Source organism: Stenella coeruleoalba, assembly GCF_951394435.1.
Source record: "Stenella coeruleoalba genome assembly, chromosome: X".
NCBI classification, from domain to species: Eukaryota; Metazoa; Chordata; class Mammalia; order Artiodactyla; family Delphinidae; genus Stenella; species Stenella coeruleoalba.
The window spans coordinates 62,630,537-62,918,894 of record NC_137152.1 but is presented as its reverse complement, the minus strand read 5'-3'; the positions used below and the strand labels follow the sequence as shown (position 1 = coordinate 62,918,894).

At 36.5% G+C, this 288,358-nt stretch overlaps 2 protein-coding genes across 5 annotated transcripts; one reads left to right on the top strand and one right to left on the bottom strand.

The window, feature by feature from the left end:
* Positions 1 to 85,203: 85,203 nt before the first annotated feature.
* BRWD3 (bromodomain and WD repeat domain containing 3) lies at positions 85,204 to 210,498 on the top strand. Of its 4 annotated transcripts, XM_079911617.1 has the most exons (41): positions 85,204 to 85,420; positions 85,548 to 85,606; positions 85,809 to 85,838; positions 86,240 to 86,299; positions 97,889 to 98,039; positions 99,393 to 99,491; positions 130,097 to 130,257; positions 131,546 to 131,767; positions 133,986 to 134,086; positions 134,589 to 134,659; positions 135,625 to 135,725; positions 137,983 to 138,023; positions 141,388 to 141,492; positions 142,525 to 142,678; positions 146,467 to 146,601; positions 147,635 to 147,763; positions 149,019 to 149,244; positions 150,848 to 151,015; positions 156,715 to 156,898; positions 160,312 to 160,405; positions 162,416 to 162,565; positions 165,266 to 165,342; positions 165,933 to 166,101; positions 166,970 to 167,083; positions 171,610 to 171,717; positions 174,342 to 174,466; positions 183,838 to 183,920; positions 185,012 to 185,123; positions 186,069 to 186,130; positions 186,234 to 186,389; positions 187,287 to 187,407; positions 188,420 to 188,545; positions 188,632 to 188,710; positions 193,529 to 193,585; positions 194,676 to 194,816; positions 195,693 to 195,767; positions 197,112 to 197,261; positions 198,581 to 198,744; positions 199,108 to 199,205; positions 199,750 to 199,908; positions 204,542 to 210,498. In XM_079911617.1, the coding sequence occupies exons 1-41, from the start codon at positions 85,390 to 85,392 to the stop codon at positions 205,294 to 205,296; spliced, it is 5,403 nt and encodes a 1,800-aa protein (XP_079767743.1). In that variant the 5' UTR covers positions 85,204 to 85,389; the 3' UTR covers positions 205,297 to 210,498. The 4 variants fall into 4 exon arrangements, with proteins under 4 accessions (XP_079767743.1, XP_079767744.1, XP_079767746.1 ...); XM_079911618.1 differs by lacking the exon at positions 141,388 to 141,492; XM_079911620.1 differs by lacking the exon at positions 162,416 to 162,565.
* LOC307180953 (protein lin-28 homolog A-like) lies at positions 153,904 to 154,504 on the bottom strand (the record flags this gene model as incomplete). Its single annotated transcript, XM_079911621.1, is given in 3 exon segments — positions 153,904 to 153,981; positions 153,984 to 154,468; positions 154,471 to 154,504. Coding segments are annotated over 3 exon segments (597 nt in total).
* Positions 210,499 to 288,358: the final 77,860 nt, after the last annotated feature.

Here is a 288,358-nt window from a genome sequence, read left to right as displayed (position 1 = left end):
ATGTTCCATGAGCACTTGAGAAAAATGTGTATTCTGTTGTTTTTGGATGGAGTGTCCTATAAATATCAATTAAGTCCATCTTGTTTGATGTATCATTTAAAGCTTGTGTTTTCTTTTTTATTTTCATTTTGGTTGATCTGTCCATTGGTGAAAGTGGGGTGTTAAAGTCCCCTAGTATAAATGTGTTACTGTCGATTTCCCCTTTTATGGCTGTTAGTATTTGCCTTATGTATTGTGGTGCTCCTATATTGGGTGCATCAATATTTACAATTGTTATATCTTCCTCTTGGATGGATCCCTTGATCATTATGTAGTGTCCTTCTTTGTCTCTTCTAATAGTCTTTATTTTAAAGTCTATTTTGTTTGATATGAGAATTGCTACTCCACCTTTCTTTTGGTTTCCATTTGCATGGAATATCTTTTTCCATCCCCTTACTTTCAGTCTGTGTGTGTCTCTAGGTCTGAAGAGGGTCTCTTGTAGACAGCATATATATGGGTCTTGTTTTTGTATCCATTCAGCCAATCTGTGTCTTTTGGTGGGAGGATTTATTCCATTTACATTTAAGGTAATTAAGGATATGTATGTTCCTATTCCCATTTTCTAAATTGTTTTGGTTTTTTTATTGTAGGTCTTTTCCTTCTCTTGTGTTTCTTGCCTAGACAATTTCTTTTAGCATTTGTTGTAAAGCTGGTTTGGTGGTGATGAGCTCTCTCAACTTTTGCTTGTCTGTGAAGTTTTTAATTTCTGCATCAAATCTGAATGAGATCCTTGCTGGGTAGAGTAATCTTGGTTGCAGATTTTTCTCCTTCATCACTTTAAATATGTCCTGCCACTCCCTTCTGGCTTGTAGGGTTTCTGCTGAGAGATCAGCTGTTAACCTTATGGGGATTCCCTTGTGTGTTATTTGTTGTTTTCCCCTTGCTGCTTTTAATGTGCTTTCTTTTTATTTAATTTTTGACAGTTTGGTTAGTATGTGTCTTGGCATATTTCTCCTTGGCTTTATCCTGTATGGGACTCTCTGTGCTTCCTGAACTTAACTATTTCCTTTCCCATATTAGGGATATTTTCAACTATAATCTCTTCAAATATTTTCTCAGTCCCTTTCTTTTTCTCTTCTTCTTCTGGAACCCCTATAATTCGAATGTTGGTGCGTTTAATGTTGTCCCAGAGGTCTCTGAGACTGTCCTCAGTTCTTTTCATTCTTTTTTTTTTTTATTCTGCTCTGCAGTAGTTATTTCCACTATTTTATCTTCCAGGTCACTTATCCGTTCTTCTATCTCAGTTATTCTGTTATATAATGTCCATTTTTGTCTCTTGTTACCTTTTTTGGCTCAATGCCTACTTTGTCTGTTATGGGTACTGCTATACCCACTTTTTCTGGGCTGTCATTTTCTTGGAGTATCATCTTCCTTCCTGTCACTTTGAGCCTATGTTTGTCTTAAGATCTGAGGTGAATCTCCTCTAGGTAGCATATAGTTGGGTCTTGTGTCTTTTGATAGGTTAATTCAATTCATTTACATTTAGGGTGATTATTTATAAATAAGAACTTAGTATTACCCTTTTTAAAATTTATTTATTTATTTATTTATTTAGGGATGTGTTGGGTCTTCATTGCTGCATGCGGGCTTTCTCTAGTTTCAGTTATCAGGGGTTACTCTTCGTTGAGGTTCACGGTTTTCTCATTGTGGGAGTTTTTCCTATTGTGGAGCACAGGCTCTAGGCACATCAGCTTCAGTAGTTGTGGCATGCAGGCTCAGTAGTTGTGGCACACAGGCTTTGTTGCTCTGTGACATGTGGGATCTTCCTGGACCAGGGCTCAAACCCATGTCCCCTACATTGGCAGGCAGATTCTTAACCACTGTACCACCAGGGATGTCCAGTATTGCCATTTTATCTTTTGTTTTCTGATTGGTCTATATGGCCATTGTTTCTTTTTCCTTGTGTTTCTGACATTTTAATTTTGTCATTTCTATGCTTTGATCAGTTTCCTCTTTTTTATGTTTTGTGTCTGTCTTCTAGATTTATGTTTTGTTTTTGGCATGAGGTTTGAATAAAATGTCTTATAGATAAAATTGTCCACCTTCTGTTGATAGGAACTTATCTAATCTTCATTTGCCTATGCAGTTTCCATCCTTTCCCTCTTCCCTTTTTATGCTTTTGTTTTCTCAGATAATTCCTTTTTATGTTGTGACTTTGTTACCAAATGAAGTAGCTTTGGTTATTTTCCACTGATTTTTCCCTTTAAACTTTCTGCTATAATAAAGTGTTTAAAAATCTATTCTCATTTAGAGTTGCAATTGTCTGATTTTGTCTGTTTGTCACCTTACTCAGAGTTTAGTGTACTTTTACATTTTTGTCTCTGGTAGAAGAGCTCCTTTCAACATTTCTTGTAAAGTACATCTAATGTTGATGAACTCACTCATCTTCTGTTTGCCTGGGAAAGCCTTTATTTCTCCTCCATATATGAAGATTAACTTTGCTGGATAGAATAATTTTAGCTAACAGGTTTTATCTTTTATTATTTTGAGTGTGTCATTCCATCTCTTCTGGCCTGTAGAATTTCTTCTGAGAAATGTGCTGATAACCTAAGGGAGGGTTCACTTGTACGTTGCCAACCTTTCTTTTCCTAGCTGCCTTTAAAATTCTTTATTTGTCATTGATTTTTGTCAGTTTTAATATAATGTCATGGAGAAGCTCTTTTTCCATTGAGGTAATTAGATGTTCTCTTAGCTTCCTGGACTTGTATACCCATTTCATTCCCCAAGTTTGGGAAGTTCTCAGCTATTATTTCTTTAAATAAACTCTGCTCCCTTCCTGGCTTCTCCTTCTAGGATACCCATTTTCTTAATTTTGTCTTTTCTAATAGAGTTTGATAGTTCTCATTGAATTTCTTCATTTTCTTCTTAGATCTCAATTCTCTCTCCTCTTCTACATGTATCATTTCTAGATTTCTTTCTTTGAGCTTGCTAATTCTCTCTTCCATATGATCTGTTTTATTTCCAATTGTTTCTAATCCATTCTTTATCTCATTTATTGAGTTCTTCAGCTCCAGAATTTCTGTTTGGTTCTTTTTTTAGACTTTTAATATATTTGGTAAAGTATTCCTTCGGTTCATTAATTTTATTCCTGAGTTCATTGAACTTTCCTTCTGAGTTTTCCTGTAGCTCATTGAGTTTCTTCATGACAGGTATTTTGAATTCTCTATCAGTTAAATAAAAATATTCCATGACTTTACATTTGGTTGCTGGAGCACTTCCATTTCCTTTTTGTCATACAGTGTTACTGTAGTTCTTCATGGTACTTGGAAGTTGTTCCTCTGTCAGTGCATCTGAGCAGCAAACACCTTTCTTTTTTAGGTAACGTTTTTTGGTTTTTTTGTTTTTTGTTTTTTACTTGATTCTAATGATTCGATAGGTAAAAGTTAGAAGCTTTCTTTTGTTTTCTAGTAGGTGGTGCTCTAACACAATTTTTTCGTTTCTCATGCCTAAGTTTAGTCTGGTTATATTTGAGAATTCCGCTTTCCACCTTCCACCACCTCTGTCTGATGTGTCATCCAGTGCCCTAGTTGTCACAGTTTGGGTCTCAGGACTTCGTTGCCTTGCTGCTGGTGGTGTCACTGACATCACCACCTGGGGTTATGGGATGGTTGGTTCTTTCACCACTTCTGGGGTCTGCTGAGCCACAGGCTTCCCGGCCAAGAGGGGAAGTGGATTGTGGTTGGGACCCAGGGTCACAGTACCTCTGCCATGTTCAGGGTGGTCAGGCTTGCAGGCACCACCACTGCAATTGGGGGTGGAGAGCCAGAGTCAAGAGTGCCTCCTCAACTGGAGGGATGGGGTCACAGCAGACCCTGCTGCCACTGATATCCAGTTTCCTGGGGCCATGGATGTCACTACAGCTGGGAGACAGGAGTCGTGTGTGCTGTTTCCCCTGATGTTACCAGATTCTCTGGACCTGTGTGCTCAGCCACCATAGCTGGGTGTAGGGATCACAGGCACCATCTTTGATGCTCCCCCAGTTCTGCCTCCTCTACGTATTCTAGTCCACCCACCTTCAGATGTATAGATGTGTGGAATTATCTGGCATGCTGGTGTATTGGGCAGATGCACTTTTGTTGAGTTATGGATAGCTGTAGATTGAAGGTATGAGACAAAGGGAGTGTCTCACTCTGCCAGGATGCTGACATTACTCCCAGCAATAAAGTGTCTTTTAGTTAAGGTATGTACATTGTTATCTTAGACATAATGCTATTGCACACTTAATAGACTATAGTGTAAATGTAAGTTTTATATGCACTGGGAAATGAAAAATAATTGTATGACTTACTTTATTTCCATATTTGCTGTATTGTGGTTGTCTGGAACTGAACCCACAATTTCTCCAAGGTATGCCTGTATTCATGATAGTTCTTTTACTAACTTTTCACATCTCTACATAGGCTGTTCCCTTGAATGTTTTTTTCTGTGTGTGTTTGTGTGTGTGTGTGTGTGTGTGTGTGTGTGTGTGTGTGTATTAGCGTCTATTTTCCATTATAGAATTTCCTCAAATGTCTTATAATCTTTGGCAGTCTATTCATTTTAGGAGTGAAGGACTAAAAAGCTCACTGGAAGTTATAAGTTATAGGTTGTTATCTTTGAACTTACTCTAAAATGATCTGGGTGTGATTTGGGGTGGGGAGCCCTCCCTATATCAGTATCATTAAGGTATTGCCTTCGAGGTTTGTAGACTTCCCCTGGAAGAGTGTTCCAATTGACTGCCTTCAGGTAAATATCTGGTTGACAGCATTGTAGGAGTCCACAGGGAGAATAAAACTGATGTCTCTACATTTAGCATTTACTTTCACTTTTGGTCCCTTCATCCTTGTTTTCAGTACAGTATCCTTGCCTTTGAATGAGGCTTGTGTCCCTGAGTCCCAACACTCTGTTTCATCCTTTCTAGAAAATACAACTCAAACTTTTGCTGCAGTAGAAAAGGGTCAGTGTAGAGTAGGGTAGAGGATCCTGAGGCCTAAATTTCCAGATATCTTTTACCATATTCCCTCTTATTTTAGTTAGTTTCACCCCTAGTTATAGAAGTAACAGGTGCTATTAGTTTCTGTGCCTTTTTATTATTATATTGCATAAATAGGATTTGTTCTTAGCTCTCTCCACTGATGCTTGGGACTTAACTTCCTCAGTTCTGCTATTCTTCAGGACTATGTACTTTCTAGTTTTGGATTGTTATTTCTTTTTATGTTCTCTCCATCTATTATTTTAGTGGAATTAGGGAGTGATAAAAATTAAATACATATGTCAGCTCATTATTGTAATCTAGAAACCTGTAACTGAAATCTAATGATACAGTAAAAGCTAAATTATGGTCTTTTCCCAATCAAAAGTGGAGGTAGGCAGGTTGAACAAAAATAAGGTTATGTTATTTTAATAAAATATCTATGAGATTGCAAACTTCCTTGTTTCTGCTAAATCTATTTTTGTAGGAAATAGAAAGATGAACTCTTTTTATAATAATATGTATTGTGCTGGGATTCCCCTGGTGACACAGTGGTTAAGATTCTGTGCTCCAGGGACATCAGCTCAGTGTTTTGTGTCCACCTAGAGGGGTGGGATAGGGAGGGTGGGAGGGAGGGAGATGTAAGAGGGAAGAGATATGGGAACATATGTATATGTATAACTGATTCACTTTGTTATAAAGCAGAAACTAACACACCATTGTAAAGCAATTATACTCCAATAAAGATTAAAAAAAAAAAGACTGTGCTCCCAATGCAGGGGGCCCGGGTTTGATCCCTGGTCAGGGAACTAGATCCCACATGCATGCCACAACTAATAGTTCACATGCCACAACTAAGAAGCCTGCAAGCCACAACTAAGAAGCCCACCTGCTGCAACTAAGACCTAGTGCAACCAAATAAATAAATATTAAAAAAATAATAATAATGTGTATTGTGCTGTAGCACATACCAGAAAGGTTAACTGATTTTGGCTGAATGGCATCTCTGTCTTCAAAACCTTACATTCAGTAATACAATTTTGTAAAAATTCTATTATTTATCTCACTGAGTACATCCTGTATAGTACTGAAATATGCACACTCTGTATCATTCATCTACAAAATCAGCAGTGTTAGGAAGAGCAAAAGTTCATATACCTGATTGTTTTCCTCTACCAGCTACTTTCCACATGCAGAAATCTTTTAAAAATATACATTCTCAAGAATTCCTGATGGTCCAGTGGTTAAGACTCCATGCTTTCACTGTTGAGGGCATGGGTTCAATCCCTGGTCGGGGAACTAAGATCCTGCAAGTTGTATGGTGCAGAAAAAAAAATCCATTCTCATCACAAGAAAAAAATTGTGTAACTATGTATGTTGATGGATGACTAAATTGTTTTGGTTACTGTTTTGCTATATATATATATATATATATATATATATAATTACATTGTATATTTGAAACTAATATAAAATAATATGTCAATTATGCCTCATTTAAAAATATTCACCCTTTTAAAACTTCCATCCTTAAAAACCTACTTTGTACCCTGCTTCCCTCAATCCATCAGCCTATCAACAAATCCAGTGGCCAATATATTTTTCTTAGACAATTTCATCCATTTTCATGATGTTCTCCTATCACTTAGCTAAAGTATTAACATTATTTTCCACTTCTGCTTAAAATGCTATTTTTCCCTCCATCTCTGTGAAACCTTGCCTTCCTGTACTTTTTCTTCAACATCTCTGTCATCTCCTTTTCATTATCCCTAGTGCTCATTTATTTCACTGCTAACGTTGAAAATGTTTAGAGCTGTAGGGGACCCTGTTATTGCCCCTCTTCTTTTCTCATTCAGTTTCTTCCAGCTGTGTAAACTTATTCAACACTGTGGCAGAATAATACAGTTGTCGAGATCATATATAGGCTTTGAGATTTATACCTCTGCTAATAATAAGATATATGAACTAGATTTAACTGCCATTGCTTAAAGCAACAAAAAAATCAAATTATATAAAACAATGGTTCTTAAGACATTAGACATGAGGCCGAGAAGGACAGTAATACTGAGAGACAGGAAACAAAGAAGATAAGATTGACTGTTTTTCCAGCTTAATATCTTATGAGATTCCAGGCCAAACCAGTGGGAGGGGTAAATTGAGGTGGAGCCAGACAGATTCCCTGAACTGAGGATATAGAACTGAGAATCTGTAGAAGCCAAGGTGGCTACAGTTTGAAGAACAGATTAATGGAAAAGAGACAGTTACACAGAGAGAGAATCACTAAGATCTGCAGAGATCCTTCTTTGAGTATTCAGTAGAGTCCTGATCAGCTCATGTATTTGAGAAAACCACTTGAGACTGAGGAAAGAACCATTCAAAAGTAGTAGAAAGAATAGCACCCAACACCAACAGGGAGACAGAAACAGTACCAATATATCTCCTAACAAAAAAATCTTAATTAAAAGATATTGAGTAGGGTGCTCAGAAAGGATTCCTCAGTAGTAGGAAATAATTAACTCTGGTAATGGCTTTACTTGCCTAAAAACAAAATAAGATCTGAAAGAATAACACTATCTCTGTGTAACTTAACTGCATGCTAGAATAAAGGTAAAAAATATTGATAGAAATACAAAAATACACAGCACCCAAAATAAAAATTGCCAGTACCTGACATTCAATGAAATATACCAGGAATAAAAATCAGGAAAATAAGGCTCAAAAAGAGGATATAAATCATTCAATTGAAATTAACCAAGAACTGACTCAGATATCAGAATTAGCAAAAAACAAACAAACAAACAAAAAAGACATTAAAAGGAATAGCTCTATTCCTTGTGCTCAAAAAGTCCACAAGAGACAGGAAAGATATTAAAAAGACCTAAATCAAGCTTTTACAAATAAAAACTAAAATGTTTCAGGAAAAAAAAGAAACATACACTGTTGGGAATATCCTGGTCATCCAGTGGTTAGGAATCCATGATCTCACAGCCAAGGCCCTGTGTCAATTCTTAGTCAGGGAACTAAGATCCCACAAGCCACACAGTGTGGTCAAAAAATAATACACTGCAAAAATCACACTACCCAAGGCACTCTACAGATTCGATGAAATCTCTCTCAAAATACCTATAGCATTTTTTAAAAAACTAGAACAAATAATTTTAAAATTTGTAAGTCACCATGAATGACCTCAAATAGTCACAGCAATCTTGAGAAAGAGGAAAAGGTGGAGGTGTCATTCTCCCTAACTTCAGACTAAACTACAGAACTTGAGAAATCAAAACAGTATGATACTGGCACAAAAGCAAACACATAGATCAATGGAACAGAATAGACAGCCCAGAAATAAATCTAGGCACTTATGGTCACTTAATCTAAAACAAAGTAGGCAAGAGTATACAACAGGGAAAAGACAGTCTCTCCAATGAGTAGCACTGGGAAAACTGGACAGCTACATATACAAGAAAGAAATTAGAACATTTTTTTCATATGATATACAAAAATAAACTCAAAATTGATTAAAGACCTAAATGCAAGACTGGAAATACTAAAATTCCTAGAAGAAAACATAGGCAGAACACACTGTGACATAAATATTAGCAATGTTTTTTGTGATCTGTCTCCTAAGGCAAAGAAAACAAAGTAAAAGTAAACAAATGGGATTTAGTTAAACTTAAAAGCTTTTGCACAGCAAAGGAAACCATCAACAAAATTAAAAGACAACCTACTGTATGGGAGAAAATATTTGCAATTATATGACAGATAAAGAACTAATATCCAAAATAAATAAACAGCTCATACAAATCAATATCAAAAAAACAAACAACCCAATTAAAAAATGAATATGAGACCTGAATAGAGATTTTTCCAAAGACATACTGATGGCCAAATGGCACATAAAAAGATGCTCAATATCTTTAATCATCAGAGAAATGCAACTCAAAACCACAATGAAATATCACTTCACACCTCTCAGAATGGCTATTGTCAAAAGACCACAAATAACAAATGTTGGCCAGTATGTGGAGAAAATGGAACCCTTGTACACTGTTGGTGGGAATGTACATTTGTGTAGCAATTATGAAAAACCATATGGCGGTTCCTCAAAAAACTAAAAATAGAACCGTATGATCCAGAAATTCCACTCCTGGACGTATATCTGAAGAAAATGAAAACACTAATTTGAAAAGTTACATATACCCTAATATGCATAGCAGCCTTATTTATAATAGCCAAGATATGGAAGCAGTCTAAGTGTTCATCAACAGACAAATGGAAAAAAAAATGAAATTTGCAATAACATGGATGGACCTGCAGGGTATTATATTTAGTGGAATAAGTTGAGAAAGACAAATACTGCATGATCCCACCTGTATGTATAATCTAAAAAATAAAACAACAAAGTTTATAGATACAGAGAATATATTGGTGATTGCCAGAGGTAGGGGGATTGAGGGTGGACAAAATAGTTGAAGGGTGGCAAAAGCTACAAACTTCCACTTGTAAAATAAATGTCTTGGGGATAAAAATGTACAACATACTGACTATAGTTAATAATACTAAATTATGTATTTAAAGGTTGCTAAAACAGTAAACCTTAAAAGTTCTTATTACAAGAAAAAAATTCTGTAACTAAATATGGTGACGATGGTAACTACACTTATTGTGGTGATCATTTCACAACATACACAAACATCAAATCTTTGTCATGCACACCTGAAACTAATATAATATTATATGTCAATTGTAGCTCAATAAAAAAAGAAAATATGAAAACCTCTATTATAAAATTACTCCACAAGTCAAAAGAGAGATAAGAGAGAATGTAATGGATTAGATAAAATTCCTCTTGACTGCTCAAGAATCTAATACTTTAACATGAAAAATAACATATTTTACTATTAAAGGCATGACCAGTTTCAGAAAATTAGATCTGAACATGAACTATTTTAATAGCATGAACAAGAAGGTTCAGAGGACACAAGAATAAATAACATGTAAAAAAGATTACAGTAACACCAGATTCACAATACATGGTTGAAAAATAATAAAACAAGGGCCTTTCTACTAAGAAGTTCATAATTGCCTGGAAATACAAAAACTTATCTATAAGATGTAAAGTGTTACATAGAAATATACATAATGAATAATAAGAGCATTATACACAGGGTGTATATCTGAATGAGGTATGGTAACTGTTAGGAAGAATTAGCATTTTGGAGGAACTATAAATTTTCAAAGCACTGTGCTCAGTAGTTATTTAATTCAATCTCCACAAAAACCATATAAATTAATTTTTTTTCTCATTGGCAAAATACATTTAAGCTAACATTTTTTTTCTTTTTTAACATCTTTATTGGAGTATAATTGCTTTACATTGTTGTGTTAGTTGCCACTGTATAAAAAAGTGAATCAGCTATACATATAGATATATCGCCATATACCCTCCCTCTTTTGTTTCCCTCCCACCCTCCAAATTCCACCTCTCTAGGTGGTCACAAAGCACACAGCTGATCTCCTTGTGCTATGTGGCAGCTTCCAACTAGCTATCTATTTTACATTTGGTAGTGCATATATGTCAATGCCACTCTCTCACTTTGTTCCAGGATGCCATTCCCCCTCCACATGTCCTTAAGTCCATTATCTACATCTACGTCTTTATTCCTGGCTACCTCTAGGTTCTTCAGAACAATTTTATTTTTTAGATTCCATATACATGTGCTAGCATTTGGTATTTGTTTTTCTCTTTCTGACTTACTTCACTCTGTATGACAGACTCTAGGCCCATCCACCACACTACAAATAATTCAATTTCATTTCTTTTTATGGCTGAGTAATATTCCATTGTATATATGTGCCACATCCTTATCCATTCATCTGTCGATTGACAATTAGGTTGCTTCCATGTCCGGGCTATTGTAAATAGTGCTACAATGAATATTATGGCACATGACTCTCTTTGAATTATGGTTTTCTCAGGGGATAGGCCCAGTAGTGGAATTGAAGGACCATATGGTACTTCTATTTTTATTTTTTTAAGGAACATCCATACTGTTCTCCATAGTGGCTGTATCAATTTACATTACCACCAACAGTGCAAGAGGGATCCCTTTTCTTCACACCCTCTCCAGGATTTAATGTTTGTAGATTTTTTGATAATGGGCATACTGACTGGTGTGAGGTGATACCTCATTGTAGCTTTGATTTGCATTTCTCTAATGATTAGTGATGTTGAGCATACTTTCATGTGTTGTCGGCAATCTGCGTATCTTCTTTGGAGAAATGTCTATTTAGGGTTTCTGCCAATTTCTGGATTGGGTTTGTTTATTTGATATTGAGCTGCATGAGCTGCATGTGCTGCATGTATATTTTGGAGATTAATCTTTGTCAGTTGCTTTTTTTGCAAATATTTTCTCCCATTATGAGGGTTGTGTTTCCATCTTGTGTATGGTTTCCTTTGCTATGCAAACGGTTTTAAATTTCATTAGGTCCCATTTGTTTACTTTTGTTTTATTTCCATTTCTCTAACAGGCGAGTCAAAAAGGATCTCTCTGTGATTTGTGTCATAGAGTGTTCTGCCTAAGTTTTCCTCTAAGAGATTTATAGTGTCTATCCTTACATTTAGGTCTTTAATCCATTTTGAGCTTGTTTTTGTGTATGGTGTTAGGAAGTGTTCTAATTTCATTCTTTTACATGTAGCTATCAAGTTTCCCAATCACCAATTATTGGAGAGGCTATCTTTTCTCCATTGTATAGTCTTGCCTCCTTTATCAAAGATAAGGTGACCATAGGTGCGTGGCTTTATCTCTGGGCTTTCTATCCTGTTCCATGGATCTATATGTTTTTGTGCCAGTACCATACTGTCTTGATTACTGTAACTTTGTAGAATAGTCTGAAGTCAGGGAGTCTACTTCTTCCAACTTCATTTATCTTTCTGAAGATTTCTTTGGCTATTGGGGATCTTTTGTTTTTCCATAAAAATTGTGAAATTTTGGGCGGGCCAGAACGAGGGGAAGATGGCAGAAGAGTAAGACACGGAGATCACCTTCCTCCCCACAGATACACCAGAAATACATCTACACATGGAACAACTCCTAAAGAACACCTACTGAATGCTGGCAGAAGACCTCAGACCTCCCAAAAGGCAAGAAACTCCCCACGTTCCTGGGTAGGGCAAGAAAAAAAAGAATACACAGAGACAAAAGGATAGAGATGGGACCTGCACCAGAGGGAGGGAGCTGTGAAGGAGGAAAGGTTCCACACAATAGGAAGCCCCTTCACGGGCAGAGAATGCGGGTGGCAGAGGGGGAATGATTCAGAGCCGCGGAGGAGAGCACAGCAACAGGGGTGTGGAAGGCAAAGTGGAGAGATTCCCACACAGAGGATTGGTGCCGACCGTCAATCACCAGCCCGAGAGGCTTGTCTGCTCACCCGCCGGGGCAGGCAGGGCTGGGAGCCGAGGCTCGGGCTTCGGTCGGAGAGTAGGGAGAGGACTGGGGTTGGCAGTATGAACAAAGCCTTCAGGGGGTTAGTGCACCACGGCTAGCAGAGAGGGAGTCCGGGGAAAAGTCTGGACCTGCTGAAGTGGCAAGAGACTTTTTCTTCCCTCTTTGTTTCCTGGTGAGCGAGGAGAGGGGATTAAGAGTGCTGCTTAAAGGAGCTCCAGAGATGGGCACGAGCCATGGCTAACAGCGCGGACCACAGAGATGGGCATGAGATGCTAAGGCTGCTCCTGCTGCCACCAAGAAGACTCTAGGCGAGCACAGGTCACTATCCACACACCCCTTCAGGGGTTTTTGTTCTTTATTCTCTAATTGCTTTAGGTGTAAGGTTACATTGTTTATTTGAGATGTTTCTTGTTTCTTGAGGTAGGATTGTATTGCTATAAATTATCCTCTTAGAACTGCTTTTGCTTCATCCCATAGGTTTAAGTCCATCGTGTTTTCAATGTCATTTGTTTCTAGGAATTTTTTTTATTTCCTCTTTGATTTATGCAGTGATCTCTTGGTTATTTAGTATTGTATTGTTCACCCTCCATTTGTTTGTATTTTTTATAGTTTTTTTTTCCTGTAATTGATATATAGTCTTATAGTGTTGTGGTCAGAAAAGATACTTGTTATGATTACAATTTTCTTATATTTACCAAGGCTTCATTTGTGACCCAAGATATGATCTATTCTGTAGAATGTTCCCTGAGCACTTTAGAAGAAAGCGTATTGTGTTGTTTTTGGATAGAATGTCCTATAAATATCAAGTCTATCTTGTTTAATGTGTCATTTAAAGCTTGTGTTTCCTTATTTATTTTCATTTTGGTTGATCTGTCTATTGGTGAATATGGGGTGTTAAAATCCCCTACTATTATTGTGTTACTGTTGATTTCCCCTTTTATGGCTGTTAGCATTGCCCTATGTATTGAGGTGCTCCTATGTTGGGTGCATAACTTTTTACAATTGTTATATCTTTTTCTTGGATTGATTCCCTGATCATTATGTAGTGTCCTTGTTTGTCTTTTGTAATAGTCTTTATTTTAGTCTATTTTGTATGATATGAAAATTGGTATTCCAGCTTTTTTTTTGATTTCCATTTGCATGCAATATCCTTTTCCATACCATCACTTTCAGTCTATATGTATCCCTAGGTCTGAAGTGGGTCTCTCGTAGACAGCATGTATATGGGTCTTTTTTTTGTATCCATTCAGGCAGTCTGTGTATTTTGGTTGGAGCAGTTCATCCATTTATATTTAAGGTAATTAACAATATGCATGTTCCTAGTACCATTTTCTTAATTGTTTTGTGCTTGTTATTTTAGGTCTTTTCCTTCTCTTGTGTTTCCAGCCTAGAGAGATTCCTTTATCATTTGTTGTAAAGCTGGTTTGGTGATGCTGAATTCTCTTAGCTTTTGCTTGTCTGTAAAGGTTTTAATTTCTCTGTCAAATCTGGATGAGATCCTTGCTGGGTAGAGTAATCTTGATCGTAGGTTTTTCCCTTTCATCATTTTCAATATGTCTTCCACTCCCATCTGGCTTGCAGAGTTTCTGCTGAAAGATCAGCTCTTAACCTTATGGGGATTCCCTTGTATGTTATTTTTTGCTTTTCCCTTGCTGCTTTTAACATTTTTCTTTGTTTTTAAGTTTTGATAGTTTGATTAATATATGTCTTGATGTGTTTCTCTTTGGATTTATCCTGTATGAGACTCTCTGCACTTCTTGTACTTGACTGACTATTTGCTTTCCCATATTAGGGAAGTTTTCAACTATAGTCTCTTCAAATATTTTCTCAGAACCTTTCTTTTTCTCTTCTTCTTTTGAGACCCCTATAATTCGAATGTTGGTGTGTTTAATGTTGTCCCAGAGGTCTCTGAGACAGTCTTCAACTTTTCATTCTATTCTCTTTATTCTGGTCTGCAGTAATTATTTCTACTATTTTATCTTCCAGGTCACTTATCTGTTCTGCCTCAGTTATTCTTCTATTGATTACTTCTAGAGAGTTTTTAATTTCATTTATTGTGTCGTTCATCATTGTTTGTTTGCTCTTTAGTGCTTCTAGCTCCTTGTTAAGTATTTCTTGTATTTACTCCTTTCTTTTTCCAGGATTTTGGGTCATCTTTACTATCATTATTCTGAATTTTTTTTCAGGTAGTCTGTCTATTTTCCCTTCATTTGTTTGGTCTGGTGGGTTTTTACCTTGCTTATTAATCTGCTGTGTATTTCTCTGTCTTCTCATTTTTCTTAACTTACTGTGTTTGGGGTCTCCTTTTTCAAGGCTGCATGGTTGTAGTTCCCATCGTTTTTGGTGTCTGTCCCCAGTAGCTAAGGTTGGTTCAGCGGGTTGTGTAGGCTTTGTGGTGAAGGGGACTGGTGCCTGTGTTCTGGTGGATGAGGCTGGGTCCCGTCCTTCTGATGGGCAGGACCACATCAAGTGGTGTGTTTTGGGGTGTCTGTGAACTTAGTATGATTTTATGCAGCCTCTCTGCTAATGGGTGGGCTTGTGTTCCTGTCTTGTTAGTTGTTTGGCCTGGTGTGTCCAGTACTGGAGCTTGCTTGTCATTGTGTGGAGCTGGATCTTAGTGTTTAGATGGAGCTCTTGCCAATTGATATTATATGGGGCTGGAAGATCTCTGGTGATCTTATGTCCTGGACTCGGCTCTCCCACCTCTGAGGCTCAAGCCTGACACCTGGCCGGAGCACCAAGACCCTGTCAGCCACACAGCTGAGAAGAAAATGGAGAAAATAAGAAATAAATAAAATAAAATAAAATAAAAGTTATTGAAATAAAAAATATTTAAATACTATTAAAATAAAAAAATAAAAATAATTAAAAAATAAAACGTATTAAAAAAAAGAAGAGAGCAACCAAACCAATAAATCCACCAATGATAACAAGTGTTAAAAACTAAACTAAGATAAGCATATAAATCAGAAATTTATCAGTCACATACAGCAAAACCCAAGTCTACAGTTGCTCCCAAAATCTACCACCTCAATTTTGGGATGATTCATTGTCTATTCAGGTATTCCACAGTTGCAGGATACACCAAGTTGATTGTGGAAATTTAATCTGTTTTTCCTGAGGCTGCTGGGAGAAATTTACCTTTCTCTTCTTTGTTCAAACAGCTCTTGAGGTTCAGCTTTGGATTTGGCACCCCCTCTATATGTAGGTCACCCTCTGGCATCTGTTCTTCGCCAAGACAGAAAGGGGTTAAAGGAGAAGCTGATTAGGTGGCTCTGGCTCACTGAGGTCAGGGCAAGGGAGGGGTACGTAATATGGGGCGAGCCTGTGGCAGCAGAGGCCAGCATGATGTTGCAACAGCCTGAGGCATGCTGTGTGTTCTCCTGGGGAAGTTGTCCCTAGATCACAGGACACTGGCAGTGGTGGGCTGCACAGGCTCCTGGGAAGGGAGGTGTGGATAGTGACCTGTGCTTGCACACAGGATTCTTTTTTTCTGCAGCAGCAGCATTAGTGTTTCATGCTCCTCTCTGGTGCCTGCACTGATAGCTGTGGCTTGCGCCTGTCTCTGAAGCTCATTTAGGCGGCACTCTGAATCTCCTCTCTTTGCGCACCATGAAACAATGGTCTCTTGACTCTTAGGCAGTTCCAGACTTTTTTCCGGACTCCCTCCCAGCTATCTGTTGTGCACTAGCTCCCTTCAGGCTGTCTTCACGCAGCCAACTCCAGTCCTCTCTCTGGGGTCTGACTTCTGAAGACCTAGCCTCAGCTCCCAGCCCCCACCCACCCTAGTGGGTGAGCAGCCAAGCCTTAGGCTGGTGAGTGTTTGTCAGTACCAATCATCTGTGCAGGAATCCCTTTGTTTTTCCCTCTACATCCCTGTTGCTATGCTCTCCTCCATGGCTCTGAAGCTTCCCCCCCACCCCCCCACCATCTCCATCAGTGAAGGGGCTTCCTTGTGTGTGGAAACTTTCCTCCTTCACAGCTCCCTTCCATAGGTGCAGGTTCCATCCCTATTCTTTTGTCTCTGTTTTTTCTTTCATCTTACCCAGGTACATGGGGAGTTTCTTGCCTTTTGGGAAGTCTGAGGTCTTCTACCAGCGTTCATTAGGAGTTCTGTAGTTGTTGTTTACATGTAGCTGTATTTTTGATGTATTTTTGGGGAGGAAGGTGATCTCCACATCTTACTCCTCTGCCATCTTGAAAGTCCAAGCCCTAATATAAAATTTCTAACATTTAGTTAGAAATGAAAGTACATTGTCAACTATGAGATACAAGATGTTTTATTCAAACCAAAATGTCACCTTTTGTGGTGTCTTTTCCTAAATAGCTATCGTATAGACGTGATCTATCTCTTTACCATACAAAGCTCATAAAAATTATAGGTACTTAAAATTTCTGTTTTTAAAAGTTGTGAGTGTAAAAGTAACTTTTTTGCTTCAAAATTTACTGTTCAGCAATCATATTTCTATTTTCCTATCATTTTTGCTTTTATCTGTTCTCACATAAAACTGTAGATAGCATAAATGTTAAATTACTTTTCCTTACCTTTTTTTTATGGATTGAATGAACTAAAACCTAAAGAAGTTGAGTAACTGATTCAAGATCACACAATTGGCAAGTGCACATCAGTGCCAGATTTAGAGAAGTCTTCTTTACAGAAGAGGAGAAATTTGAGCTGTACCCTGAAGGATGTGTCTCTCAAGGCATGAAGAATGGTATGAGCAAAAACAGAGTTAGAAAAGTTTTGTGAATGTTCAGGAAATAGCAACTAGTCCAGTGCTGATGTAGGAGAAAGAGAGAGAAGGAGGGAGGGAGGGAGAGAATATGAATGTGTTGGTAGAGGAAAAACCTGGAAAGTGATGAAGTTGGAAAAGTGAGGTGGAGCCATATTGTTAAGAGCTTTGTGGGCTATATGGCTATATACCTGAACTTAAAATTATCTTGTGATTGAATGAGAGTGATAGCATCAGAATGTGTTTTGGAGATTCCTGGTGACCTGATGTAGGTTGGAATGAAGAATGAAAAGATTATGGATAAGGAGTTCTATTATGGAGATATTATATAATATCAGATATGAAATGACAAGGTTTTAAATTAAGAATATATCATGTGAATGGAAAGTTGAAGGAAGAATCAAAAAGGTGAGTTGGGGGACAGATCAAGATGGTGGATTAGGAGGAGATGGAACTCACCTCCACTCATAAGCACATTAAAAATACATCTACGTTTGGAACAATTCTTACTGAAAACTAACTCTAAATTGGCAGAAGAACACTGAGCACACACTGCAGCCTGAACCAGGTGAATGTTGCAGCCCCACTTACTTCAACTCACAGCTCCACATTGAAGCAAAATCTTCCATGACCAGGGAGAGAACTCAACCATGGGATGCAGAGGGACTCAAACCCAGGGTGAAATCTGAGCATGGTGGGGGTTGGCATCGCTGACACTTGCATGGGCAGAACTTCAGGGACAATCACAATCTGCAACGGCAGTCAGACCACTTCAGCCCACACCCCATATATGCAGAAAGCCCATGCGGGCCCCACCTGCCTGTGGTATGGCTCGACAACAAGGGGGTAGTGATCAGCTGTGAAGAACAAAGGATACTCAGACTCAGTGGTAACTGCCACTGCTGGTGGTTGTGCAGAGAACACATTGGAGGCACTCCAGACCTCTGTCTGTGGCCAGCACCCAACAGCCTGTGCCCTATTACAAGCTGAGAGCCCACACAGGCCACTCTTGCTCCAACACTGCTCCCCTCTGGAGCAGGGGTACCAGTACTGGGAGACAGGAGAACACACACGTAAAGGAAACAGAGACAGCTTGGACACAAACCTCAGGGCTTCTGCTCCATCAACTCGGGATCCAACCCTGCCTCTGATAGGATGGGGATAACCAGTGATCAGAGAGGAAGCCATGACTCACATCTGGCTCCAGTCTTAGCCCCTCCATCTCCACTCCAATCTCCCTGTTTTTCTTGATTAGTCTGGCTAATGGTTTATCAATTTTGTTTATCTTCTCAAAGAAACAGCTTTTAGTTTTATTGATCTTTGCTATTGTTTCCTTCATTTCTTTTTCACTTATTACTGGTCTGATCTTTATGATTTCTTTCCTTCTGCTAACTTTGGGTTTTTGTTTTTGTTGTTCTTCCTTTTCTAATTGCTTTAGGTATAAGGTTAGGTTGTTTATTTGAGCTGTTTCTTGTTTCTTAAGGTAGGATTGTATTGTTATAAACTTCCCTCTTAGAACTGCTTTTGCTGCATCCCATAGGTTTTGATCATCGTGTTTTCACTGTCATTTGTTTCTAGGTATTTTTTGACTTCCTCTTTGATTTCTTCAGTGATCTCTTGGTTACTTAGTAGTGTATTGTTTAGCCTCCATGTGTTTGTATTTTTTACAGATTTTTTCCTCTAATTGATATCTAGTCTCATAGTGTTGTGGTCAGAAAAGATACTTGATACAATTTCAATTTTCTTAAATTTACCAAGGCTTCGTTTGTGACACAAGGTATGATCTATCCTGGAGAATGTTCCATGAGCACTTGAGAAGAAAGTGTAATCTGCTGTTTTGGGATGGAATATCCTATAAATATCAATTAAGTCCATCTTGTTTAATGTATCATTTAAAGCTTGTGTTTCCTTATTTATTTTCATTTTGGATGATCTGTCCATTGGTGAAAGTGGGGTGTTAAAGTCCCCCACTATTATTGTGCTGTTGTCAATTTCCCATTTTATGGCTGTTGGTATTTTCCTTATATATCGAGGTGATCATATCTTGGGTGCATATATGTTTACAATTGTTATGTCTTCTTGGATTGCTCCCTTGATCATTGATCCTTATGTAGTGTCCTTCTATGTCTATTTATTTTAAAGTTTTTTTGTCTGATATAAGGATTGCTACTCCAGCTTTCTTTAGAGTTACATTTGCATGGAATACCATTTTCCATCTCCTCACTTTCAGTCTGTATGTGCTCCTAGATCTGAAGTGGGTCTTTTTTAAACAGCATATATAAGGGTCTTGTTTTTGTATCCATTCAGCCAGTCTATGTCTTTCAGTTAGGATATTTAACTTGTTTACATTTAAGGTAATTATCAATATGTATATTCTTGTTGCCATTTTGTTAACTGTTTGGGATTTGTTTTTGTAGGTCATTTTTCTCCCCTTCCTGTTTTGTTCTCTTCTCCTGTGATTTGATGACTAACTTTATGGTATTGTGTTTGGATTCCTTTTTCTTTTGTGTGTGTATATCTGCTGTAGATTCCTGGTTTGTGGTTACCATGAGGTTTTGATATAGCAGTCTATATATAAAAAAGATTGCTTTAAGTTGCTCGTCTTTTAACTTCAAATGCATTTCCCATTTCGTGCATTTGTACTCTCCTCTTCTCACAATTGCTGGTTTTCATATATTTGTATGCAGATGATTTCCTACCCTTACTGTATCTTTGCCTTTACCAGTGAAATTTTCCATTTGTAATTTTCTTGTTTCTAGTTGTGGTCTTTTCTTTTCTGCCTAGAGAAATTCCTTTAGCATTTGTTGCAAAGCTGGTGGTTCTGAACTCTTTTAGCTTTTGCTTTTCTGTAAATCTTTGATTTATCCACTGAATCTGAATGAGAGCCTTGGTGGGTAGAGTATTATTGCTTCTAAGTTCTTCTCTTTCATCACTTTAAATATATCATGCCACTGGCTTCTAGCCTTCAGAGTTTCTGCTGAGAAATCAGCGATAACCTTATGGGAGTTCCCTTGTACATTATTTGTTACTTTTCCCTTGTTACTTTTAGTATTTTTTCCTTGTCTTTCATTTTTGTAAATTTGATTACTATGTGTCTTAGTGTGTTCCTCTTTGGGTTTATCCTGTCCGGGACTCTCTGAGTTCCTGGACTTGGGTACCTGTTTCCTTTCCTATGTTAGGGAAATATTCAGCTATTATTTATTCAAATATTTTCTCAGGTCCTTTATCTCTCTCTTCTCCTTCTCGGGCCCCTATAATGTGAATGTTGGTGCATTTAATGTCCCAGAGTTCTCTTAGGCTCTCCTCATTTCTTTTCATGTTTTTTTGTTTACTCTACTCTGAAGCAGTGACTTCCACCGTTGTGTCTTTCAGCTCACTTATCAATTCTACCACCTCAGTTATTCTGCTATTGATTCCTTCTAGTGTATTTTTCATTTCAGTTATTGCTCATCTCTGTTTTTTCATTCTTTCGTTCCTCTAGGTCTTTGTTAGACATTTCTTGTACCTTCTTTATCTGTGTCTCTATTCTTTTTCTGAGATCTTGGATCATCTTTACTATCATTACTCTGAATTATTTTTCAGGTAGATTGCTTATCTCCACTTCACTTAGTTGTTCTTCTGGGGTTTTATCTTGTTCCTTCATCTGGGACATATTCCTCTGCTGTCTCATTTTGTCTAACTTTCTGTGATTGTGGTTTCCGTTGTGCAGGCTGCAGAGTTATTGTTCTTCTTGCTTCCTCTGTCTGCTCCCTGATTGATGAGGCTGTCTAAGAGGCTCATAGCAGACTAACTGGTACAGAAAAATGCATAAGTGATCTGGAAGATAGAATAATGGGAATATTCAACCAGAACAGTAGAAAGAAAAACAAATAATAAAAACAAGAGTAGTTTAAGAGGTCTTTGAGATAATATGACTCATACCAACATTCACGTTATAGGGATACCAGAAGGAGAGAGAGAAAGAAGGGTATCAAAAAAGTATTTGAAGAAATTATGGTTGACAACTTCACAAACCTGAAGAAGGAAACAGATATCCTGGTCCATGAAGCACAGAGGGTCCCAAACAAGATGAAACCAAAAAGTCCCACACCAAGACACATGATAATTAAAATAGCAAAAGGTAAAAAGAGAATTCTAAAGGCAGCCAGAGAAAAATAAATGTCATTTGCAAGAGAATCTCATAAAGCTATCAGCTGATTTTTTGCAGACACTTTGCAGGCCAGAAGGTAATAAGATGATATATCTGAAGTGCTGAAAGGGAAAAACCTACAACCCAGGATACCCTAACCAGCAAGTTGTCATTTAGAAGTGAAGGAGAGATAAAGAACTTCTCAGACAAGAAAACAATGAATGAGTTTATCAATACTAAACTCACCCTAAAAGAAATGTTAAATGCTCTTATCTGAGTGGCAAAGAAAAGGCTATAACAAAAAGTGAGAATCTATAGGAAAGGGGAAAAATCCCACTAAGAAAGGTTAATATATAGTAATATTTGAAGCCCAACAACTTACATAGCCTCATATGAAGGTTAAAGGACAAAAAAAGTGAAGGCAACTATAACTGCAATTAACAGTGAAGTGATTAATGATCAAGATAAAATTATACCAAAAATATAAAAATGTAAGGGAGGTGAGTAAAAGAGGTGGATCTTTTAGAATGTGTTTGAACTTTAAATGACCATGAGTTTAAAATAAGTGGTTATAATTATAGGTCCACTTATATGAAACACATGGTAACCACAAATTAAAAACCCACAATAGATACACCAAAAGTAGAAGGAAAGGAACTGAAGCATACTACTAAGGAAAATCATCAAACCACAATGGAAGAAATGAAAGGAAGAAGAAATGAATAGAGAAGGACTACAAAAACAAGTGGAAAACAAGTACCAAAATGTCAATAAGTACTTACTTATCAATAATTACTTCAATAGTCAATGGAAAAAATGCTCCAATCAAAGACTTATGTGTGGCTTACTTACTGCACTTGATCTTAGCCAAAAGGCCAAGAAGCAATGTGACTTACTTACTGGATTGAAAAAAAAAAAAAAAAAAAAACAAGACCCATCTATATACTGCTTATAAGTGATTCACTTCAGAGGTAAAAACACACACAGAAAGAAAGTGAGGGGATGGAAAAATATTTCATGAAAATGGAAAAAACAAGAAAAAAATACTCATATCAAATGAAATAGATTTTAAAATAAAGTAAATAACAGAAGCCAAAGAAGGGATTTATATAATGATGAAGGGATTAATACAAGAATAGGATATTACACTCTTTAACATACATGCACCCAATACAGGAGTAACTAAATATAAAAAGCAAATATTAACAGACATAAAGGGAGAAATGGACAGTACTACAAAAATAGTAGGGGAGTTTAACACCCCACTTACATCAATGGACAAACCATCCAGACAGAAAATCAACAAGGCAACAGTGGGCTTAAATGACACAATAAACACATGAGACATAGAATATGTACAGGACATTCCTTCCAAAAACAGCAGAATATACATTCTTTTCAAGGGCACATGGAACATTCTCCAAGATCGATGACATTCTAGGAAACAAAACAAGTCACAAAAAATTTAAGAAGATAGAAATCATATCAAGAACTTTTTCTAACCACAATGTATAAAACTAGAAATAAATTTCAGAAAGAAAACTGAGAAAAGCAGAAACAGGTGGAGACTAAACAGCATGCTACTAGAATACAAATAAGTCAATAAAGAAATCAAAGATTAAATCAGAAAATACCACAAGACAGATGAAAATGGAAACAAAGCTTTTTAAAATCTATGAGATACAGAAAAAGAAGTTCTGAGAGGGAAGTTAATTACAATAAAGGCCTTTGTCAAAAAACAAGGAAAATATGAAATAAACAATATAATGTTCTATCTAAAGGAATTAGAAAAAGAAAAACAAACAAAGCCCAAAGTCAGAAGAAAGAAGGAAATAATAAAGATCAGAGAGGAAATAAATAATATAGAGATTGAGAAAAAACATAGAAAACAGCAATGAAACCAAGAGCTGTTTTTTAAAAAAGATAAACAAAATTGATAAACCTTTAGCCAGGCTAATCAAGAAGAAACGAGAGAGGACCCAGAAAACAATAAAAAATGAAAAAGGAGAAATATCAACTTATACCACAGAGGTACAAAAATCATAAGAGAATACTATGAACAATTACACACCAAAAAATTGGACTACCTAGAAGAAATAAAAATTTTTCTGGAAACATACAATCTGCTAAAAATGAATCAGGAAGAAACAGACAATCTGAACCGACTAATCAATAACATTGAAATTGAATTTGTAATAAAAAACACACTCCTGGTAAACAGAAACCCAGGACCTGTTGGCTTCAGAGGAGAATTCTACCAAACATATAAAGAAGAGCTAATAGCTATTCTTCTCAAATTATTGCAAAAAATTACAGAGGAGAGACACACTCCCAAATCAATTTTTTGAGGGCACAGCTACCCTGATACCAAAACTAGACAAAGACACTATGAGAAAAGAAAATTACAGCTCAATACCTGTGATGAATATAGATGCAAAAATCATCAACAAAGTATTAGCAAACTGAATTCACCAATACATAAAAAGTATCACACACCATGGGTAAGTGGGATTTACTCCAGATATGAAATTTTATACAACACATTATCAAAAGGAAGAATTTAACTCACATGATCATCTCAATAGATGCAGAAAAATCATTTGAAAATAATTCAACACCCCTTCATAATAAAAACTCTCATCAAGGTTCATATAGAGAAAACATATCTCAATATAACAAAGGCTATTTATGACACATCCACAGCTAACATCATACTCAATGATGAAAAGATGAAAGCCTTTCCTCTAAAATCAATAAGACAAGGATGCCCACTCTTGTTACTTCTAACTAACCCAGTACTGGAAATTTTAGCCACAGCAATCAGACAAGTAAAAAATAAAAAGCATCAAAATTGGAAGGGAAGTAACAAAACTGTCACTTTGTGAAAATGACATGAAAATCTACATAGAAAACCCAAAAGTCCACCAAAAAGCTCTTGGAACTAATAAATGAATTCACTAAAGTTGCAAGATAAAAAATTAATATATAAAATGTGTTGATTTTTATAGATATAATAATGAACTATCAGAAAGGGAAAGCAAGAAAAAAATCCCATTTAAAATATTATCAAAAAGAATAAAATATCTTGCAATAAACTTAACAAAGGAGGTGAAAGATCTATACTCTGAAAACTATAAAACATTGATGAAGGAAATTGAAGATGATACAAAGAAATGGAAAGAAATCCTGGGTTCGTGGATTCAAAGAATTAATACTGTTAAAATGACAATATTAATCAAAGCAATCTACACATTTAATGCAATCCTTACCAAAATATCCATGACATTTTTCAGAAAACTAGAACCAATAATCCAAAAATTTTTATGAAAACAGAAAATACCCCAATTTACCAAACAACCTTGAGAAAAAGGAACAGAGCTGGAGGTATCAAGAATTCAGACTATACTACAAAGTTACAGTAATGAAAACAGCATAGTACTACCACAAAAACAGACACAAAGATCAATGGAACATAATAAACCCACATGCCTAAGGTCAATTCACCTACAACAAAGGAGTCAAGAATATGCAATGGAGAAAAGACAGTCTCTTCAATAGTGGTGCTGGGAAAACTGAACAGATTCATGTAAAGAATGAGCTCAAAATATTTTCTAACACCTTATACAAAAATAAACTGTAAATGGATTAGAGACCTAAATGTAAGACCTAAAATGATGAAACTCCTAGAAGAAAACATAGGCAGAACACTCTTTAACATAAATTGTAGCAATATTTTTTTGTATCTGTCTCCTCAGGCAAAGGAAACAAGAGCAAAAATAAACAAACGGAACCTAGTTATACTTAAAAGATTTTGCACAGCAAAGGAAACTACCAACAAAATTAAAAGACAACTTACTGAACAGCAGAAAATATTTGCACATGATATGATGGATAAGTAGTTAATATCCAAACTATATATATATCTATATATCTATATCTATCTATCTATCTATATATATATATATATCTTGAATAGACATTTTTTCCAAAGAAGACATACAGATGGCTAATGAGCATATAAAAAGGTGCTCAACATTGCTAATTATTAGAGAAATGCAAATTAAAATGACACTGAAATATCACCTCACACCTGTCAGAATGGCTATAGTCAAAAAGACTACAAATAAGGGTTGGCTAGGATGCAAAGGAAAAGGAACACTTGAACACTGTTAGTGGGAACATAAACTGATGCATCCACTATGGAAAACAATATGGAGGTTCCCCTAAAAAACTGAAAATAGAACTATCATATCATCCAGCATTTCCACTGCTGAGTGTACATCCAAAAAAAATGAAACACTAACTCAAAAAGATGATGCACCCCAATGTTCATAGCAGCACAATTTACAATAGCCAAGATATGGAAGCAACCTAAGTATCCACCACAAATTGAATGGATAAAGAAGATATATATGAAGAGATTGGGAGGAAGATGGCAGACGAGTAAGACGTGGAGATCAACTTCCTCCCCAAGACACATCAGAAATACATCTACACGTGGAACTGCTCCTATAGAACACCAACTGAACGATGGCATAAGACCTCAGACCTCCCAAAAGGCAAGAAACTCCCCACATACATGGGTAGGGCAAAAGAAAAAAGAATAAACAGAGACAAATAATAGGGATGGGACCTGCACCAGTGGGAGGGAACTGTGAAGGAGGAAACGTTCCCACACACTAGGAAGCCCTTTTGCAGGCAGAGACTGTGGGTGGCGGAGGGGGGAAGTTTTGCAGCCATGAAGGAGAACACAGCAACAGGGGTGTGGAAGGCAAAGTGGAGGGATTCCCGCACATAGCATCACGCCAACCAACACTCACCAGTCCGAGAGGCTTGTCGGCTCACCCGCCGGGGCTGGCGGGATCTGGGAGCTGAGGCTCGGGCTTCGGATGGATCGCAGGGAGAAGACTGGGATTGGTAGCATGAACACAGCCTGAAGGGGTTACTGCACCACGGTTACCCGGGAGGGAGTCCGGGAAAAAGTCTGGACTTGCCAAAGAGGCAAGAGACTTTTTCTTTCCTCTTTCTTTCCTGGTGCGCAAGGAAAGGGGATTAAGAGCACTGCTTAAAGGAGCTCTGGAGACTGGCGCAAGCCGCGGCTAACAGCGCAGACCCCAGAGACGGACATAAGGTGCTAAGGCTGTTGCTGCCACCACCAAGAAGCCTGTGTGCGAGCACAGGTCACTATCCACACCTCCCCTCCCAGGAGCATGTGCAGCCTGCCACTGCCAGGGTCCCGTGATCCAGGGACAACTTCCCCGGGAGAATGCACGGCATGCCTCAAGCTAGTGCAACATCATGCTGGCCTCTGCCACCGCAGGCTCTCCCCACATATGTACCCCTCCCTCCACCCGGCCTGAGTGAGCCAGAGCCCCCGAATCATCGGCTCCTTTAACCCCGTCCTGTCTGAGCAAAGAACAGATGCCCTCAGGTGACATACAAGCAGAGGCGGTGCCAAATCCACAGCTGAATCACAGGAGCTGTGTAAACAAAGACGAGAAAGGGAAATCTCTCTCAGCAGCCTCAGGAGCAGCAGACTAAATCTCCACAATCAACTTGATGTACCCTGCATCCGTGGAACATATGAATAGACAACGAATCATCGCAAATTGAGGAGGTGGACTTTGAGAGCAAGATATATTATTTTTCCCCTTTTCCTCTTTTTGTGAATGTGTGTGTGTATGCTTCTGTGTGAGATTTTGTCTGTATAGCTTTGCTTTTACCATTTGTCCTAGGGTTCTGTCCGTCCATTTTTGGTTTCTGTGTTTGTTTTTCCTTTTAAAACAATTTTCTTCTTAATAATTATTTTTTATTTTAATAATTTCATTTTATTTTATCTTTGTTTTATTTTATCCTCTTTCTTTCTTTCTTTCTTTCTTTCTTTCTTTCTTTCTTTCTTTCTTTCTTTCTTTCTTTCTTTCTTTCCTTCTTTCTTTCTTTCAAATTTTCTCCCTTTTTTTGAGCTGTGTGGATGAAAGGCTCTTGATGCTCCAGCCAGGAGTAGTGCTGTGCCTCTGAGATGAGAGAGCCAACTTCAGGACACTGGTCCACAAGAGAGCTCCCAGCTGCACATAATATCAAAAGGCAAAAATATCCCAGAGATCTCCATTTCAACACCAAGAACCAGCATAACTCAACAACCAGCAAGCTACAGTGCTGGCCACCACATGCCAAACAACTAGCAAGACAGGAGTACAGCCCCATCCACTAGCAGAGAGGCTGCCTACAATCATAATAAGGCCACAGACATGCAAAAACACACCACCGGACGTGGACCTGCCCACCAGAAAGACAAGATGCAGCCTCAACTACCAGAATACAGGCATTAGTCCCCTCCACAAGGAAGACTACACAATCCACTGAACCAAACTTAGCCACTGGGGTCAGACACCAAAAACAACGGGAACTACGAACCTGCAGCCTGCAAGAAGGAGACCCCAAACACAGTAAGATAAGCAAAATGAGAAGACAGAAAAACACACAGCAGATAAAGGAGCAAGGTAAAAACCCACCAGACCTAACAAATGAAGAGGAAATAGGCAGTCTACCTGAAAAATAATTCAGAAAAATTATAGTAAACATGATCCAAAATCTTGGAAAGAGAATAGAGAAAATGCAAGAAACAGTTAACAAGAACCTAGAAGAACTAAAAAGGAAACAAGCAATGATGAACAACAGAATAAATGAAACTAAAAATACTCTAGAAGGGATCAATAGCAGAATAACTGAGGCAGAAGAACGGATAAGTGACCTGGAAGATAAAACAGTGGAAATGACTACTGCAGAGCAGAATAAAGAAAAAAGAATGAAAAGAACTGATGACAGTCTCACAGACCACTGGGACAATATTAAACGCACCAACATTCGAATTATAGGGATCCCAGAAGAAGAATAGAAAAATCAAGGGACTGAGAAAATATTTGAAAAGATTAAAGTTGAAATTTTCCCTAATATGGGAGAGGGAATAGTTAATCAAGTCCAGGAAAAACAGAGAGTCCCATTAAGGATAAATCCAAGGAAAAACATGCCAGGAAACATGTTAATGAAAAAATCAAAAATTAAATACAAAGAAAACATATTAAAAGCAGCAAGGGAATAATAACAAAAAAACACATGAGGGAATCCCCATAAGGTTAACAGCTGATATTTCAGCAGAACTCTGCAAGCCGGAAGGGACTGGCAGGACATATTTAAAGTGATGAAGGAGAAAAACCTACAACCAAGATTACTCTACCCAGCAAGGATCTCATTCAGATTTGATGGAGAAATTAAAAACTTTACAGACAAGCAAAAGCTGAGAGAGTTCAGCACCACCAAACCAATTTTACAACAAATGCTAAAGGAACTTCCCTAGGCAAGAAACTCAAGAGAAGGAAAATACCTACAATAATGAACCCAAAACAATTAATAAAATGGGAATAGTAACATACAAATTGATGATTACCTTAAATGTAAATGGATTAAATGCTCCAACCAAAAGACACAAACTGGCTGAATGGATACAAAAACAAAACCCATACATATGCTGTCTACAAGAGACCCACTTCAGACCTAGGGACAAATACAGACTGAAAGTGAGGGGATAGTTCAAGATATTCCATGCAAATGGAAACCAAAAGAAAGCTGGAGTAGCAATTCTCATATCAGACAAAATAGACTTTAAAATAAAGACTATTGGAAGAGACAAAAAAGGACACTACATAATGATCAAGGGATCGATCCAAGAAGAAGATATAACAATTGTAAATATGTATGCACCCAACATAGGAGCACCTCAAAACATAAGGCAAATACTGACAGCCATATAAGGGGAAATCAACAGTAACACAATCATACTAGGGGACTTTAGCACCCAATTTTCACCAATGGACAGATCATCCAAAATGAAACTAAATAAGGAAACACAAGTTTTAAATGATACATCAAAAAAGATGGACTTAATTGATACTTATAGGACATTCCATTCAAAAACAACAAAATACACATTTTTCTAAAGTGCTCATGGAATATTCTCCAGGATAGATCATATCTTGGGTCACAAATCAAGGCTTGGTAAATTTAAGAAAATTGAAATCATCTCAACTGTCTTTTCTGACCACCACACTATGAGACTAGATATCAATTACAGGAAAACATTTGTAAAAAATACAAACACATGGAGGCTACACAATACACTTCTTAATAACCAAAAGATTACTGAAGAAATCAAAGAGGAAATTAAAAATACCTAGTAAAAAATGACAACTAAAATATGATGAACCAAAACAGAGGAGGCAGGAAAAGCAGTTCTAACAGGGAAGTTTATAGCAATACAATCCTATGTTAAGAAACATGAAACATCTCAAATAAAAAACCTAATGTTGCCCTAAAGCAATTAGAGAAATAAGAACAACAACAACAAAAAAAAAACCCAAAGTTAACAGAAGGAAAGAAATCATAAAAAATCAGATCAGAAATAAATGAAAAAGAAATGAAGGAAATGATAGCAAAGATCAGTAAAATTAAATGCTGGTTCTTTGAGAAGATAAACAAAATTGATAAATCATTAGCCAGACTCATCAAGAAAGTAAGGGAGAAGACTCAAATCAATAGAATTAGAAATGAAAAAGGAGAAGTAACAATTGACACTGCAGAAATACAAAGGATCCTGAGAGATTACTACAAGCAACTCGATGTCAATAAAATTGACAACCAGGAAGAATTGGACAAATTCTTAGAAATATACAACCTGTCGAAACTGAACTAGGAATAAATAGAAAATATGAACAGACCAATCACAAGCACTGATTTTGAAACTGTGATTAACAATCTTCCAACAAACAAAAGCCCAAGATCAGATGGCTTCACAGGCGAATTCTATCAAACATTTAGAGAAGAGCTAACACCTATCCTCAAACTCTTCCAAAATATAGCAGAGGGAGAACACTCCCAGACTCATTCTACGAGGCCGACTTCACACTGATACCAAAACCAGACAAAGATGTCACAGAGAAAGAAAACTACACTACAATATCACTGATGAACATACATGCAGAAATCCTCAAAAAAATACTAGGAAACAGAATCCAACAGCACATTAAAAGGATCATACACCATGATCAAGTGGGGTTTATTCCAGGAATGAAAGAATTCTTCAATATAGGCAAAACAATCAATATGATACTCCATATTAACAAACTGAAGTAGAAAAAACATGATCATCTCAACAGATGCAGAGAATGCTTTTGGCAAAATTCAACACCCATTTATGATAAAAATCCTGCAGAAAGTAGGCAGAGAGGGAACTTTCCTCAACATAATAAATGCCATATATGACAAACCCACAGCCAACATCGTCCTCAATGGTGAAAAACTGAAATCATTTCCACTAAAACCAGGAACAAGACAAGATTGCCCACTCTCACCACTATTATTCAACACAGTTTTGGAAGTTTTAGCCACAGTAATCAGAGAAGAAAAAGAAATAAAAGGAATCTAAATCAGAAAACAAGAAGTAAAGCTTTCACTGTTTGCAGATGACATGATACTATACATCGAGAAGCCCAAAGATGCTACCAGAAAACTACTAGAACAATTCAATGAATTTGTTAAAGTAGCAGAATACCAAATTAATGCACAGAAATCTCTGGCATTCCTATACACTAATGATGAAAAATCTGAAAGTGAAATTAAGAAAACACTCCCATTTACCATTGCAAAAAATAAATCTAGGAATAAACCTACCTCAGGAGACAAACGACCTGTATGCAGAAAATTATAAGACACTGATGAAAGAAATTAAGGATGATACAAATAGATGGAGAGATATACCAAATTCTTGGATTGGAAGAATCAACATTGTGAAAATGACTCTACTATCCAGAGTAATCTACAGATTCAATGCAATCTCTATCAAACTATCACTGGCATTTTTCACAGAACTAGAACAAAAAATTTCACAGTTTGTGTGGAAACACAAAAGACCCTGAATAGCCAAAGCAATCTTGAGAACGAAAAATGGAGCTGGAGGAATGAGGCTTCCTGACTTCAGACTATACTACAAAGCTACCATAATCAAGACAGTATGGTACTGGTACAAAAACAGAAATATAGATCAATGGAACAGGACAGAAAACCCAGAGATAAACCGACACACATATGGTCACATTATCTTTGATAAAGGAGGCAAGAATATACAGTGGAGAAAAGAGAGCCTCTTCAATAAGTGGTGCTGGGAAAACTGGACAGGTACATATAAAAGTATGAAATTAGAACACTTCCTAACACCATACACAAAAATAAACTCAAAATGGATTAAAGACCTAAATACAAGGTCAGAACCTATCAAACTCTTAGAGGAAAACATAGGCAGGACACTCTATGATATAAATCACAGAAGGATCCTTTTTGACCCACCTCCTAGAGAAATGGAAATACAAACAAAAATAAACAAATGGGACCTAATGAAACTTCAAACCTTTTGCACAGCAAAGGAAACCATAAAGAAGACGAAAAGACAACCCTCATAATGGGAGAAAATATTTGCAAATGAAGCAACTGACAAAGGATTAATCTACAAAATTGACAAGCAGCCCCTGCAGCTCAATGACAAAAAAGCAAAAAACCCAATCCAAAAATGGGCAGAAGACCTAAATAGACATTTCTCCAAAGAAGATATACAGACTGCCAACAAACACATGAAAGAATGCTCAACATCTTTAATCATTAGAGAAATGCAGATCCAAATTACAATGAGATATCATCTCACACCAGTCAAAATGGCCATCATCAAAAAAGCTAGAAACAATAAATGCTGGAGTGGGTGTGGAGAAAAGGGAACACACTTGCACTGTTGTTGGGAATGTAAATTGATACTGCCACTATGGAGAACAGTATGGAGGTTCCTTAAAAAACTAAAAATAGAATTGCCATATAGCCCAGCAATCCTACTACTGGGCATATACGCTGAGAAAACCAAAATTCAAAAAAAATCATGTACCAAAATGTTCCTTGCAGTTCTATTTACAATAGCCAAGACACTGAAGCAACCTAAGTGTCCATCAACAGATGAATGGATAAAGAAGATGTGGCACATATATACAATGGAATATTACTCAGCCATAAAAAGAAACGAAATTGACTTATTTGTAGTGAGGTGGATGGACCTAGAGTCTGTCATACAGAATGAAGTAAGTCAGAAAGAGAAAATCAAATACCATATGCTAACACATATATATGGAATGTAAGAAAAAAAAAGTTCATGAAGAACCTAGGGGTAAGATGGGAGTAAAGACATAGACCTACTAGAGAATGGACTTGAGGATATGGGGAGGGGGAACGGTATGCTGTGACAAAGTGTGAGAGTGGCATTGACATATATACACTACCAAATATAAAATAGATAGCTAGTGGGAAGCAGCCACATAGCACAGGGAGATCAGCTCGGTGGTTTGTGACCTCCTAGAGGGTTGGGATTGGGAGCATCGGAGGGAAGGAGACGCAAGAGGGAAGAGATATGGGGACATATCTATATGTAACACTGGTTCACTTTGTTATAAAGCAGAAATTAATACACCATTTTAAAGCAATTATACTCCAATAAAATGTTTTAAAAAATGATATAGAGACAAAGAAAACATTAGCAAAAATCAGTGAGACTAAAAGCTGGTTCTTTGAGAAGACAAAATTGATAAACCTTTAGCCAGACTCATCAAGAAAAAAGGGAGTGGTCTGAAATCAATAAAATGAAAAGAGAGAAGTTACAACAGACACTACAGAAATACAGAGAATTGTAAGACACTACACAAGCAACTATATGCTAACAAAATGGACAATCTAGAAAAAATGGACAAATTCTTAGAAAGGCACTAGCTTTCAAGACTGAGTCAGGAAGATCGAAAGTATGAACAGACCAATCACAGGTACTGAAATTGATACTGTGATTAAAAATCCTCCAACAAACAAATGTGCAGGAACAGATTGCTTCACAGGCATATTCTATCAAACATTTAGGGAAGAGTTAACACCTACCCTTCTGAAGCTCTTCCCCAAAATTGCAGAACACTCTCAAGCTTATTCTACAGGGCAACCATCACTCTGATACCAAGACCAGACAAAGATATCACAAAAAAAGTAAATTACAGGCCAACATCACTGAAAAATATAGATGCAAAACTCCTCAACAAAATACTAGCATACCGAATCCAACAACACATTAAAAGGATCAGGGACTTCCCTGGTGGTCCAGCGTTTAAGACTCTGTGCTCCCAATGCAGGAGCCCCATGGTTTTATCCCTGGTCAGGGAACTAGATCCCACATGCTGCAACTAAAGATCCTGCATGCTGTGATCCTGTGTGCTGCGACTAAGACCTGGCACAGCCAAATAACTCAATAAATAAATATTAAAAGAAAAGGATCATATAGCATTATCAAGTGGGATTTATCCCAGGGTTGTAAGGATTTTTCAATATCCACAAATTAATCAGTGCAATACACCACATTAACTAACTGAAGAATAAAAAAATATATGATCCTCTCAATAGATGCAAAAAAAGATTTTGACCAAATTCAACACACATTTATGATAAAATCTCTCCAGAAAGTGGGCATAGAGGGAACCTACCTCAATATAATAAAGGCTATATATGATAACCCCACAGCAAACATCATTCTCAATGATGAAAAGCTGAAATAATTTCCTTTAAGATCGGGAACAAGACAAGGGTGTCCACTCTCATCAATTTTATTCAACATAGATTTGGAAGTCCTAGCCATGGCAATCAGAGAAAAAAAAGAAATAAAGGAATCCAAATTGGAAAAAAAGTAAAACTATCACTGTTTGCAGATGATGTGATACTACACATAGAAAACTTTAAAGATGCTACCAAAAAACTTCTAGAGCTCATCAATGAATTTGGTAAAGTTGCAGTATACAAAAGTAATACACAAAAATCACTTGCATTTCTATACATTAACAATGAAAGATGAGAAAGAGAAATCAAAGAAACATCCCACTCAACATTGCATTAAAAATAATAAAATACCTAGGAATAAACCTACCTAAGGAGGCAAAAGACCAGTACTCAGAAAACTATAAGATACTGATGAAAGAAATCAAAGATGGCACAAACGGACAGAGAGATATACCATGTTCTTGGATTTGAAAAATCAATATTGTGAAAATGACTATACTACCTAAAGCAATCTACAGAGTCATTGCAATCCCTATCAAACTACCAATGACATTTTTCACAGAATTAGAAAAAAAACCTTACAATTTGTATGGAAACACAAAAGACAACAGAGAGCCAAAGCAATCTTGGGAAAGAAAATGGAGTTGGAGGAAACAGGCTCCCTGACTTTACACTATACTACAAAGCTACAGTCATCAAAACAATATGGTACTGGCAAAGAAACAGAAATACAGATCAATGGAACAGGATAGAATTCCAGAGATAAACCCACACACCTATGGTCACCTAATCTATGACAAAGGAGGCAAGAATATACAATGGAGAAAAGACAGTCTCTTTAATAAGTGGTGCTGCAAAAATTGTACAGCTACATGTAAGAGAATAAAATTAGTACATTCCCTAACACCATACACAAAAATAAACTCAAAATGAATTAATGACTAAAATGTAGGGACTTCTCTGGCAGTCCATTGGTTAAGATTCTGCGCTTCCACTGCAGGGGGCATGGGTCAATCCCTGGTCAGGAAACTAAGAACCCACATGCCAGTGGCATGGCCAAAAACAAAGGAGGGGGACACACGGTTTCTGGGGCAGTAGACCACTGTGTCCCCCTTTGCGTGGCAAAGTAAGAAAGCTAGTCTATTCTACTCAAAAAAAGACCTAAATGTAAAGCTGGATTCTATAAAACTCTTAGAGGAAAACATAGGCAGAACACACTCGGACATAAATCACAGCAAGATCTTTTTCAATGCACCTCCTTGAACAACAAAAATAAAAGCAAAAATAAATGAATGGGACCCAATTAAACCTAAAAGCTTTTGCACAGCAAAGAACACCATATACAAAACGAAAAGACAGCAATCAGAATGGGAGAAAATATTTGCAAATGAAGCGACCAACAGAGGATTAACCTCTAAAATATACAAATAGCTTATGCAGCTCAATATCAAAAAAGCAGACAACTCAATCAAAACATGGGCAGAAGATCTAAATAGAGATTTCTCCAAAGAAGACATATAGATGGCCAAAAAGCACATAAAAAATGCTCAACATCACAATTATTAGAGAAATGCAAATTAAAACTACAGTGAGGTATCACCTCACACCAGTCAGAATGGCCATCATCAAAAAGTCTACAGACAGTAAATGCTGGAGAGGGTGTGGAGAAAAGGGAACCCTCCTACAATGTTGGTGAGAATGTAAATTGGTACAGTCACTATGGAGAACAATATGGAGGTTCCTTAAAAAACTGAAAATAGAGCTACCATATGATCCAGCAGTCCCACTCCTGGGCATATATCCAAAGAAAACCATAATTTGAAAACATACGTGCACCCCAGTGTTCATTGCAGCACTATTCCCAATACCCAGGAAATGGAAGCAACTTAAATGTCCATCTATACAGAAATGGATAAAGAAGTGGTGGCACATATATACAATGGAATATTACTCATCCATAAAAAAAGAATGAAATAATGCCATGTGCAGCAACATGGATGGACCTAGAGATTGTCATACTGAGGGAAGTAAGTCAGACAGAGGTAGACAAATATCATATGATATAGCTTATATGTGGAATCTAAAAAAAAAAGGTACAAGTGAACTTATCTGCAAAACAGAGAGTTACATATGTAGAAAACAAACTTACGGTTACCAGGGTGTTAGGGGTTTAGGGATGAATCGGGAGATTAGGATTGACATATACATGCTACTATATATAAAATAGACAACTAATAAGGACCTACTGTATAGCACAGGGAACTCTACTCAATACTCTGTAATGGCTTATATGGGAAAAGAATCTAAAAAAGTGTTGAGACGTATATGTGTAACTGACTCACTTTGCTGTACACCTGAAACTAACACAACATTGTAAATCAATTAAAATAAATGTTTAAACAAAGTTACCTTTTTCCACTTGTGTTTAAAAACACATGTATCTGAAGGAAAATGTTTATGAAGATAGCATCTCAGTGTGTCGGATAATGGAGATTCAAAATTCATAGTATGAAATTTCAGATCTCAGATTCTGATACTCGGGCTTTTCAATGTCATGAATTAAATGCTTACTATATAGGAAAAAGAACAAAGGGGAAATTGCATTGCAGTGATAGAATATATTCTTGTTTACTCTAATCAAGTAACTGGTAGGCTCAATTAAATAGAGGGTGCCTACTTTACTATTTACATAAAAATAAAGATAACCAGTAAACAATATCATACCAGAACTATACGTTTCAGAATAATTCATTTTCCAAGTGATGCCATTTGGTTCCATAGAGAGAAAACTTCCAAATTTCTGTACTCTGTAATGATGTTGGGTGTTCACATATTCATTCTAAAGCACTAGAATAACCTCAGTCATGTTTATTAAGGTGTTTTAGTGTTGTGTTTTATTCTATTTAATTCTTGAAAATTTACATCAAATTCCACTCCAAAATTCTTGGCAACCAAAACAAGGAAAAAGGACAAAGAGAACGCTAATTTAATACTTTATTTTAATTTTACTTAACTTTATTGTTTTCTCTGAACATAGTTCTTTAAAAGCATTCCATTTAATTATATAACCCCTATAATAACTGCAATATAGTACTCTTTTGCCATTGCTACTTTATTGATAAGAATGCTAAGATGTTGAGATGTTTAGAGTTTCAGCAGCATGCCCAATGTCATACACGTAGTGTGTGGCAAAAATATCCACTATGTTATATGTTCACAAAGAATAAAAAATGAAGAAAAAGAATTTAAGAACCAGGTTTCTAATAATGTCATAAATTATTAGTTGTTCAGGCTCACACATTTTGTTGTCATAAACAGCCTTGTGTGAGTTTCCTTCTCAAAAAATCCTTCTAGTAAGTCAGAAAGAGAAAAACAAATACTATATGCTAACACATATATACGTGATCTAAAATAAAAATGGTTCTGAAGAGCTTAGGGGCAGGACAGGAATAAAGACGCAGATGTAGAGAATGGACTTGAGGACATGGGGAGGGGGAAGGGTAAATTGGGAGGAAGTGAGAGAGTGGCATTGACATATATACACTACCAAATGTAAAAGAGATAGTTAGTGGGAAGCAGCCGCATAGCACAGGGAGATCAGCTCAGTGTTTTGTGACCACCTAGAGGGGTAGGATAGGGAGGGTGGAAGGGAGACGCAAGAGGGAGGGGATATAGGGATATATGTATACGTATAGCTGATTCACTTTCTTATACAGCAGAAACTAACACAATATTGTAAGGTAATTATACTCCAATAAAAGTGTTAAAAAGTACCAAAATAAATAAATTAATTAAAAAAACATTTATTATGTATTGATTTAATAGTGAATTATTGAGTGGAGACAACGTATTTCATGCTTTCCCTGCTCATAGACTAATGCATTTTTAAATTTGAAATATGGCTCTTGAGGAAACTCAGATAATCTTTTAACATATTGCCAAGAAAGCACAAGACACATGTAAATAATAGAAGCTCTAAACGTGGGACAAATAAAAATTAGGCGTAATATTGAAGGTCTATTACTCAATGTGGAGTTGATGAGAATTCTCTAGAGTCTTACATTACAAAATAAGCCCAACTCATTTACATCTGAAGTACATAGAATCACTTTAAGTCAGTTTGTCCTTATACAAGTTTTCTAGCTGTGTGCAAAAGGGGAGGAGGGAAGGTGTTTAATTTTTTTATTGTGTGGTTGCCAAATAAAATGAGATCAATGTGTCACAAGTGAAAAAAAGCCCTTCTATTTAATTTTGAAGTTTATCTTTTTACTGTTCTAATCAGAAGTTGGTCCCAGTATATGAAGTGGTTGTTCTTAACTTTTAAATTTTTAAATAATTATAGATTCACAAGGAGTTACAAAATTAATACAGAGACATCCAATGCACCCTTCAACCAGTTTCCCCCAGGATAACTACAGTACAGTCAAAACCAGGAAATTGACATTGGTGCAATTCACAAATCTTAATTAGATTCCACCAATTTTATATGTACTTATTTGTGTATGTGTGTGTGTGTACAATTTTATCATGTGTAGATGTATAAAGCCATCACCAGAATCAAGATACAGAACTATTCTTTCACTGCAAAGATATTTCATGCTATCCATTTATAGTCATACTAACCCCACTTTCTTCCTCCCCTCATCCCTAATCTTTGACAACCACTAATCTGTTCTTCACTTCTATAATTCTTCCAGTAGTTTTCTACTGCATACTCTTTTCCTTTCTTTCTGGGACCCCAATGCTACTAACAGTATATCTTTTGTGTTTGTCCCACAGGTCTCTAAGGCTCTTGTCATTTATTTTTTGTCATTTTCTCTCTGTTGTTCAGAATGGGTAAATTCTATTGTTCTACCTTCAAGTTGACTGATTACTTCCTCTGTCATATTCATTCTGTTATTGAAACCATTCAGTTTTTTTTAGTTCAGTTATTGTATTTTCAGTTCTAAAATTTTCATTTGGTTCTTCTTTTTATTTTCTATTTCTTTGGTGAGACTTTCAATTTTTTATGTGTTTCAAGTGTGTTTGTAATTGATCACTGAAATATTTTTCAATAGCTTTAAAATCCTTGTCAGATAATTCCATGTGTGATCTTAGTGTCAGTGTCTGTTGATTGTCTTTTCTTACTCACGTATAGTTGTCCTGATTCTTCATTTTGAGATTATGTTGTGAGACTCTGGATTCTATTTATCTTATGGTTACCAGGGCATCGGGGTGTAGGGATAAATTGGAAGATTGGGATTGACATATACACACTACTGTAAATAAAATAGTTAACTAATAAGAACCTGCTGTATAGCACAGAGCACTCTACTCAATACTTTGTAATGACCTATATAGGAAAAGAATCTACAAAAAAAATAAGACATATGCATATGTATAAGTGATTCACTTTGCTATACACCTGAAACTAACACAACATTGTACATCAACTATATTCCATTAAAAATTTAAAAAAAGAAATTAATTACACTATATTGAAAATTCTCTAACAATCAATGAACACAAAATTAAAACATTCAACTTTGGAGTTCTCTCTGGGAAGGCGGAAGATGGCGGAAGAGTAAGACGCGGAGATCACCTTCCTCCCCACAGATACACCAGAAATACATCTACACGTGGAACAACTCCTACAGAACACCTACTGAAGGCTGGCAGAAGACCTCAGACCTCCCAAAAGGCAAGAAACTCCCCACGTACCTGGGTAGGGCAAAAGAAAAAAAAGAAAAAACAGAGACAAAAGAATAGGGACGGCACCTGCACCAGTGGGAGGGAGCTGTGAAGGAGGAAAAGTTTCCACACACTAGGAAGCCCCTTCGCGGGCGGAGACTGCGGGAGGCGGAGGGGGGAGCTTCGAAGCCGCGGAGGAGTGCACAGCAACGGGTGCGGAGGGCAAAGCTGGGAGATTCCCGCACAGAGGATCGGTGCCGACCAGCACTCACCAGCCCGAGAGGCTTGTCTGCTCACCCGCCGGGGCGGGCGGGGCTGCGAGTTGAGACTCTGAGGCTCGGGTTTCGGTTTCGGATGGAGCGCAGGGAGAGGACTGGGGTTGGCGGCTTGAACATAGCCTGAAGGGGTTAGTGCACCACAGCTAGCCGGGAGGGAGTCCGGGGAAAAGTCTGCACCTGCCGAAGAGGCAAGAGACTTTTTCTTCCCTCTTTGTTTCCTGGGGCGTGAGGAGAGGGATTTAAGAACGCTGCTTAAAGGAACTCCGGAGACGGGCGCGAGCCACGGCTAAAAGCGCGGACCCCAGAGACGGGCGCGAGCCACGGCTGAAAGCGCGGAATCCAGAGACGGGCGCGAGCCGCGGCTAAAAGCCCAGACCACAGAGGCGGGCGGGAGACGTTAAGGCTGCTGCTGCCGCCACCAAGGGGCCTGTGTGCGAGCACAGGTCACTCTCCACACCCCTCTTCCGCGGAGCCTGTGCAGCCCGCCACTGCCAGGTTCCCGGGATCCAGGGACAACTTCCCCGGGAGAACGCACAGCGCGCCTCAGGCTGGTGCAAAGTCACGCCGGCCTTTGCCACCGCAGGCCCGCCCCGCACTCCGTGCCCCTCCCTACCTGCCGGCCTGAGTGCGCCAGAGCCCCCGAATCAGCGGCTCTTTTAACCCCGTCCTGTCTGAGCAGAAAACAGACGCCCTCCAGCGACCTACACGCAGTGGCCAGGCCAAATCCAAAGCTGAGCCCCTGGGAGCTGTGAGAACAAAGAAGAGAAAGGGAAATCTCCCCCAGCAGCCTCAGAAGCAGCGGATTAAAGCTCCACAATCAACTTGATATACCCTGCATCTGTGGAATACCTGAATAGACAACCAATCATCCCAAATTAAGAAAGTGGACTTTAGGAGCAAGATCTATGATTTTTTCCCTTTTCCTCTTTTTGTGAATGTGTATGTGTATGCTTCTGTGTGAGATCTTGCCTGTATAGTCTTGCTTCCACCATTTGTCCTAGGGTTCTATCCGTCCATGGTTTTTAAAAAAATTTTTTTTCTTAATAATTAATTTTAATAACGTTATTATACTTTACCTTCGTTCTTTCTTTCTTTCTTTCCTTCCTTTCTTCCCTCCTTTAGACAACGAATCATCCCAAATTGAGGAGGTGGTCTCTGACAGCAAGATTTATGATTTTTCCCCCTTTACCTCTTTTAGTGAGGGTGTATGTGTATGCTTCTGTGTAAGATTTTGTCTGTATAGCTTTGCTTCCAACATTTGTCCTAAGGTTCTATCCGACCCTTTTTTTTTTTCTAAATAAGAATTTTTTAATTCAATAACTTTATTATACTTTATTTTATTTTTACTGTATCTTCTTTCTTTCTGTCTTTTTTCCTTCTTTCCCTCCTTCCTTCGTTGCTCCCTCCCTCCCTCCCTCCTTTCTTTCCTTCTTGCCTTCTTTCCTTCTTTGCTTCTTTCTTTCTTTCTTCCTTCCTTCCTACCCTCCTTTCCTTCTTTCTTTCCTCATACTTCTACTAATTCCCTCTACTTTTTCTCCCTTTTATCCTGAGCCATGTGGATGAAAAGCTGTTGGTGCTCCAGCCAGGAGTCAGGACTCTGCCTCTGAGGTAGGAGAGCCAACTTCAGGACACTGGTCAACAAGAGACCTCCCAGCTCCACATAATATCAAACGGCGAAAATCTCCCAGAGACCTCCATCTTAACACCAGCACCCAGCTTCACTCAACGACCAGCAAGCCACAGTGCTGGAAAACCTATGACAAACAACTAGCAAAACAGGAACACAACCCCACCCATTAGCAGAGAGGCTGCCTAAAATCATAATAAGGCCACAGACACCCCAAAACACACCACCAGACGTGAACCTGCCCACTAGAGAGACAAGATCCAGCCTCATCCACCACAACACAGGCACTAGTCTCCTCCACCAGGAAGCCTACACAACCCACTGAACCAACCTTAGCCACTGGAGACAGACATCAAAAACAGGAGGAACTACGAACCTGCAGCCTGCAAAAAGGAGACCCCAAACACAGTAAGATAAGCAAAATGAGAAGACAGAAAAACACACAGCAGATAAAGGAGCAAGATAAAAATGCACCAGACCTAACAAATGAAGAGGAAATAGGCAGTCCACCTGAAAAAGAATTCAGAATAATGATAGTAAGGTTGATCCGAAATCTTGGAGATAGAATGGACAATAGAATGGACAAAATGCAAGAATCAGTTAACAAGGACCTAGAAGAACTAAAGATGAAACAAGCAACGATGAACAACACAATAAATGAAATTAAAAGTACTCTAGATGGGATCAATAGCAGAATAACTGAGGCAGAAGAACGAATAAGTGACCTGGAAGATAAAATAGTGGAAATAACTACTGCAGAGCAGAATAAAGAAAAAATAATGAAAAGAACTGAGGACAGTCTCAGAGACCTCTCGGACAACATTAAACGCACCAACATTCGAATTATAGGGGTTCCAGAAGAAGAAGAGAAAAAGAAAGGGACTGAGAAAATATTTGAAGAGATTATAGTTGAAAACTTCCCTAATATGGGAAAGGAAATAGTTAATCAAGTCCAGGAAGCACAGAGTCCCATACAGGATAAATACAAGGAGAAATACACCAAGACACATATTAATCAAACTGTCAAAAATTAAATACAAAGAAAGCATATTAAAAGCAGCAAGGGAAAAACAACAAATAACACACAAGGGAATCCCCATAAGGTTAACAGCTGATCTCTCAGCAGAAACCCTACAAGCCAGAAGGGAGTGGCAGGACATACTGAAAGTGATGAAGGAGAAAAACCTGCAGCCAAGACTACTCTACCCAGCAAGGATCTCATTCAGATTTGATGGAGAAATTAAAACCTTTACAGACAAGCAAAAGCTGAGACAGTTCAGCACCACCAAACCAGCTTTACAACAAATGCTAAAGGATCTTCTCTAGGCAAGAAACACAAGAGAAGGAAAAGACCTATAATAACGAACCCAAAACAATTTAGAAAATGGGAATAGGAACATACATATCGATAATTACCTTAAATGTAAATGGAATAAATGCTCCCACCAAAAGACACAGATTAGCTGAATGGATACAAAAACAAGACCCTTATATATGCTGTCTACAAGAGACCTACTTCAGACCGAGAGACACATACAGACTGAAAGTAAGGGGATGGAAAAAGATATTCCATGCAAATGGAAACCAAAAGAAAGCTGGAGTAGCAATTCTCATATCAGACAAAATAGACTTTTAAATAAGGACTATTAAAAGAGACAAAGAAGGACACTACATAATGATCAAGGGATCGATCCAAGAAGAAGATATAACAATTGTAAATATTTATGCACCCAACATAGGAGCACCTCAATACATAAGGCAAATACTAACAGCCATAAAAGGGGAAATCGACAGTAGCACATTCATAGTAGGGGACTTAAACACCCCACTTTCACCCATGGACAGATCATCCAAAATGAAAATAAATAAGGAAACACAAGCTTTAAATGATACATTAAACAAGATGGACTTAATTGATATTTATAGGACACTCCATCCAAAAACAACAGAATACACATTTTTCTCAAGTGCTCATGGAACATTCTCCAGGATAGATCATATCTTAGGTCACAAATCAAGCCTTGGTAAATTTAAGAAAATTGAAATTGTATCAAGTATCTTTTCTGACCACAATGCCATGAGACTAGATATCAATTACAGGAAAAGATCTGTAAAAAATACAAACACATGGAGGCTAAACAATACACTACTTAATAATGAAGTGATCACTGAAGAAATCAAAGAGGAAATCAAAAAATACCTAGAAACAAATGACAATGGGGACACAACGAACCAAAACCTGTGGGATGCAGCAAAAGCAGTTCTAAGGGGGAAGTTTATAGCAATACAAGCCCACCTTAAGAAGCAGGAAACATCTCGAATAAACAACCTAACCTTGCACCTCAAGCAATTAGAGAAAGAAGAACAAAAAAACCCCAAAGCTAGCAGAAGGAAAGAAATCATAAAAATCAGATCAGAAATAAATGAAAAAGAAATGAAGGAAACAATAGCAAAGATCAATAAAACTAAAAGCTGGTTCTTTGAGAAGATAAACAAAATAGATAAACCACTAGCCAGACTCATCAAGAAAAAAAGGGAGAAGACTCAAATCAATAGAATTAGAAATGAAAAAGGAGAGGTAACAACTGACACTGCAGAAATAAAAGAGATCATGAGAGATTACTACAAGCATCTCTATGCCAATAAAATGGAGAATCTGGAAGAAATGGACAAATTCTTAGAAATGCACAACCTGCCAAGACTGAATCAGGAAGAAATAGAAAATATGAACAGACCAATCACAAGCACTGAAATTGAAACTGAGATTAAAATCTTCCAACAAACAAAAGCCCAGAACCAGATGGCTTCACAGGCGAATTCTATCAAACATTTAGAGAAGAGCTAACACCTATCCTCTCAAACTCTTCCAAAATATAGCAGAGGGAGGAACACTCCCAAACTCCTTCTATGAGGCCACCATCACCTTGATACCAAAACCAGACAAGGATGTCACAAAGAAAGAAAACTACAGGCCAATATCACTGATGGACATAGATGCAAAAATCCTCAACAAAACACTAGCAAACAGAATCCAACAGCACATTAAAAGGATCATACACCATGATCAAGTGGGGTTTATTCCAGGAATGCAAGGATTCTTCAATATACGCAAATCTATCAATGTGATAAACCATATTAACAAATTGAAGGAGAAAAACCATATGATCATCTCAATAGATGCAGAGAAAGCTTTTGACAAAATTCAACACCCATTTATGATAAAAACCCTGCAGAAAGTAGGCATAGAGGGAACTTTCCTCAACATAATAAAGGCCATATATGACAAGCCCACAGCAAACATCATCCTCAATGGTGAAAAACTGAAAGCATTTCCACTAAGATCAGGAACAAGACAAGGTTGCCCACTCTCACCACTCTTATTCAACATAGTTTTGGAAGTTTTAGCCACAGCAATCAGAGAAGAAAAGGAAATAAAAGGAATCCAAATCGGAAAGAAGAAGTATATCTGTCACTGTTTGCAGATGACATGATCCTATACATAGAGAATCCTAAAGATGCTAACAGAAAACTACTAGAGCTAATCAATGAATTTGGTAAAGTGGCAGGATACAAAATTAATGCACAGAAATCTCTGGCATTCCTATATACTAATGATGAACAATCTGAAAGTGAAATCAAAAAAACACTCCTATTTACCATTGCAACAGAAAGAATAAAATATCTAGGAATAAACCTACCTAAGGAGACAAAAGACCTGTATGCAGAAAATTATAAGACACTGATGAAAGAAATTAAAGATGATACAAATAGATGGAGAGATATACCATGTTCTTGGATTGGAAGAATCAACATTGTGAAAATGACTCTACTACCCAAAGCAATCTATAGATTCAATGCAATCCCTATCAAACTACCACTGACATTTTTCACAGAACTAGAACAAAAAATTTTGCAATTTGTATGGAAACACAAAAGACCCCGAATAGCCAAAGCAATCTTGAGAACGAAAAAAGGAACTGGAGGAATCAGGCTCCCTGACTTCAGACTATACTACAAAGCTACAGTTATCAAGACGGTATGGTACTGGCACAAAAACAGAAAGATAGATCAATGGAACAGGATAGAAAGCCCAGAGATAAACCCATGCACATATGGACACCTTATCTTTGATAAAGGTGGCAGGAATGTACAGTGGAGAAAGGACAGCCTCTTCAATAAGTGGTGCTGGGAAAACTGGACAGGTACATGTAAAAGTATGAGACTAGATCACTCCCTAACACCATACACAAAAATAATCTCAAAGTGGATTAAAGACCTAAATGTAAGGCCAGAAACTATCAAACTCTTAGAGGAAAACATAGGCAGAACACTCTATGACATCAATCACAGCAAGATCCTTTCTGACCCACCTCCTACAGTAATGAAAATAAAAACAAAAATAAACAAATGGGACCTAATGAAACTTCAAAGCTTTTGCACAGCAAAGGAAACCATAAACAAGACCAAAAGACAACCCTCAGAATGGGAGAAAATATTTGCAAATGAAGCAACCGACAAAGGATTAATCTCCAAAATTTACAAGCAGCTCATGCAGCTCAATAACAAAAAAACAAACAACCCAATCCAAAAATGGGCAGAAGACCTAAATAGACATTTCTCCAAAGAAGATATACAGACTGCCAACAAACACATGAAAGAATGCTCAACATCATTAATCATTAGAGAAATGCAAATCAAAACTACAATGAGATATCATCTCACACCAGTCAGAATGGCCATCATCAAAAAATCTAGAAACAATAAATGCTGGAGAGGGTGTGGACAAAAGGGAACACTCTTGCACTGCTGGTGGGAATGTGAATTGGTTCAGCCACTATGGAGAACAGTATGGAGGTTCCTTAAAAAACTACAAATAGAACTACCATATGACCCAGCAATCCCACTACTGGGCATATACCCTGAGAAAACCAAAATTCAAAAAGAGTCATGTACCAAAATGTTCATTGCTGCTCTATTTACAATAGGCTGGAGATGGAAACAACCTAAGTGCCCATCATTGGATGAATGGATAAAGAAGATGTGGCACATATATACAATGGAATATTACTCAGCCATAAAAAGAAACGAAATTGAGCTATTTGTAATGAGGTGGATAGACCTAGAGTCTGTCATACAGAGTGAAGTAAGTCAGAAAGAAAAAGACAAATACCGTATGCTAACACATATATATGGAATTTAAGAAAAAAAATGTCATGAAGAACCTAGGGGTAAGGCAGGAATAAAGATGCAGACCTCCTAGAGAACGGACTTGAGGTTATGGGGAGGGGGAAGGGTGAGCTGTGACAGGGCGACAGAGAGTCATGGACATATACACACTAAAAAACGTAGTAAGGTAGATAGCTAGTAGGAAGCAGCCGCATGGCACAGGGATATTGGCTCGGTGCTTTAGGGAGGGTGGGATAGGGAGGGTGGGAGGGAGGGAGGGAGACGCAAGAAGGAAGAGATATGGAAACATATGTATATGTATAACTGATTCACTTTGTTATAAAGCAGAAACTAACACACCATTGTAAAGCAATTATACCCCAATAAAGATGTTTAAAACAAAACAAAACAAAACAAAACATTCAACTTTGGTTACATTTAACATTTGCTGAATGAGTAATTCTTTTAAAATGGCAGCTAAATACAAAATTGTATCTGATAAAACCCACACATAAAATCTTCAGAGACAACTCATCTTATCTTTCAAGTTGGTACTTTCAATATGTTGAGATACCATGGAATTTATATCATTGACATTCAGAGTTAAAGTGAGAAGCACAGTGATGGTAAGGGATTAGAGTTACAGAAATAATTAGTTCCTTAAAGAGAGTAGAGAACTAAACAATGTTAAAATAGTTAAGAATAAAGACATTAAATGTAACAGTAATTTTTCAAATTAAAAGACATTTATGACCCTTTTTTAATTACAAGTCAAAAATTATCTGGTCTAAGATCTTTCCTATGTATGAAGTTTTAATACTTTTGTGAAATAATAAATATTATAATAAGAAATACAGAACATATAAGTAAAACTTTGCCTTTAAAATATTCATTATGTATCTGTTGAATATGTGTAAAGAAAATTTAACTCAAGGTGTCCTATGTTTTTGTTTTTCTTTTTGTTTTTAAAGGATAGCTTTATTGCTTCGCCAGGCAAAGGGAGACACCCTGAGCTTCTGCCTCGAAAAACTATGTGTCTCCTGTCCTATGTTTCTAAAAGCTTCATTTTATTTATTTATTTATTTGGTCATGATAAGCAGCTTGTGAGATCCTAGTTCCCCTACCAGGGATTGAACCCATGCCCCCTGAGTGGAAAGGTGGAGTCCTAACCATTGGACCACCAGGGAATTCCCCAAAGCTTCATTTTATAAATGATGTACACACTATCTAGCAGATCAACAGAATACTAAACATCTAACACCAATTAATGCCTGGCTTCCATAGCACAGATATGATATCAGTACGCAGCATAACAGATGGAACTATTCCATATAGATGGTGCTTTGTGCTATATTAAATACATTTGTGAAACTTAGAAAAATATGTTTATACTTTATAGCGCTGGTATCCTCTAAATTGTGACACTGATAAAATATAATACAGAATTTGGAGACACAAGGGAGCGTGCTCCTGACTAAGAATATTTCTTAATAGCTTCTAGCCTAAAAGGAGTGATTTTTGGTTATGGAGCACCATCTAGAGGAAATGTGAGGAGAAAAACAAAAGTCTTTAGGCAAGAATGGAGTTAAATAACAATCATATCTAAAACAATCAAATAAAAAAACCCTAAGGAACGAACAACTTTAGGACTGTATATAATTTTGAATTTCTACAATCATCCAAATTCCAATTATTTTTTACTTAAACAGTGAAATCTTAATAGTATTATATATGATATTTATGATTTCTATTTCTTTCAGAGGAGTTTTCTACAACACAGATCTTTTTAGAATGTCAGAGCTATAAAGGACCTTAGAAATCATATGGGCTACTACCCTTCCTTTTACAAGTGAGGAACCTGAGGTCCAGAATAGAGAAATAACTTACTCAGGGCCTTAATTACATCAAGAACCAGAACTAAAATCTCTGGAATCTCCTGATTTCCAGAATAGTACTTTCTCATTCTAGCACACTATCCTTTAAACTCTATCATAAGTAAACATACATTATTTTTAACTAGAAAAAAGATCAACAAAACCACTGAAACCTCTGTAATCCTACTGAAGTGTTTACCACAGAGTGACTAGATCTTTATCCTTCTAACACCCTTGATTTATTTGCATGTAGTGGAGATCAATCTCTTTTCCCTTCTCATTTAGAAAACTGTTATGAGAAACTGATGAGTTTCTGGTAGTTTATATCATTAAACAACATGAAAACTGAGATGGTGAGGTGTAAATTGAGAAAGTTAATAACAGTTTCCTCTAAAGTAAGAATGGAAACTTTTTGATCCACCACCTTCTGCTGGTATTAAAATTTACTCTATAACTCATTCCTACTGGTGAATTACTCAGATGAAGGAAAGGTCAGTAAGTGTGAAAGTAAACTGGTTTTGTTGTCAGAGTTCTGGATTTGAAACTCATTTAAACCATAAACCGTATAAATTTAGACAAGTTATTTGAGTTTCCTAGAGAACAAAGCAGGAGGCCTAACCCTCCCAGACTTCAGATAATACTACAAAGCTATGGTAATCAATACACTGTAGTACTGGCACAAAACAGACATACAGATCAGTGGAACAGAATAGAGAGCCCAGAAATAAACCCACACACCTATAGTCAATTAATCTTTGACAAAGGAGGCAAGAATATAAAATGGGAAAAAGTCTCTCCGACAAGTGGTGCTGGGAAAGTTGGACAGCTGCATGTAAACCAATGAAGTTAGAACACACCCTCACACCACGCACAAAAATAAACTCAAAATGGCTGAAAGACTTAGACATAAGACATGACACCATAAAACTCCTAGAAGAGAACATAGGCAAAACATTCTCTGACATAAATTGTACCAATGTTTTCTTATATCAGTCTCCCAAGGCAATAGAAATAAAATAAATAAATAAACAAGTGGGACCTAATCAAGCTTACAAGCTTTTGCACAGCAAAGGAAACCATAAACAAAATAAAAAGACAACCTACAGAATTGGAGAACATATTTGCAAATAATGCAACTGACAAGGGCTTAATTTCCAAAATATACAAACAGCTCATACAACTCAAAAACCAAAAAACAAACAACCCAATTGAAAAATGGCAAAATACCTAAATAGATATTTCTCCAAAGAAGACATACAGATGGCCAAAAGGCACATGAAAAGATGCTCAACATTGCTAATTATTAGAGAAATGCAAATCAAAACTACAGTGAAGAATCAGCTCACACTGATCAGAATGGCCATCATTAAAGTTTACAAATAAAAAATTCTGGAGAGGGCATGGAGAAAAGGGAACTCTCCTACACTGTTGGTGGGAATGTAAGTTGGTGCAGCCACTATGGAAAAGAGTATGGAGGTTCCTCAGAAAACTAAGAATAGAATTAACATATGATCCAGCAATCCCACTCCTGGGCATTGTCAGGACAAAACTATAATTCAAGGGGGGACCTTGAAGATGGCGGAAGAGTAAGACGTGGAGATCACCTTCCTCCCCACAGATACACCAGAAATGCATCTACACGTGGAACAACTCCTACAGAACACCTACTGAAGGCTGGCAGAAGACCTCAGACCTCCCAAAAGGCAAGAAACTCCCCACGTACCTGGGTAGGGCAAAAGAAAAAAAAGAAAAAACAGAGACAAAAGAATAGGGACGGCACCTGCACCAGTGGGAGGGAGCTGTGAAGGAGGAAAAGTTTCCACACACTAGGAAGCCCCTTCGCGGGCGGAGACTGCGGGAGGCGGAGGGGGGAGCTTCGAAGCCGCGGAGGAGTGCACAGCAACGGGTGCGGAGGGCAAAGCTGGGAGATTCCCTCACAGAGGATCGGTGCCGACCAGCACTCACCAGCCCGAGAGGCTTGTCTGCTCACCCGCCGGGGCGGGCGGGGCTGCGAGTTGAGACTCTGAGGCTCGGGTTTCGGTTTCGGATGGAGCGCAGGGAGAGGACTGGGGTTGGCGGCTTGAACATAGCCTGAAGGGGTTAGTGCACCACAGCTAGCCGGGAGGGAGTCCGGGGAAAAGTCTGCACCTGCCGAAGAGGCAAGAGACTTTTTCTTCCCTCTTTGTTTCCTGGTGTGTGAGGAGAGGGATTTAAGAACGCTGCTTGAGGGCACTCCGGAGACGGGCGCGAGCCGCGGCTACAGCGCGAACCCCAGAGACGGGCGCGAGCCGTGGCTAAAAACGCGGACCCCAGAGACGGGTGCAAGCCGCGGGTATAAGCCCAGACCCCAGAGACGGGCGGGAGATGCTAAGGCTGCTGCTGCTGCCACCGAGGGGCCTGTGTGCGAGCACAGGTCACTCTCCACACCCCTCTTCCGCGGAGCCTGTGCAGCCCGCCACTGCCAGGTTCCCGGGATCCAGGGACAACTTCCCCGGGAGAACGCACAGCGCGCCTCAGGCTGGTGCAAAGTCACGCCGGCCTTTGCCACCGCAGGCCCGCCCCGCACTCCGTGCCCCTCCCTCCCCGCCGGCCTGAGTGCGCCAGAGCCCCCGAATCAGCGGCTCTTTTAACCCCGTCCTGTCTGAGCAAAAAACAGACACCCTCCAGCGACCTACACGCAGTGGCCAGGCCAAATCCAAAGCTGAGCCCCTGGGAGCTGTGAGAACAAAGAAGAGAAAGGGAAATCTCCCCCAGCAGCCTCAGAAGCAGCGGATTAAAGCTCCACAATCAACTTGATATACCCTGCATCTGTGGAATACCTGAATAGACAACCAATCATCCCAAATTAAGGAAGTGGACTTTAGGAGCAAGATCTATGATTTTTTTCCATTTTCCTCTTTTTGTGAATGTGTATGTGTATGCGTCTGTATGAGATCTTGTCTGTATAGTCTTGCTTCCACCATTTGTCCTAGGGTTCTATCCGTCCATGGTTTTTTTTTAAATTTTTTTTCTTAATAATCAATTTTAATTTTAATAACGTTATTATACTTTACCTTCGTTCTTTCTTTCTTTCTTTCTTTCTTTCTTTCTTTCTTTCTTTCTTTCTTCCTTTCTTTCTTTCCTTCCTTCCTTCCCTCCTTTAGACAACGAATCATCCCAAATTGAGGAGGTGGTCTCTGACAGCAAGATTTATGATTTTTCCCCCTTTACCTCTTTTAGTGAGGGTGAATGTGTATGCTTCTGTGTAAGATTTTGTCTGTATAGCTTTGCTTCCAACATTTGTCCTAAGGTTCTATCCGTCCCTTTTTTTTTTCTAAATAAGAATTTTTTAACTCAATAACTTTATTATACTTTATTTTATTTTTACTGTATCTTCTTTCTTTCTGTCTTTTTTCTTTCTTTCCCTTCTTCCTTCCTTGCTCCCTCCCTCCCTCCCTCCTTTCTTTCCTTCTTGCCTTCTTTCCTTCTTTGCTTCTTTCTTTCTTCCTTCCTTCCTTCCTTCCCTCCTTTCCTTCTTTCTTTCCTCATACTTCTACTAATTCCCTCTACTTTTTCTCCCTTTTATCCTGAGCCGTGTGGATGAAAAGCTCTTGATGCTCCAGCCAGGAGTCAGGGCTCTGCCTCTGAGGTAGGAGAGCCAACTTCAGGACACTGGTCAACAAGAGACCTCCCAGCTCCACATAATATCAAACGGCGAAAATCTCCCAGAGACCTCCATCTTAACACCAGCACCCAGCTTCACTCAACGACCAGCAAGCCACAGTGCTAGAAAACCTATGCCAAACAACTAGCAAAACAGGAACACAACCCCACCCATTAGCAGAGAGGCTGCCTAAAATCATAATAAGGCCACAGACACCCCAAAACACACCACCAGACGTGAACCTGCCCACTAGAGAGACAAGATCCAGCCTCATTCACCACAACACAGGCACTAGTCCCCTCCACCAGGAAGCCTACACAACCCACTGAACCAACCTTAGCCACTGGAGACAGACATCAAAAACAGGAGGAACTACGAACCTGCAGCCTGCAAAAAGGAGACCCCAAACACAGTAAGATAAGCAAAATGAGAAGACAGAAAAACACAACAGATAAAGGAGCAAGATAAAAATGCACCAGACCTAACAAATGAAGAGGAAATAGGCAGTCTACCTGAAAAAGAATTCAGAATAATGATAGTAAGGATGATCCGAAATCTTGGAGATAGAATGGACAATAGAATGGACAAAATGCAAGAATCAGTTAACAAGGACCTAGAAGAACTAAAGATGAAACAAGCAGCGATGAACAACACAATAAATGAAATTAAAAGTACTCTAGATGGGATCAATAACAGAATAACTGAGGCAGAGAAACGGATAAGTGACCTGGAAGATAAAATAGTGGAAATAACTACTGCAGAGCAGAATAAAGAAAAAAGAATGAAAAGAACTGAGGACAGTCTCAGAGACCTCTGGGACAACATTAAACGCACCAACATTCGAATTATAGGGGTTCCAGAAGAAGAAGAGAAAAAGAAAGGGACTGAGAAAATATTTGAAGAGATTATAGTTGAAAACTTCCCTAATATGGGAAAGGAAATAGTTAATCAAGTCCAGGAAGCACAGAGTCCCATACAGGATAAATACAAGGAGAAATACACCAAGACACATATTAATCAAACTGTCAAAAATTAAATACAAAGAAAGCATATTAAAAGCAGCAAGGGAAAAACAACAAATAACACACAAGGGAATCCCCATAAGGTTAACAGCTGATCTCTCAGCAGAAACCCTACAAGCCAGAAGGGAGTGGCAGGACATACTGAAAGTGATGAAGGAGAAAAACCTGCAGCCAAGACTACTCTACCCAGCAAGGATCTCATTCAGATTTGATGGAGAAATTAAAACCTTTACAGACAAGCAAAAGCTGAGACAGTTCAGCACCACCAAACCAGCTTTACAACAAATGCTAAAGGATCTTCTCTAGGCAAGAAACACAAGAGAAGGAAAAGACCTATAATAACGAACCCAAAACAATTTAGAAAATGGGAATAGGAACATACATATCGATAATTACCTTAAATGTAAATGGAATAAATGCTCCCACCAAAAGACACAGATTAGCTGAATGGATACAAAAACAAGACCCTTATATATGCTGTCTACAAGAGACCTACTTCAGACCGAGAGACACATACAGACTGAAAGTAAGGGGATGGAAAAAGATATTCCATGCAAATGGAAACCAAAAGAAAGCTGGAGTAGCAATTCTCATATCAGACAAAATAGACTTTTAAATAAGGACTATTAAAAGAGACAAAGAAGGACACTACATAATGATCAAGGGATCGATCCAAGAAGAAGATATAACAATTGTAAATATTTATGCACCCAACATAGGAGCACCTCAATACATAAGGCAAATACTAACAGCCATAAAAGGGGAAATCGACAGTAGCACATTCATAGTAGGGGACTTAAACACCCCACTTTCACCCATGGACAGATCATCCAAAATGAAAATAAATAAGGAAACACAAGCTTTAAATGATACATTAAACAAGATGGACTTAATTGATATTTATAGGACACTCCATCCAAAAACAACAGAATACACATTTTTCTCAAGTGCTCATGGAACATTCTCCAGGATAGATCATATCTTAGGTCACAAATCAAGCCTTGGTAAATTTAAGAAAATTGAAATTGTATCAAGTATCTTTTCTGACCACAATGCCATGAGACTAGATATCAATTACAGGAAAAGATCTGTAAAAAATACAAACACATGGAGGCTAAACAATACACTACTTAATAATGAAGTGATCACTGAAGAAATCAAAGAGGAAATCAAAAAATACCTAGAAACAAATGACAATGGGGACACAACGAACCAAAACCTGTGGGATGCAGCAAAAGCAGTTCTAAGGGGGAAGTTTATAGCAATACAAGCCCACCTTAAGAAGCAGGAAACATCTCGAATAAACAACCTAACCTTGCACCTCAAGCAATTAGAGAAAGAAGAACAAAAAAACCCCAAAGCTAGCAGAAGGAAAGAAATCATAAAAATCAGATCAGAAATAAATGAAAAAGAAATGAAGGAAACAATAGCAAAGATCAATAAAACTAAAAGCTGGTTCTTTGAGAAGATAAACAAAATAGATAAACCACTAGCCAGACTCATCAAGAAAAAAAGGGAGAAGACTCAAATCAATAGAATTAGAAATGAAAAAGGAGAGGTAACAACTGACACTGCAGAAATAAAAGAGATCATGAGAGATTACTACAAGCATCTCTATGCCAATAAAATGGAGAATCTGGAAGAAATGGACAAATTCTTAGAAATGCACAACCTGCCAAGACTGAATCAGGAAGAAATAGAAAATATGAACAGACCAATCACAAGCACTGAAATTGAAACTGAGATTAAAATCTTCCAACAAACAAAAGCCCAGAACCAGATGGCTTCACAGGCGAATTCTATCAAACATTTAGAGAAGAGCTAACACCTATCCTCTCAAACTCTTCCAAAATATAGCAGAGGGAGGAACACTCCCAAACTCCTTCTATGAGGCCACCATCACCTTGATACCAAAACCAGACAAGGATGTCACAAAGAAAGAAAACTACAGGCCAATATCACTGATGGACATAGATGCAAAAATCCTCAACAAAACACTAGCAAACAGAATCCAACAGCACATTAAAAGGATCATACACCATGATCAAGTGGGGTTTATTCCAGGAATGCAAGGATTCTTCAATATACGCAAATCTATCAATGTGATAAACCATATTAACAAATTGAAGGAGAAAAACCATATGATCATCTCAATAGATGCAGAGAAAGCTTTTGACAAAATTCAACACCCATTTATGATAAAAACCCTGCAGAAAGTAGGCATAGAGGGAACTTTCCTCAACATAATAAAGGCCATATATGACAAGCCCACAGCAAACATCATCCTCAATGGTGAAAAACTGAAAGCATTTCCACTAAGATCAGGAACAAGACAAGGTTGCCCACTCTCACCACTCTTATTCAACATAGTTTTGGAAGTTTTAGCCACAGCAATCAGAGAAGAAAAGGAAATAAAAGGAATCCAAATCGGAAAGAAGAAGTATATCTGTCACTGTTTGCAGATGACATGATCCTATACATAGAGAATCCTAAAGATGCTAACAGAAAACTACTAGAGCTAATCAATGAATTTGGTAAAGTGGCAGGATACAAAATTAATGCACAGAAATCTCTGGCATTCCTATATACTAATGATGAACAATCTGAAAGTGAAATCAAAAAAACACTCCTATTTACCATTGCAACAGAAAGAATAAAATATCTAGGAATAAACCTACCTAAGGAGACAAAAGACCTGTATGCAGAAAATTATAAGACACTGATGAAAGAAATTAAAGATGATACAAATAGATGGAGAGATATACCATGTTCTTGGATTGGAAGAATCAACATTGTGAAAATGACTCTACTACCCAAAGCAATCTATAGATTCAATGCAATCCCTATCAAACTACCACTGACATTTTTCACAGAACTAGAACAAAAAATTTTGCAATTTGTATGGAAACACAAAAGACCCCGAATAGCCAAAGCAATCTTGAGAACGAAAAAAGGAACTGGAGGAATCAGGCTCCCTGACTTCAGACTATACTACAAAGCTACAGTTATCAAGACGGTATGGTACTGGCACAAAAACAGAAAGATAGATCAATGGAACAGGATAGAAAGCCCAGAGATAAACCCATGCACATATGGACACCTTATCTTTGATAAAGGTGGCAGGAATGTACAGTGGAGAAAGGACAGCCTCTTCAATAAGTGGTGCTGGGAAAACTGGACAGGTACATGTAAAAGTATGAGACTAGATCACTCCCTAACACCATACACAAAAATAATCTCAAAGTGGATTAAAGACCTAAATGTAAGGCCAGAAACTATCAAACTCTTAGAGGAAAACATAGGCAGAACACTCTATGACATCAATCACAGCAAGATCCTTTCTGACCCACCTCCTACAGTAATGAAAATAAAAACAAAAATAAACAAATGGGACCTAATGAAACTTCAAAGCTTTTGCACAGCAAAGGAAACCATAAACAAGACCAAAAGACAACCCTCAGAATGGGAGAAAATATTTGCAAATGAAGCAACCGACAAAGGATTAATCTCCAAAATTTACAAGCAGCTCATGCAGCTCAATAACAAAAAAACAAACAACCCAATCCAAAAATGGGCAGAAGACCTAAATAGACATTTCTCCAAAGAAGATATACAGACTGCCAACAAACACATGAAAGAATGCTCAACATCATTAATCATTAGAGAAATGCAAATCAAAACTACAATGAGATATCATCTCACACCAGTCAGAATGGCCATCATCAAAAAATCTAGAAACAATAAATGCTGGAGAGGGTGTGGACAAAAGGGAACACTCTTGCACTGCTGGTGGGAATGTGAATTGGTTCAGCCACTATGGAGAACAGTATGGAGGTTCCTTAAAAAACTACAAATAGAACTACCATATGACCCAGCAATCCCACTACTGGGCATATACCCTGAGAAAACCAAAATTCAAAAAGAGTCATGTACCAAAATGTTCATTGCTGCTCTATTTACAATAGGCTGGAGATGGAAACAACCTAAGTGCCCATCATTGGATGAATGGATAAAGAAGATGTGGCACATATATACAATGGAATATTACTCAGCCATAAAAAGAAACGAAATTGAGCTATTTGTAATGAGGTGGATAGACCTAGAGTCTGTCATACAGAGTGAAGTAAGTCAGAAAGAAAAAGACAAATACCGTATGCTAACACATATATATGGAATTTAAGGGAAAAAAATGTCATGAAGAACCTAGGGGTAAGGCAGGAATAAAGATGCAGACCTCCTAGAGAACGGACTTGAGGTTATGGGGAGGGGGAAGGGTGAGCTGTGACAGGGCGACAGAGAGTCATGGACATATACACACTAACAAATGTAGTAAGGTAGATAGCTAGTAGGAAGCAGCCGCATGGCACAGGGATATTGGCTCGGTGCTTTGTGACAGCCTGGAGGGGTGGGATAGGGAGGGTGGGAGGGAGGGAGACGCAAGAGGGAAGACATATGGGAACATAAGTTTATGTATGACTGATTCACTTTGTTATAAAGCAGAAACTAACACATCATTGTAAAGCAATTATACCCCAATAAAGATGTTAAAAAAAAACACTATAATTCAAAAAGACACATGCACCCCTATGCTTATAGCAGCACTATTCACACTAGCAAGACATGGAAACAACCTAGGTATCCACGGACATATGAATGGATAAAGAAGGTGTGGTACGTATGTACAATGGAATACTACTCAGACATAAAAAGAACAAAATAATATCATCTGCAGCAACATGGATGCAACTATAGATTATCATACTAAGTGAAGTAAGTCAGAAAAAGACAGACAAATATCATATGTTATCACTTGTATGTGGAATCTAAAATATAGCACAAATGAACCTATTTACAAAGCAGAAACAGACTCACAGACATAGAGAACAGACTTGTGGTTGCCAAGGGGGAGGGGGGTGGGGGAGGAATGCACTGGGAGTTTGGGTTTAGTAGATGCAAACTATTACATATAGAATGGATGAACAACAAGATCCTACTGTATAGCACAGGGAAATGTATTCAATACCCTGGGATAAACCATAATGGAAAAGAATATTAAAAAATAAATAAATATATGTGTGTGTGTGTGTGTGTGTGTGTGTGTGTGTGTAACTCAGCCACTTTTCTGTACAGCAAAAATTAACACAACATTGTAAATTAACTTCAATAAAATTTTTTAAAATTACTTTATTTTCCTGAACCTCAGTTTTCTCATCTGCTGATATAATACCAACTTCTCAGAGTTGTTATAGGAATTAAAGTGAGATAATACATGTAGAACATTTATCACAATGTATAGCTAATAAACGTTAGTTTTTACCTGAAAGATAAGGAATGCCAAAGAATGAGTAAATTCCACATTCATTTCTAAAAATATGAACATTTCTTGAGTATAATATACCCTGTATAAAAAGCAACTGTGATTTGTGTGTGGGGAATCCTTAGACCGCTGCTAAAATGCAAATACAGAGATCTTATTTTGAATATTGGACTGAAGGTCACCATGCAACTGTTTACCACGAATCTCAGAAAAAGGTTGCAGTGTCTCTGAATCAGGGTGATTTTGCTCCCCAGGGGACATTTGGCAATATCTGGAGACATTGTTGGTTGTCACAACTAGGGTAGGAGGGGTGCTACACACATCTAGTGAGAAGAGGCCAGAGATGCTGTTAAACATTCTACAATGCACAGACATTGTACAAACACACAACAAACAATTATCTGGCCCAAAATGTCAATAGTGATGAGGTTGGATTAACGTAATGAAGTTAGAATTTATCAGAAATAAATAGGTGAATATATGTTTAATTGATAAATGTTCAAGATATTTGCTGTGATATGCACTTGAAAAAATGAGTGAAATACTGTAAAGTATTTAAAAATTAGAATATGTTATGCCCTAGATAAATGTCCCATTTTCTAGAAAATGTGTCCACACTACCTAGGGATATTTTTAAGAATGTTACTACGCTTAAGCCTTTCACCTGTTCATTTTTTTTTCATTTCTATTATTCTGAGCTCAGACACATATATTACAAACTTTAGATCATAGCCCTTGACTTCAAGGAGCTTACAGTATAGCTGAAAAGGTAGGACATGCATTCAGAAAACTCTAGTATATTATAAGCTCCATGAGGGCAAGAGTCCTGTATATCTTTTTTTTTAACTTTTTATTTTATATTGGAGTATAGCTGATTAACAATGTTGTAATAGTTTCTGGTTCATTCAGCAAAGTGACTCAGCCATACGTATACATATATCCATTCTCCCCCAAGCTCCCTTCCCATCAGCCATTAAAAATAATGAAATAATGCCATTTGCAGCAACATGGATGGATCTAGAGATTGTCATACTAAGTGAAGTAAGTCAGACATAGAAAGAGAAATATAGTATGATATATCTTACATGTGGAATCTAAAAAGAAATTATACAAATGAACTTATTTACAAAACAGAAACAGACTCACAGACTTAGATAATGACCTTATGATTACCACGGGGAAAGGTGAGAGGAGGGGATAGTTAGGGAGTTAGGGAGTCCTGTCTATCTTGTTCACTCTTGGGTCTCTTGTGTTCAGAACAGCACCCAGAAATATGTGAATAAAACAATCAGTGAACAAGGTACAACAATATATGGTTACATGAAATAAATAATTAATGATATAGGAGGGAAAAATACTACATAAGTATGATTTTGTACTGAAAATAGGTCAGGAACGTTTCCTTTAAAGAGGGAGACAATAAATAAATAATAAAATTGTGTGACTAGAGAGGATGAAAGTGGAAGTTTCAGAGTGGAGGCAATATAGTCAAAGGCAAAGGAATAACAATGATCTTGGTAGTAGAAAAATTGGCATAAAAGGGTATGATTTCTGTAGAGAAACAGAAAAATCAGAGGTTAGAAGTTGAAAGGATGAACTTTTAAGGAAAACAAAAGATGTTGAAATGTGTTTTTTATTACCTGTACGTAGTGAGTTTGATGTTTGCAGAACATCACAAAAAAAATGTCTAAGAAGTAGACAGTTTGAATTTCTGACCTCTGCTTCATTTTAGTCACTCTCCCCTTAAATTTTGTCTGGCTAATTGATCTACAATTCTATGATCTAAACTAACTGAAGTCTCCCAAAAACTCTATGCTCTCTATGACACTTAGGCTTTTGCACATACTGTTCTCTTTCCTGAAATTGTCTTTCTAACTTCTTCCTCCCTTTCAAGGCCCCTCACTTGGTTAACTCCTGCTCATCCTTCAGGTCTCTGATTACATCTTTCCTCTGGGAAGTCCTCCCTGACCTCCTCCAAGATTAGATTGAGTGTTCTTTTCTGCTCCCATAGTACTCTTTACTTCAATTGAGGCACTTATCACACTGGACAATAATATTCTGTTTAATGTTATTGCTCACCACCAGTCAATAAACCTGCTGTGTGCAGGAAATGTGCCTTGTTCACTTTTGTATGTCCAGTATCTACCAATGTCGGTCACATAGTTGGAACTCAGTAAATATCTGTTGAATAAAAGAACGAATAATATAGAATTAAAGTTAGGAGAAATGAGAGGACTACAAACATAGATTGGAATTAATTATATCAGAGATGTGAGCTGAAACCATGAGAATATGAGTTATTGAAAGAAGAGAAATAAACAGAAAGTAGCCAAAGGCTAGTCAGACTTTGGTACTGACAGTTAAGAAGTATGAGCAGAAATTGAGGAAATAAAGAAAATACAGAAGGAAAAAATGAAATTTCGGAAGACAATTGGACTAATATAATATCATGGAAGCCTAGGTAAGAGTTTCAAGAAGTTTCTGCCATAAGCAACAAAAAAACAGGATGGAGAAAGGTGGTTGGATTTCATGAATTTTCAGTAGCAGTTGGGATAGAAACCTGATTGCAAACAATTAAGGACTGAATTAAGCTACAAAGAAATAGAATCATATGTATCAGTCCGGGCCCACACAGTAATTTGAATAGGGAAAGTTTAAGGTAAAGAATTATTAACTATAGGGGAGAAGGGAAGATGGCTGAAGAGTAAGACGTGGAGATCACCTTCCTCCCCACAGATACACCAGAAATACATCTACACGTGGAATAACTCCTACAGAACACCTACTGAAGGCTGGCAGAAGACCTCAGACCTCCCAAAAGGCAAGAAACTCCCCACGTACCTGGGTAGAGCAAAAGAAAAAAGAATAAATAGAGACAAAAGGATAGGGATGGGACCTGCACCAGTGGGAGGGAGCTGTGAAGGAGGAAAGGTTTCCACACACTAAGAAGCCCCTTCGCAGGTGGAGACTGCGGGTGGCGGAAGGGGAAAGCTTCGGAGCCGCGGAGGAGTGCGCAGCAACAAGGGTGCGGGAGCAAAGTGGAGAGATTCTAGCACAGAGGATTGGTGCGGAACAGCACTCACCAGCCCGAGAGGTTTGCCTGCTCACCCGCCGGGTTGGGCACGGTCTGGGAGCTGAGGCTCGGGCTTCAGTCGGAGCACAGAGAGAGGACTGGGGTTGGCGGCGTGAACACAGCCTGCAAGGGGTTAGTGTACCACGGCTAGCTGGGAGGGAGTCCGGGGAAAAGTCTGCACCTGACGAAGTGCCAAGAGACTTTTTCTTCTCCGTTTGTTTCCTGGTGCGCGAGGAGAAGGGATTAAGAGCACTGCTTAAAGGAACTCCAGAGACGGGTGCGAGCTGCGGCTAAAAGCACAGACGCCAGAGACGGGCATGAGACGCTAAGGCTGCTGCTACCGCCACCAAAAAGCCTGTGTACGAGCACAGGTCACTATCCACACACCCCTTCCAGGGAGCCTCTGCAGCCCGCCATTGCCAGGGTCCCGGAATACAGAGACAACTCCCCGGGGAGAATGCACGGTGTGCCTCAGGCTGTGCAAAGTAACGCCGGCCTCTGCCGCCACAGGCTCGCCCTGCATTCCGTACCCCTCCCTCCCCCCCGGCCAGAGTGAGCCAGAGTCCCCGAAGCAGCTGCTCCTTTAACCCCGTCCTGTCTGAGCAAAGAACAGACGCCCTCCTGCGACCTACTTGCAGAGGCAGGGCCAAATCCAAATCTGAGCCCCTGGAGCTGTGAGAACAAAGAAGAGAAAGGGAAATCCCTCCCAGCAGCATCAGATGCAGTGGACTAAATCTCCACAATCAGCTTGATATACCCTGCATCTGTGGAATACATGAATACACAACGAATCATCCCAAATTGAGGAGGTGGACTTTGAGAGCAAGATTTATGATTTTTTCCCCTTTTCCTCTTTTTGTGAGTGTGTATGTGTATGCTTCTGTGTGAGATTTTGTCTGTATAGCTTTGCTTTCACCATTTGTCCTAGGGTTCTATCTGTCCGTTTTTTGTTTTTGTTTTAAAAAAGAATTTTTTCTTAATAATTATTTTTTATTTTAATAACTTTATTTTATCTTATTTTATTTTATCTTCTTTCTTTCTTTCCTTCTTTCCTTCCTTCTTTCCTTCTTTCCTCCCTCCCTCCCTCCCTCCCTCTTTTCTTTCTTTCTTTCCTGCTTTCTTTCTTTCTACTTTTTCTCCCTTTTATTCTGAGCCATGTGGATGAAAGGCTCTGAGTGCTGCAGCCAGGAGTCAGTGCTGTGCCTCTGAGGTGGGAGAGCCAACTTCAGGACACTGGTCCACAAGAGAACTCCCAGCTCCACATAATATCAAATGGCAAAAATCTCCCAGAGATCTCCATCTCAACAAAAGCACCCAGCTTCACTCAACGAACAGCAAGCTACAGTGCTAGACACCCTATGCCAAACAACTAGCAAGATGGGAACACAAACCCACCCAATAGTAGAGAGGCTGCCTTAAATCATATTAAGTCCACAGACAACCCAAAACACACCACCAGACGTGGACCTGCCCACGAGAAAGACAAGATCCAGCCTCATCCACCAGAACACAGGCACTAGTCCCCTCCACCACACAACCCACCGAACCAAGTTTAGCCACTGGGGATAGACACCAAAAATAACGGGAACTAAGAACCTGCAGCCTGCAAAATAGGAGACACCAAACACAGTAAGATAAGCAAAATAAGACAGAAATACACACAGCAGATGAAGGAGCAAGATAAAAACCCAACACACCTAACAAATGAAGAGGAAATAGGCAGTCTACCTGAAAAAGAATTCAGAACAATGATAGTAAAGATGATGGAAAATCTTGGAAATAGAATAGAGAAATGCAAGCAACATTTAACAAGGATCTAGAAGAACTGAAGATGAAACAAGCAACGATGAGCAACACAAGAAATGAAATTAAAAGTACTCTAGATGGGATCAATAACAGAATAACTGAGGCAGAAGAACGGATAAGTGACCTGGAAGATAAAAGAGTGGAAAAAAACTACTGCAGAGCAAAATAAAGAAAAAAGAATGTAAAGAACTGAGGACAGTCTCAGAGACCCCTGGGACAACATTAAATGCACCAACACTCGAATTATAGGGGTTCCAGAAGAAGAAGAGAAAAAGAAAGGGACTGAGAAAATATTTGAAGAGATTATAGTTGAAAACTTCCCTAATATGGGAAAGGAAATAGTTAATCAAGACCAGGAAGCACAGGGAGTCCCATACAGGATAAATCCAAGGAGAAAAAGACAGATATTAATTGAACTGTCAAAAATTAAATACAAAGAAAACATATTAAAAGCAGCAAGGGAAAAACAACAAATAACACTCAAGGGGATCCCCATAAGGTTAACAGCTGATTTTTCAGGAGAAACTCTGCAAGCCAGAAGGGACTGGTAGGACATATTTAAAGTAATGAAGGAGGAAAACCTGCAACCAAGATTACTCTACCCAGCAAGGAACTCATTCAGATTTGATGGAGAAATAAAAACAGTTACAGACAAGCAAAAGCTGAGAGAGTCAGCACCACCAAACCAGCTTTACAACTGCTAAAGGAACTTCTCTAGGCAAGAAACACAAGAGAAGGAAAAGACCTACAATAACGACCCAAAACAATTAAGAAAATGGGAATAAGAACATAGATATTGGTAATTACCTTAAATGTAAATGGACTAAATGCTGCCACCAAAGACACAGATTGGCTGAATGGATACAAAAACAAGACCCATATATATGCTGTCTACAAGAGACCCACTTCAGACCAAGAGACACATACAGACTGAAAGTAACAGGATGGAAATAGATATTACATGCAAATGGAAATCAAAAGAAAGCTGGAGTAGCAATTCTCATATCAGACAAAATACACTTTAAAATAAAGTCTATTACAAGAGACAAAGAAGGACACTACATAGCGATAAAGAGATCGATCCAAGAAGAGGATATAACAATTGTAAATATTTGTGCACCCAACATAGGAGCCGCTCAATACATAAGGCAAATACTAACAGCCAAAACAGGGGATATCGACAGTAACACATTCATAGTAGGGGACTTTAACACCCCACTTTCACCCATGGACAGATCATCCAAAATGAAACTAAATGAGGAAACACAAGCTTTGAATGATACATTAAACAAGATGGACTTAATTGATATTTATAGGACATTTCATCCAAAAAAAACAGAATACATATTCTTCTAAAGTGCTCATGGGACATTCTCCAGGATAGATCATACCTTGGGTCACAAATCAAGCCTTGGTAAATTTAAGAAAATGGAAATTGTATCAAGTATCTTTTCTGACCACAACGCTATGAGACTAGATATCAATTACAGGAAAATATATGTAAAAAATACAAGCACATGGAGGCTAAACAATACACTACTTAATAACGAAGTGATCACTGAAGAAATCAAAGAGGAAATCAAAAAATACCTAGAAACAAATGACAATGGAGACACAACGATCCAAAAGCTATGGAATGCAGCAAAAGCAGTTCTAAGAGGGAAGCTTATAGCAATAAAATCCTACGTTAAGAAACAGGAAACATTTCGAATAAACAACCTAACCTTGCACCTAAATCAATTAGAGAAAGAAGAACAAAAAACTAAAGTTAGCAGAAGGAAAGAAATCATAAAAATCAGATCAGAAATAAATGAAAAAGAAATGAAGGAAACGATAGCAAAGATCAATAAAAGTAAAAGCTGGTCCTTTCAGAGGATAAACAAAATTGATCAAACACTAGCTATACTCATCAAGAAAAAAAGGGGGAAGATTCAAATCAATAGAATTAGAAATGAAAAAGGAGAAGTAACAAGTGACACTGCAGAAATACAAAAGATCATGAGAGATTACTACAAGCAACTCTAGGTCAAAAAAAATGGACAACCTAGAAGAAATAGACAAACACTTCAAAATGCACAACCTGCCAAGACTGAATCAGAAAGAAATAGAAAATATGAACAGACAAATCACAAGCACTGAAATTGAAACTGTGATTAAAAATCTTCCAACAAACAAAAGCTCAGAACCAGATGCTTCACAGGCGAATTCTATCAAACATTTAGAGAAGAACTAACACCTATCCTGCTCAAACTCTTCCAAAATATAGCAGAGGGAGGAACACTCCCAAGCTCATTCTATGAAGCCACCATCACCTTTATACCAAAACCAGAAAAGGATGTAGCAAAGAAAGAAAACTACAGGCCAATATCACTGATGAACATAGATGCAAATTTCCTCAACAAACTACTAGCAAACAGAATCCAACAGCACATTGAAAGGATCATACACCATGATCAAGTGGGGTTTATTCCAGGAATGCAAGGTTTCTTTGATATATGCAAATCAATCAACGTGATACACCATATTAACAAATTGAAGGAGAAAAACCATATGATCAACTCAATAGATGCAGAGAAAGCTTTTGACAAAATTCAACACCCATTTATGATAAAAACCCTGCAGAAAGTAGGCATAGAGGGAACTTTCCTCAACAAAATAAAGGCCATATATGACAAACCCACAGCCAACATCGTCCTCAATGGTGAAAAACTGAAAGCATTTCCACTAAGATAAGGAACAAGACAAGATTGCCCACTCTCACCACTCTTATTCAACATAGTTTTGGAAGTTTTAGCCATAGCAATCAGGGAAGAGAAGGAAATAAAAGGATTCCAAATTGGAAAAGAAGAAGTAAAGGTGTCACTGTTTGCAGATGACATGATACTATACATAGAGAATCCTAAAGATGCTACCAGAACACTACTAGAGCTAATCAATGAATTTGGTAAAGTAACAGGATACAAAATTAATGCACAGAAATCTATGGCATTCCTATACACTAATGATGAAAAATCTGAAAGTGAAATCAAGAAAACACCCCCACTTACCATTGCAAGAAAAACAATAAAATATCTAGGAATAAACCTACCTAAGGAGACAAAAGACCTGTATGCAGAAAATTATAAGACACTGATGAAAGAAATTAAAGATGATACAAATAGATGGAGAGATATACCATGTTCTTGGATTGGAAGAATCAACATTGTGAAAATGACTCTACTACCCAGAGCCATCTACAGATTCAATGCAATTCCTATCAAACTACCACTGGCATTTTTCACAGAACTAGAACAAAAAATGTCACAATTTGTATGGAAACACAAAAGACCTCGAATAGCCAAAGCAATCTTGAGAACAAAAATTGGAGCTGGAGGAATCAGGCTCCCTGACTTCAGACTATACTACAAAGCTACAGTTATCAAGATGGTATGGTACTGGCACAAAAACAGAAAGATAGATCAATGGAACAGGATAGAAAGCCCAGAGATAAACCCACGCACATATGGTCACCTTATCTTTGATAAAGGAGGCAGGAATGTACAGTGGAGAAAGGACAACCTCTTCAATAAGTGGTGCTAGGTAAACTGGACAGGTACATATAAAAGTATGAGATTAGATCACTCCTTAACACCATACACAAAAATAACCTCAAAATGGATTAAAGCCCTAAATGTAAGGCCAGAAACTATGAAACCCATAGAGGAAAACATAGACAGAACACTCTATGGAATAAATCACAGCAAAATCCTTTTTGGCCCACGTCCTAGTGAAATGGAAATAAAAACTAAAATAAACAAATGGGACCTAATGAAACTTCAAAGCTTTTGCCCAGCAAAGGAAACCATAAACAAGACCAAAAGACAACCCTCAGTATGGGAGAATATATTTGCTAATGAAGCAACTGACAAAGGATTAACCTCCAAAATTTATAAGCAGCTTTTGAAGCTTAATAACCTAAAAGCAAACAACCCAATCCAAAAATGGGCAGAAGACTTAAATAGACATTTCTCCAAAGAAGATATACAGACTGCCAACAAACACATGAAAGAATGCTCAACATCATTAATCATTAGAGAAATGCAAATCAAAACTACAATGAGATATCATCTCACACCAGTCAGAATGGCCATCATCAAAAAATCTAGAAACAATAAATGCTGGAGAGGGTGTGGACAAAAGGGAACACTCTTGCACTGCTGGTGGGAATATAAGTTCATACAGCCACTATGGAGAACAGTATGGAGGTTCCTTAAAAAACTACAAATAGAACTACCATATGACCCAGCAATCCCACTACTGAGCATATACCCTGAGAAAACCATATTTCAAAAAGAGTCATGTACCAAAATGTTCATTGCTGCTCTATTTACAATAGGCTGGAGATGGAAACAACCTAAGTGTCCATCATCGGATGAATGGATAAAGATGTGGCACATATGTACAATGGAATATTACTCAGCCATTAAAGAAATGGAATTGAGCTATTTGGAATGAGGTGGATGGACCTAGAGTCTGTCATATGGAGTGAAGTAAGTCAGAAAGAGAAAGACAAATACCATATGCTAACACATATATATATGGAATTTAAGAAAAAAATGTCATGAAGAAACTAGGGATAAGACAGCAATAAAGACATAGGCCTACTACAGAATGGACTTGTGGAAACGGCGAGGGGGAAGGGTAAGCTGTGACAAAGCGAGAGAGTGGCATGGACATATACACACTACCATACGTAAAACTGATTGCTAGTGGGAAGAAGCCGCGTAGCACAGGGAGATCAGCTCCGTGGTTTTTTGGGTTTTTTTTTTTTGCGGTACGCGGGCCTCTCACTGTTGTGGCCTCTCCCGTTGCGGAGCACAGGCTCTGGACGCGCAGGCTCAGCGGCCATGGCTCACGGGCCCAGCCGCCCCGCGGCATGTGGGATCTTCCCGGACCGGGGCACGAATCCGTGTCCCCTGCATGGGCAGGCGGACTCTCAACCACTGCGCCACCAGGGAAGCCCAGCTCCGTGGTTTTTGACCACCTAGAGGGGTGGGATAGGGAGTGTTGTAGGGAGGGAGACGCAAGAGGGAAGAGATATGGGAACATATGTATATGTATAATTCACTTTGTTATAAAGCAGAGACTAACACACAATTGTAAAGCAATTATACTCCAATAAAAACGTAAAAAAAAAGAATTATTAACTGTAACAGTGAATCAAAATAAGAGACTATTAGCTAGTAAGAAGTAAAACCTTAAAAGAATGTAAGAATAGCAGAAACAAGGAATAGCTACCACTCCTAGGGCCGTGACAGAGCACCCAAAGTAAATCATCCCCACCCCACCCCCTGCCCAGGGCTGAGATCCAGACCTTATTGGAGTGGGCACTACCATGACAGAGAAGTCACTGTGGTGTTATGATTGTAAAACTTGCTGGAAATTTGCCTTCCAAGATTTACCAGAATCCACCCTCTGGAGTTCCTACGACTGCTGATCATGTGGAGGTATCAGCTAGAAAAATGCCCAAGGGGGAAGTGCTCAAGGGAAGCTATGGGAACTGAGCAATAGAGAAGCCATCTCTGCTGAAGGAGCTAAGTACTTGGGAGGCTACACATGCTACAGGAGCCAAACACTGGAGAAACTGCCCTTATGCTGCAGAAGCTGGGCACTGGCGAAGCCACATGCATTGGAGTTTGCAGGTGAAATCTCCAGTGAGGAAAACTGGAGAAGTTGATGTCCTCTTGTAAGAATGAGATTTTGTTAGGCTGACATAGAGGTTTTAGAAAAAAGTGGAATTTTCCTACAAGCGTCAGTGTCTCCACAAAGCACCCTAGAAGAGAGAAAAGGAAAAATGCAGGAGAATTGAGAGCACTATTGAGTAGGGTAGGGATATGTTGGATGAGTATTTGTTATCTTAAAGGATGTAACAGAAATAAGAGACTTGCATCTTCACTGGATGGATATTGAAAACTGAAATGGCTAAATTAATGGAGTAGAAGTAAACATTATAGTCACAGGATTTTAGAGCTAGGAGGAATATGTTCATTATATAGTTTTTTTTAAAGTCTAAATAAGTTATATGATTTGCCTAAGTTCACAGAGTTAATGATGGAGCCAGAATTAGAATAACGTTTTTCTGACACTCACTCCATTCATTATTTGTGCTGCATCATGCTGGAAAGAGCTATTTTCAGAAAAATAAAACTACTAGCAAATTCATAAGAATTTCAAAGGACAAAGTGTACTTTGATGTTGTTAGCTCAGGTAGAAAGCAAGTTTACTCAGAATAAGAAATTGACATCAGCCACTTTTGTAGGGAGTTTTTGTGATGCACTTTTAAGAAAGAGGTGATATTTGGGGACTAGGTAATTTGACTTCAGCTATACTATTTAAAAATGTGAAACAATAAACTGAATGAGCAATATGGACTTTAATGTATATAAAATTAATCACAGTGAATTTTCATTTTAATCAGAGAGCTGGGGGAATTAGGAATTATGGCTTATAATGCCTGATTAATCAGAATTCCCCAAAACTTAAGGTGAAATTTTGTCTTACATTAGTAAATAAGAATGCTGAAATCAACAATATTTCTCTGAAGACTAAAAATTCTGTAGTAGGCTCTTAGATTATCACTATGTTTTGTGGGATGCCATTCTACAGATTCATTGCATATACAGAGATTGAACTATATATGTCCTACCCCTCAGATATTCCCTAAAATGTAAAACAAAATTACTTCTTTAAATTTTTTGCTGAAAGTAGAAAATTATATACTTTTTTTTTATAATGAAGGTTCTCAGTCAGATATGAATGCAACTTTAGTATGACTTGTTCTGTTCATATTTGTTGTTAACGTCTGATTGTGACTATTAACCTTTTTTTTTTTTTTTTTTTTTTTTTGCGGTATGTGGGCCTCTCACTGCCATGGCCTCTCCCGGAGCACAGGCTCCGGACGCGCAGGCTCAGCGGCCATGGCTCACGGGCCCAGCCGCTCCGCGGCATGTGGGATCTTCCCGGACTGGGGCACAAACCCGCGTCCCCTGCATTGGCACGTGGACTTTCAACCACTGCGCCACCAGGGAAGCCCGACTACTAACTTTTTGAGTGATGCTTTATAATTTGTCCCCAACTAAAGAAAAGAACTAGTCAAAATTCAAAAAATAAATCCTCTACAGTAAGTTCCCTACATATGAATGAGTTTCATTCCAACAGCGCATTTGTAAGTCCAGTTTGTTTGTAAGTTCAACAAAGTTAGCCTAGGTATCTAACTAACACAATTGGCTATATAGTACTTATAGGTTTATAATACTTTTCACACAAATAATATATAAAAAATAAACACAAAATACAAAGAAAACATTTCTAATCTTACACTACAGTACCTTGAAAAGTACAGTAGTACAATACAACAGCTGGAATACAGGGGCTGGTATCAAGTGAATAAGCAAGAAGAGTTACTGACTGGAGGAGGGAGAGGAGGTGCGAGATGGAAGAGCAGAAGGATCATCAGCAATAGGAGACAGAAGGCAAGCTACAATTTCACTCACGCCTGAAGTTGATGGCACAGGTTCTGGTTCCTTGTTGGATTCAATTCCATCTACCCTCTTGAAAAAATGATCCAGTGATGTCTGGGTAGTAGCTCTTTCCTGGGCTTGAAATAAAGATACAGTACTACTGTACTCTATGCAGTAATGTATAGTAAAGTATACAAAAGCACAACCACTTGTAGAGGATGCACACACGTGACAATGTACGCCAGACACATGAACTAACTTACATGATTGGACATGCTAACGCACATTTGTATCTTTGAAAGTTCGCAACTTGAAGTTTCATATGCAGGGGACTTACTGTAGTTTAAGAGGAATGGATTAAAAAAAAAAAGAGGAATGGAGACCATGGGCATTTGGATCACTTCTCCATGTCACTTACTTGTGCCTCCAAAGCCCGCTTCAGCCCAATCCTGTATATACCACTTCCACTTGATAATGGTGTATTGCTGTGCATGCCCAACTTTATGGCTTGGTGTGTCAGACAACACTCAGTTCATAATTGAAAGCTTAGGGCACATGGTAACTTGGTGGCCCACGGTGAAGCATTTAGTGTCTGTTAAGGCCCAGTAGCAGGCCAAAAACTCTCAAAAGGAAAGTAGCTATCTACAGATGATGGCAGGATCTTGTTCCAAAATCCTAAAGGTTTGTATTATAATTCACCCAGACAGGCCTCCCAAAGACTTTAAAGAGTATCCCTACCTGCTTTAAGCACCATTGAATATGCAGAATCATATGGTCCAAATGGCAGAGCAGTTTGCACAGCAGCCAGGACCTGTTGCAGAGACTTCTCTTGTTCTGGGCCCCACGAAAAGGTAACAGCTTCTTGGGTCACTCGGTAGATAGGCCAGAGAAATACACCCAAATAGGAATATGTTATCTCTATAATACAAAGAAGCCCACTAGGTGTTGTTACTCTTTCTTGGTTGTAGGAGGGACCAGATGCAACAACTTATCCTTCATCTTAGAAAGGAATTCTCAACATGCCCCACATCACAAGACCCCTAGAAATTTCACTGAGGTAGAAGTCACCTGAATTGTAATCAGATTTATTGTCCATTCTCTGACATGCAACTCTCTTACCAACAAGCCAGAGTAGTTGCTACCTCTTGCTTGCTAGGTCCAATCAACATAATGTCACCAGTGTAATGGAATAGTGTAATATCTTGTGGAAGGGAAAGTTGATCAAGGTCACTGAGAACTAAATTATGACACATGGCTAGAGAGTCCACATACCTCTGAGGTAAGACAGTGAAAGTGTATTGTTGGCCTTCTCAGATGAAAGCAAAATTCTTCTGGTGGATTTTTATGTACAAGGATATAGAAAAAGGCATTTGATAGATCAATAGCTTCATATCAGGTACCAGGGGATATTTTAATTTGCTCAAGCAATGAAACTATGTTTGGCATAGCAGCTACAATTGGAGTCACCACCTGATTAAGTTTATCATAATCCATTGTCATTCTCCAAAATCCATCTGTCTTCTGCACAAGCCAAATAGGAGAGTTGAACAGGGATGGGGTGGAATTACCACCGCTATGTCTTTCAATTCCTTGATGGTGGCACAAATCTCTGCAATCCTTCCAGGAATGTGGTATTGCTTTAGATATACTGCTTTCCTAGGTAGAAGCAGTTTTAAGGGCTTCCATGTGGTCTTTCACATCATAATAACCCTCACTCCACAGATTAGATAACCAAAGTGGGGATTCTACCACTTGCTAAGTATGTCTATTCCAATTATACATTCTGGAACTGGGGAAATAACCACAAGATGTGTTTGGGGACCCATTGTGAGATAGATCTGAGCTAAAACTCTGTTGACCACCTGACCTCCATAAGTTCCTGATCTGACTAGAGGGCCACAGTGACATTTTGGTTCTCCTGGAATCAATGTCAGTTCGGAGCCAGAATCCAGTAGTCCCCAAAAGGTCTGATTATTTCCTTTTCCCCAGTATACAGTTACTTTGGTAAAAGGCCATAGGTCCTTTTGGGTAAAGCTGAGAGAAAGATTAACAGTATAATTTTCAGGAGTGTACCAGGTCCTTCCTTGAAGGAAGGTGCCCTCCCCTTTATTCAAGGGTTTCTGGATCTGTAAACTCTCTCATCTGGGAATTCAGTGATTGTGACTCTCTGTTTCTATGACTTAGCTTCGACTTTGATTTACTTGACTAAGAACTTTTCTGCTCATATAGATCACCTAAGGTTTTAGTAGGCTTCCTATCTCTTACACTTCTAAGAACACTATGATCAATTAACCAATGCTCTAGGTCTGGTCAAGTCATACTTTTGTAATTGCAGCTTTAACTTTGCTGTCCATTACAACAATCATGCCCACATTGACTTTAATGGTTGAGTGCAACCAATTGGCCTCTGTCACCTGGGGATCCAATTATTCCCACTGCACTTAGGTTTCCCAATTCAGTAACTGTAGTTCCCACTGTGAGGTCTGGCTTATAAAGAAGAGCGATCACAGAGCTCCTCAAGGATGCTGTGGCTCTCCTCACAAATATATGCCTCCCAGCATTGGTGAAATGTATGTCTTTTGGACCCTCCCAATTTGGGTGGGTTGGTCTTAAGTGCCAAATCCACTCCACCATTCCAGTCTCCCTAAGCCCTAAGCCTTTGTAGCCCCTCCTCTGTTAAACCAAGGCATTTCCAGCATTTTTAATTCACTCATGCTCGTTACATTTTAGCCCTACCAAAAAACAAAACAGAGTCTTTTCTAACTCCCCTGGCTGCAACATTAAACCCATAATTTCTGTTTAATGAGCTCATATCAATAAATTTGACCTGATTCATTATGTTCCTTCCACCATTAACCACACCCTTCATATCCATTCCCACACATGTTCCCAGGACTTCTGTTTGTATAAATTAGAAAACTCAAGTAGCTCTTTTGGAATACATACTTCCTCATGGGTCACACATTATACCTCATCTTTAGGAGCCTGCAGGGACTTGAGCCTAGTTATAGGTCTAGAAGCAGAGTGGTGGTGGTGGTGGGCCCTGAGGAGAATCACCATTGTCTTACATGGCAACTGCCTTAGGGAGGTCTTTAGAGTTTCCTTGGGCAATGCATGGTTAATCCACTTAGGTGGAGGAAGAAAGCCTGATACTGTTATTAGTGGAAAAGCTGATACCAATCAAGGTAGAGATGCCCCGGGCACCTCGCTGCTTCTGCTGGAGGTGAAAGGCTGCTTCTGATGGGGGTTGGGAGGCCAATTCTGCTGGGATCGAGGAAGACACTTTCCATTGGTGGTGGGGAGCTCTCTTCGACTGGTAAATAAGATTAATCAGAATTTAGGGGCCCAATCTCCTCAGCCTCATCAGGATCTTCCCACAATTTACGGGATCTCATTCTTTCTCAATCCATGTCCTCACTTTAACAGTAGACACCCTGCAAGTCTGGGAGTTCAACTTGCATTGTAACTCAACCAGTCACAGGATGAGGTTCTACATTTGAATTTTAGCAATTTCATCTCTGCAGCTACAAGCGATAAGTTCTCCTTCATGACACACATAGAAGTTCTTAGGTCATTTTTGTGCCTCTTGAATTTGTGAATTTGAATCCCTGATTTCCTTTTCTTTCACCATTAGTGACATTAGGAGCAATCAACCAACATCATTATACTTACTAGTTTTTCAAAAATAGTGGAAATTATCATATACAGAGTTACCTAGCTCCTTGCTCATTAGTATCTTTGAATCTAATCGGATTAGGGAGTAAATTCCCTGAACCACTTTAGAAAACACACCCATAAAATTCTGTTCCTCTAGGAATTGGCTCACATGATTATGAAGTCTTGAGAAGTCCCAGTTGTCTCCAGCTTGGAGACAGTGATGTAATTCACTCTAAGTCTGAAGCCCTGAGAATAAGGGGAGCCAATGGTGCCAATCCTAGTTAGAGGGCAGGAGAAGATGAGATGAGATGAGATGTCCCATCTCAAAGAGAGAAATGGGAAAAAAAGGGGCAATTTTCTCCTTCCCCTGACTTTTGTTCTTTTAAAGTCCTGAATGGATTGGATGATGCCTACCCACATTGGGAAGGGCAATCTACTTTACAGAGTCCACCAATTCGAATGTTAATCTCATCCAGAAACACCTTCAAAGACACACCCAGTAGTGTTTAATATGGACACCCATGACTAGTCAAGTTGACACATTAAATTAACTATGGCAATATTCATAGGAGATATTGTCTATAGTTTTCTTGTGATGTGTTTGTTTGCTTTTGACAGGGTAATACTTCATAGAATGATTTACAAAGTATTATTTTCTCTTCTATATTTTGGAGGAATTTGTGAAGAATTGCCATTAATTTTTTAAATTTTTGCTAGAATTCAGGAGTAAAGTTGACTGAGTCTGGGCTTTATTTGTTGGAAGTTGGAAGTTGATTACTTGTTGTTTCTGTGAGCTTGGCAATAATGTCTCATCTTTCATTCTTGATTTTAGTAATATGAGCCTATTTTGGTCATTTTTTCCTTGGTTAGCCTATCTAGTTTTCTTAGTTTTGTTGGTTTTTCACATTAACAACTTTTGCTTTCATTGATTTTTCTCTACCATTTTTCCATTCTCTATTTCATTAATTTTTTCTTTAATTTTCATTATTTCCTTCTGTGCAGTTTGCATTTCATTTGCTTTTCTTTTTCCAGTGTATTGATATTATGGTGGAAGTTTAGCTTATTGACGTTGGATCCTTCTCCTTTTGTAATATAAGCATTTACAACTTTAAATTTCCCTCTAAGCACTGCTTTAGCTGATTTCATAAGTTTTTGCTTCATTGCATTAATCTAAAATAATTTTTAATGCAATTGAAGAAACCACAGGACTATGGCTATGCACTTACTCTGGTGAAACTGCCACTAGGACACATTCTAAATGTTTTTATAATGCTTTCCAAGCTTATGTTAAATAGTTTTGGACAGTCTCAGTGATAAGTGATACATTATCTTTTGAGGGTGAAACCACATTTGGAGATATTTCAAAAGTAATTCAGAACTAAGTCTAGTGAACAATGCGGGGGGTAACACTATTTTTGTTTGAAAATTATTTCATATAGAGTACACTGTGAAACAGAGTAATATAATTCTAAAGTCAATCAGTGGTTTAAGGTATATTTCTGTACTTCACAGATACCCTTAGAGGTCTACAAAATGAATTTGAATGAAAAGTTTTAAGAAATTCTGTACAAATATTACTACTGAAGTCAATGAAAAGAATCAATACTTTCTCTTCTTGTTCATCTAGTTAGCAATCATTTACTGAGACTATAACCACATGCAAGAAAATCTGAAGGTTCTACTGAAGGTTTTGCTGTTTTTGAAGTCGTACTATAAACATCTTATTTTATCATTAGGTACTGATTTCCTCAAAGACTAATTTCCTTAAAAGATCAGAATATCAGGCATTTCATGTATATACCTCTTGAAACATGGACCAGGACTGTCCTTAAAATTTGATTCATAATAAAAGAGAAATGTAGCTCATATTCCAATTTCTTTTTAAAAGAAATCCAATTTATTTAAATGTAACAATCATCAGATAAATACTCCTTTGGACAAATAAAATTTCAATGCTTTCATCAAAAATGTGAATAAATAAATTTAAAATTTCCTTTTGGGTTTCTTTTTTGGTAATTTAGGAGTATGCTGTTTAATTTCCACATATTTGTAACTTTTCCAATTTTCTTTGTTATTGACTTCTAATTTCATTCTATTTGGTCAGAGAACACAATTTGTATTACAGATCTTCCTTGACTTATGGTGGAGTTATGTCCTGATAAACCCATCATAAGTTGAAAATACTGTAAGTCAAAAATGCATTTAATATATCTAACATACTGAACATCATAGCTTAACCTAGCCTCTCTTAAACATGCTCAGAACACTTGCCTACTCTTGGACAAAATTATTTAACATGAAGCCTATTTTATAATAAAGTGTTGAGTATCTCATGTAATTTCTTGAATACTGTACTGGAGGTGAACAACAGAATGGTTGTGTGGGTACAGAACCATATGATGTTTACCCTTGTGATTGCATTGCTGACTGGGAGCTGTGGCTGATTGGGAGACGCAGCTCACTGCTGTTGCCCAGCATCACAAGACAGTATTATATTATATATATTCCTAGCCCAGGAAAAGATAAAAATTCAGAATTCAAAGTATGGTTTCTACTGAATGCATATTGCTTTTGCACCATCAGAAATTTGAAAAATCATAAGTAGTGCCATCTAAGTTGAGGACTGCCTGCATTTCTATCTTTTAAAAATTATTAAGGTCAGTCTTATGGCCTAGAATACATCTCTTCCTGATATATTGAAACTTCTATCATTAGAAAATGTTCCTCTTTATCTCTAGTAACATTTTTTGTTTTTAATTTTATTTCTTCTGATATTAGTATACCACTCCAGCTTTCTTGTGGTTGCTGTTTGCATGATATATATTTTTTCATCCATTTCATTTTAATCTATTAGTATCTTTGAATTAAAGTGTTTCACCTATAGACTACATACAGTTGGATAATTTTTTTAACATCTTTATTGTAGTATAATTGCTTTACAGTGGTGTGTTAGTTTTTGCTTTATAACAAACTGAATCAGTTATACATATACATATATCCCCATATCTCCTCCCTCTTGTGTCTCCCTCCCACCCTCCCTATCCCACCCCTCTAGGTGGACACAAAGCACTGAGCTGATCTCCCTTTGCTATGCAGCTGCTTCCCAGTAGCTATCTATTTTATTTTATTATTTTTAAAATTTTATTTATTAATTATTTTTGCTTTGTTGCTGCACGCGGTCTTTCTCTAGTTGCAGCGAGTAGGGGCTACTCTTCACTGCAGTGCGTGGGCTTCTCATTGTGGTGGCTTCTCTTTTTGAGGAGCATGGGCTCTGGCACGTGGGCTTCAGTAGTTGTGGCTTGCGGGCTCTAGAGCACAGGCTCAGTAGTTGTGGCATTCGGGCTTAGTTGCTCTGCGGCATGTGGGATCTTCCCAGATGAGGGCTCGATCCGGTGTCCCCTGCATTGGCAGGTGGATTCTTAACCACTGCACCACAAGGGAAGTCCCTAGCTATCTATCTTACATATGGTAGTGTATATATGTCCATGCCACTCTCTCACTTCATCCCAGATTACCTTTCCCCCTCCCCATGTCCTCAAGTCCATTCTCTACGTCTGCGTCTTTATTCCTGTCCTGCCCCTAAGTTCTTCAGAACCATTTTTTTTAGATTCATATATATGTGTTAGCATATGGTATTTGTTTTTCTCTTTCCAACTTACTTCACTCTGTATGTCAGTCTCTAGGATAATGTTTTTAATCCAGTATGACAAAGTGCCTCTTTATTGGATTTTTTTAACACCTTTATTGGAGTATAATTGCTTTACAATGTTGTGTTAGTTTCTGCTTTATAACAAAGTGAATCAGTTATACATATACATATGTTCCCATATCTCTTCCCTCTTGCATCTCCCTCCCTCCCACCCTCCCTATCCCACCCCTCTAGGTGGTCACAAAGCACCAAGCTGATCTCCCTGTGCTATGTGGCTGCTTCCCACTAGCTATCTATTTTACGTCTGGTAGTGTATAATCCATTCATATTTAATGGCATTATTGATATATTTGGATTTATGTACCATTTTACTTTTTCCCAACTTTATTGAGATATAATTGACATATAACATTGGGTAACTTTAAGATGTACAAGGTGATGATTTGATATAAATTGTGAAATGATTATCATATAAGGTTAGTTAACACATCCTTCACTATTTTTGTTGTTGTTATGATAAGAACATTTCAGATTGACTCTGTTAGCAACTTTCAAGTATACAAAACAGTATTGTTAACTATAATCACCATGTTGTACATTAATGTTGAGAGTTTAGCTAAACTACTCCACAACATTGCTTCCTTGGTATCCATTTTGCATGACCAAGTGGCCTGAAGGACCCTTGAATTGACACTAGCTCCTCCTGGGAACACCTGACTTAGAAACAACCTGCAGAGTCACAAGCAAATATAAGTTCCTGATACGACTGTCCCAAAGGCCCTTGTGATAAACAGTCCCCACCATCTTCCAGAGCCTTCCCCTCGTGCACCCCTTAGATAAAACCCTTGCAAAACTTACCAAACACCTGCTCTTTTTGGTTTGAATTGATCAATCTGGCTTTAGCCTGGGAATGCCAAAGTGCTCCACCCTCAGACTCTGTTAAAGGCATGGATCTTATGTCCTGCTGCTCTCTCTCAGACTGCACTCTGCTTTGACCTCCCACATTGCCCCTTGAGGCATGCTGTGTACCTCTTCTAGGACCTGGAGTAATAAACTTCACTATTTTTGTTTTTATTTATTTACTTACTTATTTTTGGCCAAGCCTCATGGCTTGCGGGGATCTTAGTTCCTGACTTGGGATCAAACCCGTGCCCCCTGCAGTGGAAGGGTGCAGTCTTAACAACTCTACTGCCAGAGAACTTCCAAAAACTTCTCTGTTTTAGTTCCTTTCGGTCTTTTGTTGAACTGAGGCTCACCATCCGACATCCTGGGGCTCTACTTAAAAGTAAATTAACACAAAAATTAGATTCCCAGAACTTCTTTATCTTATAACTAAAAGTTTGTACCATTTGACCAATATCTCCTTATTTCCCCTGCTCCTGGCAAACACCATTCCACTCTATGTTTTTATGTTTGGCTTTTTTAGATTCACATATAAATGAGATCATACAGTATTTGTCTTTCTCTGCCTGACTTCTTTCACTTAGCCAAATGCCCTCAAGTTTCATCCATGTTGTTGCAAATGGCAGGATTTATTTTCTTATGGATGAATAATGTTATATTGCATATATATACCAGATTTTCTTCATTCCTGTTTTTTTTGTTGTTGTTGTTGTTTGTTTGTTTTTAGTTCCCTGACCAGGGATCAAACCTGGGCCACCTGCAGTGGAAGCACAGAGTCCTAACCACTGGACCACCAGAGAATTCCCTATCCATTCATCTGTTGATTGCCACTTAGGATGTTTCCATGTCTTGGCTATTGAGGATAATGCTACGAACATGAGAGTGCAGGTATTTGTACAAGACGTGATTTCATTTCCTTCAGATATATACCTAGAAGTGGGATTGCTGTATCATATGGTAGTTTTATTTTTAATTTTTTGAGGAAACATACTGTTTTCAATGCTGACTACACTGATTTACTTTCCCACCAACAGTCGTATCATTTTACTTTTTGTTCCTTTTTGTTCCTCTATTCCTTCTTTACTGCTTTCTTTTCCATTAAAGTGAATATTTTCTGATGCTGCATTTAAATTTCTTTAATAACATTTTCACTATATTTCTGGGAGTTATTTCCATTGTGTTTGTTCTGGAGCTTACTATGTACATAATAACTCATCAGAATCATCTTAAAATTAATACTAACTTAATTCTGCTTAGATATAGAAATGTTACTTCTATATGACTCTACTCCATTTTCCCCCATTTTGTGGTGTTAAACATATTACATTTATAAATTTTCAATCCAAACAATATATTGTTATAATCATTACTTTATATAATTTAATATATTTTAAAGAAGCTAAGAGAAGAAAGAAGAGCTAGTATATATTTATAGCTTTTGTTATATTAGCCTGATTATTTGTCATTTCTTACACTCTGCATTTATTCCTACAGATTTGACGTACCACATGGTATCATGTTCTTAACCCAATACAGCTTTCTTCTCACTCACCTTCTTTTTGCTGTTATTGGCAAATATATTACATTTCTATATGTGATATGCCAAACTAGATTATCTACACATTATTTTATTTTATATAATTAAAAATAATTTAAGAATGTAGGAGAAATATGTATTTTTACTGTCTTTTATAATTATATAGTAATCTTTACAATTGAACTTTGTTTTCCATGTGGATTTGAATAATTTGAGTTTTTGTCTGGATTCAGTTGCTTTCAGCCTGAATAACTTCCCTTTACAGTTCTTGTAATAAGGGTCTGCTAGCAACAAATTCTCACACCTTTTTTTTTTTTTTTTGCGGTATGCGGGCCTCTCACTGTTGTGGCCTCTCCCGTTGTGGAGCACAGACGCGCAGGCTCAGCGTTCATGGCTCACGGGCCTAGCCGCTCCACGGCATGTGGGATCTTCCTGGACCGGGACATGAACCCGTGTCCCCTGCATTGGCAGGCGGACTCTCAACCACTGTGCCACCAGGGAAGCCTGTAATGTTGTTATTGATATAGTTGGATTTATGTCCACCAGTTTAATTTTTTTCTATATATCTCATGTCTTTTTGTCCTATTCTTCCTTTTTTACCCTTTCTTTTGAGTTAAGTAAATATTCCTTAGTGGAACTTTAACATTTTTTTGTTTCATTTTTTTAACTTTTTAAATTACTTTTTCACTCTTTTTAAAGTTATTTTCTTAGTGGCTCATCTAGGGTTGATTGTATACCTCTTAACAGAATGTAGTTTGCTTTTATACTAAATCAGTTCTTTTGAGATATACAGATGTTACTCCTATATAGTTCTATTCTCTCTTCCTTCTTTTTTCTCCTATTTTTGTTATGCATATCACACCTATACAATGTATTAAAATATGTTAACATATTATAATGTATGTGATATGTTTTTAATTCAAGAATACATTATTTTAATAACTACATTATATAATTTTGTTATTTTAAGAAACTGAGACAGGAAAAGAGAGCAACTATTTATTTACAGAGTTTGGTATATTAATCTTTTTTTTTAAACTGTTTTTTTGGCTTTTGGCCACTCTGAGTGGCTTGCAGGATCTTAGTTCCCTTGTGGGACTGAACCCGGGCCCATGGCAGTGAAAGCATGGAGTCCTAGCCAGGGAAGTCCCTTAATCTTCTTATTTACTACTTCTGTCCCCCCATCTCAGAATTTCCTATTTTCTTTCTTTTCTGGCCATCCTGGGGAGAACTGTTAAATTTTCAACTTTGATCTTCCCTTAAAATGTGATTTTTAAAGAGTCAGAATGAAATAAATGATTTAGTGGGTTTAGTTATATATCTTCCAAAAGATATGTCCATGCCTTAACCCCTAGTACCTGTACCTGTGAACATGATCTTATTTGAAAATAGAGTCATTGTAGATGTAACTAAGTTAAGGTTCTCAAGACGAGATCATTCTGGATTTGGGATGGGGCCAAAATCCAATGACTGTTGTCCTTGTAAGAAAAAGGAGAGGGAGATTTAACACAGGGACACACACGGAAGAAAGCCATGTTAAGCTGGAGGTAGAGATTTGAGTTAGGCTACCATAATTTCCAGGAATGCCAGGAGCCATCAAAAGTTGGGAGAAGAGTTCTCCACCAGAGATTTTGAAGGAATTCTGGCCTGGCGACAGTTTGATTTCAGACTTCTGGCCTCCAGAACTGTGACAAAAAAATTTCCCTTATTTTAAGCCACCCAGTTTGTGGTAATTTGTTATGGCAGTCCTAGGAAACTAATGCCTATCAGGTAAACATTCCTGATTTTTTCTATGTAAATCAATATTTGCTTTAGCTTATAAAAATTTCCTTCCCCTCCCAATTAAGCCTTTGGCCACAGGGTTAAGACTGGTGATTTTAATTGCAACAAAATAATTCAAAGCATTCGGCTTATCCTAAAGAACAAATGAACACTTTTATGTTAACACACACATTTTAATAACTTTCCTTTTATCAACCTAGTCCTTATAGTAAAGAAAACAGTAGGGAATTTGTGCCAGTTTATTGATTTGTTGCTCATCATCTCCAAACTCTCCATTATTGACTGCTCTATGAAAATGGATCTGGGCTATCTAAATATTTTTCCTTTGGTCAGCAAGACCTGAAGCTTTGTCAGTAGAGCAAACTGGAAATACAGTATAAGAAGAAAAGGTTTTGTGTCCCGCTTCTGGAGTGCTTATGGAGTAGGATGCTCCTGCAGCTTGTGCAGCTTTCTCTAGTGCCTAGCTCCTGTGGTGCATGCTTTTGGTAGCACCCAGCAGCCTCCCCTGGCACCTTGCCTCTAGTGGTTTTGTAGTAACGTGCCTCTGGTGAGACATTTCCCTGTGAACATTATTTCCCAGGTACCCTAGAGGGTTGATTCCAGAAGGTAGGCTTCTAGAAAGTTCCAGAAGTTGGAGTTTCAGCAAGGTACCACAGCATCTTTCCTGCCATTGAATGAGCCTTGGTTGGCTGTGTCCTCTCCAACAAGGTCTGGATCTTAGCCCTGGGTGGGCAATAGGGATTGAGAGTACTCTCAGCTCTAGGGTTAGTGGCTATTACTATCTGCTATTATATTATATACTATGTCTTCTATTCCTATATTCTTTAGAGTTCTCTTTACACCTTACTAGGTAATTCTTCATTACTCCAATCTCCTGTTATTGTTAATAATTCTGTACCTTAAACTTTCTCTATTCAAATTACTGTGTGCCTTTTCTCTCCTGATTGCACCCGACTGAAATTGAAGCGATCACTGAAATAACAATGCCCTATACAGTTTGAAATATGACACAAACATATTCACATGACTTTTACAGCAATTACTGTGAAGTGGGCATGGCAAGTACTATTACATTTTATAGATGAGGAATAAGGTTCACAGAATTTCAGTGAGTTGTCCAAAGTCATATAGACATTTTTATAACTTGTAAAATGTGGATAACAATAGAAACTACCTCCTAGGGTCATTATAAAGATTAAATGAGGTAAAATATGTAAAGTGCTTAGTACATTGTAATAGCTTAATGGTAACTGTTGTATATATTATACTTGATCTGTAAAATATATTTAGTCTGGTGTTTTGCTAAGCTACTTGCAATGAGTTATCTAGGGCTTATAGGTCTTTTCAATATCTAATATTTTTCAGTTAATGGCATTTGTCTTATCAAGTACTACAGCATAATGACCAAAGATAGACCTATTATATCACATTTTGTGTGGTTCTTTCTTTCTGAGGGGAAAATAATGACCAGAGTGAGAACTAACCAACCTAGGCTAAGTTTATGCCAGCATAATGCAATTCTAGGCACACTGTGGTCAATGGCTGAACTCTGAGTGAGGAAATCAAATTCCTAAGAATCCAGCCCTAACCTTAAAAGGTGAACCTTCAAATCTGAATATTTCAATGTAAACAGTACATGCAGTTTAAACAGCATTTCTGGTTTCATCAGGTTCAGCTTCTATTAATTACTTTTTGGTCAGGGCTTGAGGTGGGAATATATTATGCGAGGGAAAGTAGGGAAGTAGACTGTTCACTATATGTGTGTCAATTACTAATCTACAAATCCTTTGATCACTTAAGATTTCAGTAACCAACTACTGAAAGTCGGTACTGTACTAAGAGTTAGGGGTTATATATTAAATAACGAAAGTTGCCCCAAACCTGTAGAAAACTACCTTGCATACAGATATGCAATAATACATAAAAATCCATGGTTAACATAAAATATTTTGACAGTATTTGAAGACACAATTGAAAATTATCCTATAGGAATGGGACAGATATGGCATGTGTTACACATTCAGAAGGGGAAAAAATAAAATGCTTCATGTCTGACAGCAAATTCTTCCTGAAAATTTATCAGAATCAGGGGACGTTTAGAGAGCTGCTCTTTCTCTATAACAATATGAGCCCTGCCCTCCGGACTTCTAAGTTAACAGCATTTTCATCTGGTACAAAAATCATTTTAAAGAGAAACAAGTGACAACGAAGTAGGGACTCCTTTTCTTTCTCAGTCACGAGATCCTTTAGCGGCTAGCCTCCTTTCGGTGGAAGAGAGACAAAAAAATCAAAGCCTCCTCGGTGCCGGGAGGGAATCGAAGAAAGCAGCTGAATCGGCTCCTCACATGTTCCTCACGACCACGCCAGAGGGAAAGGTCCTCGATAGGAAAGGGCCCGACTGCCCTCACAGGAAGGGTAACCACTCTGGAACTCGCTGAAGGGAACGTCACCACTGAGTTCTACGGTAGCTGCCAGAGAGTCTGCCATCAGTTAGCACCTCCCCTTCCTTCCGGGAGCGGTAGCTAGGTAACTGTCGGCTGTATTGGAGAGCTGAGGACTGGAGGATGCGTTAGTGCCTCTGGCGGTGAACAACGAGCGCTGCAGGTCCCTCTCACAGTTTTTACCCTCCCCTCTCCCCACCCCCTTTGCCCCCGCCCACCCCTCCGCCACTTCGGCTCCTCCCTCCTCTTCTCTCTCTCCCTCTCCTTCCTCCTCCGCCTCCTCAGCTCTTGGGCTAGAATATCTATGGGTCGAAACGTGATGCGATGAATCCGAGAGAGACCGAAACTGGGACGAGGAGTGCGGCGGAAGCGGCGGGACTCCTGGGCATGGGGGCTTCACCACAATAGAGGCAGCATCCCCACCCGCCCCCGCCAGCCCCTCTGGAGCAAATCCCCCAAACCCCCTCGGGAAAAGGATGGCGGCGGCACCTACCCAGATCGAAGCCGGTGGGTAGCTGTGTCCTGGGGCTAAGAGGATGGGAGCTTAGCGCGACGGCTGTCAGTTTCTTTTGAAAAAGCTTCTGTTTTTTCTTCTTTGCCTCCCTCTCAACCTCTTTCCCCCCCTCTTCCTCAGAGCTGTATTACCTGATCGCTAGATTCTTGCAGTCCGGACCCTGCAACAAATCCGCTCAGGTGAGAAGGGGAAGGAGATCTGGGAGTCTTGGGGAATGGTCCCAGTGGGGAAACCGAGGCAGCTGGGTGTGCGGTTCCGCTGTGGGTGAGGAAAAGGCCGGCCTTGAGTAGCGCTGCCGTCAGCGGCTGGGTTCAGTTTGGGGAGGGAGGAATGGGTTGGTGGCCCGAGCTGCCCTCATATCCGTGTTTCCCTTTTGCTCAGGTGCTAGTGCAGGAGCTCGAGGAGCATCAGGTACGCAGCCCCTTCGGGAAGAGGTGGGGACGGTTGGGGTGAGACTGGAGGAAGGGCAAGTAAGGGGCGGAGGGCTAGGACCGGGAGGAAGGCTTGGAACTGGGCACTCATAGCTGTTGTCACAGTGGTGAACCGGCTTCTTCCCTCAAAAGGGGCGGATATCGCTGGGGTCTTAACTCGCCCCCTCTTTATGCCTGTGGGAGGTGTTTTTTCAGGATTTCCTCCTCCTCGGCCTCCTTTCCCCCACACTCGTCTAGCTCTGAGACAACAGCTATCAGGCCAACAGCAATAAAGACGCCAAAGGGTCGAGGACCCGGACCCAAACTGGGTTGGGTTGATGCGGAGCAGAGGCTTGGCCTTTATCGTTGCCCCCTCCCCCCTTTCTTTTCGCCGGCCCCCAGCTTATTCCGCGCCGCTTAGACTGGGAGGGGAGAGAGCACCGAAGAAGCTTCGAGGATCTGGTGAGTAAAGTTTTCATTTCAACTTAACCCAACTCTTTCTCCACTCCCTCCCCACCTTGTTCCCCCAACCCGCCCCCGACCCTTCAACCTACGCGGCTCTGGAGCTCAGTGCTGAGCCGAAGAACTGTCCCTTCCCCCCTCCCGGCGAGTCGGAGAAAGGGTACCTTGCCCTCCCCTTGGCCTCGTTTGTTTCCACCTGAAAACTTTGAAGAATGTGAACTGGTTATCAGAGATGCCGTACTGTAGATTATGAATATGTTACAAACATCGGGAAAGGCCCATTGTAGGGGTAAAAGGGAGAGAAACCAGGGGGTTATCTTGGGGCACGTACCAAGGACTGACGCTGGCCAATGACAGCGTTGGTAACAGCCTGGAGTTCCGGATTAGTGGAAGAAAACTGCTTTCTGGTTGGTCCTGGCTTGAAATACGGGAACTGAGGCCAGGCTGTTTTTTTTTTTTTTTTGGTCTGGGGGCGGCGGGCCGCACGGCAGAGGGGGTTCAGGAGGGGAGTTGACGGACCAGGGACTAGGGAAAAACGACACAATTAAAAATAATAGCATCAAGCTAATTTCAAAATTTGTCGGGGGTTAGATAATCGACTACGGAATAAAAGCATAATCGTTGTATATCTCAGATTGTAGAAAATAGCTCATCAAATCATTATTAAATCGCATTTATGCAGTTAACAATTTCACTAAATAAGAACTGTGGATTATGAGCTTTTTGAGAATTGACGAAACACGATTTTGGATTTACAAGGAAACAACAATGGTCATATTTTAAAATAGAATATACTTTAGTAAAGGACCAAAAGCATTGGATTGACTGTTGTTTGTTCAGCAAATATAATTCATAGTGTAAATGCACCTTCTGTTCGGCATTGACACACACAAAAAGGTGATCCTTTTTATTTTTGGGAGGATGTTCCCTTGTGTTAGCCACTGGCACAGTCAATTGGAAGGAAATGAGAGGAGAAAGGGGTGATGTTACTAAAATCTAAGTTCAGCTATCTTTCCTTCCAGTAAGATCCAAACAGAGGAAAATTAGACAAAGTTAAAGAAAGTTGGAGGGGTATGGTAGACTCTAAATATAAATAGAATGATTTAAAATTTGCTTTCAACAGGACAATATTTAAATTACTTTGGTGTTCATTTGATAATTTTCTTTGTATTAAATTACAAGAATGAGGCCATGCTAATTATCACCAAATCTACTGACTAATTTTTTTTAGTTTTGCAAAGCACAGAAAATGATATAATAATTGTGATAAGGATAAACTCCACCATCTGTAATATTAATGGTAAAAAATTCTCCGATGGATAAAAAATATTTTTGAAAAACTGCATGTATTACCAATTTAATTTGTAGTCAGACTTTTTGTTGGACTGAAGTTCTTTCAAAAAAAGGGCAAAAACAACAGTGCTTACCAATATGTTTTAATACTTTATGACTAATGTGGTTTTGTATACTGAGGTGTATTGACAATATTTTTATTTGTTTCTAAGTGGACCATTTTAAGCAAGTAACATTTTTTAAAAGGAAAAAGCTTTTTAAAAATTAACTTGACAGTTCCAAAAAGTAAATGAGCACCAAAATGATTAAAAATAGTCTCCTAACCACACACACACACACACACACACACACACAGAAAAACAAAAAAAACAAAGTCCAGTTTACTAGACTTCCTTTCCTTATATTGTAAAGGCATATTTTCATGTAATTGTAATCAATGTCCACTTTATGCTTTATATTTTCTTATGTAACACTTTTACGTATACTTATCTATATTTGAGTAGTCATTGTTATTTTAATGGCAAGGAAAGATTCGGTTGTTTTTAAGTTGCTGTGATTAGAACTCAATTGCCAGTTGAACATTTGGGTTACTTCCAGTTTTTCACTAATATCTGCATAGTTAAGTAGTCTTTCTGCTTTTTTCCTTTTTTTTCTTTTCTTTTCTTTTTCAGTTGTTTTTCTGGGCTATATTTCTGAAGTGGAGTTATCAGGTCAAGGGACTCATCCATTTTATAGCTTTTGTTATATATTATAAAATTGCTCTCCAGAAGATTGTCCTAATTTATAATGTAACCATCTAGATACTTAGAATGAATTTTTAAAATATTTAAAAATCTTTTGGTGGTTTTAATAGGTGAAAATAGTCCTCAATTGACTTAATTGGTTCTTTTCTCCATTATTAGTGAGGCTTAAACTTTAACAAATTATTTTTTAATTGTCATTAATCCATTTGTATATCCCTACATATACTTGATTTTCACCTTTATCTTTTTAATTTATTGTTTTTATAATTACTTATACATTTTTAATTTTTATATACACAGAATTTCTTCTATTGTTTGACTGTTATCTATGGTTTAGTGTTACCTTTTTTGTTTTTAATTTACTTTTTGTATTGTACACATAGGTTTTTATTTTTCCACACCAGGGTCCAATTTTTGTAGGGATATTACATTTTGATAATATGGTCTTATTTTTAGTCATATGTCTGTTCTCTACCTATAGATTTCTTTGTAAGGGAAGATGAGGCAGGGCTGAGAATTGAACAGAAGGGAAAGAAGTGGCTGAGAACTGAGTGTGCAGTGTTTGATTGCTAGATTCATCAGTCGTACTGTTGATAAAAATTATTTCAAATCTGGCTTGAGATTTTGAGTGGCTTCATTGTAGGAGAGATGTAGGTTCATTTTGTTTTGTTTTGTTGTGTTGGCCACACCAAGGGACATGCAGGGTCTTAGTTCCCCACCAGGGATTGAACCTGTGCCCCTGCAGTGGAAGCACAGAGTCCTAACCACTGGACCACCAGGGAAGTCCCGGGGTAGTATTTTTTAAAGTGCTGTTAGAACAATGGATTTATACAGTGTGATCTTTGATTTAGCTACATGTTTTGGATTTAAATTTAGGGCAAAGTATTAATTAGTATAATTTTATAGCAGCACTTCAAACTGAAGATGTACTGGGATATAAAAAGGAAAGAAGACAAATGCATAATGAAGAGGTGAAGGACTATAAACAAGGATATCAAAATACTGAATTGAAGTTGCATAGTCATGTATACTACATACTTGAAACAAAAATCCTGCCTTTCTGTCCATATGTATATTTTCATTTGAATTGTCTATACTGCTTAACTTGATTTATCCAGAAGAATATTAAGATAATAAGTTAGATTTCTTCAACACTTCATTACTACTGTTACTATTGCATAGCCTAGGAATCCCTATTTTTTTCTTTCTTAAATCTGATTTAGTGTTTTACTTATAATTTGGAACACATGGGAAGGTGCTTTTTTGTTAAAGCTGCTTGCAGTCAAGTATTGACATGTCAAGATCTGAAATGCCTTTAAAAAATGAGTCTGAACATGAAATGTTTGTCAGTTTATGTTGAACTGTAACGTTTTTGATTATGACATTCAAAAAAATTCTAAATTAATTTTCAGAATTTTGTAATGATACAGGGAGAGAATTGAAGTCAGGGTGATTGTTTTTGAAGTTTGATCTGAGTATTTTTCTTTATTTCTGCTTGACTGTTATTTACAGCATAATAGAATTAGATTTGCTTCTTACATCTTAAGGTAGATAATATAAATAAATACAGATGTCCTTTCATTTGTGGTGACCCTGTTGAATTGTTGACTATTTTATTGCTTCCTCCTTGGAGCTTTATTGGGGATGACAAACAGAGCAGTGAGGGGCGTGTGTGTGTGTGTGTGTGTGTGTGTGTAAACAAATGAACAGTTTTTGTAAATATACAAATTTTATATATTGGAATGGTGAGTTGGAAACATTTTTTAAAGGCATGCTTTAAGATTTTTGAATCACTGTATGGGTACTCCTATCATAAGACTGAACCAAAGACATAATTATCTTTAGGTGTGGTATATATTTTTACATTTATTCAGCATTTTTCATCTGTAGAATTGAAAGTACCAATTAGTGCTTACATTTGGAGTGACATAGATTTTATTACCTTCATTTTATATTCAAAAGACTTGAAGTAGTTTTCTGCTATTTAAAAAACTTTTATCAAGATCGTATGTTCACTGCTGTCTTTAGAAATAGTACATCTATGGTGATATATGTCATTATAAGAATTTACATCTGCATTTAACATATTTGAGTTTAAAAATGTTTTCACATTATCTCATTTGATCCTCACCAACTGCTTTAAAACACTGTATTTGAATTCCAGACATACCTGCATTTTTTTCTTACCTTACCCAGCTCTTGTTCTCTAGTTACTAGTAATAGCTTAAATTGTCTATTAGAACTGTAGAATGATTTTGAGTGCTGGTAGCATGGTATTGCATCTCTAAGTGTGGAAGCAATTTAAGCATGTGTGATTTATTAACTGTTATGTGGACACACAGCCATAGTTAGGAGGAACGGAATGCATCATGGAAAACCAAAAAGCATGTGCTGCTTGACTCCCGTGTGGATATAATGCTAACTGATAGGTATTATGGCAGGCAGCAGTCAATGTCTGTAAACTGGTATTCCTCACTACTGATTGGCTTGAGCCACATGTACGCTCTTGCTTTCTATAACATGTTTGTTTTACCTATTCATCTGGATTGATCACTGGCTTTTTTTTTCCACACTTGGGCTCTAGAAACATACTTTCAATGATTAAAATCCTTTTGGAGATATAGCATCAGTCCTAGGAAAACTGGTATCTCAGTACAAATAAGATGGTATTAAGGAAACGAAGAGAGCTGCTGTTAAAGAGTAAGAATTTGGATTGGGTGAATGTTTCTTATAAAATTTTGTCCAGAAAGCACCTTTATGACATTTGAATATTAGTTTAGTTTGTGTGTTTCTGTTGAAGTTCTACTGATGTTGGTTATTGACTGATTAATAATTTTTTTATAGGGAGCAAAATAGTAATTTAAAGTCAACTTAGTGTTTGTGTCATATTTTAGAGATGCCTTTGTTTGACATTTCTCAAATAGGATTTTGTGGGTAGTAGAAAAGGCCATAAGATTTAGTCCAGGAGATAGTCATTACTCGTTGAACTACCCTGGGCAAGTTACTTAACCTCTCAGAGATTCAGTTTCCTCATTTATAAAATAAAAACCCCTACCTGTTTTGCAAGGTTGTTGTGTGGACCAAATGAGTTAAATATGAAAGAATGCAAATGAGTGCAAATGAGTTGGTTACTACATTTTAAATATAGGACAGAGAGTTTGAATGGTTAGCATTAAAATCTGAAGAACTATGACCCCAGAATTTATGTTTTCTTGGGTAATTGGCTAATTATCACCACCCAATTTTCCTAATATTTTTTATAAGGTAAGGGACATATAAAATAGTACCATTAAAGCATTTAAGGCTTCCCTGGTGGCACAGTGGTTGAGAGTCCGCCTGCCGATGCAGGGGATCCAGGTTCGTGCCCCGGTCCAGGAAGATCCCACATGCCGCGGAGCAGCTAGGCCCGTGAGCCATGGCCGCTGAGCCTGCATGTCTGGAGCCTGTGCTCCGCAGCGGGAGAGGCCACAACAGTGAGAGGCCCGCGTACCACAAAAAAAAAAAAAAAGAAAGAAAGAAAGAAAAAAAAAGCACTTAAAAAATGTCAGAATTGAGCCCAAAATGAGTGTCTTTGAAGTGCATCTGTGTTAAGCAAGGAATGATCACTAGGTGAAAAGATATTTAGTGTTATTTGCATTTTTATGTATTACAGAAAAGTAATTCAATATGATACTGGTATAGTATTAACTCATTTTTAAGAAGTGGGAGGTATGTTTTTCCCATGTCTTGTTGCAGGGATCCTCAACCCTTCTGACTGATCTCTTCTTATCCTAATCTTATTTTCTATACATTATTGACAATTTATTTCTTGTATTTTAAATTACCTTGTTGAAGATGTTTTCTTATGCCTTTTAGTATCTACCATGGTGCTTTATAATTAGCTGGTTCTTAGTTATTACTTGTTCAATTTTCTTAACTTTTTTAGAAGTGTTTTCTTTTTTTCTTTTTTTTTATAAGTCATGGATGTTTGTAGCTTTTTAAAATTAATTAATTAATTAATTTTTTGGCTGTGTTGGGTCTTTGTTTCTGTGCGAGGGCTTTCTATAGTTGCGGCAAGCGGGGGCCACTCTTCATCACCGTACGTGGGTCTCTTACTATCGTGGCCTCTCTTGTTGCGGAGCCCACGCTCCAGACGTGCAGGCTCAGTAGTTGTGGCTCCCGGGCCTACTTGCCCCGCGGCATGTGGGATCTTCCCAGACCAGGTCTGGAACCCGTGTCCCCTGCATTGGCAGGCAGATTCTCAACCACTGTGCTACCAGGGAAACCCTTAGAAGTGTTTTCATGATATATATTTTTTAGGCTTACTAATCTGCTAGCTAGTATGGAGTTCTTTTTATTGGGCCTTTCTCTACTGAGAAACTTCTAGACTGTGGGTGGGTCCCTTGTTCTTGTCTTGATATCATCTGACCTCAGGGTTATAGTACTTTTAGTGCTTTCTTGAGGCAGTATTAACCAGAGAATACTTGAGCCCTAGGTGGATTGCTCTGCCTGTCTCATTCCTGAGGAAGTCTTAAAACTAATAAAAATAAAAATAAATGCTATGAACAATGATTAATTTTTTCAAAAGAAAATGATAGGAAGTCTTAACACTTTGTGGCCCACCCTGTTAACCAGTGGTATTACTACAATGGAAAGGCCTGTTTTCTTTCCTTTGCTTCCCAGTTTTTCATTTCTCCTCCTTCAAATTCAGCAAACATTAAAACTCAAATTTTAAATTATAAAGATAATATTGGATTATTGCAGGCATTTATATTTTACTGAACAGTATCAAGCAGAAAATAAACTATTAGATTTTTATGTTTTCTTTCATCTTTTTTGTACAAGTATGGGCATTTTTTTCTTTCAAAATCAGATACTCTGGATAGAGTTTTTTATTTTTATTTTTTTTAACTTAATGTTGTGTAGGAGCATCTTAAACATTGAGGAGATATATGTACTAGTCACTGTGCAAAGTGTGTTTACTGGATGGGGGTTCCTTTCTCTTTGCCTGGAATGCCTTCCCTTCCTTTTGTCTGCCTTGTTAACTTTCACTTAGAATTCAGGTGTGAAATTGGACAAGAACCCCTACCCCCAGGCTAAATTAGGTACTGTACTTTGCTTCATTAGCTCTCTGTACTAAACCTCTGGGCGCTTGTAGATTTGATTTGTTTCTAGCTACTAGTTTGTTTCCCCCACTGGGATTATGGATTTTTTTAGGGCAGCAGTTTAATCTTTCCATTATATCCCTATACTTCAAATGTCTGAATGAATGAATGCATGAGTGAATGATTTTGTTTTTGTTTTACAAATAGTATGAGGTGGTTATCATTACTCCCTGTTTTGCAGTTGAGGAAGCTCAGGCTCAGAGAGACTGAATAACTTTGCAGGTCATATAAGTAGGATCCTGGGGATGCTGGAAAAATTCAAATCTAAGTCTTTTCTACAGTATCATACTGCCAGAAGGAGTAACAGCTAGTAAATTTTAGAGCCTGAGTAATCCAGGCTCTTAGACTTCAAAGTACTGTGCTTATCTCTACTATACTTATATTGATATATTTAAAGCCTTGCTGTATTTTTCAAAATCTGTTTTGTTTCCTGTCCCTAAATATCAAAAAGTCATGTGACTAACTTTATGGATGTTCATTTTCTATCCCCCCCAAAAAAACCCATTTCAAATCTCAGAGAAAATGTTGCATTTTACTTCTTCAGCATATGGTCTCAGTTTCATTCTTCATTTTACCTGTGTAGTGATTTTAGTTATAAAACAAAACACACAATTCTATTTTCTTTGTTTTTTAGTTACTTGTCTGATCTTATTATTTCGAAAAGCCAAAGTAAGAATGCTATCATGGCTATCTGAAAATAGTATTTCAAATGTAGCTCTTGGTGCAGGTCTGGCCCCCTGAGATTAGGTACCTTTTGTATGTTATTCAGTGCCCAGCTGGATTCCTTCTGGTCTTCTCAGTTGTCATAATGATTCTCAAGTGTGGTGATTTCAGTTGTTAGATTTGCTCTTTAGGTCAGCCAGTGTTCCTATCAAGAAGGTTTATAATCTAGGCTTCATTTAATTTCTTTCAGTTTATCAAATTTATAGTTTTAATTTTTTCCAGTCTTTGTGTTACTTTCATGATTTTTCAGCTGCCTTAATGGGACAGTAATAGAAATAACAGTGGGCACAGAGACCCAGATTCTGGTCCATTCATTGTGACCATTGAACTTCACTCCTCTGGATCTGTTTTTCCTACTGTAAGATGTGGAATTAAGTTGATTGTATATAAGGATCCTTCCAGTTCAAAGGTTCTATAATTTAACTCCTTGGAGATATTTTACAGAATAATACAAAAGTTTGTATTATGCTCTTGAACTTTGTTTTTAGAGAGTGCCTTTCTTCTTCAGATCTCAAAGTGCTTGTTGTGTTACTTCTTGGCCATTATATTCCAGAAAGAAATTTGGCTAAATAACTGCAATTAGAATATTTTGAGTTTTAATCAAAAAGAGTGGCTTTTAATAAGCCACAAATTTCATAGAATATTTTAATACATATCTTCAATATTACATTTTATGATATATTACATTATATTCACATGTAATTCTAATACAGAATTTTTTTAAAACTTAGAAATGTAATTACTGAGGGTGGATAAGAGTTCTTATGCCTAAAAAGATCACCTTTAAGAAATTCCAGCTTTGGGGACTTCCCTGGTGGTCCAGTGGCTAAGACTCTGCACTCCCAATGCAAGGGGCCCGGTTTGATCCCCAGTCAGGGAAGTAGATCCCACATGCCCCAACTAAGAGTTCGAATGCCACAACTAAAGATCCCACATGCCACAACTAAGACCAGGCACAGCCAAATAAATAAATAAATAAATACCTATTTTTAAAAAAAATTTTAAAAAAAGGAATTCCAGCTTTAGGCAAAGCAAATGGATTGAAGTAAATGTTTAATACCACTTATAAGTCCTGAAGTTTGATTTAGAAGAAACTATCATTGCAAGAACTGTGCTGATATAGTCTGGAAGCCTGTAAATATTGTTTAAAGGAAAAGAGCACGTTCAAACTCAAAAGTATTGTTATTGCCATTGTGTTGATAGAATCTCTGTTTCTCTTGTGCTGTTTTACAATCAAATTTTTATTGATTTTAGAGGAATGGATTTTTGAATGGGACTGCCTAGAAATTGAGCAATTTTCTGTTGCATAGGGTGAAAAGCAAACTTGTAAACTTTAATAGTTTATAATACAAATTTTCAAGGGGGAGAATGTGAGAGTAGATGAGCCTTGTTTTAGTTGCTTAATTAATGATTCTGTGTTTTTAAATGATTACTGAGGAATAGATAAAACATTTATATAACTAGCTGAAAATGAAGCATCATTGTTTTTATAAAATGAAGTAGCCAGGAGGCCTAAGGTTTCAGTTTAAGGTATAATTCTGACAGGTTTCTTTAAGAGGGTAATACTAAAAATTCATATCCGAGAACTCCCGTTTTCTGGATTATATGTTACTGTATATATATTGCAAGTTGGTGGGTAGATTTGTGTAACAAGTGAATAACTCTTGAGATGGTAATGAAATGAGGAAAAGAAAATTGATAAAAAAGAAAATGCCACTAAAGACAACAACTACCATTGTGTGTAAAGCCTTATAATATTTACTTGGTGAAAAGGTAATGACTGATATCAGAAGCCCAGTTTATACAAGACAGTGTTGTGGGAAAAAAGGCATAAAATATTATAGATGTTAATATGCAGTATGTTAAGGCTTTTTTCTTTGAGATATATGTTTTTAGGAGTACTAACTATATTTGCACGTAGGCCTATTTAGGAATGCCCTATTGTGGAGAGAATGAATTACAAACTAGGATTTTAGGACATCAGTGTCTCTAAGTAACAAAAAAAAAAGTTTTTAGATTGAATCATCACGTACTTTGACTTTAATATTACCTGTATATTTTAGTTCTATGTAGTTACTTGCTTGGAAAACAAAACTAGACATGTGTGAAATAACTGAAAGAATTTGCTTGATCCTTTGTCCCAATCCAGAAGCTAAACCTTGTAGATGCAAATAATCAGGTTAAGTTGCCATTCTTCTTCTTCTTTTTTTATCTTAGTTCCCTGACCAGAGGTCGAACCCGTGCCCCCTGCAGTGGAAGCATGGAGTCTTAATCACTGTGCCAGGGAAGTCCCATAAGTTGCCATTCTTCCTGACCATCATGACAGTTGCCAGGCCCCAGTGATTTTGGTAGATTAAAATTTGTTTCTTCAGGGACTTACAAAAGATAATTGGCAGGAAATAATTTTAAAAAATCACAATAGAATCATTTATTCCCAGATTCCTAAATACATGTTGGATTGTAGTTCTTTGACCTGTGTTTCCTAAGAAAACAAAAAAGGCACCCTGATAGGAGAAAGATTTTTCCTCTGTGAGTTCATATGATATTACTTATAGGTAGACTTTGGTTTTTATTCATTCATTGATTCAGTGAACCAGTATTTATCAAGAACACACATAATCTCTTCTGGTGATCATTAGGGATGATTTACAAAATTATTCCTTTGAGTTATATTGTTTTTGACTTGGAAGTAATATATTGATATGCATCCTATGTGATGGTAGGTATATATATGTATATATATATATATATATATATATATATATTTATCTCTGTAGCACTTATAAAAATTGGCATTGTAACTGTAAGTAGATTTTAGGGCCTTTTGTCAAGATGAGAATGTAGATGTTCTTTTTATCTAAGGATTTTTAATGTTCTAGTTTACTCTTTACTGTTTTAATAATTAGGTATTTATGAAACACATCAGTAACTTTAACATTAGCTTAGATAAAAAATGAAAACCAGTTTTGTTGTTTTATTGTCTCATTCCTATCTACATTAGTTAATCATCTTCAGAAATTTACTTGTGTTTTAAAGATGAGTTAATGTTAAAATAAATAAATAAAGCACTTGGAGGAAAAAAATGAGTTAATGTTGCAATGAATTTTGAGTACATAGCTTGTTTAGAACATGGTATTTAAAATAATCATTAATTTGATACTCTTTTGAAAACCAATTAACTTTTTTAGGAGAAAGAGTTCTGCTTTAATTAAGCAAATGTGTCCTGTTAATCCTAAAGGGACTTAAGTGAGAGTTTGGTGCAAGTATTACCTTTTGTTTGCATTCTTATCATTTATATAGAATCTAGGTTCTCTGATTCTTGATCACTGCTGATCAAGTACTAGTAGAGTTTACCCATCATCTTTGTACTTTGATTTTTAGGCATGATCCTTTTTGCTGTTTTGTAATGCTTATTGCATTAGATTAACAGCTAAGCAAATGATTTAATCAAGGCACGAAAAAGTAAGTTAAACTGCCATGTCATTTATGTGTTATCACTTGTTTAAATGATGCTTAATTTTTGTAGCTGTTTCTTAAATTTGGTTGAAGTATTAAATATTTAAAATGTTATTTTCCTTGTGTGTTTTAAAATTGTACTTTTTTCCATGATGGAACAGTTTGGTAATGGACTAGATTAATGTTTTTAAACCAAATTTGTTTTCCTGTATTTTACTTATGCTTTTTAGGTGGCAGCCAATGCACACATTCCTCCAGACTACCTCCTTAAAATTTGTGAGCGGATTGGTCCCTTACTAGATAAGGAGATCCCTCAGAGTGTTCCTGGGGTACAGACATTACTAGGTGTTGGTCGGCAGTCTCTGTTACGGGATGCCAAAGGTAAGATTTTTACAGTTTTTAGAGGAAGGAGTCGAGAGTAGTGTGTTTTTATGTTAATTAAATGTTCCCATGCTTTTCTAAATACTAATTTTCTTTTAGTTTTTCTTATCTTGCCAATCTTGTTTTTATTTTCCTAGTGTACAAGTAAATTTTTAGAGGCCTAAATGGAGCCCTTTTCTGTAAAACAGTGAATACTATAGAGGTAAAGACTATAAAATCTCTTTGTAATCCTGTGGAATAGAAATCTCAAAAGATTGCTGCTCTGATTAGTACAGTATAAATACATAAAATATTCTTTCATTACATTTTGATGTTCTTAATCTTTGAGTCTTGATATCATCCTAATCACATTGGGTATTTCATAACAGGTAAATGAAAATTATGATATATAACTATGTTTATAATTAAAAATATTAAAAAAAATCAATCCATCAGCGTTCAGTAACAGTTTCTCTACTCCACTATTTTTCAGTCTTTTACAGATTTCTCCCAAAGTTTTACACGGAACCCCCATATGTAAATTATATAGATAGAATTTTCTGAATGTAAAAATGTGAAATTAGGCATTTAGGATGCCTTAGTGAATTAAATACTTCAGATCTAGCAACCAATTTATTTCTATGTTTTGTTTTTTTAGCATAATGTTTTAAAAATCCTAATTTACAAATATAAATAGTTACATAAATGATGTCAGTTTTTAAATATCTTAATTTAAGGAAATTCTTTAATTCAGTTAATTTGAAACCTTTCAAGAGAGTAGTAGAATATTTTTGTTTCAAAGTTGAATTATTAGGAATATTTTGTATTTGCTTGAATTTTTTGACATAAACATTAAAGATAAAAAACAACTATTTTTACTCAATTATCATCTGATATGCAGTGTTACCTGTTATGGCACAGCTGGCAGGCGCTCCATAACATTAGCATACACGAAGTATAAATGTTTCTGAATTTTACCTGGCATACTTGTGCTGTATTCATTTCCTTGCTTATACAGTTTTATATGAGCAGATGTGTATAAGCCTAAAGATCAAGAAGGGGACCAATGTAAACTTAAAACCTTATTAATCCATGACATATTTACATAAGATTCAAATATATGTATAATAAAAGCTTTGGTTCTATATCAGCATGGAAATAAAATATCCTGATGATAATATTAAGGCATTGGTGTTCACCTATCATAATATAGATTATAACACTTTTAAACATATGCATGTTATTTCTTATTGTGGTTTTAATAGTTAAAAATGTATTTCAATAAATAAAATTGAAAACAGATATTTGCCTCTAGGGTACAGTTAAAAAAAAACTGTTCTATGCCTTGACTAACTTTTGAATCTTTCTGTATAGACTGTAAGAGTACGCTATGGAATGGCTCTGCTTTTGCAGCTCTACATAGAGGCAGACCTCCAGAACTACCTGTAAATTATGTGAAACCTCCAAATGTGGGTGAGTAATGTCCATGTGAGTTATAAACATATTCTTAATTTGTTCCTTCCTGAACTCATTATACAGCCAAAAATACGTACCAGAATTAAATTTGAAGTATAAACAAACTGCTTACATTCTTGAAGAGTTTCATGGTTGGTCCAGATTTTTTAAAGCTTTTTTTTTTTTTTTTTTTGCGGTACGGGGGCCTCTCACTGTTGTGGCCTCTTCCGTTGCAGAGCCTGTGCTCCGGACGCACAGGCTCAGCGGCCATGGCTCATGGGCCCAGCAGCTCCACGGCATGTGGGATCTTCCCGGACTGGGGCACGAACCCGTGTCCCCTGCATCGGCAGGCGGACTCTCAACCACTGTGCCACCAGGGAAGCCCTAAAGCATTTTTATGTAAAGCAAATATAATCATGGTTTTGTAAAAGGTAACCTTTTTTTAAAATTCATTTTCTTTCTTTCTCTTCCCCTGGCCTCTCCTCCTCCCCTTCCCCTCCTCCCCCTCCCCCTCCCTTCCTCCTCCCCTCCTCCTCCTCTCCCTTCCCCTTCCCCTCCCTCTCCTCCACTCTTCTCCTCTCCTGTCTTCCCTCCCTTTCTTTTTTTTCCTTCCTTCCTTCCTTTCTTTCTTTCTATTTTTCTCTCTTTCTTCCTTCCTTCCTTTCTTTATTCCTTTCTTCCTTTCTCTCCTTCTCTCCTTCTCTCTCTCTTTCTCTCCTTCTCTCTTTCTCTCTCTTTCTTTCTTTCTCCCTTTCTCCCTTTCTCCCTCTCTTTCTCTTTCCTTCCTTCCTTCCTTCCTTCCTTCCTTCCTTCCTTCCCTCCTTCCTTCCTTCCTTCCTTCCTTCCTTCCTTCCTTTCTTTCTTTCTTTCTTTCTTTCTTTCTTTCTTTCCTCTTAGCAGAAGCATTTCCTTTTTTATATATTTCAGGTGTTTTTTACCATATGGATGTCTATTTACATATTTCTGTGCTGAGCTCAAAGATTTTACAGGAACTATGTAAAGATAGATTTCAGAAGGAAGCAAAAGTACATTCTGCTTATAGCTGCTTGCCAAACTTATAATGATGTAATAAATTTTATGTCTTTATTAAAAGGAAAAAATCACCCTTCCCACTTGTAGTTTACTGAAATTCACATGTCCCATTCATATTATTCCTGGGTCATCTCTGGCCAGACCATTATGAAGAAATAATAGTAGTGGTTCCTGAGGAGATCTAGCTAACAAATCCATTTATACTAAAGTTAATTCTTGCAAAGAATGTACAGAACCAAGCAGCAAGATGAGTAACTGCCACTCTTTTCCTATTTTCTCACTCTTCTGAAAAATTACATTATTTTATATAGTGCCTAGTGCCTAGAGAATATGCCTTAAATTCAAATTGAAAAATAAGATTACTTTTTTTAAGGAATACTATTTTATGTAATTAGCTTATAGAACTTATTTACCCAAAGAGGTTAAATAAATTTAGACTAGAAATAATTTTTAAAAATATTTAGATGAAGTCATTGGTAAAGATTCATAAGTGTTATTAAGATAAATTGGATTCTTTGATATATATTGCTAACACTACTCTTCCATAGCCTGGATATTACTGGAAAAAGTAGACTACTGGGTTGGGTCTAGTTGGACATGGTGTTTTTAACTTTTTTATTTTTTTTTCATTTTCAGGGGCAGTTTGTTTATCATCCAGAATTTTCTGGTGTTCACTTTTCGCTTAAGCTTTATTCATAATTAATTTATTGAATTGAATTGAGATAGCTTTTATTTTTCATGCATTTATTTATGTTCAAAAGGTATAATAGTCTTAGTCGTACTATCAACATTGTTTATATGCTTTATACTTCCTTCAGTGGTCACATGTGAAGCACTGAAGAGGAACCTGTAGAGTATTAGGTTTTCAATATTTCTTTATTCTTTCTTTCCTTCTCTTTCTCTTTTTTTCTTTCTTTCTTTTTTTCTTTTTTGCGGTATGCAGGCCTCTCACTGTTGTGGCCTCTCCCGTTGTGGAGCATAGGCTCCGGACGTGCAGGCTCAGCAGCCATGGCTAACAGGCCTAGCTGCTCTGTGGCATGTGGGATCTTCCCGGACCGGGGCACGAACCCATGTCCCCTGCATCGGCAGGCGGACTCTCAATCACTGCGCCACCAGGGAAGCCCTCTTTCTCTTTTTTAAAAATATTTATTTATTTGGCTGTGCCCGGTCTTAGTTGTGGCACATGAGATCTTCATTGCCGCTTGTGGGATCTTTAGTTGTGGCATGTGGGATCTAGTTCCCTGACTAGGGATCGAACCCAGGCCCCCTGCATTGGGAGCATGGAGTCTTGACCACTGGACCACCAGGGAAGTCCCTCTTTCCTTCTCTTTTAAAAAATTCTTTCTACTGTGCATATACATTCAAACTTCTGTTGGTTTTGTACAGTAAATGCTTTACATTCTGACAATCATTTTGTTATTCATAATGGTAATTGCTTAGGAATTTTAGTGTCCCTGTCACTGATGCTTTCACATTCTTAAATCTGCCATGTTATTTGGGGATGAGCTATTGAAATAGAGATAACTCAATCATGATGTATTTTCATGTAGTATATACTAGTCAAGATACTTAAGTTCAACATATTTAAAATTCAGAACCTGATAAAAACTCAGAGGAGTTGACTACGAAAGTAAACAAGATAAGTAGAAAATCTTTTAAAATTTGTTATTTGAGACAGTTTTCTCCTTGTGGGGTACAGCTTTCCATAGCTACTTTAAAATCAGTTTTATAGTTTCCCTGTATAAATAAAACTTAATCATGAAGGTAAGTCTTGAAGGTTTTATCACAGAATCTTAGCACTAGAAAGAACTATTAGCAAAACTATTTCTTGATAAAAGGGTTCCTTGGTCAATTAAATGTGGGAAACACTGAGTTTAAAAAAATACAGAAAGAAATGAATGCACGTAGGACTGCTCAGATCCTTTCATATGCTGAAATGCATTGTGAATCATCTTAAGGGGAGCATTATCTAAGTAATTTGGCAGTGGAAATCCTTTTCCCAGAACACCTGTAACATTCTGAAAGTTTCCTGGGAGCAGATTTAGGAAACTGGGTTGCAAACCCCCGTTTAGAGCAGAAAAATCCAAAGCCCAGAGAAGTATGTGACTGGCATACGTTACACTGCTTGCCTTCCAGTCTATTTCTAAACCATTTAATGGGGAATTCCCTGGCGGTCCAGTGGTTAGGAGTCCACATTCTCAGTGCTGAGAGCCCAGGTTCAGTCCCTGGTTGGGGAACTAAAATCCCACAAGCTGTGTGGGGCGGCCAAAGGAAAAAAAAAAACATTTCATGGTCAGATGTTACCAATACTTCCTTTTGTAACAGATCTACACTTAGAACTCAAAAGATAAAGGATTAGCCACATCATTTTTTATTTTTTAAGTCATATATTATGGTGTATGTATGATTTACATAAAAAGGTTCTCCCCCCATTTCTTTTGGCCACGCCGCATGACTTGTGGGATCTTAGTTCCCCCAACAGGGATCGAACCTGTCCTGGCAGTGAAAGCCCTGAGTCGTAACCACTGGACCGCCAGGAAATTCCCAAGTTCTGCCTTTTTAAGTGTGCAGTTCAATGAGTTTTGACAAATGAATACATTTGTATAACCACCACCAACACAATAAAATATGGAACATTTTTATCACCCCTTAAATTTCTTTCATGCCTCATTGCAGTCAATGCCCTATTCCTCAATCCCTGGAAACCACTAATCTATCACTGTACTTTTGCCTTATTTAGAATGTCATCTAAATGAAATTATATAGTATGTAGCCTTTTGTGTCTGTTTGATTTCACTTAGACCTAATTCTTTTTTGATTCATGCATATCATTTCACCAAGTTGTATTCTGTTGTATAGGTACACTGGATTCTGTATGTTCATTCATCTATTGATGGACATTTGGGTTGTTTCAGAGTTTGGCTATTATAAATAAAGGCCTATAAATATTCTTGTACAGGTTGTTGCATGAACATCTGTTTTCCTTTCTCTGGGTAAATAGCTAGGTAGTGGATTGTTGGATCATATGGTAAGTGCAGGTTTAACTTTAAGACACTATCAAATTATATCAAAAGTAGCTATCCCATTTTGTATTCCTACTAGCAATGTATAATTTTAGAATTAGTGTCTCAATTTCTATAAAAAGAAGCAACTGAGATTTTGTTTGGGATTACATTGAATCTGTAGATCAATTTGGGGAAAATTAATATCTTAACATTGAGCCTTTCATTCCAGGAACATAGTATAATTCTCCATTTATTTAGGTCTTTTTACATTTCTCACAGCAATGTTTTGTGAGATATTTCCCTAAGGGTTTCTGATGCTATTTTAAATTGTATATTTTAAAATTTCAGTTTCCAGTTGTTGTTAGTAAACACAGTTGTTGTTTTTTTTTTGTATATTGCTAATCCAAAATGCACTAACTAGATCTAATAGCCTTTTTCTCTTTTTTGAGATTCTTTGGGATTCTCTACATGGATGATCATGTTGTCCACAAATAAAGACAGGTTCACTTTATCCTTTGTAATCTTTTATGCCTTATAGTGCTTTTTTTTTTTTTTGCCTTGAACTGCTTGTACCTCAAGTACAATGGTGAATTGAAGTGGTAAGACTGGATGTTCTTGCCTTATTCCTGATCTTAGAGGGAAAGCAGGCAATCTTTCACCATTAAGTATGATTGTAGATGCTCTTTATCAGGTTGAGGATGTTCCCTTCTATTTCTACTTCCTTTTTTTAAAAAAAACTTATTTTATTTTTGGTTGCGTCGGGTCTTATTTGTGGCACACGGGATCTTTCATTGCATTGCATGGGCTCTCTCTAGTTGTGGTGCGTGGGCGCACGGGCTCCAAAGCATGTGGGCTCTGTAATTGTGGTGCGTGGGCTCAGTAGTTGCGGCACATGGGCTTAGTTGCCCTGCAGCATGTGGGATCTTAGTTCCCCGACCAGGGATCGAACCTGCATCCCCTGCATTGGAAGGTGGATTCTTAACCACTGGACCACCAGGGAAGTCCCTATTCCTACTTTCTGTAGAATTTTTATCGTAAAGAGATATGTCCCACGTTTAAAATTTTATTCAGTATAGTTGGAATTGTACCAGTTATTTCTTGGCACTCACTTTAACTGGTATTTTATATAGTATAGTGCTACCCAATAGAACTTTCAGTGATAATGGAAATGTTCTATCCCGTGATACCCAAAACAGTAGCCACTAGTCACATGTGGCTATTGTATCTGAGGTCTAAGTTTTTAATTTTATGGAACTTTAAGTAATTTGACATTCAGTAACCGCATATAGCCAATGGACAGTGCAGATCTAGACCAGTGTGGGAATCCGTAAGCAGCCCTCTGGATAAGTGCATAATTTGGTAATAATATATTGCCTAATGATTCACTTTATATACTTAACCTGGAATATTTCCAATTTTTGTACTTAGAAACTGCCTTTAGCATTTCCTATTATGATTTTAGTAACTCACTTTAAAGATCATATTGTGCCACTTCTTTCCAATTAAAGTTTTACAATTGTCTTTGGCCAAAACCAATAAAATTCTGACCTTCTGTACTCTCTACTATATTGGATTATTTATTCAAATGTTCCCATCTTTTGTGCAGTTAATCAGCAATGTTATTTAGTAATTTAATGAAGTGGAGGAGAGGGAGCATGGGAATGGAACTTGGGAGTTAATTCCCAGATTACATTCTCCAGATTAACAGCTGTAATACTTTAAATATATGTGTACTTAAATTTACCAGGAAAAATAAATAAATAAATTTACCAGGAATGAATTTCCAAATTCCTATAGGGCAAGACCAACAATGCCTATATTTACATTATTACAGGTCTAAGCTCCAGTCATGCCACCTCATTAGCTGTATGCTTGACTAATCAAGTTGGTTTTGCATTGTGTCAAATTAAATCAGAGGAAAAAAATTGAACTAAATTCAAAACAGTACTTTTCATATTAAGTCCCTGTCTTATTCTTTTTTTAACTTTTTAAAATTGAAGTATAGTTAATTTTCAATGTTGTGTTAGTTTCAGGTGTACAGCACAGTGATTCAGTAACATATATGTATATCTATCAATTCTTTTTCAGATTCTTTTCCATTATAGTTTATTACAAGATACTGAATATAGTTCCCTGTGCTATACAGTAGGTCTTTGTTGTTTTTCTGTTTTATAAATAGTAGTGTGTATGTGTTAATCCCAAACTCCTGATTTTTCTTCCCTCCCCCACCACCATTCCCTTTGGTAACCATAAGTTTTCTATGCCTGTGAGTCTTTTTCTTTCAAAACAGTATTAATACCTAATGCCACTGAAAGAAATCCTGGGGCAAATGTAATTAATATTTGTAGTATTGTTTGAGATCTTGCACTATAATCACTATGTATTGTTATTTCTTCATCCCTTTAAAAATTAGTAGTTGTTTTGGAAACTTTGTAGTGGTCATATTAAAACTTGAAAATATAATTTCATACAAGTACAGCTCTGCTTTGAGAGTTTGTCAGTACAGAAATAATTTTGAAAATCTGTTTCATGTCTGTTTGAAATGAATATTTGGAAGAACTAGTATTATAGTTATTACCCATCATGGTAAGAGTTTCAGAAATTGTCCTAATTATCACATTCTAAACAATTTTCATAAAATTATCCATAGAAATGGCAGCAAGATGCCTTGTTCATTTTAGTTTGAGACTTAACATTATACCCAAGGAACAAATGTACATGCTTGTATTTCTAAACTGAGTCAAGGGCATGATGCTGTAAGACTCTAAACCTTTTTTTACCTCTTTTATCTTTAGTACAATTGACATATAGCAATGTCCTGTAATTTATGTAGTAGGCCTGTAATTTACAACTTATACAACTCAGGAGGCTTGTATTAACTCTGTAGCCAAATTCATATTTATCTGTTGCCATAAGCTTCCATTTAACATTGATTGGCTCTTGACTTATTGGCCATTGTATGGTTATATGTCAACTTAAAGCCAGAATTCACTTGGAGGTGGGAAATCTACCTCTTGTTAATATGTAAATGTAAATTGAAAGAAAGTACTCTAAGGTAAACTTTATTTGGTTGAGGTTGGCTGGGTTTCTGCCAGGAATATTTGTCATTCTCCCTCTGATTTTATGTAGTTCTCGTCTCTTGCCCGTGCATCACACTTTGGCCAAGCCTTGCTTTTTGTTGCCTGCTTCCCTCCACTTCACCTTCCTCCTTTTTGTACTTGATAATTATGCATGAAGCAAGTTGCTTCTAAAGTTATTACTTTCTTGTATCTGGAGAGGAGCAAGGGATTCTTGTCACACCTGCAAGTAATTAGAACTGGAATATAAACTCAGAGTCTTTTGTAAGTGCTACATTGTGAGTGCTCACTAAATATTAAATGAATGGAAGTGCTATGATTGCTGCCACATGGAAACGGAAGCATCCCTTTTAAAGGCATTTTTATGGTTTTATATAGCTTATATGAGTTTTTAGCCCCTTGTATCCATTTCTGGAATCAATATTATATTAATATTAGGATAATAATTTTAATTCCTTTATTTGAAAGAAAGTAGATTTTGTTGTGTCTTAGTATGATCATGTAAAATATAATGAAAAAATAATTTCTGTTTAATCCTATTAAGAACACTTTTTTCCTTTCCTCATTATTCTTTGTCATTTCTTTAGCTTTTTCTTTCAACATACACCAGAGTATTCTAAAAGGATCTTTTAGTATTTGTTCTATACATTTTACCCAGTACCTTATAGAAATAGAACTTTATAGTTCACAAAGGGAAGCTGTAAAACAGTTTAGATTTGTTTATTTGGAGGAAAAGGCAGTCTAAAATTAAAATGTCTGTGTATGATAACCAAATCAAATTAAATGGTTTAGAAGAAGATAGTAAAATAAAGATTTAGGATATTTATTCCCAAATTATATTAAGTGAACTTTGCAGAAAGCCTGAATGGAATTAGAAATATTGTTTCTTTGCCATATCTTATATGATATTATCCTAGCAATAAGACATTCAATGACCATGAATACCAATAGCCTGTAGGACTTACTAGGTTTACTTAAATTGTACTGTGGATGGGTGTTAAGGGGTGGGAATGGCATCAGCCTTAAAGACTGTGAAGCTGTTACTCTGTGTGGTTAAGGTTTCAGAGATATAATTTGATTCATAGTAGCATCAAATCCATGAAAGAAATAATTCTGTTGTGCTTCTACTACAGTTTTCAGGTTTTATTAAAATTCATTTTTGCCCTTTTTTCTGGCTTCTTTTAAGACTTTATATTAATTTGTTGTTAGAGCTATTTTGGGAAATCCCAAACCAAGTTTCACACAGAAAACACTAGTCATTTTAAATCTGGAATTAACACTGAATTTCATGAGTCAATTTCCAATATTCTTGGCAGAGTATTTTCTTGGTCTGTTATTGTCCTCTCTACCTACAGGAGTTGATTGATATGTTCAACTGCATTTTAACCAATCATAAGGTCGTATATATGCTATTATTTTATTTTTTAATAAAAATTAAAAAATAAAACTACAAATGTTAATCAATTGACTTTTTTGTAAAAGAGAAAAGACTAATCCAAGAATATTTTAGCCCTCTTTAAATACAGCTTGTTTCCTGAAAAACTGTTTTTGAAGATGATGTTGATAGTGATGGGTGTGGTGTAAGAAGTCTGATCTGTGAACAATAATCCTTTCTGCCTTGTGTGTATAAAGCCTTAAGTCTTTTATTTGGTTAGCAATTATCGGTTGAGCCTGGTACTGTTTTGATTGTCTTAAGCTTTTGCTGAAAGCACCCCTCTCCCTCCTTCATCCTCTACCCTACCCCCACATTCTTGAGGTTTGTCTTTGAGGTAGGTATATAACTACTATTTCTTAGAAGGTCACAACTTTGCTTTATTGTTATGAAGTTGTTTTAGTGGATTTTAAAACATTTCTTGATGCTATAGGCATCATATTAAAACATGCTTTTGGTAATAATGTCCTTTGTCCTTCATTCCTCTCATAGGGCTGGCCTAGCAAAGGGGTTGAGATTATTCTTTAAAATAGCTAGACCTGCTATTTCCAAAGCATTACTGGTAAAGAGGCACCTTTAAACTCTCTGGGTTGTTTATGGCTTCTATGGAAGTTAGCTTGACCTATTTTTTAAACAATTAATTCAGTTTATCTTTCAATGCCAGTTGCAGAAGAATTGGAAATATTCTACTTTTTATATAATCTGTATTAAAGTTTAAAAATTAGCAAATTACACAAGGATTTCATGAACACTTTGTATAGCATGTTATTAGATTGTAGGTGACAGATAAAATTGCTCAAGAGTTATGTGACTCATTTGTGTTAAAAATCGAGTAATATCACCCATTTGCACACATCTGGTTTTTATCTGGAGCTTGATGCCAAGTTGATGATATACTCTTTTTTTTTTTAAATATGGAACGCTTCACGAATTTGTGTGTCATCCTTGTGCAGGGGCCATGCTAATCTTCTCTGTATCCTTCCAATTTTAGTATATGTGCTGCTGAAGCAAGCACGATGATATACTCTTTTTCCCAGCAGATATGGTAGTTTCCTGGCTTTGGCAGGCAAAGATATGGTAGATGTCATTATCTCTTAGCATCATTGATCAGATATTTCCTGTGATATAAGCCGTAGAATTCAGTGAGTTATTCATCCTTATCGGCAGTGAAATTTTCTTGTGGTTAGTGATTTTCTGGTTTAGGTTCAAGTGTTTTTAATTAATTAATTTATTTATTTATTTTTGGCTGTGTTGGCTGTTCATTGCCGAGCACAGGCTTTCTCTAGTTGTGGCAAAGCAGGGGCTACTCTTTGTTGCGGTACACGGGCTTCTCATTTCAGTGGCTTCTCTTGTAGTGGAGCACGGGGTCTAGGCGCGTGGGCTTCAGTAGTTGTGGTTCACGGGCTTAGTTGCTCCAGAGCATGTGGGATTTTCCTGGACCAGGGCTCAAACCCGTGTCCCCTGCATTTGCAGGCTGACTCTTAACCACTGCACCACCAGGGAAGTCCAGTTCAAGTGTGTTTTGTTTTTGTTTTTGTTTGTTTTGTAGCGAGGAGGGCTTTTATCAGTACTAAACTGCTGAATGTGTAGGGTAATTCAAAATAACTTACCTTGTCTCATCAAACAAAGACCACCAGGAACAAGCCTGTAGTTTGAAAAAATCAAATTTATTTACTCTTAGTGAGGGAGTGTACTGCTGAGGCACCGTGGAAGGCCTCTGGGCAAGAGGGAGGAGGGAAGTGTCTTTAGTAAATTTTGGCTTACCACTGAAGAATTTTGAGGAGTGTCTGAAGGAAGCCAGGATTAGTTCTGGATTGGTGGCTGATTCTGAGGTAAATTGAGAGAAGTGGGTATTAACTACGGGTTGGGTGTGGTCATGAAGCTGGGCGGTTTAGGACTTGGGTATCTCGCTCCAGTAATAAATGAAAATACCAAAGTGAGGATGGGGGCATCATTGGTAAGAAAGCTGTAATCACCCAAAGAAGGGGTCGCTATGATATTTTACAATTGCTGCATGACCTTGGGAAAAACAGTGTTTCCTGTTAACTTTTCAGCTGGCTTTATCTGTGTCTGTCCTCCCAGCCTGATTAATTGCAGGGTTGCTTTTTTCTTTTTCAGTCCTAACTGACATTTACTCTTTCAGTCCCAGATAGGTTTTGATTCTTTCAACATGTGTTCTTATAAATCTTTTAAAAACACATGGTCAAGCTACAACAATTGGTTATTGTCTTTAAGGGCTTTTCTGGATATTCTTAGTCTGTTGAATTGAAAATCTTTTGTTTTGGTCTACAAACATTTTCTAACACCAGTTCAAAATTCCATGCCAGTGTACAATAATTTTAAAACAAACAGATTTTTCTCCACTGTAAATAATGAGTGGAGTAGAAGAGTGGTCTAACAACTCTGATGTGGCCATCTCAAACCAACACTTCGGTTCTTGGTGAACTTTCCAGTAAAACCCAATTTAGTAGATACCAGAGTCCCTGCCGATTTTGTTCACTGTCTTTTGCAGGTAGAGGGAAGATTGAGGAATATAATGTAGAATTTTTGATGTTATAGTTATTTCCTATTTCAGGCTCATTATATATTTTCTACAATGTCATTAAATAGACAGCACTTCAAAGTAAGAAGACTGTTGAACTAGAATCAAGAGACCTGGATTGAACCAAGGGTCTGCTATGTATTGGTGTTAGGCAAGACAGTTTCTTTGGGCTTTAATTTCCTCATTTACAAATTGAAGAAAATACTTGCCTTCAGATCTCACAGGATTACTGTGAACTCAAATGAGATGTCTTTGGAATTACTTGATAAGCTTTAAAATGTTATGCAAATGTAACTTGTAATTATGATATTGGATCACACGCTGATAATAATGTTGATAGTGATAATAATGACTCATAGGTTAAACATCTGGTATTTGAGTTATCATCACAAAAAGATTATCTAGCTCACATGCAACTGTAGTGGGGTGCTTTTTTAGTATCTAAACTTAAGTTTCAGGACCTGTTCTTTGTCTCCAAATCCAGTGCCCTTTCCACAAAAGTCTCAGCAAAGTAAGTAATATATATTTCCTAGTTGCCATAATAGAACCCCTTGTAAGAGCCTAGAGTTTGTGGTGGGAGATGAAACTGGAAAGGGAGGTTGGGGCCCAATTATTCGGAACTGTCCGTGCCAGGAGTCAGCAAAATTTTTGGATAAAGGGCCAGATAGTCAATTTTTTTTTGGCCTTCTGGATCATTTGGTCTCTGTTGCAATTACTCAACTCTGTGGTAGTGTAAAAACAGCTCTAGATAATATGTAAATGAATGAGCATGGTTGTTTTCTAATAAAATTGTATTTGTAAAAATAGGTGGTAAGCTGAATTTGGCCTATGGACCCAAGTTTGCCAACCTCTGTTCTACACTAATGAATTTAGATTTTATACTACAGGTACTGAAGAACCATTGGGTACTTTTGAATGGGAAAAGTATATGATTGGATTTTTATTTTGAAAAGACAGCTCAGGTGGCAGAATATAGGATAAATTGGAGAGGAGAGAGAATGGAGGAGGCAGGCAGGGAAATCAGAGGGAAGGCTCTTACTGTAGGTATAGACAGGAGATGATGAGTGTGGGGGTAGTAGCAACAGAAATGGACATAACTGGATTGATTCAAGCAAAATTTTGGAGGTGAGATGAATAATACAGTTTGGTTGGATGTGGGGTATAAAAGAGGAAGAGTAAAACTATTAGTAACAAAATCGAGGAGAGGGAGAATATAGAAAACTTGTGATGGAAGGATAATGAATGTGATCTGGGAACTCTCCATCTGTGGTACATCTAGGTAGAGGGGAAGGATGTCCATTAGGTAGTTGAAAATGTGGTCCAGGAGCTCAGGTGAAAGATGTAAGTTAGAGATAAAGATTTGGCAGTAATTAGTATATGGGTAGGTAAGATTGCAGGGACAGCATGAAAACAGAGAAGAAATCCCAGGATAGAATTTGAGTGAACTGTTAGCATTTCATCAAGGGTGAGTCAGGGTAGAAAAACAATATAAGAAACTAAGAAGGCAAGGTTTAGAGAGGCAGTAATGATATCTTGAAATGAGAATCAGAAATGATATCTTGTAAGTCATAAGAAGAAAATTGCAGATTTGATCAATATTCCCTATCAAACTTACTATGGAATTTATATTCTCAATGGTTTTGGAAGGTTGAATACTAGAAATAATTTTTATTCAATTCAGCAAATACTTGAACAGCAAATATATGCAAAACCTTTTCTAATGTTCAGGGCAGTCCTTGCTGTCAAGAATTTTACTCTTTGGGGAGGTTTAGACAGATGCTGGACTATGATTATAGTACAAGGCATTGTCTCAGTCCTTTTGGACTGATATAACAAAATAGTATAGACGAGGTGGCTTATGAACAAGATTTATTTCTCACTGTTCTGGAGTTTGAGAAGTCGAAGATTAGGTACCAGCAGATTTGGTGTCAGGTTAGAATTGGCTTTCTGGTTCATAGATACCTCACATGGAGGAAGGGGCAAGGGAACTTTCTCAGGCCTCTTATATAAGGTCACTAATTTACTTCCCCAAAGGTACCACATCCTAATACCATCACATTGGATATTAGGTTTTCAATATATGAATTTGGGGGAGGAAGCACAAATGTTCTGTCTAAAGCAGACATAGACTAAGTGATTTAAGGGAAATACAGTAATGGGCATTAAGGAAGGAAGGAGAGGTGAAACTGATTAAGAGAAGCACGGAAAGATTTTAAGGAATAAGTGACCTTTGAGATGAACTTTGAAGGATTAATTATAACTTGAAGGGTGGAACATTACAGATGAGAGGATATCTGCATAGGACAGAAAAGAAGGCTTCTATGATTTTAAGTGGAAAATTTATGCCCTGGAGGAGTATGAATTATGGTTGGATATTTTGGGAAAGGTGGGACCAGATTAATTAAGCAAATACTTGAGGGTCTTTTGCTTCCAAGGTACTAGAAGTACATTAATCAGTACATGATTAATCTATCATGTACTGACTGAACTAGGTCAGTACTTGATACATTAATCTCTATCCTTAAAGTGCTTGTAATCTTAGATCAGAGATATGCACAGATAACTAATACAAGGACCACGATAAGAAGTGAAACAGGAGGGTTTAGTTTTGGCTGAAGTGATTGAGAAAGATTTCATGAAAAAGAATGGTTTTAGGCTATGCCTCCAAGGATAAGAAGGATATTGACAAGATGAAATGGCAGAGGTTAGGCATAAGGCTAAAGGAATAGCATAAGCAAAGGTGCTGGGTTGGTAAACTGGGAGAAGTTTAGGTTTGAAGTTTAGGTGGGAGTTCATTATTTTTTATCAATGGATATCTAGTTGCTCCAACACCATTCGTTTAAAATGATATCCTTCCTCCATTGAATTTGATTTGTACTTTTTTCAAACATCAGTTACTATTTGTGTGGATCTGCTTGGTCCTCTATTCTGTTCTATTGATATATGTGTTTATCTCTTTACCAGGACCGCATTGTTTTGATTATTGTAGTTACATAGTAAGGCTTAACGTTGGAAAGAGTAGTCCCTCTCACTTTATTATTTGTCGAGATTGTTTTCAACATTCTAGGGCCAGTGCCATTCCATATAAATTTTAGGACAGGGTTATTAATGTCTGTAAAAGCCTTTTGAAAGGAATTGCATTAAGCCTATAAATCAATTTGGGAGAATTGACGTGTTTACTATGTCGAGACTTCAATCCATGGACATGGTATGTCTCTATTTATTGCGGTCTCCTTTGATTTCTTTCATCAGCATTTTATAATTACAGCATACAGACATTGTACATGTTTTGTTAAGTATATATCCAAGTATTTAATTTTTGGAGTGATTGTAAATGTGTGTGGTTTTTTTACACTTTATTTTTTATCGAGGTATAGTCGATTTACAATATTACGTAAGTTTCAGGTGTAGAACATAGTGATTCACAACGTTTAAAGATTATGCTCCATCTGTGGTTATTATAAAATAGAGGCTATATTCCCTGTGCTGCACAATATATATATATATATATATATATATATATATTTTTTTTTTTTTTTTTTTTTTTTTTTTTTTTTGCTGTACGCGGGCCTCTCACTGTTATGGCCTCTCCTGTTGCGGAGCACAGGCTCTGGACGCGCAGGCTCAGCAGCCATGGCTCACGGGCCCAGCCGCTCCACGTCATGTGGGATCTTACCGGACCGGGGCACGAACCCGTGTCCCCTGCATCGGCAGGCGGACTCTCAACCACTGCGCCACCAGGGAAACCCTGCACAATATATTCTTGTAGCTTATTTATTTTATACCAAGTAGTTTGTACCTCTTAACCCCCTACCCCTATTGATGATATTGTGTTTTTAATTTTGGTTTCTGCATATTCAGTATTAGTGTATAGAAATGCATTTGATTTATGTGTGTTGATCTTATTTCCTGTGACCTTGCTCAGCCCACCTATTATTTCTAGGAGTTTTCAATCTCTTTTAAAACATATTCTATCTTGCTTTTTTATACTATAGTTTTGGGATTATATGATTTGGCAGATGTAATTATGATATGGGTTGGTTTGGGCTAGAAGGTTTGGGACACAGTTTACCTATTGGTGCAAATGATAATTTTTAAAATTTTTTCTCTCATTTTCAGAAAAACTGTTATACAATATTGGTTAAGAGATCAGCCTCTGAAGTCATATTGCCTAGATTTGAATTCTGGCTCTGTCACTTACTAGCTTGGGATCTTGGAGAAATTATTTAACCCCTTTATGCCTCAGTTTCCATGTCTTTAAAAAGGGGATGTTAATAGTACTCACTTCGTAGGGTTAACTAAGTTAAACATATAAAGTGCTTAGCGTAGTGCCTGGCACATAAAAAGTATTAAATAAATATTAAGTTTTATTATATAACAAGGGATTTTTTTAGTCTACTCTGGTTGGCAATGTATGGATAATATAATATTTTTGTATGTATTTTATTATTTTCTTTAGCATAGAGATTACTATCATTAGAGTAACCGATCTAATACCAAATGTTTCCCTCTTCCCTCCACCCTACCCATTTTGGAATGTGAGAACATTGAAATTCTAGAGAGGAAAGGAAAGGGAAGAAGAATAGGAACTAAGCTTCACAGAAAGTAAACCTTACTGTGCTAGATGTTCTACAAAATTCATGTCACTTAGGTGGTATTATGCCTGTTTTATAGATTTTATAGATAAGGAAGAAGCTAGGCCTCTTGTTCTTTTCTCAATACTATGTTGTCTTTTTACTCCATTATTCTGCCAAAATAGGGGGAATTGGTAGAACCCACTCTGCCAACACCTGTTGAGCTACTTGCCTGGCTCTTTGATTTTCCCACAGGATTACTATTGTATATATCCTTTGCCCTGCTCTCCTTGTCTGTCAAACACATGTCCTCATTTATATTGAATAGTGACTTGGTACCCAGAAAAACAAGGGGTGAGTTCACTGCTTTGACCCATCAGTATCCTTTATTTGGTGGGGGGTAAACATTGCTGATATGTTTAAACATAAAGCACTAACTGACAGGTAGCTGTGGTATAAGAAAAAAGAACATTGGACATAAGTTCAAGCACCCTCCTTCTCTGTTAATTATCACCTGTATGACTTTGGAAAATTTGCTTCACCAACCTGGATCATAGTTTATTTATATGTAAAATGAGTTATTAGAGTAAAAATTAATCTTTAAAGTCCCTTCAAGCTCTAGCACAATTCTATAACATACACTAGTTCAAAGAGAGAAAGGTAAATCATGGTTGTGTGTAGATTACTTTCTAGGGCCTCAGAAGTGCTGATTAGCCTCTCAGAATCTTCACTAGTGTTGGCTTGCATTTTTCCTTTCTATTTATTTATTTTTGGCAAAAACATATTGTATACATTTAAGTTGTACAACTTGGTGTTTTGATATATGTCTACCATGTGAAATGATTACCACAATAAAAAATAAACCTGTTAGTTACTTATCATGTTACCATTTTTGTGTGTGTTATGAGAACACTTAAGATTTACTTTCTTACCAAATTTCAAGTATACAGTAGATTATTATTGACTGTAGTCACTAAGCTGTATATTAGATCTCCAGAATTTTTTTATCTTAAAACCGAATGTTTGTACTCCTTAAACAGTATCTCCTCCTCTGTCTCCCCCCTGCCTCTGGCAACTACCATTCTACTTATTGTTACTATGAATTCAACTTTTTAAAAAAGATTCTACATATGAGTGAAATCATGTAATATTTGTCCTTCTCCGTCTGGTTTATTTCACTTAGCATAATGTCCACCAGGTTCATCCATGTTGTCATAGACAGCAGGTTTGCATTTTCTGATTGCCAAAGGCAGCTGTTTTTCCTGTCTCCTGCATTTCCTGCGTCTAGAATTAAAGAGCACAAAGCTCAGTTACGTTTTAAATGTAAATCTCAATGAAAAATTTCATAAGACAGAAAATGATTACAAATATTAAATTTCTAATTGTACCTGTGAGCAAATGTCTCTTCCTGTGATTGAATCAAATGCTTATTTGAGCCTATGCTTTTTACAAAAATGGGCATTTTTAATGCACATTTTTAAATTGAAATATATTTGTTACACATATAACATTGTGTAAATTTAAGGGTGTACAACATGTTGGTACATTTACATATTTTAGTATGATTGCCATTGTAATGATAGTTAGCACCTCTATCACGTCACATAATCATCATTTCATTTTAATGATTGGAATAATTAAGTTCTAATGTCAGCAAGTTTGATAATTATACAACAGTATTGTTGTCTATATTCACTATACTGTGCATTAGATCCAAAGGACTTATGTACTGTTTACTAAGTTTGTACCCTCAACCATCTGTCCTATTCCCCTACTCCCCAGCCCCTGATAACCACCATCTTACTGTCTTTATATAGTACTTGTCTTTCTCTGTCTGACTTATCGCACTTAACATAAAGTCTTCAAGGTCCATACATGTCAGAAATGGCAAGATGCCCTTCTTTATCATGGCTGAATAATATTCCATTGTATACCACAACTGCTTTATCCATTCGTCTGTTATGGGTACGTAGGTTGTTTCCATCTCATGGCTATTGTGAATAATACCAGAATAAAAGTGAGAGTGAATCTCTTCAATATTTTGTTTTCATTTCCTCTGGGAATATAGTGAAAAGTGGAATTGCTGGGTAATATGGTAGTTTTTTTTTTCTTTTCTTTTTTTTTTTGGCTGTGCCGTGTAGCATGTGGGATCTTAGTTCCCCAACCAGGGATTGAACCCATGACCCCTGCAGTGGAAGTGTGGCATCCTAACCACTGGACTGCCAGGGAATTCCCTGGTAGTTCTATTTTTAATTTATTGAGGAACCTCCGTATTGTTTTCCATAGGGGCTGAACCAACTTACATTCCCACCAACAGTTCCCTTTTCTCCTCATCCTTGCCAGTGTGTGTTATCTCTTGTCTTCTTGATGATAGCCATTCTAAAAGATGTGAGGTGATATCTCGTTGTGGCTTTGCTTTGCATTTCCCTGACAATTAGTGATGTTGAGTATCTTTTCATTTATCTGGTGGGCATTTGGATGTCTTCTTTGGAGAAATGTCTGTTTAGTTCCTCTGCCCACTTTTTAATCAGATTTTTTGTTATTGAGTTTTATGAGTTCTTTATATATGTTGGATATTAACCCCTTATCAGATACATGGTTTGCAAAAATTTTCTCACATTCTGTAGGTTGTCTTTTCATCATTTTAATTCTTTTGCTGAGCAGGAGCTTTTAAGTTTGATGTCCCACTTGTTGATTTTTGCTTTTGTTGTTTATGTTTCTGGTGTCATATGTGAATAATCATTGCCATGACCAGTGTCAAGGAGCTTCTTCCCTACATTTTCTTTTAGAAGTTTTATGGTATCAGATCTCTGGTACATTTTGAGTTAATTTTTGTGAGTGGTGTAAGACAAGGGTCCAATTTCATTTTTTTGCCTGTGTTTATCTAGTTTTCTCAGCACCATTTGTTGAAGAGACTATCCTTTCCCCATTGAGTGTTCTTGGTTCCCTTGACTCTGTTTTTGAATATTAGTTGACCATACATGTAAGGTTATTTCTGGACTCTCAATATATTCCATTGGTCTGTGGGTCTGTGTTTATACCAATACCATACTGCTTTAATTACTATAGCTTTGTAGTATAGTTTGAAATCAGAAAGTGTGGTATATCTGGCTTTGTTCTTTCTCAGGATTGCTTTGGCTATTCTGGGTTTTTTTTGTGCTTCCATACAAATTTTAGGATTGCTTTTTCTATTTCTTTGAATTATGCCATTGGAATTGTTTTTTCTGAATTTTGAATTTTATTTTGAATTATGCCATTGGAATTTTCATAGGGATTGTGTTGAATCTACAGATAGATATGGGTGGCATGGACATTTTAACAATCTTTGCATCTATGACATGGGATTTCTTTCCATTTGTTTATATCTTCAATTTCTTTCAACAAAGTCTTGTAGTTATTTATTTATTTATTTTTATACAAATCTTTTACTTCCTTGGTTAAATTTACTCCTAGGTATTTTATTGTTTTTGATGCTATTGTGAATGGATAGTTTTGTTTTCAGATGTTTTATTATTAGTGTATAGAAATGCAACTCATATCTTTATGTTGATTTTATATCCTGCAACTTTACTCAATGTGTTGATTCCTTATAACATATTTTACTTGAGTCTTTGGGATTTTCTCTATATAAAATCATATCATCTGCTAATAACAACAATTATACTTCTTCCTTCTCGATTTGGATGTCTTGTAGTTTTTTGTCTTACCTAATTGCTCTATCTAGGACTTTTAGTACTATACTGAATGAGAGTGGTGAGAGTGGGCATCCTTGTCTTGTTCCTGGTCTTAGAGGAAAAGCTTTCAATTTTTCACCATTGAATATAATGTTAGCTATGGGTTTGTTGCATATGGCCTTTATTATGTTGGTATGCTCTTTCTGTACCCAATATGTTGAAAGTTTTTATCATGAAAGGATGTTGTATTTTGTCAAATGTTTTTTCTTCATCTATTGAAATGATTATGTGATTTCTATGGTTCATTCTTTTAATGTTATATATTATATTTATTGATTTGCGTATGTTGAACCATCCTTGCATCCTAGGGATAAATTCCACTTAGTCACTTTCTTTTTTTAATTAATTTGTTTTATTTTTGGCTGTGTTGGGTCTTTGTTGCTGCATGTGGGCTTTCCTTTCTTTAGTTGTGGGGAGTGGGGGCTGCTCTTTGTTGCCATGCATGGGCTTCTCATTGCGGTGGCTTCTCTTGTTTTGGAGCACAGACCCTAGGCACTCAGGCTTCAGTAGTTGTGGCATGCAGGCTCAGTAGCTGTGGCTTGCAGGCTCTAGAGTGTAGGCTCAGTAGTTGTGGCGCACAGGCTTAGCTGCTCCGCAGCATGTGGGATCTTCCCGGACCAGGGCTCAAACCCGTGTCCCCTTTCTTGGCAGGTGGATTCTTAACCACTGTGCCACCAGGGAAGCCCTGGTCATTTTCTATGATTCTTTGAGTGTGTTCTTGAATTCCGCTTGCTAATATTTTGTTGAGAATTTTTTACATCTATGTTCATCAGGGATATTGATCTGTAGTTTTCTTTTCCTGTAGTGCTCTTATCTGCCTTTGGTATCAGAGTAATCCTGGCCTCATAGAATGAGTTTGGAAGTGTTCCCTCCTCTATAGTTTGAAAGAATTTGTTAAGGACTGGCATTAATTCTTGAAATTTTTGGTGGAATTTCCCTGTGAAACCACCTGTCCTGGGGTTTTCTGTGTTGGGAGGTGTTTGATTACTGATTTAGTCTCTTTACTTGTTATTGATCTGTTCAGATTTTCTATTTATTCCCGCATCAGTGTTCGTAGTTTATGTGTTTCTGGGAATTTATCCATTTCTTCTAGGTTATCTATTTGTTGGCATATAATAGTTCATAGTAGTTTCCTATGAACCTATGTATTTCTGCAGTATCAGTTATAATGTCTCTCATTTCTAATATTATTTTCTTCACTTGTTTTTTCTTAGCCTAGCTAAAGTTGTCAGTTTTGTTTATCTTTTTGAAGAACCAGCTCCTAGTTTTGTTGAACCTTTCTATTGTTTTTCTGGTCTCTATTTCATTTATTTTCACTATGATCTCTATTATTTCCTTCCTTCTGCTAACTTGGGGCTTACTTTGTTCTTCTCTCTAGTTTCTTGAAGTGATGTTGTTTATTTCCAGTCTTTCTAATACATGAATTTATCACTATAAACTTTCCTTAGAACTGCTTTTGCAGCATCTCGTAGGATTTGATATGTTGTGTTTCCATTTTCATTTGTTTAAAGATAGTTTTTTTGTGTCCTTTTTGATTTTATCTTTTACCATTGGCTGTTCAGAAGCGTGTTGGTTAGTTTCCACATATTTGTAGACTTTCTAGGTTTCCTCTTGTTGTTGATTTGTAGTTTCATACAATTATGGTCAGAAAAGATAGTTGGAATGATTTCAGTCTTAAATTTGCTAAGACTTGTTTTGTGTCCTATCATATGATCTATTTAGGAAAATGTTTCATGTTCACTTGAGAAGAACGTTTCTTCTGCTGCTATTGGATGGAATGTTCTATATATCTGTTAAGTCTATTTGATCTAAAGTATGTTCAATTCCAACCTTTCCTTATTGATTTTCTGTCTGGGTGATCTATCCATTGCTGACAGGGGGCTATTAAAGTCCTCTAGTATTGTTGTTTTGTTGTCTGTTTCTCCCTTCAGACCTGTTAGTATTTGCTTAATATATTTAGGTGCTCCTATGTTGGCTGCACATATATTTACAATTGTTATACCTTCTTGATGTAATGACTCCTTTTATCATTATATAATGACAGTCTTTGTCTTTGTTATCATTTTTGGCTTGAAGGTCTTACTTTGCCTGATGAATATGTCTATCCCCACTTTCTTTTGGTTTCCACTTGCCAGTAGCATCTTCTTCCATCCCTTTAATTTGAGCCTATATGTCTTTAGAGCTGAACCAAGTTTCCTGTAAATGGCATGTAGCTGGGTCTTGTTTTTTTACCCATCCAACCACTCTATGCCATTTGATTGGTGAATTCAACCATTTACATTTAGAGTGATTATTGATATGTAAGGCCTTACAACTGCCATTTTATTGTTTGCCTTGTGGTTGTTTTATGTCTCCATTGTTTCTTTTTCCCATTGTTTCTGCCTGCCTTGTAAATTGTTGGTTTTCCATGGTGGAATGCTCTGTCTCTCCTATTTTTAGTTTCATGAATCCATTCCAGATTTTTGCTTTGTGGTTACCATGAGGTTTACATAAAACATCTTATAGATAAAAAAAAAACAGTCCATTTTATGCTGATAGCAACTTATCTTCATTCACCTTTAAAGATTTCCACCCCTTTTCTCTTCCACTTTTCTTTCTTTCTTTTTCTTTTTTTTTTTTTTTTGGTCGTGCCATGCAGCATGTGGAATCTTAGTTCCCCAACCAGAGATTGAACCCATGGCCCCTCCAATGGAAGCACAGAGTCTTAACCACTGGACCACCAGGGAAGTCCTTCTCCTCCACTTTTCTATTTTCAATTTCACTATTTGCCTCTTTTTATGCTGTGTATTCATTATCAAATTATAGTGGTTATAGTTATTTTTAATAGTCTTTCCCTTTAACCTGTATCTAAAGTTAAGTGATTAACATACCATTCTAATATGGAATTACAGTTTTCTAATTCTGTCCATTTTTCTCCTTTACCAGAGTATTTCATATGTCATCATCTCGCTTTTTGGTTCTTTCATTTCAGTTGGAGAACTCCTTTTAGTGTTTCTTTACAAAGCAAGTCTAGTGGCGCTGAACTCCCGCAGCTTTCGTTTGGCTGAGAAAACCTTTATTTCTCCTTCACTTTTGAAGGATAACTTTGCCGGATAAAGTATTCTTGGCTGGCAACTTTTATCTTTCAATAATTGGAATATGTCAATCCACACTCTCCTGGCCTGTAGAATTTCTGCTAAGAAATCTGCTGATAGGCTAATGGGGTTTCCTTTGTAGGTTACTTTCTCTTTTCCTGTTGCTGGCTTTAATATTCTTTATCATTGATTTCTGAAATTTTCATTATAATGTGTCTTACAGAACATCTTTTTGCATTGTGGTAATAAGGTTTTCTATTAGCTTCATGTACTTGTATGTCCAAGTCCTTTCCCATCATTCGGATGTTCTCAGCTATTATTGTCCAATTAGTTGTTCATCAGAGGGGAGAGAAGAAAAGAAAAACTCAACTATTATGATGCTGACATCATTCCCCTAATACACTTTAAATTTGGATTCCGCTACTGATAGCTGTGTCTTAGCAAGAAATCATGTGGAGTATGAAATTCTATAATACTCATTTTAATTCAACATTTTCTTTATTAAGTATATAAAATATAAAACCTTAGATTTTAGTATAAAATAACAAATATTTTATACTTTATTACAACTTTCCCCAATTTTAAACTTATTTACTACTTTACAGTTTTTGTCCTCTGCCTGTTATATAATTGTTTCAGTATGTTTTAGCTTAGGCTTTCTAATCATTTTTTGGTCTAATAATGTTCTATCTTTCATGTATGAAGATAATAGAAGGAAATGTGCTTTGAGGTATTTTTTCACAGAATTTATGCACTTACAATGATGCTTCTATTTATTTTTGCTTACTAACCTAGGTGTGTTGATGTGATTGACTGAATTTAGGAGAACAAACTGTGTGGTCTTGAACTATTGTAGGAATAAGCTGATGTACTAATACAGTTTTTTTGGTACAACAACCCTGTAATAAGTCCTCAGTTTGGATTTACTGTTGTTAAGTGTCCTTGTTATTCTTCTATTTTTTTTAAGTTTTTTATATCACCATTTAATATTTGAGGGTCTAGTACTAACCTTTGAAGTCAAGAGAATAAATAGTATATCTTATGCCACACTCAACAAATGTTCTAAAATAGACACACTTTTTTCTAACACTAGAATTTTATAGGTTATTGGTAGATTTTACTTTTTTCCTATAAAATGGTGGGATGGATAACTAATGGAGAGGACAGTGAAAAAACGAGTAACGTAAGAAAAGAAGCACATCCTTATAATTCAGGATGCCAAAAAGTGAGGAAAGCAAAGCTATTATTGAAGACTAGATGAAAAAGTCAGTCTGGTTCTAACCTTATTAATTTGGGACACAGTGTTCCATATTGTAATTTTGAAACAAATAGAATTTGATTACATAAAATGGTGCATTAATATCCAACATACACTAGAATATTATACACTTCAAATTATGCTATTTTTCTGTTCCTTTTTTCAAAGACCATTCAGTATTATTAATTTCTAAAGGTAATTAAATAGCATTTAAAATATTAATAGAAAAAATAGATTTCAGGAGAATATGTGCATTTTATTCAGTTTTAATTAATCCTTTAATATGTTCTTCATAAAATTTGAGTCTTCTTGTGGGATAACTGTGACCTTGTATTCTCTCCCTTTTACTGTTCATTACCACTTCTAATTTATGTGGAGAAAGCACAGGAAATTAAGCCAAAATAAGTTAATTTTACTGTTTGTTACTCGCACTAGTAAAATTACCCGTAAGAAAAAAAAAATATGATGAAGTATAGCAGGTATAACATAGGGAAAAGATCCATAAAGGAGGAAGTGACCAGTAATTCATGATAGAAAACATACAGGTTAGGCAGAATATTTACAAATATTAGATATAATTTAACAAAGTGAACTAGAAAATTTAACATAAAGACATTCAAAACTTGTAATGGTATTAGTACTTAAAGTGTGATGAGTGGTGATATTTGGTTCTAAACAAACATATCTAATAGGAAGGTAAGGAGTAGCAGTGCATGTTAAATGTATTTACAAATCCATAGGCCAAAATGTGGCTGTGCTATGAAAAACAGTGTGTAGAGATTGAGTGAGAAATTTATATTGGATTATATTACAGACTGGACAGTATGGATGATGCTTTCCTAATGGAGAGGTAAAACAGGATATCTATATCAAACTAATAATGAATGTCCTTTTATTCCTCCCCACTCCAATTTAGTTATTATGTTGAGCCATTTAAAATTACTACTTCTATTTGTAGAAAATGGTTGAATATCAACAATTTCATATGGTTCAATCCATATAAGAATACCCCCAAAACACCTTTAATGTTCCAATTAGCATATGGGGAAGGAACCTATAGATTTATTAAAAAGGAATAGATGGAATAAATTTATAACTAAAATGTAAGTGCTGGGGATAATTATATTTTGCTTTAATCTTCTCTATCAAAGAGGAAGATCTCTAAACTGTATAAAGGATAGAGCTAGCATGGTTAAAAGAAAAGAAAACCCAAGATGCATGAGTACCTAGCTGCTTTAAGAGTCCCAAATGAATTAAGTCACAGTATACTAAACCAGTTTTCACTGGCAGGTATTCTTTGTGAAATCAGAGGAGACAAGAGAAATGGAAATGACCAATGGACAAGTGTACAATAAGGGAACAAAGAACAGATCTTTAAATTATTGATCGGTGAACTTAGCTTTAACCCCAGGAAAATTTTAGACAGGCTTATTTAATAAGTGGTTTGTGTACTTTTAGAAAAGAAGGAGGTGATCACTAGAACCTTAAATACATTTACTAGAAAAGAATGTTAAACTAACTTTAATCTGACTATTAGATAGCATAAGGCAGCTGTTTTAGAAAACTAATGTAGTCTTTGCAATCTTAAATTGCATTTATAGAGGCATAGCTGGAAATAATCCCCTGTACTCTGTGCTGATCAGACCACTGGGGATATTTTGCTCAGTTGTTTTTTTTTTTTTGGCCGTACCATGCGGCATGTGGGATCTTAGTTCCCTGACCAGGGATTGAACCCGCACCCCCTGCATTGTATGTGTGGAATCTTAACCACTGGACCATCAGGGAAGTCCTTGTATTGTTTTAAGAGGCTCAGACATTGATGAACTAGAGACTTACCTTACCAGAAAAAAGCAACCACAGTAGTGTTTATGGTGAAAGAATGCTTTTTTCTATAGGGAATGATAGGAAAGAAAGGTGTTTGTAAATTATGGCTGTGAGTAATATAGAGGAGACCTCACATGTTGAGAGAAGACTTAAGGCACAAATGATAGCTATCTTTAAATATTTCATGGGTTACCATATAACAAAGGGATTTGACTTTTTTTTTAAGTGTAGCTCTCAAGGGCTAAACCTGTGATTCTCTGGAACTTGGAGGGAAAGAAATTGAGCTCAGTGAAAGGTAGAGTCTCTGCAAAATTAGAGCAGCTCAACATATAAATCATTCATTTTTGAGAAATAATCTTCTCTTTACTAGAAGTGTATAGGCAGAGGCTGAATGGCTATCTACCAGATACATTATAGAAAGGATAATTTTGTGGGGAGGGAAGTTGGACTAGAATTGGTAGTTCCCAAATTTGGCACAGCATCAGCATCACTTGCAGAACTTATTAGAAAAACACATTTTGAGAGATATGTATTTCTGCAGATCACTTCATTAAAGTATCTTATTCATTCCTGCAATTGAGTAAACGATGAAAGCTTTTGCCCAGTGGAATAATGTAAATTCCACAAGGATGGGAATCTTATTTGACTCGTTTATAAGTTGTATTCTAGTATCTGTCACAGTGCTTTAGCTCATAGTAGGTTGTCAACAAATACCTTTTAAAGAGAGAAAGCAATTATTCCATTTGTAGCTGTTTATTAATCTCTGTGACTTAAAAAGTTTATAAAATACACTGAATAAGTCTTATCTTGTTATTACTTGAATCTTTAAGCATTTTGGTCTCTTGTTGGGTTAGTTCATATATCATGTTTTAGAGAACAGTTTGGAAACTTATCCTACAAAGATTTAAAGAGAAACACTTAGGAGACATAGTGGATTCTGAATGTAATATTTCGTATTTAAATACATTTTATATGTATGTATATTTGACTAGTTTATCTACTAATTGAATTTGTCAGCATTGCTAAATACAAAGAAATTATTGTGACATCAAAGATGTTTTTCTCAAAAGTTCTTAATGTATTTCAAGACAAGGTTGGCATGTTCACATCAGTACTCAAGAGAAAATGCTCTGTAGCTGATTGTTCGAAACTGACTATTACCGTATCAGCTCCCCAGATAGAAAGGTGTCATAATTAAGGTGTACTATTTTTCAAGGTTGCCAGGTCCTTAACAACAGTGGATGGAGAAGCAGGCATTTTGTTCTGACTAAAATTATGTTGATTGATTGCCCCGTTCTAACCAGTGTTTTGAGGGTTGTATTGTCATTTCACTTTTGTAACTTTGAGAGCTACATTCCTTAGTAAATTGAAGCTGAGATAACGTTTACTCTTTATAGTGTTTTTGAAATACTTAAATAAGTAATCAAGGTAATTAATTATATATACTAAAACTTATTACATACCTTTGAAATACAGTAGATTTTAGAAAGCTTAATATTGAGATTGCAATAATGAATAGTGGATATATTGGCATAGGATTGTGGGATTTTTTTAAAAATTTATTTGTAGTTGTTTCTCATTAATACTTCCTTCTACTTTGTTAGGGTGAAAGTTTAAATTGCTCATCTCTAATCTTGCATTCTGCTTATAATAGAAGAAGAAACAATGCATTCAAATAGTACATTTGATAGATATTTATTTTTTATTTTTTTTAAAAAAGGGTATATATTTTATTTTATTTATTTATTTATTTGCTGTGTTGGGTCTTTGTTGCTGCATGCAGGCTTTCTCTAGTTGTGGCGAGCAGGGGCTACTCTTCGTTGTGGTGCACGGGCTCAGTAGTTGTGGCTCGCAGGCTCTAGAGCACAGGCTCAGTAGTTGTGGTGCATGGGCTTAGTTGCTCCGTGGCATGTGGGATCTTCCCCGACCAGGGATCAAACCCATGTTCCCTGCATTGGCAGGTGGATTCTTAACCACTGCACCACCAGGGAAGTCCCTTATTTTATTTTTGACTGTTTTATTTTTATTTATTTATTTTTTAATTGATGTATAGTTGATTTACAATATTAGTTTCAGGTGTATAACTGATTCAAAAATTTTTTATAGATTATACTCCATTTATAGTTATTATAAAATATTGGCTATGTTTCCCTTTGCTGTACAATATATCCTCATAGCTTATTTATTTTATACATTTTAGTTTGTACCTCTTAATCCCCTATCCCTAACTTGCCCCTTCCCCCTTTCCTTTCCCCATTGGTAACCACTAGATTGGTTACCAATGGTCTATTCATACTTTCTATTTCTTCCTGGTTTAGTTTGAGGAGATTGTACATTTCTAGGAATTTGTCAATTTCTTCTACATTGTCCACTTTATTGGCATATAGCTTTTCATAGTAATCTTGATAGAGACATTTAAATACAACACAGTCATAATTGTGTGTGTGTGTCCCTTTATTTTATTACTACTTTTGAGGAAAGGAATTACTACTTTTGAGAAAAGGACTCTAAGCATCCCTCTCCCCCGAAGGAGCTATATAATATTTATTCTAGAAGAATGAGATCTACTTTCTAGTAAAATACTCAAGGATTGGTCAAAAGTGAACTCTTTTTAATTGTATTTTTAAAGTCAGTTATCAGCCATTACAAATTTCAGAAAATGTTCTTGATAAAGGATTCTTTAGAGATGTAAGAAAAGCAAAAAGCATCAGTACTGAAAAAGAGTGGCTAAATGGAGAATACATGCAAAAGAGTGTTGACAGAACTCCTTATTGTATATAGAGCCTAAGACCTGTTGACATTACCAAATGACTGAGAAAAATGTATAAATATTATCATCTCAGGTGCTATATGAATAAACAAAAATCGCTGAGATAGGAAAGAAGGAATATTTGATGATCCTGCTGTCGAATATGCGATATACCATATATAGGAAGTTTTTGAATAGCTGTTAGTGGACTAGAGAACCTAATAGAAAACTTGTGTTTAAGATAAAAATGTATTATTAGAAGAGTGTTAAGTGAAACTTAAAAAAATCTATACTTTTATCACAAAGCAGTTGGTTTCATTTTTCTTTCTAGTCTTTATACATATATGTATGTGTTTTTTGTATAATTTAAATCATAATCTACTTATAAGTTCATATTTTATATTTTTTGCTTTGTAGCTCCTAAATTGTCCCACATTGATGGAGTTTTCATATTTTAATTATTAATTTTTACAGAATAGTCCATCATATATTCTGTAATTCTGATTCTTTCTCTATCTCTGCTTTTCTGATATTTTTCTTCATATTGATGGTGTTTTTTGTTTTTAAACTTCAAACTGGTTTTCAACCAGGGGCAGTTTTTCCCCAGGAGATGTTTGGCAATGTCTGGGGATATTTTTGCTTGTCACAAGTTGTTGTTGGTGGGGTGTTAATAGCATCTGGTGGGTAGAGGCCAGGTATGCTGCTAAACATTCTACAATAGACAGACAGACCCCCACAACAAAGAATCCTCAGTCCCAAATTTCCAAAGGCCAATAGTTCCAAGGTTGAGAAATCCTTCCTTAAAAGTAACACACCTTTTCCTCTATATATTTACAGAATATGAATGTAAAAAAAGCAAAGCAGAAGTAATGGTTGATTGTTTCAAGGAACTCAGAGCAGTAAGAAATGTTTGACTGGAGAGGGAAGATTGCTAAAGTCCAAAAGTTACGGTGCCTGCTCTTCCCATCTTAGAGTTGTGGCCATTTCTAGAGGTTGACATGGGAAGCAACTGCCAAAAAGGAAACCTCTTACCTAGTACTGATACTTATGGATTTTCCACCATTATTTATTCAGCATCTCAACATAAATATTAAGATTTCTAATGTGTTCTTATGATTTGCATTCAAAGTTGGATTTTTCTATTCATCATTCAATTTTTGTCATTTTATCAGTTTGAGATGGCCAGTGGATTGACCGTTGCCTGAAAAAGACTTCATTGCTCTTAAGATTGAGATGTTGAAAGGTTTCTTATTTTTGATTGTGGCATGCTTCTAATCGTACTAATCTAGCTACAACTCAATTCTTGCCTTAATTTTGCCTTGTTTCAACATAAAGCTATTATTATTTATACTATATTATTATGAAGTATGGTAAAATTTTGCCTTGCCTCAAGGTCACTCTAACTTTTAAGGCTTCTATGTTTTGATTAAAATATAATATGTTGGATGCTGAATACTTTCAGTGTATAAGGGAAGACTGGTGGAATGTCACAGAGCAAGTAGGTGCTTGTATATCCTTATAGGGAACAAGATCTTCGTTTTAGGGAAATGAGTAGAATCCAGGTGGTATTTGGAGGAGAATTTTGCAGATTTATGCTTTATTCTGGCTGCTTTTTAAGAAAATTAGAACACAAAACAAACAAAAAAGGAGACAGGATCTAAGATGACCTTATAAGAGATGAATTCTCAAAAGTTCATTGATTAGAGGGAGAGTCTATAGTTTCTGAAACCAAAAAGGGGGAGAACCTATAGACAAGTCTAGAAAGGATTGTTTGTTACTGAAAATCTATGTGGTGTTATAGTTTCCTTCCTCTTTTTACTGTATAAATCTCTTGTATTACTCTTGAATTTTTAGGCGCAGCTGTTTACAGGGTGGATGGGTGTGAGAAGGTAGGACAGGAGTTCATAAAATTTCCTATATACATTTTAAGATGTATTATACTTAACCAAATACCGTTTTTATTCTAAAATTCTTTCATGTTATGGTAAGATTTACCTATATATATTTAAAGTTACAGTGTCTTTGACTGAAGTATACCAAGAAAGGCAAAATGGGATTGTACTTGGGAAACCATAGTAAGGTAAACAGAAAATCAGACTTCTGGGATTTGAAAGAAGAGTACTCTTAGTGCTTTGTGGTAGTGAACTTGAGTTCATAAAATCATGAAATGTGTGATGGAATTTAGACTTCTCACAGCGTAGAATTGCCATGGTGTGTGTACCCTGTTTTGTTTCATCATAATACTGATGATTTAACTTCATGTTAAATGTAGTTTTCACTTTTAGGTTTTAAGAAGTGAATCCCCTGTTTTCTGTTTTTCAGTGAATATCACCTCTGCCAGGCAATTAACCGGATGTAGTCGCTTCAGCCATATTTTCCCTTCATCTGCTTACCAGCACATTAAGATGCATAAGAGAATTCTGGGGCACTTGTCATCTGTCTACTGTGTAGCATTTGACCGAAGTGGGAGAAGAATTTTTACAGTGAGTTTAAAATTAATGATACTATAGCATATTAGAGATTTACAACAATGGAAGCTAGGCTTCATGGCATTGAATTATGCTTTGTAAGCAGTTCTTCCTTTTTAGACACATGCATGCAAGAAAAGATGAGTGGAAATTGAAAATCTTTTCTCTTTCTATATAAGTAAATGGATGAACTATAATGACCTATATTTGGGAAATCTAATTTTAAAAAAATAAATCTTCAGGAGGCCTTATATTCTAGAGGTGGTTAATTTATGTGAAACAAGTTTATCTACTCAATTGGTTTCATTCCCTTTTAGCAAACATTTATTAAAATGCATTTTCTATTGGTGCCAGTTCTGCTTAATTAATGATTACATCATCCTTATAGTTGAATAGTTGAACTACATGTTTAGTAATGAAGATTACAGTTATTGTATATATCTCTCTTTGAATTCAATAGTAATTATTTTTAAAATTGGATTGTTAATAACCAGATCATATTGTGTGCTTTAGAGTACAAAATTGTAGCACACTAATATTTCCAAGTAAAGGCTTAGTCTCATTGTTTCAGTACTAAGTTAATGTAGAAATGTAGGTACTGGCATAATTTTCTTTTTAAATTCCTAGGCTACAACAAAGGAAGTGGTTTGTATTTTGAGAAGTTCGACTTCTTGGAGTTCATTACAGACTCTTCCATTGATGTTTTCATGACTCCAAAATGCATCACCTAAGTATATGGGTGTTGATGATGATGATGATTTTCATCTTTTTATAAACAGATAATTATTAAATAGCTTATCTACCACAGTAGAATTGCTTTTTACTATTTAAAGCTCTTTTGAAATTCTCAGTAGGAAGTTCCACATAATATTCCCCAGAGATTATTAACAAAGTCTCATGTTTGCATGTAGATTTTAGGTTAAAGTTTTAAGTATTTATAGAGAAAAAAATATTCAAGCAATTAAGAAAAAAGGCTGTCAGGTGTAAGGAAAGAAATAATGACAGAGATAGTTAATGCCAAATCACTTAAAAGTAAAAAATATTTTGAGTTGTCAGGATTGGTAGTAGTTTTGAGGAGTTATTCACATATGCCATTATCAGTTTGGACAGTGCTTTGTCAGTGCTGTCATTTGGACATATTTTATATTTTCTACTCGCTCCATGTTACATGAAGAAAAGAGACTAAAAAGTAAAGGCTTAGAAGTAACTTAATAAAATTCTCCTTTGTTTTTGCTTTTTCTGTGGGGGGAGGGGGCGAATTTCTGCTTTATTGTAAATCTTCTGTCCTTTTGTGTTGCTGTAGGGTTCAGATGACTGTTTGGTGAAAATTTGGGCAACAGATGATGGGCGCCTTCTTGCTACACTTCGAGGGCACTCTGCTGAAATTTCTGACATGGCTGTTAACTATGAAAACACTCTCATTGCCGCAGGCAGCTGTGATAAAGTTGTAAGAGTGTGGTGTCTTCGAACTTGTGCACCAGTTGCAGTCCTTCAGGGACATTCAGCTTCTATTACTTCCATACAGGTAAGAAAAATAAAAAGATACCTCTAGTAGATGTAATAAGAATGAGAATTCTCTTGTTTTTTGTTACATCGTGTGGATTATACAAAGAATGGCAACAGAAAAATATTGATTTCTTAAGGGCTTTGTCCTTACCTTGCAGACAGGTATTTTTTAAAGTTCCCTTTTCATATAAATCTGTTCCCTTTAGAAATAAGTAAAAAGGTCATTGAAAAGTTTTTTCAAATGTAGTGTAAGACATCTTCTTTATCTCATTTGTATTTGTGAAGAAGGGAAAAGACGGAATTGCCTTAAGGAACAACACCAGTACCTTTTAGGCAGGATATAAGTAGCTTCTAATTTGAATATTGGCATACTTTGTGTTAATATTTAATGCAAAATGTTTATCAGGTCAGATTTTGTGTGTGTGTGTGTGTGTGTGTGTGTGTGTGTGTGTATGCGTAGTTTAATATTAGGGAAATTTTTATTCTTAGTTTCAGTCATTTCTTATTTCAACTAGATGTTTGACATACAGTACATTGAGTTTTTAAATATTTGTCCATATAGTGTTTTTACCAGATGTTGGTAGTGAAAGTCCTGGATACTCCCCAAAGAACTTTGTTCTCTTCTTTGTGTTGACAGCAAAACAGAGGAATCCTTCTGACACTGTCTTTTATTTTGGTCAAGCAGGTTACTTTTGTGGATGAGATAATTACTCCCATTCACTTTTCTTTGTTCTTTAATCACTAATAAATATGCCAATCAGTTTTTTGTGTGTTATTTAAATAATATATAACCTGTTTATGAGGCCCTAGCAAGAATTAGATTCAACATATATTGGATTTGAACATTTTTATGTCAAATTTTTGATTAGTTGAAATTATTTTTTGGATTTTGTTTTGGAATATTACTAGTTACTTGTGTTCCCACCATCCTATCTGACAGACTGTTTCTGGAATTTGGAGATAGTCTCATACAACATAAAAAATATGAATATTTGTTTATACTGGAAATGTTTATGGAACTGTTTGGCTCCTTCATAGTTTCATTTGCTAGTTTCTGTCTCATTTGATTTATGTGTGTAAGTGCCCTAGAGATCCATGGACCTCTTTGTTGTTGTTTTTTTGTTCTACAAATGAATTTTTTTTTTTTTTTGCGGTACGTGGGCCTCTCACTGTTGTGGCCTCTCCCGTTGCAGAGCACAGGCTCTGGACACACAGGCTCAGCGGCCATGGCTCACGGGCCCAGCCGCTCTGTGACATGTGGGATCTTCCCAGACCGGGGCACGAACCCATGTCCCCTGCATCAGCAGGCGGACTCTCAACCACTGTGCCACCAGGGAAACCCTATTTTTAAAATTTTTAATTTAATTTTTATTTATTTATTTGGCCATGCTGAGCGGCTTGCAGGATCTTAGTTCCCCGACCAAGAATTGAACCTGGGCCATGGCAGTGAAAGCTCCGATTCCTAACCATTGGACTGCCAGGGAATTCCCTATTTGGGATTTTTAAAGCTCATGAGCATGCTAGAGACCCTGGTTTGATTTTCAACCTTTTCCTGTGTCCCAGGTATCAGGAGCCTAGTGGCTTTTCCCTTCTCTGATTCTCTTCTGAGGACCTGTAAAATACTGAGAGTTAGAGCCTGAGAATCCTACATGATAAAGACCATCAGATAGTAGTCATACTTTAAATTGGCAACTCAAGTATATTTTTTAATCTCTTTTTTCCACAATGATACATACAGACATTTGACCTATTTTATGTTATCCATTAAAACACATGAAGATGATTTAAATTTAAGAATGGCGAAATTTCTATCATACTTCATTGAAATTAAAGTAAAATGTTAAAACCCAATACTTAGACATTAACTTCCTTATCACTGTTTTAGACTTACTTCTGATGCATGCCTTTTTCATGTGAACTATAAAAAATTTATATGGTTGCTATATAAGCGTGTATTCAGCAGATTTGTAATGGTTTAACTAGTAATGACTTTGTTTTTCTCCATTAAAAGTAGTAAAATAATAATATTAAAGTGTGATGTTGAATAATTTTAAAACAATTATCTTTAGGGCTAAAATATTTTATCCTAAATTCAATGAATGACTTTTCTAGTTTTTTGATATTTTCAAATTTTATAAGGTATTCATTAATCTAGGAAATTTAAATAACTAATTTCTTGAAACTGAAATTAAGCTTGAACATGAAATGTTTCTATTTTAATTAATTTTTTTTTCCAGTTTTGTCCATCAACTAAAGGCACAACCAGATACCTCACTTCTACTGGTGCTGACGGAACTATCTGTTTCTGGCAATGGCATGTAAAAACAATGAAGTTTAAGTAAGTTTAAAATTGGGTTAGAAATTTTTCTTTATCACTTTGAGAGATTCTTGATAGTCCATGTATGTAAGTATATAAATTTATATATGTATGAGTGTGTATGTACATATCCATACCTACTTCAATTAGATGTTAGAGATTTTAGAATAATTTTTTTATGAAACCAATGTTGAAGAGACTATTTAATTTATACACAAAATTTTGATAAGGAGTATTTGTTTCATTTCTTACTCTGGTAAGAACACTTTGAACCTTTCTTCATGATGGTAGTAAGTAACATGGTAATTTCTTTGTAAAGCTAACATAATTATACTGATAGCATAAAGTATATTTGTAAGTTTAAATGTATTTTTAACTTCAATAATGGGAATAGTACTTACTACTTCAGTTTTGTGGTTTCTATAATATTGATGATAAATCTGTCAATATCTAGCAGTGTGCTAAAATTCTTGCACATTAAATGAACATGATGAAAAATAAAAACATTTTACTTTTCTCTTAGAGATCGCCCAGTGAAATTTACTGAGAGATCTAGACCTGGAGTTCAGATATCTTGTTCATCTTTCAGCTCTGGTATGTGTAAAAATTGAATGTTTTGAGTATCTAAAATATTGAATAATCCAGTTATAAAAGATTTTTCAACTGTAAAATATTTTTTAATTTTGTGGAGAAAAAATGCATATGTTTGAGAATTAATGGAAACATGCTAAAAATGCGAACCATATGTTATAATAGACAGACCTTTGTAGACTCTAATTAACATGTAATAGATTTTGAGTTGTTTTCTTATTTACAATTAATATGTTTTTATATAATACAGAATTTAGTTGGTAAAAAGTACAGCCTTCCCCCAATACTCATACACAATTCAACACTAAAATCCTGCCCTGACTTTTCAGAAAACATGTACAGTGGCTCCATGTAGAAGACATGTTCACAGTATGTAAACAGTGCTTTTCTACTGCTAAGGATTATGTGCTGGTTAACCTTTTCTTTTTTGTTGTGGTAAAATATAACACGAAATTTACCATTTTAAGAACTTTTTTTAAGTGTACAGTTCTGTGGCATTAAGTATATTCACATTGTTCTACATACATTACCACCATCCATCTCTAGAATTTTTTTCATCATCCCAAAAGCTGCTGAGTTTTCACACTCAACTACTGTAGCCACTATACAGAGAATTGTAGATATAGGTTATTTTATAAATAATTTTGGAACATTATGTTTTTACATAAAATATGAAGAAACGAATTCCTCAACGCTTTTAATGTTTATGATCCAAAGGCCTGTATTTAGTGTATAGTTGGTGGATTTTTGTTGGGTGAATGGTATAGTTGTTCTTTAAATATTCCTCTTGTTTTTCTTGAATTTTACTTATTTTTCCTCAGAAATGTTAATATGTCTTTAATGGTTAGAAAATAACCTTATGTTTCTTGAAGGCTTTTTAATTAGCAAGGTAATGTATAACTAAGGAAGCCATCAGAGGGTTTTTAAAATTCTTTGGTACAATGTTTGTTTGTTTTTTAATCCTCTAGGTGGTATGTTCATTACAACAGGTAGCACCGACCATGTGATTAGAATATATTATTTGGGTTCTGAGATCCCTGAGAAAATTGCTGAATTAGAGTCACATACGGTAAGAACAAAATGAGAAACATAAATATGTTGCTTTCTTTTTAAACACCCCTGGAAAATTGGTTTTATTTCTTTTTTTCCGATCTCTACCCTAATTTAATATAGATTGGTACTGAAACCTATATGGTAAGATGTCTCTTTAGTAATGAAGATCAGTGTGAAATTCTGGATTTAGTATGGTTGTAGTATTTAAGACAATTTCTATCTGACTGTATGGGAAGGGAAAAATATATATTACAGTAATAATTTACAAAAATCCTCTTCTAGCTTGCTTTATTTTATTAATTATATAAGTGTTACTTCGAAGCCTATACACTTATTAAAAGACACATTACAGTATGTCTTAGGAAAAAATTCTTTTTACTGAATTTAGCTCATTGATCTTAGTTTGATTATTTTGAGAATGCCATCAGACTCCTGAAATCTAATCCCATTTAGTTATCAAAAACATCCTTCCATACAGGGGACAATTTTATGCTGGGGTGACAGCCATTGGTGCCTGGCATTTTTCCTCCCAAGCTCTTTCCACTCTCCTGTGACATTTTCAGGAATCTTGGAGCCACTACTGTTTATTCATATCCCTGTGTACCTTTCACTTCTTCCTTCTGTTTATTTCCTTACCTTCTCCAGGTAATTATTTACTGTTGAATATGGGAGTATTTCTGTTTCAGCTCACTGTATATCTCATGTTCCTCATTGTCAAAGCTGCATAGTCAGCATTTGAAAGTACTCAGCTTTACAAGTCTTACTGTTACTGTTCCTACTACTATTGACCCTTTATTTGGAATAGTATTAGTACATATCAATAAAACACACATAATTTCCCTGAAAGATGACTTTTAAAAAAAGATATTTTGTGAGTTCCAGAATCAATCATGTTCCTGAAATTTGTAGTAAAAGAGACCCCTGTTAGAAACCTTTTCCTTGAGCTTTTGGAAACAGCCTCCTGCTTTTGTCTTACCATATAAACATAATTGGATATTCTCCTTATGAAAAGTTACTGAACCTAGCTGAGCTCTCACCTTGCTGTTACTTATTCCTAGATACTAAAATCCTGGAATATTATGTAAATTGTGAAAGAGAAAAACTTAGGAAATATATAAAGATCTCAATCTGAGACTATCCAGTGGGAAAAATCCACTTGTGCTAGAGCACACAAAGGAGGCATCTTTACAGTTACCACCCAAGCAAGGTGTGTATACAGTGCAGTCAAATTTATTGAGAGCTGAGAGAGGAGGAGGTAATAAATGAATGGGAAATAATTGAGGGGGGGAAAGATGAAGAAAAACTGATTGGTAGGGTTTTTTTGGCAAGGGCCCAGCTAAGAAAAAATCAGAAGACTTAAACATTCCCTGTTGAAATCAGTGGCGGCTGTTAGTCATTGAAAGTAAGATGTCCTTCCAGAACATCTAAAATCAGTTATTGCAACTGGCAGTGAGAATCCCGAATCTGTCAGATAAATACTCAGTGAAATCATGGAACAGTGTGAATCACAGATACGTCTGAACGTATGAAGACGGTTTAATACGTTTTTAAAATGAAAAAATAAATACGAAGACATTTAATATCTGAGCTTTTAATTAAAAATTAAGTTCAAATAAAAAAAAATTAAAAAATTAAGTTCAAATGTAGTTCAATAATTGTGGTTTGTCAAAATGTTTACAACATTTGAAGGTATATTACTATAATATAATCACTACAATGCACATCATATTTGTAAAAGTATAGTTTAGTCATTGTAAAGGAAGGTTCAAACAACAGTATCTAAATTATAGAACCTAAAGATGGTCAAATGAATTCATTGTAAAATAATTAAATAAACCATGTAAGAAACAGGACATTATTGATTTGTTTTCTAAAATTAAAAAAAAACGTTAAGTGAGGAATTTAATTCAACTACTATTAAATGAATTTTTTTTAAGTTGGCGTTTTAGATTAGTGTGCTGTCTTATTATGGGGAATATAATAAACTATCATCTATTCAGAACTATCTGTCTCTTGAGATTATGGTTTAGAAACAGGTTTGCTTATGTCTGGTTTGTCTCAAATTACTGCTGATAAGTATTCCTCCTTAGTTAATGTATTGTTTCAGCCTTCATTAATTTTTTAAAGAAAATTAGAGGGTTTTTTTAAAGAAAATTATAGCATTAAAAAATCTACTCCATGATACATTCATATGTGAATATGACGGAAAGAGTACTTTATTCATTTCAAAAATAAATTAATTCTAACCAAAAATCTGTTGTTTTATGTTTTAGGACAAGGTTGTTGCTGTTCAGTTCTGTAACAATGGAGACAGGTAACTATGTAGTACATATCTATATAAACAGATGTTTCACATATTTTACCTGTATTTCTTCAGAAAACACTACTTCTACTACATTTTTTTTTCTGTCCAGTCACTTAGGCTGAAAGCCCTTGTCTGTCTTTGATGACATGCTTACCCCAGCTCTTCTAAGCTCCCATCTAAGTAGTAGCCATAGTCTATCAGTTCTTCCTTTATTAGTGATTTTCCTTTTTCCATTTCTGTTATCACCCATCTTAGTCAAGAATTCCATTATTTGACCCATTACCTTCAGTTTTCTTTTCCCTTCTAAATGTATCTTGTCCATCTCTGTCAGATGAACATTGCCCTGTTCAGAAATCTTTAGTGTTTTCTCTTTGTTTATAGAACTCAAATGTTTTAGCCTGGCATTCAGAATTCTCTTCAACTTGACTTAGACCTACATTCTTTTCTTATCTACTATTACCCATTTAAATACTTAGATCCAGCCCAATTGATTTAGTCATCATTATTATTACATCCCATATACATTCTGTTATCCATTCTTTCACTTATACTTTACCTCACACCAGAAATAATCATACCCTACTTCCTTTCACTCCTTTTCTATCCCACCTATGTCCTCCCTCTCCCTTCTGCTCTCCTTCCTTTTTATTTTCCTTCTCCCTCCTGTCTCTTTTTCTTCTCTAAGTTCTATCTTCCTTTTAAGGTTCATACCCTACCTGAAGCCTTTCCTGACTGCTTGAGATTTTAGCTGTCTTTTCTTCCTTTGAGCATCTGTATCGCTTACTGTCTTTACTACTCATATGATACACAATTTCCTATGTCTGTAAACTCAGAAATTATATACAGGTATTCATGTACCCTCTCAAATGTCTGGTCCCCAGAAGGTGATAATCTTCTGCCCTGGCCTAGAAATTGACCTAGAATAGATTTAAAAATTCAACCACTTAGCATAAATTTGTATCCTTATCTGTCTATAAAGACTTTATATGGGTGACCATGTTTTATTATTAAATATTTTTCAAACACTGGGTGATTACTATGATGAATGTGTTCATCTTTGTTAAATGCGAGAGTAAATAATGATGGTCCACAAAGAGTGATGTTTTTATTAGGAATGAAAAATCCTTAAAATATTTTTTAAGTTGGTTTATTGCACCCTACTGAGCTATACGCTGGAAGGTTTGTACAGCTACTATTCTTTCATTCTAGGAGTATATGAATTTTTTAATTCTTTGCCTTTTTCCTTAAATGAGAAGCATTATTTTATCTTAATTAGTTATGTGGCCAGTAAATACATCAAAAGATGTCCAATTTTACTAATAATCAGAGAAATACAATTTAGAATAACAGTAACAATTTTTTTCTTTCAGAATGACAAGATATTGAAGAATGATAACACCCGATATTGACAAGGGTTTAGGGAAAATAGACACTCCCCCACAGCCTTGATGATACTGTAAATTGTTTTTAAAAAAACTTTTCAGGGAAATAATTTGGCAGTATGTCAAAAGCTTTCAAAATGTGCCTACCCTGAAGGGGGAATATAAGGGAGAAAAGATTCAGGAAGAGAGTATAAATTCTTCATGAAAGAGTCCTTTATACTGTTATACTAGGAAAATGTCATTGATTTGACAGCTCCCAGTGTGTGCCTCTGTGGCCAAACCTGAAGTTGAGACAGAATAAAGCTTTTCTTTCTTTAAAAAAGAAAATGTGCCTACCCTTTGACTCAGCAAAGATATATATATAAGGTTTTACAAAGATGTGTATAGAGATATTCATCACATTATTTATAATGGCAAAGACTGGAAACAGTAAAAATATTCATCATTAGGAGGTTGATTAAATAAATTTTGATACATCCGTATTGTTGAATATTTATTGAAAGTGATGGTAGTTTTTATATTTGTAAACATAGAAATATATCTACAAAATACAGTTGACCCTTGAAAAGCATAGGTTTGAACTGTGCAGGTCCACTTATGCAGATTGTTTTTCAATAAATACATTAGAGAAAGTATTGGAGATTTGTGACAATTTGAAAAAACTCAGACAAACCATGTAGCCTAGAAATATCAAAAAAATTAAGAGAAAGGTATGTCATGATTGTATAAAATATATGTAGATACACATATAACACACAAAATAAGTGTTAGTCAAGTGTTTATGTTATTGGTAATTCTGGTCAACAGTAGGCTAATAGTATTTAACTTTGGGGGAGTCAAAATATACACGCAAAGTTTTGATTGTGTGGCAGTGTGGGGGTCGGTGCCTCTAATCCCTACATTGTTCAGGGGTCAAACTGTACACTTAAAGAAAAACATTATAAAACATTATATGTAGTGTAATTCTATTTTCCATAGGGGGAATATCTAAGTATATATATATGTCTTTAATAAAGTCTGAAAGAATGGAAACTAAATTATGAACAGTGATAGATTTATAGGTTAATGAATGTATTTTTATAACAGTTTTATTGAGATATATTCCACATAAAATTCAATGTTTTTAGTATATTCACAGGGTTGTGCAACCTTCACTACGATCAATTTTATTTTATTATTTTTTAATTGAAGTATATTTAATTTATAATACTGTATTAGTTTCAGGTGTGCAACATAGTGATTCAATATTTTTATAGATTATACTCCATTTAAGGTTATTACAAAATAATGGCTATATTTCTTCATGCTGTACACTATATCCTTGTTGCTTATCTGTTTTATACATAGTAGTTTGTATCTCTTAATTCATATCCCTAGAACATTGTCATCACCCTAAAAAGAATTCCCATATTATACCCTTTAGCTTTCAATCCCCAATCTTTTTACACCTCCACCCTCAGCTCTGAACAACCATTAATCCACTTTTTTGTTTTTATAGATTTGCCTATTCTGGATGTTTCATATTAATGGACTCATACAATATTTGGTCTTTTGTGACTTTTTCCACTTAGCATAATGTTTTCAAGATTCATCCATGTTGGAGCATGTATAAGAATTGGAGTCCTTTTTGTGGCTGTCCAGTATTCAATTGTATGGATATACGACAATTTGTTTATCCATTTATCAGTTGATCGACATTTGGGTTGTCACCACTTTTTGGCATATAATGAATAATGTCATGAATATTCGTGTACAAGTTTTTGTGTGGACTTATGTTTTCATTGCTCTTGTATATTTATGGGGGAGTAGAATTACTGAGTCATATGGTACTGTTTATCATTTTGAGGAACTGCCAAACTGTTTTACAAAGTGTACCATTTTTATTCTCCGCAGAAGTATATGAGGATGAATGTATTACTTTTATAATTAGAAAAATAGTGATTTCCATTTTAGAGGGAGGTAATAAGGATATTTTAACTGTTTCTTTGCAGTTTAAGATTTGTTAGTGGAAGTAGAGATGGAACGGCAAGAATTTGGCAATATCAGCAACAAGAGTGGAAGAGTATAGTGCTAGATATGGCTACTAAAATGACTGGGTAAGATTGGATGTTAGATATTTTAGTGGTTCTCATATGGTATAGTATGTTTTACATTATTGAATTCTATTTACTTATGAAAATAAATATCTTTTTAATTTGGAGTTAATTGGTAGATGTGAAGTTTGCATCTGTATATAGTCTCTAAGCACTATTGCCTTTTGCTGTTGGTGGACAGATTGGATGATAGGAACATAGCTGACTCATTGAAAATTCTGGTCTCTTGTGATCCAAAGGTCTCTGTGCTTTACTAATGCCCATATAATCATTCTCTGCCCTGATTTAGTATGAGTCATTTTTTATATCTATTTATACTATTTTCTACTTTGAGGATTGCCCCTATTAAATGTCATCGTATGTTTAGATATTTCTCTGACTTACTGAGGATACCTTTATGTTTCATATTGCTAACATTCCTACTTGACATTATAAATACAATTAATCAGAATTCTGTTTCATCATCTTCACTGTTCATTGGAAGATATATAATTCCTCTTTAGGATACTGCAATTCCTTTAGGGTATGACCGGGAAATTAATTATCTTCCCATTAATAACAATATAGAACCAACTTTGTGGTCATAGTCAGTTACTGACAATGTCATTCAATTAAAGCAAAAGTTACTGAATTTCTTACTGCTTTTTTATAAGACCTTTTAGTTTCAAAAATGAATATTTAAGAATAAAATGTCCATTATATGGTTTCTTCATATTTTCTGGTAGCCAATCTAACCTTGTACTTTATTTTTCAAGGTATCTGCAGATTCCTTTCTAATTTCACTTTTTTGTTCTCGTTCTCATGTAACTAACTACAAAATTTTTGTCATTTTGTGGGTTTTTTTCTCCCTAAAATAAGCTTATGGGTATTACCCTATGTGTTACTCTTATTATTTTATTTCATTAATAGTTAAAAGTATAGTTTAGGAGTTTTTAATTTAAAAAGTTGCATGCTCCTGGAGAGATTTTTGCCATAATTTGCTCTGTTAGATGCACCTTTGTTCAAAATTTATGAACCTGATATCATTTTGTTTAGGAATAATTTGCCATCTGGAGAAGACAAGGTCACTAAACTTAAGGTGACTATGGTGGCCTGGGATCGCTATGACACCACAGTTATTACTGCAGTGAACAATTTCCTTTTGAAAGTATGGAATTCTATCACAGGCCAACTTCTTCATACTTTATCCGTAAGTACTCTATTTTTGGAATAATTAAAATGGTCAAAAAGGGCATTATTCTAGAAGACAGGAAATTTAAGTGTTCTAGTTTACTTTCTATGGCTTACTGTCCTTTGGAGAATTAATTATTCAAGGTACCTCTGTTGACATATCAACAAAATAGGGATGGCACATGGTGTAGCTGCTAAAAGCAAGTATGAAAACTTCTTAAGATCCTTTCCAAGTCTGATATTTATTTACGCATTATGTTATCATATGTGGTCAAGGGTATGTAAGTTATTTTGTTTTTAGCGTGAATTGGGATTTTTTTGTTGTTAATGTTTTAAGGGTAGAGCTGACTTTATTTTAACAAGGGTAACCTGTATTCTACCTTTGGGGATTAGTTTATGCAAGAAGTAGAGGTAAGAGGAAGAAGTAGGAGAAAATGGTGTCTTTCCTTCTTTCTTTTAAAAAAAGGAATTTGTCATAGTTGAACTCTACTTAAAAGCCTATTTCCTATCTACTTCAATTATCGATTCATAAGTACTTTCAGAAGGGCCAAGTGATTGCCATATGGTTTACACAGTAGTAAATGATAGGGACTAGATACCGATACTCATGACTCATTTCTTTGTTGTATGCCATAGTATCATCCTTATTTGATGCCTATGTGAGATAATCTTTTCTAAGACCTCTGAGGTTTCTAAAGATTAGTTTAATTTTGGGAGGATTTGCAGTTGATCTTTCATATACCTCCCAAGTCCTCCTTCCTAAGTAAAACCCTAACACTGTGTTAGGGGAGTTTTAGATTCTTCCTTTTATCTGTTAAATCAATACTTATCTCATTCTGGCTCTCCCTGTTCCCTGATACAAGTTTCTATTAATATGTGTGGAAAAACCTATACTGTTTGCTTTATTACTTACTAGGAAATGTTTGTCTATGTCAGCACAGTCCAATAAAAATATAATATGAGCCATGTATATAATATTAATTTTCCTAGTAGCCACAATAAAAAAGTAAAATGTAACAGGTAAAATTAATTTTAATATATTTTATTTAACCTAGTATATCTAAAATAGTAACATTTGAACATGTAATTAATATGACATATTAATGAAATTGTTCACATTTTTTCATACTAAATCTTTGAAATCTAGTGTATACTTTACAATTATAGAACATCTCAATTTGCACTAGCCACATTTCAGATGCTTAGTAGCCACATGTGGCCAGTGGCTGCAGGTCTTTATCTCTAAAAATCACAGCTTCAAAGGCCATGATGTAGCCATTGGTTTTATAAAATTCTGTCTTAATAAATATCTTAATTTAGAGTTCTCTTTAGTGGTACACTTCCCATGGGCTGACTCATGGGTCATCTGTTTCCAGTGAATTTTAATGAAGAAATTTTAGAACAGACTATTTTTAGTCCTTGTAACAGTCAAATCTGCTTAGTTTTGGTATAGAATTTATGTTTTATGTGTTAACAATTTGTATGTCAGGGTCTTAACTAGGACGTAAAGTTCTTCCATTCAGCAAATACTTACTGAGTATCCACTGTGCCAACTGTTGAGTTAGGAGTAAATGTTAAATTAAAGGGTCCCCATCCTCCTGGAGTTTACAGCTTATAAATAAATTTTTAAAAAAGAAACAAGCATTTAATAAATAAATGCTAAGAAAGAAAAGTGCAAAGCAAGTTTCTAATAGGATGACCAAACCTGGTCTGGCAGGTTCAGAAAAAGCTTCCTGAGGAAGTGAAGTTTGGGTTAAGATTTGTAGCTCTCAACCTAGATGTCACCTCCTTGACAAGGCCTTCCCTGATCAAACAATCTAGAGTAGCCTCCCAGTCATTGTCTTGCTTTATTTTCATCATAGTGTTTATCACTACCTGATATTTTCTTATTGTGTTTGTTTGTTTATTTTCTGTCTCAGTGTGGTCAATAAATATTTGGTAAATTACACATGTGAGAAGGTTGAAAGGTCCCTCTAAGAAGAGGAAAACGCATGTACAAAGGTCTTGAGGTAGAAAGGAGGAGAAAGAAAGCCAATTTTTGGCTACAGCACAGAGAGCAGAAAGAGTGTCACCCCATAGGACTGGAGAAATGGACAGGGTCCAGGCCATACAAGGTCTTGCAGGATCTATCCTGAGACCAACAGGATACCATGAAAAGGTTTAAAAGCAAAGGAATAGCATGCCTTTGCTATTGCTTTTGAAAAATACCCTGTAATTCTAGCAATAGAGTAGACAGAATAGATTGGAATGAGATAAGAATGACTCTGGGTACACTGTAGGATTCTGTGATAGGATGGGCCATGATGATAATTTGGATTGTGTGGTAGTGGTGGAAATAGAGGTGTGCTTGATAAATAAAAATAGGGCAGGTGATAAATCTTAAGACATTACTGAAGCTGACTAGGTTTTGTTTCTCATGACCCAGTGACTATGTCATTTTGGCCAAAAATGCAACCCCCTATTTAAAAGCCTCTCTTTCCTAATGTACACTAATGTAGTTGTATTACTATCATTTGAGTTTAACAGTGTAATTTTATTATTTACTGGTTAGGAAACTGAGAAAGTATTTACTATATCAAATTGGATATTCAGCAAGAGATTTTGTTATGATAAATAAATAAGATCTTTGGTAGTCATTAGGAAAAAGTTTTGTGATGATATTTATTGTAATGGATTTTACCTCCTCATCTTCCACTTTTCATTTTGAGCCATTCTGAAGTTACTTTTATATTTTTGTCCATAATGGTAATATGGTAGGATATTCTATTTTTGTATACAATGATTTGGGATAAAATGCACTTTTTAGGTTCACAATATATGATCATTTCTAGAAGCCCCTGATGTGTAATATGCTGACGTGTTCCTAAGTAAAATCCAATTTCAGGATGTCCTGCATGTTTTTCTAAGACTTTGAGCCTATTGTTAAAGATGTACTCTCCAGTCAGGAGTTTAGGAAAATCAACAATGATCTAAATCAGGTTTTGGCAAACTTTTTCTTTAAGAGGCCATATAGTAAATATTTTAGGCTTTGCAGGTCACATATGGTCTCTGTTGCATATTCTTTCATTTTTTACAACCTGTTAAAAAATGTAAAAACCATTTTTAGCTCTCAGACTGTATGTCCAGAAACATCCCGGGGCTAGATTTGGCTTGAAGTTTATAGTTTGCAGACTCCTGTTCTTAGGTCTATAGAGATACTGATATTACTTGATTTATTGTCAGGGGAACATATGAGCATTGGTTTTCAAACTTATTTTTTTTTTAGCAGCAAACCCATTTTTCAGATAGCATATTAGATGAAACCTTCAACTATAAAATAGATAAAGGTAAAAAGGACAAACTATAGCTTGTTTGAATATATCATGGGGCCCCCCACGATACAATATGAATACCAGTGGTAGAGAGTGCTGGATGAAGAATAATGAAGGTTTGTCTGTTATCACTATGTTAGAATTGGGTGTTAATAAAAGATTCTGTTTGTCACATATTTTGTAACCTTTTAATAGCAGAGTCCTAGAAATAAGAATTCCACTTCAGGGACCTGGTTAATGAACTGTAACTGATTTTGACTGTCTTTATTTTAAACACCTTTTCAGGTCTTCTCTCTATTGAATATTTTATGAAATCAGCATTTAAATATATAAGGAACTCTAAACTGTTTCTTATAGAATGCATGTAGTAAATGCTGTTAAATTTGCATACATGAATTCATCTGAATCAGATTGATAGCATACTCCCGAGATCTTTTAACCAAATAAGCCAGATACTCAGTGTTGCTTTTCATTTTTAACATTGATTTTGTCACAGGGACATGATGATGAAGTATTTGTTTTGGAAGCACATCCATTTGATCAAAAGATCATACTTTCGGCAGGTCATGATGGGAACATTTTTATTTGGGACCTTGACCGGGGGACCAAAATTCGGAATTATTTTAACATGGTAAGGTAAATCTATGCTTAGTTGATATTAAAACAGACTTCTCTTATGTGACAACTTGGTAATTAAAGTATACTTAGTGCCAAGGAACCTCTTGTCATCTGTTTAAATCCATGTAATAACTTAGAGAATGACTCAAGACCCAAGAGTAAGGCCAGTTGAGAATTAGGCCTTTCAGGGTGTCTCTGTTATTGTGGTGTTAGCACCTTCCAAATTCTTGTTCCAAGCTCTTAATTCTAGAAACTCAAATTTAATAAGCATTTGGAGCTAACACTAACCAAAATCACAAAAAATGTTAATGTTTAAACTATAATCCTAATTAATGAATCACAACAGTAACTGTATTGTATCTGTCTCTGGTAAGCCCCATATAGCTTAGTTAGTAATCAGAAAGCTGTTTGGCACACATGGAATTGGAGATATGGATACTTCTAAGATATATTTCATACAAACTATGGAAAAATATGGTGAGCCATTCTCTTCTTCCAGTAGAACACCCTCCTGTGGTGATGGGAATACTCATATTCACCATATTTAGTGTTCCTTTCTGAAGAATAGTTCTGACTAAACGTTTCTAAATTGTTGACCTTTGAGCTCCCTTTTATAGGCTTTATACAGATTCAGAGTGTTAATAATAACCCTCTGCCTTGTGTCAGTGAGATTGATTTGTGTACTTTAATTTTAGGATGGTTCTTTTAAAACTTGCATTACAATTTAAATATGAAGATAATATCTTGACTTTGCTGAGATAGTGCCTTTGTCAATTTGGTTGTGTTTAGGTCTTTTTTATTCTCCTCACTCATTCATGCAGTTCTTCTTCAGAAATGACATTGCTAGTAATGTTTGTTGCGAAATTCTCCCTAATTTCTTTTAGAGCTTTACTATTACAGTAGGGTTCTGGCTACAGAAGTCAGAGAGTACATTGGCATGTTGATGCATCACAGAATCCAAGATATTAGCAAGCAGAAGCTATTGACCACTTATTATTTTAAAATTACCTCTTAAGATGACTTAAAGTGACTTTTTTAAATTTCAGATTGAAGGTCAAGGCCATGGTGCAGTGTTTGACTGTAAATTTTCACCAGATGGAAACCATTTTGCCTGCACTGATTCTCATGGGCATTTGCTGCTTTTTGGATTTGGATGCAGTAAATACTATGAAAAGGTTAATATATTTAATTTTTGTTGTAGATTGCAATTTTTTATTGTATCATTCATAAATTTTATTTGAAGTATTCCAGTTAATAAGGTCACTCTGTGTCAATAGATATAAAATAACAAAGTCACCTTTTTTGGTAAAATTTTTCATCACTGACAGAACATAAAGCTTGGCAGTTCAAATTACTATTAAGATATAGGATGATGTAGATATAAAAATTCATTAGGAGGGACTTCCCTGGTGGTGCAGTGGTTAAGAATCCGCCTGCCAATGCAGGGGACATGGGTTCGAACCCTGGTCTGGGAAGATCCCACATGCCACGGAGCAACTATGCCCATGCGCCACAACTACTGAAGCCTGTGCTCTAGAGCCCCTGAGCCACAACTACTGAGCCTGCGTGCCACAACTACTGAAGTCCGCGCACCTAGAGCCCATGCTCTGCAACGAGAGAAGCCACCGCAATGAGAAGCCCGCACACAGCAATGAAGACCCAACGCAGCCAAAAATAAATAAATAAAATTTAAAAATAAATTAAAAAAAATTCATTAGGAAATCCTTTTGCTTAGAACATATTCTCTGTACTGCCTTTTAGGTGTAATAAGAGAACAATTTTACCAGATTACATCCTCTACTTATCCTAAGTTGGGAATAAACAGCTGGTGACTGAATGCTTATTTTCTTGCTTGGCTAGTTTACCTATTATTGATCTTGTTAAAATACTTTGGAAGCTAACTTAATTGGTTTCTTATATTTTAGTAGCTGTGACTTTAGGATAGATTATAGAATCTTGGAGTTGGAAAAGAGCTTAGAATCTTTGAGTTCAGCTCAATACTTGTATCACCTTTGAGTGTCTTTCATGCAATTGATATTTACCTGCCTCACCATTTATATTATACTCCATCTATTCTTATTTGAATACAAATAAGCAAGAAAAATAGTTATAAAAGTTTGTATTTTTTTGCAACTTAAAAAGTAACTAACTTTATCTACTGTGTTGTTGCTTTGCTTCTTCTTATCCTAATTGGAAAAATACAATATTGGAGGGCCAGAAAGTAATATAGATTGTAGAGTTTTGTGGAGAAAAGATAGGATTATGATCTAGGTGATTCACTTCTACTTAGAGGGAACATATGACTATAGAGGACTATAAAGATAATGCAGAAATTATCTGATTTGAAAAACACATGTGCTCTAGGAATGAAAATAAATGCTTATTTATAAATTTCCTGTGCATATTAAATACTAAAAATCTGTCATAAAGATTCCAGATCAGATGTTCTTCCATACGGATTATCGACCTCTTATCCGTGATGCCAACAACTATGTATTGGATGAACAAACCCAACAAGCTCCTCATCTCATGCCTCCCCCATTCTTGGTGGATGTTGATGGAAATCCTCATCCCACAAAATTCCAAAGGCTAGTACCAGGACGGGAAAATTGTAAAGATGAACAGCTTATACCACAGCTGGGATATGTGGCTAATGGTATGTTCTCTACAAAATTAAATTTAAAACATTTTGTAAAATGTTATACTTGCTCCTTTTCTCTCTATAATATATGCCCATGCTAAACTCTAATATATATAATATATCCCCATGTAGTAGGTTATACTATATTTTACCTAATACTTTATTAATTTTCAGTTGCATAGAACTTTTTATCTTACCAGAGTACTTTTGCACTGTTTATCTCACCTGGACACAGATAAATGGACTAGGACAAACAAGAGTACACTCAAACAGAGAATGTGTTGACCTGCTTTCTTAGAACCCTGAACATATGTATGATCCTGTTGTTTGTAGTATTGGCTTCTAGTGATGATTAAATGTACTAACTTTAATGTGTCAAGATTTTATAATTGGTGAAATTCCACTGCTCATAATATTAGTATTCTAATTTGACAGTACATAGTTAATGGACTGAAGAAGAGGAAATTTCAAGAACTACAAACTGGGTAGTGGCTGTTTACCCATCCTCATGTTTGAAATGTAAAGAATTATTGAGTTTTGGGGTGGGGGATGCTGAGTGTTTAAATAACACTCAACCTTGGAGGATACTGAAGCAGTGATGAGTGTGATGCATGATGGCAACGTAGCAGAAAAAGACATTGAAATAAGATATTCTCTATTAAAGCAACTCTTCTGGTTGGCATATTTCCCTTAGGTATGTTGCCTCCACACCACCCCCCACACCAGAATGCCTTCATACCTTAGTTTGTTACTTGTAGGTTTTCTTCCAAGTATGAGGTAATGAGTTATTTATTTGCAAATGGAATTTTTTTTCCTTTTTTTTTTTTTAATATATTTTGGCTGTGCCATGCGGCATGCGAGACGTTTCCCCGACCAGGAATTGAACCCAGGCCTCCACAGTGAAAGCACTGAATCCTAACCACTAGGCCACCAGGGAACTCCTTTATCAAAAAGAGTCAATATTTGGGGCTTCCCTGGTGGCGCAGTGGTTGAGAGTCCGCCTGCCGGTTCAGGGGACACGGGTTCGTGCCCCGGTCCGGGAAGATCCCACATGCCGCGGAGTGGCTGGGCCCGTGAGCCATGGCTGCCGGGCCTGTTCATCCGGAGCCTGTGCTCCGCAACGGGAGAGGCCACAACAGTGAGAGGCCCGCGTACCGCAAAAGAAAATTAAAAAAAAATTAAAAAAAAAAAGAGACAATATTTGGAAGACCATAATTGATTTTTCTCAGAAAGGAAATTCTCACGAAAGATGCAAAGCATTTTTGGTATTTTCAGTTAAACTTATTAAAACCTTACTCAAATCTCTACTCCCAACTTTTAGCTTGGAATATTCTATAGAGAAAATTAATTTTTAAGTTAATAATTTAATAATTTTTCTTTAAGGTGAGAAGGCTCTCATAATAATGTCTAGTTTGGGGACATTGGTTAAGTTAAACACACAAGCTGACATATTTAAAAGTTCTTTAAAAAATACTTTGTTTGCTATACATTTTATTTTCATTTTAATCCCTTTAAAAATATTTGTCTAGAAACTTATAGATTAAGCTTGATTTTATTATATTTATGGTACACTGAAATGTAAATAATTTTGTGGCTTTATATCTTTGGTCCAATTAAGGTGATGGTGAAGTAGTAGAACAGGTAATTGGGCAACAAACCAATGACCAAGATGAGAGCATTCTTGATGGAATAATCAGGGAGTTACAAAGAGAACAAGATCTGAGGCTAATTAATGAAGGAGATGTTCCACATTTTCCACTTAATAGATCATATTCTTCTAATGGTGGTAAGTATGTGTATATTTGTAAAAGGTATGATGAATGTACTTTAATTATTTTACTTGTACCAAGTAATTACATGTGAGGAACATTTTAGGTTTTTAAATAAAAGCAACATTTTTGTTAATTTACAGTTGTGATATGATACACTAAAGTGCCATACTCTATCATTTGGGGCTAAAGTGATTTAGCATCTCCTAAGGAATACAGATGGTGTATTTTATTTTATTTTGTTTTTTTGTTTTTTTTTTTCGGTACCAATAAGTCTTTATTCATTGTATTTTCCCAAGGAAAAGAAGGGGAAGGGGAAAGGGTCAGCATGTGTGTTACAAAATGATAGCAAATGGGAAAGGAAGTACCTGGCACAGCAAAATCAACCAACAAATAAACACTGCCCAGATGGGGTCGCCAAAGCCCAAGGGGGCTCAGTCTCCTGCAGTTCAGTAATGAGGGGAAGGGATGAAGAACAGGTACATGCTTTTCTACCCTCACTCCCTCCCCATAAATTCAAGATTTCACACAAAGTTTTGGTTTCTAGCAGTAAACATGGAGTTACATTCGTCCGTTTCCTATTAAACAATTTTGTGGCCACTTTGACATAAGTTTCTTGCACCTGCATAAAAGTTCCTGAGTGACTTGGCTATACATTCATCTTTCCTTTTGTGGTCTCCCAACACCACTTTCTACATGGAAGGCCCCCTCGTTGCTCCTCTCTACCCCAGGATTAGAGATTAAAGTAGGTTTTAATCCATCCAAGGACAGCAGTCTGTTTGGCATGAATCAAATCAAGGAATGGTCATGACTCAGGAGATTGAGAACAAGGGATGGATGGTGAGTTCTTAGCTTCTTCAGGATTTTTGCAGAAATCATTTAATCACAGACACCCCACAAATTAAACGTATAGGTGTATGGACTATTTTTGGGGAGGGCACGAAGGGGGAAAGAAGAGGGGGTAGGAATACAGTTTTTAGGACAGAAGATCTTGTTCGAAATAGGAAACAGGGAAGGGGAACACAAAAGAAAGTGTAGTTCAAGATCTCCCACTTCAAGAAGAGGGGCCGCCAAGTTTATGTTTCAGATCTTTTTGGCTGGTGCAGACCTTTTGTCAAAGATGCTTTGGCTATTTTTCTCAATATAAAAAGTTTGTAAACAATAAAACCCCAAAAGAACATGGAGAAGACCAACACATTATATTTACACAAACTAGGCCACCTAGCAATCACCAAATCAGCTACTTGTGAAGTCCTACAAAGTCCAGACAAATACAATAACTAGAGGGGATCAGACACACATCACCCAATGCATTCTATTGCATTTGCCCCGTTACAACACAGTGAGGTAGGTTTGCAGTGATCTCACAGCATGTAAACGAAACCCCCTTTTCTCCTTTAGCTACCATGACACTAATTACTGCTGCAGCAGGGCAGGACACTGGCTCTGGGAACCACAAAGAAGCCATCACTGATGGTCTCTCTGGAAACCAAGGAGGAAAAGTCCAGAATTGTTAAAGATTAAGGATCTTGTCCTTGCTTCATATATCCATCCCTGGGCAGCTCAAGATGGGTACAGAGGCATCATTCTTAAAACCTGTCCTTACCAACTCACAGTTTTCACAAAAACACATACAATATACCCTGTTGTGTATGTTAGGCCTAGCCCAATCCACTGAAGGATGGACCTGGTATGTAAAACAAGTCCTATGCCCTGGGATTAGAGGTCTGGAACAGGAATCCTTTATCACACATACAGATGACCTCTGCCTAATCTTGGCTTCCTCTCTCTGCACCTTTTACCTGGCCCAGCCTCTCCTAACCTCTCTGTACCACCTTTTTTCTGTTCAGACCAATTTCTAATCTTTCAGTAGAAGGAGACCAAGCCATGGGGCAACCCAGTTAAAACCTAGTCTCCCATGAAACATTGAAGATGGAGGGGTTTCAAGAGGACACTGTGGCAGAAAAGCCAGCTTTAATTGGCAAAAATGAGGTAGTTCAATAGGCTATACGCTCCAAATAGTTGTTCTCTCTGGTGATAGAGCAACAAAAAGTATTCCTGCTGTGCAGACCCGGAGCTGCTGCCGACTTATCTCTGAGATTGCTCACGTACCTGAGAACACAGTGCAGGAATGAGGGCCTTAGATTAAAATACACAAAAATACAAAACCAGAATATTTATATTATGAAAAAAAAGTTAAAATGCACAAGATACGTCATTCGCACACAGCTAGTGTAGTTGGCATCCTGAAGAAAGTGGGACCCAAGGTACAGTAATCCAAGGGAGCAAATAAATAAAATTGTATTGGCCCAGAATGGGGTGGCAGTGAGCTTAGAAGCAGCAGGTCTGCAGCTGTTCCCTCAACTCCCCTTTTGCCCATCATCACAACCCACTGCTTGGGACAGTTCTCTCAGCACTCTCTCCCAGGAGGAGGTTGTGAGCAGACAAGATGTGGAAAACCCTGCCTTACCCCTGAGATATTTCCTCCCACAGAATGTAGTGGCTTGTGGGTTGGGTCCATCAATCTGGTCTCATGCTTAATCTTTTCACTCTGGCACGGGAAATATTATTCCATATCCTTCTTGAAGAGTAAAACAACTTCCCTATCCAGGCCACTTTCAAAAGCTGGAGATTCTGGGGGTGGAGACTCAGATAAAGCATGCAGGAAGGGTTACCCCCCAAAGCCCTCACGTGCATTTGGATAGACCATGATTGGAGTTTCTTTGCCTCACCCCTTCCCCCCACCAAGAGGGAAGAGGGGGTGACACTTTGGCCCCCGGCCTGAGATATATGGCAGTGCCAGCTGCCCCCTACCCACCCTGTCCCCACTTTCTCCACTCTGCCGATTGATGCCTGTTCCTCAAAACTTTCTGATCACAAACGGATAGCCCCCACCCACTGTGGCTCAATTCTGGGCCTCTGGGAGCATGGCAGGGCTATGGATCTCTTCTTCCTCCTCCCGAAAGTAGGCTGGCTTTCCCTGGGAGCTTGCTGGGCCTTCAGTGGACACAAGGCTACCATATGGTTGATGCTCTGGCAGAAGTGCCACTTCTTGGGCTGGGGTGGCAGTTTGCATTCCTTGGCATGATGGTCTAGACCTCCACAGTTGTAGCACCTGTCTCCCTTTGATCTGCGTTTCTGCATGTTCTTCCCTTTGGGCCGCCTCTCACTCCCAATACAGAACACCCCACTAGGGCCGGTGACTCGGATAGATTCCAGGCCCTTGGCAGACTTCTTAAAGGTGAACTCTACGGCCTCACCCTCCTTCAGGCTCCGGAAGCCCTCCATGTGCAGCTTACTCTGGTGCACAAAGACATCCACTGGGGGGTCGAGTGCGACCCCGGCGCGGGCAGTCATAGACAGGAAGCCAAATCCCATGCGCACGTTGAACCACTTACAGATGCCGACTCCGTGCAGCAGCTGCGGCTCCTCGGCCGCCCAGGCCGCGTCCTCCTGCGCCTCCTCCGGCCGCCACCTGCAAACTGCTGGTTTGACACAGAGCCCATGGTAGTCGGCTGAGCCCGCGGCCCCGGGCCCCAGGTCGGCCGGCTGCTGGCCCCAGAGAAGTCCGGAGGCAAAGGGGTGGCTCGGAGAAGAGGCTGCTACATCTTCCCCAGCACAATAGCGGTGGGAGGGCCCCTATTTTGTTTTTATAAATTTATTTCATTTATTTATTTTTGGCTGTGATGGGTCTTCATTGCCACGTGCAGGTTTTCTCTAGTTGCAGTGAGCTGGGGCTACTCTTCATTGCAGTGCGCGGGCTTCTCATTACGGTGGCTTCTTGTGTTCCGGAGCACGGGGCCTAGGCGTGCGGGCCTCAGTAGTTGTGGCATGTGGCCTCAGCAGCTGTGGTTCACAGGCTCTAGAGCGCAGGCTCAGCAGTTGTAGGCTTAGTTGCTCCGTGGCATGTGGGATCCTCCTGGACCAGGGCTCGAACACGCATCCCCTGCATTGGCAGGCGGATTCCTAACCACTGTGCCACCAGGGAAGCCCACAGATGGTGTATTTTAATATACTGTTTTCTGTTAACTCAGTTAAGTATTTGCAGTCTTTACTTTTGTTCTAATAAGCAAGGTGCTACAATAAGTCCAGCCCCTTCTAGGGGAACCAACCTAAAAGTTTTCAAAATTAAAGCCACTTTAAATTTAAAAATTAATACCAAAATAATTTGCCCTCCTTTGTTGAAAAGGAAGCAACATATCATCTGTCTCTCGAGTTTACAAAAATACACTGGAAGACAAGAAGCCCTCTTCTTAGGGAATACAGATACAACTTCTTCTTTTTTTTTTTTCTTTTTTGTGGTACGTGGGCCTCTCACTATTGTGGCCTCTCCCGTTGCGGAGCACAGGCTCCGGACACGCAGGCTCAGCGGCCATGGCTCACGGGCCCAGCCGCCCTGCGGCATGTGGGATCTTCCCGGACCAGGGCACGAACCCTCGTCCCCTGCATCGGCAGATGGACTCTCAACCACTGCACCACTAGGGAAGCCCCAGATACAACTTTTTAATTGACTTTGACAAGTTTGATTCTAATTACCAGTATTATTCCAATCTATTGTATGTCTTCCTTCACTTTACATGAAGTGTGTCTATGCATCTGAGTTTTATATAATCTTAGCCTATGTCAGTTTTACTTTTATCAAGAACTATTAGTTCTGTTTAAAATGCAGTCCTCATATGGGATTTTGGCAAATGTGTTTCTTTTTATATTTACATAAGTGAGGTCATTTATTTGGGTACTGTGACATTTTGGAGTCCACAGAACTGAATAAGGTGATTTAAATTTGAGGTGATTCACAGGATCTTTTACTCATTTGCTCATTTCTTTAGTATCCCATAAAATTAAAATAAAAACATTCTTTGTTCATGTCATTTGGAGCACCTAGCTCAGATAAGCTTTCCTTAACCTGGAACAAGATAAGAAGTGGGCTGATAATCTTATATATCCAGGCCTTTTGTTCCTAAGACATAAAAATTGCTTAGAACCCTGATTTAGAGGTCAGTAATTTCAATGCTAGGTTTCTGTGGTTAGATTTGAAATGCTGTTAGTCAAAGGGACCCCAATGACTTCTCTTTGCAATGTTCATTTGTTTTTGTTTTTTTTTCCTGGTGCTTATTTTAACAGTTCAATGTTTCAGTTTCCACTTTTGTTTTATTTGCAATTACAACAAAAATAAACAGGGACCTTACTGGAGGATTAAAAACAAAAGTAAAATTTCTATTGCTTATTTCCCCTTTCTTTCACTCCTTATCAATTTTGAAAATGAAATTTTGATAGTTTAAAATTTTTTTAATATTTTTTTCGTACTATTTTTGAAAGCTTTATTGGAGTTCTATTCAAAAACCTTTTCATGGGCTAAATAAAGGTAGAATTTAGATTAAAAAGCTGCTTTCTGAACTAGTACTAATAACATTTATGAATCTACCAAATATGTTAAATACACCTTTTGTATTTACTGAGCATTTAGTAGATGACAGATGTGAAAGTCCTCTGGAAAAAATTAAAAGAGCTATAGAGACAGTAAACATTTATTGAGTGCCTCTTTATCTATAAGACTGTAAAAAACATAAAGGGGGTACAGAAAATGTATAAAAAAGGGATAGCAATATTGTCCAGCAGTACTGTCTTTGAATCTCCTATTTTATTTAGAGCTCTAATCTGGAAAAGTTTGGTGCCTTTGCTGAGAGAGTGGTGCCTTCCTTTGTTTTTGTTTTAGCTCTGAGAAATCCAAATATGGACATATCTTCTTCCCCAAACATTGGACTCCGACGTAGTGGTCAAATTGAAGGTGTCCGACAAATGCATAACAATGCTCCTAGAAGCCAGATGGCCACTGAAAGAGATCTCATGGCATGGAGCAGAAGAGTGGTGGTCAATGAACTAAATAATGGAGTTAGTAGGTGAGTCAGTATGGTAACATTCTTTTTGAGTAAGTAAATTAAAATGTACTCTTTTTGACCCACCTCCTAGAGAAATGGAAATAAAAACAAAAATAAACAAATGGGACCTAATGAAACTTAAAAGCTTTTGCACAGCAAAGGAAACCATAAACAAGTTGAAAAGACAACCCTCAGAATGGGAGAAAATATTTGCAAATGATGGAACTGACAAAGGATTAATCTCCAAAATTTACAAGCAGCTCATGCAGCTAAATATCAAAAAAACAAACAACCCAACCCAAAAATGGTCAGAAGACCTAAATAGACATTTGCCCAAAGAAGATATACAGATTGCCAAGAAACACATGAAAGAATGCTCAACATCACTAATCATTAGAGAAATGCAAATCAAAACTTCAGTGAGGTAGAGAAATGCAAATCAAAACTTCAGTGAGGTATCATCTCCCACCAGTTAGAATCGCCATCATCAAAAAATCTACAAACAATAAATGCTGGAGAGAGTGTGGAGAAAAGGGAACCCTCTTGCACTGTTGGTGGGAATGTAAATTGATACAGCCACTATTGAGAACAGTATGGAGTTTCCTTAAAAAACTAAAAATAAAGCTACCATACGACCCAGCAATCCCACTACTGGGCATATACCCTGAGAAAACCATAATTCAAAAAGAGTCATGTACCACAATGTTCATTGCAGCACTATTTACAGTAGCCAGGACATGGAAGCAACCTAAGTGTCCATCGACAGATGAATGGATGAAGAAGATGTGGCACATATATACAATGGAATATTACTCAGCCATAAAAAGAAACAAAATTGAGTTATTTGTAGTGAGGTGGATGGACCTAGAGTCTGTCATACAGAGTGAAGTAAGTCAGAAAGAGAAAAACAAATACCATATGTTAACACATATATATGGAATCTAAAAAAAAAACAAAAATGGTTCTGAAGAACCTAGGGCCAAGACAGGAGTAAAGACACAGATGTGGAGAATGGACTTGACATGGGGAGGGAGAAGGGTAAGCTGGGACGAAGTGAGAGAGTGGCATCAACTTATATACAGTACCAAATGTAAAATAGATAGCTAGTGGGAAGCAGCCGCATAGCACAGGGAGATCAGCTTGTGCTTTGTGACCACCTAGAGGGGTGGGATAGGGAGGGTGGGAGGGAGACACCAGAGGGAGGAGATATGGTGATATATGTATACATATAGCTGATTCACTTTGTTATAAAGCAGAAACCAACACACTGTTGTAAAGCAATTATACTCCAATAAAGATGTTAAAAAATAAAATGTACTAAAAAAATAAATAAATAAAATAAAATAAAATAAAATAAAATAAAATGTACTATGTTAGGCTAATAACTAAGGTGTTTTTCTTTAATTTAGCTGAGCCATGCATTAGTTTTTCCACATTATTTCATTAGTTCGTTCCATAACTATTTAAAGATTATCTTAAATTTGCTTAGCTTTGTGGTAAATGTTTTGGGGAATACTGAAAAATGAAAAAACATAATCTCTGTCTTCTTTGAATTTATAGTCTAGGTTAGAAGATATGAAAAAATACTATTAAGTAAGAACATGAGGCCATATGTGATTAAATATGTCAGTGATACATGGACCCAATATTCAACAGTTGTTCTGAGGAAACTCAGAATTGGAGCAGTTTGGGAGTGCAGTATAGGTATGTAGTAGACCCAGTGCTTAGCATATATTTAGAAATATCATTTAAGTAGACTTCTTTGGATGAAAGGATTTCATTAGGATGAATTTCAAACTTAGAATCCCTATCCTTATTTGTAAACCTTAACATTTACTGTAATATTGACTCCAGATAATGCACAGCAACTAGAAATAGATTTGGAAAACAGAAAGGACATTGACAGAGAACATAGAAAATCCATTCAAATCATGATATCTTCCTAGCAAAACCTTTTTACCAGCTGAGCCAACAAGTAGCAAAATTAATTTGGTTTCACCTTTTCTTTCTTTAGCAGTAATAAGAAAAGGGAGACATAGCTAATATATGAACTGAATGCTACCCCCCGGCAGTAGAACAATATGAAATAATTCTCTGTTCAAAACGTTAGAAGTAGAATTGAAAACAGGGACTCAGATACTTGTATGCCAATGTTTATTGTAGCATTATTTCATAATAGCTGAATTGTAGAAACAATCCAAGTGTCTGTCAACAGATGAATGGATAAGTAAAGTGTGATATATACATACACTGGAATATAATTCAGCCATAAAAACTTCTGATACTTGCTATAACATGGATAAACATGGAAAACATAATGCTTAGTGAAATCAGCCAGACACAAAAGGGCAAATAGTGTATAATTCCACTTACATGAAATATCTAGAGTAGGCAAATTCATAGAGACATAAAGTAGATTAGAGGTTAGCAGGGGCTGGTGAAAGGAGAAATAAAGAGTTATTGCTTAATGGTTACAAAGTTTATGTTTGGAGTGATGAAAAAGTTTTAGAAATAGTGATGATGGTTACACAACATTGTAAATGTTATTAATACCACTGAGTTACATACCTAAAATGGTTTAAATGTCCAATTTTATATTTAGAAGTGTTTTTGTTATCTATTTATTTTGAATTTTTGAATTTTATTTTATTTTTTTTATACAGGAAGTTCTTATTAGTCATCAATTTTATACACATCACTGTATACATGTCAATCCCAATCTCCCAATTCATCACACCCCCACCCCCACCACCCCCGCCGCTTTCCCCCTTTGGTGTCCATACGTTTGTTCTCTACATCTGTGTCTCAATTTCTGCCCTGCAAACCAGTTCATCTGTACCATTTTTCTAGGTTCCACATATATGCGTTAATATACGATATTTGTTTTTCTCTTTCTGACTTATTTCACTCTGTATGACAGTCTCTAGATCCATCCATGTCTCAACAAATGACCCAATTTCATTCCTTTTTATAGCTGAATAATATTCCATTATATATATGTACCACATCTTCTTTATCCATTTGTCTGTCGATGGGCATTTAGGTTGCTTCCATGACCTGGATATTGTAAATAGTGCTGCAATGAACATTGGAGTGCATGTGTCTTTTTGAATTATGGTTTTCTCTGGGTATATGCCCAGTAGTGGGATTGCTGGATCATATGGTAATTCTATTTTTATTTTATTAAGGAACCTCCATAGTGTTCTCCATAGTGACTGTATCAATTTACATTCCCACCAACAGTGCAAGAGGGTTCCCTTTTCTCCACACCCTCTCCAGCATTTGTTGTTTGTAGATTTTCTGACGATGCCCATTCTAACTGGTGTGAGGTGATACCTCATTGTAGTTTTGATTTGCATTTCTCTAATAATAAATAAACCATTGGTTTGCTCTTTGATGATTTTCTGTTACTTTGACCTTTGATATGTTATTAGGGTTCAGGAAGAATGTCGAACTGCTAAAGGTGACATAGAAATCAGTCTTTATACAGTCGAAAAGAAGAAAAAGCCATCTTATGCTACCCAAAGGGTAAGTTTAGCTTTACAGTACTTTGCAATACACTATTTGTAAATATTTGCAGGTACCAGGTTTTTGAAAGGTGGAAGTTATGTATTAAGGGATTATTTTGATAGGTGTCTGTATATAGGGAAACTATTTTTTTAAAACCCCAAATGGAGATATATGGTTATTATTAATAAGGATAAAATTACACAAAGTTAGAACTATCCCCCCAAATCTAGGATATGTGGTCATTGTAGGTATAAGACATTTGTATTAAAATACCATTTTCATATGGTTAAAGTAGAACTTTAAAATTAATGCTGTATCACTAATCACAATGTAAAACAAATGTTCAGATACCCTAGGCCAGAGGTTGGCAAACTGCCCATGGACTAAATCTGGTCTACTGCCTATTCCTATTAATAAAGTTTTATTGGAGCACAGCCATACCTATTCATTTATGTATTGTCTATGATTGCTTTCATGCTATATGGAGTTGAGTAGTTGCCACAGAGATCATATGACCTGCAAAGCCAAAATATTTGTACTCTGCCCCTTTACAGAAAAAGTTTGCTGACCCCTGCCCTAGGCTTACTCCTGGCCTACCTAATTAGACAGGAGCAAAATCTGTTCTATATACATTAGGAAGATTCATATTCCCAGTAGAAACTGCTAATCAGGAAATAAGATCCCTGTACTCCATTAGGTGCATGTTAAGCCCCTTACTAGTACTCTGAGGTTGAACAAACTAGTGACATAAGAATATAGTTTTGTTCTCGGAACTAACAACTATAACTCCTGAAGAGTATGGTAAATTGGAAAGTCTAGGTTGATTTTAATCTTATTAAGGAAATATAAGCAATGGGTACTGAATTTTAAGTGTCTTTTCAGTATTGATAAATACAATTTCAGGTAATTATTATATGAATATCTCTAAATATTCTTACATCATTTTGATACCCACTTTCTTAATTTCTATTCAGATTTTATTAGCTTATATGATGTTCTCTGATAAGATTATTTTCTTAGAGATTTTGAATGACTCACATCCATGATTTATATTCTTTTTTCCTGCTAAGCTGATTTGTCAAACATCAGACTTGTCTGAGACTAATAAACAGGGTAGTTGGATCTGTAAACATTTTTATTTATATTGAAAATGAGAAACATTTACATGTAAGATAAGAAACTGGCCCTTGATACTGATTTAGAAGACCTTTAAGCTTGTTTACTCCTGATGACATATTAGGGTTATAGTTTTGACATATGGTATATCAGTAATAATATTTTATACTTGTAAAGGGTAGAATAAAACAGTTTTTACTTTACATTTTTGTTATTAAAAATTAAATTTTTATTTTGACTCGTTTACTAAATGTAGTTTTTTATAGAACTAAAGAAATACATGTTATATTAAGAATTATATATACACATACATATGATATAGATATCTTGCTTCATCCTGTAATAAATTGTAGATAATATGGTATATGTAAATTCTGAGTGGGCAGATTCTTGCAGCTTAGAATTTCAGCACTGTCTTTAATTTGATCACAAAGTTTTCAAAATACAGAAAGTAATCAGTATTAATGGAAGTGTGTTAAATATATAAAAATGAAGTATATTTTGGGGCTTCCCTGGTGGCGCAGTGGTTGAGAGTCCACCTGCCGATGCAGGGGACACAGGTTTGTGCCCCGGTCTGGGAAGACCCCACATGCCGCGGAGCGGCTGGGCCTGTGAGCCATGGCCACCGAGCCTGCACGTCCGGAGCCTGTGCTCCACAATGGGAGAGACCACAACAGTGAGAGGCCCATGTACCACAAAAAAAAAAAAAAAAAAAAAAGAAGAAGTATATTTTTTTATGTAAAAACATAGTATAAAAATATATCTTGGGTTTTGTTTTAGGAAATTTATTCCTATCTCTTACCTCCACCCTCACTCCAAATCAAGCCCAATTGATTCTCTTTATATGTGTTCTTTTGTGTATATTCACTGAGGCTTTCATTTTTTAAAATTTATTTTCCTTCTGTTTTATAGAATGATTATCCGCCTAGCTGTGGGCGGTCTTTACGAAGGACACAACGCAAACGTCAGCATACTTACCAAACACGATCCAACATAGAGCATAATTCACAAGCATCATGTCAAAATTCAGGTGTACAGGAAGACTCAGATAGCTCCTCAGAGGTTAGATATCTGCTATTATTTACTCAATGTAATTTTTTGTTTCCCAGTTAGTGTCATCACTTTGGGTTTACTTTTTTTAAAATTTTTCAACTAGGTTTAATAACATGAGACTATCAATGAGGTCAATATTCGAGACCTTGTAAAATCACAAAGAAGTTAAGGCATATCTGATACCTAGATTCCTTTTCAAAGTTCTTTTTTTCTATGAAAGGCTGAAAATCGACATATCACGAAAGAAGTAACAATTTGATAAACTTTGGGTTTACTTTTAAGGGTCAATTTAATAGAAAATTATTTTAATGATGATCTTATGAGTATTATTTATTAATAAGGCATTTAATAGGCAAATTCGAGCATTATATTGAACTCCTTTAGATATCTTCTCTTATTTGTACCCAAGATATTATCTTGGTTGAGGGTATCAAACATGCCAGGAAAAGTTTGGCTTTGGGACAGTAAGAAAAGAGAGTGAGAGCAAATCTGCCTAGAAATGGAAAGAAGTGGAATATTAACTGTGATAACTAGTTATACAGTTCCAGAACTTGTTGACTGTGTAATCATAATATACATGTTTTCTGTTATTGTTGACTTTACCAGTCATGGAGATTACTGAGTGATGATTTTTTTCAGACCTACCTTTTTCATGGTAATGAAATAAAAACTATAGCAGTTCTTTTCCTCATGTTCCTCTCTTCTCCAGTCCTTTCCTTTTGTTCTCTTAATAACTATAGTATTTAAGTGAATAATGAGGGTTTAATTATGCATTGATAATGTATGGTACCCTCATTCTTCTCCCACCATTCACAATTCTTTAACTCTTATCAATGATATCCCTCCTTCTCTCCCCCCACCCATGAAAATCTTGATCTGAAAAGAATGATCACATATTCAAGACTATCATACAGAGTGAAGTAAGTCAGAAAGAGAAAAACAAATATTGTATATTAACACATATATGTGGAATCCGAAAAAATTGGTATAGACAGTCTTATTTACAAAGCAGAAATAGAGACAGACGTAGTGAACAAATGTATGGATAACAAGGGGGAAGGGGGGGTGGGATGAATTGGGAGATTGGGATTGACATATAAACACTATTGATATGTATGGAATAGATGGCTAATGAGGACCTACTGTATAGCATGGGGAACTCTACTCAGTGCTCTTTGGTGACCTGGATGGGAAGGAAATCCAGAGGAGAGGGGATGTGTGTGTGTGTATGGCTGGTTCACTTTGCTGTACAGTAGAGGCTAGCACAACATTGTAAAGCAACTATACTCCAATAAAATTTTTTTTAAAAAACTATTGCCTCTGAGCCATGGACTTAAAAGAATTAAAACAAAAATACATTGAATGTAGATGGATTATAGAGTCCTGTTGCATGAGTGTCACTAAGACAGATAGGCAAGGAGAAATTCAGGGCAACGTAGCAATTTAAGATGGTTAAGAAAATTAAAAATACATGAAAAAGAAGACGAGAGAAGAAAAACGAAGATTACTTGGTACAGATTTTGTTGTTCAAAGGATGTGGTACTTTGACAAGAGTACCAAGACCAAAAGTAGATTGGTGGCTGCCAGGGGCTTGAGGTAGTGGGGAGTGAGGGGTCCTTGCTAATGGGTTTAGGGATTCTTTTGGGGTGATGAAAGTGTTCTAATATTAGTGGTGATGGTTGAACAGCTCTGAATATACTAAAAACCATTGAACTGTATACTCTGAAGTGGTGAAGTTTATGGTATGTGAGTTCTATCTCAATAGGCTGTTATTAAAAAAGAAAAAGAAAAGAATTGTTATCTTTTTAATGTACTGATTGTGTTGTGGTTATGTTTTTAAAAAGAATCCTTATCTTAATAAATATTTATAGTGGAAATGCTTTTTTTTCACAATAATTCCTGAGGTATGAGGCAGTTGGTAAGGGTATATATACAAGATAGGCAGTGAGTTATTGTCTAAACTGGAGATTGTGTACACAAGGATGTTATCTATTTCCTCTACTTTGATACGTTTGAGATCTTACGTAATAAAAAGATGATTAACTTTTTTATGGAGAGTAATTTATTAACTTGGTAGAGGCATATAGGTATTTTTATCTTTTTTTGTGTAGGTATTTTTTAAAACAATGGCTTTCTATAAGGGAAAAGAATCTGAAAAAGAATATATATATTCATATAAATTCATATATATTTTTTTCATGTATATATATACATATAAAACTGAATCAAGAGGGAGGGGTTATATGTATACATATAGTTGATTCACTTTGTTGTACAGCAGAAACTAACACAACATTGTAAAGCAACTGTACCCCAATGAAAAACAAACAAAAACCAAATCACTGTGCTGTATATATGAAACTAACACAGCATTGTAAATCAACTATACTTCAATTAAAAAAAGAAAACAGTGGTTTTAACAAAATTTAAGAGGGTTATATTTGCATTTCTTAAGGAGTCTATTGCGTCTTTGAAATAAGAAAAGGTGTGTCATATCAGTAAGATAGTAGATGCTAGAAATTTTTAAATACTTGGTAGGCTTAGTTATGAGTTACAAGTATATATAGAAAAATGATTACATACATTTTAACTAGAACTTTTCTTTGGGGGGGGACTACAAAAAGTGTTATAAAACAGGTAATATATGCTAATTAATAATATGCTAGTTAATAATAACAATATATCTCAATTGCTGGCTCTTTGTTGCAGGAAGATGAAACAGTTGGCACAAGTGATGCTTCTATAGAGGATCCTGTTATTGAATGGCAAAGTGAAAGTTCCTCCAGGTAGTTTTAATGGTTTTGATTTGGTCAAAATCATTTGACAGTTTTAATGTGAAATTATGTTCTTGTAGGAATTTGGTAAAGCCAGAGTTAAAATAGTATTTTATAGTAGAAAGAGTACTGGGTTGGAAGCCCAGAGACCTGTTGTTTTATCCTAGCTCTACCAATATCTTTTTGCACATGTCATCATGGACTTTAGTTCCCTAAAATAGTTCCATCTGTAAAATAAGATTCTTTGTAAATCCAAGATTCTACACCTTGGCAGGCTATGTGTATTTATTTCAGGTTTAAAACAACTATATTTAACCATTTCCAGGGATAAGGAACATCTTTATTTAAAGAAGCTTTTGTGATTTGGACAGGAATTTTGAATTTTAAATCCTGTTATGGGAAACTAAGCATTATACTTTATCCAAGAAGCATTTCACTAAAATCACTTAGGTAATGATCAAAATTCTATATTTGATATTTTTTTATCTTTGGTTAGAACAAAATCAAACCATGTCATTTATAATGCTGTTTGATTACAAAATGATCATCTTTCAATCATGAGGCAAAACTATTCCTTTTCTGAACTTATGTATTATTTACAGTGATTCATCAAGTGAATATTCTGATTGGACAGCAGATGCTGGAATAAATTTGCAACCTCCAAAAAGGCAAACGAGACAGGCAACACGGAAAATATGCAGCAGCTCTGAGGAGGAGAATTTGAAGTCACTTGAAGAACGGCAAAAGAAACCTAAACAGACTAGAAAGAAGGTTTGTAAGTTTACAGGTCGTTTTTCTTTTTTGGGGGAGGTTTTGGTTTTTTCCTTTGATACTTGAATATTTAACAGTAACACTTCACTTTTATCTAAAAATAATATTCCATCTGAGAAACTAAGTAAAATTGTATAAAAGATGTAAAGATATTTTGAAATTTTTCTGTTGTCAAAAGTAGAGGCTAGAATATTTTCATTATTATGTTAACATTAAATAAAACATTTTGACAGTTGTTTGTTAAAATGTAGTAGAGTTTTTAAATAAGCCACTGTAGTATAAAAGGATTATTCTTGTCATATCACCAGTCATAAATTTCTATATATTTTTGACTTGTAAAATGGAAGGATATGATAAATCATGTAGGGCTTCCTCTGTTTCTTTATGTTTTTATTTCATCCCAATGATGGGGTTTTATTTCCCACTATAATTTCATTTGAATGATGTAAAAACCTAATCCACGGAGTTCCTTGAATATTAATTTAAAAATGGGTTCTGTATTCATTCTGTAACCTCTTGCTTTAGTAGACAGAATTATCTTCTTGATTGTCATCATTTAATTGGCAAAAAGTTATTGTGTTACTTGTATTTGAATTCCTTTGATATACTAGGGACATGAAGAGTAAAATTTGTGGGTTTTAGATAGTATATAGTGTCATATTATCTGTCAGCCAAAATTGAACATGTTACTCACTTGATTGTTTTATTGGTACAAAAGTTATGCATAATTAATTGGTAAAAGAAAATGTGTAAAGTTTGTATATTTTGTGTTTTATTATAACCTGATGTTTTTAACATTTTCTACCTGCTATTTTTTCTACAATTGTTCATATATTTACAGTTTATATGTTTGTGAACTATATTTTAGAAAGGAGGACTGGTTTCTATGGCAGGTGAGCCCAGTGAAGAATGGTTTGCCCCTCAGTGGATCTTGGATACCATACCACGACGTTCCCCGTTTGTCCCACAGATGGGAGACGAGGTAATTGTTTTCTGTTAAATAACGTTTTTCTCTTGGAACCTCAAGAGTACTCACTTTAATATCAGTCTTAGGCCATTCATATTCTCAATTCTGTTATAGTTATATGTCCACCATCTTAACTGTGCTGCTCAATTATATATTTATTGTGGACAGTGACTGAATCTTACTAATTTTTGTGTCCTTTGTAGGGCTTGACACAGAGTCTTTAGTATAGTAGATGCTCAATGAACATTGAGATAAATTGATTGGCTTGTGAAGCCATGAAAATAATTGTCTTTATTTTTATCTTAATTGCCACATAGTAGAATTGAGTGGTATTTTGAATCCTAATCAAGTCCTAATACTGTTTTTTGTTTTTTTGTTTTTTTAAAAGAAGCCCATGCTCAACCTGATAGAAAATATTCTAGAGGATGATCACCCCTTTCAATGCTTACGGGAAAGTCATTTCACAAACAAGGCCTTCCTACTGAACCTATGATTGAATAACAGCCATATTTATGATTGGTCAGTCAAAAATTGATTTAAATTCTATACAGTGAAAGATTTTTATTTGATTTTCTTATGAAAATTATGGTAGCATTGTTATATTTTGAGCCCTAGTTGGCTTGTATAGTCTCTGACATGTTGACTAATCATTCATTTTTGAATGATTAAATGCTTACCCACAGTTTTCAACTTAAGACCCATAGTAGGAATGTAATATTATCATCATAATAAAGAAGGAGCAGAACCTTGGAAATGGTTCTAAAAGTCTTGGAACCAATAAAAATTTTACCAAACTTTTCTATAATTGTCTTCTATAGATATTTTGTACCAGAGATAGCTACCAAGTAGCCTTACAATTAAGCTATTACTTATTATTATAATATCTTTTGATATTATTAAAATGTTTCCTTTCCTAAGTGTGTCTTCTTGTAAGTGTCGGACTTTTGAGCAATGCTCGTTTGTTTGGTTATTTTAGTAAAACGTGCTCTGGATGAATGCTGTATGAAAAAACTTAGAAGAGCTTTCTTAGGGGTATATCCAAAAATCACTATTTCTTGTATTTATTGCCTTTTCTTATGGAGGCTTAAGAGAAATAATTTTGAATTAATCTTAGAACAGGGGGACTTCCTGGTGGTCCAGTGGTTAAGAATCCGCCTTCCAGTGCAGGGAGCGCAGGTTCAATCCCTGGTCAGGGAACTAAGATCCTGCATGCTAAGGGGCAACTAAGCCTGCTTGCCACAACTACGGAGCCTGCATGCCAAAACTAGAGAGCCCGTGTGCCGCAACTACAGAGCTCATGTGCTCTGGAGCCTGTGCACCACAACTAGAGAGCCCATGCGCTGCAACTAGAGAGAAGCCCACATGCCACAGCAAAAGATCCCATGTGCTGCAACTAAGACCCAATGCAGCCAAAAATAAATAAATAAATAAGCAAATAAATATTAAAAAAAAAATCTTAGAACAGAATAAGGATCTGTATACTCTATGATCTGAGACTCCTCTCTATTTTATAGGACCATATTTACCTTTCCCTTTATTTTGTTAAACTTAGTACATGATTATATGCTTCAAGACTAATGTGTATTAGGTAATGACAGTTGTTCAGGTAATGGAAAAGGTGTATAAGTGAATCAGACAGTGAAATACGTGAATTAAAGAATGTTGTTAAAGAACCCATAAAGGCAGAAACATACTTTTATATAATCAATCTGTTAATGACAGCATTACTTTTTACTTTTAAGTGTTAAGGCTTCATTATTTTGCCTGGAATACCCCTACCCACAGGTCATTGCCTCTCAAAATGCTCATTTTTCAAGGTTTAACTTAAATGCCAACTTCTTTTGCATGTTATCCCTACTTACCATTTGCTTGCCACTCCTTCTTCATATGCTTTCCCATCTAAATTATTTCTCTCTTATGATACATTCTACATTCTGCCTTGTATCATACTCATACATCTACATGTCTGTCCATATCCTTGAGGGAAAGGATTTTATTTTGATGTCTTACCATAGAACCCAGTGCCTTGTACATATATATTTGATCAATATTTGTTGAGTACAGGAATAAATATATAATAAAGGATATCTGAATAACATGCTTATCATGTTATTGGTAAGCATGGTAATGACATTTTTTTACCACTACAGTTGTGTTTATATACTAATATTTAAACGTTTAAAAAATTTTTACTTGTATTTTTAACTATTAGAAATTCTGACTTAGTGTTGATTGGTAGAATATGTCAGTGTATTTTTAAAATCTCCATAGTATGGTATTTTTTACATTACTTTCTTCTATTTACCTCTACCACCCCTTTAAAAATATTATAGGAAACATAAGGTTTTTTTTTCTTTTTTTAAAAATTTTTATTGGAGTATAGTTGATTTACAATGTTGTGTTAGTTTCAGGTGTACAGCAAAGTGAGTCAGTTATACATATACATATATCCACTCTTTTTTTTTTCTTTTTTTTTGTGGTACGCGGGCCTCTCACTGCTGTGGCCTCTCCTGTCGCGGAGCACAGGCTCTGGACGCGCAGGCCCAGTGGCCATGGCTCACGGGCCCAGCCGCTCCGCGGCATGTGGGATCCTCCCGGACCGGGGCATGAACCCGTGTCCCCTGCATCAGCAGGCGGACTCTCAACCACTGCGCCACCAGGGAAGCCCTTTTTTTCTTTTTTGATTCTTTTCCCATATATGCCATTACAGAGTACTGAGTAGAGTTACCTGTGCTATACAGAAGGTTCTTATTAGTTATCTATTTTATGTATAGTAGTGGGTATATGTCAATCCCAATCTCCTAATTTATTCCTTTCCCCCTTATTCCCTGATAACCATAAGTTTGTTTTCTACATCCGTGACTCTACTTCTATTTTGTAAATAAGTTCATTTGTACCCTTTTTTATTCGATTCCACATATAAGTGGTATCATAATGATATTTGTTTTTCCCTTTCTGACTTCATTCAGTATGACAAATCTAGGTCCATCCATGTTGCTGCAAATGGCATTACTTTGTTCTTTTTTATTGACTCTAGGTCCATCCACTTCACTACAAATAACTCAATTTCATTTTTTTTATGGCTGAGTAATATTCCATTATATATATGTACCACACCTTCTTCATCCATTCCTCTGTTGAACATTTAGGTTGCTTCAGTATTGCTTCTGGCTATTGTAAATAGTGCTGCAATGGACATTGGAGTGCATGAAACCTAATAAGATTTTGACAAATTACTTCTCTGTGCCCTAGTTTCATCAACTGTACAGTGGGGATAAAGGTATCTACCTTATAGGGCTCTGGGAAGGATTAAATTAAAGGATATTTGTAGGGCACTTAGGATAGTACCTGAGGCATGCTAGTCTGTCTGTCTTTTGTTATTGTTATTAATCTTTCAAACACCTCTGCCAGCAGAGTGTCCTCTTCATTTGACAGGTGAGCATGTCGAAGGCCAGAGTCACATGGCCTGTAAGGGTAGCACCAACAGCAGTCAGGTCTCCTGACTTCTTCCCTGTCCCTATGGTTGCCTTTGTGTAATGATTGTGGGGTGTTTGGATTAATAATAAATAAAGGAAGCAGAGTGGGAAAAACGCCTACAAAGTAGGCCTGCTGTTTGGAAGAAGCTACGTGTACAAGAAGGGTGGCATTACTTACATATTCTACTTGCAACCTGATCTTAAGCTTCTCAGGTACAGAGTGCACCCAGGGATATTTAGGGAACATTACTGCAAGGCCATTTGCACTGGCATTGTTCTACCCTGGTGGGCACAGACTTGGGACAATAAGCTGTATCCAGGGTTGGCATTCACTTTGGAAATGTTTGCTGATTGTTTAATCAGATTCAGTATTCTGAGCCTTAAAGGAGGCTAAGATTTTTGTGGTTGCGAGGTGATTTGAACCTGTCAGTATGGTATGAGGACAAAAAAAAAATTATTGTGGGAAAGAAACTTTTTTTAATGAATCAGAATATGGTAGTGAATGCTGTCTTAAAGAGGTGAACAGTTTTATCAAGCACTTGGATTCATTTTCCTTCCATACCATGCTAGTTCTGATATTATTTCTTACAAAAGAAAAATTTTAATCTGTCTAGAAATTACTGTATTTAGTAGCCTGTGGTTAGAAATATATATATATATATATATATATATATATATATATATATATATATATATATATAATGTGTAGGCTATTAAAATGTTGATGCTTTAGAATGTCAATTACAGATTGAAATATATTACTTTAAAATGTGACCACTTTTGTGTACATTTGTCATTAGTCTGTTTCTTCAGAAATTTATGAAGGTGCTAGGGAGAAGAAGGACTGTGTGTGTTTTTATTTTGCAATATTTAGCACAGGGCTACATAGGCATGAGTACTGAATGAACATTATTTGATTATAAGTACCTTTATTGTATAAATTTTTTCAAAATTATGATTATTTATATTCTTTGTAAACAGAAGAGGACATTTGTAGGAATATATTGGGAAGTATAGTGGTGTTAAATGGGATGCTGCTGTTTAATACCTCATGTTTTTTTTTAGCTTATATATTTTAGGCAAGGACATGAAGCTTATATACGGGCTGTAAGAAAATCAAAAATATACAGCGTTAACCTACAAAAACAGCCATGGAATAAAATGGATCTCAGGGTAAGTTCACCAAATTAATAATCTATGCAATTGAAGTATCTTGGGAATTAAGTTATTAGCCTGTAGGTTTATTCTCAGTTTCTGGATATTTCACTGTTGATTGTGCATCCAGGATAAAGTGATGTACCATACTCTTGTACAGCTGAGTGTTATGGGTCACATTTTATGGTTCCCGAAATTTGTATGCCACCTGTTGTCTTGATTATTTGACCTAATTTCCTGCAAGCTTCAGGTCCTGTAGTGTATACCATTCTATTGATATAATTGGAGCAAAGCAGTAGTTCCATGGTGTGGATATTTTCCTCAGCATCTTTGAACGTTCTAGAAGCTCTATAAACTGTGACTGCATGTGTGGACCACAAACACCCTTGAGATTCTGGCAAATTTAGGATATAGTAAATATCATAAATCCTAAGAAACTCATGACTTTGTGGTGCTTTATTTATTATTTCTTTTGATATAGTACCTATGTAGCTACATGTCACTGAATAAAACAGATATGTTTATTTTTTAGAGAAGGATTTTCTCACTGTAAATACATATTCATTCATTCATTCATACTTATATAAATACAGACAAAGAAACACAGAGATACATACACCATCATTTCTACTTAGGTTTACATTTGTTTTTGTCATTTTGTTTTTTCAACTCTGAGAGCAAGAGAGTAAAGGGCAATTTTACGATAGTTTTCCAGGTAAATGAAGAGTTGTTGTGTAATGATGCTTAAAAGGAAGGATGCAAGAGAGAATGTATATATTTATTTAAATAAAGAATTGAAACATAAAAATTGTATTAAGGTTGTAAGGTGCTAAAATTTCTTATCAAGTGAGCTTTACATAATCATCTCCTGGGAAACAGGAATGCTACCATCTGTTCTGAATCAGGTGAAAATTGAGGTTTTTGTTCTTGTTTTTTTTTTTTTAGGATCAAAGGAATAAATAAACCATATGATTTCCTACTTTAAATTCTAACCCTGTGGTTATAGGAAATTTTAGGAGGCAGCATATATGTGGTATAAGAGCCTGGGCTTTGGAATAAGACCTGAATTTCAATCCCAGCTCTGCTATATACTAGTGTATAACTTGAAACAAGTCACTGTACCCATGAGGCTCAGTTTTGTCATCTGTTAAGTGTGACTAATAACAATGTATAAGGATGGTATTATAAAATAATATTGTAGGCACTCATAAGTGTAAGTCCTTTTCCCAAACATATACATAACATGTCCACCTGCCTACTTACAAACTGTATTTCTGCTAGAGGAGTGATTATTTTCTTTTTTTAAATCGAAATATCACTTTTATTGACAAGATAGGGCCACAATGGGCAGCTCCACAGAACACAAATAAGACAGTCTCAAGACAAGGGTGTAAAATTGCAGCAGACAGGTTAATACTCTTTACCCTCATCCTCTCCCTCAGCACTATCCGCTCCAGCCTCCTCATACTCCTTCTCAAGGGCAGCCATGTCCTCACAGGCCTCAGAAAACTCTCTTTCCTCCATGCCCTCACCCACGTACCAGTGAACAAAGGCACTCTTGACATACATCAGGTCAAACTTGTGGTCCAGGTGAGCCTTCTTGCCATAGTCGACAGAGAGACGTTCCATCAGCAGGGAGGTGAACCCAGAACCAGTTCCCCAACAAAGCTGTGGAAAACCAGGAAGCCCTGAAGGCCTGTGCACTGGTCAGCCAGTTTCCGAATTTGGTCCAAGACAAGGTCAATGATCTCCTTGCCAATGGTGTAATGACCATGGAAATAGTTATTGGCAGCATCTTCCTTGCCTGTGACGATCTTCTCAGGGTGGAAGAGCTGGTGGTAGGTGCCAGTGTGAACTTCATCAGTGATTGTGGGTTCCAGGTCTACAAACGCTGTCCTGGGCACATGCTTGCCAGCACCTGTCTCACTGAAGAAGGTGTTGAAGGAGTCATCTCCTCCCCCAATGGGCTTGTCACTTGGCATCTGGTCATCAGGCTGGATGCCATGTTCCAGGCAGTAGAGCTCCCAGCAGAAATTGCTGATCTGGACACCAGCCTGGCCAACATGGATGGAGATGCACTCACGCATGACTGAGACTTGTAGGGTTCTGTGGGGTTGGAGGAGGCGAGAAGACGGCCACAAAGATCTCCCACTGACAGACTATCAAGGAGTTCAGGAGAGAAGTAGTGACAAGAGGAGTGATTCTTAACCAGCAGAGCAATTCTTAACTCCCCAGAGAAAAACCTGGGGAGTTTTTTCAAAATATATATGACTGAGCTCTACCCCAGACATAGTGAACTCAATTCCATAGTAGTAGGGTTTAGGAACATGAATTTTAAAAATGTTCCCAAGGGGATTCTGCTGTTTATCATTGGTTTATAGCCCTGCACTAAACTACAAATTGCTATTAAGGGGTCAAGAGCCATGTCTTCTTACCTTTAACACTTAGTGGAGTGCCTAGTATCTGGTGGGTATTAGGATAATTTTTATTTTTTTTATTTTTAAAGTTTTATTGGAGTATAGTTGATTTACAAAGTTGTTTCAGATAATTTTTAAATTGTTCAAATAATAATGAAATAATATGCAAATGTTAGGCAATTATTTATATTGAAAGTAATAATTTATTGTTATTCTCATGAATAGGAACAAGAATTTGTTAAGATTGTAGGAATCAAATATGAGGTTGGACCACCTACACTGTGCTGCTTGAAGCTTGCATTTCTGGACCCCATTTCAGGCAAAATGACTGGAGAATCTTTTTCCATTAAGTGAGTATCTATCTTGGATCATGTGTGTGTGTGTGTGTGTGTGTGTGTGTGTGTGTGTGTGTATTTTAATCCCTATGATGTATTCTGCAGAGTACAAGTCTTAATGGGAAAGAAAACATGACAGCACTACAGGCTTTAGAGTTTAAGGACCAAGGTTTAATGTTTTTTAATAATATATGTTGCATGTTTTATTAAAAGTATACACAAAAATGATCAATATTAAAGATTTTCATATTCAGAAATATGAAACCATATTTAACAAATCATTAAGTATCTAAATGCAGACTTAGTTATAAAACCATAACTAGTAAAATATTAGTATTTAAACAATATTAGAATCTTAACTATATAAAATAAAACCCATATTAATACTTTGAAAGGATTACTTACTATTGAACAATAGATATTGCAGAAGAGACTTTTCTGACATAGCTTTCTAATAGTTCTTTTTTTTTTAACCTCTTTATTGGGGTATAATTGCTTTACAATGGTGTGTTAGTTTCTGCTTTATAACAAAGTGAATCACTTATACATATACATATGTTCCCATATGTCTTCCCTCTTGCGTCTCCCTCCCTCCCACCCTCCCTATCCCACCCCTCCAGGCTGTCACAAAGCACCGAGCCAATATCCCTGTGCCATGCGGCTGCTTCCCACTAGCTATCTACCTTACTACGTTTGTTAGTGTGTATATGTCCATGACTCTCTGTCGCCCTGTCACAGCTCACCCTTCCCCCTCCCCATAACCTCAAGTCCGTTCTCTAGTAGGTCTGTGTCTTAATTCCTGCCTTACCCCTAGGTTCTTCATGACATTTTTTTTCTTAAATTCCATATATATGTGTTAGCATACGGTATTGTCTCTCTCTTTCTGACTTACTTCACTCTGTATGACAGACTCTAGATCTATCCACCTCATTACAAATAGCTCAATTTCGTTTCCTTTTATTGCTGAGTAATATTCCATTGTATATATGTGCCACATCTTCTTTATCCGTTCATCCGATGATGGGCACTTAGGTTGTTTCCATCTCCAGCCTATTGTAAATAGAGCTGCAATGAACATTTTGGTACATGACTCTTTTTGAATTTTGGTTTTCTCAGGGTATATGCCCAGTAGTGGGATTGCTGGGTCATATGGTAGTTCTATTTGTAGATTTTTAAGGAACCTCCATACTGTTCTCCATAGTGGCTGCACCAATTCACATTCCCACCAGCAGTGCAAGAGTGTTCCCTTTTCTCCACACCCTCTCCAGCATTTATTGTTTCTAGATTTTTTGATGATGGCCATTCTGACTGGTGTGAGATGATATCTCATTGTAGTTTTGATTTGCATTTCTCTAATGATTAATGATGTTGAGCATTCTTTCATGTGTTTGTTGGCAGTCTGTATATCTTCTTTGGAGAAATGTCTATTTAGGTCTTCTGCCCATTTTTGGATTGGGTTGTTTGTTTTTTTGTTATTGAGCTGCATGAGCTGCTTGTAAATTTTGGAGATTAATCCTTTGTCGGTTGCTTCATTTGCAAATATTTTCTCCCATTCTGAGGGTTGTCTTTTGGTCTTGTTTATGGTTTCCTTTGCTGTGCAAAAGCTTTGAAGTTTCATTAGGTCCCATTTGTTTATTTTTGTTTTTATTTCCATTACTGTAGGAGGTGGGTCAGAAAGGATCTTGCTGTGATTGATGTCATAGAGTGTTCTGCCTATGTTTTCCTCTAAGAGTTTGATAGTTTCTGGCCTTACATTTAGGTCTTTAATCCATTTTGAGCTTATTTTTGTGTATGGTGTTAGGGAGTGATCTAATCTCATAATTTTACATGTATCTGTCCAGTTTTCCCAGCACTACTTATTGAAGAGGCTGTCCTTTCTCCACTGTACATTCCTGCCACCTTTATCAAAGATAAGGTGTCCATATGTGCATGGGTTTATCTCTGGGCTTTCTATCCTGTTCCATTGATCTATCTTTCTGTTTTTGTGCCAGTACCAAGGTTTAATATTTAATTCTTGCTTTGTATAATTCTTGCTTTGTTTCTCCACTTAATAGCTCTCTCTTTCTCTCTCTCTCTCTCTCTCTCTCTTCCTCTCTCTCTGTCTCTCTCTCTGTCTCTCTCTCGCTCTCTCTCGCTCTCTCTCTCTCTCTCTCTCTATATATATATATATCAACTGAAAAATGTACAGTGTTAGAGTTGTGGGTTTCAGTTTTATTTGGGGACTCACTGAGGACTATAGTCCAGGAGACAGCCTCTAAGATAGCTCTGACAAACTGCTCTCAAGAGTTAGGAGGGAATGAGCCAGCGTATATATGTTTTTGGGGGGCTGGGAAATACCTGTTGTCAAGCATACGTCCTGCTAGTTATTGCTAGTCACAAGGATCCGATATCTCAGTTAATGGTTTTAGTGCTTTTCTATATATGGGAAGATGCAAGAATCTGGGGTCACTGAAGTTCTTCATTACATATGCATCTTAACTATCTAGGGGCCCATATATCCAAAACACAGAATGTTTCATCTTGAATTCCTTTCAGGGTGTGCTGTAGGTCAGCAACTACAGTGGCTAATGACTTGATCCTTGTAGAACTGGAATCACAGGCAACATATTTCTGTTTACAGTAACCCCCGTTGGTCATAAATTCATCTAAGGTTTGGGAAGAATGTCATGACCCATTTGTCCCATGGCATTATGAAGGCTTATTCTTAGGTCAAGCAAGGACTTTGTTGGTAGGCCACTCAATGTGCTATTTCTGGATTAGGCTCAGCATCATTTGTTTTACTAGACTCTTATAATCCAGGAAATATCCTCCCTTGTTGCTTCTTCCCATATCTAGAGTTGCGCTATTACAATTAATTTATATGGAACTATGTATGTGATCAATTGCCTCAAGACATTGAAGCATCATTAGTTTTGTTGAAGACCTGGTTACATAACTGGGTAATGTAAGAAACAACAATCTTATAAAATAGACAGGATAAAAATAATATAGCTAGTGATATAGGGCTTCCCTGATGGCACAGTGGTTAAGAATCCACCTGCCAATGCAGGGGACATGGGTTCCAGCCCTGGCCCAGGAAGATCCCACATGCCGTGGAGCAACTAAGCCCGTGCGCCACAACTACTGACCCTGCACTGTAGAGCCCGTGAGCCACAACTACTGAACCTGCATGCCACAACAACTGAAGCCTATGGGCCTAGAGCCTGTGCTCCCCAACAAGAAAGGCCACAACAATGAGAAACCCGCACACCACATTGAGGAGTAGCCCCTGCTCACCGCAACTAGAGAAAGCCCACACGCAGCAACAAAGACGCAAGGCAGCCAAAAATAAATACATAATAAATAAATAAATAAATAAATAAATAATATAGTTAGTGATATAAATAATGTCATAAGGGAAAGTTGAGGAAGATGGCGGAAGAGTAAGATGCGGAGATCACCTTGCTCCACACAGGTACATCAGAAATACATCTACACGTGGAACTGCTCCTATAGAACACCCACTGAACGATGGCATAAGACTTCAGACCTCCCAAAAGGCAAGAAACTCCCCACGTACATGGGTAGGGCAAAAGAAAAAAGAATAAACAGAGACAAAAGAATACGGACGGGACCTGCACCAGTGGGAGGGAGCTGTGAAGGAGGAAAGGTTTCCACACACTAGGAAGCCCCCTCGTGGGCGGAGACTGCAGGTGGCAGAGGGGGGGAGCTTTGGAGCCGCAGAGGAGAGTGCAGCCACAGGGGTGCGGAGGGCAAAGCGGAGAGATTCCCGCACAGAGGATTGGTGCCGACCAGCACTCACCAGCCCAAGAGGCTTGTCTGCTCTCCCGCCGGGGCGGGCAGGGCTGGGAGCTGAGGCTCGGGCTTCGGTGGGAGCGCAGGGAGAGGACTGGGGTTGGCGGCGTGTACACAGCCTGAAGGGATTAGTGCACCACAGGTAGCCGGGAGGGGGTCTGGCAAAATGTCTGGACCTGCCGAAGAGGCAAGAGACTTTTTCCTCCCTCTTCGTTTCCTGGTGCACGAGGAGAGGGGATTAAGAGTGCTGCTTAAAGGAGCTCCAGAGATGGGCGCAAGCTGCGGCTGTCAGTGCGGACCCCAGAGACGGGCATGAGACGCTAAGGCTGCTGCTGCTGCCACCAAGAAACCTGTGTGCAAGCACAGGTCACTATCCACACCTCCCTTCCCAGGAGGATGTGCAGCCCGCTACTGCCAGGGTCCCGTGATCCAGGGACAACTTCCCTGGGAGAACACAGGGCGCACCTCAGGATGCTGCAACGTCATGCCACCCTCTCCTTCTGCAGGTTCGCCCCACATTCATACCCCTCCCTCCCCCCGGCCTGAGTGAGCCAGAGCCCCCGAATCAGCTGCTCCTTTAACCCCGTCCTGTCTGAGCGAAGAACAGATGCGACCGACATGCAGAGGCAAGTCCACATCCAAAGCTGAACCCCAGGAGCTGTGTGAACAAAGAAGAGAAAGGGAAATCCCTCCCAGCAGCCTCAGGAACAGTGGATTAAATCTCCACAATCAACTTGATGTACCCTGCATCTGTGGAATACCTGAATAGACAACGAGTCATCCCAAATTAAGGAGGTGGACTCAGGGAGCAAGATATATAATTTTTCCCTCTTTTCCTCTTTTTGTGAGTGTGTATGTGTATGCTTCTCTGTGATACTTTGTCTGTATAGCTTTGCTTTCACCATTTGCCCTAGGGTTCTGTCCATCCGTTTTTCTGTTTTTTTTTTTTTTTTTACTTAAATTTTTTTTTCTTAATAATTTTTATTTTAATAACTTTTAAAATTTTTATCTTACTTTATTTTATTTTATTTTATCCTCTTTCTATTTTTTATCCCTTTTATTCTGAGCCATGTGGATGAAGGCTCTTAGTGCTCCAGCCAGGATTCAGTGCTGTGCCTCTGAGGTGGGAGAGCCAACTTCAGAACACTGGTCCACAAGAGACCTCTCAACTCCATGTAACATCAAATGGCGAAAATTTCCCAGAGACCTAAATCTTAACACCAAGACCCAGCTTCACTCAACGACCAGCAAGCTACAGTCTGGACACCCTATGCCAAACAACTAGCAAGACAGGAACACAACCCCACCCATTAGCAGAGGGGCTGCCTAAAATCATAATAAGGCCACAGACACCCCAAAACACACCACCGGACGTGGACCAGCCCACCAGAAAGACTAGATACAGCCACATCCATGAGAGCATAGGCACTAGTCCCCTCCACTAGGAAGCCTACACAACCCACCGAACCAAACTTAGCCACTGGGGACAGACACCAAAAACAACGGGAACTACGAACCTACAGCCTGCAAAAAGGAGACCCCAAACACAGTAAGATAAGCAAAATGAGAAGACAGAAAAACACAGCAGATGAAGGAGCAAGGTAAAAAAAAACCCAGACCTAACAAATGAAGAGGAAATAGGCAGTCTACCTGAAAAAGAATTCAGAATAATGATAGTAAAGATATCCAAAATCTTGGAAGTAGAATAGAGAAAATGCAAGAAACATTTAACAAGGACCTAGAAGAACTAAAGATGAAACAAGCAATGATGAACAACAAAATAAATGAAATTAAAAATACTCTAGAAGGAATCAATAGCAGAATAACTGAGACAGAAGAACGGATAAGTGACCTGGAAGACAAAATAGTGGAAATAACTACTGCAGAGCAGAATAAAGAAAAAAACAATGAAAAGAACTGAGGACAGTTTCAGAGAGCTGTGGGACAACATTAAATACACCAATATTCGAATTATAGGGGTCCCAGAAGAAGAAAATAAAACGAAAGAGACTGAGAAAATATTTGAAGAGATTACAGTTGAAAACTTCCCTAATATGGGAAAGGAAATAGTCAATCAAGTCCAAGAAGCACAGAGAGTCCCATACAGGATAAATACAAGGAGAAACATGCCAAGACACATATTAATCAAAGTATCAAAAATTAAATACAAAGAAAACATATTAAAAGCAGCAAAGGAAAAACAACAAATAACACACAAGGGAATCCCCATAAGGATAACAGCTGATCTTTCAGCAGAAACTCTGCAAGCCAGAAGGGAGTGGCAGGACATAGAATTAGCAATGAAAAAGGAGAAGTAACAATTGACACTGCACAAATACAAAGGATCATGTGAGATTACTACAAACAACTCTATGCCAATATAATGGACAACCTGGAAGAAATGGACAAATTCTTAGAAATGCACAACCTGCCAAGACGGAACCAGGAAGAAATAGAAAATATGAACAGACCAATCACAAGCACTAAAATTGAAACTGTGATTAAAAATCTTCCAACAAACCCAAGCCCAGGACCAGATGGCTTCACAGGCAAATTCTATCAAACATTTAGAGAAGAGCTAACACCTATCCTTCTCAAACTCTTCCAAAATAGAGCAGAGGGAGGAACACTCCCAAACTCATTCTATGAGGCCACCATCACCCTGATACCAAAACCAGACAAAGATGTCACAAAGAAAGAAAAGAACAGGCCAATATCACTGTTGAACATAGATGCAAAAATCCTCAACAAAATACTAGCAAACAGAATCCAACAGCACATTAAAAGGATCATACACCATGATCAAGTCGGATTTATTCCAGGAGTGCAAGAATTCTCAATATACACAAATCAATCAATGTGATACACCATATTAACAAATTGAAGGAGAAAATCCATATGATCTTCTCAATAGATGCAGAGAAAGCTTTCGACAAAATTCACCACCAAATTTATGATAAAAACCCTGGAGAAAGTAGGCATAGAGGAAACTTTCCTCACCATAATGAAGGCCATATATGAAAAACCCACAGCCAACATCGTCCACAATGGTAAAAAACTGAAACCTTTTCCACTAAGATCAGGAACAAGACAAGGTTGCCCACTCTCACCACTATTATTCAACATCGTTTTGGAAGTTTTAGCCACAGCAATCAGAGAAGAAAAAGAAATAAAAGAATCCAAATTGGAAAAGAAGAAGTAAAGCTGTCACTGTTTGCAGATGACATAATACCCTACATAGAGAATCCTAAACAGGCTACCGGAAAACTACTAGAACTAATCAATGAATTTGGTAAAGTAGCAGTATACAAAATTAATGCACAGAAATCTATGGCATTCCTATACCCTAATGATGAAAAATATGAAAATGAAATTAAGAAAACACTCCCATTTACCATAGCAACAAAAAGAATAAAATATCTAGGAATAAACCTACCTAAGGAGACAATAGCCCTGTATGTAGAAAATTATAAGACACTGATGAAAGAAATGAAAGATGATACAAATAGATGGAGAGATATACCATGTTCTTTAATTGGAAAAATCAACATTGTGAAAATGACTCTACTACCCAAAGCAATCTACGGATTCAATGCAATCCCTATTAAAGTACCACTGGCATTTTTCACAGAACTAGAACAAAAAGTTTCACAATTTGTATGGAAGCACAGACGACCCCGAATAGCTAAAGCAATCTTGAGAACGAAAAACGGAGCTGGAGGAATCAGGCTACCTGACTTCAGACTATACTTCAAAGCTACTGTAATCAAGATCGTATGGTACTGGCACAAAAACAGAAATATAGATCAATGGAACAGGATAGAAAGCCCAGAGATAAACGCATGCACATATGGTCACCTTATCTTTGATAAAGGAGGCAAGAATATACTAGTGGAGAAAAGACAGCCTCTTCAATAAGTGATACTGAGAAAACTGTACAGTTACATGTAAAAGTATGAAAGTAGAACACTCCCTAACACCATACACAAAAATAAACTCAAAATGGATTAAAGACTCAAATGTAAGGCCAGACACTCTCTAACTCTTAGAGGAAAACATAAGCAGAACACTCTATGACATAACTCACAGCAAGATCCTTTTTGACCCACCTCCTAGAGAAATGGAAATAAAAACAAAAGTAAACAAATGGGACCTAATGAAACTTCAAAGCTTTTACACAGCAAAGGAAACCATAAATAAGACCAAAAGACAACCCTCAGAATGGGAGAAAATATTTGCAGATGATGCAACTGACAAAGGATTAATCTTCAAGATTTATAAGCAGCTCATGCAGCTCAATAACAGAAAAACAATGCAATCCAAAAATGGGCAGAAAGCTTCAACAGACATTTCTCCACAGAAGATATACAGATTGCCGACAAACCCATGAAAGAATGCTCAACATCATTAATCATTAGGGAAATACAAAACTACAATGAGATATCATCTCTCAACAGTCAGAATGGCCATCATCAAAAAATCTAGAAACAATAAATGCTGGAGAGGGTGTGGAGAAAAGGAACACGCTTGCACTGCGGTGAGAATGTAAATTGATACAGACACTATGGATAACAGTATGGAGGTTCCTTAAAATACTAAAAATTGTACTACCATATGACCCCATAATCCCACTACTGGGCATATACCCTGAGAAAACCATAATTCAAAAAGAGTCATGTACCAAAATGTTCATTGTGCCTCTATTTACAATAGCCAGGACATGGAAGCAACCTAAGTGTCCATCATTGGATGAATGGATAAAGAAGATGTGGCACATATATGCAATGGAATATTACTCAGCCATAAACATAAACGAAATTGAGTTATTCGTAGTGAGGTGGATGGACCTAGAGTCTGTCATACAGAGTGAAGTAAGTCAGAAAGAGAAAAACAAATACCATATGCTAACACATATATATGGAATCTAAGAAAAAAAAGAAAAAAAAAGATCATGAAGAACCTAGGGGTAAGCCGGGAATAAAGACACAGACCTACTAGAGAATGGACTTGAGGATATGCGGACGGGGAAGGGTAAGCTGAGACTGAGTGAGAGAGTGGCATGGACATATATACACTACCAAACGTAAAATAGATTGCTATTCGGAAGCAGCTGCATAGCACAGGAAGATCAGCTTTGTGGTTTGTGACCACCTAGAGGGGTGGCATAGGGAGGGTGAGAGTTAGGGAGACGCAAGAGGGAAGAGATATGGGAACATATGTGTATGTATAACTGATTTACTTTGTTATAAAGCAGAAACTAACATACCATTGTAAAGCAATTTTACTCCAATAATGATGTTAAAAAAAGGAGAATAAAAACAAGCGAAATAAACCCCAATAAACATACACTGTAATAAAGAAAATAAATTACTTTATGCAAATATTAAAAAAATAATGTCATAATTAAATATTTAAGCCAAACAGATCAAACAGATGGGGTTTAATTTAAGTAAATGCATTCACAGGGACGTTGAGTTTTGCAACATTTTGCTCAATACTTCCACATTAAGCATATATTCCTGGATGTTTAGAAAGTAACATATACTGTTATATCTGTATACTGAATCATATGAACTTTACTTTCTCCTCAGGTATCATGACATGCCAGATGTCATTGACTTCCTTGTGCTACATCAGTTTTATAATGAAGCCAAAGAAAGGAACTGGCAGATTGGTAAGTATAGAATTCTCACTGAATAATTATTGTTTGAAGTAGAGTAAGTAACTTTTAAACCAATTTAACAGAAAGAAATTAGTAGACTGAAAAAGCTGTTAGCCAAATTAGAAAAATTAAATTTTTCTTTTCAGTTACGTTTCGGTGATTTTATGAACATTGTAAGTGGCATAAAACCTTTTCTGTGAATACCTACTCTATTAGGATACAAATCTGTATTAAAAAGAAAATCTTGAAATGTCAATGGCCATGAAATGGAGTACTTAACACTTGGGCTCTTAAAAGACCTTTACTGATTGTGGGTTTCTCTCTCCTTTCTCTCTCTCTCTCTCTTTCTCTCTGCCCCCCCACCCCCTCTTCCTCTCCCTCTTCCTCCTCTTCTACCTCTTTCCATCTACCCCTCTGCCCTCCTCCTCTCTCCGTCTCCCCCTCTCCCTTTTTCTCCCTTTCTCTCTTTCCCCTTCTTATTCTCTCCCCCTCTATTCCTCCCCCTTCACTAGCTGTTTAATCTTGGGCAAGATTTTAACCTCTGTTTGCCTCAATTCCATTATCTGTAAAATGGGAATCACATCAGAACATACCTATAAGGTCGATATGAATAAAATGGTACCTGACACAGAGCAACCACTATGTTATTATCTGCTATTAGTACTTTTAAATTCTCCTTTCTTATGTAGGAGAAACATTTTTGTCCACATGGTTGGTTTTGTATTGCTTAGCCATTTAAAGGTACAAAACTAGTATGAAGAGATTTTTAAAAACAAAATGGTGGAACAAAAAATAGAAGAAACAACTGTAGTATCGTATGTGCAATACAAAAAGCAGTATGTCTAATGAGCCCAAGTAATTGATAAAAGTTAAATTATATGCGGTAATATGTGATTTATTTCAGAATAATTATTAGCATTTGGAAATCAAAATCCTTGAAGAGGGTAAAATGTAAAATTCACATATATGGAAAACTCAGATTGAAACTTCTAATAATGCTGGATACAATGCTGCTTCTGTATTCAACAAAAACTAGCAATTTAGAGTGGGAACAGAGTGATTATTCTCAAGAGCACTCTTAAGAATTTCTAAAAACATTGTAGGTGATAGATTCCGCAGTATAATAGATGACGCCTGGTGGTTTGGGACCGTGGAGAGTCAGCAGCCTTTTCAACCAGAGTATCCTGATAGTTCTTTCCAGTGTTACAGTGTTCAGTAAGTATATTTATGGTCGTTTACACCTGATATAATACTGTAGTACTATATGGACTTTCTATAAACCCTACCTTACCTAGTCTTATAAGACTTGTACCTGTAAGGAAGTAATCATAGTACCTTTAAGGAAGAAATTTGTTGATAAACCTTTTGGTCCAATATGCATGCTAACACAAAGCAGGAACTGAAGACTTATTTCTGCCTCCCTTATTCCTGTATTTTCTTGTAAGTATTTCTATTTTAGACAAGAATTACAATTATTATTTCATGAAGAGTACTGAAATTAATTCAGTGTTTAAATTAATTGTTACACCTGGAATATAATACTGAATATTTACATAGTCTTTTATTTAATGGTATGAATTCTAGACAGGAGTGACTGCACTATGTTTGGATGTACTGTTTGTCTACAATTTACTTTTGCTGTTCATGAAATACCAGAGTTGTAAGATTCCTAATAAATAAAGCTTTCTTCTCAAGAATGATAGAACAAATGTTTATTCTGTGAAGATTGACTTTTAGTCTCCATATTGTAGATCAAAAGGGAATAATAAACTTTTGGAGAAGCTATAATACTCAACCTGTTAGAATAAATTAGGTTATCTCATAGAAAGAAGTGATCTATTAAATCGACTTTTTTAACCTGAAAGGAATTTTCCAAAGAGATCTTTTTATTCTGTACCCTGGCTTAACATTGAATGTATGCTTGGTTGGAATTAAAAAAAAAAGCCCAGCAGAACTAAGAGTAAGCTTACAACTCTCTTTCATATTGATGGGCCATGTTTTCTCTATTAGAGGCTTATTATTATCTTTGTGTAAGCAAAGTTGTACTTCAAGGAAACTGTATTGTCCCTTTACAAATTTCACCCCCAAGAAGTAATGCAAATTATGCTAGTATATAAAATGTCATCTGAATTTGATTTGTATCTTGTTATTTTTTAATAGCTGGGACAATAACGAGAGAGAAAAGATGAGTCCCTGGGATATGGAGCCAATTCCAGAAGGAAGTAAATATGCTTTTAAAAAATGAATTATAATTTTTCTAAAAGAAAAATGGCAATAGCATGATTCTAGAAACTAATTATTTCTGATTTTTCACTTTATGCATAGCTGCCTTTCCAGATGAAGTTGGTGCTGGTGTTCCTGTGTCCCAGGAGGAATTGACTGCTTTGCTATACAAACCTCAGGAAGGAGAGTGGGGGGCTCATTCCAGAGATGAGGAATGTGAACGAGTTATTCAGGGCATCAACCACCTTCTTTCCCTGGGTATGGTGAATGTGAAAGAATGTTAGGAAGATGAGAAGGAAAACCAGCAGAATTATAAGTTCTGTAAAAGGAAATGCATTTTCTCACTGTATACTTTTTTTTTTTTTTTTTTTTTTTTTTTTTTTTTGCGGTATGCGGGCCTCTCACTGTTGTGGCCTCTCCCGTTGCGGAGCACAGGCTCCGGACGCGCAGGCTCAGCAGCCATGGCTCACGGGCCCAGCCGCTCCGCGGCATGTGGGATCCTCCCGGACCGGGGCACGAACCCGTGTCCCCTGCATCGGCAGGCGGACTCTCAACCACTGCACCACCAGGGAAGCCCTCTCACTGTATACTTTTAACCCAAGAGGCATGGTGATTCTAGTTTTAATAATAACATTTTTATTTGCTTGGCCAAAGTAATGACTGGCAAACTTTTTCAGTTCTTGGGCTATAATAGTGAAGGCAGCCATATAGGTGTCTTTTACTTTCTTGAGTCATTTTGGCTCTCTAGCTATTCCCTGAGCCTAACTTTGGATCAATATTTTGGTAAAGACAGTGGGTGCAATAATATATTTTACTCCATGACTATTTATATTTTCTGAAGTATATCACGAGACATTTGACATTTATCCAGAAAAGACATAAATTTGAAGCTAAACACAGTTCTCCTTTAATTTTGTCTTGTTTTTACCGATTTGAACCAGTGTATCATGCATTATTGATTCATAGATAGAATGTCCAAATAAAAAGAATAACATTATAATAGTATTGGTCTAGTTTTTGCATAATTGAATCATCAGCATTTTAGAAATGTAGTATTATATCACCCACCCTTCTTGTTTATATGTGTTTTTGTTTGTTAACATGAAATGTTAGTGTTCTTTATAATTGTCTTTTTTTATTTTGTAAATGTTGTAGATTTTGCCAGCCCTTTTGCTGTTCCAGTGGATCTCAGTGCCTATCCCTTGTATTGTACTGTAGTTGCTTATCCAACTGACCTCAACACCATCAGGCGGAGACTTGAAAATCGCTTTTACAGGTCTGTTTAATATTTATCATTTCCTAAAAGCTTGTATAGTTTTATATCTTTTGCTTTCCTTTTTGCATAATGATACACTGAGATCTTTGTTTTCATAGTGTAAAATAACCGTTCAGAAGACCCACTCCAAAATTTCTCCTGAAAATTTGGAACACTGATTTCCCTTTATTCAGTAGATTTTCACTCTTCCAGGCTAAGAAGGGGTATGGACAGCGAGGAAATTATGACTAGCAGAAGTCACATATGAAACAAAAACTACAGTTAATTTTAACTTATTAAAAGCAGATTAAGTAGTTTGTGGATTCATCTTGATTATGGTGCTCCAGGGACTTGGAGCATGTTTTAAATCCCCTGTTGGGGAATTAGGCAGCAGTTAATTAGATTTAATTACCAGTCCCAAAATGTGTATAGAAAAAGCCAAGTTATTTTTTCCTTGGTTTTGGTTGGGAGTGGGGTGATTATGGGAAGGCAGTGGAGGGCAGCTTTTGGTACCTCTCTCACCCTAGAGTCTACTGTGTCCTAACCACAATTATTCCATGAAATGGTTATAAATATAACCAGTTGGGTGTATTTTATATCTTTACCTATAATTTCATTCAATAATATATATCATAAAAGCAATGAGGTAAAAATCTGTCCTTTTTGTTTTTTGCTTTTCTCTGAAAACGAAACATTCTTCTGTTGATTTATCAAAGCAGTATTTGTTTGTTTTTGTTACTTTGACCTTGGTCAAATCGCTATTTACCCACAATGTCGTGGGTCAGTTCTTTTCCAAGTTTTCATATCCAAGTTTATAGTCCAGTGGTTCTGAACTCTTGCCTGTGCTTCAAATACTCTAACTATATACCTTTATTAGTGCACATTAGTCACACACATATATTGAGTCACATACATATATCTGAACACCTTTGACATATCATGATTAAATGCCTAGTTGTTCTATGTTGTCTAATCCTAGAATAGACTTTAAATGTATCAACCAAGAGTAACAGGGTATTTTTTTCTTTCATAGGAGAATATCAGCATTAATGTGGGAAGTACGCTACATTGAGCATAATGCTAGGACTTTCAATGAGCCAGACAGTCCTATAGTTAAAGCAGCCAAAATTGTAACTGATGTCTTACTTCGCTTTATTGGGTAAGAAGAAGTTTTATCTCCCATAGAGGCTGACTTCTGACTTCTAAAATTTATTGAAATGTATTTTAACTTATCTGTCTTATCAGGGATCAGAGCTGTACTGATATACTGGATACTTATAATAAAATTAAAGCAGAAGAACTAAACAGTACTGATGCAGAGGAGGTAAGAATCACAGCATGATTAGTAGGCATAAATTCCTTTTCTGTCATTTAAAGTACAGTAAGTATTATATGTAAGTGTTAAAACTAACTATAGGGGCTTCCCTGGTGGCGCAGTGGTTGAGAGTCCGCCTGCCGATGCAGGGGACACGGGTTTGTGCCCCGGTCTGGGAGGATCCCACATGCCGTGGAGCGGCTGGGCCCATGAGCCATGGCCGCTGAGCCTGCGTGTCCGGAGCCTGTGCTCTGCAATGGGAGAGGCCACAACAGTGAGAGGCCCGTGTACAGAAAAAAAAAAAAAAAACTAACTATAAGCAGTGAAGCTGATTTCTGAAAGCTGGCTGAACACCTGCATCTTTTTGTATTAAACTCTTTAACCTATATGTAGATAATATATACCAAAAATGTAGTGTGCTACAGCCAGAGAGAGGTGGTCAGTCATCCTTTTTGACACAGTGGGTTTCTGTGATGAGAAATCAATACTTTATTTTCCAGCCCTTGAAAACAGGACAAAGCACTAATCAGTGTTTTAAAAGAATGGTTAGTTGATGGTAGTTTCAGTAGGGATTAATTTTCTACACAGTATATATAAAATTTTAAAGTATTTTATAATTTTAAACTTGAAAGTCTACATTTTTAGTACTTTAGTACTTTCATGGAATTGCTATTTGATTTCCTTTACGAAAATTTGCAAACATAAACCAGTTTTTCTTAATGAAATGGAATTAGTATTGTCAGTAGACCCTCACATATCTTATTTCCCCACCCAGTCATATCCCTAATTTACATTAAGCTATTTGTGACTAGAGGCTATGATAGAAGCAAAAACCAAGATAAAAGGCTTAAACAGTAATGAAAAGTGACAATTCAAAAATATTTAATGGAAAACAATTCATCCCAGGGATGAGTGACTCAGATATGCTGGATTTTATTGCAGTGGCTATTATTGTACAGAGGTATTTTACATGTTTATATTTTCTGTACTGTTAATTCCCAGAATGGTAAATCTCCAGTGTTTTTATTTTTTTTATTTATTTTTTCCCCCGTGTTTTTAAATTTTACAAAAATGTATTTGACTATAAAATGTTGTAAGTATTATTGAAGTTAAATGTTATTTACATATTAAGGAAAACTCAGATATGCCAATTAGATATTATCCTCCTGAAACTAATGAAAAATTTATCATTCTTATTCCTAATATTTTCTCTGATCTTTCATATAAATGCATTTTGATTCAGAATTTGATGTAGCAAGAATACCTCCTCAAAGTAGCATTACTTGAATTAGAATAGGAAATTAAAGTAAAATGTAATTCAGCAACCTTACTTTTCCTTTCTTCCTCCCTCCCTCCCTCTCTCCCTTCCTCCCTCCCTCCCTCCTTCCCTTCCTTCCTTTCTTTCAACATTTAGGTTCTACTCTTTAAGTAAATTGCAGTTGTACAATACAGTGTTATCAATTATAGTCACCATGGTTTACATTAGATCCTTATATCCTCAGACCTTATTCATCTTCTAGCTGGAAGTTTGTATCCTTTTACCACCCTCTCCATATTCCCCCCTACCATCTGGTCCACCACCCAACCGCTTTTCTGTACTCTGTTTCTATGAGTTTGACTTTCCCTTTTTTTAAAGATTCTACATATGAGTGATACCATGCAGTATTTGTCTTTCTTTGTCTGACTTATTTCACTTAGCATAATGCCCTCAAGGTCCATCTGCATTGTCACAAATGGCAGAATTACCTTCTTTCTTAAGGCTGAATAATATTCCATTGTGTATATATATATATACCATATCTTCTCTGTCCATTCATCTGTTGACAGACAGATTGTTTCCATATCTTAGATATTGTGAATAATACTGCAATGAACATGGGAGTACAACTTTATATCTTTGATATCTTGTTTTTATTTCCTTTAGATATATACCCATAAGTGACATTGCTGGATCATATGGTAGTTCTGTTTTTAATTTTTTGAGGAACCTCCGTACTGTTTTCCATAGTGGCTGTACCGATTTACATTACTACCAACAGTGCACAAGGACTCTCTTTTCTCCACATCCTCGCCAGCACTTGTTATTTCTTTGTCTATTTGATAATAACCATTCTAACAGGTGTGAGGTGATATTTCACTGTGGTTTTCCTTTGCTTTTCCCTGATGATTAGTGATGTTGAGTGCCTTTTCATGTACCCGTTTGTCGTTTGGATGTCTCCTTTGAAAAATGTCTATTCAGTTTCTCTGCCCATTTTTTAATTGGATTATTTGTTCTTTTGCTATCAAGTTGTTTATATCTTTTGGATATTAACCCCTATCAAATATATGATTTGCAAATATTTTCTCCCATTTGGTATATTGCCTTTCATTTTGTTGATGGTTTTCTTTACTGTGCAGAAGCTTTCTAGTCTGATGTAGTTCCACTTGTTTATTTTTGCTTTTGTTGCCTTTTATTACCTTTGCATTTTGTCACATCCAAAAACATCATTGTCAAGACCAATGTCAAGCAGCTTACACCCCTGTGTTTTCTCTTAGGAGTTGTTTTTTTTTTTGTTTTTTTTTGCGGTACGCGGGCTTCTCACTGTTGTGGCCTCTCCTGTTGTGGAGCACAGGCTCCAGACGCACAGGCTCAGCGGCCATGGCTCACGGGCCCAGCCACTCCGCGGCATGTGGGATCTTCCTGGACCGGGACACGAACCCGTGTCCCCTGCCTCGGCAGGCGGACTCTCAACCACTGCACCACCAGGGAAGCCCTCTCTTAGGAGCTTTATGGTTTCATGTCTTACATCCAAGTCCTTAATCCATTTTGAGTTGTGTTTAATGTATGGTGTAAGATAGGTGTCCAGTTCCATTCTTTTGCAGGTGGATATCCACTTTTCCCAGCACAATTTATTGAAGAAACTATCCTTTCCCTATTTTATATTCTTGGCTCCTCTGTTGTAAATTAATTGACCAATATGCATGGGTTTATTTCTGTGCTCTATTCTGTTCCATTGATTTGTGTGTTTTATGTCAATACCATACTCTTGTGATTACTATATCTTTGTAATATAGTTTGGTATCAGGAGGTGTGATGCCTCCAGCTCTGTTCTTCTTTCTCAAGATTGCTATTAGAATTCTTTTATATGGTTCCATATGAATTTTAAGATTATTTTCTATTTCTGCAAAAAATGCTGTTGGAAATTGTGTTGAATCTGTATATTGCTTTGAGTAGTACAGACATTTTAACGATATTAATTTTTCCAATCCATGAGCATGGAAAAAAATTTCCATTTATTTGTGTATTCTTCTGTTTCATCAATGTATTATAGTTTTCAGTGTCCAGATCTTTCAACTCCTTGGTTAAATTTATTCCTAGGTATTTTATTCTTTTTGATGCAATTATAAATGGCATTATTTTCTTAATTTCTCTTTCTGATAGCCCATTATTAGTGTATAGAAACACAACTTATTTTTGTATATTGATTTTGTATCCTGCAACTTTACTGAATTTGTTGATTAGTTCTAGCAGTTTTTTGGTGGAGTATTTAGAGTTTTCTATATGTAATATTATGTCATCTGCTAACAGAGACAGTATTACTTCTTCCTTTTTAATTTGGATGTCTTGTTTTTCTTGACTAATTGTTCTAGCTAGGGCTTCCAATACTATGTTAAATAAAATAAAAGAGTGGACATCCTTGTCTCGTTCCTGATCTTAGAGGAAAAGCTTTTGGGTTTTTTTCCATTGACCATGAAGTTAGCTGTGAGTTTGTCATATATGGCCTTTATTATGTTGAAATAAAATCTATACCTATTTTGTTATATCTTTTGGATATTAACCCCCCAGGGAGTTTTTATCATGGATGGATGTTGCTCACCTCAGAATGGCACTCTGGGTTAGAATAGAAAATTAAAGTAAAATGTAATTCAGCAATTTTAGAAAGGGAAACCAATGGCTCATGAGCCACTTTGCTTTCTTTTTTTAAAAAAAATTTATTGGGGTATAGTTGATTTGCAATGTTGTGTTAGTTTCAGGTGTACAGCAAAGTGAATCTGTTATACATATACCTATATCCACTCTTTTTTAGATTATTTTCCCATATAGGCCATTACAGAGTACTGAGTACAGTTCCCTGTGCTAAGCAGTAGGTCCTTATTAGTTATCTATTTTATATATAGTAGTGTGTATATGTCAATCCCAATCTTCCAATTTATCCCTCCCCCACCCTTACCCGCCTGGTAACCATAAGTTTATTTTCTACATCTGTAACTCTATTTCTGTTTTGTAGATAAGTTCACTTGTAGCCATTTTCTAGATTCTCTGAGGCATTACCAGTGTGCTTCACCATCACCAAGTTAATAGTGGTGTGTGGGCCTTGCCTCTTTGTATTAAAAAACTAACCCTCAGAGGGATACTTAACTGAATCTTATGTTTTAATACACATTCATATTTTCCCTATAGAAAAGAGATATATTTCTTGAAGTAGCAAAAGATTAATCATGAGTAATTCATGATTATAGTATATTAAATTATCATGTCATATAAAATAAGTTTCTTTAAAAAATACTAACATTTAAGTACAACTTTAGATACCAATCATTGTACTTTCCCCCTCATTTCCTATTCTGATTTAAAGAGAAACCTCATTTACTCTTCTTTTCCCAGTATATTTTCCAACTTGTATATAGCATGTAGGTGAAGTTTGGAGTGAGTCTCCCTCTCACCTTTGTTCTGTTGCCTGCTCCAATGAGGGAGTTAATTGTGATTATATTTGCCATTTCTTTGTAAATTTGTAAAAGACTGAATATAACTTAATATCTTCTCCCACTCTTCCTTTTTAATTTTAGGATACAGAAATGGTTGATTTAGATTCAGATGGTCCTGGTACTTCATCTGGAAGAAGGGTAAGTGGATAAATGAACTGCTGATAAGAAAAAAATTCAGGCTTCCTGTGTCAGGGATCCCTAAGACCAACTCCACATATTTGGAGAGTTGCTAGAAAGACTTATGGAACTCAGTATATATACTTGTTAACTCATCGCTAAGGTTTATGACAGTGACACAGTAAGGATACACAGCTGGATCACAAGGAAAAAGATACAGGCAGAGTCTGGAGGAATCCATGTGCAGGTTTCTTTATGTTCTCTCTCTCCTCTGAAGGGCCACACAGAGTACATTCTTTTCCCACAGTGAAAATGTAGCAACATGTGTGTGATTAGAGACTGATCTCCCAAAGAATTTATTGGGAGTTTGTTATGTAGATCCCATCTAGCTAGCACATGCCAAGATTCCAGACTCACAGAAAGCAGGAAAGCATAGGAAATGTACAGGAAAGTGAATGTTCAGCACAAGTGACATTCTTTGTACAAACAGTGTGGGCACAGTAAACCACCTTTATTATTTAGAAAAGAGTTCAAGTACCAGGTTCCTAGATGCCAGTCAAGGGCCAACCTTATAAGCAAGCCCTGCTAAAGATAGCCTCAGGTCTGTTATGTTAACTCTGTTCTGCACACTTCTCCTCTATGATAATTAGACAAACATTTGTTGTATATAAGGAAAATGTTCCCTTTCAAATACTGAAACAGATTGTATGAAAAAGGCATCAAATAGTAAAGGCAAGAATATATTATGACCACAAAGGATTTACTTAAGAATATATATATTGTTCAATTGTTATTTTGAGAAAATTACAGTGCCATTGTCAAATATTCTTAACTAGCAGCAAAGACTAAGGTATTAAAATTATTGACCTTGTAGATTTTCTTAAAATGAGAATTCAGAATGCTAGAATTATTGCTGTTTCTAAGAATATAATATCCAGTTTTTACTTGTTTATATTTTTGCCAGGGAGAATGATGTTTAATCTAAACTAAGAAATTTTTAAATAGCAGCTGCTCTATCTTATATAGATATATATTAACAGAGGAAGACAGGAAAAAATCAATGAAGACTTAAGGAAAGAGCTTTTAGATATAATTCTTTTAAAATCTACAGGTCAAATGCCGAGGCAGAAGACTGTCTTTAAAGTGTAATCCTGATGCTTGGAGAAAACAATGCACAGAACTGTTGGGCCTCATTTATGAACGTGAAGACTCAGCGCCATTTCGACAGCCATCTGATCCTCTTTCCTACCCAGTAAGTATAGTTATTTAACTAATTACCAATATGTAATTTCCCATAAATGTCCATGCTACGTTCTAGTTAAGAGCCCTTTCCCCCCTTTCTTCCTTCCTTCCTTCTTCCTTCTTTGTTTGTGTATCTTTGAATTGTGAAAGTGTGTAGTGTGATTAGTCATGACTTTTTAAAATGCCTGACGTGTACTTTGTAAATTACACAGTTGTAAACCAAATTTTAATCTAAACATCTTTGCATTTCCTTGCTGCTTTTATTTTGCCTATTTGTTTAATGCACTTTATTAACTTCTAATAAACTTCTACACACTGGAGACCCTTGATAACATATGTCAGCCCTATTTAATTTACAATAAATAAGTTATTAAATATGATCACTTAGAATAATCAATATACCATATTACTTTTCATCAAAGATAAAAGCATGAGAACTTAAATTACAGGATACCTTTTCTAGGAGTATATCTATTACATGTTGAATAACCTTTTAGTATAGATAGCAAATCTGTTTTAGCTTTTTCAGAAAAAAGGTACAGCAATATTTCAGAAATACATCAAACTATCCTCTGAAATTAGTAAACATCAATATTCTCTGCATAAACAGGTTTCAGTTGGGAAAAAATATTATTCCAATAAGTAACAAAATTACATTCAACAAAACGATTTGTTTTTGTAGGGGGTTTAGGTAGAATAAATTAGTTTTGTATTTTTCATGGTAGAGGAGAATGGTGAATGTAGAATTCCTTCATCTTAAATTATAGTTAGTAAAAACATAATTCCTATTTATGGATCTTTGAGCTTTAAATCATAATTGCATTGCAAGTCTTGATATTTTGTTATGGTGGTCTGGAAATACAATATATCTTCTTTACCCTAATAGGGCCATCAAGAGCAAGAGGGCGAATCCTCTGAGTCAGTTATTCCAGAACGACAACAAGATCCATCACTTTGTGAGGTAGGCCTAGTAGTCTCTTAAAAGGCATATATGTTCTAGTTGTTTGTGTGTTGTTTTACTTTTTTAAATCCCCATACTGTAAACAAACCTTTTATAATTTATAAAGCTATTTTTCAACTTTGCTTACTATCTTTTTACCTTTGTTTGAGATTTTGGTTGTTTATTTTTTGTCTTTTAAACAACACATGCTCTGGAGAGTTCTTTGTAGCATCTGGGTAGATGTTTGTTTCTATAGTTCTAAAGCTACTGTAGCAGAGTAGAAAACATCAATTACACAACATAATTGTGTCTGTAACTGCAGCTGATTGTTCCCAGTGGGACTTTATTCAGCAGGCTGACTGGGTCTTTTGAGTTTTGGTCACTGTATTGCATGAAGTTCCAATATTTTTTCTCTATGAAAATCTTTGTTTCATAAGCCATATTATGTTGGAATACACTTTGGTTTTTATGATTTAAGCAAAAAAATTTAAGAAGATACATAAAGATCAACTGTGATTTCTCATACTTTGAAAAATACTTTCTCTTTTTATAATACCTTTCTTCTGCCCCTTCATCTGGCCCTTTGGCTTCTCTTTTGAGAGAAATGTTGTGCTTTTATTTCTTAATGATTCTAAGTAGGATGAAGGATCTAATATTGACTATGGTTTTCACTCCAGAACATGTTTATTATTGGTGGTTGTGGTATACATAAGTATAAATTTCAGATGTAATTCCATATGATAACCCTAGGAATATCTTAACTAGACTTGAAAGATTTAGATTAAAATAGAAAGAATCTTCTCCTACCCCTAACTAATAAAGATCAAACTAATCATGAATCTGAGACTGAAGACTTTAGATGAAGCACAAGTGTCACATTTATTTAAAAACAAAAAGATAGGAGAAAGGCACAAACATGGCCAATTTGATTTTGACCTTCAACTAATGACAGTTTAGGTAGAATGCCCTCATGCCAACTCCCTGGCACATTGCTCAATGAAAGTAGAAGATGGGATTATTCACACAGAATTAAATAGTTCCATGTCACAAATTAGCTACCTATTTCCAAGATATTCCCATCTATGTAGAGATGAAGCCAGTGGCTGTGGATTTTCTGTTCTGTCCCTTGAGAGAGTCATATGGTTTTCTATTGAAGGGTGAGGGCTAAGACCCTCCCACAGACCCCTGCTGTTTCCCTGAGCCACCAAAAGACCTCTATTAAATGGATGGTTTGGGACTACAAAGAGGTAACTGGCAGATTGAAGAGCAGTGTGTTTGTTTCATGATGATGCAAATCTCAGTCCCATTGTATTATGTAGTGTTGTTACTCAGCCTGTGTGTTTAATAACACATTCTTCTTTGTAGGATTGTCATGTTATAGACACTCCTATGGACTTCAGCACTGTGAAAGAAACTTTGGAAGCAGGAAACTATGGTAGTCCTCTGGAATTTTATAAGGATGTTCGCCAAATATTCAGCAACTCCAAAGCTTATACCTCTAATAAAAAGTCAAGGGTATGAAAAAAACAATATTAGGTGGATTAATTACCTAAGTGTTTAGTTATATATATCAGGCAATTTTCTTTCACCAGTTTTAAAATTGCTAAACAAGTATGTACTACCATTCTGGCACAGTTTCTAAAGTTTGATTCTCAGTACTTTCTCTGAAACAGTTTATTAAGCATGCATTAAAGATACATTTAGCATAGTCATTCTGAAATTAAGCCCTACTTCCTTTCTCCTACCTGCCTCTTCTTTACTCTTAAGTAATACCTGTATTTGCCAGAGAGAAGTCAAGGAAAGGAGTGGTAGAAATTTGAGTACTCTTTAATATGTCCAATAAATAATTTGATAAATAAAAGTGGTTGACAGGATTAATTTATATGAAATATTTAGATTAGCTCTGAATATTTATGTTCCCTTTATTATAACAAATTAGTGAACTATATTGGGAAATTATAACTGTTTATTCATACTCACATTTAATACTTTCTCTGTGTTTTGTCAGCACTTAAACATCTTGAGAACAAAAAAGTAATAATTTTTGTGTTTTCTAATCACTAGTAACTGATTAACTTTTAAATCAATTGCGCAGTAGGTATATACATGCTCACTTCCACTTCATATGAAATGAATTTTCACTGATTTCTGTACACATAATTTTTCACACTTGATTTATTTTCTACGTTTACATGTGTACTGATAAATGTTTGTATAATCTTTAAACAGTAGGTTTTATATTTTGAAGCCTTTTTAAAAATATATATTATGAACATTTTTCCATCTTATTATTACTCTTTGAAAACAGAAGAGTAGGTGGTTTTGTGTAGGTGGTTTTGTGTTGTTTAACCAGCGTCCTGGTGCTAGAGATTTAGGTTGTTTTTAGTTTTTCACTTTAAATGGATAATGCTGTGGCTAACATCTTTAACATCCTTGAACGTAATTATTTTGTGTGTGTAATTCTCTGATATTTCCTTAGGATAAATTCCTAAAGATGAAATTATTAGCCAAAGGATGTATATATTTTAAGGTTTTTGGCAAATATTGCAGATTGTCCTTAGAATGTTGTTCAGGTTAAAATACCCACTGGCAATGTATAAGAATGTTTTTTCCTCCCCTTTCCAACATTGTATATTATCTTTTAAAAATCTTTATTAATTTGTAGGTAAAAATGGTATTTTGTTTTAGTTCTTCAGGAAGAATTTTTCAAGTGTAAGAAGCACATATATTATGTCTGAAAGGATGATGTTGATATTGTTCAGGCATGTTTATAACCTGTTATTTTTATATAATTAAAGTAGTTGGTAAAACAAGACTAATTTCTACCTTTTCAGATCTATAGCATGACATTGCGATTATCTGCCTTATTTGAAAGTCATATTAAAAATATCATCTCTGAATATAAGTCAGCAATCCAGAGTCAGAAGAGGAGAAGGCCACGGTACAGAAAACGTCTAAGAAGCAGCAGCAGTTCATTATCTAGTAGCAGAGCTCCTAGGTATATTACATTGACATAACAGTTTAGTTTTCAAAGCATCTTGTATGTATTACCTCACTTCTTAAAGTTTATTGACTACTTTGAGGGAATCCAAGAGATTTTTTTGTTGTTGTTAGAACTCTTATGCCTGTGTAAAGGTGGAGCTGGTAACCCAAAGCTTTTTTAAATGGATTTTACTATACCAAAACCTTTTTTTTTTAATTTTAATGATTGAAATTTAACTTTGTCCTATTACCAATTTGAATTATTTCACTTAAATTATATTGCATTTCTTCTTTGCTTAGCTTAAGCATTTTGTATCATACTATCATAATATATTGCTAATAGAAAAATTTGTTCATTATTATATATTTTTACTTATAGTCCAAAAGGGAAACAGAAACAAATGAAGTTACAGCCTAAAAATGACCAGAATACCTCAGTGTCTTATGCCAGGACTAGCTCTCCTTTCTCATCTCCTGGTAAATATGTCTTTTGTTTTTGGTGTTCTGTATTTTAGTTTAACTAAAGAATATAGAAGAGGCAGCATGGTTTATAATGCAAGGAGCAGTGGATTTGGATGTATCAATAGAAAAATTGCATTTTATCCCCAGTTCTCTGTGGCCCTGGGTAAGACATTAGGTCATAGGACTTAGTTTCTTCATTTTTAAAGTAAGGGTGTTAAGACTAGATGAATTTTAAAGTCACTTAGTTTTAAAATTATGTGACTTTATGATTTTTAACATCTGTAATATCTCATACCACTCATCTATAATATACTTGCCAACCTAAGAGTTGAAGATTCATAATGTGGGGAGGTGGTTTTCTTGGACAAGTTTTTCTGACAAACTGCTTGAAAGCTTAATGATGTAATAAAACATTTGTTCTCAAAATATTCATATTTTCTTTAAACAATTTGTAATTTTGATGTTAGAGTGAAATAACTGAGATATAGTTTTAAAAACAGCCTGTTAAATTTTTCTGAAAACATAATTATGTTAACATTACAATCTTTTTAAATGTAAGTTTCAGATGCTGCTGAAGGGCTGTCACTGTATTTACTTGATGATGAACTGGATGGGCCATTTTCTTCATCGAGCTTCAGTGGATATAGCCGAAGTGGAAATAGCCATGACCCAGGGAAAGCCAAATCATTTCGAAATAAAGTTTTGCCGATTAAACAAGGTAAGAAATAAATATGGACAGGGCATTTATTCTTTGTTCCTTTATGACGGCAGACAAATCATTTAAAAGCTGATATATTTAGGTAGTAAAAATTAGCATGTTCTTATAGTTAATGAGGATTTCAATATTGTCAGACTTGAGTCAGATAGGATTTCATATGCAGATTTCCAAACATATCTTAGTCTTTTAAAATAAAATTTAAAATGAGTAGGGAGAAAAAACTAAATGAAGAGATCTTTCCCCAAGCACGTAAAACTAGACTGTTTGACACATTTAGGGCTTTTCATATTATTAAACCATATTAATAAGAGAGGAAAAAAATCCAAAATCACCTTTAAATAGGCCTCATATTTTTGGGGGCTACCCCAATTTTACAAAAGGGTTTGTGTTGAAAAGTGAGCCTTCTTTCAGTCAACATCCACTTCTAAAACCTTCCTTTGGTTTCCCAGTTATGTTACTCAGATATTCTCTTCCTTCAGGGGCCTGCTGTCTCAATAATTCAGGGGTTTTCAGACTGTTCTACCTATTTCTGGGTAATCCAAAGAGGTACTTCAAAAATACTCAGAAGAGCTTTCTCCTTTCAACCAGAGCAACTCTGTTTTTTATTTCATGTGATGAGCTTTCATATAACTTTTATTTGAAGAAAAATTTTCACTGCTTAAAAAGAAATCCCTGACCTAATAATTCATTATCAGGTACATCCATTTTGGACTATGTCTGAGGGCATCAGTTATAAATACTGGAAGGTTATTGTTGTTATGCAGACTTTCTTCTTATACTTAGTCCTATGTTATGGACCCTGAGCATGTTCACAGAAAGTTCTAATATGTTCATCTATTTAAAGTTTGTGAAGAATGATTAATATGCTTTTATAAATATCTTTATTGGAATATATATTTCTATTTTATATAAATTTTTAATGAAAGATTAAGTAGCTTATCCATTGTTATTGAAGTATCAAATAACTTAAAAATAGATGTTCTAAAGATATATTTTATATCAGTTATGTGAGAAATATTGAAACTTCAGATTACTTTAAAATAATTAGTGCCTTTATTTTTCCAATTTATATCTTTACCCTCTCCTCTGATCCTGCTGCACATTGCATACTCATGGCACTTCTCTTTTTGCCCTTTCCTTCACTGTCAAGCTTTTAGAAAGAATAACTTATACTTCCTACCTCTATTTTCTTTCCATCTAAACATTCCTTTATGCTTTGTAGTCTGGCCTCTGCCCATACCACTCTCCAAAAGCTTTTCTCCCCCGAATCACCAGTAATCTTCAGTGACCAACCAGTCCTTTTCTTAGTCCCCATCTCCTTGATCTCTCTGTATCATTGCATGCTATTGACTACCCCCTCTAGGAACTCCACTGCCTGGCTTCTATACTCTACTGATCTTATATCTCTGTTTCTCCTATATTTCTATATTTTGTCTTTTCTTTGGCCTTTCATGCCTCCTATTTGCAGTTTCTCACTTTTTTTGTCCTCTACAAATAAAGGAATTTAATAACTACATCTATCATCTTTATGCTGATGACTCCAAATTCATATATCTAGCCCTAATATCTCTTTATTCTACCAGTCTCATTTCCAGTACTTCTTAAAAAAATTTCCCTTGAGTGCTTATCATCCATTTTTATGTTTCAAGCTTGCTTCTTTTTTTTGCACTCACTATTTTCGTTAATGGCACCATCATCTTCTGAGTCATCCAACTTAAAATCTTACAGTGTTCTTTGACTCACCTTTTATCCCTCATAAGTGTCAGTTACTAAGTTTTGTGAATTCTACAACTTTTAGTATCACTCAAATCTCTTGCTACAGTTTGTATTGCTATCCCCATAGTCTCTAGCCTAGTATAGTAGTCAACATGGGCTGTCACAGCAAGACACCACAGATTGGCTTAAACAACAGATATTCATTTTTAGCAGCTATATTGAGATACCATTTGACATATAAAAATTGTATATATTTAAAGCATACAATTTGATATTTTGATATACATACACACCATGAAATGGTCACGACAATCAAACTAATTAACATATCCATCACCTCTACATAGTTACCGAGTGTGTTGAGAAGATTTAAGGTCTATCCTCATAGCAAATTTCAGGTATACAATACAGTATTGTTAACTGTAGTCACCATGCTGTACATTTGATATCCAGAATAACTGAATCTTTGTATGCTTTAACCAACACCTCCCCATTTTTCTTCCCTCCATCCCCTGGCAACCTCCATCCTACTTTCTCCCTCTATGAGTATGACTGTTTTAGATTATAGATATAAGTGATATCATGCAATATTTCTCTTTCTGTATCTTGCATATTTTGCTTAGCATAATGTCCTCCAGCTCCATGCATGTTGTCGTAAATGGCAATATTTCCTTCTTTTATCCATTCATCTGTGGAAAGACATACAGGTTGTTTCCATGTCTTGACTGTTGTGAATAATGCTACACTGAACATGGGAATACAGATATCTCTTCAAGATGCTGATTTCAATTTCTTTGGGTATATATCCAGAAGTGGGTTTGCTGGATCAAATGGTAGTTCTATTTTTAGTTTTTTTTAGGGAACCTCCGTACTGATTTCCATAATGGCTGTACTAATTTACTTTTTCGCCAACAGTGTACAAGGGTTCCCTTTTCTCCACATCCTCGCCAACACTAGTTATCTTTTATCATTTTGATATTAGCAACCCTAACAGGTGTGAGGTGATATCTGATTGTGTTTTTGATTTACATTCCCTGATGGTTAGAGATGTTGAGCACCTTTTCATATACCTACAACAGACATTTATTTTCTCACAGTTCTGGAGGCTCAAAATCCAAGATCAAGGTGCCAGCAGGGTTGGTGTCTGGTAAGGGCTTTCTTCCTGGCTTGCTCATGGCTACCTTCTCCCTGTGTCCTCGTGTGAGTTTTTTCTTTGCATACACAGACAGGGAGAACAAGTGAGCACTGGTGTGTCTTTCTCTTATAAGGACATAGGCGAGTCCTGGTGCATTAGGGCCCACCTACCCTTATGATTTCATTTAATTTTAATTACTTCCTTAAAGGCTCTACATACAGTCATATTGGGGGTTAGGGCTTCAGCATATGTATTTGGCGGAGTGGAGTGGGCACACAAAATTCAGTCCATAACACCTAGACTATTAGACTAATCTTGTAATTGTGGTTACCATACAACCCTACTCTTTGCTCTCTCCAATTTTTCCAGTCCACTCTCCTGTTTTCCTCCTACCTCGCTTATCTTTGCCAATTGTTCTTTATCTTTAAATGTTGGAATATACCAAGTCTCAGTCCTCAGCCACCTTCTCTCTCTTTACTTGCTCTCTCAGTGAGCTTTCTTATTTCTCTTTACACTAAATGTTATCTCTTTACTGAAAATTTCCAAAATTATATCTCCAACTCTATCCAAGTCTCCCCTGAGTTCTGGACTGGTATATCCACTTGCTTTTTTTCTTTTTCAAATGTCTTGACTTGGATTTCTAGTAGTATTTCTATCTGGAATCTTGATTTTTTCTTTCCACCAGATTGCCCAAACCTATTCTCCTTCATTGTTCTCTAACCTAGCAATATATCTCTACCATTCACCAAGTTACTCAGGCATAAAACCTAGGAGTTGATCTTCATTTTGTGCTTAACACTTGACATCCAATCCATCAGCAATTTCTGTCAGTTTGAACTATGAAGCTTGGTTCTGGTAGCTCCCCCAGAAGGAAATATTCTAAATCTAATCACTTATCATCACCTCTATTGATACATCTCTCATCATCTCTTACCTAGACCATTGCAATGTACTCCCAACTGATCTCTGTTTTCAGTCTTGCCCTCCTATATTCCATTCTCTATACAGCAACCATAGCACTCTTAAAAATGTAAATCAGATCCTGTCATTCTCTAGCTTTAAAACTCTCCACTGGCAGTCATCTCCTACTACTTCTTATTTTTCTCTTCTACTCTAATTATATGGGGTTCTTGTTTCCTTCAGTGGAATGTTCTTTCCCCAGATCTCACTTCATTCAGTTCTTTTCTCAAATACTGCCTCAGCAGAAAAGTCTTCCCTATTTAATATACCCCCCATACATATATTCACACTCTTTTTTTTTACCCACTTTTCTTTTTCTTTATAACCCATATTAGTACTTGAAGTTATATTATCTATTTGTTTACTTCATTGTCTATCAGGGTTTCCACACTAAAATATAAATTCAAAGATCAAGGACTTTGTCTCATCATTGCCATATTCCAAAGTCCATTCAAGGCCTGGCAGATAGTAGGTAATCAATAATATTTGTTGAATGAATGAATAAAATTATTCTGATACATGTTCCCAGATTATTCCTTCTAGAGTTCAAGCCCTTAAAATTTCTACCTAGCTATCTCACCACCCATCATCCCTCTACACTCCCCCCATCCCCTGCAAAAAGCAATCAGATAAAAATTAAAATCTTAGTATCTTTCATTTCAAACAGGTTTAAATTCATACTCCAGCACTCTCCATGATTTTACCCCATCTATCTTTGGGCACCAAATGTATTTTGATAGACTTTTAATTTTACTTTTGAACCTAAATAACCGTCTTATCAATGTCAAAGCTTAACTTTAAAAATTATTCATCTTGATTTAGATCACTCCCTTGATGGACCCCTTACAAATGGTGATGGCAGAGAGCCCCGGGCAGGAATCAAGAGAAAACTACTTAGTGCATCAGAAGAAGATGAGAGCATGAGAAGAGAAGAGAAAGAGAAAAAAGAAACAAATGAGAAATCACATTTATCTTCCTCAGAGAGTGGAGAGTTAGGATCCAGTTTAAGTTCTGAAAGTACCTGTGGTTCTGATTCTGACTCTGAATCAACTTCCAGAACAGATCAAGATTACGTAGATGGAGACCATGACTATAGCAAATTCATACAAACTAGGCCTAAAAGAAAACTCAGAAAGCAATATGCCAATGGAAAAAGAAACTGGAAGACGAGAGGCACGGGAGGAAGAGGCAGATGGGGCAGATGGGGTAGATGGAGTAGAGGAGGCAGAGGAAGAGGAGGCAGGGGACGAGGCAGTCGAGGAAGAGGTGGAGGTGGCACGAGAGGGAGAGGGAGAGGGAGAGGAGGAAGAGGTGCCTCTAGAGGAGCCACCAGAGCCAAACGTGCACGTATTGCAGATGATGAATTTGATACTATGTTTTCAGGACGTTTCAGTAGACTGCCTCGAATTAAAACAAGAAACCAAGGCAGGAGGACTGTTTTATATAATGATGATTCTGATAACGACAATTTTGTGTCCACTGAAGATCCTCTAAATCTTGGTACATCCAGATCAGGCAGAGTCCGTAAAATGACAGAAAAAGCCAGGGTTAGCCATCTCATGGGATGGAATTATTAACAGTTAATAAATTTAGAATAATTTTAAAAATTTAATGGCCTTCTACTGCAGGGAATTTACCAGGAAATCTACAAAGCAAGTTGTGTGGGGACTTCTGCTTCCTTTCACATTGGTGCTTTTCCATTATGCCAGTATATATTTGTTTCAAGACTTTTGATCTCCACACTTCATTTGTTCAAACAAGCCTTACTCATTAGGCCTTAAATTAAAAAAAAATCTACACACACACACACACACACACACACACACACACACACACCACAGACACACTACAGATTTACTACATGAAGGGAGCATTCAGCTTCTTAAGAGTAGCATGACATTTTTATCTCAATGGAATATCCCTCTTTTGCTTTTGTATCACAGAAGTATAGCACCTTCTTACAGAGTTTTATATAGTTTGTTTTTGCCATTTTGATTCCTGTACCAGTAATAATAACTTTTGCACAATACACCAATCCTAAAGGCAGCTATTAAATGTTTACAGTTTCTATATTGTAAGAACGATCTGGATTATTTTACTCTTCCCAGGCCAAACTTTCATGAATTGTACTGAACTGAAGTATATATTTATACTACAGTTTTTTTGGGGGGTGGGGGATTCTTAATATGCTTTTCATTGATTTGCTTAATTCATGTTAAAGGTGAGAAAGGGTTGGTGCCTTGTAAATATGTAGCAAATCTTTGTGGTGTGTCCTGATGTGTGCATTAACTTTATTAAAAAAGGAATACTTGAGGTATCAATCTAGACAAGGTGCCAAATGCAAAAGTTTCTTGCATCCATTTTCTTTTTCCTATTATATTTTATTGCATTAATAGAACTTGTGTAGCTTAAAAAATAACTTAAACATTTGAAAAATCCTCATCCACAAATAATAACTTAATAGTAGCTCAGCTACCTCTATTAACTACAACTACTGGAAACATTAAGAAAAATAGACGCTGTTATTCATTACTAAGGAGAAATAGAACAAGCTTGGTAGGAATGAATACTCATAAGTTATAAGCTGAGAGGTTAATAATTGTATTGGCTCTCAAATTAATAGTTGTAATTAACAAACTTTCTTTAGTATGCTCTACCTTATTAGGCTTTTCTTAGAACATATTTGTATAAGTAGACTTGATCTACTATTTATGTATCTCTGCTACCACTTACTATTTAACAGCTGTGAGTGACTAGTTTTGAATTTTAAAATGTAACACAGCACCTAGTTTGAGTTGGAATGTTTTGGCTAGCTAATATTTTGAATCAACTTTAATAGGGTTCTGCTCATACCATTCCAAAGGGTTCTTCTGTGATAATCTTTCAGAATAGAACCTGGTTGTACTGCACACTGACATTTTGAGTCATTATTTTATAGATTAAAAAACTTTAAACCGTATGGTCTTGTTTACAGCAGTAGAGTGCACATGGTTCCGTAAGTGAGCTTGAGTTCCAAGATCAATTTTACTCCTCAAATTTGAGAGATTGCAAATTCGCTAATTCATTAGATTCTTAGATTTTTTTGAGGTGAGAAGGATAATATTGATCTCTGTTTTTGTAGCAACCGATTTGTTGCGCATAGATCAGACTTGTGGGATAAAAGAAACGTTTTAATGTATGCTTAGTAATCCCAGGATATTTCCTAAGCTAATGTATTTGTCTCATGCTTTCAATCATTTCATGCATCTGAAAATCCTTAAGTGCAGAGGAAGGAGTACACACAAAACTTTGCTTTTTTGGTTGGGTTGGGTGGGGGTTATTCTCGGACTAACATCTTTAAGCAATTTTCACTTGCAGTAGAAATGATGTTCAGGCTGTAAGAAAGTATTGTGAATTAGTATTGTGAATTATTAATGGAACTAACTTCTGTTACTGGACAGTAGATCAAGCTGATTTTTTTTTGTTGTTGTAGTCTACTTTTCACTAAACCAAAATTACTTCTGGTTGTAACTCAGCTGCCACTTTTAACCATAATATAGATTCAAAAACATTCATGTTTAAAACTCTACATTTGATTTTTGCTAAAATGTACTATTTTAGTTATTCATATCTTATACATTTAGACTAAATTTGTGCCTGTGTTTTCCTGGAATCAATAACACTTTGGCCTACCCTATTCAAAGTAACATAGTTACTTAAATTCATGGATATACTCAAATGTGTATCATGTGTATCGTTTTAGTGTGAAAAATTTTTTTTGACATTCTTCTATGAAGAGCCGACCTCTTGAAATGTAGAAGAATTTCCATTTGTGTGATTTAGCTATCTCAAGCTTTATTTATAATTTATTTTGAAAAATAAAAATGGCACATTTATTTCCCAAACGTCAAGATTTTCTAGGTTTAGATAATTAGAATAATAAGGCTGAAGACATTTTTAAGCATATTTTATATGTAGTGAGATACTGTGAAAATACTAGTGAACAGCATTTTGCTGTGATATTGATTTCAGTTATTAGGATTTAAAGTTAGTCACCAGGGTATGTTAGATGAGCATAGTTATCATTTATTACAAAACAAACAGATTGTTTTCTGTTTGCATGCAAATTATTTTAATAAGTGTGAAAATAAAAGTTTGGAAGACAGTATTTTTACTTTTATATCTGGACTCCCCCCCCATTTATACTTTGCTTTTTTTTGTAATACCACCTCCTGTGAATGTGTTGTAATTTATATCGCATTGATATTTTATCACTTTAATTTTTTAGAGGTCCTTAAAACCTAAATAAGATCTGGGTTTAGCCATAGCAAAGAAAGTAGGAAATGAGCTAAGAATTCTGAAGAAAAGTCTAAATCTTAAATGAATTGCTAAGAAAAAAACAGTTACATTTAGGCCCATGAGACCATATACATGTACAAGCCTATTCCTATGCTAGATATTAACAGTCAATGAATTGTAATATTTCTCATGAATGCTAATAATGTTTTAATTTCCAGCTTTAAGATCCTAGCATGTGTATCTGTTTATGAAAACAGAATTGTGTGTTTCTTCTATGGCTTGCTGCGTGTATCTCTTCCAGCAATAGGATGCTCTCCAAAACATTCACTAGCCTATTAATGTAATGACTAGATATGTTTGTGTGTGTGCACATGGGCGTTCGCGCCTGCGCACACACACACACACACACATGCATAGGTCTATATGTAGATTTTTTTTCCCCAACTTGACACGCTTTATCTCAGACATTAAAAAAATGTTTATATGGAAGACAGCTGTTTTCACTGTCTACCAATTTATTGCCTCTGTTGTAAAGCGCTTAGCCTGTATATATACTGCTTGATCATCCATATCATTATGCCTTCTAGATAAACAATCTAGGTTTTGTCGTGTACATGTGTCCTATTTTTTTAAATCTAATTTGCCCTTCTTTCATGTGTTTCTTTGTCTGTTTCCCTTCCCAGAGATCAGGCTTGTGCTGGAATTCTACTATACAGCACTTTGTTTACCCAGAGGCTAAGAAACTGAGTAAAATTAATAAATCTTATTCTGCACAACTGTGTGCGCAGATACCTAACTCAGCCTTCCAGTACTTTGAAGTAAATTTGAGTCATTTATCTTTGTTGTTGTTTTTCTTGTAATCCTAGGTTGTCATCAGACAATAACAGAATGATTAAAAGAGAAAGATGTGAATGCTACTTCTAGCTTTTTGATAAAAACATTTTTGAGCATTTTTCAAAATCTGTATGTTGTGGTAGTGATAAAATTAAACACCCTTATTACTTGCTCATATATCTCGGGAATTATTTTATGCACATTTACCAACTGGTACTTATCTTTAAAGTTAGAATTTTCTTTTTTTTAAGCTGGAATTTTCACATCCACAAAAAGACTTACATCCTGTATAATTTTCAGTATACTTTGATATCCAGCCTTTTAAAAACTTACCAACATTTCGAGTTCTGAAATAACTAGTTTATTTCTGGGGGAAGGAATGGAACTTTCAACATTTAAAGTTCATTGTTTTAAATGTTAACTCCATCCCCAACATCTTTGTGTTACATGAGGGTTTATGAAAGTTATATTGAAAATAGAATATTCTAACATGGTTTTTAAGGCTTGTTTTAAAAAACAGTGTGAAAATATTTTCATGCTTTTTTGCTTTTCACCTCTCAGTAAAGTTTCTCTACCAAGTTTAATTTACCAAATTTAACAAGTTTTGATTAAATTCTAATTATGAGGTTAAATTATTTTCATGGTGCTATATTTTGTATAATATGGATTGCGCTCAAATTTTTTGACATTTATTTCTTATATAGTCTTATCCTTGATTATTTCCTTTTCCATCATTTCTCTCCTGCTTGCTTTTATCCTCATTTCTCTTTCTGCAATGAAGAGTGCACCTAATTTAGCAAACTTCAACAAGACTGGCAATTTATGATTCATTGATGGAAGAAGTACAGTAGAAAGGCCCTGCAGTTTAGAGTTAAGGTGTGTTTGTTTATTTATATGTATGCCCATTTGTTATTCTTATACCTATCTTAACTAAATTTAGAATATGAGACTTTGACATAAAAGCATTGTAAGTATTTTCTAAAAAATAAAACTATTGATACGTATTAAAATCGCCATTGGTAATTGACTTTTAAAATCACATACAAAAATATTTAGAAACACAGTTGGGAAATGTGTTTTTACATATACCACCAGATACACATTAGGCAGTACTACAAATGTTAATTCTTTAAACAATACTGTGGTGATGGCAATCAATAATTTATTTCTTTGTCCTGTAACTTATCATCCTTGTCTTTTGTAATCCCTTGCAAAGTATTAACAAAACTGTACTTTATGTTTGTTCTTAGTATCCATAAATTTTAAGGTAGAAAATCATTCAGTTAATAGTTGATGTGATATTGTATATGGACAAAATGTCCATTAAACTAAAATTCAGTAAAGAAAGGTAAACTAAACTGGCTTGGTTTATAAAAGATGTTTTGTTTGGCAGTTATTAGTCATTATAAGCAATTATCTTCAAAGAAAAAAAACTGAACTAATTTGTTGCCATTCTTTATGGGATGTTTACAATAAAATTCCAAGTTGTTTGGAATCAATTGCACTCTTGCTGCTTTGTGCCTCAACTCAGGTACTGGAGATAAATTAACAAATAGAAAGAAATATGGAGTTACCTTTCCATTATCCAGCTTCAGAGACTGTAACATGTAACTCTTAGGCCTTTCTTGTCTTTTGTCATATAATATTCTATTATTGTTATTATTTTAATTAGAGAAACTAGGGCTCTTCTTCCTATCAAAGAAAATTAAGGTGTTTGTTTTTTTTTCCTTAGTTGTTGCAGATATTCTTTGGGTCACTTTTAGGTAAAAATATGTTAGCATTTTAAATGTGGGCTGCTTGGTGCATTAAAAAACAGCCTGCAAATCTTTATTCAACATTTTGTTTTGTAGAGAGAGCTCTTTGAAATGAATAGATTTCTAATGTGTTTGTAGCGTATAAGTTTTAACAGCTGAGCTATGAATCTCTGGCATTCTTATTTATAGTAAAATTGCCCACAGAGGCTTAACTATATTATAAATGGTGCTTTAATTCAATGTAAATGAAGAAGGGAGAGAACTAAGGTGAGAGGTAACTTTTAAGCCAGGAACTGAAGGCCGTAACAAGAACATCCCACTTATGCAACTAAATGGTTGCTGAGAATTTTCTTCCCAGTGGTCAGAACTCCATTTGGTTCAAGGTAAGTAAGCTGGCTAAAGACCCAACTGTATGTTTCATACATATACTGTCTGTTTTGTGTATTTAGAATTAAGAAATAAGGTATTTAGCAAAAATATCACCTTTGCCTTCTGCCATCATATCCTATGGCTATGAAAGTAGTCCACATTTTTGCAATATTTGGAGATTTAAGTGGAGATGCATTGTTTGGTATTTGTGTATAGTTGCTTGATTGGTTAAAGATAGCCCTCTTTAAAGATATAAAAGTGTACATTAAAAATTATTAATTAGCAGGCTCTGATGTTTTCTGACTTCACCTGATAGGTTTTTTTAAGATAGAAAAAGTAAAGAATTTTTATAACAAAATATTACAGCAGTATTCAGAAGAAGATCCATTTTTCTTTCTAGTTGGGAAGGTCAAGGACAGAGTGCTCTCTACCCTCCTCCTCAGTTATATGCCCCTGACAATTTAAAGCTACTTTCCAAAAATGTACAAAATAAATTGAAACCAATATATTGAGCCTGTGAGTTGGTTTTCTTTGGATATTTAAGCCCGTACACCTAAGTTGCTTTCTTAGGTCTTTTATATAAATAAAGGACTTTTTAATGCTACAGATTGCTGGTAAACCAAATACAACATTAAATAAAATGAACATTTTATGGTGTCAGTGTTTTCTTGAAGTGTTGAAGAAACATTTTTTCTTTCTTCTTTCCTTTCTTGGTAACTTTAGTATGTTTTTCCTTTGCCAGCTGTGGCAATTGCCTTAATAAAGTTACCTCTTATCTGTCGATTACAAACATCTAATAGATAATTCTGTTATTAATTATTAACAAATTAAATCTTAATTTGACATTAGAGAACTTTTAAAAACAACTTTCTGAAGTTAGTATCCTTTCATTAATTTGTAAATTTTGTATAGTCAGATTACCTGCTCAGCATCTTTATTATTCTCTTAGAGAATAAGTTTTATAGTAAATATATGAAGAAATCAAAACATTTTAAATTGCTTGATTTAGATTACTAATATTACTTGGTGGGACTTATTCATTTTAGGAATTTTTTTGTGATTGATTTTTGTCATGCTACTGTTCTAAGTAGTGTTTTTATAGCAACATGTTAACTTATATTTGAAGTTTTGTTTATTCTGTCAAGTAATTTAAGGCAGTAAAACTGTCTGAAGGTGATTCTTCCTTTTTTCTTTTTAAAAAGCTTAGAATATCATGTTAAAATGAAATTTTCAGCCCAAATTATAAATAGCTCATTTTTTAGGGGATTTTTTGTTATGATGGGTATTGTTCATCTGAAACATTAATAATGAAATACTGGTGGTTCTGAATTGTTTCTATTTGTTAAACTTTAATTTACAAATTATAGCAAACCTTGTATACAAGAACATAAGTGTTAATTTTGTCTAGTGTGGTCCTATGGAGCAGAAAATATCATTTGATTGATCATAGTCACATTGCCTTTCAGTTTCGAAGGTTGCTGTTCATTTTTGTTGTAATTGTGTTGAGTAGTTATCATGATACAGAAAAATAGTTATTAAGGCAAAATAATAGTTCAAGTTTATGGTAGATATATTTTTACTCTCCAGTTGCCTCAAAAATATGACCGGTGAATACAATAAGTTTTCAATACCGTCAAAATATTAATCTTTTATTGCTTTGCTTATAATTATTCAAGCAGAAATTTCCAGAGAACAATCTGAGATAATGAGTTACATTCTTTTTCCAGATACATATGGGGATCACCTTCATAGAAGAAGATATTTACCACCAGGAATTTGTAGCCTACATTCTTTATATCAATGATAAGAGGTGGCTAAAGGAAGACTAGTCTATTCCTTCTCAGATTTGTTTATTTGTTAATTTTATTAATTCAGTCAACATTTATTAATTAATTTCAACATTTACTGAGTACTTGTTATGTGCCAACACTGTGATTTTTTTAAAGAGCTTTGCAGTTTACAAATTTCATCTTCAAATATATTCTCAAGCACCAGAATGATACTATCAGTCAATTCCATTTTTCAGATCAGAAAAAATGAGTTTCAGTGAAATCTAGTAATTTGCCGAATATTACATGGCTAGTAAATAGAAAAGCCTTGATTCATCCAGAATATCTGCTTCCAGGTTTCTAGTCTTAGCTTTTATATCTTATTAATGGGGTGATATTTGGTTTCATTTTCCTTTTTCCCATTGTCCATGAAAAGAAGACTCCAAAATCATGCAATAAGTACTTTGAAGATCACATTTCTTTTTGCTTATATCTAAGATCATTTAATAAAGAGGACATTATGATGTGGGTCTTTATGCCTCTTAGTACTTTTTGGAGGTGTTTAATTAGGAACTAAAAGTTTTAAAGATATCAGATTTGTAAGTATAAAAATGAATGGAACTCAAAGTACATATCTTATGCATAATTACACAAAGGTAAATATCCAAGAAAAATGTAGCGAATTTACTTATATCTTATTTTGAGGATTAATTCTGCTAATAATGTACACAAGTGTCCTTTACAGTGCATGATACAAAATTTATCAGTTACTGCTACCTTACACACTCTGTGCTCTCTTGCCAGCTGCAAAACCTAGAACTTTTTTCCCTTCTGAATGTAAATGGTTTCTAAGTACAGTTCTCAGAGAATATAGCAAGGTTCCTGGTCTAAGCCATGGTTTTAATTTAGTTTAGGGTTTTGTTTTGGGCTTTTTTTTTTAATAGTCCTTGAATTACTTCTGAGTTTTACTCATTTAATTTGCCACTCTTCCCTTGCACCCTCATTTTAAAAAATTTCCCTAAATCCAAAATATCTAGGGAGAATAGAGTGTTTCAAAAAGAAAGCATTTACTAACCTATCTTTCATATACCAATCCTTCTTTGGTATCATTTTAATGATTTGGATTTTTTTCCTAGGTAAGACTTTGGGGCAGGAATGGCATTTGGTGGGTTTCAAGTAGCCATATAAATATAGTAAAACGGAATTTGAACCCCTGCTAACTTGAAGTTTATAACAATTTTTATTCATTTATTTTTTTATTTTTTAATTTATTTTTGCGGTACGAGGGCCTCTCACTGTTGTGGCCTCTCCCGTTGTGGAGCACAGGCTCTGGACGCGCAGGCTCAGCGGCCATGGCTCACGGGCTCAGCCGCTCCGCGGCATGTGAGATCTTCCCGGACCGGGGCACGAACCCGTGTCCCCTGCATCTGCAGGCGGACTCTCAACCACTGCGCCACCAGGGAAGCCCTTTATTTATTTTTATAACAATTCTGTTACAGTTTATGTGGTTATTAGGGGAAAAACTTCAAGTAATTTAACTCAGAACTAATGTCCTTTGTTACATGGTAAAGCTCCCCTCTTTATTCTTAAGTAATGGGATTTTGCAATGGGTTTTGAAAAGCCATTAGGACTGCCCAAGTTGCATTTGGTTCATGGCATTTACATTGGTCTCATTCATATTTCACAATACCACATTTTCTCTTCTAACCACTTTCCACTCATTGTCATCCAAGGAAGAGAAATGTTGGTTTTTAACAGATTGACTGTTGAGTTCTTCTTTCAACAAAGATTGCTGTAAAAATCAACCAGAAAGGGAGTTGAAAATAGAGGATTAATTTTCTCTGGGGTTGTTGCCTAATTTCTAGTAAGTCAATTCTGCTTTATTTTTGGCTTCAAAATAGGAGAGTTTATTTTTCTAGCTAGGTAGAGAAAGTCAGGTTTGGCTCACTGATTATATCTACATTAATCTTTGCTTATATTAGGAGAATATAACCTAGAAATCTGGCTTGGGGCCTTGTGCTGTGGTTGTACACCATTCTGTGGCCTGGCCTGTATGCTTGACATGTGTTTTGATGGAAGGAGTCTGACTTTAGAGTCAGGTACTATGGTTATGGTGGAGGGTAAAGGGAGAAAGGAAAGCTAAGGGGAAACTGAAACCTCTCTAAGATCCATTTTAACTAGAGGAGAGAGAGGAATGGGGTTTGGAGGGTTAATGAGGAATGAAATCCTCTAGTGTTCAGGATTTGGGTGTTGATGCCTTCAAGCACAGCAGTCTCAGAAACAGGTTAGGGGAAGCCTCACGTGATTTTTTTTTTTTTGAGGGGATGGGCTGTAAAGGGATTGCTTGTGATGGTGGGATTTTAATGTCAGAATTGATGGTATTAGCAATAATAGTTAATTTCTTGAGATCTCAGTGCTATTAAGAAGGTATTATTAGCCCTATTTTGCAGATGAGGAAACTGGTGTGTAGAAAAGCAAATAACTTGCCCAAGATCACGCTGCTAATAAATGGCAGGATTTACCCTCAGATCATTTTCCAAAGTCTGTATATTTAACTATTATTACACATGCCACTTCCCACTGGTCTAGTTTTAGCCTTAGATCTGTCAGAGACTTACTGAGTGGCTTTGGCCAATTCCCTTTTCTTCCTTGGTTTCTGTTGTCTTTAGCTATACAAGGCTGAAGTTGATCACTAAATGATTTCTAAAGTCCCTATGATTTTATTCTCTTAATTTTTTTGCATATCCTTTATGCATCTTCCTTATCTCCAAAACATACTTTCATTGGAGTCTTGATTTTCTTAGAATCTTGATAAGCCTTATACTCTACGGATTAAAGTTATTCATTTAAAGACAAATATCCTATCTGAACTGCTTTCGGATGTTTCAATTTTCATAAAGGAAGGCTTGCAGAATGCAATTTAAGTGTAAAAAAGGAATTAGAAAGATTAACTTCTAGCCTGACAATGGAAGGAGCTCTTCTGACTCACTTCTCAGTGGAACTGGTGAAGACCTCTGGAAATGTAAAGACAAACGGCAAATAGAAAAAAAAAAAAGTCTGTTCAAGAAAATCTATGAAAATTCTGCAAGAAAGGTGAGAATCTATGGTATTTGAACCAAGACCAAGGCTATTCTCTCCTTACCCCATCCCAGGTCAGCAAGGCAGAGACTACTCTAGACTGCTACAGCCAAAAACAAAGGCTCTCTATCCCTCCAGATCCCAGGCTAAAGGCTTTCTTCCAGGTAGGAGCAGGATATCAACATTTCTTATCCTTCCCCCAGCTGTGTGTTACTGAGACTAAGTCTCAATGAAGTTGACAGGTGGGGGCTCCCTTTTTCTTCCCAACTGCCTCTCATGGTATGGAGGTTCTGCTTTGGTAGTGTGGGCTGAGAAGACTGAGGCCCTGATTCACTCTTGCCCCAGCTCATGATGTGATTCTATGCCAGGAGAAGATCTCAGGCTGCTGTTCCTGCCCCCAACTGAGTGCTCAACTCCTAGAGTAGGGATCACTCAGAGGGAAGCTTGCCTTTGTCCCCACTACCAGCTCCAATGACCTGACTCAAGAGATTTTGCCTTGCAGGGAGAAGCAGGCATAAAACAGTTTCCAGTAATAGCAGAATACACATTATTCTCAAGAGCACATGGGACATTCTTCAGAATATACTATATTCAAAGCCATAAGACAGGTTTTGATAAATTTAAAAGGATTAAATCATGCAAAGTATGTCCTCTCACTATAGTAGAATGAAATTGGAAGCAAACAACAGGAGGGAATTGGGAAATTTATGTGGAAGTCAGACAATACTTAAATAACCAATAGATCAAAGAGGAAATCATAAGGGAAATTAGAAAATACATTGATATAAGTAAAACTGAAACACAACATACCAAAACTTATGAGACCAGCGGAAGGAGTACTCAAAGGAAAACTTATAGTTGTAAATACCTATATAAAATGGAAGGGGGACTTCCCTGGTGGGAACCCGTGCAGCGGGCACAGGTTCAATCCCTGGTCAGGGAACTAAGATCCCACAAGCCACATGGTGTGCCCCCAAAAATAATAATAATAAAAGAATGTAAGAAAGCTCTCAAATCAATAACCTAAACTTTCACCTTAGGAAATTAGAAAAAGAAGAGCAACTAAACCCAAAGCAAAGAGGAGGAAGGACATGATAAATATTAGAGTTGAAATAGAGAATAGAAAAACAATAGAGAATATTAAACAAAAATTCGACTCTATGAAGGGATCAACAAAAGTGACAATCCTTTAGCTATGCTAAGAAAAAATAAGACTCAGATTACTAAAATCAAGAGTGTAAGAGAAGAAATCACCTCCTACCTTAAAGAAATCAAAAAGATTATAAGGGAATACTATGAACAATGGTGTATTAGTCTGCTATGTCTGCCATAACAAAATACCACAGACCATGTGGTTTAAACAACAGAAATTTCACAGCTGCAGAGACTAGAAGACCAAAGTGCTGGAAGAGATGGTGTATTCTGAGGCCTCCCTCTTTGGCTTACAGACGGAAACCTTCTTGCTCTTTCCTCACACAGAAGAGCATGCATCCCTGGTGTCTCTTCCTCTTCTTAGGAGGACACCAATCATATTGGATTAAAGCCCCACCCTTATGATCTCATTTAACATTAATTGCCTCCTTAAAGACCCTATCCAAATACAGTCATATTAGGGGTTAGAGCCTCAACATATGGGGCAGGGTACACAATTCAGTCCATGACAAACTGCATGCCAACAAATCAGATAACATACATGAAATGGACAAATTCCTAGAAAGACACAAACTACCAAAACTAAGAATAAATAGAAAATCCAGATAGACCTATAACAAGTGTTATGGACTTAATGTTTCTGTCTCCCAGAAATTCAAGTGTTGAAACCACAACTCCCAGTGGGATGATATTAGGAGGTGGGGTGTTTAGGAGGTAATTAGGTTTAGGTGAGGTGTTGAGGTTGGGGCCCCCATGGTGAGATTAGTGTCCTTATAAGAAGAGAGACTAGAGCCTTGATCTATACGCCATGTGAGGATAAAATGAGAAGTTGGCTGCTGCAAGCCAGGAAGAGGGCCCACACCAGATATTGGATTTCCCAGAACATTGATATTAGACTTTCCAGCCTCCAGGACTGTGAGAAATAAATTTTTGCTGTTTAAGCTATCCACTCTATAGTATTTTTGTTATAGCAGCCTGAACTAAGACAAGTAAATTGAATTCATAATTTAAAAACATCCCACAAAGAAAACCCCAGTCCTAGAGGGTTCACTGGTGAATTCTACCAAACATAATTAACACTAATCCTTCAAAAACTATTACAGCAAATAAAAGTGAAAAGGACACTTTCCAACTTATTTTATGAGCCCAGGGTTACACAGATACTAAGATCTGACAAAGACAACACAAGAAAACTACAGACCTATATTCCTTGTGGGTATCAACAGGTACAAAAATACTAGCAAACCAAGTCCAGTAATATATATATATATATATATATATATATATATATATATATATATATATATATATATATATATATAAAGGTATATACACCATGATCAAGTGGGCTTTATCCCAGGAAAGCAGTATGGTTTAAAATTTGAAAAATCAATTAATGTAATGCACCATACTAATAAAATAAAATGAAAACTATATTATCTTGTCATTAGAATTAGAAAAATCATTTGATAAAATTCAACACCGGGGCTTCCCTGATGGTGCAGTGGTTGAAAGTCCACCTGCCGATGCAGGGGATGCGGGTTCATGCCCTGGTCTGGGAAGATCCCACATTCCGCGGAGCGCCTGGGCCCGTGAGCCATGACCGCTGAACCTGTGCATCTAGAGCCTGTGCTCCGCAACGGGAGAGGCCACAACAGTGACAGGCCCGCGTACAGAAAAAAAAAAAAATTCAAAACCAATTTTTGATAAAAATTTGCAGCAAACAGAAGAGAACTTCCTTAACCTGATAAGGGGCATCTATGAAAAACCCACAGTTAATATCATACTTAAGAGAGAAATACTAAATACTCTCCACTTAAGATCAGGAACAAGACAAGATTTCTGCTTCCTCCACTTCTATTCAACCTTGTTCTCGAGGTCCTAACATGGGTGTTTAGGCAAGAAAAATAAATAAAGGACATCCAGAGTGGAAAAAAAGAAGTAAAATTATCTCCATTTGCAAATTACATCATTCTGTATGTTGAAAATTTTAAAGAATGAATGTAAAAAGTATTAGAACAAATGAATGAGTACAGCAAGTTTGCATGATACATGATCAATATGCAAAACAGTTATATTTCTATAGACTATCAGTGAAGAATCCAAAAATAAAATTGAGAAAGCAATTCTATTTACAGCAGCATCAAAAATAATAAAATACCTAGGAATAAGTTTAACAAAATAAGTATAGGACCTGTACGTTGAAAACTACAAAATACTTTTGAATGAAATTGAAGATCTAAAAAAGTGGAAAAGTATCCTGTATTCATGGTTTAGAAGACATAATATTAAAATGGCAATACACCCAAGTTGATCTATAGATTCAATGCAATCTCTAGCAAAATCCCAACTGACTTTTGTGCAGAAACTTCAGAAATTCATATGAAAATGCAAGGGACTCAGAATAGCCAAAACAATCCTGAAAAGAGCAAAGTTGGAGGACTCACAATCCCCAATTTCAAGCCTTACTAAAAACAACTGCAAGACTGTGGTACTGATATAAAGATAGACATATAAATCAGTGCAATAGAATTCAGTGTCCAGAAATAAATCATACATCTATGATCTATTGATTTTTGACAGTGGTGCCAAGACAATTCAATCAGAGTAAGAATAGTCCTTTCAACAAGTAGTGCTGGGACAACTTGATATCCACATGCAAGAGAGTGAAGCTAGACCACTCTATCATATCATATGCAAAAATTAACTCAAAACAGATCAAAGACCTAACTAAAATTATAAAACTCTTTGAAGAAAACCTGAGTGTAAATATCTGTCAACTTAGATTAGGCAATAATTTCATAGATATAACAACTAAAGCACAAGCAACCAAAGGGAGGACAATAAATTGGACTTCTTTAAAATTAACCATTTTTGTGCTTCAAAGAACATTATCAAGAAAGTGAAAAGATAAACCACAGAAAGGGAGAAAATAGTTGCAAATCATATATCTGGTAAGGATCTAGTATCCAGAATATACATAAAGAACTCTTACACCTCAACAACAAAAAGATAAGCAGCCCCATTAAAAAATGTGCAAAGGATTTGAATAAATATTTCTCCAAAGAACATAAACAAATGACCAATAAGCACATGAAAATTTGGTCAACGTCATTAGTCATGGGGAAATGCAAATCAAAACCCTGAGATACTACTTTCCATCTACTAAGAGGGCAATAATAATAATAATGATAGTAACAAATATTAGTGAGTATGTGGAGTGATTAGAACCCTCATACATGTTCAAATCCAAAACAAAAATACTTGAGTGGGAAATTAGCCCAAGGCTATCATCATTCAGTTGCAAGATGGAGGCCTAGTCTCATGTCTATGAGGCTACCCTGAGCTGTGTGAGCCATTTCCATCTCTAGCTTCCTGGGGAATACAGCAGTGTCACTACCTAAAACAACAGCAAGGCTTTCTTAGATGGGTCACTACGGTATCCCACCCTCTTGAAATATTGGAGGAGGGGTCCTCATTCATCATGTAATATGGTGATGAGATGCTAATAGGCCTCATCAACCAGATGAAGTAGCATTTCTTTAAGGCCTACACACTTCCATCATTCCTCTGGTTACTAGGAATTCTGGCCCTTTTCTAAGGTCACATTTTGACCTACCAACACTTATTGTTCCATCTTTTCTCCTGAAGCAGTATAGAAAGCAGACTTGGGTGGAAAGGTAGGAAAGTGGCCATAAAAAGAGCAAGACCCCAGTGACTGTCCAGATTTCCTCTTGCTAACTCCAAACCTCATTTGTTCCAAAGAATAAGGATTAGCTGGAAATGGCTAAATTCAAAAATGGTTTACTACCTGCCCCCTGGCCCAAAGTGTCTCAGGCTTGAACCCTAAAACCATAAAGCCAAGTATTTGTTAAATTCTTTGAAATCAAATTCCCTGTTTTCTCCTATTGCAACACACTTAACTTGAAAGCATCACAAAAATGCAGTAATACCACTGACCTATTTTCCCTCCTGTTCATCAGCAATGTCCAGCCATAAATTTGTAGTATAAAAGGTACAGAGATAAGATCACTTATTGGACTTATAATAGGATCTACTTCCAATGACTTGTCCTCCAACACAGGAATGAAGGAACTGTCAATTCTCCTATAAAATTCTGAATCAAAATTTAAAACCTTCGGGCTTCCCTGGTGGCGCAGTGGTTGAGAATCTGCCTGCCGATGCAGGGGACACGGGTTCGTGCCCCGGTCTGGGAGGATCCCACATGCCGCGGAGCGGCTGGGCCCGTGAGCCATGGCTGCTGAGCCTGCGCGTCCAGAGCCTGTGCTCCACAATGGGAGAGGCCACAGCAGTGAGAGGCCCGCGTACAGCACACACACACAAAAAAAATTAAAACCTTTCATAGTAGATTATACATGGTGATTTAACTGTATTGATATAAGTTGAACTGAGATTAAAATCTAAACTCCTTATCATGACTTTCAAGACCCTACATGATGTGGTATATATGTACCTTTCCTCTCCTACCTCATGGCCTTTGCACTTGCTATTCTCTCTGCCTGGATCATATTTTGCATGGCTGTCTCCTACTTGCCATTCAGGTGTCAGTTCAAATATCTCTTCAGAAAAGTTTTCCCTGGCCATCTTAACTAAAGAATAACACTTTCCATCTAGTACTTGTCACTATTTGAAATTATTTTTGCTTATTAGTGCTTTGTCTGTCTTGTGGCACTAGAGTGGAACCTCTATGAAAACAGGGATATTCTCTCTTGTTAACTCAGAAGCTTAGTAGGTCTGCAGGTAAACATTTAGTTAATTAAATGCTTGAACTTGTCAATATGTTGGTAGAATTGTCTTTTAGAAACCAGTGTATCTAAGAATACTTCTTTCAAGCATTTTTATTTTTGTCATACTCACTGATATTAGCAATAACGATAGAATAATCCTGGTCAAATTGATTTCATATTATGCATCTGCTGGAAGATTTTCACATTCTGTGCTGGGGGTAAAAATAAAAAGGACATTTTATTTGTACCACAGAGTTACTTCAGGTAAAAAAGACATTGTGACATAATACTGTAAGTTGATCATTCAGTTCATTAATTAACTGATCAATTGAAACATTTTTAATTTTGAAAATTATGCTTTAGGAAATCTGAGGACTTAACACTGAGAAGAAGGCATTTAATTGATCTGGAGCAACTTCAAAAAAGGGCATGATAAATTAGTCTTATTCTTCCATCTTTTGGAGGCAAATGTGCTTAAATAAATGTCAGAATTTCTATTAGATTAAAGCCTTGCCAAAATAAGTTAGGGAAGGTAGACAAAAAGGAAGATATTCTAAAGAAAAGTGTCTTCATAAACAACACAGGACTTCTAAATCTCAGCATTAACTATCAGCAAAACTTCAACTCATTGTAACTATATGGAGAGCAAGAGAATCTTTAGCATGAGCAGTGATAAAAACCACATAAGGTGTTCTTGATTATAGACAACAATGTTCTATAAAAAAACAATCTAACATAAAAGGAAAATCTTTATTGGTAGTGGTAAATATATTATTTGGAAAACATATTGTCTGAATTTATAATCCATTGCTTTTAAAAATACTTCAGTGTGTATATGTTAATCCCAAACTCTTAATTTATTACTTCTCCCCACGTTTCCCTTTAGTAACCATACGTTTGATTTGGAGATTGGTTATACTCTGTTTCTGTTTTGTAAATAAGTATACAAATTATATTCTGTTTTGTAAATAAGTTCATTTGTACCATTTTTATTAGATTCCACATATAAGTGACATCATATAAAATAGATAACTAATAAGGACAGGGAACTCTACTCAATATTTTATAATAACCTATATGGGAAAATAATCTGAAAAACAATGGATATATATATATATATATATATATATCCGATTCACTTTGCTATATATGTGAAACTAGCACAACATTGTAAATCAGCTATACTCATAAAAATTAAAAGAAAAAGAATAAAAGAAAAAAAATATTCTTCAAAGTGGAAAGTAATTTGGTGGTTTTGCAAAAAGGTAAATATAGACATACCATATGACTTAGCAATTTTTATTCTCAGGTATATACCAAAGTAAATTAAATCAGGGACTCACATATATTTGTACACAAATAATTATAGCAGCACTATGGACAACAGTCAACAGTAGAGAACAACCCAATGTCCATTGATGGATGAATGAATAAACAAAATGTGGTATATACATACAATGTAATATTAGCCTCAAAAAGTAGAGAATGGACTTGAGGACATGGGGAGGGGGAAGGGTAAGCTGGCACGAAGTGTGAGAGTGACACTGACACATATACAGTATCAAATGTAAAATAGATCGCTAGTGGAAAGCAGCCACATAGCACAGGGAGATCAGCTTGGTGCTTTGTGACCACCTAGAAGGGTGGGATAAGGAGGGTGGGAGGGAGACGCAAGAGGGAGGAGATATGGGGATATATGTGTACATATAACTGATTCACCTTGTTATACAGCAGAAACTAACACAACATTGTAAAGCAATTATACTCCAATAAAGATGTTAAAAAAAAAGTAAGGGAATTCTGACACATGCTACAACATGGATGAACCTTGAAGACATTCTGCTAAGTGAAATCAGCCAGTCACAGGAGGACAAATATTGTATGATTCCATTTATATGAGGTTCCTAGAGCAGTCAAATTCATAGACACAGAGAATAAATGTTGGTTTCCAGGGACTGGGTAGAGGGGAGTTATTGTTTAATGGATACGGAGTTTCTGTTTGAGATGGCAAAAACTTATTGAAATACATAGTGGTGGATACAATGTGGATACACATTGTAAATATACTTAATGCCATTGAATTATAAACTTAAAAATGGTTAAAAGGGTACATTTTATGTTATGTATATTTTACCACAGTTTTTAAAAAAAACATCTGTTTTTGCTTTTTTGTCTGATCTTTCATTTTTTTTTTAACTATCTGGATTAGTATAAGCAACTCCATAGTCTGGGAAGCCAATGTGGACCTTAGAATCAGGCAGATCTTGCTCTGCTATTTATTAGCTGCATGATCTTTCACTTATGACTGAAACTCTCTGAGCTTCAGTTTTCTCATCTGTATGGATTTTCAACTTTTACTTTTTAGTAGTAGAATCCTGGCTGTGGGCAAAATCTCATACAGAAAAATAAAATCTTATTAGTACCCAAATAGATAAAACATATAAAATCAATGGAACAATGCTATATATAAAGGAGGTGTGTTTTGTGGTGATAGGGGTGAGAGGAGGAAGTCCCATTACCTCTACCCCTACCCCCAAGTCACTTCCCTGGAACCTTAGGACAGAGAATACCATGGTTTGAAAACCATTGGTCTAGCTATACTCTAATATCATTTTCAGTTCTGGCATTCTATGATTATTTGCCTTAAAGAATTTGTAGTCTCTGGATCATTGAAATGCTGCTATTAGGAGCAATCTAAGATGACAAGTGTGTGAAAGTACTTTGTTAACTGCAGAGACAATCACAAATGAGAGCTACAGTTGTTATGATTATGTTCTACTTTATCCCAAATGTGGTAAAGTGAAAATAACATTGGACAGGGAAGTCAGAATACCCAGATCCTTTCTTGCAGTGGCATTTAGAGATACAGAGGGATATCGGTTAATACTAAAAAGTAAATGCAAACAGTATAGACAGAACACTAGATGGCAGCAGCAGAAAGGTTGAAAAGCAGAAAAAAAGAGAGCTACATTCCCCTGACCACTCATCCCCTCCCTCATGGTATTTGCTTTAATAACAAAACAATATTCATTAGGCTAATTTTTAGGTTTTAAAAATTTCATATTTAAGCAACTCTAATTTAATAAACTCTCTTCATTTTACAATCAGAAGAAACAAAGTAGAAACTAAAAGACAGCACCATACCCCCTTAAGTAAACAGTTGCCAAGATTCTGCTACTTTTTATTTCAGATGAAAGCTGAGTAAAGTCTATAGTACCATACCTTTAGTATACTTTGCAGTCCAGGATGATGTTAATTGAACTCTGTAGCTGATTGGAGAGCAGCAATGAACTGATATTAATATATACCACCTAATACCACATTTTCAATCTTTCTGCTTGTGGACAACTGGTTGAAGCCACAGGACATTATCTTGACAGTTTGGGGTGATAAATCAAGGCATTAGTTTAAGCTAACAATCATGGAAGAGATTATGTTGGGCTTGCTTTTCCTTTGTTTCTGCATTCCCTCACTTTCCTAGTAAGTAACTGAATCTGCTCTTTGGAAGTCAAGGAAAGTCTAGAAGATGAAAGCTTTTTTATAAACAAGAGTCAGGCAAAAGACATGGGGGAAGGAGTCTGTCTCAGGAAGGTCCCATAGGGTCCTGCTCGGCTACAAAATTCTAGCCTTTAAAACCAATCAGGCTAGTGTCCATGAGAGACAAAATGCTATAGGGATATGAGAAATGGCACTTAAAGGTCTTGAACACACAGACTCGCCTGCCCCAGGGCCCAGCAAAGAAGTGGCCAATCAAGCATGCCCGGATGTTGTACGGGAGAGCCTCATTTGCTGATCTTTGAATGTAGGCCTGAGGGGCAGACATATGATTTGACACACTTTTGGAGGACTGCTGAGGTGCTATCTGGGATAGAGACTGGTGGATGCCACCTTTGTACTTTCCTTCTGCCTTGCTCCAGCTGCAGGCATTATCCCTAAGCCTCTAGGTCCATTTCTTTCTTTCTTTCTTTCTTTCTTTCTTTCTTTCTTTCTTTCTTTCTTTCTTTCTTTCTTTCTTTCTTTCTTTCTTTCTTTCTTTTTCTTTCTTTCTTTCTTTCTTTCTTTCTTTCTTTCTTTCTTTCATTCTTCCTTCCCTCCCTCCTTCCCTCCCTCCCTCCCTTCCTTCCTTCCTCTCTTCCTTTCTTTCTTTCTTTCTTTCTTTCATTCTTCCTTCCCTCCCTCCTTCCCTCCCTCCCTCCCTTCCTTCCTTCCTCTCTTCCTTCCTCCCTTCTTTCCTGCTTATTTCTTTCCTTCTGCCTTGCTCCAGCCAGTGGCTGCAACATTAAAAAAAAATTTTTTTACCTCTAGGACGTTATTTCCTTCCTTTGTCTTTCCTTTTTCCTGGCAGGTGCAATCTTGACAATTTTCCTTTGCCTTGTTCCAGCCAGTGGGTGCCATTTTTTCACTCTTCCTCTACTATGCTCCAGAGTGTCAGTAACTCACAGAGGGGAAATTTTACATGCATCTGGTGCCTAGGTTTTATATCTGCAATCCCAATTTTTGTGGTTTCTGTCAGGGGACACTTCAGTATCACCTGGCTCCAGTGGCCAGTGGGGCTTTCACTCATGGGTCCCACAGCACTGTGATCAACAGGAAAAGAGTTTATAAATTGCTACTACCTCCAGTGCACAGCAAAAAAGCAATAGACCCCAGATCCCAGTCTTTCTATGATGTAGCCTGTTGACTTATCATCATAGTTGCAGCCTGAGGGGCAGGATTCTAACTAAACATGCATCTAAGGGCTGAATGTATTCTTTTCCAGAGGCCTTGTATTGTGGGCCCTATCTTTGCACTCTCCCTATGCCTTAATCCAAAACACCAGTATCTCTTGAGGGGAGATTTTACATGCATCTGGTGCTCCAGTTTTTACTTCTGGTTCTCTGATCTTTGAGGCTGCAGTCTAGGGGATGACCCTTGATTTTCTGGCTCTGGTAGACAAAGGGACTTGCAATCTTGGGTCCCATGGGGCTATAACAATCAGAGAGATAGTTCTTGGCATGATACCACTCACAGGGCTCTGCATAGACAGCATACTGAAACACACTCCAAGTCTTTTTGTGAAGGAGGTCTATTTGCTTGTCCTAGAACATTGACCTGAGGGTAGGCATCAGGTTTGGCACACATCTAGAGATCTATGGACGTGTTCTCAGAGAAACATAAGCCAGTGCACACTAGCTTTGTGCTCTCCATCTGCCTCACTACAGCTTGCTTGTATCTCCCAGACAGAAGCTTATACATTTGTTTGGAGACCTGAGTTTTGCAGCTGCTTCCCAGGGGACACTTTTAGATCACCTGGCACTGGTGGTCAGTGGGGCTGACACTTGCAGTCCATAGGACTGTATACATTTGCATACTCTAGAAGCTGCTACTGGAGGGTCTGGCTTCCAATCAGCCTAAATATAGGTGCTGATTGAGGTCCTCCCCTTTGGAGCACTGAGGTCTCATCATACTCTCAACTACTGGAAACCATTAAAAATAAAATAAGCTGCTTGAACAATCACAAAGGTTTGAGAGACAGCCAAGAGTTAGGGCAGGGTTGAACAATAAGGGTCATTTCCTACATGAAGTCACTCACTGAAGACTGGGAGAGGTGGTTGTTTTATCTGATGAGTAGATACTAACACAGGGAATCAAGTAAAATTAAGAAACAGAGGAATATGTTCCAAACAAAAGAACAAGGTAATACTCAAGAAAAAAAAAACTTAATGAAATGGAGATAAGTGATTTACCTGACAAAGAGTTAAAAGTAATGTTCAGGGAGGTCACTGAACTTAGGAAAAGAATGGATGAACACAGTGAGAACTTCAATGAAGTGGTAGAAAATATGAGAAAGAACCAAATAGAAATCACAGAGTTGTAGGATACAATAATTGAATTGAAAAATACAATAGAGGGTTTCAACAACAGACTAGATGGAGAAGGAGAAAGGATCAGTGAACTCAAAGTCAGGGCAGTAAAACTCACCCAGTCAGAAGAGCATAAAAAAAAATGAAGATAGCTTAAGGGACTTATGGGACAACATTAAGCAGACAAACATTTGCATGATAAGGGCTCCAAAGGGAGAAGAGAGCAAGAAAAGGGCAGAAAATTTATTTGAAGTTATAATGTCTGAAAAATTCCCTAACCTGGGGAAGGAAACAGACATCCAGATCTGGGAAGCAAAGAGATTTCCAAACACAAAGAACCCCAAAACACCCATATCAAAACACATTATAATCAACATGTCAAAATTAAAGACAAGGAAAAAAATCTTAAAACAGCAAGAGAAAAATAACTTGTTACACACAAGGAACCCTCATAAGACTGTCAACAGATTTTTCAGCAGAAACTTTTCAGGCCAGAAAGGAGCAGCACAATATAGTCAAAGTGCTGAATGAAAAGCTACCAACAAAGAATACTATACACAGAAAAGTTATCATTCAGAACTGAGAGTTAAAGAGTTTTCCAAACAAGCAAAAGTTAAAGGATTCATCATTCCTAAACTGGCTATACAAGAAATGCTAAAAGAACTTCTTTAAGCTAAAAAGAAAGGGTGTTAATTAGTAACAAGAAAATGTATGAAAGTGTAAATCTTACTGGTAGTTGTATAGTAAAGGTAGCGGAGTAATCACATAAAGCTAGTATAAACATTAAAACACAGAAGTAGTTAAAATAATTATAACTACAATAAATAGTAAAGGGATACAAAGATAAAAGATGTAAAATGTAACATCAAAAACATAACATGGGGGGCAAATAGAAATACAGAACTTCAGAATGTGTTCAAACTTAATTTAATATCAACTCATAATAGAGTATTATAACTAAAGAAAGTCATCAAGCTACAAAGGAAGAGAGCAAGAGAAGAAAGAAACAGAAACTACAAAAGAGCCAGAATAACTAACAAAATGGCAAAAATACATACCTATCAATAATTACTTTAAATATAAATGGATGAAATTCTCCAATCAAAAGATATAGTGTGGTTGAATGGATAAAAATACAAGACCCATGTATATGTTGCCAACAAGAGACTCACTTCAGATGTAAGGACACACACAGGCTGAAAGTGAAGGGATAGAAAACAATATCACATCCACATGGAAACCAAAGGAAAGCTGGAGTAGCTATACTTATATCAGACAAAATAGTCTCAGACCAAATAGTCTTTAAAACAAAGACTATAATATGAGATACAGAAGGTCATTACAAAATGATAAAGGGGACAACCGAACAAAAGGATATACCATTTGTAAATGTTTATGCACCCAATATAAAGCACTTAAATATATAATGCAAATATTAACATACCTACAGGAAGAAATAGACAGCAATACAATGATACTAGGGGATTGTAATATCCCACTTACATCAATGGATAGATAATCCAGAAAAATGATAAGGAAACATCAGCCTTACATGTTACACCAAATGGACTTAACAGAAATATAAAGATCATTCTATCCACAAGCAATAGAATACACATTCTTTTCAAGTGCGGATAGAACATTCTCTGAGATAGATCACATGAGTGGCCGCAAAACAAGTCTTAATAGATTTGAGAGGGTTGAAATTATATCAAGCAACTTTTCCGACCACAATGGTATAAAACTAGAAATCCGTTACAAGAAGAAAACTGGAAAATTAACAAATATGTGTTGATTGAACACCATGCTACTAGACAAACAATGGGTCAATGAATAGATGAAAAAAGAAATTTAAAAAATACCTTGAGACAATGGAAAATAGAAATGGAACATACTAAAACTTATGGGATGGAGCAAAAGCAGTTCTGAGAGGGAAATTTATAGCAATAAATGCCTATAGCAAGAAAAAAGAAAATCTCAAATAAACAAGCTAATTGTATACATCAAACATGAGAGAAAAATAAGAACAAATGAAACCCAAAGTTAGAAGGAAGGAAATAATGATGATCAAAGTGGAAATAAATAATAGAGATCTAAAAAGACAATAGAAAAGATCAATGAAACCAAGAGCTGGTTCTTTGAAAAGATAGACAAAATTGACAAACCTTTAGGTAGACTCACCAAGAAAAAAAGAGAGCAGACCCAAATAAAATCAGAAATTAAAAAGATGTTTTAACTGATACTGCAAAAACACAAAGGATCATAAGAGACTAATATGAACAATCCTATGCCAACAAATTTGCTAACAAAGAAGAATTGTATAAATTTCTGGAAACATATGACTTACCAAGAGTAAATAATGAAGAAATAAGAAAATCTGAACATACTGATTACCAGTAGGGAGTTGACTCAGTAATTGAAAACCTCCAAACAAACAGAAGTCCAAAACCAGTGAGCTTCACTGATGAATTCTACCAAACATTCAAAGAAGACTTACAACCATTACTTCTCAAATTTTCCAAAAAAAAGAAGAGGAGGGAACACTTCCAAACTCATTTTTTGAGGCCAGAATTACCCTGATACCAAAACCAGAAAAGGACTCTACAAAAAAAAAAAAAAAAAATTACATGCCACTGTCACTGATGTACATAGATACAAAAATTCTCAAAAAAAATATTAGCAATCCAAATTCAACAATATATTAAAAAGAGTATATACCATGATCAAGTGGGATTTATTCCAGGGATGCAACGATGGCTCAATATCCATAAATCAATCAATATGACACACCACATTAACAAAGTAAAGGATAAAATCATATGAGCATCTTAATAGATGCATTAAAAATATTTGACATAATACAGCACCCATTTATGATAAAAACTCAACAATGTGGCTATAGAGGGAATGTACGACAACATGATAAATACCATGTATGACAAGCCCAGAGGTAACATATTCAATGGTGAAAAACTGAAACTTCTCCTCTAAAATTAGGAACAAGAAAAGGATTCCATTTCTGGCCACTTTTATTCAGCATAGAATTGGATATATTAATGAGAGCAATTAGGCAATAAAAAGAAATAAAAGATATCCCAATTTTAAAGAAAGAAGTAAAACTGTGCTATTTGCAGATGACATAGAATTATATGTTGAAAACCATAAAGACTCCACCAAAGAACTGTTAGAACTAATAAACAAATTTAGTAAAGTTTTAAAATTATTATATAAGAATCAGTTGGTTTTTTATACCCTAATATGAAACTCTCAGAAAGTGAAATTAAGAAAACATCCCAGGGCTTCCCTGGTGGTGCAGTGGTTGAGAATCCGCCTGCCGATGCAGGGGACATGGGTTCATGTCCCAGTCTGGGAAGATCCCACATACTGTGGAGTGGCTGGGACTGTGAGCCATGGCTGCTGAGCCTACGCATCTGGAGCCTGTGCTCCGCAATGGGAGAGGCCACAACAGTGAGAGGCCAGCGTACTGCAAAACAAACAAACAAACAAACAAACAAACAAAAAACCCATCCCATTTACAATTGTATCAAAAAGAATTAAATATCTGGAAATACATTTAGCCAAGGAGGTTAATGACATATTATTCATAGAAAATTATAAGACATTGAAAAATAAATTGAATGTGACAGAAATAAATGGAAAGATATTTTGTGTTCATGGATTGGAAGAATTAATATTGTTAAAATGTCCATACTACTCAAGGTAATCTACAGATTCAATGTAATCCCTATCAAATTCCAACAGCATTTTTCACAGAACTAGATAAAACAATCCTAAAATTTGTGTGGAACAACAAAAGACCCTGAATACCTAAAACAATTCTAAGAAAGAAGAACAAACTGGTGGCATCGCTCCCTGCTTTCAAACTACATTACAAAGCTATAGTAATCAAAACAGTATGGTATTGGCATTAAGACAGAAACATAGATCAATGGAACAGGAGAGAGAGCCCAGAAATGAACCCAAACATGTATAGTCAATTTATGACAAAGGAGCCAAGAATGTACAATTGGGAAAAAGAGTGTCTTCAATAAATGATGTTGGGAAAACTGGACAGTCACATGCAAAAGAATGAAACTGGACCACTGTCTTGCTCTACCACAAAATCAACTCAAAATAGGTTAAAGACTTGAATGTAATACCTGAAACCATAAAACTCTTAGAAGAAAACATAAGGCATATGCTCCTTGACATCAGTCTTGGCAATAAATTTTTGGATTTGACACCAAAAACAAAGGCAACAATAGTAAAAATAAACAAGTGGGACTACATCGAACTAAAAAATGTCTGCACAGCAGAGGAAACCATCAACGGAATGAATGGGAGAAAATATGTGAAAATTATATATCTCACGAGGGGTTAATATCTAATATATATAAAAGACTCATAGAACTTAATATCAAAATATCAAACAACTCAAAAAATTGGCAGAGGATAGCAATAGATTATTTTTCCAAAGAAGACATATAGATGGCCAACAGGTACAAGAAAAGATGCCCAACATCACTAATTATCAGGGAAATGCAAATCAAAACCACAATGAGATTACCTCACAATTGTTAGGATGGCTATTATCAAAAAGATAAGAGGTAACAAGCATTGGGTGAGGATGTGGAGAAAAGGGAAACCTTGTGCACTGTAGGAGGGAATGTAAATCGGTGCAGACACTATGGAAAATAGAATAGGGGTTTTAAAAATATTTTAAAATAGAACTGACATATGATCCAGCAATCCCACTTCTTAGTATAAATCTGCAGGAAATGAAATCAGTATCTCAAAGAGATATTTGAACTCCCATGTTCATTGCAACATGATTTAAATGGCCTAGATATGGAAACAACCTAAATGTCCTAAATGTTGTTTGACGAATGGATAAAGAAAATGTTATAATTCATTTTCACATTCAGCCATAAAAAGAAGGAAATGCTGCTATTTGTAAGAACATGGATGAACGTGGAGGGCATTATGCTAAGTGAAATAGAACAGAGAAAGACAAATACTGTATGGTATCACATATATACGAAATCTAAAAATTAAAGCTGATTTCATAGAAACAGGTAATAGAATGGTGGTTGCCAGGGACTGTGAAAAGGAGGAAATGGGAAGATGTAGGTTAAAGGGTACATACTTTCAGTTATAAGATAAGTAAGTTCTGAGGATCTAATATATAGCATCGTGACTATGCTTAGTAATATGGTATTGTGCACTCGAATGTTTGTGAGGGTACATCTTAAGAATTCTCACCACACACAAAAGGGTTACCTATTTGAGATGATTGATGTGTTAATTGTCTTGATCTTGGTACTAATTCTACATTGTATAGGTGTATCAAATTATCATGTTGTACATTATAAATATACACTATTACATTTGTCACTTATTTCTCAATAAAGTTGAAAAATAAAGATATTTCATTGTGAGGCTTGTTGCCATTTTGAAAGTTAATTACTTTCTCTCTCTTTTTTTTCTTACTGCTTTAAAAGTGTTTCTCTTTGTCTTTCATTTCATTTTGATCAGTTTTACTATGATGTGTCCAGTGTGACTTTTGAATTTATCCTGCTTGGTGTTCTTAGAGTTTCATGATTCTAGAGCTTCCTGACTTTCATCAGTTCTGTAAAAATTTAACCAGGTTTCTCCAAATAATTTTTTTGCCCTATTCTCTCTTTTCTCCTTACAGGATGTCAATTACACATATTCTAGATATTTTTTTGCTGTACCATACATCCCATGTTCTTTTCTATATTTTCCATCCTATTTTCCCTTCAGACTCTCCATTCAAATGACCTGTCTTTCAACCTACTAATCTTCCTTTCTGTTTTGTTTAATATGTTGTTAAGTCCACATATTAAGATATTGATTTTAAATATTTCATTATTTGGTTCTATAATCTTCATTATATTTTTAATATAAATTCCAGTTTTCTAGTGAGATTTTCCATGTTTTCCTCTATATTCTTGATCATAATAATCATAGTTATTTTATTTGCTTTACTTCTTTATTGAGGTTTAGCATTCATATATTAAATACATAAAGTGCACATACAGTTTATGTGATTGACATACAGGTCATTTCTATTTTGTGTTATGATGAATGACTGCTATGAACATTATTGTGCATGTCTTTTGTTAGATGTATACACTTAAATCTCTCTGTATATCCATAGGAGTTGGATTAGGTTCATGGGGTATGCTTAGTCAAAGTTATTTTAAAGTGTCTGTCAGTAACTCCAATATTTAGATCACTTGTTTATGTGTTTCTATTGTGTTTTTTTTAACATCTTTACTGGAGTATAATTGCTTTACAATGTTGTGTTAGTTTCTGCTGTATAACAATGTGAATCAGCTATATATATATATCACCCCATATCCACTCCCTCTTGAGGCTCCCTCCCTATCCCACCCCTCCAGATGGTCACAAAGCACCGAGCTGATCTCCCCATGTGATGTAGCTGCTTCCCACTTGCTATCTGTTTTATACTTGGTAGTGTATATATGTCAATGGTACTTTCTCACTTTGCCCTACCTTACCCTTCCTCCTCCCCGTGTCATCAAGTCCATTCTCTACGTCTGCGTCTTTATTCCTGTCCTGCCCCTAGATTTATCAGAACCAATTTTTTTTTTAGATTCCATATATGTGTGTTAGCATATGGTATTTGTTTTTCTCTTTCTGACTTACTTCACTCTGTATGACAGACTCTAGGTCCATCCACCTCACTACAAATAACTCAATTTCATTTCTTTGTATGGCTGAGTAATATTCCACTGCATATATGTGCCATATTTTTTTTACCTTAGATTTTTTAATAACATCTTTATTGGGGTATAATTGCTTTACAATGGTGTGTTAGTTTCTGTTTTACAACAGAGTGAATCAGTTATACATGTACATATGTTCCCATATCTCTCCCCTCTTGCATCTCCCTCCTTCCCACCCTCCCTATCCCACATCCCCAGGCGGTCACAAAGCACCGAGCTGATCTCCCTGTGCTATGCGGCTGCTTCCCACTAGCTATCTACCTTACGTTTGTTGGTGCATATATGTCCATGTCTCTCTCTCGCTTTGTAACAGCTCACCCTTCCCCCTCGCCATATCCTCAAGTCCGTTCTCCAGTAGGTCTGTGTCTTTATTCCTGTCTTAACCCTAGGTTCTGCATGACATTTCTTTTCTTATATTCCATATATATGTGTTAGCACACGGTATTTGTCTTTCTCTTTCTGACTTACTTCACTCTGTATGACAGACTCTAGGTCTATCCACCTCATTACAAGTAGCTCAATTTCGTTTCTTTTTATGGCTGAGTAATATTCCATTGTATATATGTGCCACAACTTCTTTATCCATTCATCCAATGATGAGTACTTAGGTTGCTTCCATCTCCGGGCTATTGTAAATAGAGCTGCAATGAACATTTTGGTACATGACTCTTTTTGAATTTTGGTTTTCTCAGGGTATATGCTCAGTAGTGGGATTGCTGAGTCATATGGTAGTTCTATTTGTAGTTTTTTAAGGAACCTCCATACTGTTCTCCATAGTGGCTGAACCAATTCACATTCCCACCAGCAGTGCAAGAGTGTTCCCTTTTCTCCACACCCTCTGAGCATTTATTGTTTCTAGATTTTTTATGATGGCCATTCTGAGTGGTGTGAGATGATATCTCATAGTAGTTTTGATTTGCATTTCTCTAATGATTAATGATGTTGAGCATTCTTTCATGTGTTTGTTGGCAGTCTGTATATCTTCTTTGGAGAAATGTCTATTTAGGTCTTCTGCCCATTTTTGGATTGGGTTGTTTGTTTTTTTGTTATTGAACTGCATGAGTTGCTTATAATTTTGGAAATTAATCCTTTGTCAGTTGCTTCATTTGCAAATATTTTCTCCCATTCTGAAGGCTGTCTTTTGGTCTTGTTTATTGTTTCCTTTGCTGTGCAAAAGCTTTGAAGTTTCATTAGGTCCCATTTGTTTTTTTTTGTTTTTATTTCCATTTCTCTAGGAGGTGGGTCAGAAAGGATCTGGCTGTGATTGATGTCATATAGTGTTCTGCCTATGTTTTCCTCTAAGAGTTTGATAGTTTCTGACCTTACATTTAGGGCTTTAATCCATTTTGAGCTTATTTTTGTGTATGGTGTTAGGGAGTGACCTAATCTCCAGTCTTCCCAGCACCACTTATTGAAGAGGCTGTCCTTTCTCCACTGTACATTCCTGCCTCCTTTATCAAAGATAAGGTGACCATATGGTGTGGGTTTATCTCTGGGGTTTCTATCCTGTTGCATTGATCTATCTTTCTGTTTTTGTGCCACTACCATACAGTCTTGATTACTGTAAAACTGTAGTACAGTCTGAAGTCAGGGAGCCTGATTCCTCGAGCTCCATTTTTCATTCTCAAGATTGCTTTGGCTATTCGGGGTCGCTTGTGTTTCCATACAAATTGTGAAATTTTTTGTTCTAGTTCTGTGAAAAATGCCAGTGGTAGTTTGATAGGAATTGCATTGAATCTATAGATTGCTTTGGGTAATAGAGTCATTTTCACAGTGTGGATTCTTCCAATCCAAGAACACGGTATATCTCTCCATCTATTTGTATCATCTTTAATTTCTTTCATCAGTGTCTTATAATTTTCTGCATACAGGTCTTTTGTCTCCTTAGGTAGGTTTATTCCTAGATATTTTATTCTTTTTTTTTGCAATGGCAAATGGGAGTGTTTTCCTGATATCACTTTCAGATATTTCATCATTAGTGTATAGGAATGCCAGAGATTTCTGTGCATTAATTTTGTATCCTGCTATTTTACCAGATTCATTGATTAGCTCTAGTAGTTTTCTTTTAGTATCTTCAGGATTCTCTATGTATAGTATCATGTCAACTGTAAACAGTGACAGTTTTAATTCTTCTTTTCCAATTTGGATGCCTTTTATTTCCTTTTCTTCTCTGATTGCTGTGGCTAAAACTTCCAAAACTATGTTAAATAAGAGTGGTGAGAGTGGGCAACCTTGTCTTTTTCCTGATCTTAGTGGAAATGCTTTCAGTTTTTCACCATTGAGGATGATGTTGGCTGTTGGCTTGTCATATATGGCCTTTATTATTTGAGGAAATTTCCCTCTATGCCTACTTTCTGCAGGGTTTTTATCATAAATCAGTGTTGAATTTTGTCAAAAGCTTTCTCTGCATCTATTGAGATGATCATATGGTTTTTCTCCTTCAATTTGTTAATATGGTTTATCACATTGATAGATTTGCGTATATTGAAGAATCCTTGCATTCCTGGAACAAACCCCACTTGATCATGGTGTATGATCCTATTGATGTGCTGTTGGATTCTGTTTGCTAGTATTTTGTTGAGGATTTTTGCATCTGTGTTCATCAGTGATATTGGCCTGTATTCTTTCTTTGTGACATCCTTGTCTGATTTTGGTATCAAGGTGATGGTGGCTTCATAGAATGAATTTGGAAGTGCTCCTCCCTCTGCTATATTTTGGAAGAGTTTGAGAAGGATAGGTGTTAGCTCTTCTCTAAATGTTTGATCGAATTCACCTGTGAAGCCATCTGGTCCTGGGCTTTTGTTTGTTGGAAGATTTTTAATCACAGTTTCAATTTCAGTGCTTGTGATTGGTCTGTTCATATTTTCTATTTCTTCCTGATTCAGTCTTGGCAGTTTGTGCATTTCTAAGAATTTGTCCATTTCTTCCAGGTTGTCCATTTTATTGGCATAGTGTTGCTTGTAGTAATCTCTCATGATCTTTTTTATTTCTGCAGTGTCAGTTGTTACTTCTCCTTTTTCATTTCTAATTCTATTGATTTGAGTCTTCTCCCTTTTTTCTTGATGAGTCTGGCTAATGGTTTATCTATTTTGTTTATCTTCTCAAAAAACCAACTTTTAGTTTTATTGATCTTTGCTATTGTTTCTGTCATTTCTTTTTCATTTATTTCTGATCTGATTTTTTTGATTTCTTTCCTTCTACTAACTTTGGAGTGTTTTTTTTTTTGTTCTTCTTTCTCTAATTGCTTGAGGTGCAAGGTTAGGTTGCTTATTCGAGATGTTTCCTGTTTCTAAGGTGGCCTTGTATTGCTCTAAACTTCCCTCTTAGATCTGCTTTTGCTGCATCCCATAGGTTTTAGGTTGTCGTGTCTCCGGTGTCCTTTGTTTCTAGGTATTTTTTTATTTCCTCTTTGATTTCTTCAGTGATCACTTCGTTATTAAGTAGTGCATTGTTTAGCCTCCATGTGTTTGTATTTTTTACAGATCTTTTCCTGTAATTGATATCTAGTCTCATGGTGTTGTGGTCGGAAAAGATACTTCATACAATTTCAATTTTCTTAAATTTACCAAGGCTTGATTTGTGACCCAAGATATGATCTATCCTGGAGAATGTTCCATGAGCACTTGAGAAAAGTGTGTATTTTGTTGTTTTTGGATGGAGTGTCCTATAAATATCAATTAAGTCCATCTTGTTTAATGTATCATTTAAGGCTTGTGTTTCCTTATTTATTTTCATTTTGAATGGTCTGTCCATGGGTGAAAGTGGGGTGTTAAAGTCCCCTACTATGAATGTGTTACTGTCGATTTCCCCTTTTATGGCTGTTAGTATTTGCCTTATGTATTGAGGTGCTCCTATGTTGGGTGCATAGATATTTACAATTGTTATATCTTCTTCTTGGATCGATCTCTTGATCATTATGTAGTGTCCTTCTTTGTCTCTTGTAATAGTCTTTATTTTAAAGTCTATTTTGTCCGATATGAGAATTGCTACTCCAGCTTTCTTTTGGTTACCATTTGCATGGAATATCTTTTTCCATCCCCTTACTTTCAGTCTGTATGTGTCTCTAGGTCTGAAGTGAGTGTATTGTAGACAGCAAATATATGGGTCTTGTTTTTGTATCTATTCAGCTAATCTGTGTCTTTTGGTAGGAGCATTTAATCTATTTACATTTAAGGTAATTATCGATATGTATGTTCCTGTTCCCATTTTCTAAATTGTTTTGGGTTCATTATTATAGGTCTTTTCCTTCTCTTGTGTTTCTTGCCTAAAGAAGTTCCTTTAGCATTTGTTGTAAAGCTAGTTTGGTGGTTCTGAACTCTCTCAGTTTTTGCTTGTCTGTAAAGGTTTTAATTTCTCCATCAAATCTGAATGAGATCCTTGCTGGGTAGAGTAGTCTTGGCTGCAGATTTTTCTCCTTCATCACTTTCAGTATGTCCTGCCACTCCCTTCTGGCTTGCAGAGTTTCTGCTGAGAGATCAGCTGTTAACCTTATGGGGATTCCCTTGTGTGTTATTCCATATATGTGTGTTAGCATATGGTATTTGTTTTTTCTCTTTCTGACTGACTTCACTCTGTATGACCGACTCTAGGTCCATCCACCTCACTACAAATAACTCAATTTCATTTCTTTTTATGGCTGAGTAATATTCCACTGTATATATGTGCCACATTTTCTTTATCCGTTCATCTGTTGATGGACACTTAGGTTGCTTCCATATCCTATCTATTGTAAATAGTGTTTCAATGAACATTGTGGTACATGATTCTTTTTGAATTATGGTGTTCTCAAGGTATATGCCCAGTAGTGGTATTGCTGAGTCATATGGTAGTTCTATTTTTAGTGTTTTAAGGAACCTCCATACTGTTCTCCATAGTGGCTGTATCAACTTACATTCCCACAAACAGTGCAAGGTGGTTCCCTTTTCTCCACACCCTCTCCAGCATTTATTGTTTGTAGATTTTTTGATGATGGCCATTCTGACTGGTGTGAGGTGATACCTCATTGTAGTTTTGATTTGCATTTCTCTATTGATTAGTGATGTTGTGCATCTTTTCATGTGTTTGTTAGCAATCTGTATATCTTCTTTGTAGAAATGTCTATTTAGATATTCTGCCCATTTTGGGATTGGGTTGAGTCCTATTGTGTGCTTTTACCTTTGTTTTTCTCTCATTTGGTCCTAAGTTTTTGAAATATGAATGATTTTAAGTTATATGTTGGGCATTGTGTATAAAAAACTTGCTAGGGATCTGGATGTTATCTCATTCTAAGCAGAATTTAGTTTTCTTGTCACCTGCAGTTAGGGTGAGGACAGAACACCTTGGTTAGATAAGAGATTGAGATGGTTCTAGGCTTGTTATCAGACATTTTAAAGGCTGTTTTATTTCTGATTTGTTCTTACTCATGGTCCAGCACTTCAAGGGTTTCAACTGCAATCCTAGGGGTTTTCCAAGGTCTCTCCCCTATTGGCAATCCTTGAATGTTAATTTCAGCCTCTCCTGCTTTGTGAAAATGCTGAAAGTTCTGTATAATTTCTTAGCATATGCTTTTTGCTTGATTTCTCAGACTCCTGCCAATTCCCATTCCCATTTCACTTTCAACACAACTAACTTATCTATAGTTTTCTGAAGTTTTTAACTCTGATTTTTGACCCCCTAACCTCTGGAGACTACAGAGAACTTTGTGCTTGCTAATTTCTGTTCAACCTTCATGCCCCATACCAGGTATAAGCAAATGTCCACAAAGAAAATAGTATCAGTTATGGTTTGCCTCAATTCATTTGTTTCTCTCTCTCTGGGATTTTGGCCTCTCAAGTCCTGAATGCTTGATTGCTCCAAGATGCTTTCAAACAAACAAGTTTTAAAATAAAATATTAATCCAACATTTATAATTGTTCCTAGCAGAAGGGTTGATCTGATGCAAATTGTGTCATCATAGCCAGAAGTGGCAGTCCTTAGCTTATATTTAATTTTTCCTTCTGCTATTTTAATTTGACTCTCCCACTATGTTACATTTAATTATCCAGGTGATGAAAAGTCCAAGATGTGACCATGGTAATGAATAAAATTGAGAGGTTTACATCTGGACATGTAACATTAACAAAAAGCCATTGCACCTTCCCATTTTGCACTCCAGAGTTCTAGCACCATGCAAGGGTATGAGTAATATCACTTAACCATTATTTGGACCAATTATTAGCTGAATCTGTTTTTAAAACATATTTACCCAAGGGATTCCATTGTTTTTCTTTCCCAAGTTTTACTAGCTTGGCTAAAGAAGTAGGGATTAAAAGAAACTGTTGATAGGGTGAGTAGGACTCTGGTTTCTCACATCATATTGCAGTAATTGAGAGCACAGCCTCTTGCTTCAGATTGCCAAGGTTAGAATCTAAGCTTTTAAAAAATCTAAGCTTTTCAACTTACTGGTTGTACGACCTTGGCAAAGATATTTAACAGCACAGTGTCTCATTTTCCTTACTCTGCACCTATAAAATGGGGATAATAATTGTACCAACCTCTTTGAAGATTACTTGAGTTAGTGTATTTAAATTACTTTGACTGTACCCAGCACATTGAAAAAGGTCAATAAATGTTAGCTATTATTATTTTGTGTCCTGTAGCCCCCCTGGAATGGAATAATTTATAGACTACTAATCTCTTTCCATTTTTACTCTTCAACTTGTTTTTCCTTCTCAGTTTTTGATGTCTTCTTATGTTTATTTCCATTATTTTACTCAAATATAATTTTCTTTTCTTCCACAACAATTTTTGGCAATTTTCATTTTCGTATATTCTTTTACCATCTTAGTTATATGCACAGATGTTCAAGCTGTGATTAATTTGTGCTTATAGCTCTTGCTACAAAAAGAAAAAAATCCTGCCACTAGATTAAAAATATTACAGACACAGATATTTCAAATAATTCTTCAGATTGATAAATCACAAGCTCTTGTTCTTTTTAAAATGTGTGTTTTGATCAAATCATGTACATTTATTCTTTTATATGAATGAAGAAAATTTATCCAAACTCCACCCTCCCACTATGCTTGCAATGTAATTAAATAAAAATAAAGTACAAATAAGACTGATTCTGACCTGCCAATCCCAAGGGACAAGATAAGTTCCATACAAACAAGTGGTTAACATGTTTTCCTTCCAGCCCAAGAACAATATAATTCCTTGTTCATTTAGTTATTCCCAGAAAGCAGGAGGGAATTAAAATTCCTGTCCTCCTCCCCAAACATGTATATGGACTCAGCAGCAGAGAACAGGAACAATGGCTGGAACATCTTTGCTGTTGTGAGAACCATCAGTAACTATTATCTTTTACTTTCTTTTCATCATTCTCCTCTAACATTCCATTCTGAGGCTCAGGTTTCAGTTTCAGTCGGAGCGCAGGGAGAGGACTGGGGTTGGCAGCTTGAACATAGCCTGAAGGGGTTAGTGCACCACGGCTAGCCGGGAGGGAGTCCGGGGAAAAGTCTGCACCTGCCGAAGAGGCAAGATACTTTTTCTTCCCTCTTTGTTTCCTGGTGCACGAGGAGAGGGGTTTAAGAGCGCTGCTTAAAGGAACTCCAAAGTTGGGCATCGAGCCGCGGCTAAAAGCGCGGACCCAAGAGACAGGCGCGAGCCGCGGCTAAAAGCACGGACCACAGGGACAGGCGGGAGACGCTAAGGCTACTGCTGCCACCACCAAGGGGCCTGTGTGTGAGCACAGGTCACTATCCACACCCCACTTCCACGGAGGCTGTGCAGCCCACAACTGCCAGGTTCCCGGGATCCAGGGACAACTTCCCCGGGAGAACGCACGGCGGGCCGCAGGCTGGTGCAACATCACGCTGGCCTCTGCTGCCGCAGGCCTGCCCCGCACGCAGTGCCCCTCCCTCCCCCCCCCGGCCTGAGTGCTCCAGAGCCCCCGAATCAGCGGCTCCTTTAACCCCGTCCTGTCTGAGCAAAAAACAGACGCCCCGCAGCGACCTACACGCAGAGGCAGGGCCAAATCCAAAGATGAGCCCCTGTGAGCTGTGAGAACAAAGAAGAGAAAGGGAAATCTCTCCCAGCAGCCTCAGATACAGCGGATTAAAGCTCCACAATCAACTTGATGTACCCTGCATCTGTGGAATACATGAATAGACAACGAATCATCCCAAATTGAGGAGGTGTGCTTTCAGAGCAAGATCTATGATTTTTTCCCCTTTTCCTCTTTTTGTGAATGTGTATGTATATGCTTCTGTGTGAGATCTTGTCTGTATAGTTTTGCTTCCACCATTTGTCCTAGGGTTCTATCGGTCCATAGTTTTTTTTTTAAATTTTTTTTCTTAATAATTAATTTTAATAACTTTATTATACTTTTCTTTATTTCTTCCTTTCTTTCTTTCTTTCTTTCTTTCTTTCTTTCTTTCTTTCTTTCTTTCTTTCTTTCTTTCTTTCTTTCTTCCTTCCTTCCTTCCTTCCTTTCTTTCTTTCCTTCCTTCCCTCCTTTAGACAACGAATCATCCCAAATTGAGGAGGTGGTCTCTGAGAGCAAGATTTATGATTTTTTCCCCTTTACCTCTTTTTGTGAGGGTGTATGTGTATGCTTCTGTGTAAGATTTTGTCTGTACAGCTTTGCTTCCAACATTTGTCCTAAGGTTCTATCTCTCCTTTTTTTTTTTCCTAAATAAGTATTTTTTAATTCAATAACTTTATTATACTTTATTTTATTTTACTGTATCTTCTTTCTTTCTGTCTTTTTTCCTTCTTTCCATCCTTCCTTCCTTCCTCTCTCCCTTCCTCCCTCCTTTCTTTCCTTCTTGCCTTCTTTCCTTCTTTGCATCTTTCTTTCTTTCTTTATTCCTTCCTTCCTTCCTTCCTTCCCTCCTTTCTTTCTTTCTTTCTTCATACTTCTACTAAATCTCTCTACTTTTTCTCCCTTTTATACTGAGCCGTGTGGATGAAAGGTTCTTGGTGCTCCAGCCAGGAGTCAGGGCTCTGCCTCTGAGGTAGGAGAGCCAACTTCAGGACACTGGTCAACAAGAGACCTCCCAGCTCCACATAATATCAAACGGCGAAAATCTCCCAGAGACCTCCATCTTAACACCAGCACCCAGCTTCACTCAACGACCAGCAAGCTACAGTGCTAGACAACCTATGCCAAACAACTAGCAAAACAGGAACACAACCCCACCCATTAGCAGAGAGGCTGCCTAAAATCATAATAAAGCCACAGACACCCCAAAAAACACCACCAGACGTGAAACTGCCCACTACAGAGACAAGATCCAACCTCATCCACCACAACACAGGCACTAGTCTCCTTCACCAGGAAGCCTACACAACCCACTGAACCAACCTTAACCACTGGAGACAGACATCAAAAACAGTGGGAACTACAAACCTGCAGCCTGCAAAAAGGAGACCCCAAACACAGTAAGATAAGCAAAATGAGAAGACAGAAAAACACAGCAGATAAAGGAGCAAGATAAAAATGCACCAGACCTAACAAATGAAGAGGAAATAAGCAGTCTACCTGAAAAAGAATTCAGAATAATGATAGTAAGGATGATCCGAAATCTTGGAAATAGAATGGACAAAATGCAAGAAACAGTTAACAAGGACCTAGAAGAGATAAAGATGAAACAAGCAATGATGAACAACACAATAAATGAAATTAAAAGTACTCTAGATGGGATCAAGAGCAGAATAACTGAGGCAGAAGAACGGATAAGCGACCTGGAAGATAAAATAGTGGAAATAACTACTGCAGAGCAGAATAAAGAAAAAAGAATGAAAAGAACTGAGGACAGTCTCAGAGACCTCTGGGACAACATTAAACGCAACAACATTCGAATTATAGGGATTCCAGAAGAAGAAGAGAAAAGGAAAGGGCCTGAGAAAATATTTGAAGAGATTATAGTTGAAAACTTCCGTAATATGGGAAAGGAAATAGTTAATCAAGTCCAGGAAGCACAGAGAGTCCCATACAGGATAAATACAAGGAGAAATATGCCAAGACACATATTAATCAAACTGTCAAAAATTAAATACAAAGGAAGCATATTAAAAGCAGCAAGGGGAAAACAACAAATAACACACAAGGGAATCCCCATAAGGTTAACAGCTGATCTCCCAGCAGAAACCCTACAAGGCAGAAAGGAGTGGCAGGACATACTGAAAGTGATGAAGGAGAAAAACCTGCAACCAAGACCACTCTACCCAGCAAGGATCTCATTCAGATTTGATGGAGAAATTAAAACCTTTACAGACAAGCAAAAGCTGAGAGAGTTCAGAACCACCAAACCAGCTTTACAACAAAGGCTAAAGGAACTTCTCTAGGCAAGAAACTCAAGAGAAGGAAAATAACTATAATAACGAACCCAAAACAGTTTAGAAAATGGGAATAGGAACATACATATCGATAATTACCTTAAATGTAAATGGACTAAATGCCCCCAGCAAAAGATACAGAATGGCTGAATGGATACAAAAACAAGACCCTTATATATGCTGTATACAAGAGACCCACTTCAGACCTAGAGACACATACAGACTGAAAGTAAGGGGATGGAAAAAAATATTCCATGCAAATGGAAACCAAAAGAAAGCTGGAGTAGCAGTTCTCATATCAGACAAAATAGACTTTAAAATAAGGACTATTAGAAGAGACAAAGAAGGACACTACATAATGATCAAGGGATCAATCCAAGAAGAAGATATAACAATTGTAAATATCTATGCATCCAACATAGGAGCACCTCAATACATAAGGCAAATACTAACAGCCATAAAAGGGGAAATCGACAGTAACACATTCATAGTAGGGAACTTTAACACCCCACTTTCACCCATGGACAGATCATCCAAAATGAAAATAAATAAGGAAACACAAGCCTTAAATGATACATTAAACAAGATGGACTTAATTGATATTTATAGGACAGTCCATCTAAAAACAACAGGATACACGTTTTTCTCAAGTGCTCATGGAACATTCTCCAGGATAGATCATATCGTGGGTCACAAATCAAGCCTTGGTAAATTTAAGAAAATTGAAATTGTATGAAGTATCTTTTCCGACCACAACACCATGAGACTAGATATCAATTACAGGAAAAGATCTGTAAAAAATGCAAACACATGGAGGCTAAACAAAGCACTACTTAATAATAAAGTGATCACTGAAGAAATCAAAGAGGTAATAAAAAAATACCTAGAAACAAATGACAATGGAGACAATATGACCCAAAACCTATGGGACACAGCAAAAGCAGTTCTAAGGGTGAAGTTTATAGCAATACAAGCCCACCTTAAGAAGCAGGAAACATCTCGAATAAACAACCTAACTTTGCACCTCAAGCAATCAGAGAAAGAAGAACAAAAAAACCCCAAAGCCAGCAGAAGTAAAGAAATCATAAAAATCAGATCAGAAATAAATGAAAAAGAAATGAAGGAGACAATAGCAAAGATCAATAAAACTAAAAGCTGGTTCTTTGAGAAGATAAACAAAATAGATAAACCACTAGCCAGACTCATCAAGAGAAAAAGGGAGAAGACGCAAATCAATAGAATTAGAAATGAAAAAGGAGAAGTAACAACTGACACTGCAGAAATAAAAAAGATCATGAGAGATTACTACAAGCAACTCTATGCCAATAAAATGGACAATCTGGAAGAAATGGACAAATTCTTAGAAATGCACAACCTGCCAAGACTGAATCAGGAAGAAATAGAAAATATGAAAAGACCAATCACAAGCACTGAAATTGAAACTGTGATTAAAAATCTTCCAACAAACAAAAGCCCAGGACCAGATGGCTTCACAGGCGAATTCTATCAAACATTTAGAGAAGAGCTAACACCTATCCTTCTCAAACTCTTCCAAAATATAGCAGAGGGAGGAACACTCCCCAATTCATTCTACGAGGCCACCATCACCTTGATACCAAAACCAGACAAGGATGTCACAAAGAAAGAAAACTACAGGCCAATATCAATGATGAACGTAGATGCAAAAATCCTCAACAAAATACTAGCAAACAGAAATCAACAGCACATTAAAAGGATCATACACCATGATCAAGTGGGGTTTGTTCCAGGAATGCAAGGATTCTTCAATATACGCAAATCTATCAATGTGATAAACCATATTAACAAATTGAAGGAGAAAAACCATATGATCATCTCAATAGATGCAGAGAAAGCTTTTGACAAAATTCAACACTGAGTTATGATAAAAACCCTGCAGAAAGTAGGCATAGAGGGAACTTTCCTCAAATAATAAAGGTCATATATGACAAGCCAACAGCCAACATCATCCTCAATGGTGAAAAACTGAAAGCATTTCCACTAAGATCAGGAAAAAGACAAGGTTGCCCACTCTCACCACTGTTATTCAACATAGTTTTGGAAGTTTTAGCCACAGCAATCAGAGAAGAAAAGGGAATAAAAGGAATCCAAATCGGAAAAGAAGAAGTAAGGCTGTCGCTGTTTGCAGATACTATACATAGAGAATCCTAAAGATGCCACCAGAAAACCACTAGAGCTAATCAATGAATTTGGTAAAGTAGTAGGATGCAATATTAATGCACAGAAATCTCTGGCATACCTATATACTAATGATGAAAAATCTGAAAGTGAAATCAAGAAAACACTCCCATTTACCATTGCAACAAAAAGAATAAAATATCTAGGAATAAACCTACCTAGGGATACAAAAGACCTGTATGCAGAAAATTATAAGACACTGATGAAAGAAATTAAAGATGATACAAATAGATGGAGAGATATACCATGTTCTTGGATTGGAAGAATCAACATTGTGAAAATGACTCTAGTACCAAAAGCAATCTATAGATTCAATGCAATCCCTACCAAACTACCACTGGCATTTTTCACAGAACTAGAACAAAAACTTTCACAATTTGTATGGAAACACAAAAGACCCCGAATAGCCAAAGCAATCTTGAGAACGAAAAAAGGAGCTGGAGGAATCAGGCTCCCTGACCTCAGACTATACTACAAAGATACAGTAATCAAGACAGTATGGTAGTGGCACAAAAACAGAAAGATATATCAGTGGAACAGGATACAAAACCCGGAGATAAACCCACGCACATATGGACACCTTATCTTTGATAAAGGTGGCAGGAATGTACAGTGGAGAAAGGACAGCCTCTTCAATAAGTGGTGCTGGGAAAACTGGACAGATACATGTAAAAGTATGAGATTGGATCACTCCCTAACACCATACACAAAAATAAGCTCAAAATGGATTAAAGACCTAAATGTAAAGTCAGAAACTATCAAACTCTTAGAGGAAAACATAGGCAGAACACTCTATGACATCAATCACAGCAAGATCCTTTCTGACCCACCTTCTCGAGTAATTGAAATAAAAACAAAAATAAACAAATGGGACCTAATGAAACTTCAAAGCTTTTTCAGAGCAAAGGAAACCATAAACAAGACCAAAAGACAGCTCTCAGAATGGGAGAAAATATTTGCAAATGAAGCAACTGACAAAGGATTAATCTCCAAAATTTACAAGCAGCTCATGCAGCTCAATAACAAAAAAAAAAAAAACAACCCAATCCAAAAATAGGCAGAAGACCTAAATAGACATTTCTCCAAAGAAGATATACAGACTGGCAACAAAGACATGAAAGAATGCTCAACATCATTAATCATTAGAGAAATGCAAATCAAAACTACCATGAGATATCATCTCACACCAGTCAGAATGGCCATCATCAAAAAATCTAGAAACAATAAATGCTGGAGAGGGTGTGGAGAAAAGGGAACACTCTTGCACTGATGGTGAGAATGTGAATTGGTTCAGCCACTATGGAGAACAGTATGGAGGTTCCTTTAGAAACTACAAATAGAAGTATCATATGACCCAGCAATCCCACTACTGGGCATATACCCTGTGAAAACCAAAATTCAAAAAGAGTCATGTACCAAAATGTTCATTGCAGCTCTATTTACAATAGCCCGGAGATGGAAACAACCTAAGTGCCCATCATCGGATGAATGGATAAAGATGTGGCACATATATGCAATGGAATATTACCCAGCCATAAAAAGAAATGAAATTGAGCTATTTGTAATGAGGTGGATAGACCTAGAGTCTGTCATATAGAGTGAAGTAAGTCAGAGAGAAAAAGACAAATACCGTATGCTAACACATATATATGGAATTTAAGAAGAGAAAAAAATGTCATGAAGAACCTAGGGGTAAGACAAGAATAAAGACACAGACCTACTGGAGAACGGACTTGAGGATATGGGGAGGGGGAAGGGTGAGCTGTGACAGGGCGAGAGAGAGTCATGGACATATACACACTAACAAATGTAAGGTAGATAGCTAGTGGGAAGCAGCCGCATGGCAGAGGGACATCTGCCCGGTGCTTTGTGACCGCCTGGAGGGGTGGGATAGGGAGGGTGGGAGGGAGGAAGACGCAAGAGGGAAGCGATATGAGAACATATGTGTATGTATAACTGATTCACTTTGTTATAAAGCAGAAACTAACACACCATTGTAAAGCAATTATACTCCAATAAAGATGTTAAAAAAATTATTCAGAGGTCTTTATTTCACACTTGTGATAGAAAGATAATTTCGTTAGCTACACAATACTATGTGGAAAGTCATCTTTTCTCAGCACTTTGAATATATAATTTTTTTTCAGTTTTCACTTGTTGCTTTAAGAGGTTGTCTGTTAGTTTAATTGCTTTCCATTGTACATAATCTATCCTTTCTCTCTGATTCTTTCTTTTTTTCTAAAAAGAGATTTTCTTTATTTTTTGGAGTATGGTCAGGCTGGCTTGATCCATAAACCAACCCCTATTTTAAAAATATTTTTATTGGAATATAGTTGATGTACAATGCTGTGTTCGTTTCTGCTACACAGAAAAAATGAATCAGTTATGCACATACATATGTCCACTCTTTTTTAGTTTCTTTTCCCATATAGGCCATTAGAGAGTATCGAGTAGAGTTTCCTGTGCTATACAAAGGTCCTTATGAGTTATCAATTTTATATATAGTCGTGTATATGTCAATCCCAATCTCCCAATTTATCCCTCTGTTGCTTTCCCCATGTTAACCATAAATTTGTTTCCTACATCTGTGACTTTATTTCTGTGTTGTAAATAAGTTGATTTGCAGCCTTTTTTAGATCCACATAAAACTGATATCATGTGATATTTGATATCTGTCTGACTTTCTGTATCTGGCTTACTTCACTCATTATGACAATCAATACGTCCATCCATGTTGCTACAAATGGCATTATTTTGTTCTTTTTTATAGCTGAGTAATATTTCACTGTACATGTATAACATATCTTCTTTATCCACTCTTCTGTTGATGGGCATTTATGTTGTTTCCATATCTTGGCTATTGTAAATAGTGCTGCAATGAATATTGGGGTGCATGTATCTTTTTGAATTATGATTTTCTCTGGATATATGCCCAGGAGTGTTACTGCTGGAAAACATGGTAGTTCTATATTAATTAATTTATTTTAACATCTTTATTGGAGTATAATTGCTTTACAGTGGTGTGTTAGTTTCTGCTTTACAACAAAATGAATCGGCTATACATATACATATATCCCCATATCTCTTCCATCTTGTGGCTCCCTCCCACACTCCCTATCCCACCCCTCTAGGTGGTCACAAAACACTGAGCTGATCTCCCTGTGCTACTTGGCTGCTTCCCACTAGCTATCTATTTTATATTTGGTAGTATATATAAGTCCATGCCACTCTCTCACTTCATCCCAGCTTACCCTTCCCACTCCCTGTGTCCTCAAGTCTATTCTCTATATCTACATCTTTTATTCCTGTCCTGACCCTAGGTGCTGCAGAACAGTTTTGGTTTTTATTGTTTTTTGTTTTTTTTAGATTCCACATATATGTGTTAGCATACGGTATTTGTTTTTCTCTTTCTGAGTTACTTCACTCTGTATGACAGACTCTAGGTCCATCCACCTCACTACGAATAATTCAATTTCATTTAATTTTATGGCTGAGTAATATTCCATTGTATATATGTGCCACATCTTCTTTATCCATTCATCTGTCAGTGGACACTTAGGTTGCTTCCATGTCCTGGCTATTGTAAATAGAGCTGCAATGAATATTGTGGTACATGACTCTTTATTTTTTTATTTATTTTTTATCATCTTGGAGTATAATTACTTTACAATGGTGTGTTAGTTTCTGCTTTATAACAAAATGAGTCAGCTATACATATACATATATCCCCATATCTCTTCTCTCTTGCATATCCCTCTCTCTCACTCTCCTTATCCCACCCCTTTAGGTGGTCACAAAGCACTGGGATGATCTCCTTGTGCTATGCGGCAGCTTCCCACTAGCTAACGGTTTTACATTTGGTAGTGTATGTATGTCCACGCCACTCTCTCATGTCATCCCAGCTTACACTTCCTCCTCCCTGTGTCATCAAGTCCATACTCTACATCTGCATCTTTATTCTTGTCTTGCCCCTAGGTTCTTCAGAAAGATTTTTTTCTTTAGATTCCATATATATGTGTTAACATATGGTAATTGTTTTTCTCTTTCTGACTTACTTCAATCTATGACAGACTCTAGGTCCATCCTCCTCACTAAAAATGACTCAGTTTCATTTCTTTTTATGGCTGAGTAATATTCCATTGTATATATGCACCACATCTTCTTCAACCATTTATCTGTCAATGGACACTTAGGTTGCTTCCATGTCCTGGCTACTGTAAATAGAGCTGCAATGAACATTGTGGTACATGACTCTTTTTGAATTATGGTTTTCTCAGGGTATATGCCCAGTAGTGGTATTGCTGTGTTGTATGGTAGTTCTATTTTTAGTGTTTTAAGGAACCTCCATACTGTTTTCCATAGTGGCTGTATCAGTTTACATTCTCATGAACAGTGCAAGAATGTTCCCTCTTCTCCACACCCTCTCCAGCATTTATTGTTTGTACATTTTTTGATGATGACCATTCTGACTAGTGTGAGGTGATACCTCATTGTAGTTTTGATTTGCATTTCTCTAATGATTAGTGATGTTGAGCATCCTTTCATGTATTTCTTGGCAATCTGTATATATTCTCTGGAGAAAAGTCTCTTTAGTTCTTCCATTTGTTTTTTTTTTTTTTTTTTTTTTGATATTGAGCTGCATGAGCTGCTTGTACATTTTGGAGATTGGTCCTATGTCAGTTGCGTCATTGGCAAATATTTTCTCCCATTCTGAGGGTTTTCTTTTCATCTTCTTTATGGTTTCCTGTGCTGTGCAAAAACTTTTAAGTTTCATTAGGTCCCATTTTTATTTGTGTTTTAATTTCCAGTTCTCTAACAGGTGGGTCACAAAGGATCTTGCTGTGATTTATGTCAAAGAGTGTTTTTCCTATGTTTTCCTCTTAGAGTTGTATAGTGTCTGCCCTTACGTTTAGGTCTTTAATCCATTTTGAGTTTATCCTTTTGTATGGTTTTAGGAAGTGTTCTAATTTCATTATTTTACATGTAGCTTTCCAGTTTTCCCAGTACCACTTATCGAAGAGGCTGTCTTTTCTACATTGTATATTCTTGCCTCCTTTATCAAAGATAAGGTGACTGCATGTGCATGGGTTGTCTCTGGGCTTTCTATCCTGTTCCACTGATCTATATTTCTGTTTTTGTGCCAGTACCATACTGTCTTGATTACTGTAGCTTTGTAGTATAGCTTGAAGTCAGAGAGCCTATTTCCTCCAGCTCCATTTTTCTTTCTCAAGCTTTCTCTTGCTATTCGGGGTCTTTTGTGTTTCCATTCAAATTGTGAAAATTTTGTTCTAATTCTGTGAAAAATGCCATTGGTTGTTTGATAGGGATGATTGCATTGAATCGTAGATTTCTTTGGGTAGTGTAGTCATTTTCACAATATTGATTTTTACAATCCAAGAACGTGGCATATCTCTCCATCTGTGTGTGTTTTCTTTGATTTCTTTCATCAGTGTCTTATAGTTTTATGCATACAGGACTTTTTTTCTCCTTAGATAGCTGTATTCCTAGGTATTTTATTCTTTTTGATGCAGTGATAAATGGGATAGTTTCCTTAATTTATGGTTCTGATTTTTCATTGGTAGTGTGTAGGAATGCAAGAGAATTCTGTGTATTAATTTTGTATCCTGCAACTTTACCAAATTCATTGATTAGCTCTAGTAGTTTTCTGGTAGCATCTTCAGGATTTTGTATGTATCGAATCATGTTGTCTGCAGTGATAGTTTTACTTGTTCTTTGCCAATTTAGATTCCTTTTATTTATTTTTCTTCTCTGATTCTGTGGCTAAAACTTCCAAAGTTATGTTGAATAAAAGTGGCAAGAGTGGACATCCTTGTCTTATTCCTGATCTTAGAGAAAATGCTTTCAGTTTTTCAGTTGAGAATGATGTTAGCTGTGGGTTTGTCATTTATGGTCTTTATTATGTTGAGGTAGGTTCCCTCTATGGCTAGTTTCTGGAGAGTTTTTTTTTTTTTAATCATAAATGGGTGTTGAATTTTGTGAAAAGTTTTCTGGGCATCTATTCAGATGATTATATGGTTTTTATCCTTCAATTCGTTAAATAGAGATGATGAAGACAGTAAAAAAGATCAATGCAACCAAAAGCTGGTTCTTTCAAAAGATTAAAAAAAAAAAAGATAAACCTTTAGCTAGACTCATCAAGAGAAAATGAGACAGGGCTCAAATCAATAAAATTAGAAATGAAAAATGAGAAGTTACAATGGACACCACAGAAATACAAAGGATCCTAAGAGAATGCTACAAATAACAATGCTCCAATAAAATGGACAATCTACAAGAAATGGTAAATTCTTAGAAAGGTACAACCTTCCTATACTGAACCAGGAAGAAATAGAAAATATGAACAGACCAGTCACAAGCACTGAAATTAAAACTGTGATCAAAAAATTCCACGTTGATTGATTTGTGTATATTGAAGAATCCTTCCATCCCTGGGATAAGTGCCACTTCATCATGGTGTATGATCCTTTTAATGTGCTGTCGGATTCGGTTTGCTAGTATTTTGTAGGGGATTTCTGTGTCTATGTTCATCAGTGATATTGGGCTGTAAATTTTTTTGTGGTGTTTTTGTCTGGTTTTCATATTAGAATACTGCGGGCCTCATAGAATGAGCTTGAGAGTATTTATTCCTTTGAAACTTTTTAGAATAGTTTGAGAAAGATAAGTGTTAACTTTTCTCTAAATGTTTGATAGAATTAGCCTGTGAAGTCATCTGGTCCTGGACTTCTGCTTGTTGGAATTTTTTTTATTACATTTTCAATTTCAGTACTTGTGTTGGTCTGTTCATATTTTCAATTTCTTCCTGGTTCAGTCTTGGTAGGTTGTAACTTTCTAAGAATTTATCCATTTCTTCTAGATTGTCCATTTTATTGGCATATTGTTACATGTAGTAGTCTCTTATGATCCTTTGTATTTCTGTGGTGTCCATTTTAACTTCTCTTTTTTCATTTCTAATTTTATTGATTTGAATCCTCTCCCTTTTTTCTTCATGGGTCTGGCTATAGATTTTGTTTATCTTCTTGTTTGTTTTATCAATTTTGTTTATCTTCTCAAAGAACCAGCCTTTAGTTTCATTGATCTTTGCTATTGTTTTCTTCATCTCTATTTCAGTTATTTTTGCTCTGATTGTTATGATTTCTTTCCTTCTACTAACTTTGGATTTTGATCTTCTTTCTCTAGTTGCTGTAGATATAAGGTTAGGTTGTTTATTTGAGATTTTTCTTGTTTTCTGATGTAAGATTATATTGCTATAAACTTCACTCTTAGAACTGCTTTTGCTGTGTCCAATAGGTTTTGGATCATCATGTTTTCATTTTCATTTTTCTCTAGTTATTTCTTTTAAATTTCATCTTTGATTTCTTCCGTGATCCATTGGTTGTTTAATAGCATATTGTTTAGCTTCCATGTGTTTTGTGTTTTTGCAATTTTTTTCTGTAACTTATTTCTAATAACATAGTGTTGAGGTCAGAAAAGATGCTTATATGATTTCAATTTTCTTAAATTTAATGTGACTTGATTTGTGACCCAAGATGTGATCTATCCTGGAGAATGTTCCATTTGCACTTAAGAAGAAAATGTATTCTGCTACTTTCAGATGGAATACCCTATAAATATCAATTCAGTCCTTCTGATCTAATGTGTCATTTATGGCTTGTGTTTCTTATTGATTTTCTGTCTGGATGATTTGTCTGCTGGTGTAAGTGAGGTGATAAAGTTCCCCACTATTATTGTGTCACTGTCGATTTCCCATTTTATGGCTGTTTGCATTTGCCTTATATATTGAGGTGCTCTTATATTGGGTGTATACATAGTTATAATTGTTATATCTTCTTCTTGGATTGATCCCTTGTTCATTATGTAGTGTCCTTCCTTGTCCTTTGTAATAGTCTTTATATTAAAGTCTATTTGTCTCATATGATTATTGTTACTCCAACTTTCTTTAGATTTCCATTTTCATGGAATATCTTTTTCCAAACCCTCACTTTCAGTCTGCATGTGTCCCTAGGTCTGAATAGGGTGTCTTGTAGACAGCATATATACAGGACTTGTTTTTGTATCCATTCATTCAGTCTGTCTTTTGGTTGGAGCATTTAATCCGTTTACACTTAAAGTAGTTATCAGTATGTATGTTCTTACTGCCATTTTTTAAATTGTTTAGGATTTCTTTTTGTTGGTCTTTCTTCCCTACTTTTGTACTCTTCTCTTGTGGTTTGATGACTATCTTTAGTTTTGTGTTTGGGTTGCTTTTTCTCTTTTTTTGTGTGTATCTATTGTCAATTATTTGATTTGCAGTTCCCATGAGATTTTGATATAGCAGTCTATATATGTATGTGATTGTTTTAATTGCTGGTCTCAATTTCAAATGCAATTCTCATTTCCTGCATTTGTACTCTCCTCTTCTCATGGTTGCTTGTCTTGATATCATATTTTTGTGTGGATGATTTCCTACTTTTACCATATGTTTACCTTTACCAGTGAGCTTTCTCATTTGTAATTTTCTTGTTTCTAGTTGTGGCTTCTTCCTCCCACCCCCCACTCATGAGACATTTCTTTAGCCTTTGTTGTAAGCCTAGTTTGATGGTGCTGAATTCTCTTAGCTTTTGTTTGTCTGTAAAGCTTTTTTTTTTTTTTTGGCTGAGCTATGCAGCTTGTGGGATCTTAGTTCCCTGACCAGGGATTCAACATGGGCCCTTGGCAGTGAGTGTATGGAGTCCTAACCACTGGAACCCCAGGGAATTCCCATGGTTGTCTGTAGAAATTTTTATTTCCCAACTGATTCTGAATGAGAGCCTAGCTGGGTACAGTATACTTGGTTGTAGGTTTTTCCCTTTCATCAATTAAATATATCCTGCCATTTCCTTTTGGCCTGCAGAGTTTCTGCTGAAAAGTCAGCTGATAACCTTATGGGAATTCCCTTGTATATAATTTGTTGCTTTTCCCTTGTTGCTTTTAATATTTTTCATTTGTATTTAATTTTTGTTAGTTTGATTGCTATATGTCTTGGTGTGTTGCTCCTTGAGTTTATCCTATATGGGGGGACTCTCTGTGCTTCCTGGAATTGGGTGACTGTTTCCTTTCCCATGTTAGGGAAGTTTGTGGCTACAATCTCTTCAAATATTTCCTCAAGCCCATTCCCTTTCTCTTCTTCTTCTGGGACCCCTATAATGTGAATGTTGGCATGTGTATTTATTTATTTATTTATATTTTGGTCACATTGCACAGCTTGCAGGATCTCTGTTCCCTGACCAGGAACTGAACCCAGGCCACAGCAGTTGAAGTACTGACACCTAACCACTATCCCACAATGGAATTCCCAGGTTGGTGTGTTTAATATTTAAGTCTCAGAAGTCTCTGAGACTGTCCTCATTTCTTTTCATTCTTTTTTCTTTATTCTGTTCTATGGCAGTGATTTCCACCGCCCTGTCTTCCAGCTCACTTATTTGTTCTTCTGCCATAGTTATTCTGCTATTGATTCCTTCTAGGTTATTTGTTAATTCAGTTATTGTGTTGTTCATCTCTGTTTGTTTGTTCTTTAGCTCTTCTAGGTCTTTTTAAAACATTCCTTGTATCTCCTTGATCTATGCCTCTACTCTTTTTCTGAGATCTTGGATCATCTTTACTAACATTGCTCTGAATTGTTTTTCAGGTAGATTGCCTATCTCCACTTCACTTAGTTATTTTTTCTGGGGTTTTACCTTGTTCCTTCATCTGGAACATATTCCTCTGCTTTCTCATTTTGTCTAACGTTCTTTGATTCCAATTTCCATTCCACAGGCTGCAGGCTTGTAGTTCTTCTTGCTTCTGCTGTCTGCCCCCTGGTGAATGATGCTGTCTAAGAGGCTAGTGTAGGCTTCCTGGTGGGAGAGACTGGTCCAGCCCACTGGTGGCTGGAGCTGGGTCTGGTCCATCTGGTGGGCAGGGCCATGTCATGGGGCATGTTTAGCAGATAACTGTGCTCTCAGTATGACTTTAAGCAGCTAGTATGCTGATGTGTGGTGCTTTGTTCCTGCCCTGTTGGTTGTTTGACTGAGGCATCCCAGGACTGGAGCCTGCAGGCTGTTGGGTGGGGCTGGTCCTGATGCTGAAATGGGGTCCTCTGGGAGAGCTCACACTGATCAACATTCCCTGTGACTTCTGCTACCAGTGTCCTTGCTCCCACAGTGAGCTACTATTGACCCTCACCTCCCCATGAGACCCTCCAAGACCCCTAGGTAGGTATAGCCTAGGTTCTATGGAAGTACTGCTTTGTGCTAGGTCCCAGTGCATGTGAGATCTTGTGTGCACCTTCCAAGTGTGGAGTCTCTGTTTCCCCAGTCTGTGGATTTCCTACACTAAACCCCTACTGGCCTTCAAAGCTAAATGTTTTGAGGTTTCTTCCTTCTGATGCCAGACCCTCACACTGTCTTGGAGGGTTATCTTTATGTGGGAACATTCCTGTGTAGCCTGCATAGGTTTAATAATTTTTGATGAGAGGGCTGTTTTTAGTATGGATGTCTGCCATCTCTTTCCTTAGTGTATGCTGGCCATTATCCCCTTGATAGGAGGTGTGACTTATGTTTTGGCAACTAGACCCTGCACTGGATGTTAAGCAGAGCCTCCCCTCTGCTCTGTGGTTGTCAATGCCCTGTCAGGGGCAAGGTCTTCTCCCTAGATGTTGGAATAGAGGCTTTGAGATCTGTCTCTTCATTGTGTTTCTGATCTGTGATGTGAGGTAGGCAGGATTGGAACACTCCCACTGGAGAGAAGGTACTGAGTATTCCATCTCTGGAGCTGTTCATCTGTGGGTGTGCTCTGTTGTGTCACCTTTCACACATTGTGTGAGCTCTCAGATTACACTGTTGTTGGCACTGCTCTAAGCCCCACCTTAATCGTGGTTATGCCAGCAATTGGTCCTGGTGTCTCTCATGCATTGTTTTCACAAGGCCACAGCATAGGTCCACTGAAGTCAGGTCCCATGATTGCAGTAATCATGGATCTGGACCTGCTGTGGGTGTTATGGAGGCAGCTCAGACTCTGGCTAGGCCCAACTCCCACATGTACATGCCCACAAATTCCACAGCTTCTAAAGCTAGACCCATCTTGGTTGTGAGAGCACTTGTCCATTCAGATGTTCTGCAGGTGCTGAGTTTACAAATCCAGTTGCAGGGGTATAAATCCATGGTTCTCCCAGCAATGAGGAGAGATTTTAGCCCTTCTCCTCAGTTGCATGGGCCCTGGGTTTCAGCTGTGGTTTCAGCCCCACCTCTGCTTGTGGGACACCCACAGACATCTGCTCCCAAGGCTGCCTCAACACACATGAGCCTGCCCAGGTGTGGGGGTGTGGGGGAGGCAGCAGCAGCCAGGGGCACAGGACCTTGTCCCAGTGGGGAGGGGATTGAAGAGGTGGTGGCAGCTGGGGGCACATGAGCCTGCTCCAGTTGGAGCCTTTCCTAGTACCCATGGAGGCAGGGGCCTGCACATGGGGAGAAAGGTTTTAATGGTGGTCCCACCCTTTGTGTGTCATTCAACAATGGTGCTTCACTTCTATGGTGGTTGGATCTTCCTCCATGAGAATTCCTGGTTGTGGAGCTCCTCACTCCTATCCCCTCAAGCTGTTTCTTCACAGCCAACCGTAGTCCTCTCCCCATGTCTGCTCTCCAAACCTCACATTCCAACACTCAGCCCCCATCTGCACTGGTGGATACACATTTCAGGCTGGGGTATGGAAGGTTGTGTCACAGACCACCTGTGTAGGTCTCACTTTGTCTTGCCTGCCACAGACCAGGTGCTGCACTCTCCTCCTGGCCCCTGAAGCTCCCCTTCTGTCCCACCTGATCTCCCCACCAGTGAGATACTATTACTATTCTTCAATACTATTTATTGAAGAGACTATATTTCTCCATTGTGTGGTCTTGTCATCCTTTTCAAAAATTGTTGACTGTATGTGCTTTCATTTATATCTGGACTATTTATTTTGTTTCACTTTTCTGTGTGCCTATTTTTATGCCAGTACTGTTTTGATCACTATAACTTTGTTATACAGTTTGAAATCAGGATGGGTAATGCCTCCTACCTTGTTGTCCTTTAAGAGGATTGCTTTGACAATTCAGGTGTTTTCATGGTTCCATACAAATTTCAGTATAGTTTTTCTTTTTTCTGTTCCTTTGAAAAATACCTTTGGAATTTTAATAGGGATTGCATTGATACTGCAGATCACTTTGGTTTGTATGGACATTTTAACACATTAATTCTTCCAATCCATAAGCATAGAATATTTTTTCCATTTATTTGAGTTTTCTTGAATTTCTTTCAATAATGTCCTATGGTTTTTAGTGTACAGATGTTTTATCACCTTAGTTAAATTATGGATGACAGTTTTAAAGTGCTTTAAAAACGCAGCTAATTTGGAAATCTATACTCTTCAAAACATTATTTAAAAAACGAATGTAAGTGAAACTTCTGCTTCTATGCATGAAGGAGTAAGGAAGTCTGGAATAACCCTTTTGCAGTTAAAAATTTTAAAAAGTGAACCAAATATAGGAAAAAGCTATTTTTCAGACAAAAGGGAGAACAAGACAATAATCACTTGGAAAACACAAACAAATGTAATGAACCTAAAATCACCAAAGATTTCTGCTTTGAGATAATCCCTAGACTATCTCATATGTAGAGACAAACTAAAGAGAATTTGAGAATCACATTGAGTTGAGGAGAAATAGAAAAGATGAGGGAAGTGAGAAATTACAGGATCCAGTGTCTGAGGGAAGGAAGCTACATAGACTACAGGCTCTACAATTAGCATGGGGAATCCCTTAGGTCTTTGGCTGAATTCCAATCTTTGCATGCAGAGGATAAAGCCCCACAGATCAGGCAAAAACAACTTATGAGGAAAATTAATTACCAAGGATCTGTCAAAAAATTTCCTTAGCTCACAGAGGGCTGAAAATAATTTATCTTACTTCCAGCTAAAGGAGAAAGATCTTGTTGAATACATGCAACATCAGTAGAGACCCCAGAAAGGCTATTCCTAAGAAGCAGAGACAAATTAGAACTAGAATAAAGCTAATTCTAAGCCTTCCATAGAGAGCTAACAAGTACTAAAATTATCAAATTAAGTCCCAAGTTATTTAACTGCCTGCCAGAAAAAGTTCAATAGTATTAGAAAGATGACAACAAAATCCAGCACTCAGCAACATAAAATTCACAATGACTGGCATTGAATCAGTATTTCCTAGCTATTTAAAGAAGCCATAAAGTATAATCAATAAGGAGTTAAATCAGTCAATTGAATCAGAAATTGCAGGGAAGATAAAATTACAAGACAAGAACACTAAAACAGCTATTATAACTATACTTTATATTCTCATACTTGTAAAAGAAAACATGAACATAATGAGAAAAGAAAGAATAGATATAAAAAAACAAAATGCATCTTCTAGAGAATACAATCTCAGAAATGAAAAAAAATGGGATTAACAACATGTCTAGAGTTTAGCTAAACTCTTCCATGATATTGCTGTCTTGGCATCCATTTTGTATGCCCAAGCAGCCTATAGTGATGTTAAACTGATGCTAGCCCCCTCATAAAAGTGCATGCTCTAAATGGCAGCACACAGAGTCACAAGCAAATGCAAGTTCCTGATGTGATTTCTCCAAAAGCTCTTGTAATCAAACAGTCTCTCCTGCCTCCTAGTGTCTTTTATTTTGTGCCCCTTAGAAAGAACCTTGTAGAACTTATTAAACACTGCTCTTTTGGTTTGAATTGACCAATCTGGTCTTAGGCCAAGAACCCCAAAACATTTTACACACACACCCTAATAAAGGCATGTGTCCCGGGTCCTGTTTCTCTGTGCACTTTGCCTTGACTTCTCTATGTAACCTCTTGATGCATGACAGACACTTCCTCCAGGACCTGTGAATAATGAAATTCTCAATTTCAATTTCTCTTGTCTATTTTTGAATCATGTCTCACCATCCAGACCCTGTGCTCCAATTTAGAATTGATAATTTGACAAATTCATAAGAGAAGATTAGACATTTCAAAAGAAAAGATTAGTGAACTTGAAGATATAGCAAAAGAAATAATCCAAAATGAGGCACAGAAGTAAAAAAGAAGAAAAAAATGAACAGAAATTTAGTGAGCTGTGGGACAATATCAAGCTGTCTAAATATGTGTAATTGGAGTCCCAAAAGGAAGATGTGATGTATAGACAATTAATTTGAAAAAATAATGGCCAAATGTTTCCAAATTTGAAACAAATTATAATCCAGGAGAATTAAGAATTTATACAAACCAGAGACAGAAGAAATATTGGAAATGCATTGCTACACACAGCACACACGATAAATGGAAAATAACAGTAAAAAAGAGAAAATCTTAAATGCCACCAAAGGGAATTCCCTGGCAGCCCATAGGTTAAGACTCAGTGCTTTCAATGCCATGGGCCCAGGTTTGATACACAGTTGGGGAGCTAAGATCCCACAAGCCATGCAGTGTGGCCAAAAATGAAAAAAAAATAAGGCAGCCAGAGAAAAAAGTCATATTAAGGGAACAAAATGAGAATGACAGCTGCCTTTATTTTGACACTGTGAAAGCCAGAAGACAATGGAGTAACATCTTTAAACGTACTGAAAGAAAAAAATCAAACTGGAGCATAATACCCAGTAAAATTCTTTTTAAAAATAAAAGTAAAATAGTGGCATTTTCATACAATGGCTGAATTAATTACCAGATGATTTGAACTACAAGAAATGTTAAAACAAGTTCTTCAGGGAGAAGGAAAAGGATTCTAGATGGAAATTTGGATCTCCACAGAGAAATGAAGAGGGTCAGAAATGGTAAATATGTAAGTAAATAATAAATAATAAAAAAATTAGTAAAAATGTTTGAATATCTGTATTGTTTGTTTACTGAGTAAACTGTTAAAATTTGATTTTCAGAAAGTTTAGCTCACTATTTTTATACAAATATAAAAGGAACAGGTGTCAAAGATTGTATTTAATTCATCAATTAATGAGGGGACCAGAAAGATTGTAAAACCAGTTAATTTGAGAAGCTAATTATGTATAGACAATCAAAAAAACTTTTAGGAAAAAATTGCTATTTTATTTATTTATTTATTTTAACTTTTTATTTTATATTGGAGTATAGCCAATTAACAATGTTGTGATATTTTCAGGTGCACAGCAAAGTGACTCAGCCATACATATTCATGCATCCATTCTCCCCCAGACTCCCATCCCATCCAGGCTGCCACATAACATTGAGCAGTGTTCCCTGTGCTATATAGCAGTTCCTTGTTGGTTATCCTATTTAAATAAGGCAGTGTGTACTTGTCAATCCCAAACTCCTTAACTGTGCCTTCCCTCCATCCTGCCCAACCTGGTGACCATAAGTTCATTCTCTAAGTCTGTGAGTCCATTTCTATTTTGTAAATATGTTCATTTGTATCATTTCATTTTAGATTCTGCATACAAGCAATACCATATCCTATTTCTCTTTCTCTGTCTGACTTACTTCACTGAGTATGACAATCTCTAGGTCCATCCATGTTGCTGCAAATGGCATTATTTCATTCCTTTTATGGCTGAGTAATATTCCACTGTATGTATACACCACATCTTCTTTATTCATTCCTCTGTCAATAGACATTTAGGTTGCTTCCATGTCTTGGCTATTATAAACAGTGCTGCAATGAACATTAGGGTGCATGTATCCTTTCGGACCATGTTTTTCTCCAGATATACGTCTAGGAGTGGAATTGCAAGGTCATATGGTAGCTCTATTTTTAGTTTTTTAAGGAACATCCATACTGTTCTCCACAGTGGCTGTACCAATTTACATTCCCACCAACAGTGTAGGAGGGTTCCCTTCTCTCCACACCCTCTACAGAATTTATTGTTTGTGGATTTTTTGATGATAGCCACTTTGACTGGTATGAGGTAATATCTCATAGTTTTGATTTGTATTTCTGTAATTGTTGGCAATGTTGAACATCTTTTCATGAGCCTCTTGGCCATTCATATGTCTTTCTTGGAAAAATGTCTATTTAGGTCTTCTGTCCAGTTTTTGATTGGGTTGTTTGTTTTGATGATATTAGGCCTCATGAGTTGTTTGTACATTTTTGAGATTAATCCCTTGTCAGTCACATCACTTGCAAATATTTTCTCCCAATCTGTAGGTTGTCTTTTTGTTTTGTTTATGGTTTCCTTTGCTGTGCAAAAGCTTTTGAGTATAATTAGGTCACATTTGTTTTTATTTCCATTTCTCTGGGATATGGATCAGAAAAGATATTACTGTGATTTATGTCACAGAGTGCTCTGCCTATGTTTCATTTGAGGAGTTTTATAGTGTCTGGTTTCAAATTTAGATCTTTAATATATTTGGAGCTTATTTTTGTGTATGGTGTTAATGAATGATCTAATTTCACTTTTTTTACATGTAGCTGTCAGTTTTCCCAGCACCATTTGTTGAAGAGACTGTCTTTCCACCATTGTTTAGTCTTGCCTCCTTTGTCATACATTAATTGACCAGAGGTGCTTAGGTTAATTTCTGGGCTTTCTATCCTGTTCCCTTGATCTATACTTCTATTTTTGTGCCAGTACCATACTGTTTTGATGACTCAAGCTTTGTAGTATAGTCTGAAGTCAGGGAGCCTGATTCCTCCAGCTCCAGTTTTCTTTCTCAAGATTGCTTTGGCTATTCGGGGTCTTTTGTGTCTCCATACAAATTTTAAGATTTTTTTTGTTCCAGTTCTCTGAAAAATGCCATTGGTAATTTGATTGGGAATGCATTGAATCTGTAGATTACCTTGGGTAGTATAGTCATTTTGAGAATATTTGTTCTTCCAATCCAAGAACATGGTATATCTTTCCATCTGTTGTGTCTTCAATTTCTTTCATCAGCATCTTATATTTTTCAGAATACAGGTCTTTTGTCTCCTTAGGTAAGTTTATTCCTAGGTATTTTATTCTTTTTGATGCAATGGTAAATGGGATTGGTTCTTGAATTTCTCTTTCTGATCTTTCATTGTTAGTGTATAGAAATGCAACAGATTTCTGTGTATTAATTTTGTATCCTGCAACTTTGTGAAAATTCATTGATGAGCTCAAGTAGTTTTCTGGTAGCATCTTTAGGATGTTCTATGTATAGTATCATGTCTTCCGAAACAGTGACAGTTTAGCTTCTTCTTTTCCTATTTGGATTCCTTTTATTTCTTTTTCTTCTCTGATTTCCATAACTAGGACTTCCAAAACTATGTTGAATAAAAGTGATGAGAGTGGGCATCCCTTTCTTCTTCCTGATCTTAGAGGAAATGCTTTCATGTTTTCACCATTGAATATGATGTTAGCTGTAGGTTTGTCATATATGGCTTTATTATGTTGAGATAGGTTCCCTCTATGCCCACTTTCTGGAGAGTTTTTATTATAAATCAGTGTTTAATTTTGTCAAGAGCTTTTTCTGCATCTCTTGAGATGATCATAAGGTTTTTATTCTTCAATTTGTTGACGTGGTGTATCACATTGATTGATTTGCAGATATTGAAAATTTCCTTGCATCCCTGGGATAAATCCCACTTGATCATGGTGTATGAACCTTTTAATGTATTGTTGGATTCAAATTGCTAGTATCTTTTGAGGATTTTTGTGTCTGTTTTCATCAATGATATTGGCCTGTAATTTTCTTTTTTAGTGGTATCTTTGCCTGGTTTTGGTATCAGGGTGATGGTGGCCTCATAGAATGAGTTTGGGAGTTTTCCTTCCTCTGCACAAAATTTCTGTTTTAGATACAAAACATGTTAATTCTTACAAGGCCATACAATGTAACCTTTGGAATTATCTGTTTCAACAGACAGAAATTATTTGCACCTCCACTACACCAAATCTGTATGTTACAATGTAACTTTACTAATTTTGGGACTTTTAACCAATATCAGTGACTTAAACTAGGTTAATTTTTCTAAATAATCTTTGAGTGGAATTTGCCCTGTATAACATTAAAAGACATAATGCCCATAGGTTTATTTTACTTTCAAGTTTTGGATAATATTTCATAGTAAATGAATGGATAAATATAATTTTCTTCTAGGATAAAAGTAGACTTTTTAATATCTATCTGAATGAGACTTGGATTGATGAGCTAATAAAAAAGGCCAATATTGAAAACCAGAGGAATCATGGGGTATCTCACCAAACAAAGGAAAATATAGAATTACTATAAGATTTGAGAGAATGGTAGATTTTAGGTGAAATTCAAATGAAGCAGTGCTTCATGGGCAAAGCAGGACAGCATGTAAAGGGACCAACATCTGATCTGGATTTCAAAGTGGACCCAAGATCCTGTGTCCTTGGGAAGAGATAGTTAGTATAGATGTGGGATGTTATACCCAGAAATCTTTTATCAATCAGAGTACATTAGATGGAAATCAAGGTCTCTTATCTGGGTCAAAGTAATTTAGATCCTCCAGGTAAAATTAGGTTATTTTATTCTTCCTGATAGTGTCTCAAACAGTGATGTTTCTGATAGTCTATGATTTTAGAGAGAGCCGTAGTCACTCAAAGAAAGGGGTTGTTATGATACTTTACAGCTGCAATGGGACTTGGGAAAGCATATTGTTTCCTGTTAACTTTTGACTGGCTTTATCTTTGTCTCTTATTTCAGTCAGATAAATAGCAACAGCAGACTTCTACAGTCCAAATTGATTTTAAATTCCTCAAGTCAATTTGGACAGTCTCATTTCAGAATCTAGGTATTAGTATTAAAATAGTGCTTGAATTTCCACAGCTCCTTTAGTCAACTGAATATCCCAATTATGACCTAAGTTGCTACCCCTTTTCCCTCTGCCAAGAATGATGAACTCTTGTGATTTTATGTCTGGATTGGTATCTAGAACATGGTGCTTTCAGACATCTCTATGTAGATATATGCTTCCCTCTTAAGAGGATACCAGTATGCTGAGGAAGAGTGAGTGAGAGTCAGAGACTTGTTTATAAATAGGGTGGGGCCCCAGGTAGCAATAGTTGATAAGTGGTAAGCAAGTACAGAGGGTACCCTTGCCTACCTGGCGTGAGGTTTGAAATAGATAAGGTTGTTTACTAGGAAGCTGTTTTAGGGGGCCATGTTTGCATATATTCTGAGACATGGTGCAAATTTATACCAGAAAACAAAGGTTTGCAATAGTGATTGAGCGAGGACTTGTGCATCAGTATCACCTGGAGAACTTTTTCTCACTTGCCTGCCACTGACCATTACTCATTTATCTTGTCCTTAGGTAAGCCCCTAGTTGAGAAAAATTGATTGAGAGAAAATGATGAATAATTTCAGAATTGCAAATATGACTAATATATAAATAAGCTTTTAATTTGTATTTGATTGCAAATATTAGAATGCTGGAATATTGAACTTATGAGCCCATTGAACTGTTGTGGAAGAAAAATTCTTCTTCTACCCTCTTATGTATGTAGCTGGAACATGCAAGTTAAATTGACAAAAGACAGATTAACAGGAGAAAAGATATATTAATGTCTTTAATTTTCACGTAGGGGAGGGGGCTTCACACACACAAAAATAGTAAAAACCAAAGAGGCAGTTATACCAGGGAGATTATATATCATTTTAACAAAGAATGATAAACTGTGAAGAAGGGACTAGACAAAGGAAAAGTGGGTTTGGGATCCTAAGGGTGGTAAATAGTGAGATGTTAACTAGGAAAATATAGTAGATAGGGTTGTTTAGTAAGATTTGTTATGAAGATTCAAGCCATTCTCTTTTTTTTTTTTTTTTTTTTGCAGTATGCGGGCCTCTCACTGCTGTGGCCTCTCCCGTTGTGGAGCACAGGCTCTGGATGCGCAGGCTCAGCGGCCATGGCTCACGGGCCCATCCGCTCCGTGGCATGTGGGATCTTCCTGGACTGGGGCACGAACCCGTGTCCCCTGCATCGGCAGGCAGACTCTCAACCACTGCACCACCAGGGAAGCCCAAGCCATTTTCTTTTGATAAGAGTTGTTCACTTCCTGGAAAGGGAGAGGGGAACACTTTTACAAATGGAAATGTATGCCCTGCTTTTTGGTAGATAAGGGCAGGGCAGAGATCTCCTCCTGTGTTTGCTCTTTCTTAATTGCCTTTAACTCAAAATAATCCTCATGTCAAAGTGGTATATTTTGAGGTGGCATATTCTGACCCACGTCAGTAACTTCCAAATAGTTCACTTTCAAATAGCTCTTTAAATATTTTTGGAATGCATTCCCTTATAGAAAAAATGTCTTAAATGATGGTGATGTTTCTTGTAGCTCATGAAGTTGAGTTATCACATTAAGTGCCTGAAATAATGTGTATTTGTAGCATAAAATAATATAAACCCAAACTCCAAGAATATACAGATGAAATGAAACAGAAAAAAACTCTCTCGCTCCTCAGAAAACAATGGTAAATCCTTTATTTTGAACTCTTGTCCTTGTGCTTGAGGAAAAGAAGATTTAGAGGAGTATGAGGCCTGAGATACTATATTACTGTTGAGCTTCTATAATATAAATTGTTAAATTTATATTATAAATTTTGGTCACTTTTAAGTGCCTTACAGTAGAACATGATGTTGTCAATGAAAAAATAATCAGTCAATCTAAGATAAATGGAAAATTTTATTTGAGCCAAATTAAGGATTATAACCCGGGAACAACATCTCAGAAAACTCTGAGAACTGTTCTGCCCATTAGAAGTCAAGGCACAGTTATATAAGTTTTTTGAGACAAAGGTCTGGACATTAAATGATGTATTATTGACCGTGTACACAAGCCAGACATAAGCATCATTGTGGCCCCTTACAAGAGCAAGAAGGAATGTTATCTTTTAAGGAGTTGTCTTTTTGGTGCTAGGAGAATGTTGCTCTTTATGGTGGAGCAAGTATTTCTGCCAGTGGTGTTGGGGGTCTGCTTGATGCATAATGCAGATCCACAGTGCAGAATAGGGGGGAAAGAGGAGGCCAAAGGGCAGAGAAAAATGTTTATGTTTAAATTTTTCTGGCCTTGCCATAAGATATGAATTTTATTTCACAATTTCCCCCTTTTGATCATTAATCTTTCAATAGAAAGCATTAGGTGATCAAATATTTGGCCCCTTAATGCTCGGGTGGATGCTTGCCTGTCCGGGTCAATCATGTTCCTCAATGCCAAGTCCTAATAACACAGTTCTATCTTTTGGGGGGCAATGCTAGCAGAATGTTCAGCAAGGTCCTACAGTAAATTCCCAGTAGAATAGAAAATATGAACAGACCAATCACAAGTACTGAAATTTAAACAGTGATAAAAATCTTCCAGCAAACAAAAGTACAGGACCAGGTAGCTTTATAGGTGAACTCTATCAAACATTTAGAGAAGAATTAACACCTATACTTCTCAAAATATTCCAAAAATTTGCAGAGGAATCAACACTCCCAAGCTCATTCTATGAAGCCACCATCACCTGATATCAAAACCAGACAAAGACATCACCAATAAAAGAAAATTACAAGTTAATATCACTGATGAACACAGACTCAGAAATTCTCAACAAAATAAGAGCAAGTCAAAACCAACAACAAATTTAAAAGAACATACACCATGATCAAGTGAGATTTATGCCAGGGATGCAAGTCTTCAATATACATAAATAAATCAATGAGATACACCACATTAACAAACTGAAGAATAAAAACCATATGATCATCTCAATAGAGGCAGAAAAAGTTTTTGACAAAATTCAACACACATTTATGATAAAAACTCCAGAATGTCAGCATAGAGGGAACCTACCTCAACATAAAAAAGACCATATATGAAAAAGTCACAGGTAACATCATTTTCAACAGTGAAAAGCTGAAAGTATTTCCTCTAAGATCAGGAAAAAGACAAGGATGTCCTCTCACTACTTTTATTCAACATAGTTTTGGAAGTTTTAGCCACAGCAATCAGAGAAGAAAAAGAAATAAAAGGAATCCAAATCAGAAAAGAAAAAGTAAAGCTGTCACTGTTTCCAGATGACATGATACTATACATAGAGCATCTTAAAGATGCTACTAGAAAACTACTAGAGCTCATCAATGAATTTGGTAAACTTGCAGGATAAAAATTAATGCACAAAAATATTTTGCATTTCTATACATTAAAATGAAAGATCGCAAAGGGAAATCAAGGAAAAAATCCCATTTACCATCACATCAAAAAGAATAAAATACCAAGGAATAAACCTACCTAAGGAGGTAAAAGACCTGTACACAGAAAATTATAAGACACTGATGAAAAAATCAAAGATGACACAAACAGATGGAAAGATATGACATGTTCATGGATTGGAAGAATCAATATTTTCAATATAACTATACTACCCAAATCAATCTACACATTCAATGCAATCCTTATGAAATTACCAATAGCATTTTTCACAGAAGTAGAACAAAGAATTTTACAATTTGTATAGAAACACACAAAAAATCCCAAAGAGCCACAGCAGTACTGAGAAAGAAAAATGGAGCAGAAAGAATCAGTCTCCCTGACTTCAGACTATACTACAAATCTACAGTAATCAAGACAGTATGGTATTGGCACAAAAACAGACATATAGATCAATGGAACAGAATAGAAAGCCCAGAGATAAACCCACGCACATATGGTCACCTAATCTATGAAAAACGAGGCAAGAATATGCAGTGGAGAAAAGACAGCCTCTTCAATAACTGGTGATGTGAAAACTGGTTATCTACATGTAAAAGAATAAAATTAGAACATTCCCTAACACCATACATAAAAATAAACTCAAAATGGATTAAGGACCTAAATGTAAGGTCAGATAATATAAAACCCTTAGAGGAAAAAACTGGCAGAGCACTCTTTGACATAAATCACAGCAAGACTGTTTTTGACCCACCTCCTAAAGCAATGAAAATAAAAACAAAAATAAACAAATGGGACCTAATTAAACTTAAAAGCTTTTGCAAAACAAAGGAAACCATAAATAAGATGAAAAGACAACCCTCAGAATGGGAGAAAATATTTTCCAACTAAGCACCTGACAAGAGATTAATCTCCAAAATATACAAACCGCTCATGTAGCTCATATCAAAAACAAACAAACAAACAAACAACCCAATTAAAAAATGGGCAGAAGACTTAAATAGACATTCCTCCAAAGAAGACGTACAGATGGCCAAGAAACACATGACAGGATGCTCCACATCACTAGTTATTAGAGAAACACAAACCAAAACTACAAGGAGGTACCACCTTACACCAGTCAGAATGGCCATCATTAAAAAATGTACAAACAATAAATGCTGGAGAGGGTTTGTAGAAAAGGGAACCCTCTTACACTCTTGGAGGGCTTGTAAATTGATATAGCCAGTATGGAGAACAGTATGGAGGTTCCTTAGAAAGCTAAAAATAAAGCTACCATGTAACCCAGCAATCCCAGTCCTGGGTATGTACCCAGAGAAAACCATAATTCAAAGAGGTACATGCACCCTATTGTTCATTGCAGCAATATTTACAATAGCCAGGACATGGAAGCAACCTAAATGTCCATCAACAGAAGAATAACGTAGATGTACATATATACAATGGAATGTTACTCAGCCATAAAAAGGAACTAAACTGTGCAATTTGCAGAGCCGTGAATGGACCTAGAGACTGTCATACAGAGTGAAGTAAGTGAGAAGGAGAAAAACAAATTTTGTATAATATCGCTTATATGTGGAATCTAGAAAAATGATACAGATAAACTTTTTTGCAAAGCAGAAATAGAGACACAGACAAAGAGAACGGATGTGTGGATACCAGGGGTGGATGGGGGATGGGATGAATTGGGAGATTGGGTTTGACATATATGCACTACTATGCATAAAATAAATAACCTGTAAGAACCTACTGTATAACACAGGGAACTCAACTCAGTTCTCTGTGGTGACGTAAATGGGAAGGAAATCCAAAAAAGAGGGGATATATGTATATGTATATCTGATTCACTTTGCTGTACAGCAGAAACTAACACAACATTGTAAAGCAACTATACTCCAATAAATATTAATAAAAAAATAAACACATGGGACCTAATTAAACTTAAAAGCTTTTGCACCACAAAGGAAACCATACACAAAATGAAAAGACAACCATCAGAATGGGAGAAAATATTTGCTAATGAAGTGACCAACAGGGATTAATCTCCAAAATATGCTAACAGCATATGTGGTTCAATATCAAAAAAAACCCAATCAAAAAATGGGCCCAATATCTAAATAGACATTTCTCCAAAGAAGACATATAGATGGCCAAAAAGCCCATGAAAGGATGCTCAACATCACTAATTACTTGAGAAATGTAAATCAAAACTACAATGAGTTATCACATCACACTGCTTAGAATGGCAATCATCAAAAAAATCTACAAAAAGTAAATGCTGGAGAGGGTGTGGAGAAAAGGCAACCCTCCTACGCTGTTGGTGGATTGTAAATTTGTACAACCACTATGGAGAACAGTATGAGGTTCCTTAAAAAACTAAAAATAGAACTATCATACAATCCAGCAATCCCTCTCCTGCACATATATCTGGAGGAAACCATAATTCAGAAGGATACATGCACCCCAATATTCACTGCAGCACTATTTACAATAGCCAGGACATGGAAGCAACCTAAATGTCCATCAATGGATAAATGGATAAAGAAGATGAGGTACATATATACAATGGAATATTACTCAACCGTAAAAAGAATGAAAGAATGTCATTTGCAATGACACTGATGGACCTAGAAATTGCCATACTGAGTGAATTCAGTTAGAAAGAGAAAGACAGTATCATATGTTTTCACTTATATGTACAATCTAAAAAAGTTGTGCAAGTGAACTTATTTACAAAACAAATCGAGTCACAGATGTAGAACACAAAACTTATGGTCATGAAGGGAGAAAGGCAGGGAGGGATAAATTGGGAGATTGGGATTGACATATACATATTACTATATATAAAATAGTTTATAAGGACCTACTGTATAGCACAGGTAACTCTACTCAATACTCTGTAATGGCCTATATGGGAAAAGTTTCTAAGAAAGAGTGGATATATGTATAACTGGTTCACTTTCCTGTACAGCAGAAACTAAGACAGCATTGTAAATCAACTATCCTACAATAACAATTAATTTCAAGAAAAACAAAAAAAAATATTGTCTTGCTATAAAATGTGAATTTTATTTCGCCATTTCCCCCTTTTGATCATTAATCTTTCAATAGGAAGCATTAGGTGATCAGATATTTGGTCTCTCAATGCCAGGGTGGTAAACTCGGCCCTGAGTTCATCATGGTCTTCAGTGCCCAGTCCTACTCGCCCAGTTTTCATTTTTTGGTGGATTATACTAGTAGAATCTTCAGCAAGGTCCTACAGTCAATTCCAAGTGGTCCAATAAGATTTAAGCCAATTTTCCTAATATGTAAATTGTGTATGTCCATTATGTTAGACACTCTAAATGTGATCAAAATTTCAAGTGTTTTAGAAATCGTTATCTTAGTACCAGTAGGTGACACAAAGCACAAAAAGCAAGAAACTATCACCTTATAAGCTCCACAAACTAATTAAAATTGCCAGTAGGACCAACAACATAATTAGCAAAGATTTAAGCCAGGATCCTCCTGACACGAACCAGGAGGAAAGAGGAGTGTTCAGAGCTGAAGTCTGACTCTTTATATGGGTCATAAGTTGGTTACATTTGAAGACTCAACGGGTATAAAGTTGCAGCATTCAGTATGTATTATAGCACAAATTCTCCCTTGAAAAGCAGTTAAAATATTAAGGCCCAGGCGATTCTGTAAGACTACATTTCTTATCATGGAGACTTCCGAATTAAGCAAGTTAATGGCTTGATTACCATCTTTCAAAGCTTGCTGAGTAAATTTAGTTAAATTATGTATGTGACTAATGATACCATCTATTCCAAGTGAAGGAACAAAGATTGAGATCAAATGATCATACCATTGGAAAACTGATTGAGACCAGTGTGCCCATATTAAAGACAGATTGACAGGGGTTGTTTCCAAGACGATCTTGGTGACCTTGAGCCTAAGGGAAACCAATTATGTATCTTCCTATCCAAGCTGGGGGGAGAGCCAAGGTCATAAACTTGTTCCATAAATCTATTGTGCCCTGTTAGGAGCTACCCAATACTCCACATCTAATGAAAAGGAGTATTTATGGTCACATTCAGAACTGGCATTATCAGTTGGCCAGGTAAGGGGGTCTCACTTAGTGATATTAGTGGTAACATTAGCTTGCATGCTACTAGAGTTTCTTTCTTTTAAAATAAAATTTCTAAGGGCTATCTAATTAGAGCCTTGGAGAGGAGAATTCCAACAAGGCAACCTGGGAACACTGGACATAGGTAATTGGCCACAAATCCAGCAATTTGATGGATTTTTGAAACTTATATGCAATTGAGCCAAGAAATACATTTATTCATAAGCAAAAGGGTGAGCAATTGTCAAAGTAATCAGTATACAGTCCTGGTCCAGCATCTTGGGTCAGCTGTCTACTTCAGATGTCATCTTCTTCTCCTGGTTTGGTAGTGTTGGTCTTAGTTGAAGTCAGGTGTCAGAAACAGGAATTGCAGTTCATTCAGGAGAGGTCTGATGTGGTCCTTTCCAATGTGGCTGTAAATAGTCCTTTATCTGATGTCTTTTCCAGTATGCATGATCACCTGGTTGTAGGTCACAGAGAATCCAACCTTAATCAAAAGTTAGATTACTGTGATAACTTGAGAAAGAGGCTTAGACTGTCCTTCTAACAACTAAGTTTTAAAAGGAGCTATCTGGGAAGTGAGTTTTAGCCAGTAAATACAGACCTTAATTAACAAAATTAAAATTCAACATCTACTGAAACATAATCCTTTTCTTTCTATAATTATCTTCATTTCTACAAAATATAGCTAAATTAAGACTAATTTGGTTGCAAAAAAGTTCTGGTTAATTGATCACATAGGCTCTTTTAAATTGGCTTTGCTGGAACTTTTCATAATAAATCTCAGATTGAAATTTAAAAAACCTTAATGCCAGGAAAGACACACCAAGAGTATGTCACAGATTCCAACTGTAATATCTATAGATTTAGGTGATAGATTTTGATGAATTCCTCTCTTCTCAAGGTCCCCCAAATAGAGATTCCTGTACCTGTTAGGAGGTGGCCTTCCATATATATCTGAGAAAGCTGATGGGAACTTAAGAGTTTCCAAATTCTGGAGGGATCAGGTAGAAAGAAAAGATAAATATTTAACTTCTACTTACAGAGGTGTAATTTAAAGATTTCCTTATACCTGGAAAACACAGGTTACAAACCAGTAATATTTCAGACAAAAAACCAAAAATTATAACCATACCTATAGTTTTGCTCATTCTGATGAGAGTAATCCTTGATCTTAATCTTCTGTTAACAGTTTATGAAACCATCATGTTTTCCATTAGAATATTTAATTTTACCCAGTTCAGTGGTATGATCTGAAAGTTATTAGAAACCTGTACTATGAATCTTCTTGAAGATGAAACATACTTTTGTAAAAGCATCAGAGTAAAATAACTGTTTATAATAAACTCAGTTACTTCTTTTTTTTTTTTTTTTTTTTTTTTTTTGTGGAATGCGGGCCTCTTTCTGTTGTGGCCTCTCCCGTTGCGGAGCACAGACTCCAGATGTGCAGGCCCAGCGGTCATGGCTCACAGGCCCAGCTGCTCCGCGGCATGTGGGATCTTCCCAGAATGGGGCACGAACCCGTGTCCCCTGCATCGGCAGGCGGACTCTCAACCACTGCGCCACCAGGGAAGCCCTTCAGTTACTTCTGTGACACACAATTTAAGATAATAAGTAGAATTGTGGCTGATATCATTTACCAGAACATACCAAAATTTTAGGAGTTCCATATAATTTCTAGAATATCTATATTCATAACATTTACCCATATGATACAGCCTAAGAAGTTCTATCACCAGTCATTTGACAATGCTTCCCATGCCTAATTAGTTTAATATTCCTCTCTCTGAGGATGGAGAGAAATCAAATATTTTGAGGTGTTCCAGGAACCCTTTAGAAAACTCAATAGTTAGCTAGAAGTCAAATGAACTTCATTTAGAATTTGATGTTTGGGAAGTTTGTCAAAAATATCAAAAAGTTTCAAAACACCTGGTCAAATAGGATCATAGTTCACTGTGAAACAATATCCATTCATTTAACCAAAGGGACAATAAAAGATCTCAAAGGTTGTAATGAATCAATTAACTGCACAGAAACTCACACAATCTATTACCAAAAGCAGTTAAACATTTTAAGAAAATTTGTCCTCCTAGAGAGAAAACTAAATTCAGGTTTTGGACCACTTTAACTTTAAAATTCATCTTCTTAATTAAATTCAATCTTATCTTAGCCAGTCTGAACATGCACAAAACTCTCTCAGTGTTCTTCCTCCACAACTTTCTGTATCCATACTAATCTGTTCCTTATTTTCTTTTCCATTCAAAAACACCCAACTCTAGGACAAAAGTACCCTTTTTCCCTTTAACAGAATGCATCTACATTCCTCACACCTTCTTTTACTGAAAACATGCATCTTACAGTCCTGGCATACTGAAATGTTTCCCATTTTATTTTAGTAGCTTTAATTACATATATTATAATTTTAACACTTAAAAGCCTTAATTGCTAGCAAAAACCAAGAAGCACGTAATTGGGAACTGTTTGCCATATCACCATTTCCTGACTGGAAAACTTATGCTTTAGTCTTCCTCTCCTAAGAAGGCAAAGGTAGGTAAACTTAGATTCGCCAGCAATTGATGTTCCAATATTTTATCCTATTGAGACGATCTACAATAGTCAATAAATTCCGATCATTTAACTTAATGTAGCAAGTTATGAAAGTCATGAGAGACTATTCCTAAGTAGATATTCCCAAGAAATAATTATTCCTAAAAGAGTTTACCTAAAAGCTCTTATCTCATTTACCTCTATTTCATTTAAACAAAAGTATTATCATATTAAGCTATTTTTTTCTGACACATATTGTCACAGGAATAATAAGATCTTATTTGATTTATAGTAAACCTAGGTACAATAAAAGTATTATAATTGATGTGGATGACTCTAATGATGTCTGTATTAATTAAACCAACAAGCTTAAGCTAACATTAATACCAGATATTAATTATTTTTTTAACATCTTTATTGGAGTATAATTGCTTTACATTGGTGTTAGTTTCTGCTTTATAACAAAGTGAATAAGCTATACATATACAAATATCCCTATATCTCCTCCCTCTTGCGTCTCCCTCCCAACCTCCCTATCCTACCCCTCTAGGTGGTCACAAAGCACTGAGCTGATCTTCCTATGCTATGCAGCTGCTTCCCAGTAGCTATCTATTTTACATTTGGTAGTGTATATATGTCCATGCCATTCTCTCACTGCGTCCCAGCTTACCCTTCCCCCTCCCTGTGTCCTCAGGTCCATTCTCTATGTCTGTGTCTTTATTCCTGTCCTGCCCCTAGGTTCTTCAAAACCATTTTTTTTTTTTTAGATCCCATACATATGTGTTAGCACATGGTATTTGTTTTTCTCTTTCTGACTTACTTCACTCTGTATGACAGACTCTAAGTCCATCCACCTCACTGCAAATAACTCAATTTCATTCCTTTAATGGCTGAGTAATATTCCATTGTGTATATGTGCCACATCTTCTTTATCCATTCATCTGTTGATGGACACTTAGGTTGCTTCCATGTCCTGGCTATTGTAAATAGAGCTGCAATGAACATTGTGATACATGACTCTATTTGAATTATGGTTTTCTAAGGGTATATGCCCAGTAGTGGGATTGCTGTGTTGTATGGTAGTTCTATTTTTAGTTTTTTAAGGAACCTCCATACTGCTCTCCATAGTGGCTGTATTAATTTACATTCCCACCAACAGTGCAAGAGGGTTCCCTTTTTTCCACACTCACTCCAGCATTTATTGTTTGTAGATTTTTTGATGATGGCCATTCTGACCAGTATGAGGTGATACCTCATTGTAGTTTTTTTTTTTTATTTTTTTGCGGTATACGGGCGTCTCACTGTTGTGGCCTCTCCCATTACGGAGCACAGGCTCTGGACGCGCAGGCTCAGTGGCCATGGCTCACGGGCCTAGCCGCTCCACAGCATGTGGGATCTTCCTGGACTGGGGCACGAACCCATGTCCCCTGCATCGTCAGGCAGACTCTCAACCACTGCGCCACCAGGGAAGCCCCCTCATTGTAGTTGTGATTTACATTTCTCTAATGATTAGTGATGTTGAGCATCCTTTCATGTGTTTTTTGGCAGCCAGATATTTATTCTTTTTAAAAGTATTTATTTATTTTGTTGTGCCAAGTCTTAGTTTTGGCACATGTGGTCTTAGTTTTGGCATGGAGGATCTTCATTGCAGCATGTGGGATCTTTTTCTTTTCAGTTGTGGCATGTGGGATTTTTAGTTGTGGTATGTGGGATCTTTAGATGCAGCATGTTGGATCTTTAGTTGCAGCATGCGAACTCCTAGTTGTGGCATGTGGGATCTAGTTCCCTGACCAGGGATCAAACCTGGGCCTCCTGCATGGGGAGTGCAGAGTCTTAGCCACTGGGTCACCAGGGAAGTCTCCAGATATTAATTCAATAATAGTATTTTCCAGATCATGTGAACCAAAAATCCATTCTGGCCAGTTTCTTTTATATTTGTGAGGGTTTATTTAAGTACTTAATTTCCTTTAAGCCAATTAAATAAAGCTCTTTTAAAAATTAACTTTGGCAATACCGCACGTCTACAGCACACATATATAGACTCACAAAAACACATAAAGACAGAGACCGTATAGTACCGTTCCAAAAGTTCAGCCATGAGTCAGGTACAGTAAGTCCCCTATATACAAATGAGTTCTGTTCTGAGAGTGCGTTTGTAAGTTCAGTTTGTTTGTAAGTCCAACAAAGTTAGCCTAGGTACCCAACACAGTTGGTTATATAGTACTATACTGTAATAGGTTTATAATACTTTTCATACAAACAATACATAAAAAGCAAACACAAGAAATAAAGAAAACATTTTTAATCCTTAACAGTACAGTATCTTGAACTAACTTACATGATTGGACATGTGAACGCATGTTTGCCTCTTTAAAAGTTCACAGCTTTAATGTTTGTATGTAGAGGACTTACTATAAAGTAACATAAAACCCATCAGTTACAAAAGAGGTTGGATTCAAATTGGGTTTCTGGCAGATGGAACAAATCAAGGTCACCTGTCTAGGTGGCTAAACAATTTTTACTAATACTTATAGAGAAGACATTTAAGATTTCTATTTGTCCTTGACAAGACAAGTTCCAAATTACCTATACTCTTTCCTGAAATTTGCATTTTAAAAAGATAGCAGAGATAAGGTTCCTGGAGAAGACCAGGTAGAACATTTGCATCTCAAAGACATAGGAGGAAAAAGAAAAGTTCATTCAAGGGAGCCTTTGTTCCCTTAAGGCCAAAATTTTTTTCTCAAAATTACAAACCTCTTAAGACAAATGGGGGGGAAGAAACAGAAAAGATGGTGGAGTAGAAGCACATGAGCTCACCTCTTCTTACAAAAACAACAAAATTACAAATAACTGCTGAACAACCATCACCAAAGCACCCTGGAATCTACCAAAAAAGATACCCTACATCTGAAGACAAAGAGGAAGCCACAATAAAATGGTACGAGGGGTGCAGCCACAATAAAATCAAATTCCATACCCACTGGATGGGCAACCTAAGAACTGGAAAATAATTATATCCCAGAGGTTCTCCCACAGGAGTGAAAGTTCTGAGCCCCAAGTAAAGCTCACCTCTGGGGATCTGGCAATGGGCGGAGAAGACCCCAGAGAATCTGACTTTGAAGGCCAGCGGAGTCTGATCACAAGAATTCCACAGCACTGCGGGACACAGAAACTCCACTCTTGGAGGGTGCACACAAGGTCTTGTGTGCACCAAGACCCAGGGAAAAAAACAGTGACCTCATAAAAACCTGTTCCAGATCTGCCTGCTAGTATTGGAGGGTCTCCTGCAGAGGTGGGGGGTGGTTGTGGTTTACTGCAGGGGCAAAGACACTGGTAGCAGTAGCTCTGGGTAATACTCATTGGTGTGAACCCTCCTGGAGGCTGCCTTTTCTCACCAAACCCTGCCCCACCAAGTAGCCAGTAGGCTCTAGTGCTGGGAAGCCTCAGGGCAAACAACCAACATGGGGGAACAAAGCCCCACCCATCAGCAGACAGGCTGCTTAAAGTCTTATTGAGAACATAGCTACTGGCTAAACACACCTCTTGACACAGTGCAGCCCAGCAGGGGGCAAGACCCAACTCCACCCACCAGTGGGCAGGACCAGTCCCTCTCACCAGAAAGCCTGCATAGGCCTCTTAGCCTCATCCACCAGGGGTCAGACAGCAGGAGCAAGAACTACAAGCTTGCAGCCTGTGGAACAGAAACTGCAATCAAAAAACGTAGACAAAATGGGATGGCAGAGGAATATGTCCCAGAGGAAAGAACAAGATAAAACCTCAGGAAAAACAACTAAGTGAAGTGGGGATAGGCAATCTACCTGAAAAAGAATTCAGAATAATGATAGTAAAGATGATCTAAGATCTCAGAAAAAGAATGGAGTCACAGATTGAAAAGATAGAAGAAATGTTTAACAAAGAACTGGAAGAACTAAAGAACAAAAAGAGATAAACAATAAGATAACTGAAATGAAAAATACACTAGAAGGAATCAATAGCAGAATAACAGAGGCTGTAGAACTGATAAGTGAGCTGGAAAACAGAATGGTGGAAATCACTACTGCAGAACAGAATAAAGAAAAAAGAATGAAAAGAAATGAAGGCAGTATAAGAGACCTCTGGGACAACATTAAATGCACCAACATTTGCATTACAGGGGTCCAAGAAGGAGAAGAGAGAAAGGACCTGAGAAAATATATGAACAGATAATAGCTGAAAAATTCCCTAACATGGGAAAGGAAACAGTAACCCAAGTCCAGGAAGTGTAGAGAGTCCCAGGCAGGATAAACCCAAGGAGGAACATGCTGAGACACATAGTAATCAAATTGACAAAAATTAAAGGCAAAGAAAAAATATTAAAAGCAACAAGGGTAAAGCAGCCAATAATGTACAAGGAAACTCTCATGAGGTTATCAGCTAATTTCTCAGCTGAAACTCTGCAGGCCAGAAGGGAATGTCATGATATATTTAAAGTAATTAAAGGGAAGAACCTATAACCAATAATACTCTACCCAGCAAGGCTCTCATTCAGATTTGATGGAGAAATCAAAAGCTTTACAAACAAGCAAAAGCTAAGAGAATTCAGCACCATGAGACCAGCTTTGCAACTAATGCTAAAGGATCTTCTCTAGGAGGAAAAGATAAGACCACAACTAGAAACAAGAAAATTACAAATGGGAAAGTTCACCAGTAAAGGCAAACATATAGTAAAGGTAGGAAATCATCCACACACAAATATAATATAAAACCCAGCAAATGTGAGAAGAAGAGAACACAAATGCAGGATATTGGAAAGGCATTTGGATTTAAAAGGCCAGCAACTTGAAACAATCTTGTTTATATATACACTGCTATATCAAAACCTCATGGTAACTGCAAACCAAAAATCTACAATAGATACACACACAAAAATAAAAAGGATTCCAAGCACAACACTAAAATTAGTCATCAGACCACAAGAGAAGAGAAAAAAAGAGGAAGGGAAGAAAAAAAGACCTACAAAATCAAATCTAAAACAATTAACAAAATGGGAATTAGAAAGTACATATCAATAATTACCTTAAACTTAAATGGATTAAATGTCCCAACCAAAAGACACAGACTGCCTGAATGGATACAAAAACAAGACCTGCATATATACTGCCTACAAGAGACTCACTTCAGATCTAGGGACACATACAGACAGAAAGTGAGGGGATAGAAAAAGATTTTCCATGCAAATAGAAATCAAAGGAAAGTTGGAGTAGCAACATTTATATCAGACAAAATAGACTTTAAAGCAATGACTGTTACAAGAGACAAAGAAGGACAGTACCATAAGGATCAAGAGATCAATCCAAGAAGATATAACAATTGTACATATATATGCAGCTAACATACAAGCACCTCGATGTATAAGGCAAACACTAACAAGCATAAAAGGGGAAATTGACAGTAACACAATAATGGGGGGAACTTTAACACCCCACTTTCATCAATGGACAGATCATCAAGACAGAAAATCAATAAGGAAACACAGGCCTTAAATGACACATTAGACCAGATGGACTTAATTGAAATTTATAGAGCATTCCACCCAAAAGCAGCAGAAAACATATTCTTCTCAAGTACACATGGAACATTCTCCAGGATTTATCACATGCTGGGCAAAAAGAAAGCCTCAGTAAATATAAAAAACATTGAAATCACATTAAGCATCTTTTCCCACCACAACGCTATGAGGTTAGAAATCAACTACAAGAAAAAAACTGTAAAAAAACACAAGCATGTGGAGGCTAAACAATATGTTACTAAACAACCAGTGGATCACTGAAGAAATCGAAGAGGAAGTCAAAAAATACCTAGAGAAAAATGAAAATGAAAGTATGACAATCCAAAACCTAAGGGATGAAGCAAAAGCAGTCCTAAGGGGAAAGTTTAGAGCAAAGCAATCTTACCTCCGGAAACAAGAAAAATCTCAAATAACCAACCTAACCTTCCATCTAAAGCAACTAGAGAAAGTAGAACAAACAAAACCCAAAGTTAGTAGAAGGAAAGAAATCATAAATATCTAAGCAGAAATAAATGAAATAGAGATGAAGAAACTAAAAGCTGGTTCTTTGAAAAGATAAACAAAAATGATAGAATTTTAGAGTCATCAAGAAAAAGAGGGAGAGTGCTCAAATAAAATTAGAAATGAAAAAGGAGAAGTTAAAACAGATACCACAGAAATGTAAAGGATCATAAGGGACTACGAAAAGCAACTATATGCCAATAAAATGGACAACTTAGAAGAAGTGGACAAATTTTTAGAAAGGCACAATCTCCCAAGACTGAACCAGGAAGAAATTGAAAACATGAACAGACAGATCACAAGTAATGAAATTGAAACTGTGATTAAAAAATTTCCCAACAAACAAAAGTCCAGGACCAGATGACTTCACAGGTGAATTCTATCACACATTTAGAGACGAGCTAACACCGATCCTTCTTAAACTATTCCAAAAATGTGCAGAGGAATGAACATTCCTGAGCTCATTCTATGAGGCCACCATCACCCTGATACCAAAACCAGACAAAGATACCAAAAAACAAAAAATTACAGGCCAATATCACTGATAAACACAGACAAAAAATCCCTCAATAAAATAGTAGTAAACAGAATCTAACAGTACATTAAAAGGATCATACACCATGATCAAGTGAGATTTATTCCAGGGATGCAAGGATTTTTCAATATCTGCAAGTCAATCAGTTTGATACACCACATCAACAAATTGAAGAACAAAATCTGCATGATGATCTCAATAGATGCAGGAAAACTTGAAAAAATAGGCCATCATCTGTTCTAGTACATACCAATGCAAATATTTTGAAGTGTTTAAATCAAATGCTAAAAGAAAATAAAGCTCTTTGGAGTTTTTTTTTTCCTTTATGAAAACTAACTTCTCCCATTCTCCTAGTATGAAGTGATACATACCCATAGCAGAAAACCAAAATGAGTAAGAAGAAAAACAAAAATCACAGATAAGTCTGTCATCCAGACATACTCACAGTGAAGATGTTGATGCCTTTCTATGTACCTATCTCTAGCTGTATTTGCATATTGGAAAGTGTTTACTTGCAACAAATTAGCATCCTACTATACATATGATTTTTAATCTACTTGCATGATATATAGATATATTTGGGAACACATTTTCTTGCCTAAAATTCAAATATATTTACTACTTCTTGTGTTTGGTGTTATTGAATAAGTGATTTAATTATTACTCCATTTTTGTGACATTTGGAAGTTTCTTTTTTTTTTTTTTTTTTGCGGTACGCGGGTGTCTCACTGTTATGGCCTCTCCCCTTGTGGAGAGCAGGCTCAGCGGCCATGGCTAATGGGCCTAGCTGCTCCACGGCATGTGGGATCTTCCCAGACCGGGGCAAGAACCCGTGTCCCCTGCATTGGCAGGTGGACTCTCAACCACTGCGCCACCAGGGAAGCCCAGAAGTTTCCATTTTTGATACAAAAACACTGCTGTGGTGATCATCCTGTTAGCTAGTATCTGTTTACATTTAGGGCTGTTTATTTTAGGTTTTCTTTCTTATATTTTAAAATAAATACATACGCACTGTTTAAAAAAAGATAAATAGGGGAGGTTTTGGGAGTGGTAAAAGGATTGGTAGGCTTTGGATTATTTTTGGAACCACACCTCTGGTCCTATAAAGACTAGGACAGTTGCTTTTAATTCCTTAAGAGCTAGCCCTACAAATATTTTTCCATGCTAATTTAATTTTAGGAAAGAGAAAAGCACTTACCACTGTTGTTTCCAGTACCCTGCCGGCAGAGATCCAGAAGACTGCTGGCTGTAATTGTGCACTAAAAATTCATCTTTGGAATGCCAAAAGAACCCCATTTTGTCCATTTCAGGGCCCAATTTCCTTTCATTCTCAATTAAGTACTTGCAAGTATATATAAACCCAGCTGGTATTCCCATAGGTGGCTATTTTTCCATGGACCGGGGGGTGGGGGGATGGTTTCAGGGTGATTCAAGCATATTACATCTATTGTGCACTTTATTTCTATTATTATTAAATTGTACTATATAATGAAGTAATTATACAACTCACAATAATGCAGAATCAGTGGGACCCCTGAGCTTGTTTTCCTGCAACTAGATGGTCCCATCTGGGGGTGATGGGAGACAGTGACATGCGAAGTGTGTTGCTTATGTCCAGTCTACTCTGTAATCTCGTTTTGGTTGCTTTCACTGCAGAAAACGCTGCTTCAAAAAGATAGGGTGTTGGAAATGGAAGCAGGCTTTTTAGTGCTTTTGTGGCAATCTCTGGGTGTTCTGCCTTGACTTTAATCCAGAAAGTATGGAGATTTGAAGTTGTCTCAAACATACTTTTAAGGCCACCGTCATTTGTGATCTCAAGCAATTGACTCTCTTCTAGTACGGACAAAGTTGATTCACCTGGCTTATTCACAAATGGGTCACGGATCCATTCCTTCCCAGTTTGGGGGTCTTTTGTGGTTGGAAAGTAATGCTCAAATTCTTTTGAAAGCTGAGATAGGTGATCAAGCACCAGCTGGGAGAAAGAAGGCCCTGGCTCAGTCTCTTTCAAAATCTCTGCTAGTGTTTGAAACATGTCAAAAATCCCAATGTTCACCTTTCTCCCCCATAATTCCACTTTGGCTTTGAATGCAGCCACTTTTTCTGCCAACTTTAACACAGTTGTCATTCTCTCCTGAAGTGACAGATTGAGTTTGTTGAGCAGGTTGAGTGTGTCACACAAGTAAGCAAGTTTTGCAACCCATTCTGTGTCACTGAAATGTGCTGCCAGTGGTGACTGTTTTTCTAAAAGAAATCTCTGGAGTGGCTCTTGTAACTCAAAATCTCTGGCCAGTGATCTACCTCTAGAAAGCCATCTCACTTCCGTGTATAAGAGAAGACATGTGTGCTCTACGTCCATCTCCTTACAGAGCCGCACAAACAGACGTGAGTTAAGGACATGTACTTTAATGCGGTTGATAATTTAAATCACATCCTGCAAAATATTGTTAAGTTCTGGTGACATTTTTCAGCTAGCCATCAATTCTCTATGGATGACACAGTGTGGAAACTCACATTCAGAAGCAACCTCTTTGACCTGAGTAGTGAAACCAGAAAGCCGTCCAATCATGGCAGTAGCTCTGTCCGTGCATATACCAACACAAAATGACCAATTCCGTTTTCCTGATATGTAATTATTCAAAGACTTGAATAGTTCTGCAGCTGTGGTGTTCGTTGATCACAAAAGTGCACATAACTTATCCTCATGCACAGCTTCCTGAAAAATATATGACACAAGAACAAGCTTTGTTGTCTTGTCAACATCAGTAGACTAGTCAACCTGGATTGTGTACCAAAGTGTCTCATTAATCCTCTCTAACAATTGTGCCTCAATATCCTCTGCTCTCTCATCAATTGATCTAGTTATGGTGCTAGCCAAAAGAGGAACACGTGCCACCTTTTGAACTGCAGCCTCTCCTAAAGGTTCACGACTAATGTCCTTAGCAGCAGGCAGAATCAACTCTTCACCAGTAGTAAAGCACTTCTTAGCTTTAGCAATGCAGTTAGCCACTAAGAATGATGCTCTCAGTGCAGATACATTTGGTGAAGTGGTGACCTTCAATAATTGCTTCTGTTCTTTGTGTTCATGTGTTTTCCTTTTGAAAAACTCCAAAGGCTTGTCTTTTAATGAAGGGTGCTTGGTCTCCATGTGGTGAAGCGGTTTTGAAAGTTTCAGGGCTTCGTTAGGTACCTATATATAATAATGTCTGAAGGAATTTTTAAATTTTAAGATTTTTATGAATACAACACAAGAATTCAGAGAATCCCTTAAAATTCCCTCTTTAGTGAAAATTAGATATAGTTTATTCTAACTACACTAAATAGATATAATCACTATAAAGATATGGAGTGGAGTTTTGAGATGGGTTTCCAGTTCCTCCTCACTAAGGATCTGGTGGGAATCTAATCCTGTATAATTAATAGAAGAAGGCCTGTTTGATCCAGTCTGGATTCCTTTTCACCCTGTTTCTCCTGAACAATTTTATGTCCCTGAATTTCACGTTACTCAAAATTTGTGCTAGAATTGCTCAGATAATTTGCAAATTATTCTCAGAATTTACTTAGGTTATTCCTCAAAGTTCCCTTTAAGGACATCTTTAAAATATAAGTAGGTATTCACAAGAGATTTGTTTATTTCCTTATCTTTTGCAAAACCCTTGTTACCTCCTTTCCTTGTTAACCAGGGAAACAGCTCAGGTCTTTGTGGTTCTGCAACTCTCTAACCTGAGTAACTCTTCCTGCCTAAGTTACTCTCAAACAATGTTCTTTTGTCTCTGCTGTTAAAATACTGCAGGAATGGGGTGGTCTAGAGTCAAGTGGGATTGCTATACATTTTGTTTATTCTAATCCTTTGCGTGGGAGGTATCACTACTTGGTTGGAATCCTCACTAGATATGAATTACCTCCTCCTCCTATATTTTTCAGAGTGTATAATGTCCAGGGCTTACCATGAACTTCTTTTCTAATCACTTGGCTTCTGTCAACAAATATACTTTATGAAAAATAATAGGATTCCTCTGTTATGCCTAAGTTTTTTGAGTGTAAACTTAGCTCAGAGCATGTGGGTGACTAGTCATGGAGCTGGTAAGGATAGGGAAACTTTTATCAGAACTGGGTTAGAATTTCTGGAACTGAGATTCTAGGCTCTGGTGTCCTTCTGAAGTCTGTGTGGAACTACCTTGTCTAAGAAAGGTCACTCTGGTAGAAGATAATGTCACCCCTGGGAAAAAGACAAGTCAAGTACATAACAGTATTTTTATTGTTCTAACAACTGTACAAGGTAGAAATTTTAATAAACTTAGAGTTTGATATGCCTCAAAGACAACATATGGCTTTTGTTTATAGGATGTTATTTTTTATGAAAGCACTCTGTTCCTTTCGTCTGTTTTGTCATTTCCTGAAACCACAAAATCTTTCAAGACACGCAACTATATGAGCTAATGTTTTCCATTCTTTCAGGATCTGTTTTACTAATGTTTCAAATCTGAGATGAAAATAAATTTTTTTAAAAAAAGCATTTTAAGCCAGGGTGATGATTACGTCTGTTTAGTTTCTTGTGTGTTTACAATCTCCTGTCATATTTTCTGGGAATTCTTCCAGCCAGGAGAAAGTGTTTAAGTTTTTATACATTTTATTTCAACAAACTTAATTACCCTATGGATATTTGAACAATGTAAGGGTTCCAGTTTTCACAATATTTGACAGTAGGACACCATGAACATATGCACAGATCTGAGAAATGTGATTGATAATTCACCACTAAGTGAAAATGTCTTCACTTTTCTTTGGGGCTAATCACATTCTTCAAGGTTATATGAGGTACTGGCTGTTTGAGAGAACATAGTTTGTTAGGTTTAACTGAGGGAAATATAATAAAGCTTATGTGCTTGCTTGGAGGATATAGAGTTGCTAGTGGTTTCCCTAGAAAATGAAGAGGCAAGAGTGAGTAAATGATTGTCAACTGTCACTTTTTTAATTAAATTTACATTCACTCAAGATTATGAGGTAATTCTGGAAGTTGTTGAGAAAAATATTAACAACACATTAAAAAAATTGAAATAGGTTTGTCTCTGTCTAGGCCATTGCTAGGTGTATAAATAATAAATAATTTATATTTGAATGTATCTTTTTTAATGTATTGTAAAATTGAGCTCCCCTTCCCTTCTCACCATAAAAAGGAGAAAGATGTTGTGTCATGTGGCAATGATGAACTTTATCTAAGCCCTGTGCTTCCAGAAAGCAGGGACAGTTGAAAAATCCCCCCATCCCTTTGTGTTCCAAACAACTAACAACAAAGGACCACCCTGTTCTGGTGTATTCTGAGAACTAACTGCCTATCTACCATTCAGATAGCCTCACTGTTTGCCCTCTTCATGACCCCTTTTTGTACCAACTCTATAAAGTCTCATACTTCCTTCCTTTTCTTTGAGTGTTCCTCATTAATGACTGTTCTCTCTATTGCAATAACCTGAATAAAATCATGTCCTTATTTTTCCAGTGCATTGTGTCTTTGACAGTTTCGTGCCATGACTCAGATGGGATTCCACCTTGCTTTGGATCCCTGTTTATTCCACCCAAGTAACCAGGGATCTCAGAGCCTTTTTGCACTCTGTTCTTGACTGGTGATCCACATATCAAATGGTGAGTCTGATTCTTGGTCCTGTGTTCCAGACTCTTGTCCACTGATCGTTCAGTAAGGATTTGATTGTTTCTGAATAATCACTTGATTTTTCATGCCAGGTTCTTTTGCTTTGTCTGACCATTTAGTGATTTCTGTAAATGGGGATTAATGACTTATAGAGATCTTGTCTCTGTTGAGTGCAAGATGGCAAGGGAATCTGGCTTGTTAGCCTTTTCTGTTGGTTTGTCTAACTGTTTTAAGCTCAAATCAGTTAAAGACTCCTACCCAATGACAAGAGAATGGTTCTTTGATAAGAATTGGTGTGTTTTGTAATTTTGTGTTTCCTTTTGACTCAGGGCTGAAATAGAATTGAAGCTATATGATTTTTATCTCTCCGTGTGTCTGTGAATGTGTCTGTAATTCAGAAAGGCTTTTTACCTCTCATTATGTAAGTGTGTAATGCTTTCTGACCTCCAGATGGTATTACCAAATTAGTCTGTAAAAAATCCTAAAGATCTACTCTGAT

Bases quoted from the DNA above. Each gene is read 5' to 3' on its own strand.
- BRWD3 (XM_079911617.1), top strand. From the start codon at position 85,390: ATGGCGGCGGCACCTACCCAGATCGAAGCCG. The intron at 199,206-199,749 runs GTAAATATGTCT...TTTAAATGTAAG, and splicing joins CTCTCCTTTCTCATCTCCTG to TTTCAGATGCTGCTGAAGGG. The intron at 199,909-204,541 runs GTAAGAAATAAA...ATCTTGATTTAG, and splicing joins AGTTTTGCCGATTAAACAAG to ATCACTCCCTTGATGGACCC.